The sequence below is a fragment of the Monodon monoceros genome, unplaced genomic scaffold (assembly GCF_005190385.1).
Source record: "Monodon monoceros isolate NGI ecotype Baffin Bay Population unplaced genomic scaffold, NGI_Narwhal_1 Super_Scaffold_18, whole genome shotgun sequence".
NCBI classification, from domain to species: Eukaryota; Metazoa; Chordata; class Mammalia; order Artiodactyla; family Monodontidae; genus Monodon; species Monodon monoceros.
Window position 1 is genome coordinate 135075368 of NW_021703774.1, and position 268638 is coordinate 135344005.

The 268638-nt window shown below is 44.3% G+C and overlaps 4 protein-coding genes across 13 annotated transcripts; 1 reads left to right on the forward strand and 3 right to left on the reverse strand.

Annotated features, from left to right (window-relative positions):
* The first annotated feature begins 10068 nt into the window (after nt 1-10068).
* On the forward strand, nt 10069-160944 carry USP24 (ubiquitin specific peptidase 24). Of its 6 annotated transcripts, none has more exons than XM_029229986.1 (69): nt 10069-11607; nt 52396-52561; nt 53891-53958; nt 57741-57884; nt 58564-58686; nt 64404-64439; nt 64776-64841; nt 68675-68740; nt 71259-71333; nt 71950-72108; nt 73230-73344; nt 73541-73644; nt 74204-74311; nt 74518-74613; nt 74705-74866; nt 75066-75113; nt 76987-77046; nt 80274-80381; nt 81097-81246; nt 81891-82022; nt 82890-83001; nt 84492-84568; nt 85776-85916; nt 86087-86140; nt 87074-87189; nt 89889-89955; nt 90096-90206; nt 90939-91037; nt 91131-91304; nt 94774-94859; nt 95024-95117; nt 96367-96522; nt 99391-99488; nt 102236-102331; nt 102451-102679; nt 103377-103536; nt 104835-104990; nt 107131-107201; nt 107885-108045; nt 114426-114487; nt 116677-116868; nt 118060-118177; nt 120427-120571; nt 122883-123002; nt 123656-123781; nt 124415-124513; nt 125824-125906; nt 126303-126447; nt 126677-126796; nt 127218-127438; nt 127936-128060; nt 129124-129265; nt 131051-131201; nt 132693-132788; nt 133465-133568; nt 134004-134117; nt 139299-139395; nt 141738-141854; nt 142239-142331; nt 143867-143969; nt 145131-145252; nt 146128-146241; nt 147886-147951; nt 149978-150044; nt 151477-151555; nt 155737-155812; nt 156714-156800; nt 157141-157251; nt 158238-160944. In XM_029229986.1, exons 1-69 carry the CDS (start codon nt 11284-11286, stop codon nt 158298-158300), a joined length of 7926 nt encoding a protein of 2641 aa, XP_029085819.1. In that variant the 5' UTR covers nt 10069-11283; the 3' UTR covers nt 158301-160944. The 6 variants fall into 6 exon arrangements, with proteins under 6 accessions (XP_029085819.1, XP_029085824.1, XP_029085821.1 ...); XM_029229991.1 differs by having other exon boundaries at nt 96430-96522; XM_029229988.1 differs by having other exon boundaries at nt 52399-52561.
* A 1072-nt stretch (nt 160945-162016) lies between these two features.
* Nucleotides 162017-184752, reverse strand: PCSK9 (proprotein convertase subtilisin/kexin type 9). 5 transcript variants are annotated; one of them, XM_029229022.1, is made up of 12 exons: nt 184260-184752; nt 180909-181100; nt 178596-178719; nt 174922-175055; nt 174556-174697; nt 171374-171570; nt 170166-170349; nt 169477-169650; nt 169001-169149; nt 167713-167890; nt 165804-165985; nt 162017-164301 (listed from the first exon to the last, which is right to left on the reverse strand). In XM_029229022.1, exons 1-12 carry the CDS (start codon nt 184461-184463, stop codon nt 164083-164085), a joined length of 2079 nt encoding a protein of 692 aa, XP_029084855.1. In that variant the 5' UTR covers nt 184464-184752; the 3' UTR covers nt 162017-164082. The 5 variants fall into 5 exon arrangements, 4 of the variants coding, with proteins under 4 accessions (XP_029084855.1, XP_029084854.1, XP_029084856.1 ...); XM_029229021.1 differs by having other exon boundaries at nt 169477-169797; XR_003794476.1 differs by having other exon boundaries at nt 164214-164301; nt 165390-165985; nt 169477-169797.
* An 18589-nt stretch (nt 184753-203341) lies between these two features.
* On the reverse strand, nt 203342-213753 carry BSND (barttin CLCNK type accessory beta subunit). Its single transcript, XM_029231139.1, has 4 exons — nt 213320-213753; nt 208759-208853; nt 206679-206948; nt 203342-205842 (listed from the first exon to the last, which is right to left on the reverse strand). The coding sequence occupies exons 1-4, from the start codon at nt 213494-213496 to the stop codon at nt 205428-205430; spliced, it is 957 nt and encodes a 318-aa protein (XP_029086972.1). The 5' UTR covers nt 213497-213753; the 3' UTR covers nt 203342-205427.
* Nucleotides 213754-221721: 7968 nt separating this feature from the next.
* Nucleotides 221722-231934, reverse strand: TMEM61 (transmembrane protein 61). The gene is given in 4 exon segments (XM_029230037.1): nt 221722-222116; nt 227124-227346; nt 227349-227472; nt 231382-231934. Coding segments are annotated over 4 exon segments (639 nt in total). The 5' UTR covers nt 231397-231934; the 3' UTR covers nt 221722-221839.
* Between the last annotated feature and the right edge of the window lie 36704 nt (nt 231935-268638).

Here is a 268638-nt window from a genome sequence, read left to right on the forward strand (position 1 = left end):
CGGCAGATTAGCCACCATATGGAAGGCTGGAGTACAGAACCAGCTACCCAGGAGCAGAGAGATGAAAATGAGGAACAGTGGAATAAAAATGGGAGTGTGTGTTTGGGGTGCTTCTGCCTGAACAAGCTTTGTTTTCTTGAGCTGCCATGTGGTGTCATGTACAGGTGAGTATGATGAGCTAAAGGCCAGGAACTAGGTCATCAGAGAAATAAATGCGTCCTCTCATCTTTCTCTTTTAGTAAAATCTTTTCACTTTCCAAATTAAATAGCTCCATTCTCCTTTCCGTGTAAATGCCTATCAGCTTTAACTGTTTTATTTCCAGTTGTATGCATGTGATATGACTGGGAAAGTCTGCAATCTTTCCTAATTAAATGGCAATTCATCTAAAGCCTAAGTTATCATCTTCCCTTCTGGTTGAATCCTGACTTCAGATCATCCAGTCTTAAAATCTAGGAGTCTTTCCTTTTCCTTGATCATCAAATCCAATTGCCAAATCCTTCTGCATACTTCTTTTCAGTCTCACCCCACAGCTGTTTATTTGATCTTTTATGTTCAATACACTAATGCCAGTTTAATCTTCTTAAAGTATATCTTCAATCATGTCATTCCCAGACTCAAAACATTTAATGGCTGCTCACTGCCTAACAAATTCAGGAAAACTCCTCAGTTTGGCAGTCAAAACCTTGGCCTTATCTCCCGTCTCCCATTCACTCCACAATCTGATAGCATGCATTTCCTTAGGTTGTGGACTTCTGGATTCTTAGTTCATCTACAACAAGTGAAAAGCCTCCCAAAGTGGAGGTAGGGGAATCAGTTTGCATGTACAGGGGATAGGTCTGCCCATTAGTCATGGGGGCTCAGGAAAACCCATAGCTGCTGCTGGAAAAATAACCAAAAGCTAAGTTGGACTGCCATCAGGTCAGTTGTATCATCTTCTGAAGTGATGAAAGACACCACATTAACTTTCATTTATTTATTTATTTAAATTATTTTATTTATTTATTTTTGGCTGCGTTGGGTCTTCGTTGCTGTGCGTGGTCTTTCTCTAATTGCAGTGAGCGGGGGCTACTCTTTGTTGCGGTGCGCAGGCTTCTCATTGCAGTGGCTTCTCTTGTTGTGGAGCAAGGGCTCTAGGGTGCACGGGCTTCAGTAGTTGTGGCGCGTGGTCTCAGTAGTTGTGGCACACGGGCTTAGTTGCTCTGCAGCATGTGGGATCTCCCTGGACCAGAGCTCAAACCCGTGATCCCTGCATTGGCAGGCGGATTCCTAACCACTGCGCCACCAGGGAAGCCCCCACAGTAACTTTTAAATGACTCCCCATTTGGCAATATGCTTTCTTTATTAAAGGGTGGGGGGAGGCTTGAACTTAAAATTATGTTTTCCTCTTCCTTCTTCTAGATTTCTCCGTTTTTTCATACTGATTTTTTTTTTTTTGCAGTAAATAATCAGACTCTAGATTCCTCTAAAAGTAATTGCTTTCTTTCCCCAACATTATCACTGTGTCGTTTTGGTTTTTTTTTTTGCGGTACGCGGGCCTCTCACTGCTGTGGCCTCTCCCATTGCGGAGCACAGGCTCCAGACACACAGGCTCAGCAGCCATGGCTCACAGGCCCAGCCGCTCCGCAGCATGTGGGATCTTCCCGGACTGGGGTATAAACCCGTGTCCCCTGCATGGCAGGCGGACTCTCAACCACTGCACCACCAGGGAAGCCCATCACTGTGTTTTTAAGCAAAATATTAGCAAACTAAATCCAGTAACATATATAAAGTAGTATCACCATGATAAAGTGGGCACTATCCCAGAATGCAAGATTGGTTTAACATCTGAAAATCAAAGCAATGCACCAGATTAATAGAACAAAAAACAAAACCACATAATTATGTCAGTATGCAAAGAAAAAGCATTTGACAAAATCTAACACCCTTTCATGATAAACACTCAACAAACTAGAAATAGAAGGAAACTATCTCAACATAAATAAAAGCTATATATGAAAAAGCCAGAGCGAACATCATACTTAATGGTGAAAGACTGCATGCTTTCCTCCTAAGATCAGGAAAAAGACAAGGATGGCTGCTATTGCCACCTCTATTCAACACCGACCATACTGAAGGTTCTAGCCAGGGCAATTAGGCAAGGAAAATTTTAAAAAGGCATCCAGATTGGAAAGAAAGAAACAAAACTCTCTCTATTCACAGAAAACATGATCTTGTGTATAGAAAATCCTAAGATATACACTAGGAAACTATTAGAATTAGTAAACAAATTCAGCAAGTTTGTATGTTACAAGAGCAATACGTATAATTCAATTGTATTTCTATACATTTCCATTCAAATAATCCAAGTATGAAATTAATAAAACAACCCCATTTACAGTAGCATCAAAAAGAGTAAAATATTTAGGTATAAATCTAGCAAAAGGAGTACAAGACTTGTACTCTGAAAAACAGAAAACAGTACTGAAAGAATTAAAGAAGATCTAAATAAATGGAAAGACATCCCATGTTCATGGACTGAAAGACTTAATGTTGTTAAGATGGTAATACTCCCCAAATTTGTCTACAGATTCAGTGCACTCCCTATCAGGATTCCAGCTGACTTTCTTGTAGAAATTGACAAACTGATTCTAAAATTAATATATGATTGCAGGGAACCCAGAATGGCCAAAACAATCTTGAAAAAGAACCAAGTTGAAGAATTCACACTTGATTTTAAAACTTACTAAAAAGGAACAGTAATCAAGAGAGTGTGGTATAGGCATAAGGACAGACATATATCTCAATGGAATAGAAATGAGATTCCAGAAATAAACCCATGTGTCTATGTTTAATTGCTGTTTGACAGGGATGCAAGACCATTCAATGGGGAAAGAATAGTCTTTTCAACAAAGAGAAGCCAAACTAGATAGCCAAATGCAAAAGAATGAAATTGGTCCTTTACCTCACACCATATACAAAGATTAACTCAAAATGGATCAAAGACCTAAATGTAAGAGCTAAACATATAAAATTCTTAGAAGAAAATATCGATGAAAAACTTTATGACATTGGATTTAGCAATGATTTCTTGGATATGAGACCAAAAGCACAGCAACAAAAGAAAAAAAAAGATAAATTGGACTTCATCAAAATTTAAAACTTCTGTGCTTCAAAGGACACTGCCAAAAAATGAAAAGACACACACAGAATGGGAGAAAATATCTGCAAATCATACATCTGGTAAAGGATTTGGATCTAGAATATAAAAGAACACTTGCAACTTAATAATAAAAAGACAATCCAATTCTAAAAGGAGCAGAGGACTTGAATAGACCTTTCTCCAAAGAAGATATACAAATTACCAATAAGCCATGAATAGATGCTCAATATCACTGGTCATCAGGGAAATGCAAACCAAAACCATGTGATACCACTTCACGCCCACTAGGATGGCTATAATCAAAACGTCAGTTTATAACAATTAGTAGAGAAAATGTGGAGAAATCAGACCCTCATACACTGCTGGTGAGAATGTAAATTGGTTAGGCTATTTTGGAAACAATTTGGCAATTCCTCAAAAAATTAAACAGAGCTAACATTTGACCCAGCAATTTTGCTCTTAGATATATACCCAAGAGAAAGGAAAACATATGACCACACAAAAACTTTTACATAAGTGGTTATAGAAGCATTATTCATAATACCCTAACATTCAAATGCCCATCACGAAGGGATAAACAAAATGTGGTATATCCATATAATGAAATACTACTCAGGAATAAAATGGAATGAAGTACTGATATACCCTATATAACATGGATAAAGCTTGAAAACAGTATACTAAGTAAAAGAAGCCAGACAAAAAGGCCACATATTGTAAGATTCCACTTACATGAATTTTCTAGAATAGGCAAATCTATAGAGACATAAAGTAGATTTGTGTTTGTTCAGCACTGGGGAGGATAAGGAAATAGAATGATGGCTAAAGGAAACATCCATCTAAGTTTCTTTCTTAAGTGATGAAAATGTTCAAAAATTGACTGTGGTGATAGTTGTACACACCCATGAATATACTAAAAAACATTGAATTGTACACTTTTAGTGAGTGAACTGTATAGTATGTGGATTACATCTTAATAAAGCTGTTACCAAAAGAAATAAAAGATCAATGCCCAAGTAGAGTATTCAGGTATGGCCATTGGTGCCAATTTTCTCGTGGCTGTTTTTACTAATTTTTAAACATATATAATGGGTATCAATTTGCATCCATCAATATCTGGTAAATTAAATACCATTTTACTTTATTTTTTCTGAAACAATTTAAAGCTCACCTAAAACTCCATTTCCCAAAGCATTGAAATGTTGAATTACAGTCACAATTAGGACTCCCTCCCCTATTGCAGGGGTGGGGGGTGGATTTATACAAGTTGCAGGGGTCTTCTGTAGTCTGAAGAATCAAGAAGTGCCCTCTGGTCTCTCTATACTAGTTAACACTGAAAGAATCACAGTATAGCTCTGCACAAGCTAAGGTCCTCCAAGGGAAGGTGGTTCTGCTACTTCCCTGCCCTGCTGGAGAATGGGGAATTTTGTGGAGGCTGGAGATGCCGGAAGCCCAGGCAGTCATTTCTCTTTGAGCTCTTTCTACTTCTTGGGGCACTGTGAGGCAACAGGGCAAGGCTCTTCCTCCTCATGGAATATACAAAATACTAACCTCTTCCTAGTCTTGGAAAATCTCCTTCTCTGTCAGGGTCTGCTCCTTTTACTCCCTACCTTGAAGTACTTTTATCCATCTTCTTTCATTCTATGGGATTTCTGCTCCCATCAATGAAAGATCTGCTTATTTAAGACCATCCCTCTTACTGAGAACAACCAGACAAGTCAGGCAGAATAGAAAAAATATCTATTTAAAGGCACTGGAAAGTTTCAAAGTGAGAACTTGAAGGGCCAAATCCCAAAGAGAAAGGAAGTTCAGAGAGGTGAACAAGATGAGTGAGCCCATCATTTGGCACTGCTTTTCCCTTTCATGCATTTGCTGATTTTTAATCATCAATCAAGAAGCTGAGAAGCTGAGGAGAGCTTTGGGCAGTCTTACAGAACTGAGATGACAAAAATTGGAGATCAAGGGCCACTAAAGAGGAAGGGCTTGGATAAACACCCCAGGCTTTCATTTAGTATGGTAATCTGTTACACTGGTGGCTCCTGCAATGAAACACACCTTCCAATATTTACGCCTTGGGGTGGGTCTCTTCACATTGGCTCTGGGCTTGGTCACGTGATTTGTCTTCATCAATAGTACATCAGGAAAAGTGACACAAACATAGATTTGATAAGCACTTGCTCACTAGGGTTTGCATTTTTGAAATTCTTCCTCTTAGAACCCAGCATAAGGAAGTCCAGGTTATCCCAATGGAGAAATAGACCATGTGGAGAAGCCCTGAAGGATGGGACATAATATGGAGGGAGGGGTCATGTGGAAGAGCAAAAAAATGCCCCAGCCAAGTTCTCAGGTGAATGGAACTTTATGAGTGATCCCAGCCAACACCAAATGGAGCAGAAGAACAATCCAGTCAACTCAGAGAATTATGAGAAATGATTAGTCATTGATGTTTAAAGCCACAAGTGTTGTGGTGTTTTGAGATACAACAATATATAACCAAAACAGTTGGGAACCCTAAAGTATGCTAGGAGTAAAGGTGGTCCAAAAGTAAACCAGCCCTCACAAAGATTGATGTCTGGCTTCCAAAAAAACTTAATCCTTTATTAGATTACTTTGTTTATCATTCCTACTCCCAGTTACCTGCCAGAAGATAAAGTAAATCCACTTGTAAGGAAGATAACATCATCTAGAACCTAAGGTCACCTATGTAGTTTTTAAACAATATATAATCTATAAAATTTAATGCCCAGAAAAAAGATTTTAATTATGCTTACAAAAACATAAGAATTGGTTGGTAATCAAGAGAAAAATCAGACAATAGAAATGGACCCACAGAAGTGCAGATATGGAAGCTATCAGACACTGACTATAAAACAGCTGTAATTAATATGTTAAAGAAATTAAGATAAAGAATTTCAGAAAAATGTGAAAGGCATAAGAATTAAAGTGAATTATGAATTTAAACATACAATAACTGAAAATTAAGAACTCAATAGACAGACTTAGCAGATAAGATGTAGCTGAAGAGAGAATGTGTGAACCAGAGGAAAGGACAGAAAAAAAAATCTAGACTGAAGCACAGAGACAAAAGAATAAAAAATATAGAAACAAGCATAGGAGACAGAAATGGTTCAGTGAAAAGAGCCTCACATTTATTTAATTGAAGTCGCAGGAGGAGAGAGAGAATGAAACAGAAGTAATATAAAGAAGCAATAGCCAAGAATTTTCCAAGCTGTGAAAGATCTCAAGCCACATATTCAAGAATCTCTGCAAACTCCATTGAAAACAAGTACAAATAAAACCATCCATAGACACATCACAGTTAAACTGCCAGAAACCAAGAACAAAAAGACAAATATTGTAGATTGGATAAGAAAACAACTCAACTCTTTCATTTCAAAGGTTACCTAGGAAGGCTAACAGATCTTGTCTCCTAAATGGATTCTCTACTTTCACTCTTCTCTTCCATACCATTCTCTACACTGCAGTTAGGTTGATCTTTTTAAAATTTAAATAACATCCATCACCTCTATCTTCTATACAAAAGACTCAGTGGTTTCCCATTCCTTCAGAATAAAGTTCAAAGTTTAAAAGGCCCTCTCAGATCTGGTGTCTGTCTAGGTTTCTAGATTCCTTTCTCATTGCTACCTCTCTAGAACTCTGCACTCCAGCCACACTCCACTGACTTTTTTTTTTTTTTTTTTCGGTACGCGGGCCTCTCACTGTTGTGGCTTCTCCCGTTGCGGAGCACAGGCTCCGGACGCGCAGGCTCAGCGGCCCCGGCTCACGGGCCCAGCCACTCCGCGGCATGTGTGATCTTCCCAGACCGGGGCACGAACCCGTGTCCCCTGCATCGGCAGGCAGACTCTCAACCGCTGCGCCACCAGGGAAGCCCCTATCATATTATTGTTTAACACTTACTTTGGAAAACTTTCCAGATTTCCTAGATTTGGTAATTTATGCCCACAGGAGACAAGAAATTTGCTCCTTACTTCCTGAAATTCCCCTGTCAAAGCACCTATCACACTTTTTGATTACTGCTTATTTTTCTATCTCCCTTTAAAGGCTTTAAAGTTCTAAAGGGGCAGAAACCATGCATGTTTTGCTCACAGTTGTCTCCCTAGTCCTCACCCTGCCTCAAAATAGACACTCAATAAATGTTTTTTAAGTTACTTATTAATTATTATTAGAAACCCCTCATATCTTATCTTCAAGACAGTCCATTAACTAATCTCCAAAATTTACAAGCAGCTCATGCAGCACAATATCAAAAACACAAACAACCTAATCCCAAAATGGGCAGAAGATCTAAATAGACATTTCTCCAAAGAAGATATACAGATTGCCAACAAACACATGAAAGGATGCTCAACATCACCAATCATTAGAGAAATGCAAATCAAAACCACAACGAGGTATCACCTCACACCAGTCGGAATGGCCATCGTCAAAAAATCTAGAAACAATAAATGCTGGAGAGGGTGTGGAGAAAAGGGAACCCTTTTGCACTGTTGGTGGGAACCTAAATTGATACAGCCACTATGGAGAACAGTATGGAGGTTCCTTATAAAACTAAAAATAGAACTACCATATGACCCAGCAATCCCACTACTGGGCATATACCCTGAGAAAAAAGTAATTCAAAAACAGTGATGCACTACAATGTTCATTGCAGCACTATTTACAATAGCCAGGAGATGGAAGCAACCTAAGTGTCCATCAACAGATGAATGGATAAAGATGTGGCACATATATACAATGGAATATTACTCAGCCATAAAAAGAAACGAAATTGAGTTATTTGTAGTGAGGTGGATGGACCTAGAAAGTAAGTCAGAAAGAGAAAAGCAAATACTATATGCTAACACATATATATGGAATCTAAAAAAAAAGAAAAAATGGTTATGAAGAACCTAGGGGCAGGAGAGGAATAAAGATGCAGATGTAGAGAATGGACTTGAGGACACAGGGAGGGGGAGGGGTAAGCTGGGACAAAGTGAGAGAGTGGCATGGACTTATATATACAGCCAAATGTAAAATAGGTAGCTAGTGGGAAGCAGCTGCAGCGCACAGGGAGGTCAGCTCAGTGCTTTGTGACCACCTAGAGGAGTGGGATAGAGAGGGTGAAAGGGAGACGCAAGAGGGAGGAGATATGGGGATATATGTATATGTATAGCTGATTCACTTTGTTATAAAGCAGAAACTAACACACCATTGTAAAGCAATTATACTCTGATAAAGATGTTAAAAAAATAAAAACTTAATAGATAAAAAAGAAGACAGTCCATTATACCTCTCTTCTAGACCAAGCTATTTTTCTTCTAAAAGCTTCTAAATAAGGATAAATGTGAATTAAATATTTATTTTGGGGGGGTCCTTTAACCTTTTCAAGATTCTACTGCAATACAAATAAAAATGTAAGTGAAGGTATGAATATTCATACCACAGTCCCCTCTCCTGCTATCCCAATTCAACAGAGTTTGAAGTGCTCACTTGCTTTCTTACATGCAAAAAAGTGTGATTATACTACTCACATCCTCAAATGACACTTTGGCTTTTCAGTCACTCCAGGATCTGGTTCAAAAATGGCCTTCCTTTTTTTTTGTAGTGTTCTGTGGCTCCTTTCCAGTTTTTATCACAGACTTTGTTTTTCTCTGCTTCCTCTTCTCAGCTCAGCACAGTTTCCTCTGTCACATTCTATAAACCTGCCACTGTTGATGAGTCTTTTTATGTGCCATCTGAATCGGTCGGCCCCGTCTCATTACCTCTTGAGTTCTATCTTGAATTTCAGTGGCAAACAATTTTTTCTCTATCTGCTTTCTCTTCCCTTATAACTGATTTCTTAATTTGGTCACTGAATTAACTCTTTAAACACAGCGCAAAATTGAATGTCATCACTTTGCCATCATCAAATTTTGTCTACTTTGTTTAGAGTTGCATCACCAGTGCCAAGAAGAGTACCTGGCACCTGACAAATACTAAGTACATATTTGTTGAAAAAATTAAATACCTTGGCAGGTACTCTATGACAGGTTGCTTGGGTTGATTTAGATTACTTTTGTTCTTCATATGCCACAGATAAATATCTAAAATGTCATTGAGTACCTAGAAGTGGATAACACTTAATAAAATTTTATTTTAATATACACATTGTGACCTGATCCAATTATAGGCATTCTTCCTTAGCAGGTTCTTTTTTGTTGTTGTTCAGAAATGTAAGAAGAGAAGAGTTTTGTTATTTTCATTAACAAATTACGAGACTTTACTTCCTTTGCATATTAGTCCTAGTCTTTGGTCTATAATCTAGTCTTTAATCAATACAACAAATACAGTTACTTCATTTAAATGTAAACAGCAGTGATAAATTCACCCTGTAAATCAAATTGCTGGTGTTTATAAATGTATGTAGCAAGTACTAGACAAGAAGGGCTCATGGTCCAGGGAAAAGGATGCTAATAGAGAAAGTGCAGGGAAAATTTCTGGGTACTGTCCCTAATTTAAGATTTGGGGTAAAGGGGGATTTTAGTGAGTGCCTGGTTGGCAACAGGAGGGATTTGACGGTATGAGAAAGGTTAGATGGTGGCCTTCAAGGTTCAGGAAGAAACCAGGGTAAGGGTAATAGGAGATGAAGTGAGATATGGAAAAAGCATCAGGATCTTGGGAGAGGGTGGGGAAAGAACTTGGGAGAAGCAAGAATAAAAGGAAATTGAAGACGGGAAATACCAAGGACCAGGGCTTAGATGGTAGTCAGTGGACTAAAGATACGGCCCCTGCGCGCTAATGCTAAAAGTAGAAAGAGAAAGCAAAGAAAGCAGGCCTTTGAAGGGGAAGAGGAATGCTCAAAGGCGGAAACCAACAGGGGTGCGGTCCCTTCCCCCAAAGGGCATAAAAAAGAGGGAGGGCAGTCCTCCCTCAAAAGGCAGAACAAAGACGGAACCCTGAGCCAAAGGGTGCAGTAGAATGTGGGTGGGTGGATGAGCATCAGGAGGGAAGTAGAGGTCCAAGGTGTTCGAATGAGTCAGAGGCTTTAAAAGGGTGATGCAGTCAGGAGTTTTTGGAGGTTTTCACAGACAGCACTGGGATTTGGAGTTCCGGTTGTAAAAATATGTTTCGGACTCTCAGGAGATTTTTGCATGAGTTTGGTAGAGTCCAGTCAGGTTGGCTGGGGGTAGGTGGTGGTCAGTCAATGCTGGAAGGAAAATTCAAGGAGGGCTGGGAATTCACTTCAGCCAGTTTAGAGTGATTTCAGCGAAAGTTGTAGGGATTTAGGTCGAGTATGTGGGGGGTGCATTTCAGCCCGGGTGGGTTGGTTTGCCTGCTTTGGGCATGAATTTAAGTGGGTGCTGAAGGGTATGTCAGGCAGCGTGGCTGGAGGATTTCCTTCAGGACCGTGGTGCAAGTCAGGCCAGGTTTGGGGTGGGTTACAGTAGCCGCCGAGCGCACTGCGTTTAGGCTGGGGTGCATTCCGGGCCGCGCCGGGGCGAGCAAGTCCGGGGGCTGGAGTCCGGCGGGGACTCCGGCGAGGTTCGGGGGGAACCGCCGTCAGCGCCCGGCAGGATCGCCAGCTCGGGTACTTCGGCGACGTTCCGCGCAGCGCGTTGCACTTTGCTCCCGCCCCTCCCGCGGGAACCTGTTGCTGGAGGAATGGGCGGGCGGCCGCGGCGACGGCGAAAAACCCTCCCTCGCCTCCGCCTGGGCCTTACGGCGTCCCTTTCACCGTAGAGACGCTCCGCGGCGCAGCCCCTTCCTTACCGCCTCTATTAAAAAAAGAAAGAAGGAAAGAAAGAAAAATCACCCCCCAACCCTCACCCGTGACCGGCGGGCCCCGCGGCCTCTCGTGCGGCTTCCGGGAGCGGAGGCGCGGCCCCGCGGGCCGGAGGAGGCGGAGGCTGAGGAGGAGGCCAACATGGCGGCGCGCAGGGCTGGGCCGGGCCGCCGCAGCGCCTGAGCCCTCCACCGCCGTCGCTCGGCTCGGGGCGCCCACCCCCGCGCCCACCCTGGCCCGGCGGCCGCGGAGCGCGCAGCGCAGGAGTGCAGGGGCCCGCCCGGGCGCGGGGACGGCGCGGGGGCAGCGCCGCGCGGCCCGCCAGGCCCCGGACCCGCAGCTTCGCAGCCCGCCGGCTGGCGCGGCCCGGAGGCCCGAGCCATGGAATCGGAGGAGGAGCAGCACATGACCACGCTGCTGTGCATGGGCTTCTCGGACCCTGCCACCATCCGCAAGGCCCTGCGCCTGGCCAAGAACGACATCAACGAGGCCGTGGCGCTGCTTACCAACGAGCGGCCGGGCCTCGACTACGGCGGCTACGAGCCCATGGACAGCGGCGGCGGCCCCAGCCCCGGGCCCGGCGGGGGCTCGCGGGGCGACGGCGGCGGTGACGGCGGCGGCGGAGGCCCTTCCCGCGGTGGCAGCACCGGAGGCGGCGGCGGCTTCGACCCCCCGCCCGCCTACCACGAGGTGGTGGACGCCGAGGTGAGGAGGGGCGACCCATGACCCCCGCGGGAGAGGCCAGCGGGCTGGAGTTCCCTGGGGAGGGGACACACCCCACTGGGCTTGGAGTGCGGAGGGCTTGTGAGGCGGGGGAGGCACGGAGAGAGGGGGAATGGAACACCGGGCTCGTCGGGATGGAGGTCACCGGACTGGGGTCAAGTGGGGAGAAGGGCCCATGGGGAGGGGCTGAATGGGAATAAGGGCTGCAGGACAGGGCTGCGCGGCAGCGTGAGTAGGGGGTCTCTGGGCTTTGAGCTGAGCTCACTAACGGGGCAGGCCCGGGTCGGGGATGGGGAGAAGGGCCCAAGACTGGCATCCGAGGTGGGGAGAGCCAGACACATTGACCTGGAGTGTGTGATGGGGAGGACGCTTGTATCAGGGGGTGAGAAATGGGGTCCTAGGAGATTAGGCGAGGGCCCGAGATTTCGCGGCCCAGGGTTTCAGTGAAGGAGTGGGGAGGCACCAGGTTCAGAGTCAGAGAAAAAGTGGGATGGGCCAGCCAGAGTAGCGGCTTTGCTAGGGTCAGGAATGAGGTTAGGAATGGGGTTTGGGTTTTAGCCAAGGACCAGAAAGAGAGGAGATTGGTCAGGGTCTAAAATGAAGAGGGACTGGGCAGAGGCCAGGAATGACAAGAATTGATAGGAAGTGGGGAAGGGGCTCAGCTGCAATAAAGTCTGGGGCTGGGCGTCGTTGATAAGGTTAGATATTAAAGCCACGGCGATTAGACTGAGAGAGGTTAGAGATAAGAGGCCAGGGCAGGAGTCAAAGCTGAGGAGGGGCTAGGCAGTGATGGGACTGGAGTTGGAGGATGAAGCTGGGACCAAGTCTGGGTAAGCAGAGTACTGGTCAGCTATTAAGTCAGAAATGAGGGAAAGCTAGACTGGAGAAAGGGATTGGAGCAATACTTAGGGTGCTGTGTAGAGGGACAGGGACAGGGCGGGAGATAAGGGGACTGGAGAAGTCTGTTAAGGAGAAAGAGGGCCGTCTAGGCGAATGGCTTTGGTCAGAAATCTCAAATCTGGGTGGAGACGATTCCTTTTTGTTTTAGTTAGGGATGTGAGCAAAGAATATGGGGGGAGAAAACAGACTTTACCTGATTTTTTAAAAAGCATCAACCAGAAGCAACAGTGCTTGTGAATAATTACTTTGCAGAAAAATGGCAGCTCCTGGTAGGAGTTTTGGTCAGATTCACTGCTTGGTACATTTCAAGGGTCCAGTAGAGCGGGTTGGCCTACTCTAGTGGTTTGGGTTTTTTAGTAGAGATGTGAATTTAGAAAATTCTTAATGAAGCTAAGCATCCTGATAGAATTTTTTCGTAAATAATGTTCTATCCTTTTAGTTATATTCTTTTGCAGCAGTTTCTTGGGCTGAAGTATTTTGGGAAAGAAGGTGGCACTTCAAAAAGCCAGATTTCTTCGCAAGATCTCTTTGGTTTCCAGACTTCCACACACTTGGTTGATTGCCCTCTGTTACCTAGTAACTCAGCTAGATCATTAACTAGTATATGGCAGTAAAGGTTGTAATTAGTCCTAGTCTGGGGAAAAATTCCCATATATTTAAATGTACCTAAGTCACTTTAAGAAATGAGCTTCTCTTTGCAAGTCCCCATCACTCCTCTCCTTGTTCCTTCTAGTTTTTTTGTTTTTGTTTTTTTTTATAAATTTATTTATTTATTTTTGGCTGCATTTGGTCTTCATTGCTGCGCGCTGGCCTTCTCTAGTTGCGGTGAACGGGGGCTACTCTTTGTTGCCGTGCGTGGGCTTCTCATTGCGGTGGCTTCTCTTGTTGCAGAGCATGGGCTCTAGGCATGCGGGCTTCAGTAGTTGTGGCACATGTGCTCAGTAGTTGTGCCTCACGGGCTCTAGAGCGCAGGCTTAGTAGTTGTGGTACACGGGCTTAGTTGTTCCCCGGCATGTGGGATCTTCCTGGGCCAGGGATCGAACCGGTGTCCCCTGCTTTGGCAGGAGGATTCTTAACCACTGCACCACCAAGGAAGCCCCCTTCCTTCTAGTTTTGACCCAGTTTTGAAATCAAGAAGAAAGTCATTGCTTATTCTGAAGATGCTTGTATGGCCCTACATAGTTCAGTGTATCCTCATTTTGTGAAAAATTATACTCTTTTTTGCTTTTGTCACACCTTTTAATTTCCTAGAATTGCAAAATCAAAATAAATTATAATGCTTGGTGGTACTTTAACATTAGTTGTACTGCCTGTACATTTAAATACTAAGAATTGGGACTGGCTTCTTTGCACATGAATGACAGGCTGAGGAGTTTGCTTTAGTGTAAAATCCAGAGAATCTATGACTTTCTGAAGAATCCTGTCAAGTTTTCATTTCCTCTTGACCTGTGGATTTGGCTGCACCGTTTAATTTTGAGAGTTCACTAGGGGCTGGTTACTGAGGCTGCTTTACCCGGAAGAGTATTGGCAAGGATACAGGGAGACACTTTCCTGGCACACAGGAGCCTGGTGAGAATGTTTAACCCCGTTTTTGCCTCTGTAGTTTTACAACTCTTCTTGCATGCCACCTGTGCACCTTGTTGGTCATCCTTGCTGTAGACAGTGGGAACCTGAGGCATTTGATCTTGGGAAATAGGGAGAAGTGCTAAACATTGTTGAGCATCTACAGTGTGTCAGGCACTATGTTAGGTGCTTTATACATTTTATTTAATCCCCAGTGAGATAGCTAATAAGATCACCATTTTAGAGCTGTGCTTGGCTAGTGGCAAAGTCTGGATTTGAACCTGTTCTCTCTGACTTCAGACAGTGTGCTTTTCATTCTGCTCAACTCATGGTTTTAGGATTGAATTCATTTTAAGATAAGGAAAAATAAAGAGGGAAAGAGACAAATTTGGAGGCTCCTGTACAAGTCTAGGAATGATGTGGCTGGCAATTGCTGAATCAAGGCATTAGGACTAGGATAATGGGTAGAATGAAAGGAGAATCATCGATTTTTAAAGCAGAAGACTTTAGAAATTAATGATTAGTTTGGCTCCCTTGTTTTACAAGTGCAACCTTGCAGGCCCCAAAGGGGAAGTGACGTCTCCCCGTAGAGCTAGTTAATGGAAGAGATGGGACTAGACCCCAGGCCCATGCACTGCAAGTCCAGTGTACTTTCTCCCTACCAGCGGCCTGCCTTTCAAATGAAAAGGGGACAGGACACAGTAATGGGTTGAAGCAAAGGGAAGTATAATAAACAGTGTGAAGATTGCCAGCTCTTGTGTAATCTACTTGTTTTACTTCTAAAAAATTAGTACCTTGTTTGAAAATATATAAATTTCTATTTGCCCCATAGGAAATTTCAGTTTCAGTGTCCTCTTAAAAACGTTTGGGAATATACAGATTAAAATCTAATTGTTAAAAAAGAAAAATGATTACATTTATTTTATATTTGTCATTTGGGGACAGGAATGATCCTCTTATTTGGTATACATCTGATGCCTTCCAGGTCCTGGGGCTGGGAATAGCGTGCTGAACAGAACGTGAAGGTTACATTCTGGTGGATCTTAGTGCAAGCCACTCATTTTGCAAGAAATGACTGCCCACGGTCATGTAGTTAGGTAAACCAGTTTAGTAATTTGGGCCCATGCTATAATTAGTATTTGGTTTAAAAATTAAAATTTGGAAAGTAAAAGGCGTTAACTTCTGGTTCAGTAGCAGCAAGGAGAATGCAGATAAAAGAGACCCAGATATCTAGCAGAACACATAAAACTGCACAGAAAGCCACTTTTTAAATATCCCCCAGTGAAGTAAAGGTATCGCTTTGCAGAAAGTTGTGTTTGGTTGTTATTAGTATTGTTGGATGTAGACGTATATGTAATTCTTGGTCTCTGGGTCTGGACGGGACTTTGGAAAGTTATCCAGTTTTGATTTTGAATAGCATTACTTCAAACCCTTTCCACGACAGGTAGGAGTCTGTTCTATTATTAGAGAATGATATCTCACAGCTGCTGTAAATATCCAGATGTTTAACACCCCCACTGTCAGAATTCTTCAGTGTTTCTTATATGGCTGTCAACCCCCCTGGCCACTACTCAGGGCATGCCCTCTGGTTCTGCCCTCCACAGAGCTGGGAGAGAGTTGGTCCTTTAAGAATTGTGATCCTGTCCGGAGAGTTAGTAGAATTTAGAACTAGGAACTGTTGTAGGCACCTTTTAAAATTTAACAGTTGTGAAATATACCTTATTTGTTATTAAGTCTCCTTCTTTTGTCTTTAGAAAATACAAATATGGAATTTTAAAAAATAAATTTATTTATTTATTTATGGCTGTGTTGGATCTTCATTGCTACACGCAGGCTTTCTCTAGTTGTGGCGAGTGGGGCTACTCTTCATTGTGGTGCATGGGCTTCTCATTGTGGTGGCGTCTCCTGTTGCGGAGCACGGGCTTCAGTAGTTGTGGCTTGCGGGCTCTAGAGCACAGGCTCAGTAGTTGTGGTGTATGCGCTTAGCTGCTCCATGGCATGTGGGATCTTCCCAGACCAGGGATTGAACCCATGGCCCTTGCATTGGCAGGCAGATTCTTAATCACTGCGCCACCAGGGAAGTCCCTAAAATGGAATGTTTTTGCAAGGAGATTTTAATTAACAGCTAGAAATACCTTCCTCATTGTCTAGTTCTGTGATAATTAATATTCCTAGAAGTGACATTTAATGCTGTGATCTCACCAATATTGTGAACTGCTTGTTTTGTTCCTGTTGTATTGTGGATAGTCTTTCTGGAAGTATTTTGTCAGGAGTGTTTGCAAGATTTCATTGCTACTTTGTTAAGAGCCCCAAAGTTGGTCCTGCTAGAGTATGTATAAATCACATTACTTTGTAACTCTTTAACTCATTTCTGCCTCCTTTTTTCCTTTTGGTATTAAGTGGGTAGTTATACATGAATTAAAGTTATAATACATTATATATACAATATGTAATATGTTATATGATATATTAAGGTTTATATTAAAATTCATGCCCCTTTTCCCCTAAAATACACAATCCTAGCTCATTTGATATAGAGTAAATATCAAATAAGTAAATTTCAGTTATTATTTGTGATTTGAATACATGACTCATGGTTTCTGATTTACTGTGATTTGTTAAATTAGAAAAAGTGGAATCTATTTAAAAGTTTTAGAGTTAAAAAATAATTCCAAAAATCAGTTGAAAGTAAATGAAAAATAGGGAATCTGAAAGATTAATTTTGAAATAAGAACTTCTTTATAATCTAGTATACATGTATCTCCTTTGCGAATGAAGCATGAGTTCATCTGACAGTTGGTTCTCACCTTGTAATTACCTGACCATTTGCTATTAGAATGAATGTAATTTGGCGTGAAGGAAGTACCTCTTGTGTGTCAGTGAGTGTGTATTCTAGTGAAATCATAGTAGGTAGTGACAACTTTATACAACATAATAATGCTGTTAGCTTAAAATTTGAAACCAATTACAATATTAGAGAAGTAAATGTTGTAATGTTTTAACAATTTGAGGAAAGAGTTTCAACTGTAATACGACCCAAATAACAAGACATCGGTGTACTACACATCTTTGTACTTACTGCTCAAATATCATATAATATTGATTTTATTTGAATTTGAGTGCAAACATGAAAAATTTTTACTTTTAATAGAACTATTATATTTAGAAAGATTTAGTTCACTAATACGTTTCATGTCTGGAGTTCAGTTTTCCAGGAAATTTTTCTTATTTGGAACACCAGAGAGAAGTAAGAAGTAAAATACATAAGATTAAACCATTTCAAAACACTCCCATACATTTAATGCACTCAAGATCATGCATTTCATTCATTTGTGTTTTAGCTTGTTTTTTAAAAAACATAGTTCAAGTAAGTTTTAATATTAGGTTTCCTATCCAATTAGAAGTGTTTTGTAGTAGTCCAAACGTGAGGTGATGAGCTGTTGGAGGCAAATGCATTTGACAGTAGTGAGAAGTGACAAGTAGCCCAGGGGTAAAGGAGGGGACAGGAGAACTTTAAAAACAAAGCAGGCTCACCCGTTTGTATAGGGCGATGTGAAACAGCTTTATGTGCTACATGCCCCTGAGAGGCTGTTTTTACTGATGCCACGCTCAAGAAAAGGTTACAGTATGTTCTGTTTAAGAAAGGTCAGGAATGTGTAATACACTTTACCAAGGTTTTCATTTAAAAAAAAAAAGGAGGAAGAAGAAAGTTGGACACATTAAAGAAATAAGCTTTCAGGTACCTGGAAAATTCAGATACAAGGGACATTTCAGCCTGAGACTTCTACATTGTGGAGGCATTGCTATGTAGGTTGTGCTTCATTTTCAACAGTAGATTTTTTTTTAATTAATTTATTTTTGCTGTGTTGCATCTTCGTTTCTGTGCGAGGGCTTTCTCTAGTTGTGGCAAGTGGGGGCCACTCTTCATTGCGGTGTGCAGGCCTCTCACTATCGCGGCCTCTCTTGTTGCGGAGCACAGGCTCCAGACTCACAGGCTCAGTAGTTGTGGCTTACGGGCCTAGATGCTCCGCGGCATGTGGGATCCTCCCAGACCAGGGCTCGAATCCGTGTCCCCTGCATTAGCAGTCAGATTCTCAACCACTGTGCCACCAGGGAAGCCCCTAGAGTAGATGTTTTTTTCTCGCCTTCCTTCTAGGGAGTTTTAGTCTTTTTTAAGTTTGTATTTCTCATTCTCATTGTTATCATAGGAAATTTTATTATTCAGTGTTGAAATATTTTTCAGTCACAGTTGAGTTGTAAAATTTTTTTGTTAAGCTCATGTTAGTAGTAGGTGACAGTAGATTTGGTTTATTTTTATTTGTTCTGAAGAAAAGAGCGAACACAATTAAGTTGATATTTCATTCTGATAATCTTTCCAGAAATTGAAATGCTTTAGCCATGAAGCAGAGGTGTGTGGAATCTTTTTCTAGAGCTAAGTTGAAGATTTTATTTTTCTTCTTAGAAATAAGTAATACCCTAGGTGCCCACCAAAGTCTTTGCACTTCTTAAGTTCTAGCACACAGTTCTCTTTCCTGTAGTGTCTTAGTCAGTTATGTGCATTGTAAAATTCAATTGACAGCATTTGATTTGCTTTCACTTAGGTTTAAGATGTTTATGTTAGAAATACTTTATTAAAAAAAAGTAAATATGATACATTCTTTATCAGTAGGCTTCCAAAATGGTTTCTGAAATCAAAATCTTTTCCAGAAAGATTTGCTGGTCAGACATTCTGTCGCCAAGGCTTTTCAACTTCTGCTTTGTGTTCTTTTAGAATCTAGCTTTTCATAAACAGGTCAGCATTTTTTGGCTTTTTTTCCCTCTTTCCATTTCTCTTATATTGGCAATTTTTGTTGAAAATTGAATTGCTTTGTGAAACATAGTTAGAAGCCTACAGCGTAGCATTTTGGTAGCAATTTAAAATAAATTTCAGATCCTAAAAAATATGAAGATATTCCCTACTGCCCATGGCAACACCATCTGTCAATTATTTAATTTATTCTAGACTCCTTACTCTCTCTTCTTATCAAATAGCCTGTTAATTCTAACCCTAAACATCTCTCCTGCCCCTTTTGTCTATTTCCTCTGTTACTGCTTTGGTTTTATTCAAGTGCTTTTCTTACTGTTTCTCTGTGCCACTCACTGGTGCCAGAATGATCTTTGTAAAATGCAAATTTTAGTTATGGGATAACCTCGCTTAAAAATGTTTGGTGGGGCTTCCCTGGTGGCACAGTGGTTGAGAGTCTGCCTGCCGATGCAGGGGACACGGGTTTGTGCCCCAGTCCGGGAGGATCCCACATGCCGCGGAGCGGCTGGGCCCGTGAGCCATGGCCGCTGAGCCTGCGCGTCCAGAGCCTGTGCTCTGCAACGGGAGAGGCCACAGCAGTGAGAGGCTCGCGTACCGCAAAAAAAAAAAAAAAAAAAAAAAATGTTTGGTGGTTCCTTATTTCCTGTAGGTGAGATCTAAACTTTCTTTCAAGGTCTCCATACTTATCCATCCCGTCTTACCTCCTGTGTTCCAGTGCCATGCTCTCCCTTGCAGTTCAGGGGCCATCTGTTCCCTCACTCTCACCCCCGAACCCCAGTATCCATCTGCCTGGCTAACATGGATTCATTCTTCAAGATTACCTCAAATGCCATTCCTCCTCAAGGCACACTTGTCTCACACAGCCACATTCTCCCACTGCATTCTGTATGTACACCAAGTAAAGCAGTGATGATGTTTTAGTTAATAAAGAGATGTGTTTACATATATGTATCTGTTTCCATCGGACTTGAGGAGCAGGATTATTTCTTTCTATCTCTGTGTCTTAGGACCCCTGGCTCATGATTGGATGGATAACTAAATGAATGGATGGAAAGAACACCTTAAGTGAAATAAAAAGTCAAATGGTATTTGAAAGAGTATTGAACCAGGAACTTGGGAGACTGTACATTTCTCTTCAGGGTTCTGTTGATTGCCAACTATAGTATTGGGCAAGTCAGTTTGCCTCTCCGAGCCTCAGTTTTATCACCTATGTAATGGGCACTAGATCTGTGGTTAAATTTTTTCATTCTTTCACCTCTTTAAGAAATTTAAAGCTATGAGGCCTTTCAGAAAACAGCACATATAAATATACACACTTGGTTTTTTAAATAAACTGGTGCTAAAACACTAATGCTGTTATTTTTGGGTGATAGGACATACAGGTAATTCTCTTTTTTCTGAATTTTGAAAAGTATATAAACTTTATTAAATGAAGATGAACCAAAACCATTAAAAATAAAAATAGCTTAAAAAAATAGACTGAAGTATTTCATGATTCTTAGGAAAATTTTGCCTAGACTCCAAAATTATTTTAAAACTTTGCTACTGAGGAAAATTAAATATAGAAAGATTTAATTCGTGTTTTATCTAACTGAAATACAGAAAAAAGTATACTGCTTCCTAACATATAATTGGGAACATTTTTTAAAAATCTAGATTTTATATTTGATTATCTACTTATTAGATAGGTTCCAATTAGTTCTAGTTGTAAGAAAACTGGCTTGGAAGATGTGGTTCAGCAGGACTTTTCAATTTTGAGTCACGTCTTGTGCTTTAATGGAGCTTCTGTTTAGTTGCTTTTCCTGCCTTTCTCCTTTTCTTCATGCTCCCCCCCGGCCCTTGCCTAATATCTCAGAGCATTTTGCCTTGTTGACTGTTTTTAGGACTTTTCTTATCTATGACTCCAGTGTGTTTGGATTGGCCTTTAGGTTACCTGCCAGCATTTAAAGACTATCCAAGATCTATGACTGTGTTTTGGAAACAGCTGTCTTTAGAGCACAGTTTTTCTGTTTTGTTTTGTTTTGCTTTGCCAAAGGGATGGAATAGAGATGCACACCTGGCCAACAAGGCCTTCACTTGTCACCTCTCTTTTCTGTGACCTGTAACACTGTTACTCATGATTGTTGGGCTGTTGCTGGGCTCCCGACTCAATCTTATCTGCTGTTTTCAAGAAACATTCCACTCACTTGACTTTTTCTGTCATTTGCATACCTTAGTGTACTCTTTCATGTGTATTTACACATTTATTTTTAAGAGGGCGAGACTGCTATTTCCAGTATTTTTATTAAATGGAAAATAAAGAGTTCTCAGAAGAAAATCTCTAGATTTACGTTAAATAATGATACAAATCAAATTCCAATAATTAAAACAGGCATTACACCAAAAATGTCAGAGCAGCCAGACAGTTAATAGCCCATTTAACTAACCATACCTTCATTCAGTAGGTTTTTATTGAGCATTGACTGTGTGGTAGGCACTGAGCTAGATGCTGGGAATACAGTGGTGAACCAATCACACATAGTTCCTTCTCTGTTCTAGTTTCAAGGCTGATGGATTTCTTATGCTCTATGTCCAATAGATTATAATGTTATAATTCAGAAAATTAAGGCCTTGAAGAGTTGTGGGTTGAGTGTGAAGAGATTAGATCTATCAAAAGCATTTGAGTAGTGCCTCAAGAATTTTTTTGTGATGTAATTTGATCTATAGTGGTATCCATTGCCAGGAAAGCAAGTGATACTGTTTTTTCAAGTGATATTTCTTTAGTGCCATGGAATGTACAGAATTTGTATTTATTTACTTGTTGAATGTTTAATATTAGTAGGTTAATGATTCTCTCAACTAGTATCTCTTTTAAGAATGATGCTAATTATTTCAACTAAGTGTCATTACTTTTTGTCCTAAAATCATGAATATGTATTTTTTTCCCAGAAAAGAGAAATTGCCCTAGGAATGGGTCTTTTTTAGGCTAAAAATCGCTTATGATTGTTGATAATACCCCCCAAAAAGGATGTTTTAAAGCTGGAGGAATGTTGTTGATTTTAGAAAGACTTAACGATGGTGGCAGTAACAGTAACTCTAAATGAAAAACCTGTCTGCTATTAATAACGTTAGGAATCCTTAGTTTATTATCAATATTGTGTGTGTGTGTGTGTGTGTGTGTGTGTGTGTGTAGTTTTATGTTGGAGTGGACTGTCTTTACTAAAATACTGTAATACTTTGAAAATGTTAGTCATTTTCATTTTGTAAGATTTCCTTCTCATGATGGCTGCTTCATTTGAAATGTTTTGGTGAGTTACAGTAGCAACAGATCATTCTGTATTTCACAAGTTTATATATCATATTTGTTTTTGAGAAAATGTCAGTTGTCTATTAAGCAATCAGTATTCTTGGTGTTGAAGTTACACCAGGCAAAAAATGTTTGTGTAATATAACATTTGTACCATAAAAAACAATTGGTTCATGATATGTGTACATATATACTGACATCTGTAGAGAATAACAAGCGAGTCCTGTTTGCTTTTTATTACTTTGAGGTTTTTATGCTTGGAGTATAAAACAGGTCTGTGGTAAAAGAATTCCAAGCATTTGTTAAGGAAGATCAAAGACCAGAATCAATGCTGAGTTACCTTGGATTCACCCAGTTCACAGTGGTTATAATACAGGAGAGAAATATCAAGAATACCTTACACTTCATAAAACAGAAAAATCATCTGTAGAACTGAGAATATTTCCTGTCCTCTCCTCTCCCTATTCCAGTAAACATTACTAAAAGTTGTAAATTTCAGGATTAAAATTGAAGATTTGTTTCAAAGCTGGAAGGGACCATTGGGATCTTTATGTATCTTTTTTTTTTTTTTTTTTTGCGTTACGCGGGCCTCTCACTGTTGTGGTCTCTCCCGTTGCGGAGCACAGGCTCTGGACACGCAAGCTCAGCGGCCATGGCTCACGGGCCTAGCCGCTCCGCGGCATGTGGGATCTTCCCAGACCAGGGCACGAACCCGTGTCCCCTGCATTGGCAGGAGGACTCTCAACCACTGCGCCACCAGGGAAGCCCCCATTGGGATCTTTAAATCTCGTCGGTTTAGGGATGAGGACCTTGACTCTTGGATCATTAGCAAAGTCAGGAAGGGAACTAGCCTTCTCCTTCTCAAGAAGTGTTTTGTGTAGTTTACCACACTGTCTTTCTGACATGAGGAAGTCTTTTACTGTAGATTATCTTTAGTATATCCTTCCTCATAAACTTGCTGTATTTTAATCATCACCATTTCCTTTGTTAGATACTAGTTTCAGTTAAGGGGGCAAAGGTGACATTTGATTCATTTTTTTTCCCCCTTGAAGGTGTTTATCTTGTTTACCTTGCTTTCTCATTCAGCACTTTCTAATGTCAGCAGCTGTTGACAAGTTTATAAAAGGTGGTGAGGGTTGAGGAGAGGAAGGTTGAACAAGTGCTGTCATTTGTGAAGGTGCTGTGTCCGTCTGTCTACTTAGCATCCTTGTAAACCTGACAAGGATTAGTGACCCCCTGCCTGAGTCTATCCATAGTTGCACATGGGTACTGGGTATTTAAAAATAAGCTTAATGGTCAGTATATAAATCTTTTGAAATAATATATGCCTAATTTGTATATCTTTTACTTTCTTAAAACTGCCTTTTTGTTCTCTACGTATCAATTGTAGGTTTGAAATCAAACATTTTGAATGATACCTTGGAAAGGTATTAATACTCTAAAAACATGACACTTGCCTTAATTATATATTTTAATGAATACAGAAATAAAACAGCATGTGTTGATTAACTCTTAGAAGATACATTAAAAAAAAAAAATCAGCCTTAAAATATTCCAGGTCCTGGGGCTTCCCTGGTGGCACAGTGGTTGAGAGTCCGCCTGCCGATGCAGGGGACACGGGTTCGTGCCCCGGTGCAGGAAGATCCCACATGCCGCGGAGCGGCTGGGCCCGTGAGCCATGGCCGCTGAGCCTGCGCGTCCGGAGCCTGTGCTCCGCAGCGGGAAAAGCCACAACAGTGAGAGGCCCGCGTACTGCAAAAAAAAAAAAAAAAAAGAATACAAATAACAAACTCTGGCGATGTGGAGAAAAGGGAACCCTCGTACACTGTTGGTGGGAATGTAAATTGGTGCAGCCACTGTGGAAAATAGTATGGAGGTTTCTCAAAAAACTAAAAATAGAACTACCATATGACCCAACAATTCCACTCCTGGGTATATATCTGAAAAAAACAAAACACTAATTTGGAAAGATACATGCATCCCAGTGTTGATAGCAACATTACTTACAATTGCCAAGGTATGGAAGCAACCTGAGTGTCCATCAACACATGAATGGATAAAGAAGATGTGGTATATATATATATATATATATATATACACACACACACACACACACACACACACACACACACACACACAAAGGAATACTACTTAGCCATAAAAAAGAACGAAATTTTGCCAATTGCAGCAACATGGATAGACTTGGAGGGCATTATGCTAAGTGAAATAAGTCAGACAGAGAAAGACAAATACTGTATGATATCACTTATATGTGGAATCCAAAAAATACAACAAACTAGTGAATATAACAAAAAAGAAGTAGACTCACAGAAAAAGTAGAGAACAAACTAGTGGTTACCAGTGAGGAGAGGAGACGGGGGAGGGGCAATATAGGGGTAGGGAATTAAGAGGTACAAACTATTAGGTATAAAATAAGCTACAAGGATAATATTGTACAACATGGAGAATATAGCAGATACTTTATAATAACTATAAATGTAATATAACCTTTTAAAGATCATGTAGGGACTTCCCTGGTGGCACAGTGGTTAAGAATCCCCCTGCTAATGCAGGGGACATGGGTTCGAGCCCTGGTCCGGGAAGATCCCACATGCCGCGGAGCAACTAAGCCCGTGCACCACAACTACTGAGCCCCAACTACTGAGCCCGAGTGCTGCAACTACTGAAGCCCGTGAGCGTAGAGCCCATGCTCTGCAATAAGAGAAGCCACCGCAATGGAAAGTCCACACATTGCAACAAAGAGTAGCCCCCGCTCACCACAACTAGAGAAAGCCCGCGGGCAGCAATGAAGACCCAGCGCAGCCAAAAAAAAAAAATCATGTAATAAAGTATTAGGCCATATATTAAGCACTTCAAATGCATCATTGAGTTGAAAAAAAAAATGCAGGATTGAATCAGAAATTACGCATTGCATTTGGTTATCATATCCGTTTAATGTAAATTCTAGAATAGTCTTTACATCTCTTTAGTCTTTTGATACTGACATTTTTGAAAGTAACCCAGTTCTCATATTGTATTTTTAAAAGATTTTATAATTGAATCATTTTAAATGCACAGGAAAGTTTTATCATTGTCTATTAAGGTAATAAGGAAAACTGAACAAAAATATTAACTTCTTTCATGACATAAGTTGCTCTTCTTTAATAAGACTGCACATTCAATCATCTTTATTCTGATCTTTTATAGAATTTTAGCACTTTTAGAGCCAAAGAGGGGTCTTAAACCTATAGGTAAGCATTTTCATTTTATAGATGAAACTAAAATATGAAGTTATCAAGTCTTATCTAAAACAGTGGTTCCCAACCAGGGGCGATTTTGCCCCTGGAGACATTTGGTAATGTCTGGAGACCTTTTTGGTTGTCACAACTAGAGGGGTACTACTGGCACATAGTGGGTAGAGGCCAGCGATGCTGCCAAACATTTCACAATGCACAGAACAGCCCCCCTCAACAAAGAATTATCCAGCCAAAAATGTCAGTAGTGCTGAGGATAAGAAACCCTGGTCTAAAATCATACAGCTAGTGGTGGGCTTAAATCCATGTGTCTTTTTTTTTTTTTTTTTTTTTTTTTGCGGTACGTGGGCCTCTCACCGCTGTGGCCTCTCCCGTTGCGGAGCACAGGCTCCGGACGCGCAGGCTCAGGGGCCATAGCTCACGGGCCTAGCCACTCTGCGGCATGTGGGATCCTCCCGGACTGGGGCACAAACCCGTGTCCCGTGCATCGGCAGGCGTACTCTCAACCACTGCGCCACCAGGGAAGTAAATCCATGTGTCCTGACCCTCAGTTCTGTGTTCTTTCCACACACAAAACATACAATGCCTGGCTTTCGCTCCCTTTCATTCTCCCTGCCTTCATCCTCCGTTTCTTCACTTTGAACCTTTTTTGTTAAGCCTAATGAATTTCTTGATGCCTATAAGGATTAAGATGAATTAGAGCATATTGCTAGAAGAAGATGGAGTATCTTTCTAAAAGAGAAATATAAAAGTGCTTTCAGTGGAGTTTTGTTCCTATAGGTTAAAATGTGTGCAAAATAACCTTTTAAAAGCAGTTTGGATAACCGTAACAGCTCTTTACTTTGTTTATATGATGTTTGAGTTTACAGAGCATTCTCACATACATTATCTTATTTAGTACTCACAAAACCCCTTTGTAGTTATAAGCAAACAAATGGCAGTGTCCTTTTCAAAAGTGAGGAAATGAAGGGTCAAGGAAAACAATATATCCCATCGGACTGTGGTCAGGTAGGCATTAGTTAAAATTACATGGAGCAAGATTTCAGTTGAACTTTTATCTGTGCTAAAAAGGAACAGGCAGTCTCAAAATGTCATAGGCTCCTGGTTCCTAGACCTGTTTAGGCAGAAGCTCTGGGTTATTTCCGGGGATGTGGAAGGGATTTAGGTATCACCAAAGGTTTAGCCACTGGCGGTAGAGTGGAGAGTTAGACACAGCTTGTTCAGTAACACAATCCAATTAGTGCACCAAACCTGTGAATAGATCAAGTTTAATACAACACAGTATTTGTTGTTATGGAGATAGAAGAAAGTGCTTTAAGTATGCCACACTCTCTCTTTGGTGGCAGACTCTCACACATACAGTTCTGTAGGCCTAGAATCCCTTCCCCTTCTCTTTCATTTCCTAAGTATTTATTAGGTGCTTAACATTCATTCATTCATCCACCAAATATCTACTGAACACCTACTCTGTATCAAGGACTGTTGGAGATAGTGCAACAGACAAAACAAAAATTCTGCCCTGGTGGAGCTTATATTCTGGCTGAGGGAAGACAGACAGCAAACAATTAAGTCAAATGGAGAATGATGAGTGCTATAGAAAAAAATTAAGCAGGGAATGGGGCAGAGAGCATGCTGGACTAGGGGGTAGGTGTCACAGGGCTGCTTTTTAAAATGAGGTTCAGAGGTGGAGAGGGCAGCTCCTCACCAGAGCCTTGTAGGCAACTGAAATGGCCTTTTTGTCAGAATGAGGAAGGCAAGCGTTGAGGGTTCTGAACAGGGAGGTAACGTGATCTTATGGGAAAGATCCAGAGTTTGTTTTTGGATGTGTTTATTTAAGATGCCTATTAAATACCCTGGTGGAGATGTCAGACAGGGAGTCGGATAGATGCCTGGAGCCTAGGGAAGAGGTCCATGCTGGATCTAAACTGTGAGCGCCTTCAGCTCGGAGATGGTATTGAAGACCATTAGCCTGTGCATTCTCAGCAGGGCCAACAGCACTCCAAAGGGCCAAAAATTGTTTCCTGAGGGGTGAGGAAAATCTTAGATATTACAGTGGTTGGCTCCAAAGCTCAACCCTAGCCAACACAATCTTATTCTTTAGTATTTAATAAATGGAGATGGGATGATTGAGAAAAACAAAATGTTTAAAAGGCTCCTCGAAGGTGTGATCATGAAAACAAGGTTGAGAAACACTGCGCTAGATGTGACTCCGTGAGATCGCCAAGGGAATGTGTGTGTGTCTGAAGTAAAGAAGAGTTCTGAGGACTGGGTTCCCCGGTACTGCAGTGTTTAGGGACTGAGGTGGCAAGGAGGAACCAGCAGAGGAGAGCGAGGAGTGGCTAGTGAAGAGAGAGGAGCCAGGCAGGGGCTTTGTCCTGGAAGCCACATGGAGGAGGTGTTTCGGGGCCATGGGTCCCTCAGCTGAGTTAAAGGTTGCTGGTGGGCGGGGTCAGGTGAGGACTGAGCATTACCGTGTGCTCGAGGCTGAAGAAGCTGGATGCTTACTTAGGTCTCAGCCTAAATGTCATTTCATTTGTAGGCTACCTTTGACCATGGTAGGCTGGGTCCCCTTCTTATTCTTTTTTTTTTCTTTTTTTTAAAATTGTGTGTGGTGAAAAACACAAAACATAAAATCTACCATCTTAGCCATTTTCGAGTATACAGTTCAGTAGTGTTACGTATAGTTACCTTTTGTGAAACAGATCTCCAGAACTTTTTCATCTGGTAAAACTGAAATTCTGTACTCATTAAACTACAGTTCCCCTTTTTTCCCCTACCCCCAGCTCCTGGTAACCACCATTCTTTCTGTTTCTATGAATTTGACTACTTCAGATACCTCATAAGTGGAATAGCACAACGTCTTCAAGGTTCATTCACGTTGTAGCATGTGACAGGATTTTCTTCCGTTTTAAGGCTGAGTAACATTCCATGGTTTCCCCTTCTTACACACTTGCATAATACTGTTATTGTAACAAGCTCCTTACAAGAAATTATAATCTCTTATTTAATTGTCTTTTCTGATAGGCAGTGTATCTCAAAGCTTCAAAGACAGAATGTGTTTGTCTTATCCATTGATGTATTCACAGCTTCTGGATAATACTGAATGGGAATTCAGTGTAAAAACAGAAGACAGAATACTTTACATTGCTTGGAGGAATCTTGAAAAATTTGTTAAAGAGATGATACTTGAACTGATTTTAAAGACTGTCTTAGTCTATTCAGGGTAATATAATAAAATACCACAGAATGGGTGTTTTATAAACAACAGAAATTAATTTCTCATAGTTCTGTAGGCTGGGAGGTCCAGGATCAAGGTGCTGGCAGATTTGGTGTCTGTTGAGGACCTGCTTCCAGGTTCATAGACGGCTGTCTTCTTGCTCTAACCTCACATGGTGGAAGGAAGGGACAAGGGGGTGCTCTGTGGTCTCTTTGATAAGAGCAGAGCTCTGATGACTTGTTCACTTCACAAAGGCCCCACCTTCAAATACTGTCATAGCAGGGACTGTGTTTTGGCATATGAACTTTGTGGGGACACAAACAGTCTGTAGCAAAGGCAAAGTGCTAATTTATTGGGTTGAAAAAGAGCGTTTTAAGCATTCTCGGCAGGGGAAAGAACATAGAGGTAGCATGGCTTCACAACAAGGCCTGTGTACTCAGGGGTCTGAGGAGCTTGATGTGGTTAGAGCAGAAGGGTTTGGGAAAGTGGCAGGTGAGGATCTCTTTGTAGGCCGTGGTCAGGTGGTAAAGAGCTTTGCATGCCAGTGCTGGAGACTTGCTTTTACTTTCTAGGCACTTACTGGCAGCTGGGAGCTAAAGGAAGTTTCTGAGCAAGTAAGTGATGGGATCAGATTCCTGTTTTTGGTTTGGTTTAGTTTTTGTTTTGTAAAGAAAGCTCACTGTGGCATTTTGGAGCGGACACAAGAGTGGGGATAGAATGGCAGGAACAGCAGTCGTTTACGCGTGTCGGCTGCAGTCTAAGCAGCGTGCAGCGAGGGCCTTAATTAAGGGGGTGGACGGCTAGGAGAGACTACTGAGAAGAAATTTCTGGGGTAGAATCACTGTGGTATGGTGACTGACTGGTTGGGAAGATGACACAAAGTTTCAGAGATTAGGGATAGTAGAAAAGAAACAAATGTGAAGCAGAAGAACACTGAGTTCTTTGCAGAGGTTGAAGAGTCTGACAGGGATATAGAAACACTCATCTGAAGCTTGAAGAGAGGTCTGGGCTACGGGGTATGACGTGCCTGTTTGCTGTGGTTGGCCCCTCTACGTGGATGCTGTCCCATTTGCGTAATAATCCTGCAAACCAGGCACTGTTCTCTATTTTTTGTTGAGAAAACCATGGCACATAGGGAAGTTGAGAAGCTTATTCAAGGTCATACATCAAGCAAGTGGTGGTGACAGAATCAACATTTAGATCTGTCATTTGGGAATATACAGTAAAGGAAATTTCAACAAAATTAAGAATAAAAGGTACTTGCTTCTCCTAGAAAACCCCTTATCTAGAACTTTAGGAATATCAGTGGATTAAGAAATACAAGTGCTTTGGGAGAAAAAGAGTTGATAATCAATCCTCTCTTACCTTCTCAACTCTTGGTTTAGGGGACATTATATAAATTTTTTGTTTGTTTGTTTTTTTAATAACAATTTACCTCCATTCTGGAGTGGTGATTTTAGGGACTGTGTCATCCTACCAGTTTTAGGAGGAATTGGAATACCTCCAGGGGTGCTTAATCTAGAACCTGAGATTTGGAGAAACTTGACTTGAATTCTCATCCCATTCTGAATCCATGAATGACTATTAGCGTTAGGCAAGAGACCATGAGAAATGTGATTTGAGTAACTTGTCCTATTTGAGCCTCAGTTTTGCCCATCTAAAAAAGAAAGATGACAGTTCTTGCCTCATGGGGTTGGGCACCATTCCTGACACAAAGTAGCTAAGTACTCAGTAGGTATGTTCTTCTTTTGCCTCTCACTCATTTTTCTCTGCAGATATCTAAATCCCCTTCTACCATCTCTCTCCTTTTTCCTGCTGTTTATTAAAACTGAAGGTCCACCTTCAGCTACCAATTTTTTTGTTCCTGAGATCAATGATCTGTAAGTCTCAGACCTCAAACCTAAATGAAAGGATAAATCCTATGTGTAAGATACCACCTTTGAATTCGAAGACAACAATTTCTCATGAAAACCTTGTTTCTATATAGTGAATAAACACCAAGGGTTATGAAAGAAGGGGCCATGAGAAATGTCAACTTTTGTAGAAAAGTTAAATTCTCTGCGACTTATAACATGGGATGAAAATGAATTCCAAGAAAACAACTTGGCAACAGACTTGAGACACAGTGTATTAGTGACTTGGGGACTGCCTGCACTTGTCCATCATCTCTTTTTTCAGTAAGCAGTATTTTAGGAATCATTTTATCTAGTCTGAAATAACAAGGCATATTAGATCTGCATATAACTATCTCTGAATTGCTTGAAAATATTAAATAAATAAGACTGACAATCTCAAGATCTCAAGTTTCATTAGAAAGTTGTAAATCAGTGACTTGGAATCAAAATGTTCATGTTTTCATGTTTTTCCTTAAGCACTTGACATACATGGTGCCAATGGTTTGTTTTAGGTAATAGACAAATGCATTTTTAAAAATCATGGAGAAATGATTTGGCATCAGTTTGGTATCTTCATTTTTCTGTATATTAATCAAACATTTGGAAGCTCTTTTGAGTACATTGTTGGCTAATAAAATAATTCAGTAATTTAATTTAGTTTTAACATAAACTTTAAGCAGTATTGGCAATCTTCTATGCCTTAAGTTTTCTTTATCTATATTTGTTGAGTTAGTGGGCAGACAGGAGCAGAGTTTCTCTCTGAACTCACAGGCAGTATTTACTCCAGTAGGTTTCACTTCTTTAAACAAAGAAGGCTTAAATTTTAATATGTCCTTATTGAGTTCAAGAGCAAAGGGTTTGTTGTCTTTTTTTAAACTTGAAGGTAGTTTTCTAAGTAAATAGTAAAATTCTGTTATTAACTTAAAAGCTTATGCAGTAATATTTTAAAGCCCAGTTGCAAGGGCTAAGTAAGTGAACTGTTTTGTGTACTCAGCCCTCAATTAAGTTATTGCCTGTACTGTATTTATGTTGGTTCATCTGCATTTTTCAAACAGGCAGATTTCTGGATATGGGTAGTGACATACATGAACACATCTAATTGTAAATATAGAAGTTTTCATACAGAAAAATATTTTTGTCAAAATAATTTAGATGTTAAATCTAAAGATCTTTGCTAAACTCTGAGGAGGTAGATTTACACTATATAGTGACAGCATTTATCAATTCCATGAAAAACTTTATTTCCAATAATTAAAAGTACTAAGCCCTTTTATGAGCAAACAGTAAGCCTTATTCTGAACAATTTGCCAATAATGAAGTTATAATCACAACTATATGAATTCCTAGCATGTTTATGACATTAACCAATATTATGGGAGTTGCAGAGGTCTTGTTTATATTTTAATTTGTACTTATGAGCATAAATAAAATTACTCATTTAGGAACTAGCCTAAATTATGTTTCCAGCAATTGTTTTGATTCTAATCTTAAAATGGCTAATTCAGGAGTCATAATTTAGGACATTAACTCATTTATTATTTTTCTTGGATGACCGAATACACAGGATTCAGTGTTACTAGAAATTTTTCAGGTTAAAAGTGACATTCAAGAATTGTCTGTGAGCTCATTTCTCTTCTGCCTTAGTGACAGAATTGTGCATCTCTAACATGCTAAATTTACATAAATATTGTAAAATATTTTCAAAACTTATGTATCTTTAAATTTTAAATGAAATTGGTAGACTGTCATAATAAAAAGACATTGCCTCAAATAGTCAAAAAACCTGAAAATGTTGAAGTTTTATTACTTAATATACTTGAAAAATAAAGTCATTCCAGTTCCCTCCGTAACCCTCTGCCTGTAATACTGTTTCCCTTAAACTTCAACTGTTCGCATGCATGCACAGCATCACCCACGGCCTGGCTTGGATCCATCCCTTCTCTTTGTTCACGTTGTCCTGTACTCTAAAGACAAGAATTGTGTCTTTATCTCCGTCACCAACGCCAAGTACCTTGTCTGGAACATGGTGAGCTTTTGATAAGTGTATTTCTCATCAATTTAGAATCATTGGTTGTTAACGGTTACTTGGGTATCAGTTGGATTTGGCATCTAATGAGAAAATAGTATATTACCTTCCAAAGTTCTTATTAAAAGCCTTATTATACCTTATGTCTATTGGGAGCTATTTTGCAGTAGGACGATTCTGAGCAGCTTTGCATGTGTTCTCTTGCTCAATATGTAATTTTTGCCAAGGACGGGCTCTACTCAAAATGATGACTCAGAATATTAAACCGACCTAAATATGGGTTCATGTCACTATTTCCTGCTCTCTTGTGATTCCCTATCTCTTTTGTGTTGGTAGTACCCTCCTCAAAATGTAACGCTGCTGTGTTATCATTTGTTAACCCTAATGTACACCATGTATGTTCCCCCCCTTTTCAAGACCAAGAATGTTAACTGCTTAGGAGGCAACATGAGATTTTAGGTCTCAAATATATTATTTTTTAAATTTCTGTTTAAAAACTGACTACTGGGCATATATATCATTTTTATCATAGATCATTAGGTACAACTCTGTGTTTTGAAATTCTTAGATACAAGATTTTATACTCACTTATGTTTAATAACTATAATCTTTGAACTCATATTTGTTAATGAAGTTTTTAAAATAGCAGTTTTATTGAGATATAATTCACATGCCCTGAAGTTTACCCTTTTAAAGTGTTCATTCATAGTTGTGCAGCCATCACCACTCCTTAATTTTAGAATATTTTCGTATCACCCCCGAAAGAAAGCTTCCATGTGTTTTTAACAGTCACTGTCCTTTTCTCCCTCTTCCCATCCTCTGGCAGCCACTAATCTACTCTTTATGTCTGTGGATTGCTTATTCTAGATATTTCATATAAATGGAACCATATAATACGTTGCCTTTTATGTCTGGCTTCTTTCACTTAGCATAATGTTTTTGAAGTTCATTTATGTTGTAGCATGAATCAGTATTTCGTTCATTTTTAGGGCTAAAAAATATTCCACTGTATGGATATACTATATTCATCCATCAGTTTTGATGAACCTTTGGGTTTTTGCCACTTTTTGATTTATTAAAAACAATGCTGCTGTGAACACATGTACAAGTTTTTATGTGGAAATATATTTCTCTTGGTGTATCTCATAGGTGTATCTGCAAATAGCATTGCTATGTCCTACAGTAACTATGATTAACTTTTGAGGAACTGCCAAATTGTCTTGCAAAGAGGCTGCACCATTTTATTTATTTATTTTTAAAATAAATTTATTTATTTATTTGTTTGTTTTTATTTCTGGCTGTGTTGGGTCTTTGTTGCTGCACACGGGCTTTCTCTAGTTGCGGCGAGCAGGGACTCCTCTTCGTTGTGGTGCGCGGGCTCCTCATTGTCGTGGCTTCTCTAGTTGCGGAGCACGGGCTCTAGGCGTGCGGGCTTCAGTAGTTGTGGCGCGTGGGCTCAGTAGTTGTGGCTTGCAGGCTCTCGAGCGCAGGCTCAGTAGTTGTGGCAGATGGGCTTAGTTGCTCTTAATTTTATTTTAAGATTGTTCATTGTTAGTATATAGAAATACAGTTGAATTTTAGATATTGATATTTTATTTGCAACCTTGCTGAACTCAATTATTAGTTCTAGTAGTTTCTTTTTTTCATGAATTCCTTAGAATTTTCTATATACAAGATCATGTCATCAGTGAATAGGCATAGTTTTACTTCATCCTTTTCAATCTGAATGAATGCCTTTTATTTCTTATTTTGCCTAATTGCTCTGGCTAGACACTCTGGTACAATGTTGAATGGAAGCTGAAGAACAGACATCCTTGTTTATGATTTTAGAGGAAAGCATTCAGTCTTTCATAGTTAAGTATGATGTTAATTGTAGGTTTTTTGTAGATGCTTTTCATCAAGTTGAGGAAATTCCCTTTTATTTATTGATTTTTTTCTGTTATTGTTATGACTAGGTGTTGGTTTTCGTGAATATTTTTTCTGCATCTATTGAAATAATTGTGTGTTTTTTATCCTTTATTCGATTACTGTTTATAGCATTGTATTGATTGACTTTTGTATGCTGAATCAACCTTGTATGCATACTTGGTCATGGTACAATCCTTTTTATATATTGCTGGATTCAGTTTGCTAGCTTATTGTTAAGGATTTTCGCGTTTACATTCATAGGGATGTTGGTCTGTAGTTTTGTTTATTTTTCTTGGGATATCTTTGTCCATTTTTTTAAGCTGTGGTAAAACGCACAACATAAAATTTACCATTTTAACCATTTTTTTGTTGTTGTTGTTGAGGATGAAATATAAGATCATTTTATTTCTTCACATTTCTGCTCTTATAAGAGTCATCTAAAGTGAGTATTTCTACAAGTCTCTGTTCTGCCCAGGGCATGTATTCTGGATAATGTCTCTATACATATATCCACTATATGGTTGTATAACTTACTATTGATTTAGCATTTATTTAAATGTAAGCAGTAAAGTACTTTAAATTGTTATAGACAAAAGAAAATCAATAAGTAATCACCAAAGAAGAATATCTGTTCTGCTCCCTGAAACAATACATTATCTATTAAATGTATTTATGTTAGAAATCGAAAACTTGAGATGCTCTGTCTCTTCAAAGCTTCCTGTAAAATAAATGTATTAAATTCTTACTTATGTTTCCCAACACATGTGCATGCTCACATACAGATGCACATACAACATACAGATGCAATACAAACATTCAATAAGTAAAGGGAAAAATCACCTAAATAATCACATAAGAAAGATCTTTTTAAAGCCCTCAGAATTGTACTATCACTATACAGGTTTGTGATTTGTTAAAAATAGATCTAAATTTTTACACCAAGTAAGCAAGATAACTTCATGATCAGTCTTCAGAATAGTTCTTAGAATTTAAAATTTTCCTATAAATAAAATGACTTACAGATCCATTTTAACCATTTTTAAGTATACAATTCTGTGCATTAAGTACATTGACATTGTTTTGCAACCATCACCCCATCCATCTCCAGAACTTTTTCATCTTCCCAACTTGGAACTATGCACTCATTAAACAATAACTCCTCATTCTCCCTTGCCCCCAGCCCTTGGCAACCACCCTTCTATTTTCTGTCTCCGTGAATATGGCTATTCTAGGTACCTCATATAAGTGGAATCATATAATATTTGTTCTTTTGTGACTAGCGTATTTCACTTTAGCATAATGTCTTCAAGGTTCATGCATATTGTAGCATGCATGTATTAGAATTTCCTTCCTCTTATTAAGGGTGGAATAATTTTTGGTTGTATGTATACACCACATTTTGTTTATCCATTCATTGATGGACACTTAGGTTGTTTCCTCCTTTTGGCTATTGTGAATAATGCTGCTATAAGTATAAACACGGGTGTACAAATATTTGTTCACGTCCCTTCTTTCAGTTCTTTTGGATATATACCCCAAAGAAGAATTGCCGGATCAAGTGGTAATTTTATGTTTAATTGTTTGAGGAACTACCATACTGTTTTTCACTGTGGCTGTACCATTTTGTATTCCCATCAGCAATGCACAGGGTTTCCAGTTTTCCTACATTCTTGTCAACACTTGTTATTTTCTGTGTTTTTAATAGTAGCCATCCTAATGGATGTGGAATGTTTTTGTCTGGTTTTAATGTCAGGGTAATACTGATCTCATAAAACAAGTTGGTAAGTATCCTCTCCTTTTTTTTTTTTCTTTTTTTCTGGGGGTGGGTGGGTCAGGGGGAAGAGTGTGTAGGATTGATGTTAATTCTTTAAATGTTTGGTGGAATTCACTAGTAATGGCATCTGGTCGTGGCTTTGTGGGAAGCTTTTGATTACAACATTCTCTTTATTTTGTATAGGTCTATTCATATTTTCTGTTTCTGCTTGAGTCAGTTTTGGTGGTTTATGTCTTTTAGGAATTTGTCCATTTCATCTAGATTATCTAATTTGTTGGCATAGGGTCATCAGTAGCATTCCTTATAATCATTTTTATTTCTATAAGGTCAGAATTGATACCCTCTCTTTTATTACTGATTTTAATGATTTGAGTCTTCTCCCTTTTTTTCTTGGTTAGTCTAGCTGAAGATTTGTCCATTTTGTTGATATTTTCAAAGAACCAACTTTTGGTTTTGTTTATTGTCTCTTGTTTTTCTGTTCTCTCTTTCATTTATTTCCACTCTAATCTTTATTATTTCCTTCCTTCTGCTTGCTTTGGGTTTAGCTTACTCTTCTTTTTCTAGTTTTGTAAGGTGCATGGTTATGTTATTGATTTGAGATCTTTTTTCTTTTTAAAAAATATTTCCCTCCAATCACTGCATCTTATAAGTTATATTGTATTTTTATTTTCATTCATCTTAAAGCATTTTCTAATTGCCTTGTGATTTCTTTTTTGGCCCATCAGTTGTGTAGGAGTATATTATTTAATTTTCACGTATTTTTGGATTCCAGATTTCCTTCTGCTACTGATTTCTAATTTCATTCCATTGTGGTCACAGAACATACCTCGTATGATTTTAATCCCTACAAATTGATTGAGGCTTGTTTTATAACCTAAAATGTGCTCTGTCCTGGAGAATGTTTCATGTGCACTTGAGAAGAATGTATATTCTGCTATTATGGGGTGGAACATTCTATAAATGTCTTTTGTATACTTAGTTTGTGGTATTAATTCTTCTATTTCCTCATTGACCTCTGCCTAGTTCTAGCTATTATTGAAAGTGAAAGTCTCCAACTGTTCTTGTTGAATTGTGTATTTCTCTTTAGTTCTGTCAGTTTTTGCTTCCTGTACTTTGGGTCTCTGCCATTAGATGCATATTTGTTTAGAACTGCTATGTCTTTCTGATGGATAAGCCCTTTATCATTAAAAAAAAAAAATCCTTCCTTATCTCTAGTAATAAATTTTCACATGACTTCTACTTTTTTCTGATATTAGTGTAGCCACTCCAGCTCTCCTTTGGTTACTGTTTTCATAGTATATCTTTTTCCATTCTTTTATTTTATCTTCCTTTTTTTTTTTTTGACTTTTTTATCATTACGAAGTATCCCTCTTTGTCTCTAGTACTGTATTTCTTGTCTTAACATCTACAGGCATACCTCGGAGGTATTGTGGGTTCAATTCCACACCACCGCAGCAAAGTGAATGTTGCAATAAACGGACTCACATGAAGTTTTTGATTTCCCAGTACATATAAAAGATATGTTTACACTATACTGTAGTCAGTAAATGTACAATAGCATTATGTCTAAAAAAATGTACATACCTCAACTTTAAAATACATTATTGCTAGAAAACACTGACCATCATCTGAGCCTTCAGCGAGTTGGAATCTTTTTGCTGGTGGAGGTCTTGCCTTGATGTTGATGGCTGCTGACTGATGAGGGTGGTGGTTGCTGAAGGTAGGGGTGGCCGTGGCAATTTCTTAAAATACGACAATGAAGTTTGCTGCATCAGTTGACCCTTCCTTTCATGAATGATTTCTCTGTAGTGTGCAGTGCTGTTTGATAGCATTTTACTAACAGAACTTCTTTCAAAATTGGAGGCAAACCTCTCAAACCCTGCCACTGCTTTATCAACGAAGTTTATGTAATATTCTGAATCCTTTGTTGACATTTCAACAATCTTCACAGCATCTTTGCCAGGAGCAGATTCCATCTCACGAAACTACTATCTTTGCTCCTCCCTAAGAAGTAACTCCTTATCTGTTCAAGTTTTGTCACGAGATGCAGCAATTCAGTCACATTTTCAGGCTCCACTTCTAGTTCTCTTGCTATTTCTTTTTCTTTTTTTTAATTTATTTATTTTTTGGCTGCTTTGGGTCTTTGTTGCTGTGTGCAGGCTTTCTCTAGTTGTGGTGAGCGGGGGCTACTCTTTGTTGCGGCGCGCGGGCTTCTCATTGCGGTGGCCTCTCTTGTTGCGGAGCACAGGCTCTAGGGCGTGCAGGCTTCAGTAGTTGTGGCACGCGGCTCGAGAGTGCAGGCTTGTAGTTGTGGCTTGTAGGCTCGAGAGTGCAGGCTCAGTAGTTGTGGCACACGAGCTTAGTGGCTCCGCGGCATGTGGGATCTTCCCGGACCAGGGCTCGAACCCGTGTCCCCTGCATTGGCAGGCGGATTCTTAACCACTGCGACACCAGGGAACTCCTGTCTTACTATTTCTACCACATCCGCAATGACTTCCCTAGACTGAAGTCTTGAACCCCTCAAAGTCATCCACAAGGGTTAAAATCAACTTCTTCCTAACGGCTGTTAATGTTGATATTTTGGCCTCTTCCCATGAATTATGAATGTTCTTAATGGCATCTAGAATGGTAAATCCTTCGCAGATCATTTTCAATGTATTTTGCCCAGATCTATCAGGGGAATCACTATCTATGGCAGCTATAGCCTTACAAAATGTATTTCTTAAATAATAAGACATGAAAGTTGAAATTGCTCCTTGATCCATGGGCTGCAGAATGGATGCTGTATTCGCAGGCATGAAAACATTAATCTCATTGTACATCTCCATCAGAGAGCTCTTTGGTGACTAGGTGCATTGTCAGTAAGCAGTAATATTTTGAAAGGAATATTTTTTTTCTGAGTATTAGGTCTCAACAGTAAATTTAAAATATTCAGTAAACCATGTTGTTAACAGGTGTGCTGCATTCCAGGCTTTGTTGTTCCATTTGTAAGGCATAGGCAGAGTAGATTTAGCATAATTCGTAAGGGCCTTATGGTCTTTGGAATGGTAAATGAGCACTGGCTTCTACTTCAAGTCACCAGCTTCAGTAGTCCCTCACAAGAGAGTCAGCTTGTCTTTTGGGGGGGAGTGTTGTTTATTTCTTTAATTAACCATTAAAAAAAAATTTTAAGGTTACTTTCTATTTACAGTTATTACAAAATATTGGCTATATTCCCTGTGTTGTACAATGCATCTTTGAGCCAATCTTACACTTAATATTTTGTACCTCATCCTCCCCCACCCTTACATTGCTCCTCTCCTGTCCCCACCACTGGTATACATGAGTTTGTTCTCTGTATCTGTGAGTCTGCTTGTCTTTTGGAGCTTTGAAGCCAGGCACTGACTTCTCCTCTCTACCTGTGCAAGTCCTAGATGTCCTCTTCTAATATAAGGCTGTTTTGTCTATACTGAAAATCTGTTGTTGAATGTAGCCACCTTCTTTAATTACCTAATTAGATATTCTGGATAACTTGTTGTAGCTTATGCATCACCACTTGCTGCTTCACCTTTCACTTTTTTTTTTTTAACATCTTTGTTGGAGTATAATTGCTTTACATTGTTGTGTTAGTTTCTGCTTTATAACAAAGTGAATCAGCTATACACATACATATATCCCCATATTTCCTCACTCTTGGCGTCTCCCTCCAACCCTCCCTATCCCACCCCTCTAGGTGGTCACAAAGCACCGAGCTGACCTCCCTGTGCTATGAAGCTGCTTCCCACTAGCTATCTATTTTACATTTGGTAGTGTATATATGTCCATGCCACTCTCTCACTTCGTCCCAGCTTACCCTTCCCCCTGCCTAGTCCTCAGGTCCATTCTCTACATCTGCATCTTTATTCCTGTCCTGCCCCGAGGTTCATTAGAGCCATTTTTTTTTAGATTCCACATATATGTGTTAGCATACAGTATTTATTTTTCTCTTTCTGACTTACTTCAGTCTGTATGACAGACTCTGGCTCCATCGACCTTACTACAAATAACTCAATTTCGTTTCCTTTTATGACTGAGTAATATTCCATTGTATATATGTGCCACATCTTTATCCATTCACCTGTTGATGGACACTTAGGTTGCTTCCATGTCCTGCTATTGTAAATAGTGCTGCAATGAACATTGTGGTACATGCCTCTTTTTGAATTATGGTTTTCTCAGGGTATATGCCCAGTAGTGGGATTGCTGGGTCATATGATAGTTCTATTTTTGGCTTTTTAAGGAGCCTCCATACATTGATACATGGCTGTATCAGTTACACTCCCACCAGCAGTGCAAGAGGATTCCCTTTTCTCCACACCCTCTCCAGCATTTATTGTCTGTAGGTTTTTTTGATGATGGCCATTCTGACCGGTGTGAGGTGATACCTCATTGTGGTTTTGATTTGCATTTCTCTATTGATTGGTGATGTTGAGCATCTTTTCATGTGTTTGTTTGCAATCTGTATATATTCTTCGGAGAAATGTCTATTTAAGTCTTCCACCTGTTTTTTGATTGGGTTGTTTGCTTTTTTGATATTGAGCTGCATGTTTGTTTTTTTGATATTGAGCTGCATGAGCTGTTTATATATTTTGGAGATTTATCCTTTGTCCGTTGATTCGTTTGCAAATATTTTCTCCCATTCTGAGGGTTGTCTTTTCGTGTTGTTTATAGTTTACTTTGCTGTGCAAAAGCTTTTAAGTTTCATCAGGTGCCATTTGTTTATTTTTGTTTTTATTTCCATTTCTCTAGGAGGTGGGTCAAAAGGGATCTTGCTGTGATTTATGTCATAGAGTGTTCTGCCTATTTTTTCCACTAAGAGTTTTATAGTGTCCAGTCTTAAATTTAGGTCTCTAATCCATTTTGAGTTTATTTTTGTATATGGTGTTAGGGAGTGTTCTAATTTCATTCTTTTACATGTAGCTGTCCAGTTTTCCCAGCACCACTTATTGAAGAGACTGTTTTTTCTCCATTGTATATCCTTGCGTCCTTTGTCATAGATTAGTTGACCATATGTACGTGGGTTTATCTCTGGGCTTTCTATCCTTTTGCAGTGATCTATGTTTCTGTTTTTGTGCCAGTACCATACTGTCTTGATTACTGTAGCTTTGCAGTATAGTCTGAAGTCAGGGAGCCTGATTCCTCCAGCTCCGTTTTTCTTTCTCAAGATTGCTTTGGCTCTTTGGGGTCTTTTGTGTTTCCATACAAATTGTGAAATTTTTTGTTCTAGTTCTGTGAAAAATGCCATTGGTAGTTTGATACGGATTACATTGAATCTGTAGATTGCTTTGGGTAATATAGTTATTTTCATGATGTTGATTCTTCCAATCCAAGAACATGGTATATCTCTCCATCAGTTTGTATCATCTTTAATTTCTTTCATCAGTGTCTTACAGAATTCTGCATACAGGTCTTTTGTCTCCCAAGGTAGGTTTATTCCTAGGTGTTTTATTCTTTTTGTTGCAGTGGTAAATAGGAGTGTTTCCTTAATTTCTCTTTCATATTTTTCATCGTTGGTGTATAGCAATGCAAGACATTTCTGTGCATTAATTTTGTATCCTGCAACTTTTCCAAATTCATTGATGAGCTCTAGCAGTTTTCTGGTGGCATCTTTAGGATTCTCTATGTATAGTATCATGTCATCTTCAAACAGTGACAGTTTTACTTCTTCTTTTCCAATTTGTATTCCTTTTATTTCTTTTTCTTCTCTGATTGACGTGGCCAGGACTTCCAAAACTATCTTGAATAACAGTGGGTGAGAGTGGACATCCTTGTCTTGTTCCTGATCTTAGAGGAAATGCTTTCAGTTTTTCACCATTGAGAATGATGTTTGCTGTGGATTTGTCGTATATGGCCTTTATTATGTTGAGGTAGGTTCCCTCTATGCCCACTTTCTGGAGAGTTTTTATCATAAATGGGTGTTGAATTTTGTTGAAATCTTTTTCTGTATCTATTGAGATAATCATATGGTTTTTATTCTTAAGTTTGTTAATGTGGCGTATCACATTGATTTGCATACATTGAAGAATCCTTGCATCCCTGGGTTAAATCCCACTTGATCAAGGTGTATGATCCTTTTAATGTGTTGTTGGATTCTGTTTGCTAGTATTTTGTTGAGGATTTTTGCATCTATATTCATCAGTGATATTGGTCTGTAATTTTCTTTTTTTTGTAGTATCTTTGTCTGGTTTTGGTATCAGGGTGAAGGCGGCCTCATAGAATGAGTTCGGGAGTGTTCCTTCGTCTGCAATTTTTTGGAAGAGTTTGAGAAGTATGGGTGTTAGCTCTTCTCTAAATGTTTGATAGAATTCACCTGTGAAGCCATCTGGTCCTGGAGTTTTGTTTGTTGGAAGATTTTTAATCACAGTTTCAATTTCATTACTTGTGATTGGTCTTTTCATAGTTTCTGTTTCTTCTTGGTTCAGTCTTGGAAGGTTATATGTTTCTAAGAATTTGTCCATCTCTTCCAGGTTGTCCATTTTGTTGGCATAGAGTTGCTTGTAGTAGTCTCTTAGGATGCTTCGTATTTCTTGGTGTCTGTTGTAACTTCTCATTTTTCATTTCTAATTTGATTGATTTGAGTCCTCTCCCTCTTTTTCTTGATGAGTCTGGCTAATGGTTTATCAATTTTGTTTATCTTCTCAAAGAACCAATTTTAGTTTTATTCATCCTTGCTATTGTTTCCTTCATTTCTTTTTCATTTATTTCTGATCTGATCATTATGACTTCTTTCCTTCTGCTAACTTTGGGTTTTGTTTGTTTTTCTTGCACTAGTTTCTTTAGACGTAAGGTTAGATTGTTTATTTGAGATTTTTCTTGTTTCTTGAGGTAAACTTATATTTCTGTAAACTTCCCTCTTAGAACTGCTTTTGCTGCATCCCATAGGTTTTGGATCGTTGTGCTTTTAATTAATTTATTTTTTCTGTGTTGGGTCTTGTTTCTGTGCGAGGGCTTTCTCTAGTTGTGGCAGGCGGGGGCCATGCTTCATCGTGGTGCGCGGGCCTCTCACTGTCGCGGACTCTCTTGTTGCGGAGCACAGGCTCCAGACGCGCAGGCTCAGTAGTTGTGGCTCACGGGCGTAGTTGCTCTGCAGCATGTGGGATCCTCCCAGACCAGGGCTCGAACCCGTGTCCCGTACATTAGCAGGCAGATTCTCAACCACTGCGCCATCAGGGAAGCCCTGGATCGTCGTGTTTTTGTTGTAATTTGTCTCTAGCTATTTTTTTGATTTCCTCTTTGATTTCTTCAGCGATCGCTAGGTTATTTAGTAACGTATTGTTTAGCCTCCGTGTGTTTGGGCTTTTTATGTTTTTTCCCCTGTAATTGATTTCTAATCTCATAGTGTTGTGGTCAGAAAAGATGCTTGATATGATTTCAGTTTTCTTAAATTTACTGAGCCTTGATTTGTGACCCAAGATGTTATCTATCCTGGAGAATGTTCCGTGTGCACTTGAGAAGAAAGTGTAATGTGCTGTTTTGGCATGGAGTGTCTTATAAATATCAATTAAATCTTTCTTGTCTATTGTGTTATTTAACGTTCGTGTTTCCTTATTAATTTTCTGTTTGGATGATCTGTCCATTGGTGTAAGTGAGGTGTTAAAGTCCCCCACTATTATTGTGTTCCTGTCGATTTCCTCTTTTATAGCTACTAGCAGTTGACTTGTGTATTGAGGTGCTCCTATTTTGGGTGCATATATATTTATAGTTGTTATATCTTCTTCTTGGATTTATCCCTTGATCATTATGTAATGTCCTTCCTTGTCTCTTGTAACATTCTTTATTTTAAAGTCTATTTTATGTGATATGAGTATTGCTACTCCAGCTTTCTTTTGATTTCCATTTGCATGGAATATCTTTTTCCATGCCCTCACTTTCAGTCTCTGTGTGTCCCTAGGTCAGAAGTGTGTCTCTTGTAGACAGCATATATATGGGTCTTGTTTTTGTATCCATTCAGTGAGCCTGTGTCTTTTGGTTGGAGCATTTAATCCATTCATGTTTAAGGTAATTATCGATATGTTTGTTCCTATGACGATTTTCTTAATTGTTATGGGTTTGTTTTTGTAGGTCGTTTTCTTCCACTTAGAGAAGTTCCTTTAGCATTTGTTGTAGAGCTGGTTTGGTGATGCTGAATTCTCTTAGCTTTTGCTTGTCTGTAAAGCTTTTGATTTCTCCGTTGAATCTGAATGAGATCCTTGCCGGGTAGAATAATGTTGGTTGTAGGCTCTTCCCTTTCATCACTTTAAATATATCCTGCCACTCCCTTCTGGCTTGTAGAGTTTCTGCTGAGAAATCAGCTGTTAACCTTTCGGGAGTTCCCTTGTATGTTACTTGTTGCTTTCCCTTGTTGCTTGTAATATTTTTTCTTTGTATTTAATTTTTGATAGTTTGATTAATAGCGTGTTTCTTCTTGCATTTATCCTGTATGGGTTTTTCTGTGCTTCCTGGACTTGATTGACTATTTCCTTTCTCATATTAGGGAAGTTTTCAACTCTAATCTCTTCAAATATTTTCTCAGACCCTTTCTTTTTCTTTTCTTCTTCTGGGACCCCTATAATGCGAATGTTGCTGCATTTAATTTTGTTCCTGAGGCCTCTGAGACTCTCCTCAATTCTTTTCATTCTTTTTTCTTTATTCTACTCTGTGGCAGTTATTTCCTCTATTCTGTCTTCCAGGTCACTTACCGTTCTTCCAGGTCACTTACCGTTCTTCTGCCTCAGTTATTCTGCTATCGATTCCTTCTAGAGAATATTTAATTTCATTTACTGTGTTGTTCATCATTGTTTGCTCTTTAGTTCTTCTAGGTCCTTGTTAAATGTTTCTTGTATTTTCTCCATTCTATTTCCAAGATTTTGGATCATCTTTACTATCATTATTCTGAATTCTTTTTCAGGTAGACTCCCTATTTCCTCTTCATTTGTTTGGTCTGATGGGTTTTTACCTTGCTCCTTTATCTGTTGCGTATTTCTCTGTCTTACCATTTTATTTTACTTACTGTGTTTGGGGTCTCCTTTTCTTATGCAGCGGGTTCGTAGTTCCCGTTGTTTTTGGTGTCTGGCCCCAGTGGGTGCGGTTGGTTCAGTGGCTTGTGAAGGCTTCCTGATGGAGGGGACTGGTGTTCCCTGTGTTCTGGTGGGTGGGGCTGGATCTTGTCTTTCTGATGAGAAGGACTGCGTCTGGTGGTGTGTTTTGGGGTGTCTGTGAACTTAGTGTTATTTTATGCAGGCTCTCTGCTAATGGGTGGGTTTGTGTTCCTGTCTTGCTAGTTGTTTGGCATGGGGCATCGAGCACTGGAGCTTGATGGCCGTTGGGTGCAGCTGGGTCTTAGTGTTGAGATGGAGGTCTCTGGGAGAGCTCTTGCCAGTTGATACTGCGTGGGGCTGGGAGGTCTCTGGTGGTCCAATGTCCTGGAGTCAGCTCTCCCACCTCTGGGACTCAGGCTGTACCCCTGGCCGGAGGAGCAAGACCCTGTCAGCCACTTGGCTCAGAAGAAAAGAAAGAAAAATAATAATAATATATTTTTAAAATAATAAAGAAAAAAATAATAGAAATAAAATAAATAAATTTTTTAAAAAAAGAAGAGAGCAACCAAACCAATAAACAAATCTACCAGTCATAAGAAGTACTAAAAACTAAACTAAGATTAACATAAAAATCAGAAACAAATCAGTCACAGACAGCAAACCCCATGTCTACAGTTGCTCCCAGAGTCCACTGCCTCTATTTTGGGAACATTTGTTCAGGTATTCATGTATTTCACAGATGCAGGGTTCATCAAGTTGATTGTGGGGATTTAATCCACTGCTCCTGAGGCTACACAGAAAAATTTCCCTTTCTCTTCTTTGTTCACACAGCTCCTGGGGTTCAGCTTTGGTTTTGGCCCCGTCTCTGCGTGTAAGTCACCCTCAGGTGTCTGTTCCCCACCCAGACAGGAAGGGGTTAAAGCAGTGGCTGATTATGGCTCTCCTGCTCTCTCAGGCCGCTGAGAGCGAAGCGTATGGTAGCCATAATTGGAATGCAGGGCAGGCCTGCGGCGGCAGAGGCATGACATTGCAACAGCGTGAGGCATGCCTTGTGTTCTCCCGGGGAAGTTGTCCGTGGATCTCGGGACCCTGACAGTGGCGTGCTGCACAGGCTCCCTGGGGCGGTGGGGTGTGGATAGTGATCTGTGCTTGCACACAGGATTCTTGGTGGCAGCAGCAGCAGTGTTACCATTTCATGCTTGTCTCTGTTGCCTGAGCTGATTAGCCGCGCCTTGTGCCCGTCTCTGGAGCTCGCTTAGGCGGTACTCTGCTTTCTGTGGGCACACGGGGAAGGAATCCCCTCTCCTCGCGCACCCTGAAACAATGGCCTCTTGCCTCTTTGGCAGCTCCAGACCTTTTCCCGGACTCCCTCCCGGCTAGCCGTGGCGCACTAGCCCCCTAAAGGCTGTGTTCACGCAGCCAACCCCAGTCCTCTCCCTGCGATCCGACCGAAGCCCGAGCCTCAGCTCCCAGCCCCCGCCCGCTCCGGCGGGTGAGCAGACAAGCCTCTCGGGCTGGTGAGTGCCGGTGGGCACCTATCCTCTGTGCGGGAATGTCTCCGCTTTGCCCTCCGCACCCCTGTGGCTGCGCTCTCCTCCATGACTCCGAAGCTTCCCCCCTCCGCCACCCGCAGTCTCCGCACGCGAAGGGGCTTCCTAGTGTGTGGGAACCTTTCCTCCTTCACAGCTCCCTCCCACTGGTGCAGGTCCCGTCCCTATTCTTTTGTCTCTATTTTTTCTTTTTTTTTTTTGCCCTACCCAGGTATGTGGGGATTTTCTTTCCTTTTGGGAAGTTTGAGGTCTTCTGCCAGCGTTCAGTAGGTGTTCTGTAGGAGATGTTCCACATGTAGATGTATTTTTCATGTATTTGTGGGCAGGAAGGTGGTCTCCATGTCTTACTCCTCTGCCATCTTGAAGGTCCCCCTGTCACCTTTCACTTTTTTTTTTTTTTTTTTGGTGGTACGCGGGCCTCTCACTGCTGTGGCCTCTCCCGTTGCGGAGCGTAGGCTCCAGACGAACAGCCTCAGCGGCCATGGCTCATGGCCCAGCCGCTCCGTGGCATGTGGGATCTTCCCGGACCGGGGCACGAACCCGTGTTCCCTGCATTGGCAGGCAGACTCTCAACCACTGCGCCACCAGGGAAGCCCACCTTTCACTTTTATGTTATGAAGATATGCCTTCTTTCCTTCAGCCTCATGAAGCAGCCTGTGTTAGCTTCAAACTTCTTCTGCAGCTTCCTCATCTCTCTCAGCCTTCACAGAATTGAAGAGAGTTAGGGCTTTGCTCTAGGTTAGACTTTGGCTTAAGGGAATGTTGTGGCTGATTTAATCTTCCACCCAGACCACTGAAACTTTCTCCATATAGCAATAAGCCTGTTTTGCTTTCTTATCATTTGTTTGTTCGGTGGAGTAGCAGTTTTAATTTCTTTCAAGAAGTTTTCCTTTGCATTCACAACTTAGCTAACAGTTTGGTGCAAGACACCTACCTAGCTTTTGGCCTGTCTCAGCTTTCATCATGCCTTCCTCACTAAGCTTAATCGTTTCTAGCTTTTGATTTAAAGTGAGAGACATGCTACTTACTCTTCCTTTCACTTGAACACGTGGAGGCCATTGTAGGGCTATTAATTGGCTTAATTTTAATACTGTTGTGTCTCAGGGAGTAGGGAGACCTGAGGAAGGGAGAGAGACCAGAAACAGCCGTTTGGTGGAGTGGTCAGAACACAGACATTTATTGGTTAAGTTTGCTATGTTATACAGACACAATTCTTGGTGCCCCAAAACAATATAAATAGTAACATCTAAGATCACTTACCACAGATCACCATAACGAATGTAATAATAATGAGAAAGTTTGTAATATTGTGAGAATTACCAAAATGCAGCTCATAGACATGAAGTGAGCAAATGCTGTTGGAAAAAGTGTTGATAGACTTGCTGGATGCAGGGTTGCCACAAACCTTCAATTAGTAAAAAATGCAACATCTGCGAAGCACAGCAAAGCAAAGCACTATAAATCAAGGTATGCCGGTATTCTGTTTGTTACTAATATAGCCACTCCGCCACCTTTACGTGTGCATGATATATCTTTTTCCACCCTTTTATTTCAACCTCTTTATGTCTTTTAATCTAAAGGGTATCTGTTGTAGACAGTTGGATCACTTTTTAAAAATTCATTCTGAAAATCTCTGCCTTTTGGTTAGAGCATTTAGTCCACTTTCATTCCATACGTTTCTGATAGTTATAATTTAATATAATTATTTGATAAAACAAGATTTACATCTGCCATCTTGCTGTTTGTCTTCTATGTTTTATGCCTTTTAATCCTCTAATCCTCCATTACTCCTCTGTTTCATATTAAGTATACTTTCCAGTGTACAATTTTAATTCCCTTCTTTTTTCTTTCACTGTGTAATTTTTAAAGCTATTTTATTAGTGGTTGCCTTGTAGATTACAATTAACATCCTGATCTATAGCATTGTAATTCAAATTAATACCAACTTAATTTCAATAGTGTACAAAACATTCTTCCAATATAACTCTGTTCTCCACCCCCACCTTTTGTGCTATTATTGTCATATGGGTCACATCTGTATTCATTATAAGCCCATTAACATGGTTTTGTAATTATTGCTTTGTGCATCTGTCTTTTAAATCAGATAGGAAAAGAAATACTACATTAATACTGTCTTTAATAACAGAATTATGAAAGGCCATGGAGGTGATGAGAATGAGGTTAATTCCACATTTGTGAATTTTTAAGAAAAAAATCTGTTAAGAAAAAAGCTTTTACTGGAAAAATATTTATTGAAATGTCAGTGTGATTAATTTATAAGTGGTGAAATTAACGGTGGGTTTTATTTTTTGCTATTCATATTTTCTACAATGAACATGTATTATTTGGTAATTTAAGACAAAAACAAAGGTATTTAGAAACCAAATTATGTTACCAAATGGAATGGGATTCTTAAGTAAAACATACTCAGTATAATTTAACGTTTTTTTTTTTTACTGCTATAGGTGAGTCCCTACCTCTCTAATTCATTAGGTTCTTCAAAAATCTATGTTTTTATATATTTATTTTACTAAATTATTTTAATTTTGAAATAATTCCAGGTTTACAAAAACGTTGCAAGAATAGCGCAAAACTATTTTTGCAACTTTTCTGTAAATGTAAAATTATTTATATAACCTTTATATAAATTTGAAATTTTTATATAAACTTTATTCAGGTTCTTCAAATGTTAACATTTTATCACATTCTCTTTATTCTTTTCTCTAAATATGAATATCCATGTATGTATAATGTGCATGTGTATGTAAAAGTATGTGTGTGTTTTGTTGTTGTTTTCTCTGAAATGTTTGAGAATAAATTAAAGACATGATATCCCTTTACCCTTAAATACTTCAGTGTGTATTTCTTACAAATGAGGATATTCTCTTATGTAACCTCAGTATATTATCAAAATCGGGAACATTGATCCAGTACTAAAGTCCTTTGAAGCCAAGAAGTAAAATTAAACAAATAAAAATTCCTGGTTCAAGATCTAATCCAGGATCCCATGCTGCATTTAGTTGTTATGTCTGTCCAGTCTTCCTCAATCTTTCCTGACTTTGACATTTTTGAAGAATACAGGCTATTTTTTAGGTTGTTCCTCATTTTGGGTTTCATCATGACTAGAGACAGGATGCATTTTTGGCAGGACTGTCACAGAGATGATGTTGTGCCCTTTACAGTGCGTCCATTCAGGAGGCACACGATGTTCGTGTCATTACTGATGATGTTAAAGGTCTCCCCCCACTCCCACCCAAGGAAGCTCTTAGCTTTGGGCAGGTTTTGTTTGTTGGCTTCTAAACAATAGCGATTTATTTCTCGTGGTTCTTGAGGCTGGAAGTCCAAGATCAGGGTACCAGCATGGTTGCATTCTAGTGAGGGTCCTCCTCTGGGTTGTTGTGTGGAGAGCAGAGAGGGGATGCACGCTCTCCTGTGACTCTCACAAGGGCAATAATCCCATTTGGAGGCTCTTGGTTTTCATAGCTGCTAAGTACATTTAATGATTTCATACATGATTTGATCTATTAACTTCCTGTGGAAATTAATGGTAGATATTTCATAGTAATGACATATTCCCATCATACAACTGAATTCTATTTTTATATGCCTTAATTCTACTTTGATCCTAGGTTCATAAATTTAAGCATTTAACAAGTGTACAATTTTGAGACTATCTTAAAATCTTTACATTTTGATTCTCCTCAGTTCCTTTAAGTGGTTTATTTACAGAACTTATTAATTAAAAATATTTCTGAGGGCTTCCCTGGTGGCGCAGTGGTTGAGAGTCCGCCTTCCGATGCAGGGGACACGGGTTCGTGCCCCGGTCCGGGAAGATCCCACATGCCACGGAGCGGCTAGGCCCGTGAGCCATGGCCGCTGAGCCTGCGTGTCCGGAGCCTGTGCTCCGCAACGGGAGAGGCCACAACAGTGAGAGGCCTGCGTACCGCCAGAAAAAAAAAAAATTTCTGAAAGTATTGTGTTTAAAAACTGAATTATCCCCAAACATTATGACTCTAAATTTACTTCATCCACCATCCCTCACTCTTCACCCCCAATTATATTGTCTTCTACTCCATTTTAAATTTTTATTACCTTCCTGTTTTTTGTCTTATTTTCATCCCAATTTAGCCATGAACCTGAAAAAAAATGTGTTGCATTCCTTTAGATATCATTCATGTGGGGTTGAAATTTGTTTTTCAGTGTGTTTTTAAATCATTTCTGCTTTATATTTATGGTCTTTTCCTTCATTGAGGCTAAAGGTGAATTTTTTTAATGGAACTGTTTTATTTTGTAATGATCAAATTATAGAGTGGGTTGTGAAAATGGTTAGGTTTTCAACGGAGCCAGGTGTTAGGCCATTTGGGAGGAGAGGTTCCATTCGATTTATTACAGATTACTATAGTGAGAACTGACGGAAAGTTTGGCAGTTACCCCACTGATAGCTGAAACTTTGCATGAATTATTTTTCTATTTAAAAATATGTTTTAAATACCTACTTTGTGTTAGGCACTAGGTTTTAGAGATACAGAAGTGGTCAGAAACAGTCCTTGTCCTTGTGGCTCGCTTGGTCTAGTGGGGGCAAACAGAATAAATCACAAATAAATGTAAAATTATATCTGTGAGTTGAGTTATGAAGGAGAAGTTCAGGATGGTAGGGGTATAAAATAATTAAAGGAATTTGACAATGTTTAGAAGTTCTGGAAAGGTTTTTCTCTGAAAGAGTTTAGAGGGTTTAAGAGTTAAGTAGGTTAAAGAGGGCAGAAGGCTGAGTTCAGGAATAGCGGCATCCCTGTGGAGATGGACAGAAGTAGATGGATTTGAGAGAAATATAGGAGGTCTGATCACTTAGTCTTAGGGGTGGAGATGGGAGAATAGGGTTTTAAGAATGTGTCTTGATTTCTGGCTGTGCTGCCAGATGAATGTGGTGCCATTCACTGAGCAGAGAAAAGAGAGCCTAGCACTGAGGTTTGAGAAACTCCAGTGTTTGATGGCTAGGAAGGGGAGGATGTACCAGAAGAGGAGACAGAAGGAACCACCCTAACCCAGACCCCAGAGGAGAACAGGGAAGCATGTTATCCTGGGAGGTAAGGGGAGGGAATCTAGCATACCAAGAAGAGGAAGCAGGCAGAAGGTCAGATATTCCTGAAAAGTAAGATAAGGACTGAAACATGTCCACTGGATTGAATGATGTAGCATTCAGTGTGGTGACCTTAACAGTTGCCACTTTGGGAGAGCATGAGAAAAGGGGCTGTAGATGAAGGTAGATTTGATATTTATAACAAGAGATTAAGAGAGTTCATTTTTGAAGAATGAGATGAGCTCACCTTCTGAGAGAGTTGGGATGCCACATTGATAAAAGCTGAGAATATTTCAGATAGTCTTGGTGAAAGATGTGATTACGAGAAAGAAATGTGGAATCCACAATCTTGGAATTAATGGCTACCAGTGATTAAGGATCTGCTTTGTGTTAAATTGAAAAAATTTTAAGTAGTCACTAATTATTTGTGTGTGTGTGTGTTTTTTGTTTTTTTTTTTAAACCATAATCCCTCTTTGTCAGAAGAATGATGAAAACGGAAACTGCTCAGGGGAAGGAATTGAATTCCCTACAACAAATTTATATGAACTGGAAAGCCGCGTTTTGACGGATCACTGGTCCATACCTTACAAGCGGGAAGAGTCACTAGGCAAATGCCTGTTGGCATCTACCTACCTAGCAAGACTTGGTAAGTTCATACTTCAGGACACAGGAGGAGTTTTCGTTTTTTGGGGTTTTTTTTTTGATAGGAGGCTTGACTTTCATCTTAGCTCCTGTCATTGGCCATCTGTATTATCTTAGATCATTTACTCTCTTAGTCTTTGTTTATCCCCTGTGGAGTAAAAGCGTTGAATTAAATCAGCTATTTTCTTCTAACTCCAATAGAGTGTAAGAGTCTTTAAAATATAATTGAAAAGCCTTACGGAAATTGAAATTAACTTTTCCACAGAAACTTGGAGCACTTTAGATTAAGGCTTGATGCAGTGGCGTTTTTTTTTTTTAAAGAAAATAAAGTGATGTTTATTTAATATTTTATGCTTATTAAGTTCTTGGCACTATCTTAAGTGCTTTACAGATATTAAACGAATAGAGTAATAAAATATCACTAGGTTAGAGAATAAGTTTCAACATAAGGAAGCATCTATATTATAAATATATTAAAGAGAGAATAATAATTTATTTTTCATATTGAATTCATTTGTAAAATAAGATGAATTGTGTTTTGCACATTTTTTTTTCTCATTAAAAGTGCATAGTTTACCATTGTGATTAAATACAAGGCACATCAAAAGGAAATATTTTGACTAGCTTCCACGATGCGTTTATGACTGGCTTCTCAGCAGCAACATTTATTGAGTGCCTGAGAGGATGCTGGTATTATGCTAAGTGGTAGGACTGAAAAAAGAAAATGTGCTCGACAGTGTCTCCACTGATAAGCAAAATCTGTCATTGAGTTTTTCTTTCAAGTGTATTCCAAAGGATGATTTTACAGTGGATTCATTCATTCATTTAGCAAGTATTTATCACTTACTCTATGCCAGGCACAGTTCTGTGCATTTTATTGCACAGAGTTCAATTTGTTTTGGGCAAGAGAGTGATTTTGGCATTTATTGAGAATATTTGTGTTTTTAAAAGAGATGTTTAGGAAGACGGTAATGGCTGATAAGTAGCTGCTGGTGGTGTTTGTTCTATTAGCTATTTAGTCAGATCATTGAAAGTTACTCTGATATGGAAACAGTTCAAGCATTTCAGTTCTAATTAGTATTTACTTATTATACTATTAATAAGTATATATTAATAATAAATATAAATGGATATATTATGCTATTAATAATTTAATACTGTTACTTTCTCAGCCTATTCCTTTATCAGAATGTATGTCTTCTGCTTTTAATAATTCCTTAAGAATCAAGGTTTCTGTAATAAGTTCCATATGTATGAGCTTGGAATGATATATATGATTTCTGCAACTACCTAAAATCTAAATAAGGCATATTGTTTCATTTATTTTACAAAGGTCTTTCTGAGTCTGATGAGAATTGTAAAAGATTTATGGATAGGTGTATGCCTGAAGCATTTAAAAAGGTAAGAAAAATGTGCTGTGCTGATTTTTTTTTTTTTTTTTTTTTTTTTGGTGGGGGTGAAGGTGAACAGGCTTTTTGCTTTAGTTTTAGTTTTTTAACATGTGAGCCCAGTTTATGAATCCTGTACAACTGAGGAATGCTCAAAAATGAAAAACGTAGCCCTGAATATGGGGCTCAGGAATGATTTATTTCTTCTATATTTAATTGTTTGCATGTCTTTGGTCGAATATAGCTTTTACTTCCTTCTATTTAACTGCTAAAGAATAGGTAAAGACTTACACTAGGAAATTAGAAATCTTACTAAACTAAGGATTGTGGCACTTAGAAAGATAATATTTATTTATCAAAATATAGGCCATTTTGTACGTACTATTCTACTGAGACAGAAGCAGACGTTTAAACTATAGAAAGTTTAACTGGATTGAGTATTGTATCTGGCAAAACAGCATGTGGATGGCAGCATCTCTGTTGGAGCTAGACTGATATGCTTGCCCCCATTATGGCCACATCTCTTATAAAGCAATTTTTCTTGACAGTGAGAATAGAAGATCACAGGACTTCTGTTTCTGAAAGCAGTCTAACTCAGCATGGTTCCCTATTCAGGGCCTGAGTCCTGAATCCTCCAAGAGCAGGGACGATGTCACAGGCACTGTTGTTTTCCCTAGCATATAGCCAGTGCCTAGTGCAGAGAAAGAGCTCAGTAAATCTTTGTTGAATGAATAAATGAGTCTCCTGCTGTCTCGTGCTTCTGGGTTTTGACATCCATTTTTTGTCTCATATGCAAGTAAGATACTACAACTACAGATGATGAAGTTTGTATTTATTATAAAACCCAGTAAAATAAACTTCATTTGCAAACTGTTATTCCCATCGGCGTCTTGACAGACAGAATCTCCCTTGATTGAAGACTGAAGACAGAACAAAATTAATTTTAGGAACAAAAATAGCTTCATCTTTGAAAAAAGGGAGAAATCTTTTAAAATTGTCATTTAGGCAGGGATTATAGAGAATCAAGGCTTTTCTTCATTTTGGATGAATTCATCTACCATTTTGTAGTTTTAACTTTTAAGAATTTTGTTAAGAATTATAGTAGCTTTTTAAAAAAATACCAGCACTTTTATAATGTAACATATTGTGACACCTATCATAATATATGCATAAATTTGCACAGAAAGAAAATTCAAGTTTATTCAGAGTCATGGAAAAGGGTTTATTCGTATAAGGAAGGGATCTTTAGGTTGATGATCTTCAGATTCAGAGAGCCCTGGGTCAAGTCAGTCCAGCAGCAAGTTGCATATTTGGAGTGTAATACTCTAACTTGGTACAGAGATGCTTCAGAGGACTGTTTTATTTTATGCCCTCAGCTATTTGTAATAGTATAATAAATGGTCAAGCGGTTGTTGGGGTTTTTTTCCTATAAAACTATGAACACAAAGGTACCTTGCATTATGTTTAATGTCATTCAATTCTTACAGTTTAGAGCTATTAAAAAGATTTCTCTAAACTAGAAGGGCTACAGAATTCTGTGTGCCTTTAGATTTGTGTTTCCTGGTATGATGGCTCTCTCCCTACCTTCCCTGGGCTTTTCTCACAAGCTGCCCTTTTTAAAAAAAAAAAAAGAAGTAAGAGTACAAATAATAAGCAATTGTGTGAATAAGGTGCACAAAAGGAGCTTTATTGTAATTTCTACTTTCTTCACCTTTCACTTTCAGGCCAGCCTGGATTCCTTTTTTTTTTTGGCTGCATTGGGTCTTTGTTGCTGCACGCGAGTTTTCTCTAGTTGCAGCGAGCAAGGGCTACTCTTCATTGCGGTGTGCAGGCTTCTCATTACAGTGGCTTCTCCTGTTGTGGAGCGTGGGCTCTAGGCGTGCGGGCTTCAGTAGTTGTGGCATCCGGGCTCAGTAGTTGTGGCATCCGGGCTCAGTAGTTGTGGCTTGTGGGCTCTAGAGCTCAGGCTCAGTAGTTGTGGCACACGGGCTTAGTTGCTCCGCAGCATGTAGGATCTTCCCAGACCAGGGCTCGAACCCGTGTCCCCTGTGTTGGCAGGCAGATTCCTAACCACTGCACCACCAGGGAAGTCCCCTGGATTCTTTTACTAGTATATTCAGGCAGGGGAAAACATCCAGATGTGGCCATAGTGCACAGTTGTGTTTAAACTTTGTGTGCCTCTTCCTCACATGGTGCTGCCTGTCTTGCCTCACCTCATCTGGAAGGTAGATAGAACTCCATTTTCAAAGTAAAAACGGAACATATGAGATGACAACAGAGGAGTGGTGCTTAGTCCACATAAATTTTATTGTTGTCACATGAAGCTTCTTAAATCTTAATCTCTGCTTTATTATCTAATTTTTAAGCATAGGAAGAATATATAGGCAGGCAAAAGAATTCTTGCAAAAATAGTAGCAAAAAATAGTAATTGGCTTATATAGAATCAGTCTTATGATTATTATTCATTTGAGCAAATAGTGCAGCTAATTGCTATAGAGAAAGTCTGGAACTGAGGTTTTCCTCTGCAGCTAAAGAAGTTTGGGCTCTTTCAGGGTCTTAACCCTCTCGTTAAGGGGTTCTCAGTGTGGCTAAGGTGAAATTTTTATAGCACAGTATTTTCCCTCTGAAGGGAGATCTTACAAAAACATGAAACCACTGTACCAATATGCCATTATTTCATTAAGTGGAATCCTTTCATTTTCCCATTCCCTGTTTCGGCAGTTGTTCCTGAATTAGACTTCCCCAAGGACTTAGAAGGTCAAAGATTGGGGATATCCAAAGATGATGATTTTAGATTCTTCTGTGTGCCTTTTCCTTCCTTTTTAACAAATCTAAGCTGCTATCTGAGTATAAGATGCACCATTTTTTATATTTAAGAAAAATAGCTGCAAAGTAAACAATGTTACAGTGCTATTTTAGATTTGCTTAAACTTTTTTAAAAAATTGTATATTTCTTTAATACGTACTAGAAAGGAAAATACAAGCAAAATAAATTAACAAGGTATTTCTAAAATTTTTTTCACATTCAGAACCCTGCTGCCATCTGGTCAACAGGTGGGAAGATGCAGTTCTGTTTCCGAGATATAAATAATATGAAAAGAATGTGCATGTTCAAATCATGAGATTTCTTAGATTCCAGGAATGTTGATTAATAACGACAGCCAAAATATATTAATAATAAAACCTTGCTAATACTTTACATTTGATATACCTTTTGATACTTGTGACGTCTCTGCGAAGTGGGTAGGAATTATCTCTCTTTTGAGATGAGAGAACTGAGTCTCTGGGAACTCTGGTAAATTTGTTCAAGACCACACAGCTAGAAAATAGTAGTACCGGAATTGATCTGAGGTTCTTTCTTGTTGTTCACCACTTGACTTCCCCTAGTAATAATGAAAAGTAGAAAACAAACATTTTCTTTTAAACGAACTGTTTTATTTATTTATTTATTTGGACACCCTGCGTGGCTTGTGGGATTTTAGTTCCCTGACCAGGGATTGAACCCAGGCCCTCGACATTGAGAGCGCCTAATCCTAACCACTGAACCAGCAGGGAATTCCCCAAACTGTCTTAATATAAGGGAATTAAAGTTCAGAAAAACAAAACTAAGTGTTGACTGTGAAATAAGTGGATAAGTAGATGGACTACAGCTATGGGTCTTTTAAAACAAGTCATCTGCATAAAAATAAATATTATGGTAATAATCTCTTCATTAGTCAAGACTGAACTGATAACTGTAGATGTCTTTTCTTTCTTTTCAAGTAAGACTCTAAAGTGCCCTTTATGTTTTTATAGCTGCTGACATCAAGTGCTGTTCACAAGTGGGGTACTGAAATTCATGAAGGCATCTACAACATGTTGATGCTATTAATAGAACTGGCTGCAGAGAGAATAAAACAAGATCCAATTCCCACTGGTCTGCTGGCTGTGCTTACAATGGTACAGTATGTCTAAAATGAAGTGCTTTGTGTTTTGCTTTTGTTTAAAATACCTACTACCTTCTGACTTGTAATTAATAATGAGTGATCATGATCTTATCATTAAAGTTATTAACTTGACTGTTCTTGCTTTTTATTTTAAAAGCAGAACAACTGTTGTGTTTTCAGTTTTAAAGAAATACCTTTCTAATTTTAAGCTTTCTCAGCTTTTAGAATGATTAAATAGCTTTCCTTTATGTCTCCCTGATTATTCGAATCACAAATACTGTCACATAGGGTGTTGATGTAGTTTGGTTTCTGGGCTTTTCCCCCGACTAGTAGCAGTAGCTGCATGAAGAAGAGGCGCTCGTGTTTTCCCTCCTAACTTCTGTCTTCACTGCCTTGTTGCCCATCTCTGCTTGCGGCAGCCGTAGAACATCTGGAGCATTGGCATCACCGTGCCTGGATCAGACCTCCCGTCCTGCTACCCCCTTCTCTTTCCCCACAGCAAACATTGAACAGAACAGGAGAGCACCACTTTGTTCCTCAGCACTGGCTAAGGAATATGTTTTGTTGGGATACTTGAAAGATTCCATTAATGAGGGAGTCCAAGGCTATATTTTTATCTTCTTTTCTAATGCTAATATGTGTTGCTATAGAAGTAGATAATAATAATGCTTCTCTGTTCTCTTTGAATCTAGGCTTTCAATCCTGATAATGAATACCATTTTAAAAACAGAATGAAAGTATCTCAAAGGAATTGGGCAGAAGTGTTTGGAGAGGGAAATACGTTTGCTATTTCACCTGTATCTACTTTCCAAAAGGTAAATATAGTTTTGTTTCATCCTTTTATAGATAAATGTATTGAAAAAGATTTTCTCTGCTACAAAAATGACAATTTACATGGAAGGATAAAACAACCTATGAAAAATGACAAATACTCCATATGGTTCATAAAATTGCATAACATTTTTTTCAGCTATTGGATATTTTTCCATAGCTGTTAATTAACATCATGAAGAACTTTAGAGATTTGAAATAACGTTTGGTGAAATGAGAAATGACTGCATGACATGAAAAGTGCCCTATTTATTGAATTACCAGAACCCCAGTTTAATGAGTGTCCCAGTTTCTTAGAGATGTTTGAGAAGCTAGAGCATTTGAAATCATTTGAAACGACTAATTATTCCCAGAAAATAAAATCTAGTAGTTAATCTCATGTATAATTTTCTTTAAACTCTGTAAGCTTTAAAGCTTTTGTTTTTTTCTAAGCACAGACCAACATCCTCATTTTATATTTAAAGGCATACGAAGTGCCAATAACATTATACCCACAAGGAGTACATAATTCAGACAATTTGTTGATCAAACACTTTGGCTTTTGAGAGACATTTGAAAGAAGTCAATGTAGTAGGTAGAAAACTTGTCCATTGATTTATCTAGAAGGCAGGGGTTCAGTTCAGCAATCATTTATTGAACATTTGCTGTGTGTCTGGCATTATTCTAGGCTTTGGAGATATAAATAAATAGTTCCTGCCCTTAGTATAAAGAGTAATAAGACATGGCTTCTAACTTACAGCATAGTAGTGGAGGAAATAGGAAAAGAAAAATCACAGTATAACAAACAATAGGTGCAATTATAATAATAAGTACTATGTATGGAATAAGGGGAAGGAGTTGCCACCTTGGAAGGTCAGGCAGTACTCTAGAGAGGAAATGAGAGCTGAGTGGAAAGGACTGTGAGTATATCCTGTGGAATTTAGTCCCCACAACAGCTCTGTCAGTTACGTGCTATTTTTACCCCCATTTTGTAGATGAGAAACTGAGGCACACAGAGGTTAAGTACTTGCCCAAGTTCACAAACCTGTTTATAGAGGGGACCTATGCAATCTAGTGCCATAGTCTGCATTCTTTATATCCAGTCTTGGCTCCCAAAATACTAAAATCTTATCTTCAGTTATGTTGTGAAGATTAAATGACAAATGTATATAAAAACACTGAACACAGTGGTTCAGTTTAGTAAGTACTCAAAAAATGTTCTTTTTCTCCTCCCCCCAATTTACATATACAACAATAGAGACCCAGAAATGTTGTCTCTTAATATCTTCTCATTACCACAAAAGGAATTATCTCTCCTGCAAATGCCCTAGATCCCCTCTTCTTTCCTCTTGCCTTCTCAAGCATTTTATGCCTTAGCATTTCTATTCTTTCTTTGGTACACTCAATTTTTTCCCCTTTATCAGATTATTCCCATTGTGTATAACAGAGTCTAGTATTTTCCCATCTTTAAAAATTCTGCCCTGGATACCACTTCCATCTCTAGCTTCAGCATTATTCTCTATCCCCCAGATGAAAGATTCCATATTCTTCCCTCTCAGTTACTCTTTTAGTGGTTAGTCTAAAATTTTAACTTATTAATTAAACAAAACCTAAATTTCATCAGTAACTTTACCCTCTTCTGAGGAGCACTTGAAAACCTTAGACTGTTGCGTGTACTCATTCCTCACCTGACTCATTATCCTTTTGTCTTTATTGTGCATTGTCTTAGTCCTCTCCTGTATTGTTTTATCCCCTCAAATAGGTACAGTCATCATTACCTTATACAGTGTTTTGACTCAGCCCTATTTATATGCTATCTCTTTGTGTACCATTCCTTCTGTATTTCAGACCTTCCATTGGGATGATTTTTCTTTTTCCTGGAGTGCATCCTCTACAGTGTCCTTTCATAAGGGGTCCATTGGGAGTTGAGTCTTTGTTTTTGATGGCTTAAACTTGACTTTATTTCCTATTCCTTGAAGAACATTTTCACTGGGTTTTAAATCCTAGATTGACATACATTTTTCTGTCAAAATATCAAAGCTATCATTTCAGTGTCTGGCTTTTTTTTTTAAATTTATTTTTGACTGCTTTGATTCTTTGTTGCTGTGCGCGGCTTTCTCTAGTTGCAGCGAGCGGGGGCTACTCTTCGTTGCGGTGTGCCGGGCTTCTCATTGCAGTGGCTTCTCTTGTTGCGGAGCACAGGCTGTAGGTGCACGGGCTTCAGTAGTTGTGGCTCGCGGGCTCTAGAGCACAGGCTCAGTAGTTGTGGCCCACGGGCTTAGTTGCTCCGCAGCATGTGGAATCTTCCCGGACCAAGGCTCAAACCTGTGTCCCCTGCCTTGGCAGGAGGATTCTTAACCACTGCGCCACCAGGTAAGCCCTGTCTTCTGGCTTTGAGTATTGTTATTGAAAGTTGATTGTTGGTCTGACTGTTGTTCCTTTGTAAGAAGTCTTTCTTTTCTTCATGGCTATTTTATTTCTTTTTGATAGTTGGCAATTTGACTCTCACTGCAATTAACTGAGGTATTCTTTTTGTTTATTTTGCTTCAGATAATTGAATTTTCGAATCTAAGGATCTATATCTTGTAGCAATTCTGGAAAATTCTCAGCCATTACCTTTGTAAATATTGCCTCTTCCCCATTAGTCTCGCTTCCCCCAGAACTTTGATTGACTACATGTTGGACCTTCTCATTCTGTTCTTTTTTTTTTTTTTTTTTTTAGTATTTATTTATTTATTTATTTGGCTGCACCGGGTCTTAATTGCTGCACATGGGATCTTTGTTGCGGTATGTGGGATCTTTAGTTGCAGCATGCGAATTCTTAGTTGCGGCATATGGGATCTAGTTCCCTGGCCAGGGATCGAACCTGGGCCCCCTCGATTGGGAGTGTGGAGCCTTAGCCACTGGACCACCAGGGAAGTCTCTCTCATTCTGTTCTTATGTCCCTTATTCTCTTTCATATTCTCCATCTTTCTGTCTTCTTGTACTGCATTTCTGATAACATTTTTTCAGATCTATGGTCCAGTTCACCAATTTTTTTTCTATTTGTATCCTATAGGCTATTTAACCTATTCATTGTCTTTAATTTCATTTATTATATTTCTCATTTCTATAAATTCTCATGGGTTCATTTTTGACTCTGCTTATTTTTTATTATCTCATGTTCTTGACTCATATTTTCAGTCTCCTCCTTGTTTGATGCTTAACTTACATGTTTAATGCTTAACTTATAAGCATATGTCTGACATCTAAAAGCTGGTCTGATTCTGCCAGCTTTTACTCAGTTGTTTTGTATATGTATGTATGTGTATAGAAAAACATTTTTATACGTATTTTTTTGTTTTCCTGTGAACTTATGTTTCTTGGGATTTAATCTAAGAAGATTTTTTGAGGCCTGAGTTGAAAGTTCTTTCCTCCAAAAAAGATTTACTTCTTCCAGATGCCTGGGGATACTACGATTTGGGAATAAATTCTCAGCTTAAGGTTTTTCAGACCATAAAGGCAGTGTGAATTGGAGCAGCAAAGCCATGTGAGGGCAATTTTGTGGTTATAAATTCCTGGAGAATTTTTTTCTTCTCACAATCCAGTACCACAGTCAAGGTAGGCAGGCTTCCTTGTTCTTTCCCTTCCACAGGTAAGTTTATTTCAGTTCATCTTACATTCAGGATGCAGCCCTTTGGGTTCTTGATTTATGTGACAAACTCTTCTTAGTCTCTGAGCCCTGTCTTGGCTACGTGTCCTGTTTCTCAGCCACTGTAAGGCTGTGAAAATGGAAGCTAGAGGTCTCCAGAGTTCCACAGATGCCTACAGCGTGAAAGCTGGCCTCACAGTTCGCTTTCCTCACAGGATTTCTGCTTTCTCTTTTTTTAAAACTTCTGAGCACTTTGTGTCAACTCAGCTATATATTTTTAAAGTGTTTTTTTTTTTAATGTTTTTATCCAGTGGTGTTAAGTTATTTTCGGCTGGAGAGATGTTTGGGGTCTCTAGACTGAACTCTACATTAACTCTTCAAGGCATTCCATTCTGCCTTCTTTCTCCACCACTCCACTGAAACAGCTCTCGTTAAGACACCAGCACCTTCATGTTTCTAGATCCAGAGGAAATGTCTCTCGACCCCGTCAACAGGAATGGTCACAGTCAGTTTCTCCCTCCTTGAAACTTCCTTCCTACAGTCTCTTGCTTTCTGCCTGCCCCTCAGCCACCTTTCCTTTCTCGACTCCTTCACCTCTACCCAACTTTGATCCAGAGTACTCTCTCTAAGAAATATCTTCCATTCTCATGGGTTTAAATGCTATCTTTGTGCTGATGGCCCTCTGCTTTATTATATCTCTGTGGCCCAAACCTCTTCTCTGAGCACAACAGACTTGAAGAGCCAACTGTCTCCTCTTGGTTGTCACACAGACATCTCAAACTGTGCCTAAAATGGAACTTCATTATGTCTCCCCAGCCTTCATTCTTCTCCCTTTCAGTAAATGGCATCACCATCTACCTACATGCTCAAGCCAAAACATAGGAATCAGCCACGATTCATCCCTTTTTCTTATTCCCCATATCCAAACTGTAAACAGGTCCTTTGATTTAATCTCACATAGATTTTAAGTTGACTTCTGTGTGTTTCCTCTGCCACCATCCTACTCCAAACACCATCATGTCCTACCTAGTTACTGCACTAGTCTTCTCCCTGGTATCTCTACTTTTCACTCTCATTGATCCATTCCATTCCATTCTCCACATAACTGCAAAACATCCCCATAAAACATAAAAGGCATCATTTTCTTGCTTTAAACACCTCTGTTGCTTTCCTTCTAATCACAATCTACAGATTTCTGCATCATCTGGCTTTTCCTGTCTCTACAGCTTCATCTGTACCTTCTCTCCTGCACCCCGGCTCCCAGCTGGGAGAGTTGCCTCTCAGTTTTTCAAACAAGGTAGGCTTTTCTGCCTTCCCCAAACAGGACCTTTTCCATTTCAGCCTCTCTGCCTGGACTATTCTTTGAATGGCTAAATCTGTCTCATCCTTTAAGTTCCAGATTAAAGACCACCTCTTCAGAGAGGTTTTCTGTGACCGCCACTCTGAACAGAGTAGGCTCCTTTTTCATTTGAAGACCTTTTGTTTTTCCTTTTGTGGAATTTAGCACAATCTGAATTATGTGTTGGTTTACTTGTCTTTATTGATCCTGCTAGAATATGAGCTCTGTGAAAGCAGGTACCACATCTCTTCTTAGTCACTGTTCTGTATCCAGCCACTAGAACATTATTCAGCCCCTAGAACAGTGAATGCTTAAGAAAGGAAAGGAGGGAAGAAAAGGAGGAGAAAAGAAGAGCTTACTCTAGGACAGTAATTAATGGTACAGCTGGGACTAAAACTTTTAATTTCTTGATTCCTGATTTGCTACTCTTTAAGTTAATTTAGTTCCTAAAATATAACTCTCTTAGAAAATTTAACTCAAGTTATCTTGTACCTCAGAGAGCTTAAACTGATCTCAGCTACCCAGAACACGTAAATGCTTCGTACCGTAGCAGTTCCATCAAAGTACAGACGCACTCCTGCAACTGTTTAGAGTAACGTCAAAGAAACACGTTAAGAAACATGTGAGAAAACTTCGAAATATTTTTTAAATTTTAATTTTTTTCCAACATTTGATTTAGGATAAAAGAAATATGAGGGTTAGTAGGGAAGTTTTTGTATTGGCATCTCAATTTCTATTTTCTTTTCTCATAGGAGCCTCATGGATGGGTTGTGGATTTGGTAAATAAGGTATAAAGCTTTTATTAATATGATCATGTTTTCCATTTTCTAATGAGATTTCCTAGAGTTTGGTGTTTTAGGTAGATGACAGCTACAGAAAATAATCGATAGGTTTTACAGTTTCTTCCTCTTTTTTATATGTGCTGTTTATACAGATAAACCTCAGCTTTAGGGCTTAGCACATCTCCTCTAGCATATCACAGGAGCATTGGAATTATTTTTGTGATGACCCTTAAGACCAGGATTATAGAGCACACTGATAAAGCAGAATGTGAGCCTTAGTTGCTTGCTTAAACTATTAAGGTATAGCATTTTAAAATTAATGTATACCTTTTTTCTTCTCAGTTTGGAGAATTAGGTGGATTTGCAGCAATCCAGGCCAAGCTCCATTCAGAAGATATAGAACTTGGGGTAAGTTAAACCACTGTATGTACAGTGTGGAAGTTCACTTTATCTGGGTTGCTGTGTAACCCAAGGGACATGGTCTAGACAAATTAAATTAAATGTTAAAGTTTAAGTTAATCTTTACAGGAGCAGCTTCCATGTTTCTGATAACCAGAGAAATGTTTACTGTTAATCAAAATAAGCAAATTTCAGTGTATGGTGTTTGGTTTTTTTTTTTTTCACCACACTAATTTCTCTTTGTGATATTTTTCTCTTAACTACTAACTTGTGGTGGTTACATGAAATTATCTTGCTATTTAGGGACAGTTGCTATATGTGGCAAGTATATGTGTACATAACAATTTTATGCCTCAGATAAGTCAGAAGTTATTTCATAGTACCAGAAACAAATAAAATAATTTATTTTAAGATTGTTTAGTCAGCTCTTTGGTGTTACAGAGATTCATAGATAACAAGGGTTATAACAGGAGCTTAGAATCATCCCTCAGGTGCAATACCATTATCTTTTCATGTCAGCTTCATTTTCTCAAATTTAACCTTGTGATAAGGGGAATAACTTAATCTTTAATTTTTCACAGACTGCTGACCTGTTTGTAACCGAGAGCACTTTATTCTGTTCTCTAGTTAATTCATCATTCAGTTATAAACTACTTATGTACTTGCCATGTAGAAGACACTGTGGTAGCTACTGTAAATTGATCAGAGCAGAAAATGATGTGGTAAAATAATATACCTAAGTGGTATAAATTGTGCTTACAATAGCAGTTATTTCTGTGGACCATGACCAATCACCTAACTCCCTTGGTCCATCTTTGCATGAGAGCAGTAACAACAGTCAATGAGAGAGACTGGTGCTGTGGTTGGTAATAGACTATTTCTTGCTACCCAGTGTTTATCCTTAAAGATCAGGTGTCTGTCAGCTCATAAATACTTCTACTGACACTGATCATAGGCCTCTTTTCCCTCCCTGTTAACTAGGTTGTTAGGCTGTCATTTTGATCCCCGTTAAATGGATCAGGTATGTTAGAGACGACTCTTGACCTGGAAGATAATAGTTAGTGACTTAAAAAAGCAAGACAAAACAAAACCTGTTCAGATATAGGGTTTTATCCAGCTTGCTTGTTCTCAAGAACTGGCTATATAGGTCATTGAGCAGTATTAGAAATGAACTTCATTTTTTAAAAAGTTTAAATAAAACACTCACTGATTTCCTGCAGAGTTAATTTATTTAAACAAACAAACAGAGAAGCCCAAAGTTTCTCCCCTCCTTGGATGAAAATTGGCCAAGGATGGATGCATAGGAATCTGGGCTTGCCCTCATTATTATCAAATGTCTTGAAGCTAAAGATACCTCCAAGATTTTTCCCTTAGGTCAGACCATTTTTCAGACAATGTGTTGTTTGTTGCAGTTGATGTAAAATTAGATTGTTTAGGTTGTATTGAGAAGATGATAGAAATTCAGGCATAGGAGAAGGAGATTGCAAAGATTGAGGCTCTGATTTTGCAAACAGGTACAATTAAAATTTCACAGTAAGGGCTTCCCTGGTGGCGCAGTGGTTAAGAATCCACCTGCCAATTCAGGGGACACGGGTTCGAACCCTGGTCTAGGAAGATCCCACATGCCGCAGAGCAACTAAGCCCGTGCACCACAACTACTGAGCCTGCGAGCCACAACTGCTGAAACCCGTGCACCTAGAGCCTGTGCTCTGCAACAAGAGAAGCCAGTGCAATGAGAAGCCCACATGCCACAACGAAGAGTAGCCCCGCTCGCAACAGCTAGAGAAAGCCCGCATGCAGCAACAAAGACCCAAGGCAGCCAAAAATAAATCAGTAATTTTTTTAAAAAATCACAATAAATGTCTGATTTCTGACCAGTTAAGAAGGTGACTATGTCCCAGAATAAATTTAGGCTGTGTTATAAGACTGAGTACAAGTGAATGTCATCATTTTACATTTATAGTTACAGATTTTTGGATTTGAAAAATACTGGGGAAAAAAAATCATTCACAATCTGTCAGTTTAAAATACCTGTACAAAGTAAGAAGTGAAGGTTTCCTGTCCTCCACCCCACCCCAACACATACATCTACCTCCTAGGTCATGGTTACCCATATAATGCATAGCCTTTCTGACTTTTTCCTAAGTTTATATAAAATATATCTGCATGTTCTCTCTTTCTCTTTGAGACCAAATTGTAATCAAACTATACCTAGTAGCATACTTTCATATAACATTATATCATGGACATCTTTCCAGGTTAGTGCTATCAGTGTTTTTGATGGCTCCAGTGTGTTCCTGCAACTGTTGTACCGTGATGCAGTCATTTATTAATGAGCATTGGATTATTTCTAAGTTTTTGCTATTACAGGGAGTGTTCCATGTAAATTTGTCCTTGTGTACATTTGCTGCCATATCTGAAGGGTAGATTCCTAGAAAATGGGATTTCAAAGATTATATACATTTTAAAATTACAATTGATAGTGCTAAATCTCCTTTCAAAAAGTGGTGACCAGTGTATACTCCCATAAAGTCATTTCCTAGTACTGTCATTAGTGCTGAATATTGTCAGTCTTTAATTTTCCAATATGATGGACCAAAAAAATGGTATTTTATTATCTAATTTGCAATACTCTGATTTCCTGTGAATTTGAGCATTTTGTTATATGACTATTGGCTATTGGCATTTCTTCTGTAAATTTGATCTATTTACATAGGTCTTTGGGGTTGCTTGTCTTATTTATTTTTTTCTTTTTATATTAAGTATATCAATGTCATGTCTATTTTGTGTATTTGTAAATTTCTTTCCCAGCCTTTTCCTTCTCTTTTCATTTCTGTTGATGGTGTCTTTTTGCCATACAGAGGCTTCAAAACTTTATACAGTCAATTTTTTCCTTAATGGCTTAAAATTTTTCTGATTTGCTTGGGGAGTGTTTCCTTCCCCATCTCAAGGTCATAAAAATACTCATTTAATTTTATACTTCTACAATTTCATTTTTTACTTAGTTCTTGAATTCGTTTAGAATGTATTTATATATGGTGTAAGATAGAAATCCAATTTTATTTTCTTCCAAATGGGTAACTAATTGTTGTTAAGATCCTTTAAAAAATATTCCATTTTTTTCTTCACTACTTTGATTTGTTGGCTTTATCAAATGTCAGAGTCCCGTGTATACATGAATTGTTCTTGGACTTCTGTTCCTGTCATTCATTCGTTCGGTCACTCTGCCATTTTTATACCATTTCTCCAATGTTTTCATTATTGGTAGTGCCAGTTTTGCTCAGCGTCTTTCTTTTCTCAAATTTTATTGATCATTCTCATATTTTTACTCTTCTGAATATCGCCAGCATGTCAGGTTCTCCTGCTCTAGAAAGTTCCACCAAGACCATATGTGGAATTGTGTTCAGTTTGTAGGTGTGTTCAGTTTGTTCATTTTTACAGTACTGGTCTTTTCCATTCAAGAACATGGTATCTCATTTATTTGGACTATTTATGTATTTTTGTAAAGTTTTATAATTTTCTTCATGGAAGTCTTAAGTATTTTTTTGTTAAAGGCACATTTCACTCCTTCCCCAACTGTTCTCTCCTTGTTCAAATCCAAATTTTTATTATTCTGCAATGTGAACGTTAGAATCATCTCATCCAAGCCTTGAAAGAAGTTTTATTGGCATATTATGATTTAAATCACATTTCTACAGTAATTTAAATAAATCGACATCTTTATATCAGTTCTTCTATTCAAGAGTATAAAATGTTCTCTGACATATTAAAAGGGATTTGTTTAATGTTAAAAGGAAGAAACTCGCTCACATTTATTTCTCACCTTCACTGTCTTTTTTCAGGCAGTATCAGCACTGGTGCAGCCCTTAGGGGTGTGTGCAGAGTACCTCAACTCCTCAGTGGTACAGGTAAGATAGGCCATTTTACACTTACTTCAGAGGTGATCTAAGAGATACAAACAGTAAAATTATCTTTTTATCAGGTTGTTCAGAATTGTGCCTAATTTAGAGTAACTTTTTTTTTTCAGATTAGCTATCTTTATAGTGAAAATATCAGAAGATAAATAAAAGTGATTACTAATTTAAGGTATAGGAAACCTAACATTTAAGGTTATTTACCTTTTTAATTTATCATTTTATCAAATATAATTACATATTATAGCATATATTTTTCTTTGCTTCCTTCACTATAAAATAGGTGGCATATATCCCTACCCCATTTACAGGATTATTTAAGGGTTCAGTGCCATTATGTGTTCAACAGTGTTGAGTGGTGCTGGGCTCGCCTGCTAGCCAAGTCACTCACTGAGTAACAGTTTAACAGCACATCTTGTCTGATTTCTTGCCTCTGCAGATTGTACATCAGCAGGCCACAGGATAGTCAAGGCTGTGGAATGTTCAGCTTCCTAATGCTTAGGGCTTATTACATTTTCTTATTCCTTTCCATTTCAGTTAACAAGTTTTACTGAATAAAATGTCATGTTGAAATACCTCCATTTATTATTTTCTTTATAGAGATAAGTCTGTGAAACTTAAAACTTTCACAGAGATTTTCTTAAATCACCGTAAATGGTTTTGAAAGCTTAGTCTCCTTTGGAAGCAAATAGTATGCGCTTGTTCCTTCTTTCTAATATCTAATTTACTTAGGGCCATTTTAACAAGGGATATAGGATTTTTTTAGTAGGTTCTGGAAATTCCTGCTATTTCTAAGTTTTAAGTGCCTTCTTTAGAGTTTTTTTAAATGAAACAGGATGGCTACTTATGTATTTCTTCATTCTGGATACTAAGGTCTTTAGAGACATCTAGTGTTCTCTCACTTATTAAGCATATGAATACAATCATTCTTTTTGTAGCTGAAACACGAAGACAAAGAGACAAAATGATTTGACTTAATAATTTAATAATTGGCTTTTTAATAATCAGAGCCAGGATTGAATTTTTAAATGCATGCTTTTAAACCCATGCATTGCTCCGTGGAAAGAGCTTCAGTGTAAATATTCCAACTGCTAATTAATAACTAAGTTCTTTAGAAATTCCAGGTTTTATATGTAAACACAGTGTACTTTTTTTGGCTGTGTTGGGTCTTTGTTGCTGCACGCGGGCTTTCTCTGGTTGCTGCGAGTGGGGGCTACTCTTTGTTGTGGTGCGTGGGCTCCTCATTGCGGTAGCTTCTCTTTTTACAGAGCACAGGCTCTAGGCGCACGGGCTTCAGTAGTTGTGGTGCATGGGCTTGGTAGTCATGGCTTGCGGGCTCTAGAGCGCAGGCTCAGTAGTTGTGGCGCACGGGCTTAGTTGCTCCGCGGCGTGTGGCATCTTTCCGGACCAGGGCTTGAACCTGTGTCCCCTGCATTGGCAGGCAAATTCTTAACCACTGTGCCACCAGGGAAGTCCAAGCACAGTGTACTTTAAAAAGAGTAAAAAGTATATGAATTTCCAACCAAAGCTTATTTAACTTTATCTTTATTTTAATTATATCAAACCATCTAACCTTAAGTTCATTCAGCAATAAATTCATACCATATTTATGTAAATTAACAATTGTCTCTACCACTTGCTCCTTCTGTGACTTTGGAAGACTGAGGTAACTCCTATGACTTGGCTTCTTTATCTGTAAAATAGTGATAATAACCATGCCTGTCTCACAGAGTTGCCGTGAGAATTAAGTAGGGCTGGCACATGCTGAGAAGAGCCGTGTGACTTGCCTCTTACCCTGACAGCTCTCAGTTCTCACTATACAGTTGGCATGAGTGTAAATAAAGAAATTCTACTAGGATAATCAGTTGCCTGATGTCATTTTAATTCATTGCTAATGTCTTCTTGCTTTGACAGCCAAATATTGTCTGTCTTCTCTTGTCACCAGATAAGTTTTAAAAATTATTTTACTTAAATGGAAGTGATCATTTAGATCTAGCTAATAGTTTGCTACTTCTCACATACTATTTAGAGTTAGTTACCTGGTTATGCTACCATTCTGGAGCAGTGTATTGTATGAGTCTTGTCTATAGGCCTCATTTATAGCAGTTAGCAAAATAAATGCATAATAAAACAGTGTATTTTTCATGGTCTGTGCTTATATTCGTTTTTTAAATCAAATGCAAAATACTTTATTACAAAAATAATACATACTCATGCTTAATGTTTTAAGTTAGTCGGTGTGTCGTTGGTTGTCTTTGGTTGCTCTTCAAAGGACCTTTTATAAGATAGTAAAGAGGTATTGCACCCATATGATAGTAAAGAAGCTGAGGCACAGAATCAGTTAAGGGTTTACTTGGGATGGTATTACCTAGTTAGTGGCTGCTCTAATACTAGAATTCCGATCTTTGCATAGCACCCTCTCCTTTATGAAATGTGAATAAAAAAGTGTCTCCTCTCTAGTTTGGGGACAGATTCAGGGGTCCTTATTAACTTTAGTACTGTTTTCTTGCAGCCCATGCTGGACCCAGTCATCCTTACTACAATCCAGGACGTGCGGAGCGTGGAAGAAAAGGACCTTAAAGATAAGGTAATGTTCTCTCCAGTCAAGTAGCCCCGATGCCTATTGGTCCATGGAAGCAGAGCCAGGGCTTAGGGCAAGGTTCACACACCATTGCTGTTTGGATTCTGGTCACATACAACTCACATCAAATTAATTTTACATCTCCTAACCAAAAAATGTTTTGTCTGAAATACCAAGTGGTTGGTGTTACCTCAGTCAATAGAATGAATGTAGGGTTGTCGGCAAGTGATACCATTAAGAATTTTACTAACATGTTGATTTTGATAGTAGTATAATTGGTATAGCATTGAAGAAGCTTTAAAATAATTCAGTATTAAAAGCTATCCAAAGGTGTTTAAAGCAATTTTAGCATTTAAATTTAACGTGATTTATTTTGTCTACCTTGAATTTATCACAGAACACTTTCCTTTTCTTTGCTCACACATGTGCTAACTTCTGTTTAGAAGTAAAATGTAGTTTATTGACCATGTGGACTATCATATACCATTAGACCATGGTTATTGAAAATGTCCCGTATTCCTGTGTGTGTGTAAGAATTGGCATCGAATGTTTTCATGGTTCCTTTCTGTTTTTTCTGTTTATGTATCTGTACGTTTGTGTGTATTTTGTTTTTAAATAAAAGAGATTGGTTAGCATCCCGGAGCTCTTGTCTGCCATTAAGTTACTTTGCATGCGCTTCCAACCGGATCTGGTGACCGTTGTGGACGACCTTCGACTAGACATCCTACTGCGCATGCTGAAATCACCTCATTTTAGCGCTAAAATGAATTCCCTCAAAGAAGTAAGTTTTGCGTCCGTTTCTGGAAGACTTAAAGGACAGACACTTTAAGTTCTTCCAGAACTTGTGGTTATTAATATAAAAATGTTGGGAAATAAAGAATAATAATTTCTTGTAATCCTACAAAAAGAGATAACAGTGATTATATATAAAATTGTATACATGTTTATAATTGTTAATAAAGCAATATTTTTATACGTATTACATTCCAAATTCGTTCTGTGAACTATTTAGTGTTCTAGTGAAATTTGCTAGAACATAATTCCTTGGAATATACAGTTTGAGATTTACTTTTTACCCTAAGGGTATAATCCCTTTTACTATATTTCAGATATGTGTTTACTTAAATCAAATCTTCTAACTGGGGTTGAGGCAAAATTTTGTTTTGTTTAAGAAAAATGATGGAAGTAATTTTCTGCAGCTTCCTAAACTTTACATGAGCATAGTTGGTTTTGGTGAGTTTCCGGTGGAGCCAATACAGCTCAGTCATAATTCCAGTTATTTTCCTTCAGTTTTGTGTTAATTAGGATTCTTGGCTGCAAGTGAAATAAACTCATCTTGAATTATCTTAGACTAAAAGAGGAATTTAATGGAAGAATGCTGGGCTGTCTCACATGAATGAGAGATTGACTAGCCAAACCGTGTAAGGGCAGGGACACATGTGGGCAACAGGATCAACTAGAATCTGAGACTGAATCACTGCCAGGACTCTATCCAGGTCTTATCTCTGCTTTTATGAGCATGATGGCCTTGTTCTCTTTCCACCTACAGAGTGGCATCTTTCATACAGTAGACATGGCCATGGATAGCTCTTGTGACTCGGGAAGGAGTGATACTTTCTCTCTGGTCCCAAGTATAGAATTTGGAGGAGTGCTCTGATTGAAGTTTGGGTCAGATGTGCATCCCTGAGCCAATCAGCAGTGGCCCAGGAAGTGTGAGCTCTGTGTTCTTTTTAAAGAGACATCACAAATAAGTGGTCTATTAACTTCTAGTAACTGGCCTTTGATGCATTTTGGCTAATCATTGGACCACATTGTAACACTATAAAAGGCACAAAATATATATGAAGATTTTGATTATGAATATTTGCATTAGATTCAATCACAATAATCCTGTCTTTTTAGGTAACCAAACTAATAGAAGATAGCACTTTATCCAAATCTGTGAAGAATGCTATAGATACAGACAGACTGTTAGATTGGCTAGTTGAGAACTCAGTTCTGTCAATTGCATTGGAAGGTAAGTTGCTTAAAAAAGGTTACCTAACACATAAATAATATATTTCTGTATAAAAAACATATGAAATTGTTGCTTTGACTATATTAGCCTTTAAATAGTCTTATAGCAAGTTAATATTGCTTTGAATAAATAGAATCATATTTAGAAGGTTAGTGTTCACTGTATCTGTCTGCCTCTCTGGTGTTTCTTCTCTTAGGCAACATAGACCAAGCACAATACTGTGATCGTATAAAGGGAATTATTGAACTCTTGGGCAGTAAATTGTCTTTAGATGAGCTCACTAAAATTTGGAAGATACAGGTAAGTTGATCAGAATTGTTTTTGCCTTTTTCTGACATTTTTTTTCAGTAAGGGCGAAGGGTGGTGACTCTCTAAAGCAGAGACTTACTGCCCATGGATAAATAAATAATAATTGAAGTCACAAAGTATCTATAAGCAGATTTAAAAATGAGACACATAATACTCTCAACTGAGACCCTCAAGATCATTTATAAAATGTGAAAAGTGAGTATGTTTTTCTTGTAATTAGTTTAAATTGTTTTTAAGCCAGTTGAAAATATTTTGTTCTCCTCTTGAAATGAATATGTCAGATTGAGAACTTGATTCTCACCTTTTTTTACATTGTCTTTTTAGAGATTTAATGCTTCTAGGAATTTAAACAAGGCCAACAGATAACCATTAATAATGGTTGCTTCTTGTAGTCTTACCAATTTTATCATGCAAGTGTATGTATGCTGTTAGACTAGAATCAATTTATCTTTGTTACTGTTTTGCTTTTGCTTCTATAAATCAACAGGGAAAGACTTGGGTTTTTCCAGTCTCCAAGACTTAACTTTCTTCCCAATGTCTTCTTTTCTAGTCAGGACAATCATCTACTGTGATCGAGAATATCCATACTATTATTGCTGCAGCAGCTGTCAAATTTAATTCGGATCAGCTTAATCATTTGTTTGTTCTCATTCAGAAGGTATGTGTTCAAGCATGCTTACTTTTAAATATTTCTAAAACAATCTTATTTTGAAGTCTCCTCCCTCTAAATTAGCAGTGTTTAACCGTACTCTTCTTACTTTATTAAACTTTTTTAGCTCAAGTTTAAAGTTTTTGCATGTTTTGCCAGGGTGATCAAATGGGAATGGGAAGCAGTTCCTGTGTCTTTTCTTTTTCATTCTACAGAGCTGGGAGACCGAGACCGATAGAGTAAGACAGAAGCTATTGAGCCTGATTGGACGAATAGGCCGTGAAGCTCGCTTTGAGACCACTTCTGGAAAGGCAGGAGAATCAAATGACTTTTTCTAGCTACAAGTACTTAAAGCAGCTTTACTTGCGTATGGGCTGGCTCATCACATGTGGTTTATTGTAGGTGTTAGATGTACTCTGGGAACTGGCTCATCTCCCAACGTTGCCCAGTAGCCTTATTCAGCAAGCTTTGGAGGAGCACCTGACAATCCTAAGTGATGCGTATGCAGTGAAAGAAGCAATCAAGAGGAGCTACATCATTAAGTGCATAGAAGATATTAAAAGGGTTGGTTTTATCTTTGGTCTAGTTTTGTTGTCAGAGCAACAGTATTGTCTGAGTAATTAGAGCCAAATAATTTTCCTCCCCTATTATGTAAATTAAACTAAATGTCCTACCTGGAAGCTCATACCTTAGAGTCCAAAATTGGGAAATTATAGGTACTGCTTTTACCAAGTCACTTATATTTCTTAAAATTAATTTTCAGCCTGGAGAATGGTCAGGTTTGGAAAAAAACAAGAAGGATGGATTCAAGGTAAGAATTTGCAGATGGAACCAACTAAAAGGTATACTAATTTAATAATTCCTTTTAATAAATTGAATTATAATTTTAAGATAAAAGTATGTTTTAGTGTTTCTTCAAATAATATTCAGATACACACTGCTGTTTAAATATTTGCTTATGACCTGTGCTTATTATTTAAAGCTTGGGGGTTATTGACTGTCAAAGGGGAAAATAAATCCAGGGTCACATTCAAAGAGTCGTTTTACTATATTATTCTCATAAGATTGTAAGACCTTCAACTTAGTTTTTCTTTCTTAAAATTAAATCCAAAGTATGCACATCTTTAATAAGCACAATGGATTCTAAATAAATATCGTGTCCATTTTTCTCCCATAAGAGAGAAATGGAGGAACATTCATAGAGTAAGAAGAGAGAAAGAAGGGAAGAAAGAAGTTCATTCGTTGCTGGCACGTAGTCGTTTTCTAGGTGCTTGGTTCAGATGTGTTCCTAAAGTAATTCCTTACGCAAACGGTTATTGAGTGAGTGCCTGCTGCTAGGGCTCGATTTTAGAAGGTAGAACTGGGTAGTGATGAGTGCTGTGAAGTCCTACGCTCCAGGGCTTTGGCCTCCAGGTGACTGTGGACTTAAGGGCTGTCCTTCGAAAGGGTGGGTAGCAGCATGTGTAGTGATGATTGTAGCTCTCCTGTTGCTGCAGTCAGTAGCTGCTCACTGGAGCCTGCTTCCGTGGTTGCAGCAGCCCTGATCAGAGCATGTCCTCCTCCCACGCAGGCCCTCAGGTTGCCCAGATGAAACAAAGCCTAGCAGCGAGAGGGGTTTCATTTCACTGTTATCATAAGAAAAGGTTTTAGTAAATAGCTAATGGCTTAGGAATTTCATTGGTAAAACATATTTCTTGGCTTTCCTAGTAAGTATTTCTTTAAAGGATCTTGAATACTGCTAATTTACATTAGTAAATTCAGAGACTCAGCTCTTGCTAAGCGGCCTTGGTGACTCAGTAGGCTTTTATTCTCTTAAATTATGCTTGGTCATAAAGTTTAGTTGGGGACATTTAAGAACTTTGTTATATTTCTGACATTGAAATTTGATCAAGTGAATTTTCTACATTAAAATCGTTCACAAACTGGAGCTGGTAATGCTCAGGTTATGATTAATTGTTCCTTTAATTCAACAACATTGCTCTCTTTCTACTCAGATACAATTTGAATTTTCTCAGCTCAGTGATTCAGATAATTTAGCACCCTCTGTCTTTATGATTGAAACTCATCCAGAGTTATTTAAGAAGTTTAAATCTTTCAATAGTAATAGTAAGAGGGAAAGGGTATCTATAGAAAATGGTCTTTTCTTCACAGTAACAGATACATTTCTTTATAGGTATGAAGGTCAAAGCTGAAGGGACTTTTTCCTCCCTCCAGGGAAATGGCTTTTGAAACCAGAAAAATCCTTCCTGATCCCTGTTCCTTCCTTGTTACAACTAAGCAGTACTTTAGCCCTTGTAGCCAGTAGCATCGCTGCATCTTTATTGCTTCTCTTTGCAGTCGCTTCATTCATGTCTATTGTTTGATAACAAAACTCAAAAAGTAACAGGGAGAATTTTGGAGTCATTTTGTGAGTCTTGAAAGGAATATTCTTCCTTTTTTGTATCCCACTGCTCCCAGTAAAGAAATTCTGACGTACCATTCTTTCATTTCAAATAATAATAACTTGCATTTACATAGCACTTTTCAGTTGACTGAGTGCTTTTGCAGACACTCTCTTAAAGTACACATGGCTGAAGGGGGGCAGTGGGAAGATCAAAGCCCCCGATATGACTCCAGGCAGGGGGTTGAGTTATATACTGCCACTAAAGGTGTTTTTCTATGCTATGCCCTTTCCTGCCAGGCAGCAAGGTGGGCTGACTGGGAATTATGTCTCCCTGCCAGGCTACACAGAAACTAAGCAAAGGGTAAGACAAGATCACCCACCTCTTACTCCCCTCCCACCCCCCAGCTACCTCTACTCCTCCAACTGATTCCCTTTCCCTCTGCTTTTGACACTCTTAAAATTCCCAAGTTCCATTATTGTGTTCAGAAATTCTGACCTTTATTTCTCAACTTTATTTCTGTAGATTCTGCCAGGATACCCTTGGCTTCCTTGGTCCTCTTTCCTTTGCTTCCTTTATACCTTCCACTGTCTGCCCCCAACCCTTTCCCTCTTATTGCACTTATTTTTTACTTCGATTAAAAAGTTTAAATGTACTCATCCAAACAAAATATTACTAAACCAAAAAAAGTCATTTTTACTCAATTAGTGGTGTTTGTGTATTCCTTAAGTCATTATATGAAGGCCTCCTAGCACAGTGCCCAGCAGCCTTTCAATAAATGTTGGCTCCCTTTCTCTTACCTCTTCCCCTTCCTCTGTGAGGACACTAAAATCGTTACTTACCCATACCTGAGGGGCCTCCACTTGCCCAAACATACAACTGAAAGTAAAACCAGCAAGATGCCCTCAGTACAGCCTCACAGTGATGTGCTTAGCACAGGAGGAAATACTTTTTAAATGTCCACCCATGTAAAGATTTGAACTTGGTTCTAGGTAAATGGCTAGGTCTGGTAAAACAAGGCAGATGAAGAACTGGGATATTCAACTTTGAGAAGAGAGAACTCAAGAAAGAATAGGAAAGCTTTTTCAGCTACTTAGAGGATTGTTATAGAAGTTTGATTCAACTTAACTTTTTATGTCTCCTAAGAAGTTATGGGAAGGCATGTTGCAATATGATAGGGCAATGAACTTCCTATGAAAACAGTCTGACACAGAATGCACTGCCTCCTGAGTTCCTCATCACTGGAAACACTAGAAGACAAGTTTTGTAACAAAAATGAATAAGGAAAGTTTAGGCACAGGTTTGCAGGCTAAACTAGTTGACCTCTACGGCTTCATCTAACATTAGGAGTCTAATTTGGATATACCATTAACTCCTACTTATGAAACCTCAGCTTCATTATCAGACATTATCAGATATGTTTGTTTTAATTGTTCACCATAGTCTTCTGCCCCTTTTATAAATGGAGAAGAGTAATTTAAATTTTTCTTATAACATAGCAACATAATGTTATAGATATGATGGAATAAATAACATCTGTCTTGTTTGCTAAACTGTAGAAAGGCTATATCAGGAATACTTTTTAGATTCTAAAGGGTAATTTTCAATGTTAAAAAAATAATCTAACCGTAATTGACTTAATTGGTCATAATGATACTTTTTAATATACCTGATTATTTACTAAAGGGTTTATATTTATATCCTAATGTTTGTAATCCTTTTGGAAGGTATGAGTTCGGACTTAAGCCTTAGAATTTTAATCTCTGTCATTTTGCAACTTTCATATCCTAGCAGAAATATTCTAGCTAGCCTTGCAAGTAGTTGGCCTTTAATACATACCTTATTTCTCTGATTCTAAGATGCCAGTGATTGCAACATGCATCACAGGTTTAATCCAGTATGTACAGCCTCACTGTGGCACACTGCTTTTCTTTATCTAGTGTAGTGCTTTGGACTTCTTTGAAATCTTTAAGATTGTAGAATTTTGAGGCACGTTGAAGAATGTGGAGTTTTGTGTCCTTTTTTTTTAAAAACTCAAGCTGCTTTTTTCTTTCATTAAGTTGTATATACTACAAGTTAAACAGTTTCTCTTGAATCAAGGTGCAGCTTTGGACAGAGAGACGTTTAATGCCAAGTGATACAGCCCTTCACAGGGTATGAGTCTGTCACACCGAATTCTCCTGGCTCTGAAGAACACTTAAGTCCGAGACCACTGGCAGTTATTCTTTGCTTTTAATTGAATTGATGGACACGACAGGCTAGTCAGTGCTATATCATAGTGTAATCTTTTTGATAGCATTCAAGAAACAAATCAGTGATCTACATTTAAGTTAAAAAGCCATCCTTGTTTGGTGCTAAACTATGCCAGGTAACAGCAGAAATGATGGGTAAATGAACAGATACCTTTTGAAAACAGCTAAGTTTGCACATACTCACATAAGGACAGGTATATCTAAACTTACTCCTATGCCTAGTGGCTGGTAAGTTTCTTTGATACAATTGTAAGAAGTGTCCATTTCAGAAATGTTAAAGTTTATAAAACCTATATCTTAGAATCCAGGAAATACGGTATTTGCTGATTGGCTAATCTCTAGGAAAGCCAGTATTATTTAGGCAGTAGCTGTCTCACATTTACGTATTTAGTAGTACGATATTTTTCTGCAAATGACATCAAAAGTAGTTTTCTGCCCCATAGGCATCTTCATCTTACAGAAAGACTTAAAGAAGCAAGGCTTTAAAAAAATAATACAGTTTTTAAAGTAAAAGCTAAGGACTTAAAACTGTTACTCAGTTTTTTAGAGAGTTACTTTTCAATTGATCAATAGTGTTTAATCTGACATTCCTACAACCTTTATAATGAAATCACATAGTTTGAAAGATGCTATTTATTCAAAAGCAATTCTCTTTTTAAAGAGTATCGCGTGAATATCAGACTTTTCAGATATGTACTTGAAGATCTGGATTGTCATGTACCAGTTTCAGAAATAACATATTTGAAAAGTGTTTTGAAAAATATAAAGTATAAGTGGCTGTAATAATTAATAAAAGTAGAATTCTCTCATAAAATTGTTTTAACTAGGAAATACAAGCAGACCATGGATATTTTCTTTAATATTTAGACCACTATTAGTATCTTGATCATATCATTGGTATCTTAATCATGTAATTGTAGACAACCATATTTTTATACCATTTTACTTATCAGCCAGTTCAGTATTATCCAAGTTAAGCTTTTGCCATCAATTTATTTTATTACGTCAACATATCCTAGCAGCCTGTGCTACTTAATCTATCCTCTGAAGTTGCTAATTCCTTGTCGTCTGTTTTTTGCTGATGTACCCCTATACATTTACTATCACTTCACATCCACTCCTGTTTGCAGTTCTTGGCTTTAGGATTGCATGCAGAATAAGAAGTTGAAGACTGAATTATGAGTGCATGGAGATAAACTATAAATGAGCAATGTGAAGAGAAAAATAATAGAATGTGTAACAATAAAACCTAATTGACTTGGAAATTTTTTGTAGCTAATAAATTTAATCTGCTCTTTATTTCTAAATTTAACTAATGTAACTTCTTTTTAACTCTAGTCATCTCAACTTAATAATCCCCAGTTTGTATGGGTAGTACCAGCTTTGCGTCAGCTACATGAAATCACCCGCTCTTTCATAAAACAAACCTATCAAAAGCAAGACAAGGTAAGAGTATAGTTATATTTGGTTATTATACAATTACTTGCATAAGCTTTTATAATAACAAACATCAAAAGATTGCTGAGTTTTGTAGTGACTGTATTACAGTTTTATGGTTATTAATGTAATTCATTTATATTACTTAATAATCTTGAATTTAAACATCATTCTGCTTTCATTTCTATGGAACTTTTCTTTTGTTATATCCCTAACTCATTTATTTTTTATTTCCTTAATTTACAAAGTAAGCCAATGTTTAAAAGTTAATGGTATTTTAGAAATTTGTTTGAAAAGATTCAAAGACTTATTTTATATTGTGAAAACATGAGTTTGCTTAAGGAGCTAGAGCTTCCTCAGTGTAATAGACTTGGGGTTTTTTGTTTGTTTGTTTGTGTTTTTTTAGTGTAACAGACTTGGGAAGAAAGATCTGGAAAAGTATGCAAGAAGTGAAATAGTTCTTTTGAAAGACTTTTTTTTTTTTTTTTTTTTTAAAGAATCCCTTTTAGAAGCAGAAATTTACCAGGGAAGTTTATTAATTCTATAGTAATTCCCTAGTAAATGTACATACCAGATTGATTTTATTTACTTTTATGTAGGGAATATGAGTGAAAAACTCTGTGTTTGCTATTCCTCAACTACGTGCTAAAATAGAAGCTTGTATTAAACTGACAAAATAACTGCGCATTCTCATACCATTTTTCTTTTTGTTGTTTTCGCCAAGAGCATTATTCAAGACTTGAAGAAAAATTTTGAAATAGTAAAATTGGTAACAGGAAGTTTGATAGCTTGTCATCGGCTTGCAGCAGCCGTGGCTGGACCTGGAGGCTTAACTGGTTCAACACTAGTGGATGGCCGATACACTTATCGGGAGGTATCTGGCATTGTGCTTTTGTTTCATGATTTACAGCATTCATTTGGCCTTTTTGCACTTGAACTATAAAAATCATATTTATTGGGAGTAACTCTAAATAGGTAGTATGAGGTGTCTTTGTCATAATGGAACATTTTTGTATCTTGACTATAATCACCTCAAAATAAAAGTTCAGAAGATTGATATTTGTGGGTAAATCTTTCAGTAAATCACCCAAGATAACTGCATATGATATGGTAATAAAAATAAACATCTTTTCTTTGTCTTTGATCAGAAATAATAATTGTCAGTTCTGTGGCTAATGGCTTTTGTTTTTCAAATCTAGTGGTTAGTAATACTGTTTTTTAAAAATAGAAAAATACCTTAACTCACCAGTTGTGTTGTGATGTTTTACTCTGAGATTGCCGAAATTGTATTTTTTTGGCATCTAAAGTCAACTGAGTTTGTGTTAGACTTCAAATAGTTTCTGCTACATTGTATTGTCAACTTGTAAACAGATTTCTCACATTTACTTTACCCTAAGTTATATGAAAAAGCATTAGGTAAAACTATTTTTTTAATTTCAAATTTTTTTTGTTTTTTTAAATTTTTCTTTTACATATGAATGCCTGGAGTTAACTAATTAGCATTATTTCTTTTTCCAGTATTTAGAGGCCCATCTAAAATTTCTGGCATTTTTCTTGCAAGAAGCTACTCTGTATCTGGGTTGGAATCGTGCCAAGGAAATCTGGGAGTGTCTTGTGACTGGCCAGGATGTTTGTGAATTAGATAGAGAGGTAAGAAGATATTGTGGATGGAGTAAGACAGCAGTGGGACTTAATAGTATTTCACTTTTTTGTGTGTATCTCACATTTTTGTGTGTGTCTCACATCTTCAATTCTAAACACTTTTCAATTTACTAAGCATACATTTATACTAATAAGCTAGGAACTATAAGTGTTGAAAAGATATTTTATATAATATATATCTGTGATATAGACAAGTGTGTGAGATCTTTGGTAAGTCTGATACCATTCTGGATAAAACCAAATTCAGCCAAGTGAGTACAGCAAAAGAATTCTTGGTGTGTCTTTTAGTATTTTTTTCCCTCCCATGAAACTAATTTTAAATTAACCAGCAGAAAACTTTGAGTTCCTATAATGATGTTGTATCCCGGAAACGCTAAAGAAGGAACTGATACCTAGACAGATCTTTAGAACTACAGTTACACAGCTGAAAATGGATTAAACCAGGAGCACCACACTGCTTTGATGTTTTCTAACAGTGAATGGCTGTTTCCTCATCTCATTTTGTAGAATAGTGTTAACTACATCATAAGATTATTGAAAGGACTAAGTATGTGACAGTGCCTAGCACAGTCCCTGGCACATAGTAAGGCTTATTAATAAATGTTGGTGGTAAAACCAAAGTGTAACAATTCAGTGAAAAGCATGAATATATATTTTCATTATCTAGAGGAAAGATGGCTGTAATTAACTGCTTTATTTAGTTCCAGAGTTAGAACCATTTCAGTTTTGAGTGGTATTAAGGCAATATAAATTTCTAAAGAATTAAAAATAATTTATCTTTGCTTTCCCAGTTTGGAGTATGTATTTGCCTGAAATGGATTTTAGTTACAGAGTGATATTTGTCTTGATCCGCAGATGTGTTTTGAATGGTTTACAAAAGGGCAGCATGATCTTGAGAGTGATGTTCAGCAGCAGCTCTTCAAGGAGAAAATTCTTAAATTGGAGTCGTATGAAATCACCATGAATGGTAGGGAAGAAAAACGTAAAATCATTTTTTCAGTTCTTTAAAGTAAGAATTTTATACTTTTCTTCTCAGCCCACTCTCAGAAGCAGCTAACCATTTTGGGATATCCTTCTGGACTTTGCCTTATGCACATAAAGACACATCTATATATACATATGTTTATATACACAGATAGATTTCTTTTTACATGAATGGTATTTTTAAATTATATAGGCTAATTGTCAAGCTGTCTTTTCATGAAATTACTTAGTACAAAAAGGATTCATTTAAGGTGAAGATTTGTCAAAGTATAGAAATCCTCTTTTCAGTTGTTTCTTTTAATTGAGTTTTTTTTATTGATATGTATTTTACATGCTATAAAATTTACTTTTTTAAGGTGTGCAATAAGTGCTTTTCGTATATTCACAAAAGCTGTTCAACCTTCACCGTTTTTAATCTCAGGATATTTTCATTACCCCAGAAAGAAACCATGGAACAGTCACTATCCATTCTCCCCTTTCCCCGACCTCTCATCTACTTTCTGTCCTTATAGATTATTCTAATCTGGACGTTTTATATAAATGGAACCATATAATATGTCACCTTTTGTATGAATATTTGGCTTCTTTTATCACGCTGAGACATAATGTTTTCAGGGTTCACCCAGGCTTTAACACATACCAGAACTTCTTTCCATTTTATGGCTGAGTAATATTTCATTGTATGGCCATAACACATTTTGTTTATCCATTCATCAGTTGATGGTCATTTGGGTTCTCACCAGTTTTGGTTATTACCAATAATGCTGCTGTAAACATTCATGTACAAGTTTTTATATTCCTAGGAGTGAAATTGCTGTATCATATCATTAACATTTGAGGAACTGCCAATCTGTTTTGCAAAGTGGCTGCAGCATTTTATAATCACACCAGCAGTATATGAGGGTCTGATTTCTTCACATCTTCTCTAATAATTATAAACTGTCTTTTTTATTTTAGCCATTCTAGTGGTTGTGACATGGTATCTCGTGGCTTGATTTACATTTCCCTGATGACTAAGGATGATGAGCATCCATTCATGGGCTTATTGGTCATTTATATATCATCTTTGGAGAAATGTCTATAAAAATCTTTTTCTCATTTTTAAATTGGGTTATTTGCCCTTTTATTTTTGAGTTGTAAATGTTGTTTATATATTCTGCATATTCACTCCTTATCAGATATGCGATTTACAAGTATTTTGTCCTGTGGGTTGGCTTTTCACTTTCTTGGTAGTCCTTAGAAGCACAAAAGCTTTCAGTTTTCCTGAAGTTTATTTATTTTTTTGTCATTGTTGTTGCTTGTGCTTTTGATACCATATCTAAGAGACTATTGCCTAATTCAAGGTCTTGGAGATTTGTGCCTATGTTTTGTCCTAAGAGTTTTATAGTTTTAGCTCTTGATATACTTTGTCTTTTCATTGATTATCTGTGGTACCTAGAGTGCATGAATTTATCTGACATTCTATAATTTCAGGTTTTAACTTATTTAAGACTTTTTTTGAAAATGTGAATCTCTGTGATCATCGATTGAAAAGACAAGGAGCTCAGTTGGTAAGTAACGTTGTTTTCAAATGTAGAAAATTTGGAAAATCTAGTAAAACTTTACATTCAGCAAAACACATGTGTTATAATTGAGAGAAAACATGAGGTTTTTTTAAAAAGAATGGGCGCCTCGTTGACTGCGGGCTTCTGCATGGACGAGGGCGCTTCTCTTAGAGTGTGAGGAGGCTGCGTTTCTCGAACAGGTGACTTCTCAGACCCCTCTTTGCTTCTTGCTGATCTGGGGCAGCCAGCGACCTCCTGTGGCTGGGTGAACGTGGAGTAGGGATAGTTCCAGCCAAGCTTCCAACCTCTCAGATCTAGCAATTCACATGTACCTGAAGAAGTACCAAAATCTTCAATTCTGGGATCGCAGGGGCAAGGATTTGGGGGGAAATATACATATATATATTTTCGGTACGCGGGCCTCTCACTGTTGTGGCCTCTCCCGTTGCGGAGCACAGGCTCCGGACGCACAGGCTCAGCGGCCATGGCTCACGGGCCCAGCCTCTCCGCAACATGTGGGATCTTCCCGGACCGGGGCACAAACCCATGTCCCCTGCATCGGCAGGCGGACGCTCAACCACTGTGCCCCCAGGGAAGCCCTAGGGGGAAAGTTTTAACAGACAAGGAAGCAGGAAAATGAGGACCTGTAGAATGTATACAGCTTATGTTTATATTTACGTGAGCACCTTGAAAAAGAAAGGCAAAAAAATAACTCTTTTTCCAAGTCTGTTTCATTCATGACCTGACTTCCTAGGTGGTAAGAATTTTAACAAGATCTTATAAGGCCTGGATCCTGCCATTTCTAACTGAGCTTTGAGAAGACCAGATTGAGCCCCAAGGATTAGTAACTACCTCTAACCTGACTCTCTTTCCTTTGAAGAAAAGCTCGTGAAGAGGGTGCCCATACCATATTATTCCTGTTTTGTTTCTGCTTTAGTAGCCCATCTGTGTAGAGTTCTAGCTTAGGTTTAGGAATGTCTGGAGAAAAATCTCCATATCTGTCTTAGTTCCATGGAAGTTGTCCAGTGTTTCTGTTGTTGGTCGTTTCTTGTTTTAAAGTTCCATATCAGTATAATGATGTTCTCATATGTAGCTTGGTTTTTGCAGCCTTAATTCATTTTGAACTTGAAGAGGTGTGGAGTTACAGTGTAGCAGAAAAGAACTGTAATTTTGTGACCTTGGTGTGCTGTATACTTTTCTTTCTTTTGAACAGTATGTAGAAAAGCTGGAATTGATAGGAATGGATTTCATTTGGAAAATAGCCATGGAATCACCTGATGAAGAAATTGCTAATGAAGCTATTCAGTTAATCATAAACTACAGTTACATTAATCTAAATCCTCGGTTAAAGAAGGTGGGTATTTAAGGAAAGAAGGTACACAAAAAAGCAGAAAGTAATATATTTTTAATTGCTAAGTTGGCATGCCTGAAAGTCGGGCTTCTTTATTTTGACATTTTATCCTTAATAATGATTACAACTAAATGCTAGACTAACTTTAATTTCCATATACCTCTTACTTTTAGGACTCTGTATCATTACATAAGAAATTCATTGCTGATTGCTACACAAGATTAGAAGTGAGTAGCAAATTTTATTTAACCTGTTTTTGAAATAAATGCTTTGGGTTTTTTTTTCCTTTTATAATGTTGTGTTTTGAGATCGTGTATAATGTTGATATTTGTAGCTGGACCCTACTGGAAGAATTTGCTAGCAATACCGTATTGTGGACATAGGGAACAGGCATTTGCCCTAATGCCCACAATGTAGAAGTGTATTTTACAGGAAATCCTTCCTTCTCCCTCCCCATCCCTTTTCCCTGCTCCACCCACCCACCCCACCCCCACCCCCTTTTGGGGGTATAGAAACTGTCTTCAGAAAATAGGTCTACTGTACTTTCCACATTTCTGATAGATTCTTTTTCTCCTTTTTCTGTCCAGAAATTTTATACAAGCACTTGCTTCTTTTCCCATCCTTCCCCCTGTGTCACTTTGTTTATATCATAAATGCTATTAAAGGCCATAGCAGCACACTCAGTAGTGGGTAGTGTTGGGTGTCTTTGTCCACTAGAAGCCTGCAGTATAATACTATCTCAATAAGTTAAACTTTCTGATGATGAATATGTGCTGGTGATGAATCTGTACAGGAAGGAGTTCCTAAGTTGTGACTTCCATCCAAATACGCCATCATAAAAACATTTAAAGTATTCAGGTATCCCTAAATGAGGTGCCATGTAAGTATTAACACATGTAGAATGGTAGTTCTCAATTGGAGGCTATTTTACCTCCCAGGGGACATTTCGCAATGTCTGAAGACCGTTTTGGTTGTCACAACTAGAGGGGTCCTACTGGCACCTAGTGGTAGGTGAGTGGTGAATAGAAGTCAGGGATGCCACTGAGCATCCTACAATGTCCCCGACAGTCTTCCACAACAAAAAAAGTTTCCAGCCCAAAATGTCAGTAGAGCTGAGGTTGAGAAACCCTGATATAGAGAGATGATTTTCTATTTCGTAGGCAGCCAGTTCAGCGCTTGGTGGCCCCACTCTGACACACGCTGTGACCAGAGCAACAAAGATGCTTACAGCAACTGCCATGCCAACCGTAGCCACGTCAGTTCAGTCTCCATACAGGTAAGTGATTGCAGGAGTTACCGCGAATATGCAACCCCTAAATGTAGATCAACTTAAAAAAAAATAATTGGAATCTTTTCTTTCCTTTGGAGATATCTCAGTTAATTGTTCATTTCCTCATTTTATTTCATATCTTTTTCAAACAGTCATATCCTGGGAAATTATATATTCCCCATCACGTATTTTATTTGATTCATTTTACTTTTACTGTGTGTAACACGAGTAGCCTACTCTTTATGATGGAATCAAGATATATTCATTGTATGAAGAGTAATTTTTTTCAAGTTTGAAATATTTACTTAGCCCTCTTATAACTTTTCTCATTGAATAGTCAAATCCAGGGCACCAATAGCATAAGCAAGATGAAGTGGAATATGATGATTGACTAATATTGTACATTGTGATATAATCATAGTTAAAATGTTTTACTTAAAATCATTTTTCAAAATAATTTTTAATAAGAACTTTAGCCCCAAATATTTGTGTTAAAACTTTGAACTGACATCTCTTAATCACATTGCTGTGTTGAGTATTTTCAGATGTTGTCAGTGAAATCTGAGTTCAGTGTTATAGGTCTTTGATATAGTAAGGAGAATAGATGAGTATTTAGAAACATTAGATTGAAGTAACTAAAATACTTTTGTGGGGTTTTATGTGCCTTTCATTACTGGTAAGCATTCCCCAGTCAGTGATGCTTAGGAAACCTTGGCAGGTGATCAGAGAAGGGCTCCCTCTCTATGCCTCACTCTGCTGCTCTCTAGTGATTGGTGCTCATAAAGTCTTTTTCAACTCCTGGAATCGCTTTATGTGTTCATGTATGTATGTATTTATTTCTCTTTATTCACAGTTGGGGATATTCCTTTCTTTTTAAAGCCGTCCTTTAGAAGAGGAGTCAAGGCAATATCCTTGCTCACATTCTTCTTTATCTTCTTTTTTAAAATGAGCTGAGTACCATGTAGTGATACATTATTAATATGAAAGAAGCCAATAGAACTCAGCCCTCTTGGACCTCTTTTTAAAATGACAGAAAGTGATTATAGATTCAACTCATGATAAGAACATTAACATGACTTTTGCATTCCCACATTCTTGGAAGTGTATCTCAAATAGACTTTCATTAAGAATTCCTAATTACATGTTTGTAAAATGTAGTCTATATCTATGACCTAGGTCCTTAACGATTCATTTGTCTGACAAACCAGACTAGAAATGCACTTATAAACTACTGGATTGGGATTTCCAAACCGCTGCTTCTTTAAATAAGCATGCTTTTTGTTTGTCTTTTCTAACTGCTTTGTATTCTGAATCATTTCATATTTGACTATTACAGAACAAAACCACATGATAGTTTTTAAATATTCTCATTATAAACCCTAAACAGAGTTACTAAGAATATGTAATTTCAGAGTTGCCTTTGAACCAGTACATGTAGTTTATCTCATTCACTAGTCTTAAAAGAACTTTTCAATGACCATAATTGTTCCACTTACGGGAGGAGGAGTTATTCTCTCATTTGTACAGTGTTTGCAATGCTATCTGTGATTTAATTCATCATTGAGGCAAAATAAAACAGTTCACTCAACAATTCACTTGTTAAGCACTTAAATATTTCCTAAAGAGGTTCCATCTGAATATCAAGTTCTGGTTTCTACCCATAGACTGAAAGAATTTAGAACTCTGTTAAATGCATTTAACCAACTCTTTTTTAAAAAAAAAAAGTCAAATTTCCAGTACTGCTAATCAGCATACTTACTGTTAGGAAATCTGAAAACTTTCCAAATTGAGAAATACACCTGTACAAAATACTTAGACTCCCTGGAATAGTAAATATTTAAATTAAGGGCACTTGGATTTTCATTTGTTAGTGTTAACACATGTAGTGTTCAATAAAGTGTGGAGATGTGACTGTGCAAGCTGCTGAATGTTGGAGTCCTGTTATGTCAAATGATAAGATTGCTTAAGTCTAACCAAAAGAGATCTCAGGTCTCACTTCCAGAGTCTGTGAGAGTGCCACAGTTCCTTGCTGTGTGTTTTCTGTTCCAGAGATTGTTATGTCTCTCGATGTGTGTTGATTTCTTAAGTACTTTGAAAACCCTTGGGATAACAAATTCTTACATTGTATGTTTTAACTATACAGACTAGTCACTTAAACCAGATGAACAATTTTTTTCTTCCTTTTCTTCTGCCTCATTCTTAGGCTAAGTAAAACAAACAGCAGCTCTCATTTGTGGCATACTTAATGGTTTGCATTTGTCTTCTAAATTTTAGGCAGTTCAGAACTTAGATTCTGTGTTTACAGAATTATGTGGCATATCTTAGTTGTAAGGTTATGAGATTCAAACTCACTGATCGTTCATTCTTGGTGGATTGGTAGACAAATAAGCCTGCAGACCCAGAGGAGACCCAGGTCCTCTATTTATGGGACAACTGTTTAAAAAAAGAAAACGAAGAAAGAAAAGAACAGGAAAGGAAACATGGGGAGGGGCAGGCTTCTGCCCCAAATTCCATCTGTGTGCGACAGCTGTGACCTGCTTGAACCACCTCCGGCTTGAGTGAAAAGGAAGTTTAGTCTTTGCAGATTTCAGTCTTTGACCAGAGAGGGCTAATTGTGATTGTGGTTTTGGTGAAATAGACTGAAATTGAGCTCAAGTCAGCAGTTCATTTCAAGTATTTTCAAAAACTTTTTTTTTAATTCATAGATCCACTAAACTTGTAATAATTGAGAGATTGCTGCTTCTGGCAGAACGCTATGTGATCACTATAGAGGTAAGCCTCTCTTCTTTGTAAAGCAACTTTATCATCCTATAATTAGTCTCAATGTGTTAGGAGAGTATTTTTGTGACATTTAACAGTGGCGCTGTGCATCTCACTTGCTGTATCTTTTGACTTGCTATATCTTTTTCAAGGATTTTTACTCTGTTCCCCGAACTATTCTACCTCATGGTGCCTCATTCCATGGACATCTTTTAACTCTTAATGTTACTTATGAGTCTACCAAAGATACCTTCACTGTAGAGGTAGGTTTACATTAAGCTCTGAAGCCATTTTCCATATTGTCATGTTATTTTTTAAGAACACTGTTGATTGTGATTGAACACTGTTGTTGATTTAGCTGCATGAATGACTATTCTAAAAGCTGCTTGGAAAGCAAATTTAGAATAAAGACCTGAAATGAAAGGAAGCTGATAGGGTATAAGCAGACTCATAAGTAAATACATAATACCAGGTGATAACGAGTGTTATAAAGGTTACAAAAGAAGACAGCAGGATAAGATGTGTATACATGACATATTTTAGATAAGAATGGTTAGGGAAGGTCTCTGAGGTGATCACATTTGAACAGAGACTTGAATGAAGCGACAGAGTTAGCCATTTCTGGGGAAGAGCATTCCACACAAAGGGAGCAGCAGGTACAAAGGTCCTGAGGTGGGAGTTTGTTTGATTTATTCAGTGGCAAGGAAAGTGGCTGGTGTGACTAGAGCACAGTGAGAAGGGGAAGAGTAGAAGACACTCCAGTGGAAGAAGGACTTGAGATTTCATTCCATGCATGCTGGGGAATGGAGTATGGAATAGAATATTTAAGTACTGCAGGAGGGAAGCCTCACAAGGGCAGGATTCTTGTCTTTGGGTTCTCTGCTGTGTTCCCAGGTTCTGGAACAGTGCCCTGTACATGACAGATGCTCGCTAATAGTTGTTTAAATTGATGAATAAGTGAATTACTCAGAACAGTGTTTCATTTCATTTTACAGGCTCACAGTAATGAAACCATAGGGAGTGTCCGGTGGAAGATAGCCAAGCAGTTGTGTTCTCCAGTGGATAGTATACAGATATTTACAAATGATAGTCTGGTAGGTGTAAATAAACATTTTGTGGCACTTTAGTCTGATACCAGTATTTTCCTCTCCTTTCCTTCTCAGTAATTAAGAAACCACTTTTTACAGCTGACAGTGAATAAAGATCAAAAGCTCCTCCACCAGCTGGGCTTTTCTGATGAGCAAATCCTCACAGTAAAGACTTCTGGCAGTGGGACCCCGTCTGGGAGCTCTGCAGATTCCTCAACCAGCTCCAGCAGCAGCAGCAGTGGGGTGTTTAGTTCATCATATGCCATGGAGCAGGTATTGAGCGATAATATTCAAGTTCAGAACAAGAACGTAACATCATTAAGTTTTGCCTTCGGCCTATATAGATTTGCATGATTATGTCCTTTTCTCTCAGACAAGTCCTGCCCCTTCAGAACTGTATCACTGAGAAATGCTGGGATTCAGTTGGGAGAGGAAGATGCACAATTTGTCAGTCTTCTGAACCACAGACTCTTCTGAGTCTGAGTGATTCTGCCTGGCCACTGCTTGCTGCTCCTCTCACATATCTCTCTTCATTGATTCATTGAGTTTCCTCTCCTGGGTCATTCCTATTAACATTCAAACGTGCTGTGCTATTTCCACCATCCTTTTAAAAAACCTTTTTTCACCCCAATTTCAGCTTCAGTTCCTGTCCCCGTTCTCTCCTTCGCAAATCAGCGAAGCTCCTTGAAAGGGTTGTCTGAGCTCTCTTTACCATGCTCTCTTGACCCCTCTCGAAAATAAACTCTGCAAGGTAATCTGTCATGTCCACCTCTCAATCCTCGTCTTCTTGACATTTCAGCAGTTGATCCATGTGATCACTTCCCCTTGAAATACTTTTTCCCCTTGGCTTTCAGAACCCCCCTGGCTCCGCCCTCCCTCTCTGGTTCTCCCTCTTTGGTCTCCTCTGCTGCCTCCTTTTCATCTTCCCGATCTGTGTACAAAGAAGTCCCCTGGCTCAGTCCTTTGACCTTTCCCCTGTCTACGCTCATTCCCTTAGGAATCTCATCCAGTTTCAAAGCGTTATATATTGTATGTATATTGATAACACCCCAATTCTTATCTTCAGCTTGAAGTCTAGGTACATGGAACCAGCTGGTTAATCAGCATCTCCTTTTAAATGTGTGATAGACATCCCAGTCCTAACATCCAAAACTGAGCTCCTGATATCCCCTTTCCCACCACCTCACCCCTAACCCAAACCTCTTCATCCCAGTCTTGCCATATTTCAGATAATGCCTATTTCATTCTTCTAGTGGCTCATGCCAAAATCCTTGGGTCCCTACTTTCTCTCAAAGCATAGCCCTATCCGTCAGCAAATCCTTGACTCTACCTTTAAAATTCATCTAGAATCTAGCTCCTTTTCTCTGCCTCCACAGCTTCCACACCAATCTAAGCAGCCATCCTCGCTCAGCTGGAGGGTTTCAGTAGTTCTCTCACTGGTCTCAGGGCTTCTGTCCCTATACCAGTTCAGTCTCTTCTCTGTGTAGCACCCAACAGCCCATGATCTCTTTTAAACAGAGTCAGATTATATGCCACTCCTCAGCTCAGACTCTCCAGCGGCTCCCATCTCACTCAGAGTAAGAGCCAGAGCCTTTACTGGGACCTTCAGGGCCTACTTGGTCTATCCCCCCCACTGAGATGTTCCCCCATGACCCACCCTCACTCTCACCCCTCCAGCTGCACTGGCCTCCATGTTGGTCCTCAAACAAAGTGGGCCCTGTGCACTTGCTCTTCTCTGTGCTTATAATGTTCTTTCCTGATACCCATGTGGTTCTTTCTCACTTCCTTCAGCCTTCACTCAAATGTTGCCTTCTTGGTGAGCCTTCTTTGGCAGTCCTGTCTAAACTTGCCACCTATTGATACTCCTGCACATCTCATTTCCCTTCCCTACTTTATTTTTGCCTCTCCCCCCAACCAGTGAAATTTAAGCTCCTTGAGAGCAGACCTTTGTGTGTTTTGCTCACTGCTGTATTTCCAGCACCTAAAACAGTGCCTAGAACATAATAGGTAATCAGTATTTGTTGAATGATTTTATGAATCAGGGTTTTTTGTACCTTCTCTCTGCCAGGAAGTGAGCTCAGCACCAGGGGTACAAAACTAACAAGACCATTCAGTTCTTTATGCTTTTATAGTCTAGAAAAGTAAGATGATACCAGCCCTCGTGTGAAATAAAGGTATTCAAATGACAGAGAGGGATTTTTTTCATAGTATTATGTATAGTCCTTTCATTTAATTACAAATGTAAGATCTTTGCATGGCTGTCTCTTTAACTTAGAGAGCATAGCCTTGCTTATAGATACCACAGAATCCTGCAGGGTTAATGTTAGTATTGTGCCGTTTCTTAAAAAGTAACTATACTTATATGTAGTGAGAATTTAAGAACGAAATCATACTCAGAGCAGTATTATGACAGTTTATCAGCAACAGAAATGACGTACATAGCATCTTTGAGTTTAACATTTTTAAACTATCTCATATTTATCCTGAATTTATTAAAAACCTTCCCAAATATATTCTATAGTGATATCCAGCTTTTTTATTTCTTATACCAGAAAATAGTATTTTAATCACATCTGAATCTCTTCTATACAGTTGTATCCATTTTTTTCACCTTTAAAAAAAAGAGGCCAACTTCTTTTTCTCAACTTAAATTACATATATATCTATGTGGTTGTGTGAGTGTGTGTGTTTGATTATATCACTTTGAATTTGTGGGTTTTTTTGTTTGTTTGTTTGTTTTTGCGTTACGCGGGCCTCTCACTGTTGTGGCCTCTCCCGTTGCGGAGCACAGGCTCCGGACACGCAGTCTCAGCGGCCGTGGCTCACGGGCCCAGCCGCTCCGCAGCATGTGGGATCTTCCCGGACCGGGGCACGAACCCATGTCCCCTACATCGGCAGGCGGACTCTCAACCACTGCGCCACCGGGGAAGCCGTGTTTTTTTTTTTAATACGGTTGACTCCTGTTTTTTGTTTTTTGTTTTTTCCACAACTCACACACACACACACACTGTATTTTATTTTCACAAGAGATAAATAAACTGACACCAAGCATTGTAAATGGATGACCGCAACAATGATTGCAATTACCGAACACGAAACACACTCTTACTATGTCATAATATTGACGTTCAGCCCAGTAATCCTCCACTGTAAGGGCTCCTTTACCTTGCAGTGAAAATTGCTTTGTATATTTTTTGCCTCTGAGTCCATGTGGGATTTTTTATTATTATTATTCAAACAGAAAGTCACAAAAATTATAATCATCCTCATCAGTTCACTCAGTCCCGTGTAATTAATCTTTTTTTCATCTTGATCTTTTGTTAGCACTTTTATGAATTCATCAGTTTTCCATTAGAGTTCTGAATTAATTTGCTTTTAAATCACTCTGCCTTGTTTGCTCCTGCCAAGCTATGATCAGCTTCCAACGGTGCCCACCCTCCGTTCTGTTCATCACATCTGCCCTTCCTTTTGCCTCTCTGCCACTGCCTGCTTTTTGGTGCCTTAGCCCCTTTGCCAGCAGGTGGTAGGAGAAGAGAGCCCAGGTGATGAGCACGCTAGGAGAGGGAGTGGTCCGTCACTCTGTGTTCCCGTGCATTGTTGTTTGAGGCAGATAAGCACCATGCTTCCCTCAAGTTTTGCAGGCCAGTCTTTAAGAACCAGGAATTTTATTGTTTGTACCTTTGATTAGAAAAGGAGGAAATTGTTTTGTAAATTTGCATTTATGTTTTGCTTCCTCCCTCAGGAGAAATCCCTCCCTGGTGTGGTGATGGCACTTGTGTGCAATGTATTTGACATGCTTTACCAGCTGGCCAATCTGGAGGAGCCAAGGTAAATAGAAATGTTTACAAAGCTTGAAAGAGAGAAAGGTATTAAAGTTAGGGAACCCAGTAAATGTTCACTTGAAATGTATATTACTTCACATCCCATACTAAGTGACTTTGTTATTAAAACTGTGGTTTGTGTGAAAATAATTAATATTTGAAAAATTTCAGGATAACTCTACGAGTACGAAAGCTTCTGCTCTTGATACCCACTGATCCAGCCATTCAGGAAGCCCTTGATCAACTTGATTCTTTAGGAAGAAAGGTATGAGTATCTTGGATAGTTATTTAACAGGCATGGAAATTTTATATCATGATTCAGTGAAAATGCAGCATGACATCACATTAAGGTCATACGATATCATCTTTCCCATAACACTTCTTTTTTTTCTTTAGAAAAATACCTTTGCTGTAAATAATGATATCAGATTTTAGAACTGGAAGAGCCTTTAGTATCATCTGCTTCCACCTCCTTCATGTTTTGTATTAGGAAACCCAAGTGCAGAGTAGTGAACGGTTTTGGCTAGGGCCAGACTCTAGTTCTGATTGAGTTGAGATATTTTTCTTCTGTTATGATGCCTCTCTGAATGTGGTTGTTGCGTATGTTTGAGTTGCTTGCATAAATGGGTTATCATTTAATATTTTCACAGTTGATATTTAAAGTTCCTTTCGTTTAATGTTTAGAATCTTGTTCCTCAAGAGTTGTGTATATATATATAATGAAATTGTGTTTTATCTATAATATTGTTTGTGTTCTCAGAATAAATTCATTTAGATCAAAGCTGTTAGAACTAAGTTATTTCAGTGATTGTAGTTTAGATGAGCTCATAATCGTGTCACATGTACCTTATGTATTAATTTGAGGAAGAAGAGAACTAATGTAATTAAAAACTATATTACTCATACTAACTAAAAAAATTATCAGAACTACTACACTGCAATCTTATAATTTAATTATCAATGTTTGGTGGTACAAATTTTATTTATTTATTTTAATTAATTATTTTATTTTGGCTGCGAGGGCTCTTCACTGCAGCACGTGGGCTTTCCTAGTTGCAGCACGAGGGCTCTAGAGCGCATGGGCTCAGTAGTTGCGGCACGCAAGCTTAGTTGCGGTATGTGGGATCTTAGTTCCCCAGCCAGGGATCAAACCCGTGCCCCCTGCATTGGGAGCACAGAGTCTTAACCACTGGACCACCAGCGAAGTCTCCTACTGGTACAAATTTTAAAAACATGGGAACAAATTAGGATGACCCCACTAGTGTTGCTTAGAATACAATCCCAGAAGCATTCCTGTAGGATTGGAATGCTGTTGAGCATTTACTGTCTGTGTGATGGAGTTCAGTGCTTTGTTAATAATTAGAGTGATGTGGCTTTGAGGTTAAGTTTTAGAAAATTTCATTGATTTGATTATATTAAAGTTGGAAAAAACATTAGAGTGTGTAGTGATATCTGCTTCTCTTTAATTTGTGCTTTTGAGCTGTATATTCCTTTTTTCTTTCTATTAAACTTAGAAAACATTGCTGTCTGAAACAAGTGCTCAGTCTTCAAAATCTCCATCCCTCTCTTCCAAGCAGCAGCATCAGCCAAGCGCCAGTTCAATTTTAGAAAGTCTGTTTCGATCTTTCGCTCCAGGAATGTCCACCTTCAGAGTGCTCTACAACTTAGAAGTAAGAAACCTCATTTCTTTTTATTTCATTTTAACAGATTCATTTTGGCCTAAAGGTTCATGCTTTCAGATATCAGAAATAAGTAAATAGGTTTCTGTTATTATTGAATGGTTTGTTAAAAAAAAATTAAGTTTTAAAGAGTAAAAAATAGAATATAAATTGAAGTATTTTGTTGTTCTGGACTTTGAAAATGCTCAGTTTTCTTTTTCAGTTTATACCTGTGTGCACTGTTATACTTGCAAAATAGCATGTAAATAAATAATTAGGAAGCGCTATGTATTAAATGTGTCATCATCTTCCTCTGGAAGTTTTGCAAAAGCCTGTGTAACATCAGTTCCTAATCCTCATGCATGCTGACGTTTTAAAAAAGCTCTTGGAATTTGTGGCCGTTAATGAAGCTTTATAAGGAGTTTGTCGGGAGTCACATTAACATTATTATTCCAAGGTTAAAAAGAAGAATTGAAAGAATTTGAACAAAAGAATATTTTTATTACCCTTCTTCCCAGTAGTAGCTTTAAACTAGTAGATGTAGTTCAGTAAACATTTACTAACTGTTTACTGTCTACAAGTCATTGTGGTATTTAAAGGGTCAGAGTTGAAAGGACAAGATAATTGCTCCAAGATCTTAGTAAGACATAGGGGAGGCTGGATAGGCTGAGTCATGAAACGAAAGCAGTAACAAAGCAGTGTGGAGAGTGGCCCACTCTTGGAGGGTGAGGGGCTAGACCCTCAGGCCACTTAAGCTCTGGAGAAAATAGAGCCCTGAATGATTTTGCTTTGCCCTAATATGTTCTATCCAGTCAGTTATTTATTAAGGAACCCAGATCAGTGCCTAAGCAACCTTAATCATCAAATTACCATTTATCTTCAGTAGGTTTTGAATCACAACATAGGTCATAATTGGTAGGAAGGTACCTGCTTGGGCATTTTTTCCAAGTTTTATTTCATCTGACAGTCTAATTTGGAGTATAAAATTACATTCACTCATTTTTATGTTTCACTTATTTATATGGTGGAGCTGTGTTAACATTTCATATTTGCCTTAAAAGAATCATTCTTGTGAAAACATCTGTTGGGTTCAAAAGGAGAAAATATCTAGCAAATATTTTAAAAATAAAATATGTCCTTATTTCTTGCAGACGTTTAAAAATACATACAATATTCTAAAACAGAAAATTACCTAGATATTTTTGGCTAACTCAAGCTTATGAAATTGACATCTTACAATTACTGCCAGATTTGTCATTTGCTTTTGAATGATTGTCTCAGAAAGTTAAGGTATAAATTTTAACACCCACATTTGAGAGCACCCAGAGAAACAGAATGACCCAACAGTGGGTCTAGCTTGTCATTGGCTACCTAGATTGCATTATCTTAGAGCCAAAGGGTTATATAAATTCTCTCCGGTATAATTTTAGGACTTCTGATTAACTGGAAATTCCTCTGATAGGTTTTCTTTTGCTTGACATAAAAAATGTAGAAAACCTAACACTCCCAGAGCACTTATTTTTACAATTACCTGCAAGGTTAATGTCCTTGCATTTCGATCTTTAACTTATGTTTGCCCACTAGGAAAATTCAAAGTGGATATTCCAAATACCCATTCCTTTGGAGAAACCTTCCATCTTCACTAAATTGTCCATTAAACGTGGGGAGTGTGTGCATGTGGCTGCTGACATTCAGGAGGGGTTAGGATAGCAGAGGGTTCCCATTCTCCTTGTGTGATGCTTGTGATCTGAGGCTGGTGAGCCTGTTTCCCAAAGGGCAGCTTAGGAAGAAAGCATCTTCAAACAAAAGTACCACATTAAAAATCTAAGCTCGTAAAACTAATAGGTTCATAGAAGCAGATTTTTTTGAATAGGAGAGGATCTTGAATTACATCTAGATTAAAACCTTGGGGAAACTGCAGCAATGAGCTTTAAATTTTTTTTTAAAATCATTACTAAATAAGCAGTTGTTTACTGGGCAATTGTTTTGTGCCAGTGCTTCTACTAAAGCACCTTAAGCTTGTGTTATCTTACTTACAAACAATCCTCTGGTAAAGGTAATTATTGTCCTCATTTACCGTATGAGAAACCTGAGGCAAAAAAGGAAAATTACATATCTGAGATCTTTCAGCTAGTCGGTGGTAAAACTAGAATGTGAGCCGGATTCGTCGTCTCATACCACAGTATGATTAGTTATGTGAAATAATTCTCTACTATACCAGAATATTTAGTTGAGCTTTCCTTTAGGTGGGTATTGCAGTGTCATTAAAAGGGGCATGGGTATTAGAGTGAGGCACATCTGGACTTGAATTCTAACCATGTGACCTCGGGTGGGAGGTCACTTAACCTCTCAGGTCTCAGTCTTTACCTGTAGTGTAAAATACCTGTGCTGTGCGTAGTGAGATTAAGAGAGAGTGCATGTTAAGTACCTCACCTTATGCCTAGTACTTTGTAGATAGGTGCTCAGTAAATAGGAGTTAGAATCATTATCTGGCAACTCATCCAGCATTTATAATAAATGGGCTGTTTTGTAAGACTTTAGTTTATATACTTTTTCTAGAACACATCAGCGTAACACATAATGTTACCTGCTCTTATCTAAGTCTGGGAGCCTGAGACCTTCACATTTGCTGGTTTCATAAAAAGAAGAATACACCAGCTCTCTTAAAAACAGAAAGATTTTTCATGCTAAGTAAATAGAACTTGGAAAATGTGATTATTTTATTTGTGAAACATCAGCCTCCTTACACTACTGGGGGTAAAAAGAACAGTAGCATTTAAAGAGATTCTGACTCAAATTGTCTGATTGTTTTACTTAGTATAAAGGAGTAATTTCACCTGGAAGTGTTGGGGTGATTAATTGTGCTTATCTTTTTCCAAGGTTCTAAGCTCCAAACTCATGCCAACAGCTGACGATGACATGGCAAGAAACTGTGCAAAATCCTTTTGTGAGAACTTCCTCAAAGCAGGAGGTTTGAGGTTAGAGTTTCGATAGTATGTTATATGGATTGCAGAAAATGAATCTAGTTATTTTAGTTAATTTCTCCTGCCAAGCCTTGCTTATCCTTACAAGGCATTATGACAGTTAAAATAAGGAGTGTTGTTTTAGTCTTTGGGATATTTTAACTCATTTTATGACTTTTGATTATTTGGAAAACTGACAGAAGCATGTCTCTTTCCTCTCTGGTAGTGAGGGAAATTCTCGAGTAGAGGAGAGAAGGCTTACTGTTTCTGTTCATTCCCACATCAGTTTGAGATAAGGTGAATCTGATTGTCGGTAATCTATGTTGTGCAAGGCATTAGTGATGGGGATGCAAAGATATTATCCCTGCCCTTGAGAGCCTCATGGTTTAATAAAGAATAACAAACAGTTATTATAAGTATCAAAACAGAGGCTTATAAAAAGTGCTTTGTGGGGTGGGGAAGAAAGCAGTGGTTAAATGGTTAGATTTGCTTAGGATCATAAGAGTAGGAAATACTTCCCAGAAAGTGACATTTGAGCTAGGAATTGAGCGATGAGTCGCCATTCCCTAGGTAAATAAGGGGAAAAGGGCACTCTAAGCCAGAGGTGGGGTGGGGATGAGTGAAAGCATCATGGACTGTCTTGGGAAGTACAGTTGCCTAGTGAGGCTAGAGCAAAGGATAAAGGAGAGAAATATGTAAAGAGGGGTCACATTGAGGAATTTCAGCTTTATCTTGAAGACCATGGAAAAACAGGAGGTTTCTAACCCAGGAGTTACCTAGAACAGTTACTCTGGCTACAGTGGAGAAGATGGATAGAAGTGGGAGGGAGAGGCTGCAGGCAGGGAGAACTATAGAACTATGACTGTTCCAGAGGAGAGGTGACCGTTTCTAAATATGGGACAGTGTGGTAGAAGGACATATAAGGTGAAATAGGCAAGTCTCTATGACTAGATACAGGGTAGGAACATTTATAACATGGCCTGTGATTTCTAGCTTGGAAGAGTGAGTGAATGGTGAATCTTTAACCCATATGGGAAATAAATATGGAACCAGATGGAGGAAAGTGAGAAAGTCAAGAATCTGATTGCACACGAGGTCCCTGTGAGTCACGTGAAGAGGATGGTTTGGACTTGATGCTCTCGAGAGAAGTGGAGAATGGCACTAGAGGTTCAGGGAGACATCAGTGTGTAAGTAAAGCCTCAGGGCATAAGCAGCTGGCCAAGTGTTGCGTGGCAAGTGTAAGGATGGGAAGCAGAATCAGTAAGTAGAAATCTCTGCTTTATGTTGAGTGAGAAAACGGAGGTGACAGGAGTTTGAAGGGTAGAATAACTGAGGGAAAAGTTTGCTCTTCTGTTTTGATTTTAATTTGTAGAAGACTTGACTCTCATTGTAGGCTGACTAAAAGGGGCCGATGAAAAAGAAAAGAATAAAGATAAAAGAAAGGGGGATGATCAACCGATGGGGCTAAGTTCCACTGCAGTTGGAAGGAGATTTGCTCCAGAAAGAAGTAGGCATGCCATTTCCCCTGGGGGAGGAAGGAGTGAAGACCCACTTGACGTTTGAACAGAGGGTAATTGAAGGAATTCCTGTCTGGAGGCCTTCAGGGGAAGAGAAGTTGGGTGAGACCTTGAGGAGATAAAGGGGGTGGGAAACAGAGAAGTGGAACTAGAAGGTTAAAACTCATTTCAGATCACTCAGGCAGTTACAGAGCTGTGCTAATTAAGGCATTTTACTTCTGGCTTATTTTTGAATGTCAGTTAACATACGTGCCTGCATTGTTCTAAGCACTGGGAACAGAGCAGTGAGTAGATGAAACAAAAATCCATGTCCTCATGAAGCTGACAGTCTGGAACAGAAGACAGACAATAAACGAAGAAGTAAAAGTGTATGTCAGGTGGTGATAAGAGCTGTAGAGAAAAATAAGACAAGGAAGAGTGGATGGAGAGGGTTTCATATCCAGTGGGGTGATCCGGGAAAGCTTCACTGATGGGGTGACATTTTACAAAGATCTGAAGGACGGGAGGGAGCAAGACCTGGAGATACGGGGGAAAGCTGTCCGAAGGAGCATCCAGTGCGAGCCCCCGTGTGGGCGAACCTGGTGCCTGCGAGGCCGACAGGGGTCTAGTGTGGTTGGGGCCAAGTGAGGGGGCAGGGTAGGAAGCATGACGTCACAGAGATACCAGAGGTCCGGTTATGCAGGATCTTACAAGCTACTATGAAGGAAATAGGAAGCCATGGGAGGATTTTGTGCAGAGCAGTTCCATGGTGACCTCCATTTTTAAAGGATCACTCTGGTTGATCTTTTGAGAATAGATTTTGGTGGTGAAACATCAAGAGTAGAATCAGGAAGAACAGTTGGGAAGCTTTTGCAGCAATATAGGTGGTAGTGGATATGAAAAACAAGCTTTGTGGAATACACCAATTCTGGACATGTTTTTGAATTGACAGTTCTACTAGTACCAAGATAGCAGTTGATCGGTGCACTCGAAACCAGTTAGTGAGAAGGAGAACCACCCAGACACTCTGTGTTGGTTGTCTTTTTGGCTAAGGAAGGAGTCTAATTCTAAATGGACGAGGAGGTTTATATGTACTATAGGAAATAATTGTAATAGGAATATGTATGATCCATTTATAGGTAAAGATCTTGTAGAAATTTTAAGTAACTGATAACGTTTATAAACAATCAAATTACTTACAGAAGATTTCCTATAAAAGAAATAGAAGTCTTTAATATCTGCCTTTTTTTTTTCTTTTCTTTGAAGTTTGGTTGTAAATGTCATGCAGAGGGATTCCATCCCATCAGAAGTAGACTATGAAACAAGGCAGGGAGTTTATTCCATCTGCCTACAACTTGCAAGGTGTGTAAATATGTTGTGTTAGTCTCAGAAGGCAATTCTTGACTTTTTCTTCCAAATCCCATCCTTTAAAATAGTATGAAATGACCTTGACTAAGCCTAGCTTTTTGTTTCCTTTTAAGATTTTTACTTGTGGGACAAACATTGCCGACATTATTAGAGGAAGACCTCACCAAAGACGGCATAGAAGCACTTACTTCTCGCCCATTCCGAAATGTCAGCCGGCAGACAAGCAGGCAGATGTCCTTATGTGGTACCCCAGAAAAGTCATCCTACCGACAGCTGTCAGTGTCTGACAGGTCTTCCATTAGGGTTGAGGAAATCATCCCTGCTGCTCGAGTTGCAATACAAGTAAGTGATTTGTGTATTCAAGAAATATTAAGTACCTCCTATTTAGAAGGCACCGGTGGTGGTATGCAGATATAAAAATTACTGACATGAATATTGCCTTCAAGAAGCTTATGGTGAGTAAGAAAGAGATCACTAGTGCAGAAATAACTGTAATTCAGGTAGAAGATATCAGATGTTATAAGAGAACTACAAAGGCAAAGCATTCTACAGGCCATGAGAGGAGGTGGAATAAATTATCTTCATGTGTGGCTATCACGGATGATTTTATGTGGGAGGTGGCATTTGAGCTAGGCCTTCAAGAATAGTAGGGATTCGATATACAGAGATTAGCTTGGAGAGGGGATAGTTGTTCAAGCAAAAGGGAGGGCGTGAGCAGTTAGAGAGAAGGCCAGAGCCTGTGTGGGTGGTCACACAGTGGTTCACATAGGCCAAAACGCAGAATGTGGAAGAGGGGAAACTATGAAAACAAAATTGGTGATGGGTAATTTGAAGCCAGAACATGGAGAGTAGAGTCTCTGTATTACAAGTAGCAGAGGGGTAGTGAAAGTCTTTGAACAGTATGGAAGCATGGAAAAGACTATCTTGTGGATAATCTTAGAAGGAAACGAGTCTCAAAACTGAGACGGGAGGAGGTTATTGAAGTCAGCGGGATGTGTTCAAGTACTGCCTTTTCTCACAACACTCTTTACTTCCTTAGACAATGGAAGTCAGTGATTTCACGTCTACTGTGGCTTGTTTCATGAGATTGTCATGGGCTGCAGCTGCAGGACGGCTTGACCTCGTTGGGAGTAGCCAACCAATTAAAGAAAGTAATTCTCTGTTTCCTGCTGGAATTCGAAACAGGCTCAGCAGTTCAGGTACTGATTAAAAAGGATAAAGTAATTAGAATATTGGGCAGGAAGTAGCTGTAAGAATCATCTTTGTATAGGTTGCTCAGAGTCACAGAAAGGAGAAAGCGTTTTCTCTTGTTTGTTTGTTTTTTTTTTGCGGCACGCAGGCCTCTCACTGCTGTGGCCTCTCCCGCCGCGGAGCACAGGCTCCAGATGCGCAGGCCCAGCGGCCACGGCTCATGGGCCCAGCCGCTCTGCGGCACGTGGGATCCCCCTGGACCGGGGCACGAACCTGTGTCCCCTGCATCGGCAGGCGGACTCCCAACCACTGCGCCACCAGGGAAGCCCTTCTCTTGTTTTTGAGCATAAGGTAAAACTAAATGTTTCTGAACATCAAGCTAAACACTCTAGATTTGTGCACATTCAAATGTGCATGTATGCATATGCATACTTCATTTATGTATGTCATACTAAGAGAAAAAAAAAAAGGTTATAAATACAGAATATAGAGAAACCAAGCAGAGTTTTAGCTTGCTGAGTGTAAAAGTGTAGTGAGGCCAATAATTGTGGCTGTAATAAAAATTCATCTAGAATTTTTACCTGGAAAAATCGTTTTCTTGGTTTGGCCTGTTATTTTCTGTTAGGCCTTTATAAATAGCTTTATTTCTCAGCTTCATTTGGTTTCCCTGCTCAATCTATGTGTGTGGATATATAAACTGTATGACATACACACAGTAAAGGGCAGAAATGCCAAATATGTAGGATTTTTAGGGTTTTTACATATATGTAACCCATCTAAATCAAGATAAGGAACATTTCTAATATCCCAGGACTCCCACATGCCTCCAAAATTGCAATGTTCTTACTTCTGTCACCTGAAACTAGTTTTGCCTCATAAACATTTTTTTTTTTTTTTTTTTTTTTTCTGGTACGTGGGCCTCTCACTGTTGTGGCCTCTCCTGTTGCGGAGCACAGGCTCTGGATGCGCAGGCTCAGCGGCCATGGCTCACAGGCCCAGCTGCTCCGCGGCATGTGGGATCTTCCCGGACCGGGGCACGAACCCATGTCCCCTGCATCAGCAGGCGGACTCTCAACCACTGCGCCACCAGGGAAGCCCATAAACATATTTTTTAATGGTTCCAAATGTGTTTTAAGTACAAAGCAATGAGGTTCAAATCAAGTGACTAAGTCTCTCTTGTTTCTTAGCCTAAAGTGTCTTCTTGAACTCTTTACTTTCACTTGAGGATTATGGGACTCATTAAAGGATATTATAATCTCAGGGGTCCTGTGGGATCCACAGTAACCTTCTGCTTGCCTGTTTCCAGGAAGCAATTGCAGCTCTGGAAGTGAAGGGGACCCGGTAGCCCTGCACGCAGGCATCTGTGTGCGACAACAGTCCGTGTCCACCAAAGACTCACTGATTGCTGGAGAGGCTTTGTCTCTTCTTGTTACGTGCTTGCAGCTTCGGAGCCAACAACTGGGTATGCAGGAGGCTTACTCTTTTAGTAAAAGGCCAGGTTTCTGTTAGGAATTATTTCTATCCCTTCATAGATAAGGTCATGTTAATACAAATGGCAAAGGGGAAAGTTGGCATGTGGAATAGGTAAGAATAGTGCTAGAGTACTTAAATTCTGAACAAGTATTTATTGAGCACCTTCTATATACAGGGTTCCACAGTAGATGTTACAGGGCAGTATGTCTGCTTTCCGGGAGCTTACCATCTAGTGGAGGAATTAAAACAACCCAAAGTTGTATGTCATAAACTATAGAAGTAGAATTATATATCAATTCCTAAACTGGTGATGACTCCAGTATCAAAAATCATGAAACTTAAGATTTGCCCTTTTGTCTTTATTGTTGGTTTTGGCAAACTAGGGCTGTTGCTAATCATACTTTTAACATTAGACACCTCAGGGCTCAGTCCCTCATCTCTGTCTGCACTCATTCTCGCCACATAATCACATCCACGTTCACAGCCTTAAATTCCCTCTGTGTGCTGATAACACTTAAATTTGACTCTACGGCCTGGACCGCTCCCCTGACTTCTCCACTTAGATATCAGATAGACTTCCCAAACTTAACATGTCCAGAACTGAACTACTGGTCTGGCCCATAACGCCCAAGAGATTTCCCATCTGAATTGATAGCAGTTTTATTCTTGGAGACATCCTTGATTCCTTTTTTTCACACCCTTCTAATCGGTCAGCACATCCTTCTTCAAATTCTATCTAGATTCCACCCCTTAGACCACCTTCGCTGTTAGCACCCTCTGACCTGTCATCATCTCTTACTTGGATTATAGCAGTAGTGCCCTGACTAATCTCCCTGCTTCTACCCTTGCAGTTTATTCTCCACACAGTAACCAGAATGGACCTTCTAAACTGTAAGTCAGATTGTATCACTCCTCTGTTTAAAACCTTGCAGTGGCCTCTCGGTTCACACTGAGTGAAAGCCAGGTCTTTCCTAAGGCCTGACACCATCCACCCCCGTGACACCTGTGTGCCTTCACCTTCTCCCGCTCTCCCCTCACGCACCGTGCTTCAGCCACCCTGGCTTCCTGCCTGTTCCCTGACACTCAGGCACATTCCTGCCTCGGGACCCTTGCACTGCCTGTTCCTAATTCCTGGTATGTTCTTCCTCTGCCTTTTTTAAAGAAATCGCAACCCTTCTCTCACCCACCATCACCTAAACTCTTTATTATTTTTCTATATCTCTTGTCACTTTATAGCATACAATAGAATTTCTCTGCTTACTGTGTTTATTGTCATTATCCCCTCCCCAACTAGATGGTAAGCTCCGTTAAGAACAGAGACTTCTGTTCATTTTGTTCCCTACTGAATCCTTAGCACCCAAACACTGTGTGATGTGTAGTAGGCCCTCAATAAATACTTATTCAGGGATGAGGTCTTAACAGCTCCACTTTAAAAAATTATACCAACACATCAGAGCCCTATTCTTCACCATTACTACTGATTCAGACTGCCTGTTCATAGAATTGGTGATCATTATGTATTTAGTATAACATCCAAACTCATCATATAAGATGTCAAGATAAACATATAGAAAAAGTTAGATGTTTATGGGACAGTTCAGTAATATCAGAAATGATTTACTTTGAGCAGAAATGCTTTTAAAGGCTTATATATGAAAGTAATTCATTATGAAATGCTTTTGAGCGTATACCATACTTTTAGTTCGATTTTCCTGCAATTGTTTAATTATAGAGATATTTTCAAATCAAGATGAAAAAATTATAACTTCAAGCTTTTTTATCATTTGTAAGTTTATTGTGGGGTACATTTTATAGTTCACAAGTATTGACAGTTTTATCAAGGCAAGACATTTATTCTGTAACTGGTGTGCACACGGCATCATGAAAAATGTCCGGGTGTGAAGATGACCAAGACACAGTCCTGCTTTTGAGCACCTTGGGCTCTCGTGGGATAGACTCAGAGACGTGGGTGCAGCTGTGGAGGCACTGAATTTGATTCTGTGTGGAAGAAGAGATGATTTCTAAGATAGTTAAGCTTAAGAAATTATTCAAAATTTTTGAAATTTTGAAAATGCATTTCCTAACTTATTTTCCTCCCCTGCTCCCATTATCTTTATTCTTATTATTAGCATCTTTCTATAACTTGCCCTGTGTTGCTGATTTTATCATTGATATTCTACTTGGATCACCAAGTGCTGAGGTAAGGATTTTTTACTTTATAAAAAGCCCCTTTGGTCCTATTCTGCGTGGGCTCTCTGGATACCTGTGACATGGTGGGGAGTATAGAAGGGATGGTGTTTAGTCCTCTCGGGGAATCAGACAAAGAGGCCGCAGAGCCCTCTGAAAGCAAAGTGACCATTGTACTGTTGCCCTCCTTTCTGTTCCATATTTCACTGAAAGTCAAGAGACTAGTGCTATGATTAACTTGTGTTTGTTTATAAAAAAAATCTTACAGCCAGTGTTCAGTATCCATAGCTGGCCAAGGCAGCTAGCATTAAGCATTAACAAGTTGGTCAAAATCAAGAAAGACCCAACCTCAAGCCATGAACTTTCATTAGATTTTATAATCCTCATTTTTGTATATGACCTTGAAAGTTAACTTTGAGGCACTTGCAGAAGAGTGTTTGCCTTATTTTCATTTACATTAAATTATAAACCTATTGATGAGAGTACAGTACTAGAATAATTTGGGAAATTAGTTCCCAGACTACACTTGTTTTAAATTAGCCCTAGTTTATTCAATGTAAACTTTACCATTAAAGATTGAAATACTCAAACCCTTACAGCATCCTTCACAGGTGGACTTTGGAAGAAAATAATTTTTTAAGCAGTCTGTAAGTGTTGGTTGATGTACTTCCTTTGCCACTAAAAATGTAATTTCAGATTCGCCGTGTTGCCTGTGATCAACTGTATACTCTTAGTCAGACAGATACTTCGGCCCATCCAGATGTGCAAAAGCCAAATCAGTTTCTCCTAGGTGTGATTCTCACTGCTCAGCTGCCTCTCTGGTCCCCAACTAGTATTATGCGAGGAGTCAATCAGAGGTACGTAAAGATGAAAAAGTTCACGTCATACAGAAAGAGAATAATGATTTGTGTACTGCTCCCCCAGAGTCCACAGTGCATGATTGAGATGAGGGACTTTCTCCTTTCCTCTTCCAACATTTGTACCCTGAAAGAGGGCATTTCAGGTTTTCTCCCCATTCAGGACAGAAGAGTTAGAAGAAACATTACCAGGCTTTCTTCCTCTCAAGCACCCCAACTCCCACCTCCACTCCTCTTGGTCCCCCTACCCCAGAGAGAAAGAGGACTCACCTGGTGGTTGAGAAGCTGCATGATTCAAGCCAGATCACTGTGTAAAGGTCGCACTGCCCATGTCCACTTGTACCTCACTTTCTTAGCTCAGCCTGCTTCATAACTCCATGTCTAGAGGTACTAGGGTATCCTTCTAGCTTGCTTTCTTGATTTTATACATGCCTGGGCATGGAAGAAGGCTTGAGGTCCAGGCTCAGAGAATGACTTGAGTAAATCCATTCTGCCTGTCCCATCTTGTCTCCTTAGGCAAGCCTGCATGTAGGGGTGCCCCAGTGTAGGCCCAGGCTGGGAGATCAGAGATCCCACACTGACCTCAAGTTTAAGCCAGTTTCTCTAATTCAGCGAGCCCTTGCTCTGGGGCTTAGAAGGTGCCACAGAGACTTGTGAAATCAATATGTATATGCTTTACAAATTAGAGCCCTTAGAGGGAAGAAACGTTAGGACTACTCTAAACCCCTAACATATAAGCATCCAAACTTGGGCTTTTTTTTTTTTTTTTTTAGTGTGGTAACATATACATAACGGAATGTTTAACATTTTTACCATTTTTAAGTGTACAGCTCAGTGGCATTAAGTGTATTTACAGTTTTGTGCAACCATCTCCATCATCCATCTCCAAAACTTTTTTAGCATCCTAAACTGAAACTATGTACCCAGTAAGAAGTCATTAGATAAAAGACTGATAAAGTTGACTCCATAAAAATTAAAATTTTCTATGTGGAAAAAAATGCCGTAGAGTCAAAAGTCAGTTAAACGGACTAAATAGATTTATAACGTATATGACAGATAGAAGGCCAGTTTTGCTAATATATGTGAAGAGCTGTTATAAACCACAAAAGACCAATAGAAAAATGGACAAAGGAAATGAAGAGAGATAGTTCAAAGACAATCATGGAGATGATTTTTTTTTTTCAGATTTGCTAGATTTTTTTTTTTTACTGCGGCAAAATGTGCATAACATAAAATTTAGCGTTTTAACCATTTTGGGGGTATAACTTAGTGACATTAAGTACATATACATTATTGTGCAATCACCACCACTGTCCATTTCCAGAACTTTTTTGTCATCCCAAACTGAAACTCTGTTCCCATTAAACAGTAACTCCCCATTCATTTCTCTCCTCCCTCAAGGCACTGGCAACCACCGTTCTACTTTGTCTCTATGAATTTGACTATTCTAGGTACCTCGTAAAAGTGGAATCATACAATATTTGTCCTTTGTGTCTAGCTTATTTCACGTAGCATAATATTTTCAGGGTTCGTCCATGTCACAGCATGGGTCAGGGTTTCATTTCTATTTAGACTGAATGTATGTATATATCATGCTTTGTTTATCCATTCACCCATAGATGGACATTTGGTTTCCACCTTTTAGCTAGTATGAATAATGCCACTATGAACATGAGTATACAAATATCAATTTGAGTCCTGCTTTCAGTTTTTTGGGGTATATGCCCAGAAGTAGAAATGCTGGGTCATATGGCAATTGTATGCTTGATTTTTCTGAGGAACCACCATACTGTTTCCACAGTGGCTGTACCATTTTACATTCCCACCAGCAATGTGTAAGGGTTCCATATTCTCCACATCCTTGCCAACACTTGTTTTCTGTTTGCTTTTGTTACTAACTATCCTGATGGGTGTGATGTGCATCTCAGGGTTTTGATTTGCATTTCCCTAATGATTAGTGATTTTGAGTATCTCATTGTGCTTATTTGGCCATTTGTATATCTTCTTTGGAGAAATGTCTATTCAAGTCTTTTCCTCATTTTTTTTTAAATTTATTTTTATTTTATTTATTTTTTGGCTGCATTGGGTCTTAGTTGCAGCATGCGGGATCTTTCGTTGTGGTGCACAGGCTTCTCTCTAGTTGTGGCATGCGGGTTTTCTCTTTCTAGTTGTGGCCCGCAGGCTCCAGAGCGCGTGGGCTCTGTAGTTCATGGCACATGGGCTTAGTTGCCCTGTGGCATGTGGGATCTTAGTTCCCTGACCAGGGATCAAACCCGCATCCCCTGCATTGGAAGACGGATTCTTTACCACTGGACCACCAGGGAAGTCCCCCATTTCCTCATTTTTAAGTTAGGTTGTCTGTTTTTTGTTGTTCTTTATATATTTTGGATATTAATCCCTTATCATATACATGATTTGCAAACATTTTCTCCCATTCTGTGGGATTTCTTTCACTCCCTTGATAGTGTCCTGTGATGTGCAAAAAGTATTTAATTTTAATGAAGTCCAGTTTCTCTGTTTTATGTTGTTGCCTGGGCTTTTGGTGTCATATCCAAGAAATCACTGACAGATCCAATGTCAGGAAGTTTCTCCCCTGGTTTTTTTCAGGGTTTTATTGGTTTAGCTGTGAGATTTAGGTTTTTGGTCCACTTTGAGTTGTTTTGTGTATGATGTGAAGTAAGGGTCCAACTTTATTCTTTTCCATGTGAATATACAGTTATCTCAGCACCATTTTTTTGAAGACTGTCCTTTCCCCACTGAATGGTTTTGACATTTCTGTTGAAAATCATTTGAAAAAAAAAAATATATATATATATTATATATTTACACACATACATAGATGCATGCATACATGTTTATTTCTGAGCTCTTTATTCCTATTCCTTGATCTATATGTCTGGCTTTATGCCAGTACCTCCCTGTTTTGATTGCTGTAGCATTGTAGTAAGCTTGAGGTCAGGAAGTGTGAGTCCTCCAATTTTGTTCTTCTCTCTCAGAATTGTTTTGGCTCTTTGGGGGTCCCCTTGAGATTCCATATGAATTTCAGGATGGGTTTTTCTGTTTCTGTGAAAGACATCATTGATATTTTAATGGAGATTGCATTGAATCTGTAGATCATTTTGGATATTGGCATCTTAACAAGATTTAGTCTTCTGATCCACAAGCATAAGATATCTTTAGATTTATTTAAGTCTTCTTTCATTTCTTTCAGCATTGTTTGTAGTTTTCACTGTACAAGTCTTTTGCTCCCTTGGTTTAGTTGATTCCTAAGTATTTTATTCTTTTTGTTGCTATTATAAGTGGAATTGTTGTCTTTCTTTTTTCATATTCTTTGTTCATTGTTAGTATATAGAAATGAAACTGATTTTTATGTACAGATTTTTTATCTTTGTAACTTTGCTGAATTCGTTTATTGTAACAGTTTTTTTTGTGAACTCTTTAGGGTTTTCATATATAAAATCATGTCATCTGCAAACAGATCATTTTATTTCTGTCTTTCCAATTTAGATGTCTTTTATTTCTTACTCTTGCCTAATTGCTCTGCTTAGAACTTTTAATACTATGTTAAATAGAAGTAGTGAAAGTAGGCATCCTTGTTCCTGATGGTGGGGGAAAGCTTCCAGTCTTTCACCATTGAGCATGATAGTATCTGTGGGGCTTTCATATATGGCCTTTATTGGATTGAGGTAGTTTTCTTACTCTCCTGGTTTGTTTAGTGTTTTATCATGAAAGGGCATTAAATTTTGTCAATTTTTTTTACCTATGTCAGTTGAGGTGATCATGGGTTTTTCTCCTTCATTCTGTTAATGTAGTATATTCATTGATTGATTTTCGTATTTTGAATCATCCTTGCATTCCGGGTATCAGTCTCACTTGTTCATGGTGTTAAATCCTTTAAATGTACTGTTGAGTTAGGTTTGCTGGAAGTGTACCCTCCTCTTCAGTTTTTTGGAAAGAGTTTGAGAAGGGTTGGTATTGATTCTTCTTTAACTGTTGGGTAATACTCACCAGTGAAGCCATCTGGTCCAGGGCTTTTCTTTGTTGGGAGGTTTTTGATTGATTCAATCTTCTTGCTAGTGATAGCAAGCAATCACTATTTCTTCCTGATTTAATCTTCCAAAGTGTTATGTTTCTAGGAATTTGTCCATTTCGTCTGGGATATCCAATTTGTTTGGTGTACACTTGCTCATATACTATCTTATAAATTGGTAGTAGTGTCCTCACTCATTTCTGATTTTATTAATTTGAGTCTTCTCTCTTTTTTTGAGTCATTTTGTTAATCTTTTTGAAGAACCAGCTTTTGCTTTTGTAGATTTTGTGTATCGTTTTCCTATTCTCTATTTATCTTCACTCTAATTCTTAATATTTTCTTCCTTCTACTAGCTTTAGATTTGATTTGTTCTTCTTTTCCTAGTTCCTTAAGGTGTAAAATTAGGTGGTTGATTTGAGATCATTCTTCCTTTTTAATGTAAGCACATACAGGAATAAACTTCCCTAGTAGCACTGTTTTCAAAAGCTACATCCCATAACTTTTGGTATGTTGTGTTTTCATTTTTATCTGTCACAAGATCTTTTCTAATTTTCCTTGTGATTTCTTCTCCAATCTGTCCCTGACTTTTTTTTTTAAATACCTATATTTTCTAATTGTAAGTTATATAATCTTCAGAATTTTTTTGAAGTGAGTTATATTATCAGTTTGCAAGTCTTCATTTCAGGATTCAATGTTTGTTTCAACCTTGATTATCTTCTCACACACTCTCATATATGGAGGTTCCTGGCCCACATGTCTAAGTCTCAACTTAAATATTATTTTGAAGCATCTAGCCTATTTTAATGTTATAAATTCATAAATAACAAAGAAGTTAAGATTCTTGTTTCTGAGATGAGATCATTGTGAGTGATTTATAAAACTTAAAAATTTAACTAAAACTTACAATTAGTTTAACTAAAACTTGCAAACCTGCAGTTGACCGTTAAGATTTAACCTAAATTAGATAGACATTAGCTGTGTATTTCTGGTCATGAAAAGTAAGTCTTTAGTGATGTAAAGCCAGAATTTCAGGGAATGATTTTTCCCTGATAAAGGCATGTGGATTAAAAGTTATAGAAACTTCTTTTTTTGCCCTTGTACATTTTTTACTTTAGTATTCCAATTTTTCCTAGCTCAAGTTTCCTAAAATCAGATAATCCTTTTATTAACTAGTTAGATCAGTGCTTCTTTAGTTTAAATGTGTAAGCCATTTTTTAAGTAGTAAGCTGTTGTGCTTCTACTTGTTGTAAGAGTCAGATTATTTAACATAACTAACCATTAACAGTTTGATTTGTTATTAAGTTCCTCTAAACTTTGGGAAAGAAACAGAAAGCATTAAATGAATTTTTTAACATACACTCTCAGAGAAGCTCTTGAATGTAAAGCATTTAATTTTACACAATATTGGGTCTTTTAATTATGTGTTTTTATAATTTGAAAATTGCATTTCACAACTTTTTAATGTCCAAGTTTGGTACATATTTTCCCATAATAATAGTAGTGATGATAATTGCAGTTATCACGGGCTGATTATGTGCCACACAGTATGCTAAATTCTTTGCATACGTTTATCATTTAATCCTCACAATGGCCAAATGAGTTTGGCAGTTTTATTATCCCCACTTTTTTAATAATCGTAGTTCTTGGTTCATTATGTAGTCTCATCATTAGTGCATTCTTGAGCCCTTTATGTTTGTGTATATGTGTGCACATTTATTTCTAATGCTCTAGTAAGCATTTTAGAAATCAGAAAACTGAGACAACTGAAATAAATTGTCCCTGGACACCCAGCTGTAAGTAGTGGAGCCAGGATTAAAAGTAAGGTCCGCCTGACTTTAAAACCTGTGCTCTTCACTTCTGTAATTGCAGAAAAAGCTTCATTGATCATCCTAGATAAAAGAATTTACCTTTTTCTTATTTTATCCACTTTATTTTGCTTCTTAGCACTTATCACCAATTGACATATGTATGTATTTTTCATCTGTTGCCTGTCTCCTTTGTTCACTGTTCCCCTAAAACAGTTCCAAGCATATAGTAGGTGCTTAGTGTGTATCAGTTGATATTTGAACAAATTAATCAATGCATTATGTATGCAGTCAGTGTGTACATCATTACATAATGTGATAGATTTAGTAAGTTTTCTCTCTTTACACTATTATTCCTACACTATATCTGTATAAGTAAAATCACTAGTGTGTGTCTTGCTAAAATACTGAAGTTGAATTGATGTAGTTATTTTATGCTTAGGAAAATTCTCTTATTCAGTTGTTTTATGAACTTATTCTTACAAGGAAAATATTTTTTTATTCTCAAATCAGCCTTTTTTTAATAACTGAAATCTGTTTTTTAGACTGTTATCCCAGTGCATGGAGTATTTTGATCTGAGGTGCCAATTATTAGATGATCTGACAAGTAAGTAGATGTCTAACTTTGATTTACGTTGGGGGAGGGGTTGGGAAGGACTAGAAAAGAAAGACAGACATTTCTAAATCTGACTTAATGTATCTCAGATATAAATAACATTAAAATTATTGTTTGAAGTTGAATTTTATTTTCTTGGAAATAGCATGTAAACCCATGTACCAGTTATCTCTTCTGCTATTATATACCCAGCCATTAATGTGTTAGAAGATTTGTTGATTTTAAAAATTGTCAAAGGCTCATATTTTAATTACACTGATACAGAACTATTAAGAAGAGTCTTTCCGTTTTAGTCAATTCTGACAGTTTTGAAGGTTTGAAGGAAAGAGGGAATCTGCTGAGATATGTTGATAGTAATAGAAGTGAGTGATAGAAGTCAGGTAATTGTTTAGTGTTAGGTGTTTGCAATATCATTGTTACAAACTCTTTTGTTAGAGTGTTTAGATTTTAATCATCTGTACTTACTCTTATATAATGCAAAGGTTTGTTGGAGTCCTCTATGCAAATTTCAGTTGTTCCAGTCAAGAGTTCGTTAGTTTATTCCTTGTTCTTTACACAAAGTTTATAGGAAAGATTTGCTTCTGCCTATAGGAAATAAATAAAATGAAAGTCGGGATCAACAAAAATGTTAATTGGAAAAGAATGTCAAGACCAGGAGGTAAAAAAAAAAACAAAAACCTTGTGTATGTGCAGGCTGAAAAGCCCCACACAGTCAGAATGAGGTTTTGAGGAGGACCAAGGTAAAAAGGAAACCTCATTTGTTTGTTTGTTCTCAGTACCCTAGAGGAAGAAACAGAATGGCTTCTCAAAAGAAACAGATCTTTTCCCCAGCACTCAAACCTAAAAGAAACTTCACGCAAAGGCCTTCATGTAATGGACACATAAAGACAGTGACTAAGAAGCCTCACCAGCATCTCTAAGGCAGATGCCTTCCTGGGTTTCATAAGTGTCTCTCAAAAGCTGAGGACGTGGTGCTCTGAGCAGGGCAGTGACATTGGTTTTGTTGGAGCCTGAGATGATATAGTCTATGTGTCTTGATTCAGGGATAAGACCTGTACTATCTAGAGAAGTGGATGGACTACATGTCCATCTAACAGCCTAGCCTAGTACTGCATTTTTCAACTAGGCTTTCAGTGTTAAGTTGGGCAGCAGCCAGCGAAGGTTTGTTCTCTGGCTTGGACTTCGAGAGGGTATTCTGCTTTGCTGCTTGAGAACTGGACTCATGAGTTGTATGAGACACATACATCCTCAGAATGCATGAACAAGTTATTAGTGTAGGCCTTTGCTGTGCCATTGAGCCATAAGTAAGGGATCCAAGATCCCTTAATGGGATGTTGAGGGCAGGGAGGGAATATGTCTTGAAACAAGCGATATTTGCCATTTTTGGAGCATTTTCTGTATGCCAGTGCCTATACTAGACACTGTATACACAGCACCCTGCAGCGTAGGTGTTAGCCCCATTTCATAAATGAGGAAACGAGGATGCACAGTGTCGCCTGAAGTATCCCTTTCCACCTCACTCTGTGGGGCCTTGCCTGCCTGTGCCTGCAGTGCGGTGGGAAGAGAGCATGATTACTCCTGCTCTCCTCCCTAATCCCCGCTTCCAACATGGAATCTTGTTTTCAATCCTTGTTTGGAGGGGAAAGTGGAATACATAATACAAAAGAGTGGTTCTCTGGAGGTTGGCCCATCATCCGGAAACATGGATTCTGCTGCTGCGCTGCGGACCCCTCTCTCCCTCACAGGGCTCCCCCCTCCCTTGGCATAGGTAACACGGTGGGAGTGATGGCTCTCCTCTCACCCCTCGACCCCTTCCTTCTCTAGAAGGGTTTCTTCCCTGGGACATCTGCTAACACCACCCAACAGGAGCTTCTTCGGAACAAGGAGTGTCCCTTTCATCTTGTACCCCCAGCGTCAGCACCGTGACCTGCACAGAGGAGGCACTCAGTACCGTGTGATTTGTGACAGAGGGAGGGAGGGAGGGAGGGAAGGAACGGACGTGTGTGAGCCTTCCTAGTCCTGTGGGCAGCTGCTGTTCATTAATGACAGTTTTTTTTAATCTGTGAAGTAGAAGATTGAGACTTGTCTCTGCTTACTTTAATTCAGGATTTTGACTCCATGAAAGGAAATCCTTCTTTCTTCAGGATGAGAGGTCGTTCTGTTTTGTTTTTCCATCTTAGCTTCAGAAATGGAGCAGTTAAGAATCAGCCCAGCTACCATGCTCGAAGATGAGATTACTTGGCTGGATAACTTTGAACCTAATCGCACAGCTGAATGTCAGACCAGTGAAGCGGACAACATCTTATTGGCAGGACACTTACGGCTCATCAAGACCCTTCTTTCACTCTGTGGGGCAGAAAAGGAAATGCTTGGTAATTATTACTTCATCTTACCATGTGATAGAGTACCTCATTTATTTCTCACTTCTTGCCATAGTGTTTTGTGAAACTGGGAAAATAAGATAGGTGCTAAATGTTCCATAGAAAATTGACCCTCAGACGGTAGGGTATTGTCTGGAATTTTAGTGGCTAACAAATTTAAGGTGTATTTTATCTGTGTCATTAAACCATATAGAGAATTTTATAGCGTTCAAAATAGTTGGCTCACATAACTTAGCAACAAATAAAAATTATAAATCAAAGTAGGTTTTTGTCTTCTCTTTTTACTGTTACATACTTCATAAAATACAGTCCGTTGTATGTCTTACCTCTTTTAAGGATAATTCTTGTCTGGAGAGGCAGCCCGCAACCACCACCCCTGGATGGTGGGATACACATATAATTTGTAAAACCATATTTGGTATTATAAATTATATTCAGAAGACAAATCAAAATGTTAATTATCACTTTTATCACACAAACTGAGTTCTAGAAAAATCTTGGCTATTGGGGATACATAGAAAAGAGTGATTCTAAACCAGGGTGAGATGGGTACATCATTTTTTTGTGTGTGTGGTACGTGGGCCTCTCACTGTTGTGGCCTCTCCTGTTGCGGAGCACAGGCTCCGGACGCACAGGCCCAGCGGCCATGGCTCACGGGCCCAGCCGCTCCGCGGCATGTGGGATCTTCCCGGACCGGGGCACGAACCCGCGTCGCCTGCATCGGCAGGCGGACTCTCAACCACTGTACCAACTGGGAAGCCCGGGCACATCATTTTTACCTAAAGATTTTTAAAGTTTTAAAAACTTTTATTTGGATTCCCCTATGCCCAAAGTAAAAGTTAATTATTCACTCAAACCGTCTGCCTTGTGATGTTCTTGGCATTTGTGTTTCTAAAGTGAAAGTTTAACTCCTTTCACTCTATTTTAAGCTCATAAAGGAAGGTTCCTTCGCTTGTCTATCTTTGCATCCTGTCCCGACTCTCCCACCCATCCCCACTCCTCTGCCCCACAGATCTTTGCCATGTATTATAAGAGCTCAAAAAATGAGCGTCAAGTTAAATTGAATGCCTTGCCTTTGGGTGGCCTCAGGTGCCTTTGCTGCTCTGATATGAAAGTGCAAGACAAGATCTTTGAATTAAAATATGTGTTCATCCTCAACATGAATATTATGCTCTATTCCAGGTTCATCACTCATTAAACCATTATTAGATGACTTCCTTTTCCGAGCTTCTAGAATTATTTTAAATAGTCATTCTCCAGCTGGCAGTGCCGCCATCAGTCAACAGGACTTTCATCCAAAGTATGGAAAATGCACGTTGTGTTCAGTTTTGGTAAAAATTCTAATTCGAAACTTTAGTCCAAAAAAGATTTTCTTAACTTGGAGTTTGTCTTCCGTCGTGTGAGTGTGTGTAGCTTGTAAGACATTATCCACTGTATAAAGAAATGCATGTAAGGGGGCCTAGGATAAAGCCTGCCTGGCACATAGTGATTGCTGAGCTGGTACTATTATTATCATCAAGATGGAAGAATAAGTAATAATGTGGTTAACTTGGTCAGTAACAAATTCCAGGAGAAACGGAGGTTGTAAGAATTGCTTCCGAAGTAAAGATAAACAGGCTCTGAGTCTTGAGGGTTTCTTTCTGCTAGGAGAAAAGCATAGGTGCTTTAGTGCATGAACCTTGTGATTTGCTGAGCATTGACTGTGTCCTTATAATTAAAACTGCTAGTGATTTATTAGCGGTAAATCACTAGCGGTGATAATTAGTGGTAATTAGTGGTAATTTTAGAGTCAAATTTTATATTAGTTTTTATGGGTAGAAAGATGAAAGATCTTTTGTAATGTTGACCCTTCGTGGGTGATGTTTGTACTCTTAGAAATAGGAAGAGGCAGCTACAAGCTGCCATCTTATTTACTCTGAATCTAACTTAACCTCATTCTTTTCTCACGAAAACCAGAGTTAATTGAGTAATCCTGAAGAAACTGAGGATTTGGTATTTAACCAGTGAAAAAAATTCCCATACAATTTCAGTGGTTATTGAAATGGGCAAGGCATAATAAGCAGTATTTTATGGAATCTTAAGAGGTATCTTACCATGTGTGAATATTTCTCTATCTAGAGATTCCTTATTAGCAAAACCTGTTTTAGGTAGTAAACCTTCATTAAAACTCTTGGGGTGTCCCTCACACTGTCACTCCCATCCTTACCTCTGCCCCAGTCTTGTTCTGGAAGATTTGGTGCTAGCTCTGCGGGAGTCTTTTATTAAAGCAGTAGAAACACATGAGTATTTCAGTTTTCAGTGAACAGAGAAAATAAATTTTCAGCAGTTTTACTGAAATTTTTTTCATGAATTCTTCCATTTGTAATTATTAAAAGTAATACATCCGTCAACGAGGAGTTGTGTTTTTTTTTACTCATATACAGTGCCTTGAATAGAAAAGGAAACATTTTGTTTCATCCAGTGTACTGAATGGTGTTCATTTATCACAGTGACTCCCAGCCTTTTCCCACCTAAACACGAAAGCCAGAAAGAGATTTAAAATACACAGAAAGTCTTTTCACAAGTAATGCTATTCTTATATCACACCAACAAAAGAACTTCTTAATGTTTAACCTGTATATATGGTACCTTCTATTCATTCTTTACCTGTCCCTTGCAACCCAGCAATGCAGGTAAGAAGCAAAGGACAGTGCCAGCTCCATGGCTCTTGTCCTCAGTGCCTGATGCAGTTCTGATCTCCATGCCCTTCAACCCCCTCTTAAACACATCTCCCACACTCCACTCCATAAGTGTTTCTCTCAAAGGTTGGATGTCCTCTTTTCTGTGTATCCTTCCTAACCTGTGATCTCCTAACAAATGCAAGGTTGGCTTAGGTGACTGTGAGAAATTACTGTCCATCCCCTAAATGATTTCTGCTAAAGGTGAGCAGCAAAGAAGCCTTCGGTGTCCTGCAGAATGCTTGCTAGTTATCTCTCATTGTCACTTTAAACAAATTGACTTGGCAAACTATTTCTGTCTCCACGTTTTCATAGATAGAAAGTTGATTAGTGTCCTTGAAGAATTTTTTTATCTGCAGGTGCACAGCAAATGTTTATGGGCATCTGTTCTGATTTGTATAGCTTTCTGCCATGTAGATATTTGAATTTCAGGGCAGTATCTACAAAAACCTTTCTTTCTACCTACTTTAATTGAAAGATAGTTATTTCCATGTTGTGTTTTTGGTAAAGTTTTCAGACTCTCTGTTCTCTATTCTTGCTGATCCATCCCTTAGATAATAATCTGGAGTCATAATTGAAAGATTTGCTACTTTATCATCAGGCCAAGAAGATACTTAGCTCCAAACCATAATCATCCCGCCTGTATTCATGGTCTCTTCCTTTGTTAAGTAAGCACCTCCCACTAGATTACTAGGTTGTGCCATCAGACCTGACTTAACCCTGTTTTAGGAATTGCAGCTCTTATATTTTCATTTCAAATGTTGATTTAGTTTAATGAGCGACGTAAGTAAAGTATTCACTGTTGAAATTGACTCGTGTCGTTTGTTTTTAGATGTAGTACAGTGAATAGCCGATTGGCAGCCTACGAAGTCCTTGTAATGCTGGCTGATAGCTCACCTTCAAATCTTCAGATTATTACAAAAGAACTACTTTCTATGCATCATCAACCTGATCCTGCTCTTACCAAGGAGTTTGATGTAAGTTTTCTAGACCTCAATGCACTTAATTTTTTTTAGAATGCTCTCTTAAACATAGTATTTTAAAACTATGTTTGCATTATCCTAGTCACAAAGAAAGTCAGTGTTATTCTTTTGCTTATCAAATTCACGTACTCAAATCAACTATAATCTATAGTGTATTACACTAATACACTGTAATATATTACTAAATGGTACCCTTTTGATTAAAGAAGAGGAGAGATTTTCAAGTCAGTTGATAATTACTCGCAGTAAAAAGTAGCATTTGAATCTATTTTTTGAGGAACTATGCATGGCACAGTGCCAGGCACTAGAGCTACAAATTCCAGAAAACATTGGTTCTGTCACAGTATAGTCTATGTTCACTTAAATTCAACTAAGATTTATTGAGTTTACTATGCGCTAAGGTGTTGTTGGCTTTTGGAGCTCAGAAATGAAGATAGAACCCAGCACTAAGATTGAGGTATGTCCTGAATGCTCTACTAACAGAGAGGCACTTCAACACCAGATGGTGGTGTTTTAGAAAGCTTCTTAGAAATGATGGAATTTAAAATAGAGCCCTTAAGAGTGATGAGCCAATTGAAGCAAGGTGGGAAGGTCATTCCATACATGAGAAGCCATGGACAGCTTTGTGTATGTCGGGATCTGCAAGAGGGAAGCGAGCTGCAGGTGCCCTGGAATATCAGACCAGGAGTGGGAGGACACTTTTAAAGCATTCTCCACTAACGTCATAAAGAGGCAGTCTCATCCCTTTGGATGCCTGAGCTGAGTACTATGGAACATACAAGTTAGGCAGGAAAAGAAGTGAGAACAGGTGTTCTAAGTAGAGGAAAGAGCACTTGCAAAGTGGAATGTGAATGCATAAATTGGGAACTATTTTGGTATGAACTGTTTCGTTTATAATGCTTACTTTATGCTATGCTTTAAGTTTTACATGCATTTATTTAATAATCAGATTAAAATGACAATCTTATTTTAATAAGTCAGGGATTATATCAGCATAGTGAAAATATTTGTCATATAAATACTTACATTTTTAGCACTGTTACGAACCAGTTTTTCTTATTTTATACTTTTTTTTTTAGTCTGTGCTTTGGACTACAAATAAATTACACTGTTAATTAGATCTTAGAAATCACGCTGCTCTAAGTGCATGTTGAATGTTAATGAAAACTATGTGATATTTAGCAATTCCTTTCAGTCCAGAAGACCTCCAGGGTTTTGTCAATTGGTTAGTTATTACATGGTTACACGTACTTGATATATGCAGGTAACATGATTCTGGTCATAGGATTAGAACCAAGATTCTGCTGTAATAGCATTTCAGAGTGTGTCATTACAGTATCCATTGAAGTGCCATGTTGAACTTGTAACCAAGATGCCTTTTCTAGATGATTTCTACCTAGAAAAATACTGTCCTGGAACCTACATTGTTACAGATCATCCTTAAGTGAAATGCTAGGGTGTTTACATACATACTTAATGGCGTGCTTATTAGAGGAAGTTCAATAGAAGAATATTACCTTCTCAAAAAAGGAAGGGAAGGGGCTTCCCTGGTGGCACAGTGGTTGAGAGTCCGCCTGCCGATGCAGGGGACGTGGGTTCATGCCCTGGTCCAGGAAGATCCCACATGCCGCGGAGCGGCTGGGCCCGTGAACCATGGCCGCTGAGCCTGTGCGTCCGGAGCCTGTGCTCCACAACGGGAGAGGCCACAACAGTGAGAGGCCCACGTACTGCAAAAAAAAAAAAAAAAAAAAAACTAAGGAAGGGAAGGAATATGAGCCTTCCTTGACTATCCAGACAGATTAGAATTCTTATAGTAAACACTTCATAGAACCCTTCCTACTTTTCAGATTACTACCTCAGTTTGTAAATATATATCAGTACTTCTACTTAATTAATATATACCCTACTATAATGTAAGCTCCTTGAGATCAAGCACTAAATACATTTCTGCTCTCTCTCATGTCTCTGGCACAATGCCTGGCACATTGTGCTCTTAAGAAATGTTTGTCGAATGACAATCAAGTGACTAAATGCAAGACTACATAGTGGATGTATAGGTACATGCTTCGTATATATGTGAGGTGCTTTAGGAACTAAAAGGAAACATTGAGATAGTAGTTTTAGATTTGTATTGCATCTGCAGAGGTACTTCATGAACATAGGTTTGCTACATAACTCGTAACACACTGAATGGATAAATCTGTATCTCTCTTTTCCTCTCAGACATCCCATAAAGCTGTAAGGAAATGTGCTGGTGGCAGAGATACTAATTCTCTCTCTCTATTTCTGCTCCTCTCTTTCCTAGTACCTTCCCCCAGTGGATAGCAGGTCCAGCTCAGGGTTTGTGGGACTGAGGAATGGTGGCGCTACATGTTACATGAATGCAGTCTTCCAACAGCTGTATATGCAACCTGGTCTCCCGGAGGTGATTTTCTTCCTCTTTCCTGTTTAGTATCATAAATGATGTATGTGTACATTGCCTGAGAACTGTTCCATAGTCATATATTGCATTTTGGGGTTTACTAAACTGGACATAATTAGAGATTCTCTAGTAGCTTCTGAAATCTGTATAGATGACATTGTTCATAGTCACATACTTTTGTATATCTGCTGAGGTAATATGCTGCCTGTTTGACAGATGGATTTGACTTAATGTGATTTTTGAACTCCTCAATTATTCTCAAATTGTATTCCATAAAGCTACTAACACTTTTGGTATTTTAGAAATATTTAGACTCTATCGTTAGCATTCTGTAATAATCTATTAGTAGCTTGTGATATAGCAAAGCTATGAAATAGTTTTGAGAATATTCTGTGTGTCATCATGTCACACTTATTTCTTATAGAGATCCTGGCATTACTAGTTCCGGTTTTTCATAATCGGACAGAAGCTCAAAGAGATGATTTATTCATGATTACACCAGCTAGGAAGCGTTGAAGCTAAACATATGCAGAGTTATAGCCATGTACAAACATACATACCATTCTGAAGGAGCATGGGTACTCACACATACAGAAGTCAAGATTTTCTGAAAGCAGTTGAATATTTCTAATTTAATACAGTTCATTTCTTTTTAGTCATTACTTTCAGTGGATGATGACACGGACAATCCAGACGATAGTGTATTCTACCAAGTGCAGTCTCTCTTTGGGCATTTGATGGAAAGCAAGCTGCAGTACTATGTACCTGAGAACTTCTGGAAGGTATTTTACCCAGTAACTCTTTAGATTGAAGGGTGTTAGGTATTTGGAGTGTGGCTGCATTCTTTCTCTAGTGTCTTGTTTATTGACTCTAGACTAATCCCATTGCCAAGCACCTATAGAAGAAATGTCTATACCATTCTTATTGGCATTGAAGCTTGAGTCAAGTGATTAGAATGTTGAGAATAGTCATTTATAATTTCTAGGGTTTTGCTAATCTTAAATGTTTTGACTATTTCGCATTCTTATTTAGCTGTTTGAAATATTTGTTCAAATTATTGCTCTGAATTTATGCCAATTTCACTAATACCTCTAAATAAAGACCATTCTTCCAAAACATTGCTTTACTATGTTTTACCTTATATTTTCCCCTATAGGTTGGTTAGTTTCTAAGAGAGAAACTCTGTTCCCTGGCCTTAGATCTCACCCTCTATGATTTCATAGACTTAGTATAAAGGGACCGAGGAAAAACATAGATGGCTGAATGCAAGCTAATCTCACGTCAGTAAAAACTTTTATACCCTAATAGTAAACTTGGTTTTTAGAAGCATTTAAGGACTCTTTCATTTTCCTTTTCTACCATATTCAGAAATTGCTACTTTTCCTGTAACAACATATTTAATTCTTGTTACATAGATTTTCAAGATGTGGAACAAAGAACTTTATGTGAGAGAACAACAGGATGCATATGAATTCTTCACCAGTCTCATCGATCAGATGGATGAATATCTCAAGGTAGAAAAAGTTTCATTTTCCCTCTAACTCCCTCTGACTCCCTCAAACTCTGTAACATGAGAGCAGTGGTTTAGGATTTGGGATTACTATGAAACTGACAAATCAGAAAGTGATCATCTTTAATACCACAAGAGTAATTCATTTCTTCTGGGTTTGAATATCAAAACATATACAGAACACTATAGATTATAGATTCATTTTCTTCTTAATTCATCTGACACTTGATAAAGTATGTAACTCTTAAGCTATACCCCATAATGATAACCATTTGTAGCTACACGCTCTGTGTCTGCATTGAAGTAACCTGGCCTCAGAGGAGTGCTGCTGTCACCGGTGAACTGAAGGCCCCGTGCAGAGCTGTTTTGCTTTGTCAAAGGGTACAAAAGGACCAGGTTCAAAAGTTGTTTGTGGTTGTGCGACCCAAAGCTTTCTACCTCTACCCAGGAAAATGTGTCACAAACTTCCTAAGTGGTATTGCCTTCTAAGATACAGACAGCCTCCCATCACTGCCAGCATTTGCCTCTCCTCTCAGTAGGCACAAGTTATCCATTTCTTTTTAAAAAAATAACTCATAGGGACTTCCCTCACGGTCCAGTGGTTAGGACTCCACACTTCTGCTGCAGGGGGCACGGGTTCAATCCCTGGTCGGGGAACTAGATCCCACATGCATGCTGCAACTAAGAGTTAGCATGCCACAACTAAGGAGCTGGCGATCCACAACTAAGGAGCCAGTGAGCCACAGCTAAGGAGCCCACCTGCCGCAACTAAGACCCGGCACAACTGGGAAAAAATAATAATAATAACCTATAGGGACTTCCCTGGCAGTCCAGTGGTTAGGACTTCCATACTTCCACTGCAGGGGGCACGGGTTCGATCCCTGGTTGGGGAACTAAGATCTCGAAACCTGCACAGCGCAGCCAAAAAAATAAATAAAAATAACTTGTAAATTTGTAGCATTCTATCCACAAGAAAAAAGAAAAGATCATGGAGAGTTACTCCTAGCTTGGTAATTGTGGCAAGGGGAGAAGGATTCGGGATCATCATGGATCATCTGAATCCTTCTGAATCCTGTCATCAGTGTGGCTGACGGCACTCCTCTTCCTTTTCTGATCATTTGCATTACTCTGGCAGCGGGTCTCATGGGTTATAATTCTTTCATTAGTTCCCAGCTTAAACTACCAAGCTGACTTGTTTTATTTTGTTGGTTAAATTAAAATCTATGCTTTACCTCAGGTCTAAGTAAAATTCTGTATAAACAACCTAAAAGTTCTAGAGGCATCAACTAAAATTTTAACTTTTTATTTCAACAGAAAATGGGGAGAGACCAAATTTTTAAGAATACTTTTCAGGGCATCTATTCTGATCAGAAGATCTGTAAAGACTGTCCTCACAGGTTAGTGAAGATAACACTGACATCAGAAAATAATCACCATCATTTTTAAATGATTCTTCTAGAATGTTGTAAATTTTTTATTCATTGAGAGGTTTGCAGATATATCTCCTAATGGATCTATAAATGTTTATTGAATTAAATTTCTTTGGGGAAATTTCCAGGGAATTAATTTCTATTTCTACAATTTCTTTGTTGAAATTCATAATTTTAAGCAATTCTAAGTGGTCAAAAATTGGCATTTTTATTTAGTATACTTTTAGAAGGATGAGAAGAAGGTGTGTGTTAATTATAGTGATTAGGAATGTATCAATAGTTCTGTGTTCAATCTCAAGTATTGTGGTAATTTCAAGATTTTTAAATTCCATTGCTGATATGGTGTTTCTATTATTTCCTAAGCAGATATGAGCGTGAGGAAGCTTTCATGGCTCTCAATCTAGGAGTTACTTCCTGTCAGAGTTTGGAAATTTCTTTGGACCAGTTTGTTAGAGGAGAAGTTCTAGAGGGAAGTAATGCATATTACTGTGAAAAGTGTAAAGAAAAGGTATTACATTTGCCCTTTTCAAAACACAAGATTAATTTGTCATTCATGGACTTCGTCTTTATGTTTTATGTAAGATCAATATTAAGCTCCTATTGTTACTGCCATTAAATTGTGTCATGACTTGTGTTCACAGAGATGGGAAAGCCCTGTAGAAATCTGTGACCTTCATATTAATTACTTTGTTATTTTATTGTCTCAATGGAGATAATTGGGTTTTGCCTCTCTTTAGAGAACAACAGTGAAAAGGACCTGTATTAAGTCGTTACCTAGTGTCTTGGTCATCCACCTGATGAGATTTGGATTTGACTGGGAGAGTGGACGCTCCATTAAATATGATGAACAGATACGGGTAACTTATTTTTTTTCCTTGGTTTTTTAATCACCATTATTACTGTACTCCCTTTATTGTCTCCTTTTTATATTTTCATCTGCAGTGTGAAAGGCTGTGGCCTCGGCATTCTGAGAGGTGCACAGCCCCTCGTCTTAAGCAGTGGCTGCTAGTGGTGCCGGCAGGTCTCTAGACAGTAACCCTCATTTCTAGAAGGCATCCTGTGACAGCTATGAAGTGAAATCCTTTCCTTACTGCTCAAGCAGGAGACTGCTTAAACCTTCCTAGACTTTTCAGCCATTCTGAAGTTGTGTACTTGAATTGGAGGGCAGTCCCAGCTTAAATTAGAAAAACACATCCCTCTTCTTTGTACAGACTTAACTGGCTGTGACCCTATATGTTACTAACCAACATTAATGTGCTCTTTTTGCTTTTTAAATAGTTTCCCTGGATGCTAAACATGGAGCCTTACACAGTTTCAGGAATGGCTCGCCAAGATTCATCTTCGGAAGTTGGTGAAAACGGGCGAAATATGGATCAGGGAGGTGGAGGATCTCCACGAAAAAAAGTTGCCCTCACAGAAAACTACGAACTTGTCGGCGTCATTGTACATAGTGGGCAGGCACATGCAGGCCACTACTATTCCTTCATCAAGGACAGGCGGTAAGGGGTTCTCGTACCGCTCCCTCACTCCACCCTTCCAGTAGTCTCTCCTCCATTCCCTGCCCTGCCGTACCTCTCCTCTGCTACCCCTATCCTCCTATGTCTTTTGTATGCATTCTCTGCCCTCCTGTATCCCTCCTCCACTCCCCCTGCCCTCCTATATCCCTCCTCCGCTCCCCCTGCCCCGCCTGTATCTCCCCTCTGCTCTCTCTGCCCTACTTTGTCATCCACACTTATCATTACGGTGCAAAGAAGCTTTCACATTGTTCTTTGATCTTATTTCATATTGGATTTTTAAAACTTGTTGCAATTGTTTTATCCCTTCAATTTGAAAAGTTGTTTAAGAAATTGAAGTAACTGTTGCTATATTTTTCTTAGGTGTTTTCAAATGGTAATTACCTGCTGTATTTGTAGACAATACATAGAGATAAATGCTGGGGATGGGGATGTTTGATTTGTAACTTCATAATATTTATTTTATCAAATCTGTGCTCTAGGGGATGTGGAAAAGGAAAGTGGTATAAATTTAATGACACAGTTATAGAAGAATTTGACCTAAATGATGAGACTCTAGAGTACGAATGCTTTGGAGGGGAATATAGACCAAAAGTTTATGATCAAAGTAAGTATTTGCAAATGTATATTTTCCATTAGTTTTATTTTCTTAATTTATAGTTTTCTATCAAATTGGAAGCAGTATTTTTTATATAAAACTAGAAAAGATTTTACTTTTTTTACATACTACTGCTCTCGCCATGTAGATCCACAAACTCCTTGATAGCCAGGGTGAAAAGGTTCAAGCTGCTTACAGAATTCTTTTTAAATAATTCCTTACAACAGCCCTGGGATGGGGGGGTGAGTTAAATGGAAGAAATGAATATTAAAGAACAACTTGAAAGAATTTCAACCTTAAAAATAGTTTCAGAAGTAGCCGTCCACTAAAATTTTCAAATTTCCTTTTCACTTATGTAGAGGTGTGATTAATGGAGAAGACATTTCTAGCACCTGTGTTTTTAAAACCTTATTTGTTATGCAGTGTGGTAAAGGAATCTTTCCACAACTCTACCCCCAGGAGAAAAAATATAAGGAAAAGTACATCACAGAATCCCATCAGAATTTGCTATTTGAAGAAGAAATATTTTTCAGAGACCTTGACATTTTTGAAACCTGATTTTGAAATACTCTAGGGGCATTTAAATTTTTCCACCTGTATGAGATCCACAATGTTAGATTTTGACACCAGACCATGGTAGTCATGCATCTAATGGTAGTAACCTTTATTAGCTGAACATAGTGTCATTGCCAAAATTTACCTGAATTTGGCTCTTCTATGCAGAAATGGTTAAGTGAGGCCAATTATAATCCCATCCTATGCCACAGAATTTATTTTTAAATGTTACTTGCCTTTTGATTAAATTTCCACATGCCTCGGAATGTTTACCTTCTTTCCCCTACTCTGCTACCATACAACTCCTTACTCTCTGCCCCTCTGCATCACCTTCGGAGTGATTTTAAGCAGTGCTCTAAAAAGACACACACTTCACTTACGCTTTCCATTTAACAAATTTAGTAAGTAATTACTTGCTGGATTTGTGGGTCCTTTGTTATATAGATTGTCAAGACAAAAAAAAAAACAAACCCTTTTTTATTTACAAAGAGATTTTTCTTATTGTCTCGTTATGAAGCGAACCCATATACTGATGTACGCCGAAGATACTGGAACGCCTATATGCTCTTCTACCAAAGAGTGTCTGATCAGAACTCCCCTGTGTTACCAAAGAAAAGTCGAGTCAGCGTTGTGCGGCAGGAAGCTGAGGACCTCTCTCTGTGAGTTTCTCCTCTGTGTAATTTGCTGTGTGATTGCAGTAGGTGATACCATGATCTTCAGAGTATGCTGTTTGGGATTTAAGGGTAATTAGCTAAGCTAGAGAGAAATTCTAAAAAGAAAATAAGTAAATCCCACTACCCCTTTTCTTTCTTCTTGCTGCTACCTGGTCATTATTTCCTTGGCAAGAAGTTATTTTGTTTTCAGAAACATGCATAGAAATTATTTTATCCTAGAATAGAGATTTTTAAAAAAATCTCATTTATTGAGTACACTTTATGTCCAGTGCATAGTTTGGGGTTGGCCAAAAAGTGCCTTCAGTTTTTAAGTAAAAATAAAAGACACATTTTTTATTTTCACCAAGAACTTTATTGAATAATGTATTCACCCTTTTGTTCCACTATCTTCCGCCATTTTTCAGGCAAATTCATAATTCCATCTTCCCAAAACTTTTTATCTTTTTGAGAAAAGAACTGTTCCAGGTGCCTTTTACAGTCTTCCAGGGAGTTGACATTTTTTCCATTAAGAGAATTTTGTAAAGACCGAAATAAATGGAAATCCAAAGGTGCAAAGTCTGGTGAATACGGCGGATGAATCAAAACTTCCCAGCCAAGCTGTAACAGTTTTTGCCTGGTCATCAAAGAAACATGCAGTCTTGTGTTATCCTGATGGAAGATTATGCGTTTTATGTTGGCTAATTCTGGATGCTTTTTGTCGAGTGCTGCTTTTAGTTGGTCTAATTGGGAGCAGTATTTGTTGGAATTAATCGTTTGGTTTTCCTGAAGGAGCTCATAATAGAGGACTCCCTTCCAATCCCACCATATACACAACATCACCTTCTTTGGATGAAGACCATCCTTTGGTGTGGTTGGTGGTGGTTCGTTTCGCTTGCCCCGGGATCTCTTCCGTTCCACGTTATTGTACAGTATCCACTTTGCATCACCCGTCACAATTTGTTTTAAAAACGTAATGTTTTCATTACATTTAAGTAGAGAATCGCATGTGGAAATATGGTCAAGAAGGTTTTTTTTCGCTTAACTTACGTGGAACCCAAACATCAAAGCAATTCACATAACCCAGCTGGTGCAAATGATTTTCAACGCTTGATTTGGATATTTTGAGCATGTCGGCTATCTCCCGCATGGTAGAATGTTGATTGTTCTCAATTAATGTCTCGATTGGATTGCTGTCAACTTCAGCTGGTCTCCCCAACCGTGGAGCATCGTCCGGCGAGAAATTTCCAGCATGAAACTTTGCAAACCACTTTTGACATGTTCGATCAGTCGCAGCACCTTCTCCATACACTGCACACATCTTTTTTTTGCATTTCAGTTGCTTTTTTTTACCTTTCTTGAAATAATAAAGCATAATTTGCCAAAAATGTTGCTTTTTTTCTTCCATCTTAAATATTAAAATGGCTACACAAAAATTTTCACCAATTTTGATAAGTCTTTTTTTTAGTGCACTCTGATCTGACAGCTGTCACATACAGTCTAATAAAATTTTTCTGAATGAAGTTAAAGACAACCAAGTGCTACTAGAGCCATCTTACGGAAAAAAAACGAACCAACCTTTTGGCCAACCCAGTAAATACTGTACCAGCACTGTCTGAAAAGTTTTTTTAAAGGTCCTGTTTTCTGTGAATTTGCATTTTAATACATTAGATCAGGAAAGTATACAGTTTAAGTCTAATACCCTGTTTATGTTAAGTTTATCCGGTTTTAGCAAACTACTAAAACAATAGCTATTTTATTCTAGACAAACACTTTTCTGATTCCATCTCTTAGGTCAGCACCATCTTCACCAGAAATTTCACCTCAGTCATCTCCTCGGCCCCATAGGCCTAACAATGACCGGCTCTCTATTCTAACCAAGCTGGTTAAAAAGGGTGAGAAGAAAGGACTATTTGTGGAGAAGATGCCTGTTCGCATATACCAGGTAAGAACTGTATAAAAAGTTCTAAGGGGGCTTCCCTGGTGATGCAGTGGTTGAAAGTCCGCCTGCCAATGCAGGGGACACGGGTTCGTCCCCCAGTCCGGGAAGATCCCACATGCCGTGGAGCGGCTGGGCCTGTGAGCCATGGCCGCTGAGCCTGTGCGTCCGGAGCCTGTGCTCCGCAACGGGAGAGGCCACAACAGTGAGAGGCCAACGTACCGCAAAAAAACAAAAAAAAAAGTTCTAAGGGATAAAATCCAGATAAATGTCAAAATCTATCTCATGGGTCCAGAACTACTCCTGCCAGCCTTCTTGTGGACGTAGTTGTACCTCTAGCGCCACGTCTTCTGACCCACCTTGTCACAGAGGTGGCAACAGACTCAAGATTGGCCAGGGCTGTCACTGACCTGCTGTGTGATGCCCCACATAAACAAGGGGGAGGGGGGCTTCCCTGGTGGCGCAGTGGTTGAGAATCTGCCTGCTAATGCAGGGGACACGGGTTCGAGCCCTGGTCTGGGAGGATCCCACATGCCGCGGAGCAACTAGGCCCGTGAGCCACAACTACTGAGCCTGCGCGTCTGGAGCCTGCGCTCTGCAACAAGAGAGGCTGCGATAGTGAGAGGCCCGCGCACCGTGATGAAGAGTGGCCCCCACTTGCCACAACTAGAGAAAGCCCTCACACAGAAATGAAGACCCAACACAGCAAAAATAAATTAATTAATTAATAAATAAACTCCTACCCCCAACATCTTAAAAAAAAAAAAAAAAACAGGGAGGGAGTGGGCAGTGCAGAAACACATTGCTGAAATTTATTGAATCTGGAGAGAAAAATAAGGTTCATAAGCTTTGGGTAAAACCAATATAACAGTGAAGACCGTTAGTTATTGAATACCTACTCTGTGCTACGTGCTTAAACAAATCCCTAATTCTTAAAACACTCTTGTGGAGTACCAGGTTTTATTCCCATTTTTCAGATGAAAAGGAGAAAAGGCTTAGGAAAGAGAAATGATCTGCCAATGTCACAGAGCCAGGATTTAAATTCAGACTGTCCAACTGCCCAGTCCAGACTTTATACACTAAGTAATCAAAAGCTAAGTAGCCAGAATCAAAAGATTTAAGAAAAATATGGAGTCTTTGATTGAGTGAGAGAGAGAGAATTGAGCATCCGATACACAGAGAGCATGGGGTTGGTTGTACTTGGGAAAGCTCTCATTGTCCCTTTCCACTCAGATTAACAGGTTAGAATTCAGTTGTCCTTCACATGGTGGTCTTCCTGAATTTCCCAGAAGAATTTGGTTTAATGAATCATAATTCACCTTTTTACAACTTCTTATCTTTGAAAGGAAGTATTTCCTCTCTCCTTTTTAAAAATTTGAAGGCTTGAGAGAAGTGTTTTTATGAACCCATTTTACCTAACATATCAGTAAAAATGTCTTCTCCACACTGAATAATTTACCCTGTTTCTTAAAAATAATTACCAATTTTCTTTTATAGATGGTGAGAGATGAAAACCTCAAGTTTATGAAGAATAGAGATGTGTACAGTAGTGATTATTTCAGTTTTGTTTTGTCTTTAGCATCATTGAATGCTGTAAGTACTAGTTGGATTGTTACTAAACAAATTAGAAAGGATCATAGTTAAATATCTTTCCACTAAAGCATTCAGTGACTCACCCTCACTCTCACTTGTTAGCATTTAGATTAAATGCCAAAAAAAATTCCCACAAATGGGTCACTTAATGGGTGATACTAAAATACAGGCAGTATTCAGAATGTATAATGCAGATTGTGAATGAGTGTGGGTTTCTACTTACTGGCTTTTTTAAGTGCTCTTGTTATATTTTATAAAAAATTTAAGAGTAGCCATAGGTGATGTAAACGGATATTGGGCTATGAGGAGATTAATTATTCCCAATTCGTAATCAGATGTTACCAGACTCAAAATCAGCTTCTAAGTGCTTCTTTTTCTTGAGCACCATGATCACAGTTTGCCAGTAAGGGGAAGACTTTCTTAGTCTGTTGGTAGCTTAATTAACATGCTGTGGTCTGAAGGCTCTATTTTGAGAAGGCTTCATAAAAGAAATGAAGGAGATACCTTTTCTTAATCTTTTTAAAATTTAACTGCAACATTTTCTATTACGAACTGGCTGGAGTTTTCTTACTAGTATTTATTTTATATATATCTCATTATTCAGTCCGTAACAATGCATAATAATCTATAAAACTTCAGTGAAGAATAGCCTGTCTTTTTTCTCCCTCTCTTGTAGACTAAATTAAAGCATCCGTACTATCCTTGCATGGCAAAGGTGAGCTTACAGCTTGCCATTCAGTTCCTTTTTCAAACTTATCTACGGACAAAGAAAAAACTCAGGTAAGAGGTGACACATTTTGATAGTCTGTTGTGACAAAAGACATTAATTAAATTAAAGTTGAATTTATGAATTCATTCAAACACTTAAAAATTCAAAACATTGTTTTAGGTAGTTGAAGGCAACTACCTAATACACCCAGATGATTAAAATATGGGTTCCTATTTTTAAGGTATTTCTAATTCAGTAGGAAAGATGGACAAAACAGAAAAAGAACTGTGGTGTAAATGCTATATGTCTTTAGAAATTGGGAAAAGTCATATCCAGATATGGGGGTTGAACTGACTATCCATGTTAGTCCAGCAGTCATTGAGTACATTACTTATCCTCCACCCCACCCCCCCCAAAAAAAATTTTTTTAAATAAAAAAAAATGAGCGACATTCCATGGAGTTATTTGCTGGGCTGTCTAACATCGCTGTCTTTGCTTTTTTAAAGGGTTGACACTGAAGAATGGATTGCCACTATTGAAGCATTACTTTCAAAAAGTTTTGATGCTTGTCAGTGGCTGGTTGAATATTTTATTAGTTCTGAAGGACGAGAATTGATAAAGTAAGTGTCAGTATCTTTCAGTTAAAAGAAATGTGTGTCTCTTCCAGTGATTTAGAGCTGAAGCTTCTCATAACTCTTTTTATTTCAACTTGAAATTCTTTTTCTGGTTGGAATCAATTCTAAGCAGGTAACCAGGCACTCACAGGCAACTGCTGTTGCTCAGGGGATTCCAAAATACAAATCTCTTCCCTCGGACTCACAGTCTGGTGGCAAGTAAAGATCAGCCATCCTGGGTTATACAGTAAGACCACAGTATTGCTAATATGTTTGGATTCTGGCTAAAATATTATTTTTCAAGAAGTTTTTGATAGCATGATAGTGTGGCAAATATACCATGATCGTATATTTACCTACATATCTATAATACAAAAGTAATTGGATTTTTCAAGAAGGCCCGATCACTGTGAATGTTTACACCTTGCTCCTTATTCTCTTATCCTCGGAGAGTTCAGCATCGATGTGGGGGACTCAGCGAGCACCTTGATCTGTCAGTGGCCAGGCTGCTTTATCCCCAGTGGCCGCTCCCCTCCCTCTGCCGCAGCTTGCCCCATGCCTCTCGGGCGTGCCGAGCGGGCTCACCCACTGCTAGCCAGTGGCCTTGCCTCAGCCTTCACCCCAGCACAGGTGAAGCCCCCCCGCCCCGCCCCAAGTTGCACACCAACCAGTCTGTTCCCATCTTCTCCTTTCCTCCTGATATAGTGGAGGAAGCATCCTCTCTCCTCTCAAAGTGAATCTCTCTACATGAGCAAAGCTTCTCAAGGAAGTTGGCGTCTTTACCTTCCAGAGTTTTCTACTGGGTCACTTCTGTCAGCATGCAAATATGCTCTGGATCTCTCAACTTAAAACAGACAACAAGGAATTCAGAAATGCAAGTCCCTTCCCAAAGGGAGATCGTCGTGCGGCGGCAAGTTAAGATCTAATTGAAACTCCTGGTCCCGTATCCCCTTCATCTTGAGGTCTGAGCTTCAGACATTCATTCACCGGCCTGCTTGGTATCTCCACCTCTGCCTCCTCCAGTGTACCTCATACAGCAACAAAAGGGTTCTTTTGAAACAAATTAGATTATGTTACTTCTCTGCTTAAAAATTCTTCAGTGGATTCTCACTGCACTTATAATAAAATCCAAAATCTTTGCCATAATGTAATACAAAAGGCCTCACTTGAGTATGGGCTTTGCCTGTGTGTTTCACTTTCCACCTGGCTTATCATTCACCTGATTGTTGATTCCTTGAACACACGAAGCTTTTTGTCCTGCCTAAAGACCTTTTTGCCAGTTATTCCCTCCATTTGAAAGTCTCCCCTCTACTCTTTGCATAGAAAGCACCTTCTCATCCATCAGATGGCAAGGGCCACCCAATTTAAAGTAGATCTGCCCTGTTGTTTGCTCTGTCTCCTCCGCTAAACTTCAGCTTCCTGACGGGCAGAAGCTACTCCGTTTGGTTCCCTGCATTAAGTGCTCACGTATTTGTGCATGAATACATGCATACAGTTCATAAAGAGAGAACAGATAAACATTTCTTTGAAGTGTTTTTGCCTGTCCCTTTAGAGTTTGCATTAAAAATAACCTTTCACCCATTTTTCCAGCTTAATTCCAAAATATCTTCCCATTAGGACTCCTGAGTATTGTGTTAAGCAGTAGAACGTCATAGAATCATCATCCATTTGAAAGGAACATGGCAAAATATTTAGTTTACCATCAAGCAGGCTCGCTCTTAAATATCTCCAGAGAAACTCAGTAACTTCCTTTGTTTTTGTTTTTTTTTAACATCTTTATTAGAGTATAATTGCTTTACAATGGCATGTTAGTTTCTGCTCTACAACAAAGTGAATCAGCTATACATATTCATATGTTCCCATATCTCTTCCCTCTTGCATCTCCCTCCTTCCCACCTTCCCTATCCCAACCCTCTAGGTGGTCACAAACCACCTAGCTGATCTCCCTGTGCTATGCGGCTACTTCCCACTAGCTACGTATTTTACGTTTGGTAGGGTATATATGTCCATGCCACTCTCTCACTTTGTCACAGCTTACCCTTCCCCCTCCCCATATCCTCAAGTCCATGCTCTAGTAGGTCTGTGTCTTTATTCCTGTCTTACCCCTAGGTTCTTCATGACCTTTTTTTTTTTTCTTAGATTCCATATATATGTGTTAGCATACAGTATTTGTTTTTCTCTTTCTGACTTACTTCACTCTGCATGACAGACTCTAGGTCCATCCACCTCACTACAGATAACTCAATTTCGTTTCTTTTTGTGGCTGAGTAATATTCCATTGTACATATGTGCCACATCTTCTCTATCCATTCATCTGTTGATGGACACTTAGGTTGCTTCCATGTCCTGGCTATTGTACATAGAGCTTCAATGAAAATATTTGCAAATAAAGCAACTGACAAAGGATTAATCTCCAAAATTTACAAGCAGCTCATGCAGCTCAATAACAAAAAAACAAACAACCCAATCCAAAAATGGGCAGAAGACCTAAATAGACATTTCTCCAAAGAAGATATACAGATTGCCAACAAACACATGAAAGAATGCTCAACATCATTAATCATTAGAGAAATGCAAATCAAAACTACGATGAGATATCATCTCACAGCAGTCAGAATGGCCATCATCAAAAATTCTAGAAACAATAAATGCTGGAGCAGGTGTGGAGAAAAGGGAACCCTCTTGCACTGTTGGTGGGAACGTAAATTGATACAGCCACTATGGAGAACAGTATGGAGGTTCCTTAAAAAACTACATATAGAACTACCATGTGACCCAGCAATCCCACTACTGGGCATATACCCTGAGAAAACCATAATTCAAAAAGAGTCATGTACCACAATGTTCATTGCAGCTCTATTTACAGTAACTTCCTTTGGTAGTATGATTTGGTTTCTTTGAATTCCTAATGGTAAAGAATCTAGTGAATTACCTAATCTAAATGTTCCTGGTAAAGTTTATTATATTTTGTCTCTTTCTTTATAAAGCCCAATTACTCATCATTATCGAATTAATATTCTCCTTTCTCTAATTACTTATTTCTTTAGAACTTTTAAGATAGCTTAAGTTGTCATTGGTACAACTAAAAAATAAACATACACTGTAGTAATACCTCAGTAACTGTGCATGTAAAGAGGCTGTTGTCTCTCAGATTAGCCCCTCTGTAGTCCTTTCGCGGGACAATTTTTAAATGTAATTATAAGTGTAAAAAATTAAATTAGTAGCAAATAATGCTTGCAAATTGATCTAAAGCAATTAAAACTACTAACATGAAGGGCACTTTACATCTTTAAAATTTTTTTTATATTGTGGAAATTTTTAAACATACTCTAAAGTCGACAGAATAACGAACCCTCTCCTGTACCCATCCCCAGCTTGAGTTGTCAGCATTTGGCCAGTCTTGTTTGCTTATCCCAATTCCCACACACGCTCACATGCATACTTTTCTTTTATCCTCTGAAATATTTTAAAGTAAATTTCAGACATCATGTAATTTCACTATAAATTTTTCAGCATGTATCTCTAACAGGTTAAGTTTAAAAAAAAAAATAAGTGCTTCACCATCATCACTCTAAACAAAAATGATAGTAATTCCTTCCTATCATCCTGTACCCAGTCCATGTTCAGATTTCCCCAGATGTCTCAAAAGTGTCATTTTACCATTGAATTTGTACAAATCAGGCTCCAAATGAGCTCCATTTGGTCTCCATTTGGTTTGTATGTTTCTTAAGGTTCTTTTAATCTGTAATTGTTCCGTTTCCCCACCACCTTTTCTGTCATGCCATTTAACTGGCGTGAGACAGGTCATTAGTCCTGTAGAAGTGCCCATATTCTGGGTTTGCATTCTCACGATGCTTCCTAATGTCTGTAATAGGAAATGTGGAGCACCCCCTGTAGATATTCTTTCCAGAAGAATTGTACCTAAATCTGATCAGACATCTAGAGCTAAATATTGCAAGAGTACTTGTTATCTTTTAAACTTGCCTGGAGTTGCCACTTAGAATCTTAGTGGATGTTGAACAGAGCCTTGTGTCAGGTTCACATGAGGTAGCTAATGCTGAGCATTGACAGTTACGTGCAATGAGCAGAAGTGAAGTGGCTTCAGAAAGCTCCACTGTCATCTTCCTGTGGGGAGAAGGAGGGCAGGGCTGTCAGCAAATGCTGCCCTCAGACAGGGACCAGAGCAGCTTTCACTGCTGTGACCTGAAAGAATGCCTCAGGACAGCTTTGCCTTGGGTCATCAAAATTCTGTTATATTAAATCTTGCTCATGGAACAATGAGACTTTTCTGTTAAGAGATATTAGAAACGATAGGTAAGTTTTCACTGTGCTGATTATAATATGGGTTGTCGTGTCAGGGTGCGTGTGTGAAACAGAGAAAGAAAAGCTGACTGTGGGGAAGCATGCAGTTACCTAGTTGCTCTCAGGTAGTTACCACCACTGCCCGGCACCAGGGAGCAGATGTTTCTGCCTGACCGTGCCCTCCGCCACATCTGAGGCTGCTGCCTCTACCGCCCTGGTGGTGTGGAGGATTGGATTGGGTCGTGCCTTTGCAGCGGGCAGTGTAGTATCCCAGTGTAACACTGGGTGTGCCAAATATGATGGACGTGGCTGACAAACCTTAAAACTGCTGTCATCGTCATCATCACCATCATCATAGAAGAAGAAGAAAGGAAGGAAGCAGGACCTTTTCAGCCTCACATGCTTCCGAGAGGACTGAGAAATAAGTAAACGTTGGGAGGGAAGAGGAGAGGAAAGTGAAAGGATGGAAACACCAGGTGCACAGGGGGATTGGGAGGTGCTGTGTCGACTCAGAACTTTGAACTTACGTCTTATTCTGAGACATTGAAGGGGTGCCAGGGAGAACTACTCCTGAGTGAACAGAACTTATAAAATTTTAGGTTCTTTGCTTGTATAGCTCTTGAAGTCTGAATTTACATTTATACAGATACTCATCTTAGAGGAAGAAGAAACAGGAAAAAATCCACTTTCTGTGTTCAAGGGTCTTGTTTTCCTTTTTCTCCTCCTTCCTCCCTCACAAGGGCCTGTGTGTGCTGACGCTCTCAGGAGACTTGAACTGACATCTTGGAGTATTTTTTTTCTTGGACAGTAGGTGGGACCATGTTGGGAAGGTTGGGTTATAGAAATCTATCTTGCTTTTTCACACCACGTTTCTCTCTATGTTAGGATTTTCTTGTTGGAGTGCAATGTGAGAGAAGTACGTGTCGCTGTGGCCACCATCCTGGAGAAAACCCTAGACAGTGCCTTGCTTTATCAGGATAAGGTCAGTCTTGTTTTCTAAATGTTATTTACACATTCTGTTTTTACCAAATGTTTTAAAGTGCATATAATAAGAAAGAAAGCCTAGGATTAGAGTCTGGTAATTATCCACATAAAATACACGTTCTGTGCACTGACTTCCTGATAAATGCCAGGCTAGAAGGCATTCTGTCCTCCTCTCCTCAGATCCCAGATGTCAGGGTAGGCTAGGAATTCAGATCTGCTTTGGTCTGTGTCAGGATTTTCTGTCTAGAGCACTTCCTTCTCAGAGTCTTCTCTTGAGAGTTTGTGTTCGATCTCTCTGCATTAAGACCAACCTGAGTCTAGAGTCTCTAGTCTAGACCGACAGTCATTTTGAGCCACCCCTGGCTTTGTCTCTTCCCTCCTAAGTTATTTTCATGATCCGAACCTTCATTTGGCAGCCGGACCAAATAGTGCCGTCCAATGTGGGGCATTGGCCACAATAGTTCCTTCTTTGATCTCCGTTATTCCCTAATCCTTGTTCCTGTTCCTCTGAATTTCTTCTTCTTCTTAACCATGTTTTCTGTAACATATTTTCTTCTGGTTCACAATGCCACACGTGCTAAAACAAACCATGGTATTTATTATCATCCTCAGTCCCCCCAAATTTTAAGTCTTAGGGACATAAATGACATGAGTCTGATTATACAGTCTGTTATGAAGTCCTAGCAAATACAGCAGTTACTTCCCAAGTTTGCTGTTTCAAACAGCTGACACTACATGGAAAACTTTGAAAAATGTTGTTTTGAGAACGAATTGGCTCCTTATAAGCTCCTTATAAATTGGCTGGAGGCAGGGTCTCAATGAACTGAAGGCAAATTCTAGGAATTGCTGCTTCAGATTCAGATGTTGGCTTTACTGTTCAATCCTTTAAAGAGGCCCTTGATCCACACCCAGTGCCTGGCACCCAGGCACTTAGTTCCTTCAGCAGTCCTGAGCCGGGGTGCACCGTTAGACCAGACATGCTCAGGAGCTCCGCTCAATCCAGGATGGAGAAGGAGGTCAAATATACTCTTCAGGGAGTACCTAGAGGAAGACTGTCTCTCTCAGTTCCAGGGATCCTAAGGAAGTGGAGGTTTACTCTAAGGCATTGGCTTTCGATCAGCTTAAACAGCAGAACCATTTTTGGCAAAACCTTACCTGGTTGCAGAATATTTACAAATAGGTCATTGGGAGCAGCCTTAGGACAGTTAGGATACCGTTGCTCTGAAGTACCCCTGTGGAAGTTTTCTCAGATACTTAACATAAGGACCTTCTTACTCTCCTCCTTCCTCCCATGTACAAACCCGGACAAAGGATAAAGGCAGAATTAGTGTAGTCTCCCTACAGATGGGGTCAGGCCATAGAGCATCATCCCACCAACCTCTAAAGGCAGGGCTGCAGTGGGGAGAAAGGGAAGGGAGTGGTGGAGGACATAAACCATTTGCCTCAGTAAATTCTACTTGATATCCAGCTGATGTATTTTATGTCTATTTTTACCCCATAATGGAAATGGTACCTCTTGCTACCCACTTTATATTGTAAAGTACTTTGAAATGAAGTGCTACATAAATGGTAGATTTTACTGTATATAACGAGTGTGACAGGATGGATGGGAATATTTCGAAAGTCTGTGAGAACCATCTCCAGAGGAAATTAACTGATAAAGAGTAGTAAGGCTGGTCTTAATTCTCAGATCACACATGAATTTCTAGGGACTTGTCCAAAAACAGTTGGGGTGGGAGGGAAAGAAGAAGCAATGTGATGACCAAAATGGTTTCTAAACAAATAAAATGTTTTTCAAAGCTTTCCATGAGGCGTCAGCGGGCTTTCAAGTAAGTTCACAGTTGAGTCGATATTACCGTTGTCATTCTGTCAGGCTGTTGCTCTCCATTTGCTCCATTGGCTTGATTTCTAGCCCCTATGCCTGTGTCTGTGTTTTTTATTCTTTGCATCTGTGATTATGTGAAGAAGTAGCATAGTGGAGGGAGGGATTCAGAAATATGTTACCTCTAAACCCCCAGCCTTTTAAGAGACAGAAAGAAATGGGCTCTGCAGAAAATGTGACGATTAGGCAGTAGAACCGTGCCCTTGAGTTTGAAAGCTAGGAAACAAAACTAGGCTTTTCTTTTAATTATTTCTACGGTTCCACCAGTCTTCCCTGGAAGATCAAATTGATAATTCTGTTTTTGCTCTCCAAAGCATAAATCCATCTGAATCTGAGACTGGATTGTATCAATCAGACTTTCCTTTTGTTCTTATGGTGATTTACTTCAGATTAATCCTGTTACAAATGTCTGTCTTATACTCTTTTTCTTTATGTAATTTCATCTTTCCTCTAATCAGTTAAAGAGCCTTCATCAGTTACTGGAGGTACTACTTGCTCTGTTGGATAAAGATGTTCCTGAAAATTGTAAAAACTGTGCTCAGTACTTTTTCCTGTTCAACACTTTTGTACAAAAGGTAAATGATTTTTTTCCTAATATAGCAGATTGATAGTCTAAAGGAATTTTATATGTGCAAAAAATTCAGACTGGTCAATATAGGATCTATATGATATGGTTTTATGAGTGTTTCTTCTTAAAAATCTTAATTCGTGCAGTTATATTACTTGCAAGAATTCCAGTGTACGTAGGGATCGTTACTTACTGTTGGAGTAGAAGTCTGCATTGAAACTAGGGGCCATTGTGCAGCACTGCAGGGCTGTTAGATTTTTAACAAGTACATGTAAATTATACCATTTAAAAACTTAACTGACCACTGAAGACTTCTCATTTAACTGTATTTTTGGAATAGATCTCTGTCTGGATAGGAATATAATTTGTCATTCTCAATATCTCGTGACAGCAAGGAATTAGGGCCGGAGATCTTCTTCTGAAGCATTCAGCTCTGCGACACATGATCAGCTTTCTCCTGGGGGCCAACCGGCAGAACAGTCAGGTAATGCCTACTTTTATATGTCCCAGCGAAGTGGCCACAGTTTTGGAAGCCACAGTGTTTCTCTTTGTAGGGAATAAATATTAATTTCATCAGAGCCCAGGTATAAGTACTACATAGCCTTTAAAATTCTTTGGAGTTCAGTTATTTTTACAGCCTCCTCATAGAATTTATTCTAAATGCTGTAACCAGTGGGAATGACTAACTAGGATATCACTCAAAATGCAAAGTGCTGAATGACCTAGGAGGAAAGATGGGTTCTGCCTGGGGGATTCGAAAGCATTCAAGAAATAGTGGCATTGGGTCCTCCACTTGCTCTCTGGGGCTGTGAGCAGGCTGCGTTGGCGGACGTGCTTACACGGGATGCTGGTCACAGGCCAGGATTCAGATGTGAAGTTGAACCATTACACGCTGAACGATGTTGCTGCAGATGTAATACTCATATTCAGAAAATGAAAGGGAAGTGGTTTTGTGATAATAGGGTCAGATATATCAAAAAATGAGTCTCCTATTTGGAGTTCCTATATTGGTGTGTTTCTCCAATCATTGTATTTCTTCTGTTTGATAGATTTAAAATACACAAAATGTGAACATGCTGTAATGGTAAATACTGTTTATGGAACTGGTTACTTTTCGTGCTGTACCTCTGAAATTCACAATTCAGTAAAACAGACAGTTTCCTCGCCATTCTCAGGCAAGAATTACAGCTCAGAAGAGTTGTGACTTGTGACAACCTTGACAAGGTCACAGGGCTAAAGCTCTGGTTTCCCCTGTATGTGATGCGTTGCCTAGGGAAGCTTTCCTTTCTTTATTAAGGGAGACAGACTTGCTACTTAGGCCTCCTCTCAGCTTCCTCTCATACCACCTTGCCGCTGTGACTCTTTAGTGTTAAAGAAACAAATACTGACGTGCTCTGTGTGTTGATGTTATGTTGAGATTTACAGTATATGTTTTTCACTTCGAGCTTTTCCTTATCAGGGATGCCACTGACACTGGCGATTGATTTAAATTCATTGTAATTTAAATAAGATTTAATTAATGGTGTTATGTTGTATGATTAATATTGTTTTGCATTTATGGAGCACACGAGTTTGAAAACATTCTACCTTTCATGTTTCATTTGGTCCTCACAACCACGAAGTGGGCGGAACAGGTAGGTTATCTCTGTCTTTACACAAAGAAGTCAGGTAGAGAGCTCGCCCACATCTGTGTGGTGCAGCGAGTGGCAGAGGAGAGCCAGGCCTGCAGACCTCCAGCCTCACAGGCTTTCCCCACTATACTGGGTGTAGGAAAATTACCTGGCACAGGGTGAGCGCTCAGTGCCTGAATTGAATACATAAATGGATTTGTTATAGAATACGAGTTAATATACATCTACGTTAAGCCACTCTTAAGCTGGCTTAAAACCCATGACTTTTTTGGACTTTGACCTGTCCTACTGTCACACATTGAGAAAGAATGTGGCTCAAAGTATCAGGAACCCGCACACACCCTTCTAACCGGAGCACTAACATCCACTTTATTTTCTCTGACAACAGATACGTCGATGGAGTTCGGCACAAGCACGAGAATTTGGGAACCTTCACAATACGGTGGCATTGCTTATCTTGCACTCAGATGTCTCTTCCCAAAGGAACGTTGGTAAGCTTTAACCTGTCTTTAATACATCAGGAAAACAGAGACATGGTGAGTTTGTCAGTAACACGTGTAACATGTGGAGAGTAACAACGTTGGCAGTTAAATGGGTGTTACTTGTTTCTCATTTGGCTATTTGAGGAACACTTAAAAGTTTTTTGTTTCAGTCCACGTTAAACTTCACCTTATTTTACTAGTTTGTCACAAGAGCAAGCCAGTCATTTCTTTGGGGTGGGATATAGAAGTATTTAAGGACACACTAGGGTTAAAGGTACATTTCTGCACTGCTTCTAGGCCTTGTCATGACAGCAACGGTAACAGTGATAATACAGGAAAGCAGCTGAGAAGTAGTCAGTGTTTCCTGTGTGCTGTACCTTTCCGTGGGGCTCGCAGTTTGTTGTGTTGAATCCTCTCAGCAAACCTGTGAGGGCGGTTCCCCTCCTGTGTGTGCAGAAGCTGAGATAGGGAGAGGTCTAGTAGCCCCTGAAAGTCTCACCGCTAGTCAGGGGCGTGGCAGCCAGTGTGGAATGCAAGCCTCTGACCCCCGAGCCTGTGGTAGGGTTTTCATGTCATCTGACCAGGAAACTAGATAAAAAGCACGGGGCATCCCTCTGATCTGGGAATGCCGTTGGCTGTCTGAAGGGACGTGGGAGAGCATTCAGACGGTCGTGAGCTAGAGTATGCTTCCTAAACTCTGACTCGCCCATCTACAGAGGCAAAGCCACTGCATTCGTGAGTTAGAAAGGTTTGCAAAAGAAAATGAGAGTGAGAGTCCTTGCTTCTCTAGCATGTGGGGTAACCCCTTCCACGTGGGTTGGTTCTGCACAGCACAGGTGGTGTTGGCCATTGAGCAACAGAAGTGCCTTGTCCAGGGTCTCTTCAGAGGCACTTTGGGCATTTTTTTTTTTTCATGCACTTTGTATATTTTAACTTCTTTGGAAGATTGTCTTTGGTGGAATCACCAGGAGTCTAGAGGTCTTACACCTACATCCTGGGCATACATTGAAAGAGAGGGGTAAGTGTTTTCTCCCATCTCATGTCTGTGAGGGAACAGTTGTAGGTGCTCAGTGGTTGCATGTATGAATCTTGAGGGGATCGCTTTGCCTTGTAGAGTCGATTTCATGTGATAATATCCAGTAAAGTGGGTTTTTCTTTGGTCCCCTAAAGCTCCGGGTGTATTTAAACAACGGCCGCCTATTAGCATTGCCCCCTCGAGTCCCCTGCTGCCCCTCCACGAGGAAGTCGAAGCCCTGTTGTTCTTGTCCGAAGGGAAACCTTACCTGTTAGAGGTATGTACTTATTCTGCTGAAGCCACTTTCTTTTTGTTTTAGCTGTTTTCTTCTTTTTGAGGAAAAATGCCTTTTGTTATAAGTTGTATTTTGTATGCTGCTCTGATGAAGGGGAGTATTGTTAAGAGAAGTGATTATTTCAAATAATTTTATTTCCTGTATGTGTGTCAGGAAGAAATAAGGACTAAATATTCTTAGTCCTGTCTGCAACTAAGAATTGGGCCTCAAGATCCAGCCCAGCTAATTACCCCTCCAGGTCCCAGCAGCTAGGTACATGGCACCTCCCCAGTCACAGCCATTCAGTTTATTATCAGAGAGTTTATTCCCAGTCTCTTGTATGTGTCCCTGGTCCTGGAACACTACAGCTCTGAAGCACATGGGTTTTTCAACCTCAGGAGTATGGAAGTGGGCTGCTCACAACCCCCCATTGTGGCCCATCCACAATGAGTCCCTTTCCCTTCCACCCAGAACTACCCCCTCTTGAGAACGTAATCTTCCAGTCCTTCTTCCGTTACTTGATTTACATATATATGACTGTGAACATAATTGTACTGGTTTTTAGTTACATCAACAGTGCTGTGCTATATATCTCTTTTTTTTTTTTTAAGCTTAATATTGTGTATTTTTTGGATCTATCGGTGGTTATTTTAATGGGGGAGGAGGCGATTTACCTTTAAAAATCTGATGAAGGTGACTCCCGAGAGAAAGGTGCACATTTGCACAAATTGTGTTAACTCTCAGACAGACTCAGACTGTTTTGAGGCAAAATGTTGATGATCATAAACCTGAGCAAATTTCAGTGAAAGTCAGAAGCAGCATATCAATAGTAACCTGTGACAGAAGAAAGGCTTACTCCTCTTCTGCCCTCTCGCTAGGTAATGTTTGCTCTGCGAGAGCTGACAGGCTCACTGCTGGCGCTCATTGAGATGGTGGTGTACTGCTGTTTCTGTAACGAGCATTTCTCCTTCACCATGCTGCATTTCATTAAGGTAGGACCTCAGGACCCAGTGATAGCCTGAGAGCCTGTGGGTGAGACACTAGGAAAGCATTCCTCTGGCTCCCAGGCACTATGTTTCTTTTAATAATCTTAATTGTTTTTCCTAATCATAAAAATAGTATATACTTATTGGTTTTTTTTTAAATGAAGAATAAAAAAGAACTCAAAATCTGGCCATTTATAATATTCTCATACATTTCCCTTTTATTTTCTATGCATGTATTTTAACATAATTGGGATTTTATTGTCTTTATGATTTTGTGTCCTTTTTTTCACTTGACATTTATAAGTATTTTCCATATCATTAAAAGATACCTGAGTATATTTCATTCTCTCATGTACCATAATTTACTTAGCCATTCCCTTCCTAGTGATGCACATTTGCATTGGGTTCAATTCTTAACTATTAAGAATAATATTTTATAGTTAATGATAATGTTGTGGTGACCATTATTGTGTAAAATGGTTTTACAGTTTTAGATTATTTCCCCAGGCAGTATCTAAAATATCAAAAGTAGATTGATTTTTGTCACCTTCTGAAATAGTAATGTATGCAGTTCATTTATGAAGCTCTGATCAGTGTGTAGTAATTATTTATGTTGCACTTATTGGATGCCAAGCACTGTTCCAAGAATATTACCTGTTTAACTCACTTAATTCTCAAATACATAAGTCCTTTGAGGTAGATATGTTTTTATCACCATTCTGCAATTGAAGAAACTGAGGCACAGGGTCACACAACCAGTAAGTAGCGGAGTGGGAGTTTGAACATCAGCAGGGTGGTTCCAGGGCTGTGCTCTTAACCATATTGTTTACTACCTTGCTGGGGATTATGAGAAAAACCTTTAAGCCTACACCTAGCATTTTTATTTGTTTTTAATCTTTAATTACATGGATAATACATAACTGCATTCTCTTGGTGAAAAACTAAAACGTACAAACAAGGCCAAAGTCCACCTTGACCACCACCAGCCAGGCTCATCCCCTCTCCACCCTACCCCACGGATCAGTATTGTCACATTATGTGTGTCTTTCCAGGCCTCATTCACTTACTTAGTACCGTACCTGGCACCTTGCAAGTGTGGCGCTGTAATGCAGTATCCTTTCCTACTACTCATATGTATAAGGTTACTAAAATGCACAGGACTGTGAGTTTTCTGAACCTTGCTTTCTTCACTTAGTGTATCTTGGTAGATTTTTCCACTTCCTAAGCTGAATTTCGTTATATATTTCACTCATAGCATGCTGATCTTAGAACGCTCTCATTTGCATTCTCATAGCTACTCCAGCATGTTCAACAAAATAGGATATGTATAAATGAAATATAAGTATAAACTTAGGCTTGTTTAGTGACTGAAAATTATCTCCCTTCCTTTCTGCTTTTTTTCCTGTCTCCTTCCTAATTTCATAGTAAAAGATCAAGGAGGGTTACAGGTGGGAGGACCATAGAGGTGGTTTGTTTCAGTCCCCAGATTTAGCATTTGGGGAACTGAGATGCAGAGAAGGGAACGACTTGCCCAATATCAGCCAGGAGGTGGTAGAACTAGGGCTGGAATCCAGCACTGTTGGTTGCCACTCCAGTGTGCTTTCCACTGAAGACTTACTGGAATCTTTATGCTTTTAAAAAATATTTCAGAACCAACTAGAAACAGCTCCACCCCATGAGTTAAAGAATACGTTCCAACTGCTTCATGAGATGTTGGTAAGTCATAAATGTTCTAATTCACTTGCATTTAGGTATTTACTAGTCAGCATGTGTTCATGAATAAAAACTGTGTGTCCTTGTGTTGCCTTTGCTTTCCTTTGGTCTGTACTCACTGAGTCCTCTTCATATCAGCCATTTTTCATGCATTACTGATTTAGAAGTGAGCGATAATAAACTGCCTCATAGGCACTTGCAGTTTGGTGAGGGAGCCAGACAAGTACACAGGCGATCACAGTACAGAGAGCAAAGGCCTCACCATGGACAGGAAACTGTGATCAGCTCAGATGTGATCTTGTGTGACCCTGTGACCGGCAGAGGTGAACGGCTGGCTCTACAGTTCACTCGAATCTGAGACACCACTGACTGTCTGTGTACTACTGAAAATATCTTCATGAGCCAAAAAACTGAAACGTAATCCACCATAGGGTACATCCCAATTTCAGAAGTATGAAAATCAGGGGCTAAAATTCAGTTGTAATCAGTGAAATATAGTCTTATTAGAAGCTGAACTTAGAGAGGTGGAGTGAGCTGCCCAAGGCCATTGTTCAGTAAGTGACAGAGCCAGGATCTGAGCCAAGCGACTGGCCCTGGATCCCATTCTCTCCACCAAACCCCTGGTTTGCTCAGTGAATTGTAGAGGTAGAGCTAGAAGGAGTGGGAACTCGTAGGGCTTGGGGAAGAAGCCCAAACCAGACCAGGAAAGGCTTCAGGTACCAGTGCGTGTAGACTTTTCCCTGTAGGTCAGTGGTGGCACTCTGGTGGCCAAGTTCCACCTACATGTCTATTTAAGTTGGCGCAAATTGTCTTGTTTTTTACTTTGTGGATCCCAGCCTGTCTTGAGGAATCAGGTAATCTGGCCACACTGGCTCCGTTTCCTCCACGCCCCATCACCTAGAACAGCAGCGGCACACCCCCTCGGTGAGGCTTGTGGTCTCCCGTTCCCCAGTGTCCTCACCACTCCTCTTGTCTGCCACGTGGCTCACGTCTTATCATCTTGGGCTCTGTAGACATTTAAGTTAGCAACTTCTGCCGTCGGTGATGGGCACCATGGAAGGGTTTGAAGCAGGAAAGCAATGTGACCTGATTTATTTCTTAGAAAGATTCCTCCGGCAGTTGTCTTGAAGGATGAACTAAAGAAGGAAGCAAGGTTGGAATTGGAAGACCACATAGGAGTCTGTGGCAGTAATCTGAATGTGAAATAACAAGGCTTATACTAAGGAGAGACAGGAGTAGAGGGAGCAAAGGCCAGAACAGTAGGTGTTTAGAAAGAGAATCAGTAGAATTTGGTGACTGACTGTGAGCCAGTGAGAGACTAGCCCAGGGGCTTTTTAAAGAGGGGCGGGAGGGGGGGCACCTGGGTTCCCTTTAGGTCCCTTAGGCCTTGGCACAGGGTAGGCATTTAATAAACACTTTTGAATATGGCAGTACCTCATGGGTGCCGTTTCTAAGCAGTCTGTCTTTCTGGTCTTTACCGCCTTCTGGTCCTAGTGCTTTTGGAGGATCGTTGCTCCTTGGGGTGGGACTGCGTATTGCTCATCTGCTCAACAGCAGCCCATTTAGTTTACGGCACCACGCACGGTTCAGTGCCCGGGCATTAGAAGTACAGCGAGAGTAAGATGTAGATCCAGCCCTGTTTGGCGTGGCGTAAACCGCCACATCAACTTGTAGAGCATGTGTTATATCAAAACTTTGACACATGTTTTGTAGACCATAAACCTCTTATCCTTGGGATCATGAAATATGCGTCCATATAACCCACAGAGAACTCTAGATGTTATTGGTAAGAACACGTATTAGAAAATAAGTGTATCTTCAAATATTACTTACGTAATAGTTTTTCATGTTTAGTTTAAAATTTAATATATTGTTGAGAAATATGGCAATGACTTGATATTTGTTTGTATTTGGTTTTGTTATGTTAGAAACTATATAATCTCTTGAATTATTTTGTTTTAAAGGCACCAGTGGCTGTAACACAAGTTCCTTCCTTCATTTACCAGCCTTTGTTTCCTGCTTCTCCCAGGTCATTGAGGATCCCATACAAGTGGAGCGAGTCAAATTTGTGTTTGAGACAGAAAATGGATTACTAGGCAAGTATGGCTGCCTTATGAAGAAGTGTCTGCAGTAAATGTGCAGAGAGCTCATCGTTCCAGCCAGTCTCTCCTCCCTGGGGTCTGCCCCCCACGCTCTGCCTGGCGTGGATCAGTGAGGAAGCCACGAGAAGTCTGGTCAGGGCTGTTAGCCTCCCTCATTCTAGTCAGGAGAATTAGAGCCAGAGGATCTTATCGCCCTGGACACTCTCCTACTTTTAGTAAGACACAGTTTGAGGTCCTTTTACTGGGTCAGGTAAGATTTGGGGGTGCTGTGACTTTCTTCAGCAAGCTAAAGTTTGTCCACTTAAGCAAGAAATCATTCACCCCACTCCGTAGCCATTGAGGAGGAAAGACTATAAAACCTTAGACGCAGGATATTGTCAAGCTCATGAAATGTAATTTTTTTTTTTTTTTTTACCTGTGGTATGAATGCACCCAAATTTCTATTGTCTATTCATAAAAGTTTTTTGACAGAGTTTTCTTTTCCAGAAGGCTAAAGTGGCTTTAATGAGCTATTTCTTAGGAAAAGTTTAGTTAAAAATAGTCTTATCCAACTCCCACCATCCACCTGTGTTTCCAGTTAACTTGAGTCATTTTAGATTTTGCTATGTATTAAGAGAAGTTTTAGGATCTCTTTTTATTGCAGAAAGGAAATTTATGCTAAAAAGGTTCTGTAGCTACAGCATCCTAGCCCACCCCCTTTGGAACGGTGCACTCTGCTCAGGGCAGTCCCCGGGCTCTCTGGAACTTACAGAGGATACACTGCTCAAGAGCAGGGACCAGGCATTACAGTCATCCCTGGGTACCCACAGGGCATTGGTTCCAGGACCCACCTTGGATACCAGACCCCACAGACGCTCAAGTTCCAGAGTCCACCCTTCGTATCCACAGTTCTGCATCTGAGTATTCAACCAACCATCAATTGTGTAGTACTATGTGTATTTCTTGGAAAAAACCGTATATAAGTGGACCTGCACAGTTCAAACCCATGTTGTTTAAGGATCAGCTGTTATTTATCTTTAAATGCTAAAAGCAAAGAGCAGAAAATATTTGTTGAACTGAACAATTACCATACATTTCCATTTATCACAGTAAAAGTATTTTAACCATTCTGTGTCAGGAGTGTGGTGGATGGAGAACTTTGAAGGTCTCTAGGTGAATTATCAGCCATTATAAATTTTAGTTCCTTTCAGTTCTTGTAAAAGTCAAACTTTCACCACCCTGTGTGTTTCTTGAATACTACTTAGTGTTTCTGCCCATTAGAATTTAGGGAATCCTGTTGAGTCAGCACCACCATGTTTTTGTTAGGTTTCTTATCTGCTTATCAAAATAGCTGGTTGTAAATTTTCAGAACAAGAGAGCTGTCATCACTTGAACCCACTTTCAGTTTAGTGCTTTATTGTTACAATTTCCTCTTCTGTTCCTTCAGCTCTGATGCACCACAGTAACCACGTGGACAGCAGTCGCTGCTACCAGTGTGTCAAATTTCTTGTAACTCTTGCTCAGAAGTAAGTATTGACTCAAAATGCAATGAGGAAACGGTGTTTTAGTTACAAGTCAAATATGACCAGAGGAAAAAAATCTGCCTTGTTTTAGTACCTAGAAAATCTGACCCAGTCAGGGCATGCTTGCTTGGATGGCACAGACAACTATTCAAATGATCTCCAAGAGATGTGGAGGGAGAGTGTTAAAGGTAACAGATCTTATGTAATCCAAGGGGAAAAAAAATGCTAAACCATCAGGCTTTAATGCAGGAAGGGCAGGAGTCCAAGGCAGATTTAGGGGCCTCGACAACAAAAAGTTGAAGAACCTTCACTCAGGAGACCTTTAGTTAACTACCAACTGTGTCGGCTTCTAGGTCCCCACTTTCAAAATTGTCTCTCAAGAGACAAAGTCATATAACAGCTAATTAAACTTACGAACCCAGGCACTATGCGAAATACTTCGCCTGTATTCTTACTTAACCTTTTCAACAACTTTATGAAGTTAAGTACTGGTATTAGTCCCATGTCATAGGTGGTTTAGGTGACGTGCCTGCCGTCAGAGCTAGGACTTGATCACAGGCTGACTGACTTCAAGGCAGAGGTTCTTTTTTCTTTTTATTTAATTGTGCTAAAATATACATAACATAAAATTCACCATTTTAGCCATTTTTAGGTGTACAATTCAGTGGCATTAAGTACACTCACATTGTTAGTGCAGCCATCACCACCATCAGTCTCCAGAACTTCTTTCATCTTCCAGAACTGAAACTCTGTACCCAGTAAACAGTAACTCTCCATTCCTCCTCCCTCCAGCCCCTGGCAACCGTCGTTCTACTTTTTATCTTCATGAATTTGACTATCGTAGGTACCTCACATAAATGGAATCATAGAGTATTTGTCCTTTTATGACTGGCTTATTTCACTTATCATGATGTCTTCAAGGTGTATCCACATCGTAGCATGTTTCAGAATTCCGTTTCTTTTTAAGGCTGTATAATACTCCATTGTATAGATATATGTATACTATATTTTGCTTATCTATTCATCTGTCAGTTGAGCCTTGGAAAGCAAAGGTTCTCAATGTTAGAAGGAACCTGAGTGGTTTGCAACTTCAGCTCCCCGATTTAGTACGTTGGCCAACAAAAGATCAGAGTGACTGACTGCATGCTAACCCAAGGTTATTTTTTTTTTAATTGAAGTATAGTTGATTTATAATATTGTGTTAGTTTCAGGTGTACAACAAAGTGATTCAATTATATATTTTGTTTCAGATTATTTTCCATTATAGGTTATTATAAGATATTGACTGTAGTTCCCTGCGCTGTACAGTTAATCCTTGTTGCTTATCGTCTGTTGTATGTATAGTAGTTTGTATGTTAATCCCATACTCCTAATTTATCCTCCCCACCCATGCCTTTCCCCTGGTAACCATACGTTTGTTTTCTATGTCTGTGAGTCTGTTTCTGTTTTATATATAGATTCATTTGTATTATTTTTTAGATTCCACATATAAATGGTATCATATAATATTTGTCTTTGTCTAACTTCACGAAGTATAATATTCTCTAGGTCCATGTATGTTGCTGCAAATGGCAATATTTCATTCTTTTTATGGCTGAGTAATATTCCATTGTGTGTGTGTGTGTATATATATACACATCACATCTTCTTAAACCAGTCGTCGGTTGATGGGCACTTGGGTTGTTTCCATGTCTTGGCTGTTGTAAACAGTGCTGCAGTGAACATTGGGGTTCATGTATCTTTTCAGATTAGAGATTTTGTCTTTTCAGGATTTATGTACAGGAGTGTAACCCAAGGTTATTGAGCAGACTGCACTGCCATCAGTCTTGCCCCGAGCTCTTTTTATAGTTTCATTTATTTTGCTCCAGATTTTCGCTGACTCTTAGGCATGGGTATTGCCATCCTTGGACTTGTACCAGAATGAGAATGAGAAATCTGTTGGGATTAATCTGCTGCATTTGAGCATCCTCAACAGATTTAAATTGGGAGCCCCATTGAAATAATGCATGAACACGTGTTTTCCAGATGACATAACATTGTAGACACAGATGGAAATCATTCTGCCACAATTGTGCGTTCATTAATTAGGCTTCATATTGGCAACATGTCATCATGAGCCCTTGCCTAAAAGTGGCATTTCCAAGTAGTGTTGGGGCCACATAGCATGTCTGATGCCAGCAGACACACAGTCCAGACATCAGTAGTGTCTTTATATGTGCTTCCATACCCTGCACATATCACATTTTATATACATTAGTGGCAATATCCCCATCGGTAGTGTCTTCAAATAAGGACAGCTTTCTAGATGAGCAAATAAAAATGGAAAGCAGGGGTCTCCAAAATCACATTTTAAAATAGTTTTTCCCATAATATCATTCTTATTTAAATCACAAAAGTTAAAGACTAGTTTGATTTTATCACGAGGTCATTTATTGGACACCTTAAAACTACTAGAAGAGAACATAGGCAAAACATTCTCTGACATAAATTGTAGCAGTGTTTTCTTAGGTCAGTCTCCCAAGGCAATAGGAATAAAAGTAAAAATAAACAAATGGGACCTAATAAAATTTCTAAGCTTTTGCACAGCAAAAGAAACCATAAACAAAACGAAAAGGCAGCCTATGGACTGGGAAAAAATACTTGGAAATGATGCAACGGACAGTAGCTAAGTTTCCAAAATATACAAACAACTCATACAACTCAATAACAAAGAAAACAACCCAATCAAAAACTGGGCAGAAGATCTAAATAAGCATTTCTCCAAAGAAGACATACAAATGACCAATAGGCATATGAAAATATGCTCAACATCACTAATTATCAGAGAAATGCAAATCAAAACTACAATGAGGTAATCACCTCACACTGGTCAGAATGGCCATCATTAAAAAGTCTACAAATAATAAATTCTGGAGAGGGTGTGGAGAAAAGGGAACCCTCCTGCACTGTTGGTGGGAATGTAAATTGGTACAGCCACTATGGAAAACAGTGTGGAGGTTCCTCACAAAACTAAAAACAGGGCTTCCCTGGTGGCACAGTGGTTGAGAGTCTGCCTGCCGATGCAGGGGACGCGGGTTCGTGCCCTGGTCCGGGAGGATCCCACATGCCGCGGAGCGGCTGGGCCCCTGGGCCATGGCCACTGAGCCTGCGCATCCGGAGCCTGTGCTCTGCAACGGGAGAGGCCACAGCAGTGAGAGGCCCGCGTACCGCAGAGAAAAAAAAAAAACAACTAAAAACAGAGTTACCATATGATCCAGCAACCTCACTCCTGGGCATACATCTGGAGAAAACCTCTCTCTAATTTGAAAAGATACATGCACCCCAGTGTTCATTGCAACACTGTTTGCAATAGCCAAGACATAGAAGCAGCCTAAATGTCCATCGACAGAGGAATGGATAAAGATGTGGTGTATATATATACCATGGAATACTACTCAACCATAAAAAAGATTGAAATAATGCCATTTGCAGCAACATGGATGGACTTAGAGATTATCATACTAAGTAAATAAGTCAGACAGAGACAGACAAATATCATATCACTTATATATGGAATCTAAAATATGATACAAATGAATTTATTTACAGAAAAAACAGACTCAGACATAGAAAACAAACTTATGGTTACCAAAGGAGAAAGGAGGTGGGGGAGGGATAAATTAGGAGTTTGGGATTAGCAGATACACACTACTATATACAAAACAGGTAAACAACAAGGTCCTACTGTATAGCACAGGGAACTATATACAACATCTTGTAATAACCTACAATGGAAAAGAACCTGAAAAGGTATATTTATAACTAAATCACTTTGCTGTACACCGGAAACTAATACAACGTTGTAAATCAACTGTGCTTTAATTTAAATAAATAGGTTATTTATTAAGTGTACAATTTGTTGTGGGTATTTTATTTTTCATTTTCCAACTTGGAATTTTAATAGAATGAGGTGGGTGAGTTAGAGGTAGATAAGAAACTTTTCACCACATATTTATCTTTTACTGCCTTTTGAAGTTTAAACATGTGAATGTATCCAAACCAAAAAAACGTACACATTTAATGTAAAGACAACTGAACTTTAATGAAAGTAGCACTTGTGTTTCCAAATTTTAAAGTACTATATGTTAAAGAAGTGTATTTGCAGAGAAAGCATTTGGCTAATAAAAATTTCCTCCAATCACCAGGTGTCCTGCTGCTAAAGAATACTTCAAGGAGAACTCCCATCACTGGAGTTGGGCTGTGCAGTGGCTGCAGAAGAAGGTGACTGAGTTTTTAACTTCTCTGGCTATAACATAGGAATCAATAGCAGCATATCTTATCAGGAAAAATCTCTAATTTGGAGACTGTCCTCAAAATATTTTCAGAGTTCAGACTTTTTTTAGTACAGTTGATACCTATCTTTATGCATTTGATTTGTATCTTAATACATGTGTTTTAATTTTATGGGTAAAAAGGTAAGGATGATTATATAAGAGATAATAATATTGATATTTTAGTGAGCTCTTGAGAATGGAAGTGGAATCTTCTAAGAAAGAATCTCCTGATGTGACAGAAAGTCTGGGTCAATTTATATGCTATTTTAGATGCTTTTAATTTTTATTTTATTATTCGGCTGCACCAGGTCTTAGATGCAGCACGTGGGATCTTCGTTGCCGCATGCCGGATCTTTAGTTGCGGCATGTGGGCTCTTAGATGCGGCATGCGGGATCTAGTTCCCTGACCAGGGATCAAACTTCGGCCCCCTGCATTGGGAGCATGAAGTCTTAACTGCTGGACCACCGCGGAAGTCCCTAGATGCTTTTTGTACTGTAATATCTAATGGTAGAAATCGTGGGCTCACGTGGGCTTATTTGTCATCTCTGATGACTTTTTTTTTTAATATTTATTTTATTTATGTTTTTGGCTGTGTCGGGTCTTAGTTGCGGCACGTGGGGTCTTGGTTGCGGCATGCAGGCTTCTCTCTAGTTGTGGCGCGTGGGCTTTGTAGTTTGCAGCACGCAGCCTCTCTAGTTGCGGCACACAGGTTAGTTACCCTGCGGCATGTGGAATCTTAGTTCCCCAACCAGGGATCAGACCTGCGTCCCCTGCAGTGGAAGGCGGATTCTTAACCAGTGGACCACCCAGTAAGTCCTCTGATGGCATTTTTGACTTTCTGTCTCAGATGTCAGAACATTACTGGACACCACAGAGTAATGTCTCTAATGAAACATCAACTGGAAAAACTTTTCAGCGAACAATTTCAGCTCAGGTGAGAGTTGTCTTTTGGTTTTGTGTGGCTTGAAATCCCTTAGGTAGGATTTTTAGTATGTTTCTCAGAATCTGCAGCCTCAGAAAAGAGGCGTAGGTTAAAAATGAGTACGGCTGGAAGAAACAATTGATTTTCTATGAAAAGACAGCAAGTTGGTGTACAGTTTGAGAGTTATTTGCCTGGAAGAAAAGCAATGAGGGTCGGTCAGTCTGGCCCCCACTGCCACAGAGGTTGATGTGAAGGCACCACCTCCAAAGGTCAAGTGAAGGGTAGTCTTCCTCAGTGATGCTGCTGCCACTGCACACCCCCTAACTTTTTCTTGTGTTTCAATCTCCGGCAGGACACATTAGCATATGCCACAGCTCTCCTGAACGAGAAGGAGCAGTCGGGAAGCAGTAACGGGTCAGAGAGCAGTCCTGCGAATGAGAACGGAGAGAGGCACTTACAGCAGGTACAGTAGGGCATGTCCTGTGTGAAAGGGCAGCGCCTGCTCTGAGGTTCTCCAAAGAGAGTCTCCATAATCAAGAGAGAAAGGAGACACCAGCTCCACCCTCTAGTGATCTCTGCTCAGGACTCAGGCACTGTGTGCTTAGAAAGCAGAACAGTGCTGCATCGTGAAATTAAGCCAGGCTTTGGCCTCAGTCTCTGCTGGCTGTTCTGCTGAGCTTGGAGAGCGTCCTGATAAAGCCAGGCTGCAGATGTGGTCCTTCCAGATGGTACCTTGTTCTGCTGGGTTATGAAGAATCACCCCTTCCTCCTCCTGCTCTCACCAGGCTTCCTGGAAACACAGACCCTTGAAAAGAAGGGCCTCATGCCATTGAAATCTGTTAGGGGAGTCAAAGCGTAATTTTAAGCTTATTTTTTAAGTATTTTTAATACTAATTGCTATAGTAGAAAAAGGAATGCAATATTTATTGAACACCTACTATGTGCAAAATAATGCGGCAGGTTTAAATGTAATGACGTGTATCGTGTCCTCCCTCTGGTCTGTAACCTTCTGTAAAGCTATCTCTGTAGCTCCATCGCAGTGCATGGCACAGAGGCCTCATTAAATGAATCTTGCTGATGTTCTGTGTGCTGTTTTGTTTGTTTCTAAATCTTTCGGATCCTCGTAACAACCTTGTGAGGTCGCTGTTACCCTGATTTCACAGCAGGAAGCTGAGACTCAGCATGGTGATTTGATTTAACCCAAGGCCACATTGTGACTGCAGGCAAGTCACTAGATTGTTTCTGTGACTAAATGAGAACACAGAAATGAAAGTGTTGCATAATCAGGAATTATAAGGTGTTACACTTGTTATGTTTTGTTGCCCTTTGATAAACATTAAGTAGTTAAATGAGGACATGTTTAAACTGCAGAACACAAGTCCGTTGGCATAGAAAAACTTTTTTCTCTAACTTAACTCTATGTATTTAACTTCTTTTCCTTTCCCAAAGGGTTCTGAATCGCCCATGATGATCAGCGAGTTAAGAAGTGACCTGGATGATGTCGATCCCTAGGGGACGTGCCCAGCACATGATGAGAAGTCACGTCACGGTTACTAGATGCTCAGGACCTTTTTGAAATCAGAATCTCATCCTTGAACCCTTTGGAAAAGCCTGGAGGCTGGACCGGGAGAGCCTGCCGTGAAGGGAGGAGCACGTGTTTTAAGGAAAGCACTCTTCAGCCCCCGGGGAAGGCCTGGGAGCTGTTTGGCAGCGGAAGCACTCCAGCCTGTGGATCCGCTGACCCCTGGGGGCACAGTCCGTATGTGGATTGACACTTTTGTGGAGGTTTTGGGAAATAAAGCCGGTGGTAGACTGTTTTGTTACATGAACATAACAAGAGTGAGTGAGGATAAAGCTGTTGCTTTCTCTATGATGCTACAAAAGAAATTCCTTTGGTTTTTATATTTTAAAAAAAAAAAAAAAAAAAGCAAGCTGCCTTTAGATGAGTGCGGGCAAATTTTTAATCTTGCAGTAACATTGAATAGGCGTATCCAATTTAAAATGATGTAAAGATATGTGATAAAAGTTCCTTTTCACTGTAAATTAGTAGTTAAAGAATTCAGTTTACACAGACCTTTGTATTTAATATGTCTCCCTATTTGTATAGAATTTCAGGCTGGTCTGGATGAGAGCTCTGCGCATAAACTTGGATCTTGATGAAATGTTACCAGGATCAAAAATTGGGAAATTAAGCTCTTTAAGGTATTTTTCTGATATAACTGAGATTGAAAGAGCAATAAAAAAAAAAAAAAAATGCTGTGTTCTCCAGAAGTGCAGGGTGCGTTCTTTGACATCAGTTACTGAAGAATTTGCGAGTTGTTCCCAAAACAAATTTAAAAAAGAGCAAAATAAAAAGCACTTTAAGATATAATTTTATTGAGTTTGACTTCATAAAATCATCTTTTTAATGCTTGGAGACATATTGAATAAACTGTAGTCTTAAGTCATGTGACCTGCAATCATTTGCTTTTGCTGAAAAATAATTACTGAAACCCTTGGTACTGGTTGTATATGAAGTTTAAATATTTGAGTTGAAAGACACTGCTTTGTGAGTTTCTAGACATTTTAATGCAGAGAAGGAAATTGAGACTTAGTTTCTCCTCAGCATAACTAATTGACACTAAAAAGATGGGGACAAGAAATAACTAGTAAGCAACTGAGCAACCATCCATTTAGTTGTGTTTCCCAAGTCTTGTACCATGCACTCATTTCAGGTTAGATGCCAGCTCCCCCTTTTTCTGGAGGGGAGGGGGGATGCCAACATATTTCATATATTTTGTATGTTTTGGGTTTTGAGTCACTACACACATTTTCAACCCTGTTTGCCTTTGGTTGTGTGCCCTGCCTGGTCCTGTGCTCAGCACGCACAGGACTAGGGGAGCCTCAGGAAGAGCCGAGTGGCCCCAGTCATAGATCTGCAGAGTTAGAGAGGCTCAGTGGACCTGTGACAGGACAGACAGCTGCTCCCACTGCGCACTGCAGACCCTGTCATCTCACGGTCGAAGGTTGAAGTTACGGTGCAGCCAGGCTGGATTGTGATTGTGTGACAGGCTGGTGGTGGCTTCTGTCAAAAGACACTGAGGAGGTGGAGGGCCGACACCTAAGAGCAGAGCTGCGCCCCAGAGGAAGGGTCAGAGGCAGCCGGCAGATTTTATGTGGTTCTGCTGTTCTTGCAAATTCAAGTGTGATGTTTCAAAATGGATTTTGAGCACATGAATAACCCATGTCCTACTATCTCCCCAGCCGTCCCCTCCATCCCCATCCTCACAAAGCGACCCCACAGGGCGTGACGCTGAAATGCCAGCCGTGGTAAAGCGTGATGATATCACCCTGGCAGCTGCACTCTCAGGAGCCCAGATTCAGGAGTGAAATTGCCACTTCTGTCCCCTCCTTCCTATGGAAACAATGCCTTCCACAGCCCCCAGCACCTGCTCCCTCACGGTCATGTTCTTCAGGACCAGCATCACCTGCCGCGGACGTTAGGTGCCCTGGTTGATTTGCTCACGTTGTGGCTGCGAGGAACATCACTTTCACGTTGCCAGTAACCTTGATTTCCGATGGCTGCAGTCTACGAACCTGCTGATGACTTTTTTTAAATGTCATACAACAAAGTGACAATTACGACAGGCTTACTTTGGAAGAAGGGTCATTTTTACTGCCAGTTTTTTTGGACGAAGATGTTTTTATAAATCTTTCAAAATGGTCTGCAAATCGAGTAGGAATTGCACAACTAAACTCAATGCTGTGTTTTCTCAAGAAGCTCCCTTCATGAGGCCCTTCTTAGGATGGCCGAATCAGCCCGTTAGAGGCGTCCTGGGAGAGAACGCAAATGAGCCTTCCGAAGGGCACCTGGCCCGTGACTTCCCCTGGAGCCCACACACGGCCCTGACAGAACAAACGCGGGCCTAGAGCACGTGTCACCAGACTCACCCTGTCTTGCTCCACCCTCCCTGCTAACATCGAGGCGTGTGCCGTTACCTTTTGAGCTTGGAACGAGCAGACTGGAATTTTCCTCTGCTACCTCTTGTGTACAAAATCTTGTTTATAAAGTTTCAAAAGGAAGTAGATAAACTAGGGAAGAAACTTAATTCTAAATTTGGTTCACTGAGTGGCAGTTCTTAGCTTCTGAGGGTATAAAATAAATTTTTCAAAAACAGAGTTGGGGGTTCACTGACATTTTTCTGTGTATATCAGAAAATGGCTATGGTCGGGGGAAGGGGTGCCAGGGGCCAGTGACCTGGTGGGAAATGGTGCTGATTCTTTTTTTTTTTTTTGCGGTATGCGGGCCTCACACAGGCTCAGCGGCCGTGGCTCACGGGCCCAGCCGCTCCGCGGCATGTGGGATCTTCCCGGACCGGGGCACGAACCCACGTCCCCTGCATCGGCAGGCGGACTCTCAACCACTGCGCCACCAGGGAAGCCCTCCTTTTTGTACTTTGCACTGACGGTGTGAATAAGGTCCACTCTTTAATAATGAGGGGCGGTGGCTCTTTTTCTAAGCCTTTCACTGTTTCCTCCTCTCGATACCCTGACCATTTCAGGATTCGTTTGCAAACCTGGATAAGGATGTGCTAAACTCAGACCAGTGGCCTGTAGACATCTCCCCCATAGCTTTCAGGTCTCCCAGTGGTCCCCAGCATAAATCACGTCCCTGGTCAAGCTGGATTTCTTGCTGGATCCCGCAGGTCTCAGCCTCACCCCTAATGTCCTGCGTTTGCCCACATGGTTCCCCTCTCCTGGGGTGTTTGCTGCTCCAGACCTTCCTCCTGCGGTCCACACCCATTCCTCCCCAACTCCCGGTGACCAGCTGCCAACCTCTGCAAGAACAGTCGTTCCCTTTTCTCAGATCTTGGAGCCATCCGGGCATGGACAGCTAAGGAACTGACCCCCGACTCTTGGGTGATGGGCGAGGGGTGCCAGCGTGCCCAGCAGGTGGGGTGCCAGCGGGCCCACTTACACAAATGCCTGCTGGCAGTCAGGCCCTTAGCAGCTGGCCGCTCTTGAACGCGTTCCATGACACTAAATTGTCAGCAAATAGAGTTTGAGAGGATTTTTGCTTTTGCAGGCCGATTCCCTGATGACTTATAACGGGCTGTTGAGAGCTAGGCCTTGCTTAAGACAGCTACGCTTGCCAGCCTCAGAGTGGGGCTGGGGGCCGGGGGGGCCGCATTGCATGGGATGGTTATACTTGGCCAGGTGCAAAGTCCTGAGGCTGTTCTTAATTTCAAATCATGAAAAATGACCGTGGACATAATACTCACTATAGAAGCCTCAGCCACTCGTATAATTAACGTATACCATAAACATTGACTCTGCACCAGGCCCTGTGCCAGGTGCTGGGAGAGGAGAATGGAAAGGACACGGGCGCCCCACGCGTCTAGAACATTGTGGGGCAGAAGTTGCCAAGGAGGGGGAGCCCTGGTTGCTGGGGGGACTCGGAAGCGAGAGGAAGACGCTGATTTTATCCCAGGACGGGCACAAGTACTCAAGTACTTGTACTCAAAATACAGACACTCCTCAAAGGCTTGATTTACTCAACCACCCCACAGACCGTTATCAGGCATCTGGTATAAGCAAGGCATCATCCTAGACGGTCAAATTCAGGCAAGAGTCATGACAAGTTGTTTTTATTTTAAAAAGTCACTGTATAATAAAAATGCTACAAAACCCAGAATAAATATCTTCAAGTTACAAAAGCAAAACAGAGATCTAGAAAAGCTGCTTGCTGTAAAAAGGCAACAGAGAGTTGTTGACAAACAGACCAAAAAGATAAATGCGTGCCTGTTTGCTTGGGTGGGGCTGGGGGTAGGGGAGCTCAAGGAGGGAGAGTTGCACCTCCCCCTTCTCCCCTTCCCCCTCCGTCCCTGCATCCCTCCAAAGCCCTCTCCACTCAGGTCCCCGTGAATCGGCCAGTGCCTTTTGCCCAGTTTTCTGTCCTTGCTCACAGGGCTACCCCAGGTCTGTGTTCCCTAATGAGCCTCTGTTATTATAAAGATGGGGGGGCCCAACCTGGTGCAGCAAAAAGAGCCTTGGCTTTAGGGACATATCTGGGTTTATACCCTGGTACCACCTCACTTCTTGGCTGTGTGAATGGCGGGCACCCAACCCCCACCCCTGGTTCCGTTTCCTTCTGAAGTGGGGATGACAGTGTGTACTGTGCAGGGTAGGTGCGAGGACTGGGTGAGAGAGTGCACGGAGCACGTGGCCCTCCACTGGGAACTGAAAAGTCATCCCTGGGGTGATGTCCCCCTGCAGGCTGATGCCAGGTGGACTGCAAAGCCGGGACCAGGCCAGGTGAGGGCAGCTGGGAGAAACAAAGGCACGGCCTCGTGATCACCTGGGACACATCTGGCTGCATCCGTCATGCCGCTGGTGGGTACAAGAGCTAGGAATTTTGTCAACAAGCTGTCTTCGGGAGGTGAGTCTTAACAACAGGACTGGGAGGGCCCGTGGAGATCACCGAACTGATGGAGATCTCTCTAAAGAGCAAGGACTTGAACCAAGGCATCTTGGCAGCTGACCCTGGGCTCCTGCTTCGGGCCGCAACATCCTCATCTATTCAATGGGTATGAATATAGGCCCTGCCTTTGCCCCAGGGCTACTCTGAAACTCTTGTGAGAAGGTGGGTGGAGAAGCCCTTTGGACACTTTGAAACGTTGGCCACATGTGGGAAAGCGTCACCCCTTGTCAGTGCCACCCTGCACCCCCAGAGGCATGGAAAACTGATCCTCCACTAATTCGGGAGCCCAACAGGGCGTCCCTAAAGTGGGCAGGAGATGAGGGGCCATCTCCACCTTTCACTTCCCCTGACCAATATTTGGCCCCTTCCAGCCCTCAAGCGCCTCCCTGCCTACCCACAGGAGAATGACCACCTCCTGCACGGAGGCCTGAAGACTGACTGCTCAATAAAAGTAATTCTACCCACAGTGTTGGCATCTTGGGAGCGGCTGGCAGGAAGCTGGGCACAGCCTGACCAGCGTTAACGGTGGCATGTGGACCCAGCCCCACAGCGAGGGAGGGACTGCCCGGCACCTGCAGTCCTACTCACTCAGCCTCCCATGCAGCTCAGGCCTGGGAAGGGGTGATCCAGGCCGAGAGCTGGGGTTCTCCCAGGTGGGGAGCCGGCGCACCCCGAGTGCCAGCGCGAGAGCTCCAGAAGCAAGAGGTATCCTCTTCCCTGGGGTCCAGGCTGAGGAAGGGGTAAGGAGGAACCACTTCAAAGCCCAGCCGAGGCCTGGGACCACGGCCCCCAGGCCCTGGCCCCTTCCCCATGCATGCGTCCCGGGCAGGGCGGTCACTGGGCCTCCTGGAAGGCCTGCTCCCCTGAGGGCCGGCTCCGGCAGCAGATGGCGATGGCTACGGTGGCCTCCTCGCCCGTCCTGCCTCCTGCTCCGATGTCGCGGCCCCTCACCACGCACGTGTTGTCCACCGCGTAGGCCCCCAGGGCGGGGCAGGCCCCGGGGAGGGTCCCGCAGCTGGTCAGCGTCCAGCCTCCCTCGCAGGCCACGGTGACCTGCCAGGGCCAGGGGACGAAAGAAAGCGCACGTATGGCTCGGCACACTGTGAGCCAGGCCAGGAGGGCACAGGCTGGTGTCTGCCGTGCCAACACAGACTCATCTTCCCCCGACACCATGCTTCCCACAGCCCTCCCCATCCCGGCCAGCGGCAAAGCAAAGCCTGGACTGCCCCCTCCGCTGCTCCCACCACGTCCAGTCCCTCAGGTCTGTGGGCTCCTCCTTCAGGCCCTAGCATCCTCCGTGCTCCTGCCCTGGCCGAGCCCCCGCCCCCCGGGCCTGGACAGTCACCGTAGCTGTCCACCTGCCTACAGCAGGCCTCCCTGCTTCTGCCCCCTTCCCTGCAGTCTTCATGGCACAGCGGCCAGAACGAACCTGCTCACACCCAGGTCAGATACCCGTTCCCCTGCCCCCACCCCAGGCTCAGAACGCTGAGTGGCTCCCAGCTCACTGGAGCAAAAACCAAAGTCCCTACTGTGGCCCTCAGGCCCCACCTGAATCCTGTCTCTGGTTCCCCCCCTCACTCAGTGCCCACTTCACTGGCCCTCTGGCTGTTCCTGGTGCTCCTTTGCCGCGGCTGTTCCCTCTGCCTGGAACACTGTTCCCTGTCCTGTCCCCCACCTTCTTAGTGAGGCCTCTCCTGAACTTCCCCTCCCCATTCTCTTCCCTGCCTTACTTTTCTCCACAGCATCTTCTAAGTACTCTGTAATACTACTCATTCGTTTACTGTCATCCCACTAGAAAAGATGCCCCAGGAGAACTTGTCAGGTTTGTATCTCCACCCCCTGGAATGGTGCCTGGAATGCCAGAGGCCTCAATACATGCTGAGCAAGTGGACCCAAGACAGCCCTTGCCCTCGAGCAATGCAGCATCCAGACCACAATCACTACAGACTTGCTCTTAAAAACCTCTCTGAGGCAGGAGAGTGGACTCCCCAGGGCTTCCTTTTAAGAAGCTCCCTGTGGCTTTTAAAAGGAGACTTAGAGAGAAGCCATAGGGAGGTTGCGGGTCTGCACGGGCAGCTTCGGAGGGCCTCTCACGCCCCAGTCCCCCAGCGTGCCTCCCCTCTCTGCAAGCCCTTCCTCACCTCGCTGGCCCCGCTAGCCTCTCCTCCACCTGCAGCGCTCAGCTCAGGTGTCCCGTCCTCCGGGTCATGGCTGAGTCATCCTCCCAGCAGATGTGTTACATGGGTTAATCAGTGAATGTGTGTGGACTGCTTTTCTTATGCCACATTTACACACATTCTTCCGAAGCGAGGGAGGCATGCCCCAACAGCAGATCTCACTAAGCCGGACAAAAGCAAAAACTGGCCCAGCGACACACACACGTGATGTCCACACAGCTGCAAAAGCTGCTGACAGCACCCACCCCACAAGCTACTCCCCAGATATGTGAGGGTATGGTGGTGACACAAACACTGACCCAGAAAAGCTGCACAGGATGGACACGTGCCACCCCACGTGGCATCTGGCTCCCATCCCGACCCCCCGAGCCCCTTCACCTTCTCTGCAGGGCCCGGGATCCCGTGCTCCCTGACTTTGCACTCCAGACCCGGCGCATGACAGCAGGAAGCGTGGATGCTGGCCTCCTTGTGGCCGACACACTGGTCGGGCTGACCCCGTGGCCTCAGCACAGGCCGGCTGGGGGTGCCAAGGTCCTCCACCTCCCAGTGGGAGCTGCAGCCTGGGGAAGAGGAGGGCCGGCTCAAACACCTGGATGCTAAGGGACTCTCTGTCTCTCCTCCCCACCCCATTCAGTCTCCATCTTTTTAGGGTCTGAGTCTGGAGCTGGGAAAACGCAGAAACAAGTCTCGGTAGGAAAAAGGCACTACTAGCCTGAGCGACAGGACTCTTGGGTTCTCAGCTCAACCTTGCTGCTGGCCTGCTGTGTGACCTTAGGAAAGCCATACAACCTCTCTCTGGGCCTCAGTGTCTCAGGGAAAACATCATCTCCTCTCCACCCCGACATGGGGAGGGGACTCCAAGGCCTGAGATGCTAGACCAGGAAATGGTATTCCTCCCCATAACCCAGCCACCCAGGCAGAAGTTCAGGGGTGAGCTTGATGTCTCTCTGGGAGACATGGGCCTCCCTCCAGAGCTTGGGAGTCAGGCACACCCCCTGGCTACAAGACCTCAGAGAGTGTTCCTAGGCTATAGCAAGCCTCAGTTTCCCTCTGTAAAAGGAAAAGGGAGGCTGCAAGGGTGAAGTGAGGACATGCACGCGGAGCCCAGCACAGCGTCTGGCACCGGGCAACGGCTCTGCGCTTGTTAGGGTCATGGTCACTGGAATGCCTGTGTGTTAGCTGCACGGCCTTGGGGAAGTCACTCAGCATGTCAGGGTGCAGTTCCCTTCGCTGTAAAGTGGGACTCTTTTGGACGTGCTTCATAGGTAGTGGGTTCTATGACTCCGATGTCTTTGAACTGGCACGTGCCCTGGAGTTCATCTGCTGGGCGTTGCCAAAGGGGAGAGCCATCAGAACACGGTGGACTTCCCACCAAGCCAGGACCCCAATAAGATAGCCGGTGGCCTGCTGGACTTGTCCCAGCCTCTCCACCTGACTGGGCTCATCTTTCCCCTGCAAAGCCATCACCAGCTGCTCCTCCTAGAGCCAGCTCCTAACTCGTCACTCGCCCTTGTCACCCTCCTCAAACTTCAGTGGCTCCCCAGTACATACTCGATGAAGAATCAACTCCTGAGCCAGTTATTCCAGGCCCACTACCTGCCCTCTCCCCAAACGCTCCCCAGGACATCCCATGCACCCTCCAAGCAGGACAGCTCAGCCCCCCTCCCGATTTGAGGGGCACCATCCCTGGATTTCCCACAAGGTCCCTACCTGCGACTTCCTGCTACCTACCCAGGGCATGTTTTTGACACAAGGTGGCCCATCCACAGTTACCTATATCAGAGGATGGATTCTAAAGCAATGGATGATAACCAGGATAGCTAGCACTTATGTTGTCCTAGCACCAAGCTAAATGCTTAGCACCCATCATCCTCATTCTATTGCTGAGGCACAGAGAAGTTAAGTAACTTGCATAGGTCACACAGCAGACGACTGGCAGAGCCAGGATTAAACCAAGGTCAGCTCCACTTTCGGATCCACTCCCTAAACTGCCCCTTATGCAATGCACTGCCTGTGTGGAAATGCCTACGATGCCCCAGGCCTGGTGCTCTAGGTGTTACTCATTTCATAGCAGCCCATTGAAGCAGGAACTGCCGCCGCCCCTCTTAGGGAGGAGGAGGCTGAGACGGAGACAGATGAGGTGCTTGCCCAGGGTCACAGGGATGGGAAGGGTAGCACTGGCCTTCACACCAGGCCGTCGGGCTCCCCCGTGGGGCCAGCCGGGTGGGGGCAGGTGCACCAGGAGCCAGAGACGCCTCCTTACCCCGGGGTGGGCCCAGCCGCCTACCTGTGAGGACTTGGCCCCGCTGGGGGCAGCGGGCCTGGGTCTGCACTCCGGCCCCAGCTGGCGGAGCCGTGTGGACACGGCAGTTGGCCCGGGGCAGCAGGCAGCACCTGGCAATGGCGTAGACACCCTCACCCCCAAACGCGTTGTGGGCCAGGCAGACGCGCCTGCCCCCTCGGGCCTGAGAGCCAAAGACAGAAACAGGAACCTGCTTTAGAAAAGGCTTCGAAACACAGGATGAGGTGGGGCTGGAGGGAGCCGACCCGGGCACCTGGTCTCAGCCCCTTGAAATCTCTCCGGTGGCCTCGCGAGGGGCCAGCCGGCCCCTGAGGACAAGGAGCTCGCTTCCACCCAAGGCGGACGGTTCCGCAGATGGGCAGTTCTGGGTGTTATAAAGTTCTTCTGGACACTGAGAGTGACTTCAAAATGCAGACACAGGGGGCTTCCCTGGTGGCGCAGTGGTTGAGAGTCCGCCTGCTGATACAGGGGACACGGGTTCGTGCCCCGGTCCGGGAGGATCCCACATGCCGCGGAGCGGCTGGGCCCGTGAGCCATGGCCGCTGAGCCTGCGCGTCCGGAGCCTGTGCTCCGCAACGGGAGAGGCCACAGCAGTGAGAGGCCCGCGTACCGCAAAAAAAAAAAAAAAAAAAAAAAATGCAGATACAGTGAAACCTAAGACTCCAGAGCATGGACCTGGCCTGCTCAGCCCTGACCCACTCTCAGCCTCTCCCACGTGCACTCACGTGCAGGAGGGTGCACAGTCAAGCACACTCCCAGACACCGGCTCCCAGACAGAAATGCCTGCCCGCCCCTTTCCTCCCGGCCTAGGCACTGCCCTTCCACCAAAACACTGCAGCCAGATGGCATCTCTGCCAGGCTCTGCAGCCTTCCCATCAAGTCCCCTCTTCTGCTGCTTTGAGATTTCTCAACTGCCAGAACCGTGGAACATCTGAGTGAAAAGGGCCCTGGAGACCACTGCGTCCAAAGGCAGCGAATCCCTGGCATACGTCTGGCCCTCCCCTCTCCCGAGGCAGTGAATCCCTGGCACACACTCGGCCCTCCCCTCCCACGAGGCAGGCACGGGAATCCATCCAGTCTCATCCTGCAGAGTCTCCCGGGAACCCTCCGTGTGCCTCCCTCCTGCAGCACCCAAACCGCGTGACTGAGATATGCCCTGTTCGGCTTTAACTTGCAGACGGGTGCTGGAGTTCAGAGGAGGATGGGGCTCAGGCAGATCTAGGCCTGGAAGCGAGAACCCCACTTCACGCTCCGACGGGAGGGTATAGGTCACCTCAATGCGCTCGCCCCGCCGCTTCCCGCTCCTGGAGAAGCTAGAGCAGCCCAGCAGCTCCTCAGGGACAGCACAGCGGGCCTCGGCCGTGGCCATCCGCGTGGGCCCCGAGTGCGCCGACCACACGGTCCTGCAGAACAGCTGCCCACCTGCAACGAGGCCCTGGGGTGAGGAGGGGTGGCTGGGGAGGGAGCCTCTGTCAGGGCTCTGCTCACAGAGGGCTCCAGATCTTTGGCTCCTGGTGGGGGAGAGGGGCCTTAAGGAATGTGATCCATTTTCCCATTAAAACAGGTCACGAAAGCCCTTGCAAAGCCCTTTCGGAGCCCGTCCTACTCAATCTCCCCCAGTGTCTAGGAGCCGGTGGCCAAATCCTCCCTCCACAGATGAGGGAGGGACAAGGTTGCCCAGGCCACACAGATGCCCTGAGACCTCCCAAGCCCCAGTCTGGATTCTGCCCACCCTGCCATCCTGCTGACCTGCTCCATAGGTGCTGGGGGGTAGTGTAGCCACCAGGTTGGGGGTCAGCACCCGCTGGTCCTCGGGGAACGAGGCCTCATTGATGACGTCTTTGGCAGAGAAACGGATCAGCCTCTGCCTCAGCTCGGCCAGGGGGAGCTCCGGCCCAGCGGTCAGCATCCTAGCCACAATGCCTGGCCGTGGAGCAGGCGGTGAGAGATGGTGGTGGCCTGGCCCTCCTTCCCGACCTGGGACTCCTCTCCTGGTGCACACGTGAGCGTGCGCACACACACAGACACACCAAGCTGTTCTTAAGAAGTTAAACCACCTGCAATCCCATGCTAAAAGATGGCCAGAGTAAGACTTACATCCTGCTCTCGCACCTCCGAGCCTTGGCAATTGCTGTTTTGTTTGCCAGGTAAACTCTTATTCATCCACCAAACCCCAGATGAAACGGCCCTCCTTCAGGAAGTTTTCCCTGACCTTTAGCCTGGTCAGGCGCCTCTCCCTTCCACACAGCCCTGGCTACTCCGTTTGTGCACCTGCCTCCCCCATCAGACTGAGCGTCCTTGAGGGCACCATCAGTCTGACTCATCTTTACTCCCCCACACCCAACACAGAGCCTGGCACACGTGGTCCTGGTGCAGACCCTGCCTGCCAAAGGGGCTGTCAGAATCATGATGGCTGAGGCGGTGGGGCAGCTACTCACCAGCCACATGGGCGGCAGCCTGTGACGTCCCACTCTGTGATGTGAAGCAGGTGCTGCAGTCACTGGAGGCACCAATGATGTCGTCCCCTGGGGCAAAGAGGTCCACGCAGCGGCCAAAGTTGGTCCCCAGGACCCCCAGGGTCATCGGCTGGTCCTGGGCATTGGTGGCCCCAACAGTAATGACCTGGAGAGGTGAGGGAGTGGATGGCAGAGAGGGGAGTCAAGGAGAGGATGTAGGGAGACTGAGACCTTGCCAACTGGGCTGGCCAACTCCTGTATACCTGTTTGGCCCATTCAAATATCCCCTCCTGAGGGAAATCTGACTCTGCAGGCAGAGCTCTGGCACTCTCTGCCCCACCCGGCCCTGGCGCTGCCCTCTCTCCCTACCATATGCCAGGCACCATTCCCGAAGTCCCCGAGGTGCTTCCATTCTAGGGAGGGACCCAGACAGTAAACAAACAGTAAACAATGCAACACATTAGGTGGTTATAAGTGCTAAGGAGGAAAGCAGAGCCGGCAAGGTGGAAAAGACCTGCTGGGTTTTGTCCGCTTTATGCGATTTTAAATTCGGCAGCCAGGGAAGGTTATCCATCACTGTCAGGCTCACACGTGTGCCCCCCAACACCCACCCCCCAGACTATGATATCTTTGAAGTGGGACGAGATTCCTTCCCCTTAGTCCCCCCAGTGCCCACACCGCCATTAGGTGCCCTCGCATGTTAGAGGAATGGACGGGCGTTGGACCCACTGGGTCAACCTCTCAAGCTGAGAAGCGTCATCTCTGTGCTCATGTAGCTCCCCGGGACACACCAATGCAGGGCCTCAGGGGGCCTTGCGGCGGCGGGGGGGGCCCTTACCGAGTGGACTGGGAGAGGGAGGCCAGGAGAAAGCGGAGGGAGCTATGGTGTCAATCCAGGGGACAGCAGATGGACGGAGGTGATGGGATGGGGGAGAAGGGGCCGGGGGAGTCACGAGACATTCGGAGGGAGAGGGGCCAGGGCGTGGGGTTGGAGCTGCACTGGGGGAGGGGAGAGTTGAGGCTGGTGCTGTTCACAGACTGGGATGGTGGAGGTTCAAGCCCCTCCTCTGCCCAGGTCGGCCCTGGCAGTCTCTGACACATCCTTCCAAAGCCAGGCCAGTTCAGGAGCAACCCCCATGAAGCCCCCAGGGGCCCACCTGCCACCTTCCCCTCCCTTGGGGAGCACCCACCTCGGGAGCTGATGCAGGGGAATAGAGACAGGCGTCATCCCTGAAGTTGCCGGCAGCGGCCACCAGCACTGCCCCCGTCCCAGCCAGGTGCTGGCAGGCAGCGTTGAGGGCCGGGCTGTACCCACCCGCCAGGGGCAGCAGCACTACCAACCGGCCCGCCGGCTGGGCCAGCTGGCTCTTCCGAATAAACTCCAGGCCTGAGAGGACAAAGCCAAGGTCACCCATGAGGAGGCACGCTCCCCCTCCCCACCCCCGCCCCCAAGGCCCCCGTGAGGGTTAATTTTACACGTCGACTTGGCGAGGCTACGGGTGTTTGCTCAGACATAGGTCTAAGTGTTGCTGTGAAAGTACTTTGTGGATGTGATTAATGTTTACATCAGTACTTTGAGTAAAGCAGATTACCCTCCATAATGGGGGTGGGCCTCGTCCAATCAGTTGAAGGCCTTGAGAGAAAAGACGGAGGTCCCCCAAGGAGGAAGGAAACCTGTGTGTGCACTGCCTTCAGACTCAAGACTGCGGCATCAACTCCTGCCAGCCTGCCAGCCTGCCCTGCAGATCCCAGCCCCACAATACATGAGCCAGCTCCTTAAGCTAAGCCGCCCATATGTGTATACGTATGCATTTATAAAGATAAATATACACACACATCCTGTTGGTTCTGTGTCTCTGGACAACCCTGACTAATACACGTGGGAAGCATGTTAACAACAGCAGCACTTATAAAACCAGCCAACTCCCAAACACTTATACGCACCAGGTTCCTTCTAAGTGCCTGACTATGGGAATTTACACAATCCTCCCAGTAACCTTACCATTATTTTCCCTTTCCGGGAAACTGAGGCACCAAGAGGATAAGTAAGATTCTCAGAGGAACAGGAAGGGCCCCCTTTGCCCTGCCTCTGACCTTCACAAGCCTCGTCGCCATCCTCTGAGGGCTGGTGTACAGCAATCCTCCCCCACCACACACACACACACACACACACACACACACACACACACTCCAGTGAGCCCACACTGCCCACTCACAGCTGTGGGACCCTGCCCTCCCATGTGTGAAAGGGTGCACTGCTGCTCGGCCTGTGTCAAGGATCAAAAGGCTCCTCGCCCTGGAGCTAGAGGGGGGTGGGGGGGGACTTGATAACCCTGCCCCCTCGGGGGGGGGTGTCATGCCTTGACCCCGGCTGCACTCCCCCGCCCCAGAGCCGAGTGTGCAGCCTGGAGCCCAGGCCCAGTGGAGACCTGGGTTCTAACACCAGCTCTGGCCCTCACATGCCAGGGGACCCGGAGCTGACAGCTTCTCCTCTCAGGCTCCGGCTCCTGCCCCGTCAGATGGGGGTGTGGCCAGCTGACCTCTCAGAACCTTCTGGATCTGGACCTCTGGGAGGTCCCCAGGGCTGCAGCAGAGGTGGGAGTTGGGGTCCCATAGCCAGGCTCCTCTTAGGAGAAGACAGCTGCCCCTCACACCAGGAGGGGCAGAGCGGAAGTAGGAGTGGAGGTGAGGAATAAGCACGCTTACAGCTGCCATTCATTAACTGTATGTATGTTTCTGTGCTCGGACTTGACACACTTTACCTCAACAATCTGCTTACAGAGGAGACCGGTGGTGACCACAAAAGTAAAAGCTACTGTTCATGGAGCCCCTGCTCTGCTCCAGGTAATGTGCTAGGGGCCTTTCCCAAAGCGGGGACTTCTTCTTCCCCGGAAAACCCTCCAAGCCCAGGGCGCCAGGCCTGTGGAAGGCCTTTCAGGGCACAAGCGGGCCTCCCCTCCTCTGCACACTGACCTTTGGGAGTTGGCCTGCTGAGCTGAGGTCAGTGGATAAAGGGGTGGGACAGGAAGGAAGGGTCACCTGATAGGGCAGGGGATTATTGATTCTTGCCTTTAAAACCAAACATCAAAACTTGTGCTCTAGGGCTTCCCTGGTGGCACAGTGGTTAAGAATCCTCCTGCCAATGCAGGGAACACAGGTTCAAGCCCTGGTCCGGGAAGATCCCATATGCCACGGAGTAACTAAGCCCACATGCCACACCTACTGAGCCTGTGCTCTAGAGCCTGCGAGCCACAACTACTGAGCCTGCGAGCCACAACTACTGAGCCAGAGTACCACAACTACTGAAGCCCGCGCGCCTAGAGCCCATGCTCCACAACAAGAGAAGCCACCGCAATGAGAAGCCCGCGCACCGCAACGAAGAGTAGTCCCCGCTCGCCGCAACTAGAGAAAGGCGGCGCGCAGCGATGAAGACACAATGCAGCCAAAAATTAATTAATTAAACAAACAAACAAAAACCTGTGCACTAAACTGCAAAGGATTAGGGCAGAGCTCACTCACCAAGCACAAGGCAGGCACCACCAGCCCTTCCCAGCCCTCCAAAAAGGCCTATGGCTACCTCTGCCAGCTCAGAGGCCAGCGTCTGACACAGGGGTCTGGGCGCTTGCAGTGGAGGTCAAACTCAGAGCCAGCACCTTCCCCAGCGAGGCCACTGGCTCTGGCTGTGTGACCCTGGGCAAGTCACTTTCCCTCTCTGGGATGATTTTCTCAACTGTTTAACAGGCTCACAATACCACCCTCAGGGTATGGAGTACAAAGTCCTTTGCTCAAGGTCTGGCCACAGGAGGGACTCAGTAAGTGAGAATTCCCACCCTCTTCTCTGTCCACAGGCCTCCCAGGGTCCTAGCTCTAAGCTGGACCTTGCCAGAGGTGACTGGATGGAGAAACCTGCAAGAGTCTGGAAAAAGTCTTCTGCCAGTTCCTCTACCAGGTCTACCCAACCAGGGCTCCAATCATTCACGAGGAGTGAGTCCCCCGGTGTTAAGCAGAAGATGGGGAAAGTTTGCTTAGATCACCTCGAGGGTACATCCAAATCTAAAGTAACATGGCAAAAGACGCAACTATTTTAAAAGATCTGGAAAGGGGAGCAGTGTGAAACTGTAGAAAGACCACTGACTAGGGGTCAAAGCTGCAGGACCTGCCTGGGCTGAGCCCTGCCCCTCTCTGGGCCTCAGTTTCTCCATCGGCACTCATGCCCCCTGGGGGCCCTGCCCACTCTGACACTCTGGGACTCTGCCTCTGGGGCAGAGGCTGCCTTGGTCTCCTCGGTCAGGAGTCAGTTCTCTCTGGGCTGAAGCCCCGTCCCATGCCAGGTCTGGATGCAGAAACCAGCACGTCCGGAGCCATCACTCACCTGTGAGTGTGCTGCTCACCGTGCCCTTCCCTTGGCAGTTGAGCACACGCAGGCTGCGCAGGCTGGTGCCCTTGGCCACGCCAGCATCCCGGCCACTGACCACCCCTGCCAAGTGGGTGCCATGGCTGTCACACTTGTTTGCCTGCTCGACCAATACAAGACCCGAGTGAGAAAGCTCATCCACCCTGTAATAATATCAGTGAGTGACCGGACAGACGTCCCCACCCACAACTGATGGCAGGGCAGGGGCAGTGACAGCTGCGGAGGCCAGCAGGGGTGCGGCTGTGGCACTCCGGGGGTGGCATCAACTCCAGGTCGGGGATGAGGGACGGGGGCAGCCCCCCCCCGCCTGAGGGACATGCTCACCTGTCTGTGGAAGCGTGTCCCATCCTCTTCGGGCACGTTCTCGAAGTCAGTGACTACCACCCTGCCCTCAATTTCCCGGTGGCCACTTTGGATACTGGTGTCTAAGAGATATACCTCCACCAGGCCACCTCCAGCTTTCCAAGGTGAGGTTTGTTCGAAAGGAAAGAAAAACCATGAGGTTAATGTAATAGTTAACACATATAAATTGTTTACCATGTCTCAGGCACTGCTTTAAGCACCTTACATACGTCAACTCAGAAAATCCTCTCCAGGTACATACTTTTATATCTTTATATCACAAACAAGGAATGTGAGGCACAGAGAGGGTAAGTAACTGTCCAAGGTCACATAGCTGGTGATGGTGGAACCAGCAAGAGAACCAAGTAGTCTGGCTCCATAATATTAATATTAATATGAAATAACAATATGAACACTCGAAACTAATAAATACAATGGAAAAAACTATGCCAAGCCCCTACTTAAAATTTTTCACAGCTCCCCAAACCTGAGGCCACAGAACTTAAAGACGGAACAGGATTTGGCAAGTAAAAGGAGAATAACAGGCCTGTATGGCCATCTGAGCAGGTCAGCTCATTTCACAGAGAGGAAACCGAGGCTCAAGGAGGATGCGTGGATCTGGGCCTCCTGGCTCCAAGCCCATGCTTTCTCCACTCCACCAGGTGCCAGGATGGCTCAACGGTGGCTGGTTCCAACTGACACAAGTTACAGCCTCAGAGAAAACAGCAGTATTGGAAATTCACCAAAAGCCTACACACTTCATCATTTCTAGTTGGGTCAGTTCAGATTCTCCAGAGGGGAAAAGCGGCCTCAAAAGGAGTTACCACTAAGGACAAAGGGACCTGCGAGTGGCCTCTTACAGCCTCTGAATCAGTGCAGGGAGCTCTGCGGCCTCTGGCAGGTGGGCGCCCAGTCCTGCCTGCATCCCTCCAGAGCAGGGAGCTTTCTCTCTCCCACAGGACAGCCCCTGCCACGACTGAGAAGCTCGGAAGGCAGCCAAGTTCTCCTTCTCATCTCTGCCCAGGAGGCCCCTGACCCTGACCCTCTTGCCTCTTCCCCGCAGGCCACACCCCTTCCTGCCTCAGGGCCTCTGTCCTTGTTTGTTTTTCTGCTTGGACATGCTCCCCTTGGTGGGGTTAATGATACCCACTGCAGGGCTTGGCTGAGTGTCACTTCCTCCAGGAAACCTTTCCTGACTCCATACTCACAGCTGTCCAGACTCCTTGGTAGCTCCTACCCCATCCAGACTACCTGGTGTCATGTAGCTATCTGTGTAAGCAATGGATTAGCCCTCATGCACTAGAAGCTCTGGGCGGAGTGGGGGGCTGGGGTGGGCGCGGGCAGAGACCAAGTCCATCTTGTTGGTCTTTGTGTCCCCAGCACCTAGCACAGTGTCTGGAGCAGAGTGGCTACTCGAGAACTCACTGTGGCATGGAAGGAGAGGAGGGGGAGGGCTGAAATGACAGCACTCTCGCTCTATACCAGACAGGGATGGAGGCTTGCTACAGCATAAAGAGCATTAACCCCAACACAGCCCCCCACATACTGTCATCACCTCCCGTTTTTGCAGAGGAACCTGAGGCTCATTCAAGCTCACACAGCTTGAAAATGCTAAAGTCTGGGTTTGCGCATGGCAGTTGGCTCCAGAGCCTGTGCTCGTCAGCCCTTTGCCAGGTGGCCTCTCTGTGAAGGAAGGGTCTGCTCCTGGCCGGGTGCACCACTCTCCACTCATGTGCATGGTGCCCACTCCGCCCCACTCCGACCCAACAGCCCCCGGGGGGCCTCGTCCAGCCAAGCCCTTCCGTGACTCCTGATGGACTCCACGTTCCTGCCTTCCATCCCCGCCACCTCTCACAGCCACTGGGCACAGGAGGAGGGTAAGGCAATCCATGGGCATCCCAGTGGGGAAGGAAAGGATCGTACGTCTGCTTCTGGCCTGGGGGAGGGCTGTGGGTCCAACGGTCACCCCAGAAAACGTATGTCCACATTCTGACCCCTAGGACCTATGATCATGACCTTATTTGGCAAAAGGGTCTTTGCAGATGTGATTGTTAATGACCTCCAAATGAAATCATCTTGGATTATCCCAATGGGCCTTAAATCCACTGATGTGTCCTCATAAAAAAACAGAAGAGGAGAGATACACAGAGAAGATCCTATGAAGGAGGCATGGACAGGAGTGATGCAGCCATAGCCGAGGAACGCTGCAGTCACCAGAAGCTGGAAGGGGCGAGGGAGGATGCTCCCCTAGAGCCTTTGGGAGGAGCTTGGCCCACTGACACTTTTACTTCCGACTAGAGAGTACATTTCTATTGTTTTAAGCCGCCGGGTTTGTGGTACTTTGTTAGGGCAGCCCTAGGAAACTAATTTAGGGGCTGTGGCCTTCTCTCTCTCCTGCTTGGCTTGGTGTCCCCTGGAACCCCCTGCACAGCATCCCCTCCCCACTCCCCGTACTAGCCGGCTCCGGGAGGTCCCTGAGTCTCTGCCTAGAGAGGAGCAGCCTGGGGTGTGGAGAGGCAGGTTCTTCCTGCAAAGGGCACCCCCTCCCTGGCCACAGGCTGCCCAGACCAGTCAGCACACCCTGCCTGACCAGGCCCCGCACCTCTGCCGCTATCAACCCTGGGGTTGACGCTCCACACTTCCTACTCATCTCCCATCCTGGCCACGAGCCCTGGGAGGCCCCAGGTCTACCGTCTGTCAGATGACAGCAACTCAGAACCTGCCTAGCCTTTCAGTTCCCAGAGCATTTGCACACCAACAGCCTCACAACACCCTGTGAGGACAGGATGGGGTTACTGTGCCCATTTTACAGCCGAGGAAGGGGAGGATCCGGGAGGGAAGTGGCTTCCCGAGACCCCACGTGAGCCAGTAAAGGGCGGAGGCTGGACGCGCCCCCAGGTCTGGCTGAGTCCTGGAGCATCCCTGCATCGTCTTTCTGCTGATCTCCAGACCTCATGCTGCAGGCTTCTCAGGCTGAACACGGGCCAGCCAAAACCCCTGATCTCCCCAAACCAGGTGTCCTTCCCTTCTTCCCCAGCTCAATAAATGGCACCTCCACCCCCCTACAAGGCCCTGCCCAAACCCAGGCCACTTTCCTTGGCCTCTCCTCCTCCTGGCCAGGCCACCCCAGGCAGAGGGAAGAGTCGGGGGAGAGGCCTGGAGGGGACACACAGAGTAGCCCACGCAGGGAACCCCAGGAAGCCTAGCGACGCTGAAGGGAGGTGCAGGGCAAGGCAGGAGACCAGAGACCAGCTGGGGGCATGGCAAACAGGGCTTATCTGTCCCGTTATGGGGTCCAATCCTGTCCTCAAGGCACTGGGATCACCCAGACCTGTGGGCCTTAGCGGGTGTCAAGGTCAGGTTTACCCTCTCCCCACCTGAGTGCAGCCTGATGGGCCAAATGGCAAGAAGAGGCAAACGTGAACTTTTAGAAGGTGGGAGAGGGGCTCATTTAAAGAAACAGACTTCTGCATCGTACCTGGGGCAGAAGGAAGGCAGGGCATGGGGGCTGGATTGGGTGGAATGGGACAGAAAAGGGGTCAGTAGAGTGTACTGAGCTCTAACGCCCCTGGGAGGTGAGGACCATAGACAGGGAGGAGAGAGCGGCACATGGCCTCCGCTGGGATGAAGCGGCGCAGGGAGCTTGGGGCCCTTACTAGGAGCGTGGTGTTCATCCGCCTGGCGCCGCGCAGGGAGAATCCGCTCTAAGTTCCACGGGATACTCTGGGCAAAGACGAAGGAGTCCTCCTCGATGTACTGGACGTGGGGCAACGTCAGGGCCTGCAGAAGGCAGAGAGGTGGGGCTCGGCTTCAAAAGCCATTTGGCTGACAGCAGCCGTAGCCACAGCCCTTAACCTACCTGATCAAGCCTGTCCCGGGTCACACGCCGGTCCCATACCTGTCCCCTCCTGGTGTGGGGTTTCCTCGCTCAGGTTCTGAATTTGACATGCCATCTGGGGAGCCAGGCAGTGCCCAGGCCCCGGGGAAGGCTGGACCTGGACTCCATGCCCAGATCATGATGCCCTCACTGGCCATTCTGTTTCCCCCAGATCCGTTCCCGCCCTTCTCCACCGTGCAAGGCGTGGGGGGCTGACCCTGCAGATGGCGGCACCCAGGCCTCCTTGCAGTGACTTCTGGTTGGGATCAGCCAGAGGGAGGCCCAGAAGGAGTTTTGGGGGATGAGAGGGTGTCTTCCCTCCCTCTTTGTTTTGGTGCAAGGTTCCCACGGTGGCTGCATCCTTTGGTGACCACGGCTCCCCCGGGGCAGCCCCTGCTCCACAGCTCCAGCTCCCACCTGGCAGAGAAGACACTATTCCCTCTCCTCGCCCATCAACTTGTCAGGAAAACTCACCCCTGGGTGCCTCAGTGTCCCTGTGGGCTTCCTTAACCTGTCCACACCTCCGTGAGTTTCTGTGCTTAGCATCTGCTTATATACTTGACGATCTCTTTTAGTCCTTAAAGAACCGTTCCTATTTTCATGACAGCTTACAGGTTGGGGACTGAGACTCAGGGGGTAAAGAAAATTGCCCAAGGTTAGACAAACTAGTAAGGGTACGTGAACCCAGGCTGGCGCAATGCCAAAGCCCAGCTCCTGAGGGCACATGTCTGTGGCCTGAAGCTTGGCAGTGTCTCCCCTCTGAGAAGCTGCCTGGCCTTCGGGGCTCATGCGTGCCATCTGGCTCTGTGGGCATCTGATTCCTTCCCCCGCACTGTGCTGGGCATATCATCCCCCAGTTAACTGACTGGCCATCACTTCTCAGTCTCTCTTTCTGAACTGTGAGCTCAAGGGAAAGGGCTGGTGGTCCATCTTCATGTCTGTAGCACGTAGTAGGTGCTCATTAAATACGTGATGAGCAGACTGATCGAAGGCATTAACTTGATGTGTCCGCTATTAGACTAAGGGATTGGGCCCTGTCTAACCCATGTCACTGTCCCCACAGGACTTAACACACTGTAGTGGTTCAGCCACTCTCCGCTGAACGGAATGAAACCACGCAGTAGCAGTACAGTGGAGTGAGGAGGCCTGGGCCTAGGTTCTCGTTCTGCCGGTTATGTGCTGTGTGACCTCGGGCAAGACCCTGTCCCGTTCTGGGTCTCAGTGTCTGCAGGAGGCTATGAAGCACCCCAGCCACGCGGAGAATCAGTATGAAAGTGGGAACCATGTGTCCTCATCAAGTTAGGAGGACAGGGGAGGGGGGGGAGGGTTGGGAGGAAGGGAGCAGAGACTAAAACAAGGAAAGGGTTGTTTTTTGTTTTGTTTTGTTTTTCAAGGTGCATTTGCCAAATTCTCTTCTGCCTTTTTATTAAAGCTACAAATCTTACATCCATCAACTCGCTTCAAGCGGAGCCCCCTTTCGCAGGGAACCTCACCAAGAAAGGTTTTTAAGATATGCATTTAAAGCACTAGGGCCAGGATGAGGAGAAGGGAGGCCAGAAGTCCTCAACTACCCATGTCTGTTCTGCCCCTGCACCAAAGATGTGGCATCAGGGTCGGGCTGGAGGGGGAACAGCCTCCCTGTCCTACAGGAGGAACCTTCTGAATAGCATCAGTTTCAAAGGAATTTTGGATCCTTGAGTCATGTTTTAATAAAATGACTCTGGCTCCACTAATGTCACAGGGCCTTGTTCCTGTAGGGTTCTCATAGGCAGCAAGTTCACCAACACAAAGACAGCTGGAAGACAGACCACTGGGTCTGATCCCAGCTCTGCCTCTGGCTGTCTGTGTGTTCCCTTCTGAACCTTGGTCTCCTCATCTCTCAGATGAAGATGAAGTACCATTGAGGTATGGCCAGGCTTGAAGGGCATCCTGTACCGAAGGCCAGGAGCCACTGCGCTTGGTACTTAGTAAGCGCTCTGTGAACACTTGCTGCCTCCCGATGGTCAGCCATGGGCACACCCAGGACAGTGCTCTGTATGCATGAGACAGCCCAGCCCTTTCGGGAAGTGGCCCGCCCAGAGACGGAGCTCACCAGCTCCAGCAGGTCACCGCTCATCTTCACCAGGAAGCCGGGGACAAGGTCGTGGAAGACGTGCAGGATCTTGGTGAGGTAGCCGCGGTGGGCGGCCTGGGCCTGCAGGCGGCGGGCGGTGCGCTCCGTCTGCGAGCGGTGGGTCTCTTCCTTCAGCACCACCATGTAGGTACCTGGCAGCCTCCAGGCGTCCTGGCCCCCAGTGAGGAGGAGTGACATGATGACATTAAAAAAAGAAGAAGGGTGCTTCATCCACCTCTGTTTACAAGTTAGAATTACAGCAAAAGAAACTCCATAGAGTATAGGAAGTATAAAGAGAAGTCACCAAATTAGGACCCCCAAACCACATAGAAGCCAACTCTTAGCAGTAACGTAACATATACCACACTTTCATACTTGACAGTCGGGCAAAAACGGGAACCATGGGCCACAGTCAACACCAGGTTCTCGTCTGCACCTGCACCTAGCTCTCTGTGGGGCCGACCAAGGCCTGGCCACCCTTGGAGGTCCTGCCTGAAGGCCACCTCCTCCCGAAGACCTTCTTCATTACACCTCCCTTCCCCGTGTCTCAATTTGAAATAATCAATTCCTCCCGGTTCTAGTACCTCCCTGACCCCCTCCGGAGGCAGTCCAAAACCATGGCCTGAATCCCAACCTCAATATTTACTGGCTATGTGGCCATGGGCAAGTCACTCAACCTCTCTGAACCTCAGATATCTCCTCTGTGGTGTGGGGAACATAATACCTATGACACAGGCCTGCTGGGAAGGCTGAGAGACATAGTTGTGTAAAGCATCTAGCAAACAGAAGGGATGATAGAGTGAGCAAAGGCAACACTTCTCACATGGGATAAAAGACTCAAGGCCATGGTCTACAGGAGCAGATCTGTTTGCTCTTAGCTCTTATCTGCTCCCACTGCTCTCAAACAGACACAACTGTGCTCAAGAATCTTCAGTGGCTCCCCATAGCCTGACAAAGTCCAAACTCCATGCTGCCCCTTGGTCCCCGCTGCAACCTACCTCCGTAGCCTAATCTCCCACATCTCTGTACGTGCACCAGAGTAGAATACAGTCTACAACCCTTTATCCAAAGTCTTAGGGTCAAATGGGTTTCAAGATTCAGAACTTATTTGAACTTTAGAAAGGTAGTAATAGGCAATCAGGATGCTCAGAGGCGTCTGGAGCAGCATATTGTAATCTATGCAGCAAAATATAGGAATATAAATATTTACATCAGTGGGATAACTTATAAATAACCTCATGTCAGTTCAGGTCAGGTTACCACAAAATAAATTACAAGAAACCTTTTGGGTTTCAGAACATTTTACATTTCAGAAGGGAGGTAAGGAACTGTGGACATGTGCTCCCTATTCTCCACCTCTAGCTTTCCCAGGTCTGAGCTTTTGTTCATGCTATCCCCTTCACCTAGAATAAAATTCCCCTGCCACTTTTATTTAAACTCCTATTTATGCTTCAAAGGCCCATCTAAAATGCCCTCAGCGAAATGAAAACCTAATGAATTGGGAGGACACTTTGTGCACTGGAAGGAGACTTGCCCTAGAAGCCTAGTTCTAATGCATCAGGGGGGTGAAACCCCTCTCTCTGGGTCTCAGTTTCTCATGAATAAAATAAAAGGATTGGTCTAAAATCTTTCTCTGCCTGCCAAAAATATTTTCATTACAAATTCAATCTCTACAAAATATCCATTGAAGGAATGAATAAATGAACTTCTGGAGGTTCTTGCTCCAAACTTCCGCTGGGGAAGAAGTACCCTCAAGCACCTGTTTTAATTGGTTGTCCGGCCTCTGCTTACTCACCTCTCAGGATGGGGTATTTACTACTTCTAGAATAGTTATTTGGGGGCAGTGACTTGAAACGCCCTTTCTCAACCTTGTCACAACCCATCAACATCCTTCTAGACGGTGAAAGGCTCAGGGAACAAGGAAGAAGGTGCTATGAGCTGAGTAAACTTCACTCTTCTGTGAGAGCCAGACTGAAGAAGAGAGGTCCCTCCCCTCCTGCCACTAACACAGGACACAGGCAACACTGAGGGCCTGACACTCCTCTGCACCCAGCACACTCAGGCAGAGGAGCTGGGGCAGAAGCGCAGGCCAGATGTCCATTAGCCTAGAACTTCCCCTCTGCCCCGGGATCTGCAGTCTGGAGCAAAAAGGGCATGACTGGGAGGTCGCACTGCAGCAAGGTAAATAGCTACCTCCTACAGTGCTCTCTTCATTGGCTCACATGGTGGGGAGGTCATTCATGTGGGCAACAGAGCCCCTTTCCCTTCATTCCTCCATCTGCCCAGCACTGACTCTTCACAACAAACCCTAGGGAAGGACTGTCACCTCCCCTTTAGAGATAAGGAAAATGGAGGCTCGGAGGTTAAGTGACTTGCCAAGCACCACTCAGCTAGTGAGTGATGGAGCCAGGATTCAACCCCAGAGCTGACTCCAAGCCCGGTAGCAGGACCTCAGTTGAGCCCTGGGAAGGTTATAATTGGAGGGAACCAGCAGTCCCAACCCTGGGCAGGAGCTCCCATACCCCAGCGGCCAGGCGCTGGCCTTGATCTTCAGGAAACTCGCCCCACCCACTCTGGGCGGCGTTTGAATGGGCTGCGGCTACCAGGCTCCTTCTTTCCCGAGAGCACCAAACAAGCCCGTCCCAGATGAGCCCAAGGACCCCAACAGGCCTGGAGAATAACTCCGTCCCCTCCCCTTCAGTTTTGTTCTTTTCTTCAGCTGAAGAAGATGCAATCCTAGAATGTGAGTTTTGTGGCATGAAGAAATTGCCTCCCGCCACTATCATTCATTCGCCTTCTCTCCCGCTCCACCCCTGTCACAGTAGCGCCGTCTCGTCCCAAGACCCCCAAGCCCCACCCCTCCCACACTCCCCACACACACCCTGCACTACCCAGATTTCCCGATCCGCGTCAGGACGTATAATAATATCTGCTCTCTGCCCGGGGCCGTTCTAAGCACGTTTCGGGCATTAGCGCCTTGACCCACCCGAGCCTCAGTGGTGAGGCACGTCCAGGATCTGAGCAGGCGATCCTGGAGGTGCTCTGCTCGTCCTACCTGGGGCCTACCAGTCTCCGAGCCCCGTGCATCTTTCCCCCGCAGAGTGCACCCCAAAGAGCCGCCGTGCCGGTTCTCTCCCCGCGCCCGCAATCCCCAAGATCCGCGCCAAGCCCGTCCTCGGGTGAGCAAACCCCCCCACCCCCCGCCCCAGTGACTTTCACTCCAGCCCCTCCCTTCCGGGGTGTGGGGGGGGCACTGAGGTCAGAGAGGATATGCCCACCGCCCGGGTCCCCGCGCGGGTTCGCCCCCGCCTCCCACCCCGGCGTCCGCACCTTTGCGCAGCGGTGGAAGGTGGCGGTGGCCACGTTCTGGGCCGTGTCAGCCGAGCTGTCCTCTTCCGACCGGAAGGCGAGCACCAGCTCCTCGTAGTCGCCGTCTTCGTCCTCCTGCGCGCGGGCGCCCGCGGGTCCCAGGAGCAGCAGCAGGAGCAGCAGCAGCGGCGGCCACCACGGCCGCCGGGAGCTGCCCGTAACCATCGCGGGGAGAGGAGAGGTTTGCGTCGGGCGGGGAGACCCGGGGGCGGCGCGCGGGCCAGGTCCGCAGCGCCTGTGCCTCGCGGCGGGGAACCCGATGCGAGCGCGGGACTCGGGCCCCGGCGGGGACGCGCGCTGGGCCGGGCTCCAGGCCTCCCGGTTCGGGGCTGCGCCGAGGAGACGCTTGCCGGCCTCGGGCCGTCTCACTGCCTGGCTCGTCCCTCCTGGCTCGAACCCGACCTGAGCCTGAGCCCGCCTGCAGCCGCGCGCGCCTCGACGCCGCGGCGGAAACCTTCCGGGGTGTGGGTGCGCGACGCCCAGGGTCCGGGAGATCACGCCACCTGAGCCCTATCGGATGATCCTACCTGATTAAATATTAACGGAGCCCCCGGACTGAAGGATCGGGTTTCGGCCTCGCTCCCCCTCCCCCTCCCCACCCCCACCCCCACCCCCACCCCCACCCCCAAACGGCGTCAGATTATGCTCAGAGAGAGGACAAAATCCCAAATCTTAATTGGGCTGGAAAGCTGTTCCCGCGCTCCCGAGACGCCTTCTCCCCGCCCCTCACCCCCAGCCCTGCGAGCTGTGCCAGGCACCAAGTTCGGCTGAGCCCACCTCGTCAAGCGTTTCTGGGCTCTGCCTTGGCACTGGCCAGCCAGCCCCCTCGCCTACCCCCCCCCCGAACGATGGTGTGAGGTGTCTGAACCACTCCATCGGGTCCTTCGCCTCGCCGCCGCCGCCAGTGACAGCGGACACCTCGCTGCCCCCAGCCCCCAAGTCTTTCCGCAGGTCTGAGCGTGCCATCCTTCTAAACTCAGCCCCGACCCCTCTCGGGCCTCTGCTCCGTATGCACCCGGCACACCCATCCTCACCAACTAGCCACTCCTTGAAGTCCTGTTGCTTTTGACTTCCAGCCAGCACTAATCAAACATTTCAAGGGATTTATTCTACAAATATTTCTGGTTTTAATCTGCAGAGATATCATACGTGTACATTCAAGAATTCCATTGTAGGGACCTCCCTGGCGGCCCAGTGGTTAAGACTTCGCCTTCCAGTGCAGGGGGTGTGGGTTCGATCCCTGTTCGGGGAGCTAAGATCCCACATGCCCTGCGGCCAAAAAACCAAAACATAAAACAGGAGCAATATTGTAACAAATTCAATAAAGACTTTAAAAATGGTCCACATCAAAAAAAAAAAAATATAAAAAAAAAAAAAAAAAAGAATTCCATTGTAGCACAAGCTCAGTGTTCCAAACGATTCGGTTTGCAGATTCTATTTACACACCATGGCCAAGAACATGACTGGACGAGGGTCTGGTGGGCAGCTGTTGCCTGCGGGAGGATGTGGAGGCCAGCAGCCCCAGGCCTCGGGGTTGATGTGTCACACAAAGCCAGGCATCCTCCCAGAAGGGCCACACAGTGTAGAAACTGGAGGCTTCCTGCTCCCACTTTGCAGTGAAAATGACTTGCTCTGAGCCTGGGTCACTGGACTCCAAAGTCAATGCCCTTTCCACCTTGTTTGCAGACACCTCACACCGGAGGCCAGGGCCAATTGAACAAAGACTGTGCAGCCAGTGGGCTGACAGCAGCCTCCGCAAGGTCAGGGTCTCCTCCACTTTGTTCTCCCCTGGAATATCCCACCATCCCTGGCGCGGAGTAGGAGCTCATTAATTTTTTGCTGAGAGAGGTAGCTCGAGGCTCTCAGCAGGCAGCGGATGCTCCCTTTCCTGTCGCCTGTAAAGAGAATTGTATTTGAAACCTGCTTTTGGCGGCTTCCTCATCAAAGGCCTCCTCTTCGGGGAGGTGGGAGCAAGGTTTCCCTGACGCTCCCCTTGGGGACCCTGGGGTCTCACCTATCAGCAGATGATCAAGCACTTGCACAGAGGGAAACGATGTCAACAGGCTGAGGAAGGGGGGTGGGGGCACTGTCCAGTGTACAGTGGGTGTGTTTGGATGGAGGTGGGGGACCAAGGAAGCCCCGCAGGCACCTTGGACTTTGCAACAGATGGACCCCAAGGGCAGTCCCTTCTCATCCCGCATCCTCCACTGCACTCTTTGAGGCGGCAGCCCCACCCTGGCTTCCTGCCACTTGGCAGGGCTTTTGTCCCTTGTTAATTACCCCCCCAAGAGTTGCCCAAAGCAGCGGTGTCAGCTCCTCCCTCTTCTCAGATGCACCCCTCCTTGCTCTGACCAGCTGACAACCAGCCTACCCACCATCACCACCACCACCAGAGATGCAAAGATGCAGGGGTCAGGGTAAGACAGAGCCTCTTCCAGGTCTTTCCCTCCGAGTTCTTCCTGGGCCAACACCCACCCTTCCCTTCTCCTTCCTTCCTTTCTCTTTTAGGGCAGAAGGGACGATCTTCCTGTCCACAGAGGACCCTCCCCTGCCCCAGTCAGGCTTCCTCAGGGATCTCCTGCATCCACCATCTCGTCTCCCCCTCTTACTGCCAAATCCCTCATCTCCTGTTATTCTTCCTCTTCACCACATCAGATTTCTCAAGGCTTCTCCACCCCCCAAACCCCTTCCCTCAGAATGGCCCTCTCCCCTTGACTCCCACTCACAGTCTGAACGATAGACAGAACCCGCTGTTTACGCCCTGTACTTCTCCAACCTCAGAAAACTTGGGGTCTGCAGCCACTATTGCCATGAGTGTACATTAGGCCAATTTAGCAGTGTCAACATTTCGAACGGGCACACTCTTTTTTGGGAGGGACCCATCCTTTTTGTGTGTATGTTCGTTTAAAAAGACTTTTACAGGAAAATGGGTTTTTTTAATATGAGTGGTTCAAAAGTATATACAGTGAAAAGTTTATCTCCCTCCCATTCCTAACTGTCCCCCTCCACCTTCCCAGGGGCAACCCCTGTTACCCATTGTAGTGGGTCGATCAGTGTCCCCCCCCCCAAAAAAGATCTGTCCACTCCTAACCCCTGGTACTTGTGACTGTGACCTTATTTGGAAAGAAGGTCTCTGCAGATGTGATTAAGCTAAGGATCTCCTGATGAGATCACCTGGGTTTAGGATGGGCGCTAAATCCAATGACTGGTGTTAGAAGAGAAAAGGGAGGGAGATTTAAGACACAGGGGGACGCAGCGAAGAGGACCATGTGAAGATGTAGGTACAGATGGGAATGATGCATAAACCAAGGAAAGCCAGGACCCACCAGAAGCTGCGAGGGGCAGGAAGGGATTCTCCTCGAGAGGCTGCGGAGGGAGCATGGTCTTGATTTCAGATTTCTGGCCTCCAGAACTGTGAGAGAATACATTTCTGTTGTTTCAAAACACCAAAGGTTTTTCCTTGTAATTTGTTACAGTAGCCCTTGGGAACTAGTTAGTATACCCATTTATTGTGTAACTTTTCAGATATGTTTTTATAAAAATACTTTTAAACATTTAACATTTTAATATTTATGACTCATTTTTAACTTTTTGTTTACATGGGCAAGGTGGAGAGGGGCCTCTTAGTCTTTTTAGATCCTGGGGTCTCTATCGTCTTACTCCAGCCCTAATCTGCGGGTTACGACTATGTCGGTGCATCTACACCTGCTTGGTCATTTCTCTGGTGGCAGACGATTCCATTCCATGTATGTTCCAATCTCTGACTGATGGGTGTGCCGATTGTTTTCTGCCTTTTGCTGTTACAAACAAAACAGCAGTGCCTCGCCTCATCCATGCCTCTTTGCACATGCGTGAGCCTCTCTGTTTCATAAATTTCCAGAAGTGGAATTTCTACGTAAAAGGCACGTGAATGTTTGATGCTGGTATAGTCCCACCAGCATCGCTTGGGGAATCCATCAGCATAGGCTAGGTTCTGCTTCAGTTACGCACAACCCCCAAATCTCAGTGCTTCAAATGACAAAGGCTTGTTTCTCTCTCACACTGCATGTCCGCCGCAGGCTTTGCTCTCGATCCCTGCTTCAGACTGAAGAAGCCACCTTCATCTAGAACTTTGCTGAATCCACCAAAGCAGGAGGGAAGCGGAAGTGGTGAATCACATACAGCTTCCGCCCAGAGGTGACCCACACCCCTTCCACCCACATTTGTTGATTGACATTTGACTTTATGGCATTTTACTCCATAGGAAATTTTATTTTCTCTGGAGTCAAATTTATCAGTCTTCTACTGAATGATTTCTAACTTTTATGCTGTGCTTAGAAAGGCCTCCCCCTTATCAAGATCATATAAAAGCTCTCCTTTTTTAAAACATTTAAATCTTGGCTTCAGCTGGAATTTATTTTTGCATAATGAGTGAGGTTATTTTGTGGCAAGTGGCTAGCCCATTGCTCCAATACCATTTATTCAATAACCCACTTCTTCTGCAATGGTTAGAAATGACACCTGAGCAGCAACTAAATTCCCTTATGACTCGGCAGCTATTTCGGGCTCTCCGTTTTGCTCCTTTAATAACTCTAGCGGATACCGAAATGTCAAAACATGCATGCATTTGGACCTAGCAAAGTTATTTCTAGGAAGTCATCCCGAGGAAATAGACAAGTGAACGAAGAGGTACTATTGGTACAACAGTTGTTACTGTGAAAAATTGAGAGCAATTGAAGTGTACGGAGGCCCTAACATAAACCAGCAAAGCCCCCAGTATGTTCACCCACCATCAAAGACAAGACTTGAGTGGGCCATGGCTCGGGTTGGACGAGGGGTCAAGGACGGGAGCATATTCATTAATAAGAACTTCTGCTGTTTGATGGTTGCATTTGGTTCTTAAAACAGCCCCTGACTCACTAAGGAGTCTCTAGGATATAAAAGCCCAGACATCGTGTGGCAGGGTGGGACATTCTCATCTGGTCCCATGGGAGCTCCCACGGCCACAGGTCGATTCACTTAGCTCTCTCCTTCCAGCATTACTGTCTTCTGGAATAAAACTGTCACTTTGATCTGCCACGGTGTCATACTTTCATTCGCTGTCACTGAATTCTTCTATTGGTTCAGCAACCCAAATCTCCATCAATATGGAGGGACCAATTTTAGACTATTCACACAGTGGAATATTTTGCAGCTGTGAAAAACAATGACATAGATGTTTATATATTGATATGGAAAGATGTCCGAAATCAATCCCTTTTAAAAAGTAGGTTATGATCTCATTTCCATAAAATGGTTACGTATGTATATATAATGTTTGCCTCTGCATAGACAAAACAAAATCGAGGTTATAGACCTCGAACTGAATTCAAGGGGACTCTCAATGTCTGTGTTCCATGTTCGGAATTGTGATAGATAGATAGATGATAGAGTGGTCAGAGAAGACCTCAGTGAGAAGGGGACACTGGGAGAAAGGAGCTGAGGGAATGCGCCATATGGACATGAGGTGGGGGAAGAGCACCCCAGGCAGAGGGAACAGCGGGTGCACAAGCCCAGCCACGGAAGGGACAAGACAGGAGGGACCAGGAGGCAGCGCAGTAACCGCTGGGCTGGGGTACAGATGCAGTAGGAGAGTGTAGCCCATTCTGGGGACTCTGGCTTTTGTCTTGTAAGGTGGGAAGCTAAAGCAGGCTTTGATCAGAAGAGTGAAATGCCCTGATGGTTTAAAGGATTGCTCTGACGGCTGGTTAGAAAAAAGATGGCAGGGGGCGAGGCCAGAAACAGAGAAAGCAGCCAGGAGACTGTGAGCCGCTGCTAGTGGCTTGGACCAGGGGCATCAGTGGGGCAGTGAGAGCGGTTGGATTCTGGGTGTATTTTGAAAATAAAGCCTGTTGCATTTGCCGACCATTTAGATGTGAGTCTGAGAAAAAGAAGAGTGAAGGTTCCCAGTTTTGGCCGAGGCTGCTGGAAGGACAGGGCTGTCATTAGGCAGCTGGGAAGTCCAGCGGGAGAGGCTTAGCAGGGCAGCTGCGGGGTTCTGGTTGCCCCTGTCTGGACCATTCACCAGACAACCAAGACACTACATCAGCAGTGTGACATGTGACCTGAGCTCAGGGAGACGCTCGGCTGGAAGTTGTCAGCATATCGATAATATTCAAAGCCACCGACTCACAGAGATCACTAAGGGAGTGTGTCCAAGAAGAGGAAGTGACCAAGTGGGTCAAATGCAGCCCACAAGTCAAGTAAGGTGAGGCCGGAAAATTGATTTAACAGATCAGGTGATGGGATCCGAAGATCGCATCAGGTTTGGCACCAGAATGGTCTGAATGAAGAGGGTTCTAGGGAGAATGCAGGAAGAGGAACTGAGATAGCCAGAGAGTACGGACAGCCCTTTAAGGAACTTTCTTATAAAGGGAGCAGGAAAGTGTGCTGTGGACAGAGAGAGTAGGAGGCCAAGAAAGCTTTTCTCCCCTAGATGGGAACTGTGAGAGCAGGCCAATGGGCAGAGAAGGGAAGCTGGCAACCAGAAGGTGAGGGGTGGGAATTCCTTAGGTGAGTGAGAAGGGATGTTTTCTGGTGCAGTGGAGACAGGGCACAAACACTGTATCCTAATAAGTGTGTGGGGGGGGTGGAGGTGGAGAAGGGGGCAGAGGTACAGCCAGGTTGCTGTGGAATGGGAGCTGCTGGGGGCCTCTCTTTACTGTATGTGTTTTCTCATGGAAATAGGAGGCACGGCATCAGCTGGAAGGAAGGATGGGAGAAGGTTTGGAGGTATGAGGAGAAAGGGGAAGGGGAGATGTAATCGAGGCAGTGTCTCTGGGGGCTTGAGGGCGGAGGCTCCCAGTGTAGGTCCCTCAATCCATGGACCCCCACCACACTTCCATTTCCTCATGTAAAATCCAAGTGACTATAGAGCCTGCCTCACAGAATTTTTTTTTTTTTTTTTGCGGTACGCGGGCCTCTCACTGTTGTGGCCTCTCCCGTTGCGGAGCACAGGCTCCGGACGCGCAGGCTCAGCGGCCATGGCTCACGGGCCCAGCCGCTCCGCGGCATGTGGGATCCTCCCAGACCGGGGCACGAACCCGTGTCCCCTGCATCGGCAGGCGGACTCTCAACCACTGCGCCACCAGGGAAGCCCCCTCACAGAATTTTTTGAAAATTAAATGAATTGGTATTCATAACATGCTTAGAATATTACCTGCAAAGTAGAGGTGTTATATTTTTAATTAAAACAAAAACTAAAATAAATGAGTTGGGAAGAGTGATGGCTCAGAAAACATGTGGGTTTGTAGGACAGTCTTATGGGCCCACTGGAGGTTTGTGGTTGATATTGAGGTGAAACCAGAAAGCATATATGTTGATTGCTTTCCTCTTGCTGTGTGCTCAGCCACCTGGGTGCGGGAGCGGAGTTGGTGGACAGCGGGGTCTAAGCAGGATTGGGTTTTGGCCTGTGATTACAATAAAGAGTGGGGCAAGGGAGTCACGGGTGCGAGCAGATAGAAGGCTGGACCCGGAAGCCTCAGGTGTGCAGAGCTGAGACACAGGAGGAGGTGAGTGACAGCCAGAGGTGAGAAGGGGGCCGTCAACAGCAGGTGTCTGTGAAGGATGCGGGAGTTGGGGGTGAGCTGGGAAAAGGGAATGTGGTGATCAGAGGGTAGGGTGTTTGGAATTGAGATTCTAGAGGAGATAGAACTACAGGTAGCGACAGGGTCAGGAGCATAGCGGTGGGAGTGAGTGGCTGAGAGGAAGTGGAGGCGAGGTCTTTGGAGGTAGAGGAAGTGAGAGCCCAGTGCATGTTGCAATCGGCCCCACAGGACAACGGGACCGTATGCTCAGTCTCCAGTACGTAAAGCATGTAATCTGATGACAGGAGCTTCTGAGACAGGCTGGGACCTGGGACCCTTTGCTGCAGTGCTTGCACATAGACAAACATCTCCTCAAACAGCAAAATACAAAGACACTATAAAGGACTAAAAATAACTGCGTGCATGTGCAGCTGGGGCAAATTATGGGCAGCAAGATACAAAAAGACCAAAAAGCCCAACTGCCACTTCTGAAGAGCCGGGAGAAAAGCAGGGGGTCGGGGGGAGCAAAAGCAGGGCACTGCGCACGCCCCCTGCACGCAACCCCACCAAGGGGGTCGGCAAACCCCCTAAGCTACCCCTCCGGCCAGACCCCTGAACACACCCCTACCCTCCCCCCATAGAAGGAACCAGCTTGCCGCCCCCCACAGTGAGCGAGCGAGCAAGGGAACCTGTTACTTGTCCTGACTCCCCTCTGCTGTAGCAGGGGCCCCAATAAACCTGGCCTGAATTTCTTGTCTGGCCTCTGATCAATTTCTATAGATTAAGGAGGCCAAGAACCCTGGTCAGTAACACTTTGATGGTGTGTATGTATGCAAGACAGAAGGACAGCGATCTGGAAGAGGCGCTGAGGAGCAAGGAGGGCCTCACCCCACCTCAGGCTCCAGGTAAAGGAGAGGAAACCGAGGAAGCATTGTCTTGGGGGACGGGGATTTTCGGCAAAGCAAGAAGAGGAAGGAATGTTTGAGAGGCGTTTGAGGACAAGGCGGTGGTGATGGACCAGGATTTCAAGAGCACAGTGAAGGGTTTCAGGAAAGGAGGAAGGAAGGAACTAGGGAGGGGCTGGGCCCAGGGAAAGAGATGTGTCTCCCAGAAGTTTCCAATCCCTTGCGAGCAGTGGCTGTGTCCAGCTGGGCCAGCAGAGGGCGCCCAGCGCCCAGCGAGAGAGCCCATGGCCTAACCACCCAGGCCAGGCAGAGCCCAGACTTGGCTGGCGGCCTGCTCCAGCCCCTGCGATGAAGCAGACCCTGCCCTGCCCTCGGCGAGCCCACAGCAAGGTAGGTAAGAGCTCAGGCCTCTGATGAGAGGCAGGAGGAGACAAGTCACACAAGGAAGAGAGAGGCTGGGCTCTGTGGGACCCAGTCGATGGACACTGGATCCAGGCAGGCTTCCTGGAGGAGACAACTCTGGGTCTGTGGTCCAGTTGTAATGGGGACATGTCTAGCAAGCAGTGCATGGCTTAGCTGGGGACGTTGGGACAGGAGGCTAGTTTTTAATGATGTTTCCCTTGAGGCCAGGGAAAGGTACGGCCCCTTCTGGTGGATTGAGGGGTCCTGGGAGGTTCTGAACAAAAGAGAGTGGTGACTAGAGTGCCAGCCTCAGTTATGCTTTCACTTGCTCCAAAAGGCCCCCCTCAGGAACTACCCCAGGCTCTCGTCATCCATGAGCCTCCACTGCCCCCTCCCCCTCTTCCTGCCTGCACTTCATGGAGGAAATGAAGGCCAGTGGCACCCACCTCCTGCACTACCTCCCCACCATGCACCAGCTCTGTCCCTGCAGGTTTAAAGGGAGAAGATGTCCAGCAGGTCTCTCCCTTGAGGGACCCATCCTTTCCCCTGGCCTCCTCCAGAAACTGTGCTCTGACATTGTCTCCATCTTGTCCACACCAAGGCTTGCCAGCCTCTGAGATGCTCAGAGCTCTTCCACCCTGAAGATGAATGAATGAATAAACAGAACAAAGGCCCCTCTATCGCTTTACATGTGCCAGCTACTGTTTTAGAAGCTGGGTTACATCACTGAACAAGGTAGACAAAACTCCTGCCCTCATGTCGCCCTCACTCTTGGAGAGTAAAACATAAGAAACCACTAAGTCAAGTGTGCAGTATGTGAGGTGGTGACAAGAGGCCTGGAGAAAAGTGAAAAGGGAAAGGCTGCGGGGAGAGCTGCACTTTTTAACAGGGAGGTCCAAGAGGGTCAGCCCCTACGCTATTCCTATGGCTTACTGCACACCTACCGCCTCCCCTACGCCCTGCCCACGGCTCTGCCTCAGTCTCCTCAGCCCTGCTGGGCTTCTCCACTAACCCGAGCACCACTGGCATCGGGGCTGTGGGGTGGGGGCAGGGAACAAGTCTGTGAGAAGGGCCGATTCCTCGGACTGACCCAGCATCTCTAGGAACATGCCCAGGAATCTGCATTTCATGAGCTCCCCAGGAGAGTGTGAGGTAGCCCAAAGCATGGGAGCCACAGATTTACTCCCTGAAGATGTAGCACTGCTTAGAGTGGTCCAGATTGTCCAGTTCCACTCTGCAGCCGCCAGGCAGATCCATGCCTCTGTTCACACTGTTCCCTTCTGGAATGCCCTTCCCAACGTTCTTCACCTAATAACTCATACACATCCTTCAAGACCCGCTCAGAGTCACCTCCTCCAGGCAGTACTCCCAGAACAGGCAGGCCTGGGTAGCAGATGGGCAGGGCCCAGGGCTGGGATCCAAGGCACCGTTCTAATCCCAGTTCCACCACTAAACCCATGGTGTGACCCTGGGTGAGTCACTGCTCCTCTCCAAGCCCCAGTTGATTCATCAGAGGCCAAATGAGGTGACACATCTGAAAATGCTTTATAGCACAGAGGAGAGCGCTTCATCACATTAGACACGCGTGGAGGGAGAGGGCAGACGGGGGCTGTAAATGGTCGGATGGCAGCGCCCCCTCCACACAAACACCCAGCTGTATCATGGACTGGCAATTTGGATCCAGAAGACCCCAAGGACATGCACCCAATTGGCATCAAGTGCCCTGAGGTCTGGGATGAAAGGAAAGAATCCGCAGCAGCCCCAGGACCCCAGGGCAGGTGGGAGCAGGGACCAGGAAGAATGTGCCATTGGCAGCTTCCCAGTCACTAGCCCTCACCCCCAGGCCAAAATATCTCCATCACCTGCTGGTCAGGGTGTTAGTGGTGCAGGGAAGGCAGCCATCTGAGCCTGGGGGGAGGAGCCCAGAAGCCCTGCAACCCAGCGCGGCAATAGCCACCTCCGTCCCCTCCCAGGCCTCGCAGCAGCCACGTGAGGCACGCAGGCAGGGCTGCTAGCCCCTTATGGGGTGAGGAAACTGAGGCCAGGGAAGATCCTACGGGGGAAAAGAGGTGGAGTCTGGCTCCCCTTCCCTAGACAGGGAAGATCAAAGTGTTCCCTGGGAGGAGTCCCCTGGTGGTCCCATGGTTAGGTTTCTGTACTCTCGCTGCTGTGGGCCGGATTCAATCCCTGGATGGGGAACTGAGATCCCGCAAGCTGCACAGCGCAGCCAAAAAAAAAAAGTGCTCACTGGGAAGAGGTCGGGCAGCATTGACTGGCACCCCGTTATTTCACTGGGGAAAACCGAGGCTCAGGTAGGCGGCTTGAGCTTCCTAACTCAGAGGGTGAAGGAGGCAGAAGGAAAGAGGAGGCAGGAAAGGAAGAGAGGGAAGAAGACTGGAGTCACCGGGATGTCGAGCTGCTCCAGACTGGTCTATCCCATTCTAAAGAGAAGTTGGAGAGCTAGTACCCAGATGCCTCCCCCAAGGGAGCGCTGGTGTAAACCATCCTCATGGTCCAGTCTCCTCCCATCCCAGGAGAAAACCCTGCTGCCCTTAAGTGTCCCTGGTGCTATCTCTGCCCCCGCTTCTCCAGGGCAGTTCCCTCTGAGGCACTACCTCGTGGGTGAAGATCAAATGAGCCAGCACATGTGCGTGACCGAGGAGGGCACTGCCGAGCGCACAGAGCAATGCTGGCTGTGGTCCCGACTGCCGTGTCCACAGGTGGCACAGCTGCGACCCTGGGCACGTTTGCCAAGAAGAGGATCAACAGTGCTCCCTTAGTGCAGTTTCCCTTTCATTCTCTGCTGGCATTTTTTCCTTCTTTCTTCTGCTTTCCCCCAGGGTCACTTTCACAAAGATAATCCCAGGTTTGTTGTGGGAAGAGATGGCAAGGCCGTTTGGGGTAAAGCTGTTTATAGCCAATACAGGTGCTGCCCGACCGTCAGCCCCACCTGCAGACCCCACGGCTGCTCCGTCCTCCTGGGGCCTCATGCCCAGGTCCCAGCGCGGCTCTTCCTCCTGGTCATCCAGTCATCAGCCTGGAGCTGGCTGAGAACCTGCTTGGCAGGCTTACCAGCCGGAGAAGGTCTGGGCCCTAATCTGAGGGTGAGGGTGGACTGTCCTTGGGGAGCTGAGGGACATGCCTCTGCCAGGAACACGGGGTCTGGCCTCAAAGCCCAGAGGGAGATGTGGGGCCTTCAAGGCTGCAGCAAGAGGAGGACAGGAGAGCCAGAGAGGGTGTGGTCCAGCCCCTCACAGCCACACTGGGGACATTTTGAGGTTCACCTCTCCTCACAGAGCCTCAGGTTTTCATGTTTCCCTGGCACCATGGCATCGGTCCTGCCCCCCCCCACCATGAGGTTAGAATCATACACTGTTTTGGATGGGACCTGTGTAGGTGAAGTCGAGCCTCCCCCTGGGGCCTTGAATCTGTTCCACAGGTGGCCATTGAGCCTCCCTTGAATTCAGTGGTCAGATAGGAGTGAATTACTTCCTGGAGGCCCAATATTTTATTTATTTTTAAAAATAGAACTAACATCATTGTTACATTTTCCTAAACGTAAAATTGTTATTTTCTGATCATTATTTACACGTTCATTATATACACGTTCATTATATACATTATATATATAAAAGGAAGAATCTCATCACCCAGAGATAATCACTTCAATTTCTTTCTATTCATACGTGCACATAGATAAAGGATCATATTCTGTATCCATTGGGAGTGAGTTCAGCTGCGAGCACAATAACTTAAATAAATAGGAGTTAAACGTTCTTACATAGCTAGAAGACCAGTGGTTGCTGGCTTTGGTTCACCAGTTTACAGGTCCAAAATCCCTATGATTCTTTTAGCATTTCTCTCGTGGTTGCAAGACAGCAACTGCAGCTCCAACCACTGCATCTGTATTCAAGGCCAGCAAAGCTAATCACGTCTGCCTTTCTAATCAAGAAAGTAAAAGCTTTTCCAGAAGTGACTCCAACAAATTTCTTTTCAGGTCTCATTGGCCAGAACTGTCAGTAGAGAATAGGATTGTCATAACTGGCTTTGGGTCAATCGTAATTGATCACTTGGGTGTAGACATGTGATCCCTCCAAACAAAATCAAGGAAGGAGGGAATTAACAGTGTTTGCTGGGCTTCCCTGGTGGCGCAGTGGTTGAGGGTCCGCCTGCCAATGCGGGGGACACGGGTTTGTGCCCCGGTCCGGGAGGACCCCACATGCCGCGGAGCGGCTGGGCCCGTGAGCTATGGCCGCTGAGCCTGCGCGTCCGGAGCCTGTTGCTCCGCAACGGGAGAGGCCACGGCAGTGAGAGGCCCGTGTACCGCAAAATAAAAAAACAACAACAGTGTTTGCTGCATTCTGCTTTATAATGTGTCTTTTTATCAATTATATATCATGAACATCTTTCCACATCAAAAAATACAGGGGCACAGGGAAAAGGGGGATATTAAAAGAAAGAAAGTAGAATGGTGGTTGCTGGGGAGCAGGGAGGGGAGAATGGGGGTTACTGTTTAATGGGTACAGAGTTTCAGTTTGGGAAGGTAAACGTGGAGATGGGTGGTAGGGATGGTTGCACGGTAACATGAATGTACTAAACAGAACTGAACTGTACACTTGAAAATGGTTAAGATGGTAAGTTTTATGATTTGTGTATTTTACCACACTAAAGAAGTACAGACTCAGTTATTCGTTTAATATCTGCTGAGGACCCACGGGAAATGAAGTCAGCACCGAGGACATAATATTGAACATAATAAACAGAGTCCTGGCCTTCACGGGGCTTAACATCGGATGGGGAATGCAGAAAGTCATCCAAGAAATTCACAAGTAAATGTGAAACGGCAGTGATCCCATATGCTACCAAGGAGAGGTCGGGGAAGGGGGTGTGATTCAATCAGGAGGGTCCCCATTTTAACAGCCGTACACCATTCCCTCGCAGAGCTGTTGCATCGTTATTTCAACAAATCTCCTATTGCTGGATGTTTAGATTCTTTCCACACTTGAGCTGTCATAAATACTGCCACAGTAAACACCCTTCCCAAAGTCCATCTTGGTGCACCTGTCTGATTATTTCCTTGGGATAGGTTCCTACGTGTAGAAGTGCGGAATCTTGGGGCAGCCCACGTGCTGAGGTACTTAGCCTACGTTGCCATACTCCTCCCCCCAGAAGCTTGCATCATTTCTATTCCCACCAGCAATGTAAGAAATCACCCTGTTCCTCCACATTCTGCCAACAGCGTCTGTTATCATCATCTTTGTAACAAGTTGCCAGTGTTACGGGTTGAAACATGGTTTCTTGCTGTTTTAATTTCCATTCCTTTGATTGACCATATTTTCGTTTGTTTCTTTTATGGGGTCACAGATCTTTCCTGTGAGTGAACTCCTTTTCTTTTCCTGTCTGATTTTTAGCACTCTATGTGAAGGATTGTGACCTCCGTCTGTCAGATGTTGCCGCCACTCTTTGGGCGGCTCTGTGTGTTCCAAGGTCCTCCTCCTTGGGAGACTGTAGCTGTGTACTTGTCATCCAGCCCACTGGGGCTCTCTCCAGGGTGGCGTCCACAGCCCTTCCTGGTCAAGTCCCCACCTACCCATCCATGTCCTCTCTAGCCGTCCTCCCCATCTATCCTAAGCTCTGCTCACACCTACCCCTGGGTCACTCCTCAAACATGGGGGGGTGACTCTGGGCTCCCTGCCTTTGTCTAGGCTGCTCTCCTCTCCCTTTCTCCCCCAGTGAATCCTCAGGACGTAGCTCGGTGCAAGTCTGAGAAGCTCTTGCTGACTCTCCAGGTGGGGTCAGACCCCTACTGTGCCTCCCTCTGCCCAGCACTGACCACTCTGACCTGTCACTGTTCATTCTGCAGCTACCCCAGGGGAGGGGGGCCTCCAGCTAGATAGGCATGGGTCAGACGCATCTCTCTGCCCCCAGTGCCTGGCACAGGGGGTGGCGCCAAGCAGGTGATTAGAGAGTGCTTGTGGCCAGAATAAATGAATGGATGAATGAATGAAATCGACCCCTCCCTGTCTCCAGGCTGGTAGATCAGGCATCCAAAGCCTGCTGCTGCCCACCTACCCTCCACCCCAGGTCTGCTGTCATCAGGGTTAACGTGAGGATATGCAGGTGGCTTGGGAGCTTTCACCATCTGCAGAATCACCTATGGGGCCGGTTATCTGACCTGGGCACTTACTGGGTCCCTTGGACCCTCACTTGCCCTTCCCCTGGGCTCTCTCTGAACTGAACACTGCATTGATCAGGGCTCTGGTGACTTGGATAGAAGATCCAGCCTCTGCCACATAGCCCCCTGCTCTGCTGGGCTGGTCTTGTGGTCAGCAATGAGGAATCTGGGACACTGGCTCCACCAAGCTTCAGTCCTGACCTAGCACCCACCCAGCTTCCCCTCCACAGTGGAAAAAACCTTTCCCATGTCAGGTTGGGAACTGGAACCCTGCCACAGGCCGCGAGCTAGCTTTCTTGCCACCAATATGTGCCCTTCCATTCTCTTTTGCACATATTAACCAGAATATGTCCTCACCATTCCTTTCTTCATGTCACGCCTCTGCTCAAGAACCATCAGTGGATCCCACTTGCCCATCAGATAGAATGTGAGCTCTGCAGTAGGAATTCAAGAAGTCCTGTGACCAAGCTCCAGCCTCATTCTCTGACTCCGTCCACCGTCACTCCAGCCAGACTAGCCTCCTCCAGGTTCTTGGGACCGCATCTTCCTCCTTCTTTCCTATGGAACTTTGCCTGCACCATGCCTTCTGCCTGAGATACCCTTGCCCTTTTGTCTTACCCATCTAATTCCTGGCTTGCCACCCCACCTTCTGTGGGCCATCTTCCAACCCTTCCAGTCCTTGTAACTTGTTTAAAAACAAAAGAGTAAGCCCTTCTGCACTTTAGAATTACGTGGCTTGGCTTATTCACACTTCAGACTATCCCAGACCTCTTTGTGGGTACTTTAGGACACTGCACTTTTAAAACTTCCCAGGAGAGCCTGATGCCACCAGCCCAGCTGGGTCCATTGACCTGCATTTGGGGAGTGCTAATAATACAGTGCTTGGATGCCAACCTCAAGTCCACACTGGCTCCTGATGTCTACACGTTGTGCACATTCCGTTCCTCCCTGCAAATGGTAATGATAATAACTACCATTTACTGAGGGCTCACCAGGCACGCTCTGAGCACTCGATACGCGTGATCTCATCTAATCTTCATATGCGACTAGGTAGATATTATTAATCTCACTTTATTGATAAAGAAATTGAGGACCAGAGAAGGTAAGTCTCTTGGCCAAAGTCACACAGTTTGCCAGGGGAAGCCCAGTCCCAGACTCAGGACTGGTTATGCCAAAGCCTGAGCTCCTCAGCCCTGTGCTATGTGGACTCTGCAACGGGGCCACGAGCCTTCAGGGTGGCCGTGTGGTTCAGTTCAGTTTGGGTCAGTTCCATCCTCTTCCACCAGCACTATTGCCACTTGCTTTTGCTAAGTCCTGGGGATAGAAAAATGGGTAGGCAGAGGCCCCTGTCCTTGAAGGACATCCCAGTCCAGGTGAGGAGACCAGCACACACACAGTCACGTAAGCAGCGCTGGGACCAGAGCAGTGCACACCCTTTGGGAAGGACACAGAGGAGAGGGTGGGATGAGGATGGGTTCTGCCCCAGTGGGGGGAGCAAGGCCAGTTCAGGCTCCAGGGAACAGGTGGAATTTGAGCCTTGAGGGATGATAGAGAAGTGGAGGAAGGGCATTAAGAAGATGGGGTCACGGGTCAAGTTTCCAGCGGCTATGGCACCGGAGGAAGTGGTGGACAAATTGGCTGAAAAGAGCTGCAAACTCCAGGCTGAGGAGTCTGGGCTTATCCTGTGGGAAATAGAGAGTCATGGAAGGTGTGGGAGCAGGCGTGTGTCTGCCCTGAGCACCAGCAAAGGGAAAGACACAGGTAGATGCTCAGTGCAACCTTGCTGCCTGAATTATTGAAGTGTGTCTTTCTCCTGTCCTCACTAGGGTCGAAATCACCTGGGACTATTGGACGAATCCTGCCGGAAGTGGAAGGCCCTATGGCTTCATCTCTTCTCCCCCATTTAGCCCTTCTCTGGGAGGATGGGCAAATTATTCAGCCTCTGAGAGCCTCCATTTACTCACCTGTAACGTGAGGACGCATGCCAACCTTGCAGATTTTGAGGGTGAAATGAGAAATGTGCAGGTGAGCACAGCATAGTAGGTGATTATGGGCCTTGCTACATGTGTGGACCAGGTGGCATTGGAGGAAGAGCACAGGGTCCAGGGCCCATGCTGGAATCCCAGCCCGGGCCCTGGGATGCCCATCTCTCAGGGCTGGTGGGAGGGTTCCATTCAGGGAGCACCCGATACTTAGCAGATGCTCAGCCCTTTGTTTGCTTCTTCGTCTGCCCAGATACAAGTAGTCCTTTTCCTTTTCCCTGTCCCTTAGCTCCCTGTCGCTTGCTGTCAGCTCCTCTGCCCCTGAGCACCTGGCACACCATAGATGTTCTGTACCCTTTGCAAAGAGCTTCCACACGCATCTTCTCCCTGGTGAATCCACTCACCTGCTGTCCCATTTATAAGGGGGACAGAGTTAATCCCCACTGTGCAGGTGAGGAACTGAGACCCGGAGAGGGAAGGAAGGACACAGACGCTGTTTAAGCACCTATGATGTGTTGGAAGCATCAACCCATTAGTTCTTCATGACATCCTGAGAGGCAGATATTATCCTTCCCACTGCATAAATGTGGATGTTGAGGCTCAGAGAGGGGCAGTGACTTGTCCAAGGTCACACAGCGAGGAACTGGCAGAGGCTGAGTGCAAACCCAAGTCTCTCTGATTCCAAAGTCTGGGATTTAGAGCAAACATTTGCAATGTGGAGTCAACGGATCTGTCCCCTAGGGCTGTTGAGAGGACTAAATGGGGTAATCGGTGCGAGGGTGAACAGCACCCTGCTTAAGGACCAGGAGTAGAAGTGGAATCTTGTCTACGTCCCTCTAATCGTATAGAGAACAGGGACAGAAGTCCAGGGAGGGTCACCACATGCCCAAGGTCACAGCAAGCAATCACAGAGCCCAAGCTCACTGCCCCCAGGATCACCCTTTCCCAGTAAAGGGCAGGGGCCATCCCTCCCCAGAGAGTGGAAACTTCCCAAAGTCCCTCTGACCTGACGGGAGGGTGGAAAGAACAGGAATTTCTGCCATGGTACACCAATCCGGAGCCTGGGGCTGAGAGCTGGAATCCCAGGGTTTGCCAAGGCCATTCCATCAGGCCCTTGCGGCACCGCCCCTGCCCCCGGGGACCTGCATGAAGAGAGGGGCCATCCCAGGGGCCCAGGTTCTTAGAGGACTGAACGTTGGCAAGGTCAAGGGAACAGAGCACAATGGAGGTGGCAAATCAGACAGTTGCGATGGTTGGAGCTGAACAGAAGAGCAGCCGCAGACTCTTCTTTTCAAACGAAATCCACAGCACATTCTGCTCCCCAACTGCACCAACCCACAGTCCCCAGCAGGCCCCAGAGGAGCAGGGAGGCTGAGACAGAAAAGCAGCCTGACAGCCAGGAGCCGGCCCGGCCCTCACAGCTGGGCCCCGTGGTCTTCTGATGAAGTCGAACAATTTCACAGAATATCAGCGTCAGACAAGGCACTCTGTGACCACGATGGGTCAAGACACATCCAGACCACCGGTAGCTACGGCTGAGCAGAGCAAACAGGAACATTGTCCAAATTATGTCAGTGACCACACAACCCTCTCCTGGCTGGAGCATGACTGCTGCTTCTTTGCCAATTGCATCCTTAGCTTGGGCTCCTACACAGGATTGATTAAGATGCCCCACCATGGATTAGCCCTGTTTCCCAACAGCATCCAATCTGGAGCCCACTTCCTCAGACCCGCCCCCAAGTCACGTCACACAAGCCCAAATCCCATATAAGTCCTTTCTCACACCCTCTTACAGAGACACCTCATAGATCGCATGGGGTTTCTCCCCTCACTGCAATGAGCAACAAACCCCACTAGTAACCACAGGCAAGCTACTGGTGTTCCTCACCTGCAGGGCACCAGAAGATGGATCTCATCAGATCCCCCACCGCCCTCTACCGTCGCCACCACCACCTAACCCTGCAAAAGGCAAAGCCCAGGATCCATCACCTCCCTCCCACAGGTGAGGAAAGTGAGGTCCAAGCCCAAGGTCACAGAGTAGGGTGAACATGTAGTTTATCGTCCCAAGGGGATACTTTCGAGGGTGAAAGGACGCACTGCTACTAACTAGGCAGGGACAGTGGGCCTAAACCAGGACTGTCCCGGGCAGGCCAGGCGAGTGGTCTCCCAATCAAGCAGCAGGAAAGTGGGGGAGCCAGACGGGGGTCGAAGCCTGGCCCGGCCATGTCTGTCCCTGAGCCCTCCCGGGGACAGGGTTCTCTCTGTGGACGGGCCTGGCAGCCAGAGACCCCCTGGTCTGGGGGTGCGCTGCAGTGTGATGCCTAGGCGTGGGCCACACCCAAGTTTCCACGCACACAGCTGTCCCAGCCGGCCACGCCACCGTGTTTGGTGTTGGTTTTCCAGAGAGTTCCCTCAACTCTCTGGATGCCTCGTTTATCCTGCCCAGAGGGGGACTGGGGGCGTGGGAGGAGTTCACATAAAAGAATTTGCAGGTGAATGAAGGTGACCGCTCTAAACACTGAAAACTTTTTTATTTTAGCCTTTCACACTGGTGTTCTTTCTGATGCGGTCACCCGTTCCCTGCGTGAGTGAGCTGAGTGCAGGAACGGGCCGTGAGGGAACATCTGTTACAGGAGAAGCTTTCCTACAAGAGGTAGCAATGACCCAGAAAGGAGAGGGAGGGGGTCCCAGGGCTGTGCCCTTCCCTTGGCCGTGACCCCAACCCTGACCCAGAGGCCCAGCCCAGGTGAAGGCCAGCCCTCCCAGGAGGCCCAGGCTGCAAGCTCTGAGCGTGGGGACGTAGGATGAGGTAGTGCCACCATCCCTTTGATGTGGCCCAGAGGGGCTTTGCAGAGATCAGCCTAAGAAAAGCGTCACTCGGTGATGCTACCATACGGTGATACCTCCAGGGGCTGCTCAGGCAGCTGGAGCTGTTTGTCCCTGCGCTCGATGGCCCCAACGGTTGTGTGAGTGTCACTCTGCTGCCTCTGGTGTGACAATTTTTAAGTCCTCTGTTCCCACCTCAGTTTCTGCTCTGCGCTCTGTGCTAACTTACAAGACACCAGGCTCAGCGGACTGGGAGCCCTTCGAGGGTGAGAACTGTCATCAGTTTGTGTCTGTTTCCTCCTAAAGATCCCAGCTTAGCGTCTGGCACACAGTAGATGCTCAGTAAATGCCACCTGAACCAAATTAGTTAAGTCAGGAGTCTGAGACTCAGGGAAGTGGGGGAGGCATCATTCCCTGCAAAAGGCTCATGGGTTCTGGTCACTTCTGTACATGCTCAGTGACCACCAGCTGGGCACAGGAGAGATCGAGGTGAGTAAAGCAAAGGTGCTGACCTTGAGCAGGCAGCCATGCTCCATGATAAATGCGCAAGGCCCAGAGATGGCCCAGGGGTGGCACACGGGAGCCAGGACTAACTCGGCCCAGAAGCGGTGACATCAGGAAAAGCCTTCAGAAGAGGGATGTCTGTGCAGTGGTTTGAAGGATGAGCCTGAATTTGCCCGGCAGACAGGGGACAAAGGGCATCCGGGCAGAGGAGACAGCTTGGCAAGGGCATGGGGCAGCAGGGTGAGCGTGGGGTGGGGCTGACCAGGGCGAAAGCTGGGAGGTCAGCAGAGGTCACTCACGGAGGGTGTTGGATTCCAGAGCTACAGGAGACACAGGAGGGATGTGGGCCGGGGACGTTAGCTCTGAGTGAAAACAAATCACACCATCCCCCGGCTGGACTAAAAGACGCAACAGGAACAAGAACCCTGAGAGGCCTTCACAGAAGATCGGGGACACGGGGGTAGCCCCCAGGAGGGTTCCTGTTCAGAGGCCAGCTCTGGGGGGAGGCAGAAATGGCTCTTGAGGGCCCTGGCTGCTACAGATCTTCTCAACTAATCATATTTGACCTTCAGAGCTTTACAAAAGCTATTAATAATCGGAGCAGCAATGGCCCAGTAATGGAATCATCTCCTCCCTGTGCATTTCTGTGCAGTTCTCAAAATGCTCTCGGGTCCACTGTCTCCTGTGGACCTCCATCTAACCCCATTTTGCAGGTAGTGAAATTGAAGTCCTGTGTGGTCACATCGGGGTTAGCCCCAGAGCCAGGCTAAAACCCAGGGAGCAGTTCCATGTCAGCCCTGGGCGTCGGGCTCAAAGTCCAGTTCCTTGTCCGGAAGGGGGTCCCCAGGGCTGTCGGGAAGCCCGTAGTACAAGTCTTCCTCTTCCTGTTCCAGCTCCTCTGTACCTGCGTCCGAAGCCTCCTCTTCCTCCCGCTTTGTCCTCGGGGGTCTCTGCCAGGAGCTGGGCAGGGCTGCCACCTGTAGCTGCTTCTCTGGAGGTACATCCTCCAACGTTGGGGCATCAATGAGGGCAAAGTCATGGAAGCGGTCCAGCTGGCACCTGCAAGCCTGGGGCTCCGGGGGTGCAGGCCGGGGTTCCGCCCCCTCAGATGGTGCCAGGTTGGGGCTGCTGCCCTCACTGGAGTCCACGTCCAGGTCATCTTGGAAGGAAGCCAAGGGTGCAGGGCCCTGGGGACAGGTCGGTGGTCTGCAGGGGCAAAGCCGGAAAGGGCGAGGGTAGCTCTGAGTCAGACTGCCTAGGTCCAAATCCTACCCACTAGCTGCAAGGCCCAGGGTAGGTGAGTTCACCTGTCTGGGCCTCAGTTCCCTCCTCTGTAAAATGGGGGAAATAACAGCATTCACTCCTATGTTTATCCCTGAGATTTACAACAGATAATGAACGCAAAGCACTTTGCACAAGGCCTGGCACATAGTAGGTGCTCAAGAAATGGGCCTTTATTATGTTATCCAAACCAGGTCACTCCTCTGCCTCTCCAATCACTTGGAGGTCTCCTCTGGGCCCACGATCCCTGTCACACTGGGTGTCACCTTCTGTTCCCTTGTGTGCCTCCCCCATTGGACGAGGAGCTCCCGCAGGGTAGGGGCTGTCAAGGGCTGGCAGGGAGTAGGTACCCAGGAATGCTGGTGGATGAGTGACTACGTGGATGAATGAGGAACCCAGTTCATGAACAGCTGGGGACAGGGTGGGGCGGGTAGTGACCTGACTGAGGTCACAGAGCACATCAGTGGCAGAGCCTGGATTTGAACTCAGGTCCTCTGGCTCCCTGCCCTGGCCCCTCATGGCGAGTATTCAGACAACTCTGAGGTAGGACCGATTACTCCCATGTGGGGAAACTGAGGCTCAGGAAGGTGAGGGACATCCGAAGGTTACACAGCAGAGGAGCTGGAATTTGAACTCAGGCCCATCTAAGCCGAGACCCATGTGTCTGCTACCCCTGCTGCTTCTCAGGGTGTCCCCAGCCACCTCTCAGTGGCCACACCCCTCTTCCTTCACCCCAGCGCCCCTGCACTCCGTGCACTCACCCGGGCCTGCCCTGACTTGGGTCTCTTTCTCCCTCGTCCTGGTCCGAGCCCCTGTGTATGACCACGGCGGCTTCCAACAAGGTCTGAGGGTCGCGAGGGACACCTTCTCCTCCATCGCTGGCTCCTGGCTGTGGCCGTCCCGGCTTAGGAGCCAGGATGGGGTGGGGGTCTTCACTGTAGCCCATGACCTTCATCTGCATGTGGCTGAAGTCCGGCAGGCTCTGGTCGTAGGCGGCTTCCTCCCACAGCCTGACGTAGGGGGTCCGGGGGCTGGGCGGGGGCACAGCAGTCAGCGGGAGAGAGAACAGGCAGGTGGGCAAAGATTCGATCAACAGACGTCAGTGCCATCCCCTGGCCCACCTGCTCCGTGCACCAGCTCTCCCCCAATCTCAGAGAAGCCTCTGCGGGTGGTTACTGTACCCAGTTCATTGATGAGGAGACTGAGGCCCAACAAGTTAAGTTGAGTGGTAGAGCTCAGACTCTCAGTCCAGTGTTCCTTTCACCCGCGTCTCCAAAGTTAACTCCAAGGCTGCGGCTGTCAAATGAAGACCAGCTCGCGTTGACTGAGCGTTTGCTGGGTTCCAGACGGTGGCCTGAAGCCTTTACATTTATCATCCCATTTATTCTGAATGACACCTTGAAGCAGAATGGTCGTTCCCGCTTTTCAGATGAGGACAGAGCAACAGTAAGAACCAGCTACTGAGTGTTCCTTGCAGGCCGGGCTCTATCAGTTAGCTCATCTGACCCTCCCTGTAACTCTGGGAGACACTGGCGGAAGCTGAGACACAGACACCTTAGCTGGCTTGCCCAGGTGGTGCAGACCTAGGGGGTGGTACTGGGGCTCCAAGCACCACTTTCTCCACTGCTCTCTACAGTCCAGGGCTGGGAGCAGCAGGGAAGAGTGCAGGCTAAGGGTGGCCTGAGCCCCAGCTCTGTTCTAGCAGCTCTCCCTGTGTGACCAGTCCTGAGGCTGGCCCCCACACCCACCCACCCAGACCTGGTCTGGTGTTGACTCCCCATGAGGTTTGGGGCTTGTGATTGTACTTCTTGAGCCTCAGCTTCCACATCTGTATAATGGGCCTGCCACCCCCCTACTTCACAGGGTTTCTATGAGGACTGAAAGAAGAAATGGGCACAAAATGCCTGACTTGCTCTCTGGTGCTTTGGAAGCACTTCCTAGTAATGATGGCAAAGGCTTACAGAGGGCCCGCTATGCCCCAGGCTCTGTTCTTAGCACTTGGCTTATTAAAGTCCACCATCCATATCACAGGCTCTGCATCTGCAGATTCAACCAACGGTGGATCTAAAATATATTTCTTTAAGTTCCAGTAAGTTCCAAATAACAAAACTTGAATTTGCCACACACTGGCAACTGTTTACATAGCATTTACACTGTATTTACAAATATTGACATAGCATTTACATTGTGTTAAATATTATTAGTAACCTAGAGATGATTTAAAGCATATGGGAGGATGTATATAGATTACAAGCAAATACTAAGCCATTTTATATAAGGGACTTGAGCATCTGTGGATTTTGGTATACGTGGTGGGAGAGGGTATCTGGAACTCATCCCCTACAGATACTGAGGGATGGCTATATTATCTCACTTAGCCCTCCCTGAAGCCTAGGAGGAAGGTACTATTAGTATCCCTATTTCACAGATGGGACAAAGAGAGGCAGGTTGCTTTCTCAAAGTCACCCAGCCAAAAAGTAGCAGGGCCCCAGGGCTGTGCCTTGGCCATCATGATGCCTCTTGTTTGCTAGAGTAGTAGTAGTCACCGCTGTGTGGGATTTAGGGTCACACCTATTTTTGATTTCTGGTCTGCCACTACTTCACTGTAAGACAGGACAAAAGTCCCTGAGCCTCAGTTTCCTCATCTGTGAAATGGTAATAATAAAGCTCACCTCATAGAATTGAGAGGTCAAAACAATCCATGATTTCTGATAGTATGTTCTCAGTAAGTGGGAAGGCAAAGCCAGAGCCTGGGGCAGGGGAGAAGACTGGCCTGAGGGGCTCACTGCCCCTCCCCTCCCTCCACTGCCCCACCCCCGCCCCAGAGGGCCCGGCACCCACCTCTTCATCTCAGCAGTGAGCGCATTTTCCAGCAGGCCCAGCGCCTTCGGTGACAGGATGCCTTGGAAGTCAGAGTCGGCGGGTACGAAGGTGATCTGCAAGGCAAAGGGGAGAAGTCTTCTCTGCAGCTGCCCACACACATCCGTGGTCACTGCTCCCCCAGAGCACGGGCCTAACATCTCCACATACCCTAGGAGAGAGGCCTGACAAGGGAGGCCACCCCGTTTGACAGGAGGGTGCCTGCTCAGGGCCCAGCACCTGTGGCCGGCTGGACCTCTGGGTTCCTGCTCTCACTGGCCCTTCATTCACCCAGCGCTCATGGAGCATCAGCTGTGTGCCAGGCACTCTTCTAGGCACTAGGGGGCAGCCATGAGTGAATGAGACGAACACCCCTGCCCTGGGGGAGGTCATATCTTGTCATTTCCAGGGGTCCTCATCCAGTGCCCAGCACTTGCCCGACCCCTTCATCCTCATCTGGTGAGTGAGTGGGAAGCAGTTCATGTGTTTCTTGGCACAGACAGAGGCTGCGGTGGGGAGGACAGAGAAGTGGATGGCTGAGGTTGTGCCTACACTACTGAACTGTTCACTTAAAAATGGTTAAGATGGTAAATTTTATGTTATGTATATTTTACAATTTAAAAGAGTAGTACTAGTAATGCCTGTCTCCTGGATTCCATGAGATAACATATAAGGAGTCCCCTAGCACAGAGCCTGGCACACAGTAGCTGCTCAGTAAATCATAGTTTGATGCTACTGAAGATGAAGTTACCTGACTTCTCTAAGTCTGGTTCTCCCCAGCTGAAAATTTGTTCAACAAATATTTGATGAGACCCTATTGTGTTATGCCAGGTTCATAAATGGCAGCCCCTTTTCTCCCTTTCCCGTAGAGTACGGTGAGAGAAAGACACTTGTCTGCACCAGGAAAGCACCCAATCCTGCTGGGGAGAAGGGAATGATAGATGGATGTGTTCTTAGAACTCCTGTGAGGGGTAAGCTTCCCCCAGATGTCTGGAAATGAGGGAGGGGCCTGGGTGTCTTCCACACCCACTTAGTATGTCCTGCACCTGCCAGCTGACTCTGTATTTCCTAGAAGCTGCCCCTTCCTCCATCTCCCCATCATCATAATCACCACCACCACCATCATCTCCATCAACATCATAATTACGTCATCACCAGCAACATCAGCACCAGCGCCTTCATCACCATCACCATCATCATTATCACTCTACAGCACCATTATCATTGCCACTGTGAAAAGCCCGGAGGAGAAGGAAAGTCCTGACAATCTTACAACACAAGTTCTTTTAAGAAAGGATGACAGGCAGAGTTGAAGCTGGGGAGGGGAGATCAGATCATAAAGACCCCAGAGCATCAGGCTAAGAAATTCAGCCTTTAATCCAGAAGCAATAAGAGTCCTGGAGGGGTTCTCAGCCGAATACATAGCCAGATTTGTGTTCAGGCAGAGTTCTGAGCAGTCCCCAAAGGGAGGGAACAGAGGGATGGAGGGAGGCCCATGGAGAGGACCAATCCATCAACCACCAATCAGGGGCCTGGTCCTGGGCTCCAGCAGAGCAGGCAGGAGTGGGGAGTGGGCGACTTGTAGGCAGAATCAGAAGCCAGACAGGGAGAGGCCCTGCTTTCCCAGACAATCCTTCCCCTTCTCCCAGTTCCCCTGCCCCATCTCAGCTAATGGGCACAGCATCCCTGACAGTCCCACCTGCTAGATTTGCCCCGATTCCTCCTTCCCTCTCAAGCCTGAGGCCCAGCTGACCACCAAATCTGACCAAGTCTACTTCAGAAATTCAATAAAATAAACTGGATGGGAGGACAAGGGCCACGCCCAGTCACGGCAGGTACTATATGTTTGATGAACTGGAAATGTCTTCTCAGCTGCTACAGCCTTGGGTTCAAGTTCTGCCTTAGTCTAGGAAATGATAATCCTCCCTTGGACCGAGAAGGAGCCTCCCCCACTGGCCTGGTTGCGCTTGAACGTTCCTCCTCCCAGATGTCAGCCTGATAGCTTCCTCGAACTGCAAAGCTGCTCACAGCCGTCCCTCATCCCATCCAATAAAGGGTCAGGTCCAAACTCCTCAGCATGGCATCCAGGTCCCGTGGACCCGAGCCCCACTCCCTCTCCGCCTTACTTCGCTCCCCACGCCCTCCGGCAGCCAGGCTGACCTGCTTGCCTTGTCCTTTTCACATCATGTCTTTGCTCGTGCTGTTCCTTCTGCCTGGAATTTCTTTCCCCATCTTTTCTGCCTGGTGAGCTTCTACTTAACCTACAAACCCCAGGTCATCTTCCCTGTGAAGCCCACTCCCTCCCCATCAGGCAGAAAACTGTCTCCTCCATGAGACCCCCAGGGCCCCAAAGACAGGGACGGCTTAATTCACCTGGGTACTGGCTACCCCTTCCCCCGTATCATAATAGGTTAATTCCATTCCCTTATGTTTATATTTTTTTCAATCCAGAAAATTCCCATTCGTCAGGCACTGAGGCAGGGGAGGATCCGGCAGGGAGGATGGGCGCCAGCATTTGCTGAGGACTCCGATGGCCCAGGCTCCAATGAGATAATGTGGGAGACTGGGACCCTCGTCTAGCACACCTCCCTGGTTTATGACACACTTCCCTCCCCTCCTTTAGTGTTCCAGCCCTTACAGCCTGCGTCCCTGAAACACACACCCACGTCTGTGCTCACACACCTGCACACACATCCAGAGACCCTCCCAAAGCCACAAACACCTGTCCTCAGAACGCTGCCTTTGCATTGGCTCCAGGCCAGGCGTGATGCCAGGTCCCCCACCTACAAGCCCCCACTGGCTCCTCCACAGGCCCAGGCGAGCCTCTGCCAAGGCCACAGAAGTGGGGCACAGGGAGGGGCATTTGAGTCAGGGCCTGGTGGGCACTGAAACCTGTGTCATTTCTGACCCGCCATTCGGCCTCCACAGCACATGAACACGTGAATCTATCAACAGTTACTCATTAATACCCAGCAATATTCCCTCCTCCCCCCCACCCCGCCACTCCCTCATCCCCACTGCCACCCGGTCACTCTGCCTACCGCCCACAGCCAGCTCTGTGAACGGAGTGAGGCAGGAAGGACACTCCCCCCACCCCACCCCGGCCATCACCTTGCTGTCCCCCAGGGCCCTCTTCTCCCGGTGACCTCTGCTCAGGACACTGAACAGAGAGAGGCGAGTTGACTGTAAACTGCTCGGTAAACGACCACAAACCAGCCGGGACTGCCTCAGTGCTGAATGAACACGCTAACAGCCCGGGGCTTCCCACAGAGGAGACAGGACTGGGAGAGCCGAGCCCAGGCCCCCAGGATTCTCCTCCCTCCTCCCACACCCCTGCATGGCCATCCAGGCAAGAGGCGAGGAGGTGTCTGAGTGTGTGAGGCTGCCTGGGGCCTGGAGCCCTGGATGGCGGGACCAGCAAGGGCCTTAAGATGCACACGCTTTACCACCCCCTCTTCCTGACTCACATATTCTACAAATGTGGAAACTGAGGCTCAGAGAGGGAAGGGGCTTGACCAAAGTCTCCCAGGTAGTTAGAGGCAGAGCCAAGTTAGAATCCATGCTTCTTTCCTTGTCTCCCTGGGTCTATCTGACCAGCTGCTGTGACCTTGGAGAAGTCACTCAACCTCTCTGGGCACTGAAGGATTACAACTCCTGATATGCCCATTTCACAGGGTTGTTGAAAGGATCACTAACAGTAAGCATGGCAGCGCTTCACCTAAATATAACACTCTACAGTTTACAAAACTGCCCATCTCTTTTCTGTTCTCCATAATAACTCTGTGAGGCTGGGAGAAATAGGAGCTCGGGACCTCATTTTGCAGATGAAAGAAACTGAGGTTCAGAAAGATAAAGGTCACACAGACAGTTTGGAGCAGAGCTAGAACTAGAACTCAAGATTCCCAAGCCAGTGCTCTTCCCATCACTAAGTCACTTATTAGGCTAGGAGTTCGTTAAAACTTCAAAAGATAGAGCTGCCTAACCCAGGCCATCAAGGTTACAGCTGACCCACCCAGAAAACTCAGCAGCCCTGGGACACAGGGATCGCCCTCCCGAGGTGGAGGGTTATGCTTCAGGTGACACACGTCTGAGCTCTGATCCCAGGCCTGACACTTAGGAGCTGTGGGACCTCACTTTCTGAGCCTCGGGCTTCTCTAGTATAAAATAGAACGTCAAAGGTACCAAAAAGTTCAGGATGAGGACTGAACTGCACCAGGGATGCAGGCGTGCTTGGCAGGCAGCAAGCCCTCATAAACTCTGGTTTCAAGCACCTGGACTGTGTGGTGGGTTTTACTGCGTCTCCCCCATGGTGTCTAGTTCAGGGCTCCAGATCCAGGGGGCTCCTGATCAATCTCTATGATAAGGGATAGATGGATGGATGGATGGATGGATGCTCAGGAGAATGGAGATAAGAAAAGAAGGGGTAAAGGGGAAAGGATAACAAGATGATTGAAGGATGGGGGATTGATGCCTGGAACAGAGGCACAGCCCCAGGCCCTCCTGGGCCCTGGCCCCCAGGCCACCTGTCCCCACTACCACCTACCTTGGGGTAGCACTGGCACATGCTCCAGATGACACCCCCGATCACCATGACACCGCCCATGGCGTAGAAGGTGCCGTAGACCTGGGGCCGGTCGTGGCTCATGAGGAATGTGCCGAGGGCCAGCAGGAAGAGCCCCAGCATGATGAAGCCGATGCGGAAGGTCTTCTCATCAGCCATCGCTGCCTGGCCAGGCCTGGCCTGTGCACCACCCGCAGAGGGGCGCCAATGAACCAGCCAGCCGTCTGCACACGCTAACACCGGAGGAGTGACGCTCAGGGATCGCTGCAGATCAGGGCTTCAGGTAAGAGGGAGGGAGCCTCTCTTCGGGTCCAGCTCAGCCCCTGGGAGCACCAGTTTTCCAGGCTGGAGGAGCTACGCTTGGGTGGCCACGTGTTCCCACCTTCACTCCCTCTCACCTTCCCTCTGGGCCCTCCGGAGTGTGTGGGAATCTGAGTGAGGGAGACACGAGGGAAGGAAGGGGAGGTTCCAGGGGCTGGGCCTCAGCCAAGGCTTTGACATCACCTCATTTGCCTGTTCAGGGCCAAGCTGGGCTGACAGGTGGCCCCGCACCGTCCAGCCACGGGAAGCAGATACAATGCTGCAGCCCAAAGACATCAGAATGCCACTGAAGGATCCCACAGGGTCCTACAGGCTGGCATTTTGGAATCCTGAAGAATTCTAGACTATTCAAGGTCATGTGCCCATCTGGCCCCTATTTATTTGACCGTGGCTGCACGCATGGCTCTGTTCTAAACATGTGACACATATTAACTTATTTAAGGAACCCCGTGAGGCAGGTATTACTATCCCTACTTTACAAATGAAGACACGAACAAGTAACTTGCCCAAGGTCACGCAGCTAGAAAAGGCAGAGCAGCTGGGATTTGAACCCGGAGGCCATGGGTCCACAGTATTGCCACTGGGTGATACTGCCTAACTGTAGCACAAGGGTTAAACGTGCAGGCTCTGGTGGCTGGACAGGCTGCCTGGGCTTGGGTTCTGGTTCCTCTATTATGGTGCAGTGTGGTCTTGGTCAAGTTACCTCCTGTGCCTCAGTTTTCCTCCTCTCTACAATGGGGATAATAATAGCAACTCACAGGATTGGGTCTATCCCCAGGCCTGGTCTCCCTGAGTGCCTCTGTCCCCTTCCCGTACTCTGTGCTCCAGCCAGGCCTGCTGGCTCTGAGCTGGCCGTGGTGAGGCAATGCCCCTCTAGGGTGTGAATGGCCGACAGCAAGTTCCTTCCTCCTAACCTAGGAAGATACCTTCATCCTAAGAATGACACTCTAATGGTGGAATTTCAGTCCTGGGGACAGGATGAGGGTAAAAATCAGATTCCCTTACAGGATTATAGGAAAATGAGGGTCAACAGTATCTCTAAAAGAAAATGTTAACACGTTGTTTGTATGTTATTGAATTGCCACTGCAGGAGAAAAGGCTTTCATTTGGCATCCTGACTTCATAGGTTTGGGGATTTTCCTGTTTGTGATGTCACCCTCTCCCTCCTCCCCAAAACAAGCTGTGCTGGTTCCCGACATCACACCTGTGCTCACATGATACCCTCTGGCATCTCTGCCCACAGTGCCTTGGGGTTTCAGTGTGAAGCTGTTTCTCCTTCACCAGCCCTCAGACCCAGCGCTTACAGTTTGCGGAGTGGGGCAGAGCTTGGGGGACCCTCCCAGTGAGAGGCTGCTAAGCGGTCAGAGAAGGGCTGAGAGGCACCAGGTGACATCCATGTTTGTTTCCCGGGGTGACCTTGGCCTCCGCTCTGGGCTTGAGTCTTGTCATCAGTGATTGAAGGTGGTATTAGGCCACCTCCCAGGGGTTGTAGAGGGAAGTGACATGATGGAGGGAAAAATGCTTTGTAATCTGGGATTATTTACAGGGCAGGATCGTCCAAGGAAATACTATTATAATCATCTTATACAGGCTCAGAGAAGGCAGGCTATGTGCCCCTCCCAGGAAAGGAGACCGGGGCCCAGAGGGGCCTCAGCCTGCCTGTCTGGTCCTGAAGCCCCGGCCCACGGCGGGATTGGATTTGCGGGGTCGCGGTCCAGGAGGAGCCTCTGGCGCCCCCTGGTGGCCATCGTAGCACGCGCTTGGCGAGGTGCTTTCACATCCCCGTAGGTCATGCCTGAAACCCGCAGCCCCGCGAGGGGCGCAGGGAAGAGGTTATCGTGCCTATTTCACAGGCGAGGAAACCGAGCCCGGGGAGATTTCCCCAAAGATCTCCCCAAACTGAATCGGGGGCTGAGCGGTGACCGGGATCCACACAGTCCCAGCTCCATTGTGGATGGATCGGATCTGGTCCTTAGGGCTTCCTGAGAGTCCTGCGGGTCACCCGATCATTCTCCGTGTCTCCCCATCTTTTCTTTCCTCACCACGACCCGGCCTCCTTTCCACCTTTTCTCTCCTTAAAAGAGGGGGGTAGGGGGGAAGTGGCAACGAGTAAGAAGCTCTGGGACAAGTAGGTGCTCGGTAAAATGGGTCTAGTCTAACCTCTTCCACAGAGCCGCGGTGAGGCTTAAGCGGGGACACGTGAGTACCGGGCATTGGAAGTATTGGGTTGTCCACGGGTCCCGCTCACGTCGCACCTGCCTCTGACTTCTGCTTCCTTCCCTGCAAAGCGGGGGGAGGGGGAGGAGCGCTTGCGGAGTCTGCCATCTTCCAGCAGAGGACGCGATAACCACGGTTTTCTTCCGGTCTGCAGAATTCGGGGTCCTCGCAAGATCCTAAGAGCTGCTGCAGGGAGGGGAAACATCACACCCATTTGACCGATGCAGAAACTGAGGCTCTGCATCAATAATGGCCCAAGATCACAGAACCTATAAATAGCAGAGCCAGGGTTCAAGCCAGGCCCCACGTCCCTCTTTTCTTGAGCGCCTGCTACGTGCAGGACGCTGAGGTATGCGGTGTCTGATGAACACGGGTTTTCAATGTGATGGCGCTTGGTCCTGTCTTCTGGGGCACAATATGGTAAAGGCTCTGAGATATGCCTGAGGTCCAGCATGTGCACAAAGCAGACAGAGGGAGAGACTGGGGTGGAGGGGGAGGAACGAAGGGACAGATTCACAGGAGGGATTCTTGAGAAGCCAGCTGGAGTTCTGTCAGGGCAGGAAAAGCAGTTCAGGCAAAGAGACCAGTGTGTGCAAAGGCCCAGAGGCAAGTAAGCACTGACACGTAGCTGGAGGTAAAACGCTAAATGCTATGCGCACGTTCACCCCTATACTGCATACTCCTCCCCTTCCTGTTCCTCCGTGTCAAACCCATCCTTCCACCACCGGGATACCCTAGCCGACATCCTCATCTCCTCTGTCACACCCACATCCTATTGGCCCTACCTCCGAGACAGAAGAATTCAATCACTTCTCACCCCCCACTACTGCTCATCACCCTGGTCTTGAGCTCAGAGAGGCGGAAGTGAGTGGTGGCGTGAAGCGAGATCTTAATTCCCTGCCCAGGAATTGAACCTGGGTAGCCTGGATGAAAACCAGGAATCCTGGCCACCACGCCCCCTGGCTCTTGCCCCCAGTGAAAAATGCATTTCTCACGGAGGCAAAACTGTAAAAACCAGTCAAAGTTTATCATCGGAGACATAGCACAACAACAAGTGCGAGAGCACACAGAGAAACAGTTTGTTCAGTTAAGACAGAAGCAAGGCAGAGATGCACACCTGGAGAGAAAGGGTGTGGGCATCCTCTCTAATGAGGAGCGTAGTAAAGAAGCGGTTAAGTCATTCATACAGGGCAGTTCTTCCGGGTCTTTGTTTACATTTGGCCAATCATCTTGTTTCTTTTTCCACACCTGCCCTGCCCTAGGGTCCTCTCCAACATGCATGCGCAACTTTTTTCCAAAATGGATTCCAGCCCAGAGGCCTATGGGACAGCCTTAGCATCACATATTATGGGGTGGTGCTCCCTCCTTTTTGACCCCCAAGGAGCATTTCTGTGCATGTGCAATGTTTCCATTGCCCCAAGGATGGGAAATGTATGACCTCTTGACCTTTTAACAGGGTTTAGCCCCTCTCTGTCCCTGACATAAAAATGTCCAAAATCCGGTTATTTACCCTATTTCTGTTGCTGGTTTTTATATCAAGGTGCAGATCTCAAAATATAGACGGGAGGGCTTCCCTGGTGGCGCAGTGGTTGAGAGTCTGCCTGCCGACACAGGGGACACGGGTTCATGCCCCGGTCCGGGAGGATCCCACATGCCGCGGAGCGGCTGGGCCCGTGAGCCATGGCCGCTGAGCCTGCACGTCCGGAGCCTGTGCTCTGCAACGGGAAAGGCCACAACAGTGAGAGGCCCGCGTACCGAAAAAAAAATATATATATATAGACAGGAGTCCGGTCATAAATATGTAGTCCTGGAGCCCATTTGTCTCTTGCTTCAGGAAATGTAAACAGGGGGTTGGGAATGAATGTCAGGCCTGGAGCCCATCTTCTTCTCACCCCAGGAAGTGTGAACAGGAGGCTAGTTGTAAATGTCTAGCCTGGAGCCCATCCATCTCCTGCCTCAGTCTGAGGCCCATCATGTCTGTCCTTCTAAGAGGTCTCTGCTTCTACCCTTGCTGGCTGAAATCTCTTTCCCACCCAAACGTCAGGTCAGACCATGTCACTCCTCTGCTCAGAACCCTGGAATGGTTCCTGGCCCTATCAGAGTAAAAGCTAAGACTTAAAATGGCCTACAAAGCCCTAGATAACTTGCCCATGCTGCCCACCCAATCACCCCTCTGAGATAATCTCCTGCCACATCTCCCCTCACCCCCTCCACCCCAGCCACCCTGGCTCTATGCTCTTCTGGGAATACACAGCCACCCCCGGGCCTTTGCCTCTGCTCTTCCTTCCACCTGGAAAGTTCTTCCTCCAGATATCTGCATGGCTCCCTCCCTTACCTTCTTCAATTCTTTGTCCAAATGTCAGCTTCACAACGAGGCCACCTCTGGTATGACATCTGAAACTGCAGAACCCCCTCCCCCAGGTGTTGCCTGTCCTCCCTTCCCATTTACTTTTCTCCGTAGTACTCGTCACCATCTATCATACTGGACACATCATTTATTACTCTTGTCTCTTGTCTGTCTTCCTCCCCTAGAATTCGAGCTCCCACAGGCTGGGGGCTTTGTTTTGTTCATTGTGGTATCTCCAGGGACTAGAACTGGTTGGCCCTCAATTCATGTTTGGGAATGGAGGGATGGCTATTGGCTCCAGAGGAGAGGGAGGCCGGAGAGGAGGCATAGGTAGGAAAGCTCCTGGGGTCAGGCTAAGGTTGCCAACACCTTTCAGAGGCCAACAGGGAGCCTCCCAGGGAGTTGTGCAGGGGGGTGACACAGGTCGGATTTTAATTTTACACTGATTCTCTGGTTCTGAGATCAGGTTGGAAGAAACAAGAGGAGATGGTGGAAGTGAAGGGCAGTTGCCAGACTCTAGCAGAAACCTAGGGAGGGAAAGATTAAAATGAACCGTTTTTAAAGAGTAATTAGTTGCTGAGGGGATGGAGGGCAAGGGAATTTCTGACTGGGAATTTTCCAACTGATTTGAGGTGGCGAGCTCCAGGGTGCACGGTCACCGGTCAACACAGAGGGAAACAGGGCGAAGGAGGGGCCCAGGGAAAGCGTGGGAGAGGCCTGAGCTCAGAGGGTCCCTGATGTCCCAGGCCTGGTGGCGGGCACCAGATGTGAGCTCTGAATGATGGATGAAGAAACCAGTCATCCAGGCCCAGGAGGAAAGATACCAGGCAGCAAACCAGTGCCTACTGGGGGCTGGAGTGACAGACCCAGCCTCAGGGGCTGCCCAGCCTGAGGCCTTCCCAGTTCACAGCAAGGCCACTGCGTCTCATAAGGACCCTTGGCTTGGCAGGGTTAGGGTTAGGGTTAGGGAGACTGGCTCCGTGGCCCTGGCTTGGCCTCCAAGGAGCTGGTGACCTTGAGCAAATCACTGCCCCTCCTTGGTGGCTTTCAGCTGGGGTGCAGATGAGCTGACTTAGAGAGGAAACCAGAAAAGGCTTTTCCGGTCTTCCAGCCTTCCCCACCCCCTGCCCCTTCCAGCTCCCACTTGGCAAAGGTGGTGGTACCTCCAAATCACACCTGCAACTCATTAACTCACCTGCCTGGGGGAAATTCCTCAGTTTGGGGGTAGGAGGGAAGCTGGGCTCTGCTTCTCAGCCCGGAACCCCATTAACCCCTTTGGAATTGCAGAGGGTCTGATAAATCCCCCGCACCTCCCCCAACCAAATCCCCATGGTTCACACAGGAAGCTGGTGTGTGTGTGTGTGTGTGTGTGTGTGTGTGCGTGCACGCGCACGCACACGCACACATATTTCAGGGTCACACAGAAAGGCCAGGGCTAAGGCAGCATTCAAACCTGCATCTCCATCATAGCAGTAAGTATAAAGCACACACAGGGGAGACGGGGAGGAAGGGAAGGGGTACAGGATGGGGATCCAGGATTTGGTGAAGGGGGAGGGAGAGGATCCACAAGACCCACAGGAAGATCCACAAGATCTGGCTCAGATGGCTGAGAGAGGGCCCAGAAACAATCGTGATAGCTGACATTTATTGATTCATTCTCTCTGTCCACAAATATCTACTGAGCATCTTCCACGGGCCAGGCTCCGTTTCTAGGCTTTAGGGATATAAATGTAAAGGAAAGAAACAAAAAAATCCCTGCTCTCAGAGACCTTGCTGGTGGGGAGAAACATACAACAAACAAACAAACAAACAAATTTTTTAAAGGTAAAATATTAAATGATGACAGGTGTCATTTAAAAAGTAAAGCAGGGGCTTCCCTGGTGGCGCAGTGGTTGAGAGTCCGCCTGCCGATGCAGGGGACACGGGTTCGTGCCCCGGTCCGGGAGGATCCCACATGCCGCGGTAGCGGCTGGGCCTGTGAGCCATGGCCGCTGAGCCTGCGCGTCCGGAGCCTGTGCTCCGCAACGGGAGAGGCCACAACAGTAAGAGGCCCGCGTACCGCAACAAAACACACACAAAAAAAAGTAAAGCAGGAAGGAGGCTGGGGGTGCAGGGGGCCGGGTGAGACAACAGTTTTAACAGAGTGGTCCAGCACGGTGTGTTGAAGAGAGGGACAAAGATGCAAGGGGCATGAGGAGTGAGCCTGGGGAAGAGCTTCTGGAGAGAAAACACAGGAGCAAAGGCCCACAGGGGAACCAACAGCAGCAGAGAGCAAGGGGAGGGACCCAGACCCGCCCATACCATCCTCATTAGGGCTTTCATTACTCAAAGTGAGCTGGGAACCACTCAGGGTTTTGAGCCCAGGAGGGATGTTATGGATCTGGGTTTGATCAGGCTCATTCCATCTGCTGAGCTTTGAAGAGACTTCAGGGGACCCTGGCAGAAGCAGGGCGTTGGGAAAGGCAGCTACTGAGCTGGTCCAGGCCTAAGTGGGAGGACCCGGGGCCTGGAGCCCAACCAGGCCTGAATGAAAATACCTTTATTTACATGAAAAACCTTTATTCTCTGTGATTTTTACCTCTCTGAGGCTCAGTTTCCATACCTGTTAAGTGGGGCCACCACCTGCAGCAGAGAGGCCTTGAGGTTGTGAAACAACAGCAGAGAGCCTGGCCCAGTAAATGGTAGGCCCTCAGGGAATAGTGTCCCTACACAGCTGACTGAGCCCCAGGACTTTGAACTCCTGCTGGCTGAGCGCCCCTGGGAAGGTTACTTAGCCTCTCTGGGCTGGTTTTCTCATCTGTGAATGGGATATGACATTGTGAAAGCAGACCCTTCTGCCTATCTGGAATATAAGAAGAGGTATCGAGCTCCCTGTCACAGGAGGTATAGAAGCAGAGGCACCTGGTGGAGGGGGTTACCTTTACTAACAAAATCTAACAATCACTGCATACTTAAGAGACACCAGCCTCTGTGCTAAGAAGTCTGCATTTATTGTTTGATGCATTAGCACTGAGCCTGCAGGGTCAGTGTGATCTCATAATGTCAACTGTTATCTCATTTAATCCTCAAAACTCAGCTCTCTAAGGTAGGGGCTGGTGCCTTTGTAATTCCCAATTCCCATTTTACAGATGAGGAAACTGAGGCAGAGAGAGGTTAAAGTCACTTGTCCAAGGTCACTCACCAGCGGGTACCTGGTGGAACCCAGCCACAGGTGGTCTGAATTCAGAGTCCATGTTCTTTTGGTTATAAACTCAGTGTGTTCCCTTGGGCCAGTCCTGGCTGTGCCTCTGGGCCTCAATTTTCTCATCGGCACAAGAACATTTCCCAGCTGACAGCCAGTACTGTCAGCCACGTGAGTGTGCTATCTTGGGCGTGCCGGCCCAGCTGGGCCCTGAAGACTACAGCCCCACCAGTGTCACGTGGGGCAGAACCACCCAGCTGGGCCCAGGTGACCCACAGAATCATGAGAGAGAATGAAATGGATTTATTTCAAGCCATTTGTTACACAGCAATAGAAAAATAAAACAGCATTCAGCAACACTGAGTGCCTGCTGTGTACCAGGCACTGTACTAGATGCTAGAAGAAGCCCATCATTTGTTTCTGGCTTCCAGGCCTGCTAGAAGCCTTTAACTTCCTCCCCTGCAATCTGAACCGGGCCTGGGCAGGAGCATGCAGCCCCAGGTGTTGTCTCTCCAGAGAAGCCACCGTCAGCGAGGATGAGGCTCTCGTAGCTGGGCGGAGGCAAGGGGGGCTGGGCCCCAAGCAGGGCATCCCCCGAGGCACTGCGCTCCGGGTCTTCCTCCACGGGGTATGCAGGTGGTGTCAGGGGCCCCTCAGCCAGTCGGCAGTGCACGACCTCCTCATAAGTGGGAATGGCAACCACCTCTGGGGTCCTACAGGGACAGAAGAGAGGCTGTGAGCAGGGGGTGGGGCAAAACCCTACTGCGTGCCAGGAAGAGAGCGAGGAAGGCTGTAGGCTCCCCAGGGCCCCATAGACACAGCTGAAGCTTGACATCAGCCAGCCCCTGCCAACCTCACCTCCCCGAACTGCACCCTCCCTGTGCTATAGTTAGTTCTCCATACAGTTGGTTCCCCACATGGGCTCACCACACCCTCTGTCTCCTCAGTTCTCTCGACAGGCAAAGTCCTTCCCACCTCCCTCACCCCTTCCCTGCTGGTCAATCCCCACTTGTCCTTTGAGTCTCCTCCGGGGAGCTCTCCTGACCTCCCCTAGCAAATCTCCCACTCCCTCCTCTGGGTCCCCACAGTCCTCTCCCTTCTGTCACTCTTGACCCCAGCTGGTTACCCCCTAGGGCAGGGACTGACTTTGGGTGTCCAGGGATTGATGCTTGGGGATGTTTGTTGAAAGACTGAGTGATGATCAATGGGGAGAAAGACTTCCAGCTTACTGTAACCATCTCCCTTACAAAATCTGGAGTTGTGGATGCCCAGGGCAGGATGCAAGACCTCAATTCCCCTGCCCATCTGGATGCTTGAGGCCCTGATATGATAAGTCCACCAAGTGATTACCTCTACTTGCATACCTCCAGAGACGGAGAGCTCACTCTCTACCCAGGCAACCCTATCCATCTCTAAAGAGCTTGGCTTTCCTGTGACTTTCCCCCACCTCCCCCAAATGAACCACCCTGGAGGGACTTGAGGTACAGACCAGATCCTCTGAGGCTCCTCTGACCAGGCTCTGCCCACTAGATTCCAAGAACAGGTCACTTGCATCCCAGCCACAACAATGCTGATGGGAATGAGGCTGGCCCTCGGTCCTCCCAGGGCCCTGGGGGGGTCATCTCTGGGAAGTCAGGGCCCCTTCCCCTCCCAGGACCTTGGGGGTGGGAGGGTCACTGATCCTCTGTCTGGACTGCTTCTGCTTTGGGAAGATACTGCCAGATATGGAGGTTGACTAGGTGACCTTGGAGGTCCCCTCCCACCCCAAGTGGCTCGAGGGCTGGCTATGAGTCAGCACTGGCTGGTCAGCCACATTCTCGGTGGGAGATCATGAGTCAGTAACTCTATTAACCTAGGCCCCAGTTTCGCCATCTGTAAATAGGGACAATAAGGGCATCTACCTCACAGGACCGTAAGAAGATTACATGAGGTAATACAGGGACACTTAGCACATGCTCCATAAATGGGAGCTGGTAACAAAATCTCAAAGGTCTCCATGAGGCAGGGGTGTAGGTAACAAAAGTTATCACAGATCTGCTGCTAGCAGGAGCCACACAGGCTCAGAGAGGCTGTCACTTGCCCAAGGCCATCAGTTTGGAGCCAGCAGCAAATTAGTTCAATCTATACCAGCCTGTCTAGACAGGGGAAGACCGATGGCAGGAGGCTGGCCAGAGGACAGACAGGTGGTGGAGGGGTCTTCGCTCCAGTGGTGATGGGGCAGCTGTGCCAGGAATTTGCTGCCCCTCAGGTGAGCGCCCATCACCCCCGTGGACATGGCCCTTCTATGGGCAACGTATCTTCTCAGCCCACGCCCACCACAGCTCTAAGAGCAGCCCACTGGGACCACGTGACCAAGGTCATGGAGCAGGCTGTGTGCCAGTCTGATGGAGGGCACCAGCCAAGAGCCCAAGCTGGGCTCCCCTTCCAGTGCTTTTGCAAACTTCTCTCACAGACCCTCCTCCTCAGAAGCCCAGGAGCCCTGCAGCTGAGAAATCAGATAAGGGGTCTCACCTGCCTCTGACTCCCAGCATCCTTTGAGGTGAGGGCAGGCAAAGAATATTGCTCCTGGAGGTAGGCAAACTAGGTTCAATTGCTGTGTGACCTAGGCTATGTTCACAGCCTCTCTGAGACTTTCTCCTCATCTATAAAATGAGGATAACAATTCCCATTTTGTAGATTCAGGGAGAGGGAAAAATGGAAAATGCTTTGACAACGCTCAGGAAAATATGGGTGATTAGGCTTCCAGAACCCCACATCTCCTGCCCTGCTCACCTCCCAGTCACGGCCCTGCTGCTCCCTACTTCTCCAAGCCCCAGAGACATGAGTCAGGTTTTGGGTATGCCTGGGGCCTCTCCAGCAGGCAACAGCTGGCAGAGCAGGGCACAGGTGGCAGGTGAGATCAGACCACAGCAGGAAGTTTGCTTCGAGGGCAGAGGTGCAGTATCCCTCATGCCACCTCACCTAGCCAGCTGGGCCCACCCGGCCCCAGGTTGCCAGAGTCATGGTCCAGCAGGCTGGAAACTTGGGGAACATGAAGTTCAGGGTGTCCATATTGCACACTTCAGGGGCAGGCCCATTTGTGGTGTATTCTGGATGTGGCCCCCTGCAGCCGTGTGGGGCGGGCTGGCCACTGTGGTCCCCATGCACAGGAAGCTCCACCGAGGCTGGGGCTCACCCCACTCTCTGGAGCCTGGTGGGGACGTGAGATCTGAGCCTGGCACCAGCTCTTCCATTATTCAGCTGAGTCAAGCAAACACAGTAGGGAAAGGGGACAGGGACCAGGGGTGAAACGCTGTATACCCAACACTCAAGCTCTCTAATCTTATTTCACTTTCATGACAAGCCTGGGGGTAGCAGCCCTCAGCCATTGCACAGGTGAGTGGAGGCCGCACTCCAATGAAGCGGCAAAGCCCCAGCTCTGCCTGTTTGCAAAACCCACGCCAACTCCACCCATCACAGCTCCCCCAACCCTGAGCCCTAATCTCTCCACACCTCAGCTTTCTCATCTGCAAAATGGATCTAATCCTTACACTGCCTCATAAGCAGTGAGGCTCAAATCAGGAGGCATGAGAGCACATCATAAAATGAAAGTGCGGGAAGAACAGCAAACTTTGCAGTGAATACACCTCCCCATCTATCATCTCATCTGAGCCTAACAGCAATCCTAGGGAAAATTCCAGGATTGACAGGGGAAGAACTAGACATGGTTGAGAGAGTCTAAGTAACAGGCTCAAGAATACAGAGCTTAGAAAAGAAAGAGCAGACACTGAAAGCCTCGTGTCTGACTAGACCCACGCTTTTTCTGCTGTACTTACTGAGGCGTCAGCGGGAGTGGGGGGGTGTCCCAGGAGGCTTCCCATCCAGGCACCTCATTTAGGGCTCACACTTAAGATGGGAGCCCCTGAGAGGAGGGGTTTTGTCTGTTTCATCCACTGCTGCATTGTCAGCGCTCTGCATAGTTAGGTACTCAGTAAATGTTGGTGAAATGCAGGAAAGAATAAGTAGATGAATAAATGAGGAAACTGAGGCCCCAAGAGAGAAATGGACCTGCCCAAGTCATCAGCCTAGAAGGCCTTTCTCTCTAACCTAGAGTTACCTGCAGAGAGCAAGGACCCTGGGGGCAGGGACAGCTGAGTGGCCTCCCCATGGGGCCCAGATGCTGGGTTCTCAGCAGGAGGGCCAGGGTGGCTCGGCCCCAGGGACAAGAAAGAGCCATTAGCAGAAGCAGCCTCTCCAACATCCAGCCACCCCAGCTCTGAATCTAAGACCTGGTCTCTGAACCTGATGGGCCATGAGCACCCCACAGCCTCCTGGGTAGGCTCCTCCCTGGCCCGGCTGGGAATGAAGGCCAAGTGGCCCCACCTGACAGATGCAGCTATGCCCCGGACCCTGTTGGGTCAACACGGCTGTGTCTACAGACAACACCTACCTTCTGTGCTCAGGCCAGGCTGGGCGGGGAGGGACAGGCTCCAGTCCAGAGCACCCCGAGGCCTGGTCTGGTTCCAACTGACCATTAACCGACTGTGTGACCGGGTAGGTCACTGGTCTCTCTGAGACCCAGGTTTCTCAGCTGAGAAGAGTCCCCAAGGCCCTGCCCTTCCCTCTAATAGTCAAATTAAGGCCTGACCATTGGAATAAGGGGCTTCTGTTGAATACTTTATTGTCTGTGACCTCAAGGAGTCACAGGCCAGTAGCAGGGACTAATCTGTTACTTTCTTTAACTCAGAATGCATTTTTCCCTCTAACCAAGGGAAGAAGGGTGCCCAGGTCCGAGGCCAGTTGCCAAATATATGGCTTAGCCCTTAGTACATGCAAATCCAGTGCTTACAGAATGGTGTGGGGGAATGCGCACTTCACAGCCAGCAGGCTCTGCTACTTTCTAGCTGTATAACCCTCACCCTCTTTTTCTGTAAAAGACAACAGTAATTCTTACCTTGCAGGTAGGTTAGACTGGGGAAGATGTATGCAGGCCCCTGATATGCCTGCCCAGCTGATACTTGGTGAATGAGTAAGTACATAAGAGCATGTAAGATACATGCATTCTCAATAGGGCAAAAATTGGTTCTTGGACTCTTGCTGATACTGTGTTTACATATAAAGCACAAATATACATACAGACCAAATATGTAGTATATCTGTGGTATTAACATTTCATGGGGGAGGATGAAGAAAAAAATGCCTAAAAAGTCTCCTTAGAGGGAATGATAATGAAAAAAAAGATGAGAAATATTGTCCAAATGCAAGGTTTTGTCTCCATTCCCCACCTCACCCCTGGGCCTTTGCACACGCTCTTCTGCTTGCCTAAAACACTTCTCTCCACCTTATCTACTTGAGGAAAAGTTGACATTTGTTGTGCACCTACTGTGCGCCAGGCTCTGGGCTGAGTTCTTCATATACATCATCTCATTTAAGTACTATACAGGCATTTGCTATTATTGTATGCTGAGCTCTGCTGCCACCTCCTCCAAGAAGCCTTCCTGGATTTCTCCATGTCCCCACAGAACCATGTCTGTCCTCTTTCACAGCTTTAACTACTCTGATTTGTCAAAGTCTGCCTCTGTCGAGGGACTTTAAACTCTTCCAGGAGTGCTGATCAGCCTCCAAGACCCCAGGGCATAGGCAACGTCTGGTCCAGAGGAGAAACCCCATGAAAGTTTGCTGAGCAAATGCATGATGATGTGACAGTGCCCCACCTGTGGCCTCCACCCAGCCCTGCTGACCTGCAGCTCTCCTTCTCCAAGGGCTCCACAGTGAGGTAGTACAGGTCTCTGGAGAGGTGATATGAGTCCCATCGAGGCGGCCCCTTGGTGCTGGCCTTGACAGACCACAGCAGGCTGAAGAGCAGCAGCAGGCCACCTGCACCGCAGCAGAAGAAGCTGACCGACCTGAACAGGGGACCGGGGGCCTCAGGCTCAGGGCGTCCTGTGGGCAGAGCCGGCTGGCTGGCTCTTCTTCTGCATCTTCTTCACTCCACCAGGCGAAGCAGAGTGTCCCGGCCACCAGAACCACCATGCCGGTGACCGTCATGCAGTAGCACAGGGTGGAGGCCACACAGCCGCTGTCACACGTCTGGACACCGAGAAGGAGAGAGAAGAGGAAACGGGGCCCGTGAGAGGCCTGTTGGGTACCAGAGACTGGATTTTAGTCCTCCTGCCTGAGGTCACTGTGCAAACTCAGAGGGGTCATTTGACTTCTCTGTGCCTTAGTTTCCTCATCTGTGAAATGGAGATGATGCTCCCAACTTTGCAGGGCTGTTCTGAAGGCCACAAATAATGTGTCTCAAGTTCCTAGCACCACACCTGGGACCTGGTAGGAGCTCAGTTAAGTGTGGCTGGGTTCACTCCAGGACTCCCCCCGGACTCAGAGGCCTCACCAGCCTGGTGTGCATGAGACTCCCCACTGCAGGCTGGGAGGGAGAAGAGTGAACGCTGCGGGGTCCGCCAGGCCTGCCAGGAGAGAGGCTTGCTGGTTACGCCTTGCCTCACTTCACCTTCGTCACAGTCTGGAAAGGTCAATGCTCTTATCTCCATTTGACAGAGGAAGATATTGAAACTGGGGGTGGGTAAAGGAGCTAGTGGGAAAGGGGCACTGAGAAGCCTGAAGTTGAAATTCATGACACAAAGCAAACCTTTGTGCAAAAAGATGTTCACCATGGCCTTATTTTTAATGGTTGTAATTTGGAAAGAGCCTAAGTGTCCAACTATAGGGAAAGGGTGAGTAAACCACGGCATAAACTCTAGATGGAATATTCATGACTCATTTTTTTAAAAGCTCAACACAAATGTTTAACAACGGAGTAAATGCTTATGATATCTGACCTGTTTCAACTTAGTTTGCCAAATTATGTGCACAGTGTTATCTCAATGAGGCAAAGACAAAATGCCCAGGGGGAAAAAAATAACTGGGAGGAGCCCTGGCTCCAGATTATGCAGACAGGAAGGGGCTGTCCCCAAAGCCAACCTCTAGGCTGCTGTACATACTGTTCCCTCTGCCTGGTAACTTGCGTCTCCCCTCCCAGCTCAGCTTGGCCCTCACCTGAGAAGCCTTCCCTGGGGACACTTTAAACTTGGAGTCCCCTGGGCTTTCTTGGACCAAGCTTTTATCCTGCCTGTTTGGTTTCTCCTTTGCTTATTGTCCTTACCACACAGGAAGCTTCCTGGGGGCAGGGTCTGTATAGGCCCTGTTCACTGCTATAACCCCCAGTGCCTAGCACATAGTAGCTGCTCTATAAACATTTGTTGAAGAAATTCTCCTAAATGAGAAACAGCGTTGCTGAATAAACCTTGTTGTGTGGAAAGCCCCTCTCGCAGTTGGGAGGGGCTGGGAGAGGGGAGGGAACATAAGATTCCAGCTGCTATAGCACCCAGCCTTGGAGCCTGGTTTTAGTCCCTACAGTACAGCTCACCAGCCGTGTCCTGGGGTGAGCCTCTCAACTGCTCCGGGCCTGTCTCCTCACCTGTACAAAGGACAGGCTCTCTAACAGGCTGCTAGCAGAACTTACAGAGGGCCCCTCTCCTCTTCCAAAAGTTGAGCCGGTGAAGGAGGGGGCTGGGGAACTCACAGACCTTAGGAAGGCTTCAATCGTCAGCCTTACAAATGGGGACTTGCCCAGCCTAATGTGGTGCATCAAATGATGACCTGCTGTGCAGCCATTCAAAGGCAGTTCAAGATCTAGTAGGTGAGCCTTTAGATTTCAAAAGGGCATGTTCCCAGATGTGTTTAAAAACGTGTGTGTGTATGTGTGTGTGTATGCACGTGAGAGAGAAAGAGAGAATGTATACATGTAATGCTCGAGGAGTGGACCCCAATCTTTCTGAGCCTCCAGGCCACCAGAAGCATTTAGAAAAATGCCACTTGTAAATTACCTTCAATTCTCTTCCTGTGAATTTGTCTATGGGGCAAGGCCTCCTGTCTCCAGCTCAAGGCATTTTCTGGGGAAGAGAAAAAGAACCTGACTACAGTCTTTCCAAAGTCAGACAGCGAGGAGAGGCTGTCAGAAGGAAAAGCTGGAGAAATCAGCTTGGGGGGAAAAAAAAACACAGCAAATCTATAACGGTAACCCTTTGCCTGTATATAATGGCACTTGACAGTTCCGCTTCATACCTGGAATCTCATCCGACTCACCACAACTGAGGTGGATGGTCAGGGCAGGGAAAGAAATTCCTGTTTTGCAAATGAGGAGACTGAACCCAGAAAGGTGAGGGACTTTGCCCAAAGCCATATACAGCTGTGTGTCTCAACCCTTGCAGAACTCACTCCTGAGTAAGGTAACTTACGATGCTTTTAAATTTCTATAAAAGCAATAGCTCCTCATTGCGGAGAAGAGGAGAAAACCACAGAAGAGAATAAAAATGCAAAATACAAATCATCATTAATGCTGCCCCACAGAGATGAGCATGATCTGCAAGTGAATGCTTCCTTTCCAGCCCTCCCTTGGCCTGCATGGTTGATGATGGCGGCAGCAGACGTGTACTGGGCCTTTACAGGCGCTGGGAACCACATCCAGCACTTCACAGGTACCCAACATCTTAATCCTACAACAGCATTATGTCCTGAGGACACTGGAGCTTCGAGGGTGACAGCTTGTCCAAGGTCAGTGCCAAATTTGAACCAGGTCGAGTCTGAATCAAATCCCTGTGTGTGCATAGCTAGATCCATCTGTATTTTTCAGTATATAAAGTTGAGACCGTGCCGTGAATAGATGCATTTGTAAATCTTCAGCACGGGCAGATCCCACCTTCTAAAATGCTCTGCCCTCCTTCCTGATTCAAATGGTCCCAGACCTCAGACAAGCCCCTGGAATTCCCCTTAGCATGTTCTCACTGGATGCTGTCATCTTCTGTGTGAGTCTCCCTCCCTCCACGTGGATCCACCATGGGCAGGCAGAGCACGCAATGACCTACCACCCCCGGGAGATGGAAGGCGTCAACGTCCAGCTGGATGAAGGACAGCCTGTTCTGTTGTGAGGTGGTCTTCATTATTGTTACAGATCGGGGCTCTGATGGCTTATGGGAAGGGTGTCGTGCCCCAGATTCCCCTGGCCCATTTCAGAGACATGGTCTTCAGGCAGTTTACTCACCCTTCACAGTAGTGTACCCTGGACCCTGGTGGGGGAGGAAGAAAGGGCTCCCTGCCCTGGAGGGCATAACCCCAGCCCCGGGCAGGGAGGAAACGTCTCTAATCCCAGAGGAGTCCCACTCCCAATCTGGCACTCAGTCAGGCTGCCAGGCTGGCCCCTCCTTCCAGCTCCCTCATATCCCCCCCACCCATGCACCCAAACTCCTGGGGTCCCCTACACCTGCCGCTCCTGGGGAGCCCTCTGTCCCCATTCAGGGCCCTCATTTCACACCCCCCTTCAAGACCCATGCCAAATACACCTCCTCCCAGAAGCCTTTCTGCTGCTGCCACCCCACCTCCACCAGCCAGAGTTATCACTGCCTCTGACTATAGCCACTCTGTTAGCTCTGTGACCTTGATCAGGCGGCCCAACATCTCTGAGCTCAAATTCCACAACTTCCTGGGGAGCAAGTTGTGAAGATGAGGTGGCAAGATGGCAAAGAGTGACACAGCTTGACAGAGAGGATGGACCCTGGCTCTGACACTGGGTAAGTTACCTAGATTCTCCATGCCTCAGTTCCCTCCTTTGTAAAATGGGCACAAATAATATCGTACTATCCCTGCTACCAACAGGGGAACTTTAGGTGCCAGTTTTCTGTAAAGAACTAAACCATCTGAACAAGAAGTGTTCCAAACCATCTTCGTGTAACCCCGGGTAAACTGAGGCTCTGAGCGCCATGGTCCAAGGCCACCCAACAAGTTAGAACACAGTTAGGAGGAGACTTGGGTGTCCAGACTCTGCTCACCAAGTCACTGAGGTCAAGGTGAAGGGAAGGGGTCGGGGGTGGGTGGGTGGGGTGGCTGGATTAGGAGGAGCCGAGATGCTTCCAAGGGCGGGGAGAGAAGGAAGCTTATACCCACCTTGCGCGCAGCCATCGCGCTGCAGGGTCAGGCGTGGTCCCGGAGCGGGGAGCCTGGCGAGCCGAGCGGAGTCACGTGAAGGCATGATGGTTGTCGCGCCCGTGAGCAGAGCGAACCTGGGAAGGGCGGTCTCTCTGGTCTGCAGGGGGCGCCCGGCGTTAGGGGCGGCCCGGCGACCGTCCCCCAGCCCAGCTCTCCGAGCCCGCAGAAGCGCTACTGTCCGGCTCCGGGTCTGGTCCAGGGCGTCTCGTCCGCCGCCGTGCGTCCCGTCCGATCGCCGCCCCGACCCGGTGGGAGCGGTGCAGAGCCCGCTTCACCGCGCAGGGTCTCGGCCACCGGGTGGGGGCGCCGAGGGGCGCGTGGAGTCCGGCTTCGCTGTAGACTCCGGTGATGATCACCCCCTGGCTCCCGCCCACGCTTCGGGCTTGGCCGACTGCGGCCTGGACCCTGGGCTCGGGGCTCAGGGAGCGGCCGGCCCCACCTCTCCTCGGATCTGCGTCCTCGCGGCCGCAGGGCCTGCGGAGACTCCAGGGTGGCGCGGCTCCAGGCGGCTCCAGGTGCCGCGCCTGACCTTAAAGCGACAGCGCGACCTGGGCTGGCGGAGGTCGGGGTTTCCCAGCGCGGGGGGAGCCCTTAACCAGAACCTCCCTGGAACTGTCGGGAACCCGCAGTCCTTGGGGCCATCCCGCCCCCACTGCTCCACGGGGGCGGGCTTGGGAACCGGACACTAACTCTTCTGAGAGCCATCGGCGCTCAGCCTGAGAGGGCTGTGAAGCCCAGGCCTCCTCACTCCCATTCTACAGGAAGGGAAACTGAGGCCCAAGGAGGGAAAGTCACTTGACTGTTTACCGCATACTCCTTGACAACTGGCTTTTTCTTCTCACAGCAGTCAATCGGACAGCAAGCCCTCCCGGGCCCTCCAGGCTCTCACATCCCCAGGAGGAAGGCATTCTCTGAAATAACAGAAGGCATTTAAGTGCTTCCCCAGCCTCTAAACGAGTGAAGTCACTGACCCAGGCAGTGAGAGGCCAGGAGAGGGGGGCTTGAGAGCAGGGCCTCCCACCTCCTGTGTGACCTTAACCTCTCTGAACCTACTCCCTCCTGTGTCCAAGGAGGGCTGAGGACCCCAGCTCACAGGTCTTCAGGGATTGAATGAGTTAAGCTGAGCAGGTTAATAGAGCTCAGCCCTTTCACAAGTGCAGGCAGGAGGCAGATTTTATGGACAGGTGATTTAGGGGCCTGGAGAAGGGTCAGCGTGTGTGCTTGTGTGAAGTCTTCTCTGGGAGGACACCTGTTGTAGAAGGTAGGAATGGGGTGGCAGCATCCAGGCTGAAGGAGCAGCATGTGCAAAGCCTGGGCGAAGTCACAGGCAGGTAAAACCTCGACAATTTCATGTGGGTCAAAGGGAGGTGGTTCCGGACCAGCTGAGGTCTGGGTTTTGTTTATGTTTCGTCCTGCTGCTCCAACAAGCCAGGGGACTGGGCGGATTCCCCTCAGCCATGGCCAAGGATTCCCCACTGAGCCGGTGGCGACCAACTCCGTGACCAACCCAGGGACACGGGGAGGTCAGAGCAGCCTGTCCAGTGGAGATCTGAAGCTCAGCGAGGGGGAACCACTGTCTCAGAGTCACAGAGCAGGTCAGCGCCAGGGCCCAGGCCCCCAATTTTTAAACTCCTTGTCTCTGAGGAAATATGCCACCTGAGAGTTTTAGCATTCTCTAAGCACCGACTCCTCTGACCAGTGAGGTCCTTTTACATGTTATCTCATTTCATCTTCACTGTGTGTGTGGTCTATGTAAGCGTTCCCATTTTACAGACAGAAAACTGAGGCTCAGAGAGGGGCAAAGGCCTGTGCAAGTCTAAAGAACTCACAAGTGGCTGAGCTGAGATAGGGATCAGGTAGACCTCAAACCAGGACCTCCTTCAGCTTTGCTCTGCTTAATCTGGAGGTGGGGACAAGCAGCCTTCTCGGTGCCCTTGTGGGCCTGCTCAGGGGGGATATGAGTGAGCATCTGGAGGCCGTGAAGTTGTCAGCTCCACCCATTTCTCCAGGGGCAGGCATCCACGCCGGTGTGGGTCCCTCACTGATCCAGACTCTCCTTCCCCAGGGTCACAGGTCACAGGCTGATAAGGTTGAGATCAGGGCCTGGGCACACACCTGACCCTGCTGGAACCCGAGTCCCCTGGCCCAGGCTGGACACTCACGCCCTGGAGGTGGTGGCCTGGTTGTAACTTCTGTCCTGACTCAACCACTTCCAGGCCGAAAAATTCTGGCCACGTCCTTCTCTTTAAGCTGCTGTTTCCTTATGTATAAAATGGAGACAATGGTACCTCCTTCCCAGGGAAGCTATGAGGGCCTCCTAGTTTAGTAAGACCTTACCTATGAGGAGCTGGCTTGGGTACGCTCTCGTATTACATGATGGTTCAGTTTGTGAATCTCCCCTAGTTGATGGGGACCACCATGAGGGCAGGGACCAGATGTGACTTGGTGCAGGGCCCAGCCAGACCCAGCAGAGCCAGGACCAGAGGAGACTGGGACCGGGTGTTGATTCGAACCTGAGGATCTGGTCCAGTTCTTCTGGCTCCATCTTCCTCTTCCCCACTTTTGGGGGCTCTGGTCCCAGCCCCCGGAGTCTGCCATGATGCCCAGGCACTGTGGGGACCATGTAGGCTTGGGAATACTTGCAGGTCCTTTCTGAACAATCAGCCTCAGGCTTTCCCCGGCACCACTGGGCAACTCAGAGCAGAAAATCGGTCACCAGCCTTTGCCTGCAGGTGTGGGGGAGGGGACTACCACTTGCACCCACTTACTGGACGTCACCAGTCAGTGCTTTTCCCATTGAACTGTCACTTCAGTCAATTCATCAAGGCTGAGAGAGAAATATTGATACCTTCTCAGGGTCACACAGCTGATAAGTGGGGGGCTGGGAGTGGGGAGTGGCAGAGTAAGTGCTGAAATCCACATCCGCCTGAATCTTCCACACCCACATGTACTTCTCCTTTTTTGCCACACTGGCCCTTCCTCAGTTACAGCCTGGGCTGCTGCTACCCACCTCTTGCTGGCCTCTCTGACTTCAGGCTCTCTGCCCATCATCAGGCACCAGCTTGAGCTTCCAAAGCAGCATCCCAGTAAGTCCCTCACCTGCCTAAACTTGCAGTGCTTCCCGCTGCCCTCAGAATAACGACACCAGCTTCATTTCCTGCACTCCTCCCATGCCACTCCTGAACTACTGTCCACTGTGTCCCAAGCACAATACCACACCTTTGCTGCAAAGGCCCTCCCTTTTACCAGCTTCACCTGGTGAGCTCATACACTTCCCTTAATACAGGTCACAGGTCACCTTCTCTGGGTGATGTCTCCTCAGTGTCCCAAAGAAGAATTATCTGGTCCCTCTCCCAAGCTCCCACAGGACTTTACAGATTCATCCATCAGAGCCCTGGGCACGCTAACAAAAGTAAAACCACTGCCTTCCCTACCTCTTTTCCAATAAAAAGAAATAGCTGGACATTGCAGAAACTATCAATAAGTTAAAAGAAATCAGAATGTCCCCCTTCACAGATAAAAACCAGTCTCCAACCCTTAAAGGGAGAAAAATATTTCCCTAAGTGCAGAAACCATATGACCCCTAAAGCCTAAAATATTAATTGTCTGGACCTTTACAGATAGTATTTGCCAGCCCCTGCTGTAGCCTCTGGCTCAGCCCTACCACTAGTGCGCTGTGCAACCCTGGGCAACTGATGGGACCTCTCTGGGCCTCCTCACTTAGAAAATGGGGATAAAATGTCCCTCCACAGACAGATGCTATATTTGTTCTCTATTGCTGCATAACAAATTACCACAAACATAGCAATTTAAGATAACACCTGTTTATTATCCGTAGGTCAGAAGTCAAGGTAGGTTCAACTGAATTCTCAGCTGAGGGCTTCACAAGGCCAAACTCAAGTCAAGGTGTGGGCTGGGCTGGTCTCTTATCCGGCAGCTCTGAGCAAGATTCCTGCTTCCATGCAGAATCCTGGTCCTTGTGATTGTAGGACTAAGCCCCATTTTCCCCCTGCTGGGGACTGCTCTCAGCTCTCAGAGGCCGCTTTGAATTTCTCTGCCTTTTCTGCTACCAGTGGAAGAAAACTCTGCCTTTAAAGGGTTCCTGTGGTTAGGTTAGGCCCGCCCATCTCTCTGTCTTAAGGTCAGCTGATTAGAAACCTTAATTACATCTATGAAATTCTTCTTGCCATGTAACCAGAGGGCAAAGGTTATGAGGGCCATGGGACAATTCTGCCCATTACAGGTTCTATGCCAGGGAGACAGAGCATGTGAGCTATAAACCCTCTCGTTACAGGATCAGGTCCTCCGTGCCAGGTGCTGGACACAGAGGGCAGGACACATGGAGAGGCAGTGTTCACAAAGAATTAGGAAACAAGCCAGACTGTGGCGAAAGCTTGCCTTTGAATGCCCCAGGATTTCTAGGTGGACCGACACAGAGGTGTTGCAGAGGTGGCATTTAAGCTGAGCTGGGATACAGGTAGGATTTCAACAGGCAAAGAAGGGACTGGGACTGGGGGTAGGGAAGGACCACCTGCTCAAGGCACAACACTGATTACCAAAGGTTACGGCATTCTTGTGTTGACAAAGGACATATTTTTAAGCTTTTGTATAAACAATCCTATTAAGGATTATCAACAGACTAAAAGTTAGCATCCATTAACTACCAAATACAAGATGCTGTGTTAGGTACATTGTATACTTAGGTCATTTAGTCCTCCAAGAGCCCTACATGGTAGGAATTTTTTAATAGCTTTATTGAGATACAATTCATGTACCATAACACTCACCCATTTAAAGTGTACAATTCAGTGGCTTTTAGTATATCCACAGAGTTGTGCCTCCATCACCATAATCAATTTTAGAACATTTTCATTCCCCCAAAAGAAACCCTGTACCAGGACTTCCCTGGTGGCACAGTGGTTAAGAATCCGCCTGCCAATGCAGGGGACACGGGTTCGAGCCCTGGTCCGGGAAGATCCCACATCCCGCAGAGCAACTGAGCTGGTGCGCCACAACTACTGAACCTGCACACCACAACTACTGAAGCCTGCGCACCTAGAGCCCGTGCTCCGCAACAAGAGAAGCCACAGCAATGAGAAGCCTGCGCACCACAACAAAGAGTAGCCCCCGCTCACCACACTTAGAGAAAACCCACGCACAGCAACGAAGACCCAATGCAGCCAAAAATAAAATTAATTAATTAAAAAAATTCTCTCTCTCTCTCTTTAAAAAAAAAAAAGAAAGAAACTCTGCACCCCTTAACCATTATACTCCTAATTCCTCCATTTCCCCCAGTCTTAGGCAATGACTGATCTATTTGCTCATTCTGGATATTTCATATGAATGGAAACACACAACATGTGGTCTTTTGTGTCTGGCTTCTTTCACTTGCATACTGTTTTCAAGGTTCATCCATGTTGTAGCACGTAGCAGTACTTCATTCCTGTTTATTGCCAAATAATATTCCATTGTATGGATGTAGCACGTTTTGTTTACCTGTTCATCAGCTGATGGGCATTTGAGTTGTTTCTCCGTTTTGGATGTTATGAATACTGCTGCTGTGAACATTCGTGTACAAGTTCATTTCCCTCGGGTGTACAACCTAGGAGCCAACTTGCTGGATCATATGGTAACTCAATATTTAGCCAACTGAGGATAAAGTAGGAATTTTTGTCTCCACTTTAGCATTGAGGAAACTGAGGCTCAGAGAAGTTAAAACAGCCACCCAAGATCAGGGAAGAGAGCAGGTTTAAACTCAGGTCCATCCAACACCAAAGCTCTCTATCTCCTGCCTCTGGATAAATATATAAAATAGTTCAGAGGTCTCTTTTAACCATTCCCCTCTTAAAATATGGATTTCTTGGATAGGGTGAATAGGGATCTTTGTCGGTTTTATCTGATATGTCCAAAAAGTTCCAGTGCCTCAAAGAGGCTAGACACATAGTAGGTGCTCAATACACACTTGTTAAGTGAAGGGCAGAATGAATAAGTGTAGATGATTTGAAGGCGGGTGAGTGGGGTTGTGGGAAATTTTCAAGATTCCAGACTTGGTGCCAGGATGAAGTTTTCAGACTCTGAGAGCCAGCTGAAGCCACCCTACAAGGGACATGCTCTCCCCCTGCAGTCAACCTTGAAAGGCCGTTGTCTCTAGTGGCCCCGTGGGTTCTTGGAATTCTGTGCCTGGGAGATAGTCTATTCATGGAGAGGCAAGGAGCTGCGTCCTCTGAGTTCATGTTCTAAAAAAGGAAACTGCTCTCTGTGGGTAAGAAAAAGATTAGAACCTCAAGGCCTCAGCTTCCTTGGAAGGCATTTTCTGCCCAAGTGAGACGGCCCTGGGCTCTTCTGGGGCCTCTGTTCTGGGCGGGCTGAGACTGGGCCAGCAGCCCTGGAGCATGGGGAAGATGCTCGCCAGTCAGGGGAGGAAATCTTGTCTGGAAACTGAAACAAAGTTCTGTGGATGCAGGGCTGGCAGCAGCCTTGACTCCAGGATGACCTCTGGGAACAGACACATAAAAGGATGCAGATTCTGGGAAAGAGCCAGCTGTTCCCAGAGATCCCGAGAAAGATACAGCAAGCCCTCCTGTCAGTGGGGAGAATGATTCTCAATGGGCTGACGTGGGGCGTGAGGGAAGAGAGCTGCCCTCACAGACAGGAGGGGCTGGTTCAGGTCCTGACTGTGACTTGTGGCCTTGGCCAAGTCTCTGTCCCCTCTCAGCCTCCGTTGCCCTACCTATAAAAAGTTGGGGGTCCTTTCTGGCTCTCGGACTCTATTCCAAGGCTTAATTCTCTTTCTTCTTCTCCTCCTTCCTCCTCTGAAATGGACTCACTAATTCCATGCCAAGTCTAATAGAAATCCTAGACTCTGTTCATAGACTCAGTGCTTTCTTTGCAGGTATATAGAGGCTCTTCTGGAATCATCTTCCTCTAGCCCAGGATTTCTTTCTCTTCTTTTTTTCTCTTTTAATAAAGATCATACTGTTTTATTTATTTATTTTTATTTATTTATTTATTGGCTGTGTTGGGTCTTCGTTGCTGCACGTGAGCTTTCTCTAGTTGCAGCGAGCAGGGGCTACTCTTCGTTGCAGTGCACAGGCTTTTCATTGTGGTGGCTTCTCTTATTGCAGAACACAGGCTCTAAGCGTGGGCTCAGTAGTTGTGGCATGTGGACTCAGTAGTTGTGGCACATGGGCTCAGTAATTGTGGCTCGCAGGCTCTAGAGCACAGGCTCAGTAATTGTGGCACATGGGCTTCTCATTTCGGTGTCTTCACTTGCTGCAGAGCACGGGCTATAGGCGCGCAGACTTCAGTAGTTGTGGCGCGTGGGCTCAGTAGTTGTCATGCGGCCTAAGTAGTTGTGGCTCGCAGACTCTAGAGCGCAGGCTCAGTAGTTGCATCATGCGGGCTCAGTAGTTTTGGCTCACGGGCTCTAGAACACAGGTTCAGTAGTTGTAGTGCACGGGCTTAGCTGCTCCACAGCATGTGGGATCTTCCCAGACCAGGGCTCGAACCCATGTTCCCTATATTGGCGGGCAGATTCTTAACCACTGCGCCACCAGGGAAACCCTAGCCCAGGATTTCTGAAGTGCCCCATTTCCTGCCTCAGCTCCTACCTCCTGTGCCAGCCCAGCCCCACGCAACCAATGCCTGATGTCCCATAAGAACCTCCCCCTCAGCCCGTTCCAACCAAATCACCACTTCCCTCCTAAGATGCTCTGTCTCCCGTGATCAGTGCTCAGTGAATTCACCCAAACAAGGACACCAGCTGCAGCAAAGCAATCACTACCCTTTCTGGGTCTGGTTTATCAACAGTTCAATGAGAGGTTGCCCTTGACAGTAGCTAAGGCTGCTGACGGGCCTGAATGCTCTGATTTTACTCCAAATCTGTTATTAGCCTGCAGAGTGACCCTGGCCAAGTCATTCCTCTCTTTGACCTCAGTTTCCAAATCAGTAATTGAAGAGATTGGACCAGATACGTTTTGGCCTAGGGGAGGTGGAAAAAGCACTGACAGTGGAGGCAGGAGATCTGGCTTCACTTAGTCATCAGTTCATCTTGCCACCCTGGACTGGGTACTCCCTTCTCTTCCCAGCAAGCACCGATCACTACCTACCTAGTCCTGTGCTTCTTCGCCAAGTGTGTCCTGGCTTCCTCTTCTCCACTACCTGCACAGGAGGGCACCGCCACCCTGGAGAAGGACTATACGGCCCAGCACCGCCCCCCACAAGCCCTGGGCAGGGGTCTGTGACCCTCACCCTCTTTGGTGACCAGATGTCCTCTGACCACACTGGATTGAGCACAGCATGCTTTGACCCTTTCTGCGTTGTCCTAGACAACCTGGTTCACTGCCATGGCTTCAGTTACTACTGGGTGAGCCAAAAGGTGCGTTCGGTTTTTTTCCATAAGACGGCTCTAGTAGCACTTAGTTGTCTTTAACTTCATTCGAAACAATTTTGTTACATTGTACATGACAGCTGTCATATCAGTGTACATTAAAAAAAAAAAGACATCAAAATTGGTGAATTTTTGTGTAGCCATTTTAATATTGAAGATGGAAGAAAAAAGCAACATTTTTAGCATGTTATGCTTTATTATTTCAAGAAATGTAAAAATGCAACTGAAATGCAGAAAAAGATTTGTGCAATGTATGGAGAAGGGGCTGTGACTGATCGAATGTGTCAAAAGTGGTTTGCGAAGTTCCGTGCTGGAGATTTCTTGCTGGATGATACTCCACGGTTGGGTAAACCAGTTGAAGTTGATAGCGATCAAATCGAGACATTAACTGAGAAAAATCAACATTCTACCACGCGGGAGATAGCCGACATGCTCAAAATATCCAAATCAAGCGTTGAAAATCATTTGCACCAGCTTGGTTATGTTAATCGCTTTGATGTTTGGGTTCCACGTAAGTTTAGCGAAAAAACCCTTCTTGACCATATTTTCGCATGCTATTCTCTACTTAAACGTAATGAAAATGTTCCGTTTTTAAAACAAATTGTGACGGGCGATGAAAAGTGGATACTGTACAATAATGTGGAACGGAAGAGATCGCGGGGCAAACGAAATGAACTACCACCAACCACACCAAAGGCCGGTCTTCAGCCAAAGAAGATGATGTTGTGTATATGGTGGGATTGGAAGGGAGTCCTCTATTATGAGCTCCTTCTGTAAAACCAAACGATTAATTCCAACAAGTACTGCTCCCAATTAGACCAACTGAAAGCAGCACTCGATGAAAAGCGTCCAGAATTAGTCAACAGAAAACGCATAATCTCCCATCAGGATAACACAAGACCGCATGTTTCTTTGATGACCGGGCAAAAACTGTGACAGCTTGCCTGGGAAGCTCTGATTCATCCACCATATTCACCAGACAATGCACCTTCGGATTTCTATTTATTTCGGTCTTTACAAAATTCTCTTAATGGAAAAAATTCCAATTTCCTGGAAGACTGTAAAAGACACCTGAACAGTTCTTTGCTCAAAAAGATAAAAAGTTTTGGGAAGATGGAATTATGAAGTTGCCTGGAAAATGGTAGAAGGTAGTGGAACAAAAGGGTGAATACGTTGTTCAATAAAGTTCTTGGAGAAAATGAAAAATGTGTCTTTTATTTTTACTTAAAGAACTGAAGGCACCTTTTGGCCCACCCAATACTTCTAAGCAGATAAATCTCCATATACAGCCTAGAACCTCCCCTCTAAGCCCCAGATCTCCTGCCCTGAATTTCCAACACCACGTGGCCATAACCTGAGCATCCTCTTGAGGTCCCAGTGCCCATCCTCATTCCCTCTCCTCCCCACACTGAGGCTGCCAGCTCTACCCCAGGCCTCCTCATCTCTCCCCGAGACCCTGCATCAGCCTCCCTGCTGGCCCTGCCTCCTCTGTCCAGTTCATGCCCCTCGTGGCAGCTAGAGTTTCCTCTCTGAACTCTGTCCTGATCATGTCATCCCCCTCTGCTTGAGATTCTTTAGTTTGTCAGAAACTCAACGTGATTAAGGTTAGGCAAGAATCAACTTAGGGACTTTCCTGGTGGTCCAGCGGTTAGGACTCTGCACTACCAACGCAGGGGGCCCGTGTTCAATTCCTGGTTAGGGAACTAGATCCCGCATGCTACAACTAAGAGCCTGCATGCCCCAACTAAAAAGAATCCGCATGCTGCAACTAAAGATCCTACATACCGCAACTAAGACCCGGCACAGCCAAATAAATGAATAAATAAAAATTTTTTTAAAAAAAGAATAAAAAACAAAAGAATCAATTTAATATTAGGGCAGTGGACCATCTCAAGTAACCGTGCAAAGGACAGGAATGGAGGTCAAGGTGACTTGACTCACATACCAGTGAAATTCGCACTTGAGGTTTTATATTTCTGCTTTTCCTGGTATGTTGGTTTCATTCTCTCATCATACTACTTTCCTCCACGGGACGGGCAACATGGTCACCTGCCACTCCCGAGGCTTATCCTCTATTACCACCAACACCAGCTACCACCTTTGGGTCTAGGTTTAAAATATCCCAGGGGACTTCCCTGGTGGTACAGTTGTAAAGAATCCACCTGTCAATGCAGGGGACACGGGATCGATCCCTGGTCCTGGTCTTGCCACTGAGCAAATAAGCCTGTGCACCAAAACTGCTGAGCCTGAGCTCTAGAGCCCGTGAGCCACAACTACTGAAGCCTGCGCACCTAGAGCACGTGCTCCGCAGCAAGAGAAGCCACTGCGATAAGCCCACGCACTACAATGAAGAGTAGCCCCTGCTCGCCGCAGCTAGAAAAAGCCGGCGCACAACAGCAAAGACCCAATGCAGCAAAAAAATAAATAAATAATAAAAGAATAAAAAATCCCAGGGACTATCAGTTGAGTGAGGTGCCCACCCCTGGATCAGTCAACTGTGGCTAGGCAGTGGGGCCATGTAGCAAAGAAATGCCCACGAAAGGCCCATCACCGTGTATACCTAGAGGTGGGAAAACAGCCAGGCAGGTAGTCTCCTGACTGACGGTGTCTACTGCAAATGGCTCATCATTCATTTCAGTGTTCATCTTATTTTTAAGTTGGGCTCACACACACCTTTGAGAATTTGATCAAAGGCACAGACATCCTTAGAAAAATAAACATCCTTACAAAGTTTTGCATGCAATTTCAAGAGAATCGTAGGCCTTCTGAGGCACAATTTATGAGCCTCGAATTAAGAACTTCTGCATTGGAATAAAGCCCTTTGCCTGGTGTCCAAGGCCTGGTGTGATCTAGTCTCACCTCTCCACATTGCCTGCTTGCCCCAGAACCTATTGTTAGCCGTGCCTGGCTCCTCACATGTACAGGGTATTTCATATTTTAGTTGGTGGCCTCCATCCCCACACCACACTTTCAACTCATCCTGCAAAACCCAGCTCATGGGTCATCTCCTCCAGGAAAATATTCCTGAATCCAGTCTACCCAAGCTGAGTTTCCAGATTGCCTCTAGATAGCCCCAAGCATCATTACAAATAATTTCTAGTAAGGCTTGAAAAAATCTGGAAACTTTCCAGATAGTAACAGAAGCATAAAGCACAGACATTGATAAAAAGCAATTCTTGACCACCTATTAATGGTCTGGGTGCCATGGGGCCAATCCAGCCCACCTCTTGTGTTTGTACAGCCTGGGAACTAAGAATAGTTTTTACATTTGTAAATGGTTGGGAAACAAATCAAAAGGGGGGTAATATTTTGTGACAGATGAAAATTATATGAAATTCAAAAGCCAGTGTCCATAAATAATGCGTTATTGGACACAACCATCCTCATTCATTAACATATTGTCCATGGCACGATGATGGCAGAGTTGAGTAGCTGTGATAGAGACCATATGGCCCACAAAGCCTAAAACCTTTCCTCTCTGGACCTTTACAGAAAAAGTTTGCCAACCTCCATTCTGGACAGCCCGAACAATTACCATATTTTATTGACAGTAAGATGTCATCAATCACATGACACCATTTGTTTGTGTATCACCGAGAAAGAGATGCTGTCAATTAGACCATTACAATGACTCCCCATATCAGAGATGTGAACATCTGGAGGGAAAATGCCTCTTGGAATTGATTAAATAAATTGTTCTTCAATACTTATTATGTGCCAGACAATGTGCTAGTTATTTTGTATTCATTTTTCTGATTAATAATTCTTAGTTATTCATTATCCCTAATGAAACATTTCCCAAGAACAAAGAACTGTTATCTCTGTGTTATGGAAGAGAAAAATAGCTCAGAGAGGTGAAGTAACTCGCCTAAGACCACACAGAGGTGTCAGAGCAGTCTGACTCAAAGCCTGACCTTTTCCACTCCGCCAGGTGGCACTCTAAACCAATGCCTGTACAGACCCTCCATCCCTTCCGCCTGAACTCTGTGCTTCAGCCATAATCATAGGGAACAGAATGCTCACCTGCCCCTAAGCTTTTGCAAATGCTGTTCCCTCCACTGGCACACCCCTTGCCCTTCTCACTCTTTCCATTCCAGCCAATGCATCACTTTCCAGAGGAAGCCTTTCCAGACTGGATGAGTGCCCTCTTTGGGGCTCCCAATAAAGTACCAGCTAATCCCTCTATTTTTCCATGACCAGACCACGTTTCTCAGAGACAGGGACTTTCCAACCCTACAACCCATACCTGGCTTCATGCAGAGTTGAGATCTGGTACATGTGAACTGCATGACTGAAGGAGGAATGGATGGACGCCTACACCAAGCACAAGAGGATAAACATTTTAAACTACACAACGGTCCACTTGGTCCTGGTTCTTAAAGCCAGCCTCACCCCCTATACCTCCCACACTTTGCAGACCCTAAAGGTGAGCACTGAGCACAGCTGGTGCTCCAGGCAATCGCTCGGGGCCCTTGTGTCTCCCTGAGCCACCTCAGTTGAATGTCATCTCCCCAACACTGCCCCCTTGGTCCCTGGGACTCACTCTGTTCTCCACTTCTTCTGTCCCTTGTCTGCCGGCCCAGCAGCACCTCACTTCCTGTCGCTCAGACATTGCTGCCAAGATCCCAGGGGCCAATCACAGTGATGCTGTTAAACATTTCCTCTAATTCTCAGTCGTGCACTGAGATCCCTATTCTCCAGGATTATCTGCCCTCCGGTGGCCTGGGATCTTCTCCACTGCCCCTTGATTGGGCTCTGAGGATTTGGGGTCACAGGAATCTCCTGCTCGCACCACCAGCCTTTCCCCTCAGGCTCATAGAAATGTCCCCTCCCACCTCCAGCAAAAGGCAGCACCTGAGGGTTTTTTAATATTATATCACAACCAAGTTGGATTTATTTCCAAATTGCAAGGCTGATTTAACGTTCAAAAATTAATCAGTGTAAATCAGGGTTTCTTAATCTTGGCACTATTGACCTTTTTGGTTGGAATATCCTTTGTTGTAAAGGGCAGTCCTGTGCATTGTAGCTTCTACTCACTACATGCCAGTAACACACACACACACACACACACACACACACACACACACACACCAGTTGAGTCAATCAAAAATGTCTCTAGACATTGTCAAAGGTCCCCTAGGGAGCAAAATTGCCCTCAGTTGAGAACCAATAATAAAATCATCTTATTAACAGAATAAACTAGAAAGTCTATAAAATTATCTTGGTAGGTATAGAAAAACCATTCGATAAAATTCAATGCCAATTCATGTTTTTTAAAAAGTACTTGGCAAACTAGAATGGAAGGAAACAATTTGATAAATGGTATTTACTAAAATAATCTACAGTAAACATTATACTTGCTATGGACGGAATTGTGTTCCCCAGAAGTTCATATGTTAAAACCCTAACCCCCAATATGGCTGTATATGTAGACAGAGCCCTCAGAAGGTAATTAAGGTTAAATGAGATCATAAAGGTGGGACCCTAATGCAATAGAACTGGTGGCCTTATATGAAGAGACCTCTCTCTCTCTCTGGTCATGTGAAAACAGAGCAAGACAGCAGTGCCTACATGCCAAGAGAAGAGGTCTCAGAATAAAACCTATTTTGCCAGCACCTTGATCTTGGATTTCCCAGCCTCCAGAACTGTGAGAAATAAATTTCTGTTGTTTAAAACCACCCAGTCTATAGTATTTTGTTATGGCAGCCCAAGCTAATATAATTCTTTTTTTTTTTTTTTGTGGTACACGGGCCTCTCACTGATGTGGAGCACAGGCTCCGGATGCGCAGGCTCAGCGGCCATGGCTCACGGGCCCAGCCGCTCTGTGGCATGTGGGATCTTCCCGGACCGGGGCACGAACCCATGTCCCCTGCATCGGCAGGCGGACTCTCAACTACTGCGCCACCAGGGAAGCCCTAATATAATTCTTAATGGTGAAAATTTGAAAGTTTTCCCTATGAGCTCAGGAAAGAGACAAGGCTGCTTGCCATCGTTGATTCAGTTCCATTTTATTGGAGATCCTAGCCAGTGCAACAAGGTAAGGAAAAGAAATAAAATGTATAAGGATTATAGAGGAAGAAATAAAACTCATTATATGCACATGATATGATTGTGTTGCAAATCCAAAAGAATCTACAAGTGAATTGAGCAATTTCACAATACACAAGTTCAATAAACAAAATTCAAAAATTTTAAAGTAAACTAGCAGTAAACAATTAGAAAATATAAGAAATGGGATCATAATTCCTCCTTCACTGGGCTGCTGTCAGGGTCAGGCTGAGTCATTCCAGGCTAAAATGGCCTGAACATCAGTGCTTCCCAGGACAGAGGGAGGCTCCCTCTGTCCTAGAGTCCTGGGGAGGAGGCCTGAGGCTGGTACTTGAAGGATAGGAAGGAATGAGGAATAAGAACCTTCAAACTCCAGCCCTGGTTACCTCTCTAGCCCCATCTCCCCTCCCCCCACCTCCCACTCTGTGACCCTGCCAGGTTGGCCCTTTACCTTTCCTATCCATGTGTCTTTGCACATGCTGTTCCACCCTGCCAGAATACTCTTCCCCTCTACCTTATCCAGAGACCTCCTGTTCATCCTTCAACACTCAACTCAGATGTGTCCTTTTTGGTGAACACTTCCCCACCTTTCCTGGGCAGAGTTAGGTGTCATCTAAGCTCCCCCACGATGAGCCCCTCAGTTCAGCAAACATGTATTTCATGTGTCCTGGGTGGGGTGAGATTCAGATGAAGCAGATGTGGTCTCTACCTATAAAGCCCCTTTACACAATCGCTCTTCCTCTGTTGACTGACAAAATGCAGAGGATCCAGGGGGGACTCTGAGCCCCTGGAGGGTGGCAAGGTCACTAAATGAAAGGTCCCTGGGTTCTTGAGTGGCTGTATGGAGCAGACCCCCTCACCATACCTGCCCTTCATTAAACTGTGATGTGAATAAAGAAATCTCCAGTGTGGGAAGTGTTGAGATTTGAGGGCTGTTTGTTAGGCAGTCAGTGTTGTTTACCCTAACGGCCCCCGGGGTCTTTCCTGACTCCCGGGTCAGACAGATTAGAGTGAGGGGGGCACTGAGAGGCAGCTGAAGGCTGAGGGGGCTGGGCAAGAACATAAGGACAGAGAAGACGCCCCAGCTTAGGGGCTGAAGATGTGGGTACTTCTTGGCAGCACAGGTGACCTAGTATTAGGCACTTCCCCACATGAACCTCTGTTTCCTCCTTGATCAAATGAGGATGAGAGTTCCTACCTCTCATGGCTACTCAGAGCATCACAAATTACATACATAGAGTGCTTCAGCTATAATGCTGCTTTATAAATGTTTGTGTCCCTTACATGGGTGGACCTAGACTAGAGACTGTCAGAGAGAGTGAAGTAAGTCAGAAAGAGAAAAACAAATATTGTATACGAATGCATATATGTGGAACCTAAAAACATGGTATAGATGATCTTATTTGCAAAGCAGAAATGGAGACACAGACATAGAGAACAAACATATGGATACCAAGGGGGAAGGGGGGCGGGTGGTGGCATGAACTGGGAGATGGGGATTGACATATATACACTATTGATACTATGTATGAAATAGATAACTAATGAGAACCTACTGTATAGCACAGGGAACTCTCCTCAATGCTCTGCGGTGACCTAAATGGGAAGGAAATCCAAAAAAAGAGGGGATAGTGTATATGTACAGCTGATTCACTTTGCTGTACAGTAGAAACTAACTAACTATAAAGCAACTACACTCCAATAAAACAAAATTACATAGAGCTACACACATACAGACACACATATGCACACACACACATTCATGAATGTATATGTAACTGATGAAATCTGAATAAACTCTGTGAATTGTACCATCAAAAAAAATTAAAAATAAAAAAATAAATGTTTGTGTCCCTTGCTCTCTATTGCATCCCCATCCACAGAGGGTGAAGTAAGGCAGGTAGGGAAGATACATAATAGCTCACAGTTACATACAGCTTATTATGTGACCAAGCGCTTTACAGAAAGGGCTCATTTAATTCTCACAGCAGCCCATTTCACAGATGGGGAAACTGAGCCACACTAAAGTTAAGTCACATGACCAAGCTAGTATGTAGCAGAGCTGGGATTTGAACCCACACCATCTGGCTGCAGGGTCTGTGCTCTTAACCATAATGCTATACTTCTAAGTGAGCAGAGCCCACTGAAAAGGGACAGAAAGAGCCACTGACACCAGGCACCTACAAAGAGCTGGTGAGAGCCAAATCCGACTTCCAGTCATTCCCAGGCTGAGCAGACATCAAAGAAAAGTCAGACTTACTTGGTGTCTCTTTCCTCAGAAAAGAAAGCAGACCAAACTGTCTGCACAGAGGGGAGCCCTTCCTGGGAACTTCATTCAGTGAGAAGCACATCCCGTGCTCCACCGTCCAGGAGGCCCCGAGTCACTGAGTGGACAATGGCTCCTATTACGGTTTTGCAAAGGCCCAGACCTGCAGGAAACCATGTCATTTCTGGAAGCAATCTGACTCTGCTTCCTTGTAAATCCCTTCACTGGAGTGCAAACTGGAGCCTCACTCACCAGGACCTGCCAACCTAATGCCAATGTGTTAACAGGCATGGGGCAGGTATCAGAGGAATCTAGTTTCACCTGGGAGAGCTGAGGTCGCTGTTCTGAATTCCTGTCACCCTGGGCAGGCAGTTAGGACACTCAGTCCAGCTCCGGGTGGGCCTCACTTAGTCTGTGAGACCACAGGGGCATCATTCACAATCCTGGGCCCAGGGCGGGCCCATCCTCATGGGAGACTCCCCCAGGCTGGGGGCACCTGAGGGCAGCCACTGCCTCACATTCATCTCTGCTTCCCCAGCAGCCGGCATAGGGCCAGGGACCAAGTGGGGACTTTGTAAATGTTGGCTGGAAGAATCCAACTGAGGTAGTAGCACAGGGCGGGGTTTGAGGGATTCGGCTAAAAAAAATAATATAGTACTGCTTCCATTTCTGCTCACTTCCCGCAACAGCTGTGTGTGAAAAGAATGATCATCATCCCCATTCTTCATTCTAGGAAAGTTGGGGTTCCGAGAAGTTAAATGACGTGCCCAAGGTCACACAGCCAGTGGGAGTGTTGCATTATTGTGCCATTGGAGGTTGCCATCCAAACTGAGTTGCTGAATGAGGACCTTTATGTTGGTCTTGGAACCCTAGCCTGTATTCCCCAGGCTGGGGGTAGTTGCAACATGGTAGAATAGGAAACATCACAGCACTTGGGGTCAGCCTTGTAACTTGTGAAGACTAAGTTGGGCTTCTCTCTGTTCAGCAACACAAGAAATCCCAAATTTGTCATGGAAGTTTGAAATTAAAACTAAAGAAAGCCTATGCGCGCCCCCTTGTGGTGAGCTCCACCATCATGCATGTAATCCGTGCTTTGTGGTTCCCAGGTCACATGGGCCACAGGAAAAGGAACGGCTCCAGTGACCACCACACGGCCACATCCCCAGGGCCGGGACCCCAGTCTGCTAGCCCCAGAGGGTTCACAAATAGTCTTTACTGGCTCAGGGCCTCTCAGGCACAATGGGGTCAATTGCCTATCCAGTGTTCCCTGCTGTGCCATCTCTGGGGGCCCAGAGCTTCAGTTTTACTCATTCCATGCACATTCACTGAGGCACTGTGCCAGGCTCTATGCTAGATGCCTGCTGCCTGGTCATCTCCAAAGCCTGACATCAGGGTGTCCCATGTCCTATGCTCCTGCCAGAGCTACTTCTCCCCTCCCTGCCCCAGTCCCCCTCCTCCCAGCCCCACATGCCCATCAGTGGCACCCACCTCCACCCTGGGAATCCTCTCAAGTCTCCCCTCATTCCAGTCATACTCCCAGTCACCACACCTCAATACTGTGGCATCCCTCTGCTTCTTTCCCTTCCCATCACTATCCTAGTCCAAGCCACCACCATCTCGGCCCTGGACAACCTCTAAGGCCCGCTCACTGGCCTCCCCACCTCCATACTTCACCCCTACACTTAATCTCTGCACTATGACCTGAGTCAACCTTCTAGAAGGGAAATGTAGGCAATGGAAATTTCTCTGAAGAAACACCCCATGGCAAGCTCTCAGCTCTATAATGACTGAAATGGGAGGGGAAAAGGACAAAAGTAGGGAAAATGTACAAAATGGATATATAAAGGAGATGTAAAAATCAACATGTAAAGAGGTTATTTTTTAAAGGGTCCGGTGCTCAGCATATATCCACTAAATCCTTGCTCCTCAAAGTTTGTCCACAACCAGCAGCTTTGTATCCCTGGGAGCTTGTTAGATATGCAGCATCTGAGCCCCACCCAGATCCCTGAGTCAGGATCCGCATTTTAACCCACTCTCAGGGCTTCATGCACTGGGGGACACCTGCTGCAGAGGGGGAGCCCCTGACGGGAGGCCCTGCCTCAGCTATCCTGCAGCTCTCACTGCTAGCACTTGGCCTCCTGGCAGGACACTGTCCCAACAATGCCACCACCAGGCTGATCCCTGCCACCCTCGGATGTGGAACAACCCTGCCTGGTGACATGGCCAGACTCAGAAGGGTCAGTTGTTCGGACCTGATCACATTGACGGCCACCGTGTGCAGGGCTGAAGGGTGGATGGTGACAGCTGCAGACACGCTGAGAAGTCACCAGTTTGTTTTGAAAGCTTTCTCATTAAAAAGACAAGAATTAAAAGCCCATCATTTGTTCTTTCCAGAAACCAGGGTAATGGTCGAGCCCCTCTCGCATCAGTCCTACCAAGAACCCTTTTCACCCTCCAGGGTCTTTTCTCTGCTTTGTTCTGGTATTGGGCAAGGGCTCTTTTCACAGTTAAATGCATACAAAGCTCTTAATGACAATCATCTAAAATCAGGAAACTGTGGTAGTTGAATGGGGCATGTGGAGATCAGGGTGGGAGAACGGAGTTAGCTGGCTGTGTGACCCCACAGGCCACTGGCCCTCTCTGGGCCTTGGTTAACTTTACAATAAAATGTGGGCAGGCAACGAGGGTGGGTGGACTTCTCTTCCTCTGGGAGGTCCCTGATGCTGAGCAGCCAGGCCCTGTGTTTGTTCTGTGGCTCTAGGCCAGGGGGGTGATGGAAGAAGCAAAGGCATTGGGGTCAGACAGACAGATGTGCATTTCCATGTGATTCAACCGCCTTCCAGCTGGGCCACCCTGCCAGCCGTGTACCTTAACCTCTCTGTACCTCAATTTCCTCTTCTAAATTGGGCTTTAACGGAAACTACTTCTTAGGGTCGTGGGAGATCTTTGTGTGTCCTTTCCTGCAGTGCTTACTCATAGGAGCCTGGAGTTTGCTTCTTTTCCCCTTCGTTTCCCTAAAATGAACACTAAAGTGGCTTGAAAACAAATCACCAAAGGCTCTTGGGGGTTGGGGTGTGCATGTAGAGCCCAGCCCCAGATGCCTGGAAGGCCAGAGCTCCAAACCTCCCCATCACAGCCCAGTGAGGGAGGGCGGGATGGTCTATGCATCAGTTTGTGCATAAAGGAGTCAGGGGCTGCGGGTCCTTTAGCTGAGTCACCACCCAGCCAGCTGCCAGCACTGCTGGTGTGGGTGGGGATGGGAGAGAATGAAGGAGCGGAAGCGGTCGGAACTAGCCATATTTAGGTACCAAAGGTGGGCTGGATGCTTCACAGACCAAATTTATCATCACGACAACCGCATGACAGATATAATTTCCTTGCTGTACAGGAGAGGAAACTGAGGCCCAGAGAGGTGAAAGGACTTGCCCAAGGTCTCACAGCTCCGCTTCTTTTCCATCACAGTAAGTACATTTGTCCATCCTCCTGGGTTCCAGGAACGTAGACCTCATTCACGCCATTTTTCAAGCCTAGGACGGGTCTCAGGAGCAAGAGGGAAAGAGCTTTGCTCTGTTCTGCCCTTTTCCCTGGAAAGTACCAGCTCAGGGCAAGGGCTACAGGAGGGAAGAGCAGGGTCCATCCACCCAGAATTCATGCATGCATACAGACAGGCATCACTACTTAATGTTGCCCAGGTACCTCTGTGTTGCAGGAAACCCCAGGAGCGTTCTAGTTCCTCCCTAGAACTTTTGATTCCAGCCCCAGCTCCTCAGCCTGGGACTGACAATGTGTAATCTCATTGTTTTCTTGCTGGTCTCCCTACCTGATGCTGGGGGCCTGTCACTGTCCCTCCTCCTTATCTCTCAGAAGCCTCCCACAGGAAACAGTCCAGGTACCTCACCCGAAGTGTTCCCAGGACCTGGCCCCTCCCATCACCCCCTCACACTGCACAGCAGCCCTCCTGAACCCCTGGCTTCTCTCCCTCATCCCTGTTTGCACAGGCAGTTTCTTTTGCCCAGACCACCTCCGCTCACCCACTCTCTATGACGTCCCCCTGACCACCGCTCACCCCCTGCCACTCCCAACAACTCCTGTCCTACTCTGTGCCTCCTGCCCCTTGCAGATGGTCAGTCAGAGCTTCTCACACTGTGTGGAGAGGGCAGGCTGGTCTGGTTCACCTGGGGCCCAGCCAGGCCTGGGAGTCTCCTGATGTTGGCTCAGAGATGAATGAATGAACAAATGGATGAATGAGTGAATGAATGAATGAATGGTGAGGTAGGCTTCTTGGAAAGCGGCCATCTGCAAGCCAGGAAGAGAACCCTCACCAGAACCCGACCATGCCGGCACCTTGATCTTAGACTTCCAGCCTCCAGAAATGTGAGAAATAAATTTCTGTTGTTTGGAGAATTCCCTGGTGGTCCAGTGGTTAGGGCTCTGCACTCTCACTGCTGAGGGCCTGGGTTCAATTTCTGGTTGGGGAACTAAGATCCTCACAAGCCGCACAACACGGCCAATAAATAATAAATAAATTTCTGTTGTTTCAATTCACCCAGTCTATGGGGTTCTGTTACGGCAACATAAGCAGACTAGGATTCACTGCATCTTAAACAGCCCTGGAGTTGGAGGATGGGGCAAGCAATTTAGTTGCTGGTTTATCTCCATCTCTTGCTCTCTCTGGTCAAAGTCCACCCCGTGGGCACTAGCCCCCTGCATGGCCAGCCTGCACTACTTGGCCCCCCAGGAAGCTGCTGGGAAAGCCAAGGCCTCTGAAGTTTTGGTCCAGGCCAGCTAGTGGGCAGAAGCAGTAGTCTCTCTTTGTCAGCTGGCGCTGACATGGGGGCTTCTAGGTCTGTGACGAGTGTCCAGGCTTTCAGGCCAATGTGAGGTGGGACTGGTCACTAAGGCCACTCTGGACAGGAAGCAAGGCACGCGAGCTGAGCAGATGTAGGGGTGGGGACGCTTGAACTGGGTCTGGGACCGTGCCTCTTCTCCCTTTGGAGCTGAGTACTCCGTGAAGACAGGGGCCATGGCTTGCTCCTTGCCCACCCCTAGTGCCATCACAGAGCCTGACACAATGTGGGTGTTAGTGAATGTTCATGGATGTGGCAAACATCTGTCACTTTGGTTGCTACAGAGCATATGAAAAATATCTGTGTGTTTCTGCACAATTAGGGCTTTCTGAACAAATTTTCCTGGAACCTGTGCCAGACCTAAGAGCAAAACTTAAAGTTATTTACAAAAGTTTAGATGAGAGAACTCCAGAGAGATGCACCTAATCGTGGAGGAATGTGTTTACATTTCCAGGGAGAATGGAGTTTCTCAGGTACTCAGTCTCTGCCGGGCGGACTTACATACCACAGGGCTGCAGTGAGGACTCAGGCCCATCCAGCTTCCAAGGAGACCCTTCCAGGAGGGGCAGCGGACAGCTGCCTCCTTCCCCTCTGTAAGCAGAGAAACTTCATTTTTCATTCATTCCTCATTTATGAAACAGATTTTGTATACACAGGAGATTCTTCTGACTTTCATTATATTACCCCAGGGGTGAGAATTGGGGTGTGGGGAGTCAAGTGATTATTATTTGTCTTTTAAGTGAATAATGATAATCTATCTGAGGTAGTCACCTTGTGTGCACATTCAGTATAAAATTAATAAGCATGAATACTAAAAATCCAACAGCTGTCCAGCATCTGAACATGCTTCCTATATTGTAGGGACTCCCAAACAGGGAGAAACAGACAGGAAACCTAAGGAGGAGAGAGTCCCATCCAGCCCCTTGGCACTGGAGTGTGGGCACACATTCTCAGTGTAGCTGACTGGCTGCTCCTTCCTGGCTTTGACCTTTGAAAGACATCTGGTCATTAGGGATTCTTCAAGACGGGGGTGAGGTCTTCAGTGGCCCGGCAGCAAGTGCCCAGATAGCAATACAAGAAGGCTTCATCCCTCAGCAGACACTTCGTGGGCAACATCTTCAGTGTGCTTGGCCTCCCTTACTTCCTGTCAAAGTCTGGCCCTCAAGCCATCCCATCATGTCTTACAGCTTCCTGATACCCTCCATAGATTCCTTTTCCTCTTGGATTAGCCAGGACCCATTTCTGAGTTTGAGAAAGAGAGAGAGAAGGAAGGGAGGGAGGGAGGGAGGGAGGGAGGGAGGGAGGGAGAGCCTGACTGACACAGCTGAATTTCACGTGCTGTTGAATGTGTATGATTAAATCTCAAGCCAGCTGTAAGGTTGAAAGGTTGAGGTCTCTATTTCTCTCTCTCTCTCTCTCTCTCTCTCTCTCTCTCTCTCTCTCCAGTGGAGATAAGTAGTAGCACCAGCCTTGGGCATGTCCTGGCCTCTGGCCATCCGCCTCTGGAATGCTGGAATGCCCAGCTGTGTTATCTGATAGTTGGTAACATTGTCTCCACCTTCGGGAGCAAACTATTATTTGTGCCTGCAGGACCTCAGGAACTCAACAGGCGGAGGTTAACACCATCACAGGGGGCTAACCTTGGAGAAGAGCTGAAATCTATTATTTGGGGCCCGATCAAGATTTGGCCTCTCCCACCTGACCCCTGTCTTCATCAGTCTGGAGAGTTCACCACCCTCCCAGCCCCTCACACCTCTGCACCTTTGCTCAGGCAGGGCTCCTGAAAGCCGACCCCCTCCTCTGCCTAATGGGATTATGCCCTCCTACATGGCCCAGGTCACCTCTGTGAAACACCACCCATTCCCACTCCAGAATGAACACTTATCATTCACTCTTCTGTGTTCTATTTCAGTGCTTTTCGTACTGATTATACACACAATTGGTTCTATGCCCTCTGATAACTTTATTGAACTACAAGTCTGTTGAATCCCTAGCAGCCATACACTACTGGTCACCTACTAATGCTCAATAAATGTTTGATGATAGAATAAATGAATGGATTCAGTTTAGTCCTCTCATTTGACAGATGAAGAAAGTGGGACTCAAAGAAAGAAGTATTAACTTGCTCCAAGTAATAGAGCCAGTAAATAGTGGAGCTGGGATTTTAAATCAGGTCACTCTGAATCCTCCGTCCTGTGCTCTTTCCATTTCTATGCCTTCACCACGATCATCATCGTCACTGTGATCGCCATCGACATCACCACCACCACCATCATTACCACTGCCGTCACTGCTACCACCAGTTCCACCACCATCATCATCTTTGTATCCAAAGCTCATTCAAAGAGTTTTAGAGTGCTGAGTCCTCCTCACTTTCTCAACTCCTGTTCAGTTGTTAACAAAATCAGCTTTCCCAATGCAGTTTGTCCCCAGATGTGTCAATGCAAATCTTTCTCTGGTGGGTTTCCTACAGGACTTTCTGTGGCTGTATCAGCCAGACGGTCGGTACACATAGAGTGTTGTGTGGATACTAAACAGGGCTCCCCGTCCACGAGGAGCACATTGAACAGCCAGGAAAGCGCGCTCAGAGCACACAGGTAGGCAGCATGGCTCCTCGCTTCACCTGAACTACCTGACGTAGTGGGTCCTAAAGTCAAAGTGGCCTGGTTTCAAATCCTGGCTCTGCCTTTAAATGGCTCCGTAACTCTGAGCCAGACTTCTCCACACTTCATCCATAAAATTAGACGAGTAGCACCTATTCCTAGACTTGTTGGGAGAAGAAACGAGATAACACCTGTAATGTGGTAGCTCAGAGCTGCCAGGTATCAAGCGTCTACTATTAGTTCTGTCTGCCCCGAGTCTAGCACGGAGCTTGGCCCGTTGGTCCTATTGATTGATCTCCCCTGAACTCCTCTCCCCAGGCTGTGTGATCAATCTCTTACAAAGGTAGAAAGAGCCACAAGGGTTGAAAGGAAGGAGTGACAGAACTCAGCTGGAAGCTGAAGGTGGGGCAGGAGGCACTGATCAAAGGGGACTTCATTGGTGATTGAGCTCACTTTGAGGAGTAGGCAGGGTTTCCCTTGGCCCAGATGGATGGGAAGAAAAGGCAAATTTATTGTCCCTTCTCTGCCTTATTTTTGAGCCTCGACCATTGTACAGTTCATGCTGCAGGATGCCCACCACAGACCTGACTTGCAAAAAAGCTGTTGAATGAATAAAGTGACTTTATTTACATATTACGCTATGACCACCAATAAACTGGGCACCCCTGAAAGCAGGAACCGCGCCTTCTTCCTCTCTGTACTCCAGCACCCAGCAGTGTCCAACACATTGGCAGTGAGCTGTGTTTGCAAGCAACGTAACACAACTCCAGATAATTAAGCAGAAAAGGAACACATTAAAGGATCTTGGGTATCTTACTGCATCTCTGGGAGGCCCGGAGAACCTGGCTTGGAGACTACACAGCCTTGAGCAAGGCCACAGAAGGTGCACGGGCTTCAGTAGTTGTGGCACGCGGGCTCAGTAGTTGTGGCTCTCGGGCTCTAGAGCGCAGGCTCAGTAGTTGTGGTGCACAGGCTTGGTTGCTCCGTGGCATGTGGGATCTTCCCGGACCAGGGCTTGAACCTGTGTCCCCTGCATTGGCAGGTGGATTTCTAACCACTGCGCCACCAGGGAAGTCCCTGTGCTGAGCATTTTCCACACTTTCTCTCCCTTAACCACCAGCACATCCCTGTTAGGTTGTGTACTGTCCCATTTTACAGATGAAATCCGCCTTAGACTTGCTCAAAGCCACACAGGTAACAAGAGGAGGAACTAGAATTTGAGCCCAGATGTGCCTGTCCCCTGAACCAGAGTCCTCGCCTGCTGAGCCCTTTTTCAGAGCAGAGCTTAGCCTTAGGGATATGGCTGCAATGGCCATGAGTTAGCAGGATGGGCTGCAGAGGGAGACGGGGGCTGCAAGACCATTTAAGCAGCAGAGCATCCTCCAAGCTTTACGTGCCTACTATCCTTTCGGTCTCACTTGCCCCTTACTCAACTCTGAATTCCTCAGGTCGGAGACTACTTTAATTTACCTTTGCCGCCCAGCCACTGGCTCAGGGCCCAGCTCCCAGTAGACCCTCCATGATGTGAGTTGAGTGAGTTGATTGGATGCCCTGCGTGTTTCCAAGACAACAGGCCTGTCCCATTCATCTCTGCAGCCCTAGAGCCTGGCACTGGGCCTGGCACGTGGAGGGCCCTGAATGGCTGCTTGGTGCTCACCAGGCTCCTCATAAACCCAAAACCCTCTCCAAGGAGGCTTTAGGCCTCGACTCCCTCCCTGTCTTAACCTCGTCAGAAAATTACCTCCCATTTATCTCATCCTCGTGGACAATTTAACCTTCCTAGGTCACCATGTGCTTCTTGCTCTTCTCCGCTGGAACCTGATTAGAACATCGACTTGATCCCCTTTTAACAGCTTGTGTCCTGGCAGCTCTCCAAAGCATGGTGTCAGCTCTCTGCCTGCATCATTTCTAATTCTAACAACCCAAAGGGGGGTATTACCTCCATTTTCCAGAGGAGGAAATGGAGAGGAAGTGCAAGCAATTTGCCTAATAATTGAAAAAGTCTGATTAGAAACCCAAATCCTGTTAATGCTAAAACGTGGACTTTAAGGCCTGTCTACGGGTCTCGCATTAAAAGAAAAGTGTGTAACAGCTTCATCCATTCTGTGTGTGTGTGTGTGTGCACGCGCATGTGTGTATTTGCCGCTATGCCCAGGCACTCACTCCGATAGATGCCAGACTCATCATAATGACTCAGTGGCCGCCCTCCAGAAATTCAGAATCTAGACGGGATGTTTTGTTTATTTTTAAATTAATATATCATAGAGTATCTTGGCCAGGGTCCAGTTATTTTAACAGAGAGAGTTTAGTATAAAGAAATATAAGGTCAGTTAATGTTGTTGACTCGGTAGCTGAAGAGTCAAGAAGGAAACACTTAGGAGGGAGTAAGTGCAAGAAGTGCAAGAAGCTGCTGACTCCGAGGGCTGCGGGACAAAGGGAAGAGGTTGGAATTATTCAAAGTAAACACTTGGAGGAGGGCCCTGTGGACCTGGGACCCAACCCCTGGGGAAGGGGGGCTGGTTGCTGGTGCTGGTGCCTGTGAGGATCTTCTGCAAGGACTGGGAAAACTGCAGACTGGATCCAGCTGCTGCTACAGGGAGGAACTGCTACTGCAATAGAAGCACTGCTGGGTTATGCTCACAGGGAGAGGATGGCAGACACAAGTCCTCTGGAAGCAAATAGGAGGGGGAGCAAGTCCCTTTTTCCCCCTTCCCCTCCCCCACTCCAACTGATGGCTGAGCAGCCTTTCTCCCTCTCACCCCGCCTCTGTCTCTCTCTCTCTGTCTCTCATGTCTTGAGCACATGCACAGATCCTAATGTAGGGCCAGTGGGCAAAGCAGTGTAGTTTGCAGAATCCCATCTCCAGTATCCAAAGCCAAGCGTAGAAAGACAGGGTTGGAGCTGAGAGGCGATAACTTAATAACTGACACACAGGATAGGAAAGGGTCTGGACTGGAAATCAACGTTCCTGAACCTTCTCCTGTTCCTCTTCCACTAACCTCTTCCACTAACTTGCCATGTGGCTTGAAGTATGTTGCTTTACTTCAAGCTTTGGTTTCTTCTGCTGCAGAATGAGAGGGGTGCTCTGAACTCCTGCTTCTCAAACTGTGGTCCTCAGACTAGAAGCTTTGGAATCCCTTGGGAGCTTGTTAGAAATGCAGACGTTCTGATCCCACCCCGACCTCCTGAATCAGAATCGGCATCTTGGCAAGATCCCCAGTGCACAGTCAAGTTTGAGAAGCAGTGCTCAGGGTGCCCCTCCTAGCCAGGCCCAAGGCTGACAAGCATAGCAAGGCCAGGGACAAGACCCAGGCTCGTGGTCAGACAGGTCTGACTCGAATTCTGCCATGGGAGCTGGCAAGTTGCTTAGCTTCCCTCAACTTCAATTTCCTCATCTTAAAAAAAAAAAAAAAAAAAAAAGAGAGGGATTTCATGAAACTCATGGGATCACAGTAAGGATGAGACAAGGTGAAATATGCAAAGTCTCCAGACACCAGCAGGAGGGCCTCAAGAAGACTTTTATAGAATCTGTTACAGGATCAGAGTACCAGTGTGGGTCAGGACATCAGGACAGTCAGTCTTCCTGGGAGCAACGCTGAAACCGGACCTCAATGAACTCACAGGACATGAACAGATTAACCACACTCCAAGGAGACTGGCATCTGAAGAGACTCCCTAAAAAGCCAGAAATGTCAAACATTTGTTCTCGTCTCTAGAATAAACAGTGTGCACCTAGGAATGCCTCGTGTTGGTTGTGTGCTCTTGAAGTCATGATGACTCTTCTCCTGGCCTCAGTTCCCACATCTGTAAAATGGGATCATTTTGTAATTTTCCCATGGTGGACATTACTTACGTAATGAAAAGACATTTGCATGGTCGTTTATCTTTTAAAGAGCGACTCCAATGCTTACAGCTTGGGGACTGTACTGGTTGTGCCACATTCCGGGATAGGGCCTTTGGGAGGTTAAACAGCAAGAACTTCAGGCATGCTGAGGTTGGCGTACCCGCAGGACTCCAAGAGGAGATGTCCAGTAGCATTGCCTATACAGGATGAGAATGGGGTATGTTTGTATATGTGTGCCCGATATGTCTCACTCACTTCCTCACTGTACAAATGTGGTCACATCTTTGTTTTTCACATTAACTGCTCAAGCCCCCACCTGCCCTTCTTAACAGAAAGTCCAAAATCTCTCTGTTAAGAGACCTGTTTCCTTCCCAACTACCCAAGAACTCGGAGGATTGAAGTCCTTAGGTCACTGTTGTAATGACTCACCACTGTCAGATGGTGTCACTATTCAACACCACTCCAGCTGCAGCCCATAGAGGCCAACAACCCTCTCCTTCATTTCCCCAAACAGAAGAGCAGAGCTAAGCACTGCCCCGAACCAGCCCTCCCCGTCCCTCAGTGGGTGCTCGTCCACCGGATCCCTGTGGCAAGCTGTCGGTTGAGGCTTTTGCCCTTTCCACCAGCTCCAGGACCAGGGACAAGCTCGTGCGGTCCACCTGCTGGGTGTCTCTACCTTCAGATCTCAAGGAGAAGGGGCTGAGGAGGGGGCCCTCTTCTCCCCAGCAGTGCTGGATTCTTATGTAAATTGGCCCACGTTCCCCTCCGATCCTCTGCTTATCCGAGCCTGAGTCCAGAGACCCTGCACAGAGCCAAGGTCAGTGCCAAGGCGTCTTGCTTGGGAACGGCATTTCTGTCTTCCCGGACACCTGGTGCCCAGAAAGGTTTGGGAGCCTCTGCGTATGGGTGAAGAGTGAGGTCACAGCAGGGCTGGGGTGTTGAGCACCAGGAGAGCCATGGGCCATGGAGGGGGCCCTGAGCCCCACCAAGGCTGGGAAGAGGGAGGGAGGGGGCAGTGCCAGGTGGGAGGCTGAGCAGACTGGTGGAAAGAGGGCATGGGTCACAGGCCAGGGGGGACAGGGTTTCAAGGAGAGAGGGCCAAGAGGGCAGGGAGGAGGCCTGAAGGGACCCTCTGGGTCAGGCAATTCTAAAGTCATGGGTGGTCTCGATGCAAGCGTTAGGAGCGGGTCACAGGAGCCTAAGTGAGGTTGCAGTGTGATTAGGAATGAGGAAATGGGCAGAAGTATGTGTAACTTACCCAAGGAGCATGTCTGTAAAGAGAAGTCAGAGTTGGGGTAGGGAGGGGGGCAGGTCCGGAGAAGGCTTTGCTATTACAGGGGGGTGCCTGTGAAGACAGCGCACAGAAGGGGTAATTGACTTGACTGAGGGAGGAGAGAGAGGGATTGAGGGCAAATGTTGGGAGGAGACGGAGAGGAACAGGAAGGGTAGGTTGGCCCCATCTCGGGTCATCATGTGATACCAGCTTAAGGAACCTGCTTGTAGCCAGCAGGGAGCCATGGAGCTGGTAGAGCAGGGGCTGTACTTGGAGAAGATCATGTGTCTGGATGTTTGTTTCACATTTAACCAAGCTGGAGATCTCTGGGGTTGATGTTACGTTTTAAGCCAGCTTATCAAAGGAATACCAGTGATCTAATTAAGATATATATTTCTACACTCTGACTTCTCAACCCTATCACCTCCACAACAATCTGAGCCACATTTCTGTGCTGGTGAAGAAAGGCAGGACTTGACTTGGGCTAAGGTATTCATTCACTTGACCTTTATTACAAAGATAAAGTTGTCAGTTTCTTCTGGGGAATCAAAATGTTCTAATTAGATTAGATATGATGATGGTTGCACAACTCTGTAAATATACTAAAAAAACATTGAATTGTACACTTTAAACAGGCAAATTTTATCATATGTAAATTCTATCTCAGTAAAGCCGTTAAAAATTTTTTCATACCCAACTAATGGGCAGCCGCCTATGAAGCACCAAGCCAAGGGGAACGATAGGTTTTCCAACCTATGATGAAAGAGTACTGTCTTCCTGGAGGCTCCAGCTCTCCCAAGCCGCCTACACACATTGCTCTCTCCTACGGACATCTGCAGCCCAGCACTGCTAGGCTGGTGGAGCCCACGCTCCACCAGTCCACAGCCAGTGCTAGGCTGAGTTTTCATTGCTGTGGACCAGAGTTCTAATTACAGAACATCTGACCTTCCCCATGGCATCCCCACAGCCTAGCAGATTGTCTAACACGTTGTAAGTGCTCAGTAGATATTTATTGAATGAATGAAAGAATGGCATAGCTGGAAGGAATATAAAGATTTCTCTTTAATATCACTGACTTTAGGGACAAGAGTACTGATGCTCAGAGAGGTTAAGTGAACTGACCCCTTAGCGAATCAGAGGCAGTGGGTTCAGTTCAACATGTCCTTAGTGAGCATCTGTCTGTAAAGATGTATTCTGAGGACTGTGAGTGATACCAACACAAGGAAGGTGAAGTCCTCGCTGTCCACAAATAGGGGATTTAAACTGCCCGTACGGGAGAAGGGAAGAGACGCTGAAAAAGTCCTTGAATCAGGCTCTGAGCCAGAGCCGTATATTCGCCAGTCTCCTTCAGTCCCCACAATGTTATTTTCCCCAATTTACAGATGAGGACATCTAATCTCAGGGACATGAGACACTAGAGGAAGATTCAAAATTTGAACACGGGTCTATCTGGTGGCAAAATCTAAGCTCCTTTCCTAACACTATTTTAATTCAAGAAATAAAGACCAAATGAGTTCAAATGAAGAAGTTGCCTGCATCTCTTGGAGATGAGAGAGTACTTGATTGAAAACTTTGACAGAAAGCCATGAGGTGGAGGGAGGGTAAGGAGATGGGTGGTCGTTTTGGATGGAGAAAATGCAGAAGGAACTTCATGTATGAAGAAAGGCCCATAAATCAGTTTAGGGGGAACTAGAGTCCATGTCAGGCAGTAGTGGGGACAAGGGGGGAGGGGGAACTTAGGGCCATATCGTATGCAGACCCTTGAAAGCCGGGAAGGGAAACTTGGACTTACTTTGAAGATAGTGTTTCAACAGGGAGATGGCACACATAATCAGAGCTGGGCTTTGGGAAGAGTAACCTAGCAGGGCATGCAGGTCAGCTTACAAAAGTGAGAAACTGGAGGGAGGGAATCAGGAAGTTGCTGAAATCATGCAGGGCTGGAAATAAATGGGTGTTCGGTGGAGTTGGAAAGGAGACAATGGTTTATATTGCTATAATGTACACGTGCGTGGACGTGATCCATCTGTGCTATAATTATATAATTGCTGAGTACATCTACTCAGTAATAATAAGAGATATTTACTGAGTACTGGGCACTTTGCTAAGTGCTTTATAAGCACAAATTCATTTACTACTCATAGCAGACTTAAATGGATGCTGTTATTATCCCCATTGTACAGATGAAGAAATTGAGGCTTAGAGAGACTAGGAAACACATGCCAGCTCATATAATTAGCAACTGCAGAAAATGGAACTCAACCCAGATTTGTCTGACTCCAGAGTCCATACTGTTACCCACCTGTTACATACTCTGTCCTCATGGCTACCTCTTCCTGGCTCAGCCTCCCCTAAAATAAGAAGATTTTGATGGAAATTTAAGGGCAACCTCATACAGTGGAAAGAACATGAGACCAGGAGTGCCACAGGCCTGAGTGTGGTGGAATCCTGGCTCAGCCGCTCACCAGCTGAGGGATATTGGGCAGTTACTTGACCTCTCTGAACTTACTCTTTCTGTAAAATGGAGATAAGAGACCAACTTCCCAGGGTTGTTGAGAACATTAACAATGAGGAGATATGGAATATCCCTAGGCAGTGTGTGGCACATAGTATCAAGTGTTCAATAAATGGTGGTTGTTAATAATGAGAATAAAGAGGCCTTCACATGAGGGCAACCAGGCTGATGAGAGGACTAGAGATCGAGCCATGTGAGGACCACTGATGAGCAGTGGCTGTGCTCACCTTGAGCAGGGAGCTATAATCGTCACCTTCAAATGTAGACAGTGTGTTGTCAAGTGCCAGGAGACAGGGAAGAATCATTCTGGGTGGCTCAAGAGGGTAGAACTGGGACCATCGAGACCCGTCCAGGAGTTTCTAACCACCTGAGCTGACTCACATTGAAACAGGCTTCTTTGCGAGGTGGTTGGGAGCCTGTCATTGGAGGGTTTCCAGAGAGCATATGTGCCATCCATCTAGAAGGGATGCTTTGGGGGGCATCCCTAGCTGTCCAGTGGTTAAGGCTCCATGCTCCCAATGCAGGGGGCACAGGTTCAATCCCTGGTCAGGGAACTAAGATCCTGCATGCCACAAGGCACAGCCAAAGGAAAAAAAAAAGTAGAAGGGATGCTTTGCAACCATGGTTCTTCTCAAACTTGGGTGTGTCAGCATCACATGGAGGGCTTGTGAAAGTACAGGTTGCTGGGCCTGCTTCCACAATTTTTGCTTCACTAGGCCTGGGGTGGGACCTGAGAATGTGCATCTGTAACCAGTTCCCAGGGGTGCTACTGCTGGTCCAGGCCCACGCTTGGAGAACCTCCACTCGAGAAAGCAGTCGTTTCTAAATCCCAGGCCCATTTGTTCGGTACATAGCAACACTTCCAGAAGGTGCAGCAAAGTCAGAAAAGTCATGAAATGCAGCAAGTGTTTTGCAATGCCAAATGTGTTCAATTTGAAGGACTGTCCTTTATTCTGAGCATGTGACTTTCCTACTTTCCCCGACGTTAAAATTTCCTTCCTTTCGTGGAAAGATGATAACAGATGGTGGTTCTCTCGTTAGTTTCTTGACATGGCAAAATAACAAGCTGGCAGCCCTGTCATGGTCTTCAATTTTTTAAAACATCTTTTTGGTCCATGTACTTCTAAAATTGAGGACATGCTGCTCCTGGGCATGTAGGAGTTTAGACTGAGTTTCTCTAAGAGATGCCGTCCCAAGTTAAGCTCAGGGGTCTTTTAAAAAGGCATTACACACCTCTTTGCCTGACTGAACTGCTTACTTGGAATATATGTGACCTTTTATTGATGCTTCAAGGTATTATTATGCACATCTATTACTATAAAGAGCTGTCAAACCCACAAACATGCCCTCAGGGAGGCTACTTAGAAAAGGACCGTTTGTCCCTCATTAAACCACCGAGACTCCTTTCCAGTTGTGAGTAGCAATCCTTCTGCCTCTGCAATTCACTCTCACCCCATCCACTGTTGTCTATTCTTCCACCCATCGCCCACAGCATGTCAGGCCACCAAGCTTATTAAATCAGTGGTTTCATTTTACACATTTTTAAGTCAGTAGTCTGTGACTTTGGGACTGTTTATCTCTGCCAAGGAATGAGGCCATAGGCCCAGTACATGATCAAAGAGATTTGCCCCTTTCTTCTGGGAAACGATGACAGATAATATTCACTGGAAATTTACCACCTGCCAGGACTTCTCTAGAGTGGATTAAGTAACTTGCCCAAGGTTAATATATGGAGGAGTCAGGATTCAAATCAGAACTACGGGAATGATATTGGTACAGCTAACCTCTTCTCCACCTGCCTTCAGGGGTGTTTGCAATGCTGAGCAGCTGGACGTCTGAACACTGAATAAATGAAGGTTCATAGATGTTATTGTTTGTATGTGATGCTTAGTCGTTGATCATTTTTTAAGGGATGTACTGATTTTGTTGGGAGAAATTGAAATTATTCTGATTTCGAGAATCAAGATGGAGAACAGGTAACTTCAGGACACTGGCCCTGTGCTGGGCACTGGGCACTGGGCAACCAGGAGACAGCTCTTTTGTCCCCAGGAGCTCACAGCGTGGCTGCAAGAGAGGAAAGCAGGACTGGGTATGGGAAGGGAGGAGCAGGAGTGCTATTTTTGTGAAAAAAACCTCTTACTGTGCTTTGGCCTGTTGAACTATATGCTTGTGGCCTTTGCTGAAGTTGAAAAAAGCCCGGACCCATACCAATTGTGTGTGCCTGGTTCATAATAGCTTTCTTAGGAGGTCAATGCCCAGCATCTTATTCTCTTTGTCCAGCTCCCTAACCTCTCCAAACACTGACGTATCAAGGACACATCAATGCCTACATTACAGTGTTGTTTTGAAGGTTACATTAAGATGATGGATGAGTCATGCCTGGTACAACAGGTGCTCAATTCTTCTCCTTACGATGATGACGCCAGAAAAATTTCCCTTCCTTTTAAGTATTCTGCATAATTGGACCACTCATGCGGTATTTAGCATATTCTACTTTGTACTGTTATACTGTATTTAATTGTATTATGATAGTGTATTTAAATGTAGAGCATTGAGAATTGTGCCTGACAAAGAATCATGTTCCATAAATATTAGCTGCTATGATTATTATGATTGGCATTGCTTTTCCTGCATATATATCTTACCTACCACACTGTGACCCATGGGACAGAGGTCCTGTTGGATGTATCCATCTTTGCCCTCCCAGCCTGTTCCCGGCAGTGATAGGCACATAGTAAGCATTTGACCAATATTTTCGGAATGGACTATGGCCTATCTTATATAGTTATGAATATGTATATGACATTCCCAGAATTTCACTAACAGTTGTGTTTGTCTCTCAGTTGTATAGTACTCCCATTCTGCCTTACTTTATAGTTAGCTTTTGTCATGTCTCCCCATTAATCCATGATCTCAAGGACCATGTCTCTATAACCTAAGACCCAGTTCAGTTTGCTGTATGGAGTTAAAGGTGGATACACAGAAAAGTGTTTATATGAAATAAATGAAACTTAAGCTTCAGGGCCCCTCACTTACCGGAGCACCTCCTGAATCCCTGGTTAATGAGTGTCCTCAATTCAAAAAGTAGAGATTATTCACTGCATGAGAAAATTCGAAATGCTTTGAAAACTTACAGCTCATAATTGAAAGAAACTTAATAGAGATTTTTCCGAATTTGATAATGATCCGAAAAAATTTGCCATGACATTGACAATAGCTACTTATATACCAAAACGTTTCCAAACTATCAATAATAAAAAGCAAATGTTGATCAGCCATGTTGGAAGAAGGACTGAATTATCATTTTATTCTCTCTGCTTATAAAATGATATTATAAAATTGTTTTCACATGAAGAAATGATAAAAGAGAATTGAGGCCCAAAAATATAAGAAAAAAGTATTAGACAGGTGTATCCAGCAGTTTAATAAAAATTTTATTTTTCTAGATTTTGTGATATTTGTGGTACCTGTCATCTTCTTAAAATGTATAATTTGTGATTTTTTCTCATTCTAAATAAGTAACCACAATGATGCTTCATAATTTTGTGGTCTTTTCCTTAAAAAGAGCATCCTGAATTGTATAAAACTTAGACTCTGGGAATTCCTTGGTGGTCCAGTGGTTAGGACTCCACGCATTCACTGCAGAGGGGGTGGGTTCGGCCCTGGCCGGGGAGTTAAGATCTTGAGAGCTGCATGGCACAGCCAAAACAAACAAACAAGCTTAGACACCATAAAACCTGGAACTATCCTTGTTGATCCAGGTTGCTTGTTAAAATAATAATCTGACTGTATTACTCTGAAATTTTTAATGTTTTTTCTGGCCCCCAAATGAAGTCCAGAATCATTACTGTGGCCTAACTCCTGCCTGTCTCCTCCACTCTTCTCCTTGTTCCTTAAGCTCCAGCCACACAGGACTTCTTCCTGTGGGTCCTCCCAGGCCCAGAGCCTTCCTTCCAGGAGGCTATTTCCTCCATCTTGGCCAAGTCTCACCCCCAGTCGTTGCCCGGATGATGCCTGTTCACTTTTCAGGTTTCCCAGGCAAACTGTCCCTTCTCCCCCAGATAAGATCTTATTAAAATGAAGATTCTGATTCTGTAGGTCTGGGGTGGAGCTAAGATTCTGCATTTCTACCAAGGTCCGGGGTGAATCAGGTGCTGCCAGTCCAAGGACCACATTTTGAGTAAGAGGCACTGGACCTCGTGAAGTCCCTTGCTTTACTACCCTATGTTCCTCTACTGTGCAACTTGTGTACTGTGTTCAAAAACACGATAATGAAAATTCACTGGAACTTTGCCCATCATAACAAAACTTTGAAAATAAATGTCCTTCAATAGAGGACTGATTGGATAAATTAAGCCACACACATATACCCCCGTACACACACATACAAACACACACTGGAATACAAGGAAACCATTAAAAATGCCTATAGCCGGGCTTCCCTGGTGGCGCAGTGGTTGAGAGTCTGCCTGCCGATGCAGGGGACACGGGTTCGTGCCCCGGTCCGGGAAGATCCCACGTGCCGTGGAGCGGCTGGGCCCGTGAGCCATGGCCGCTGAGCCTGTGCGTCCGGAGCCTGTGCTCCGCAACGGGAGAGGCCACAACAGTGAGAGGCCCACGTGATGCAAAAAAAAAAAAAAAAAGTGCCTATAGCCTATGGTTCAGTTTTTATAAAGCAAACTGTAAAGCTCATGTTGAGTTGATCTTGTTTGGGAAATTATGTACATATATGTACATGGGCCCAGAGGTATGTCTAGGAGGATGTTCACGAATATGGGAACTTTAGTTGTCTCTGGATGATGAACCATTTGAGGTGATTTTTTACTTTCTTTTCTGGCTTTTTTTGTGTAGTTTGAATTGTTTAGAAGAATATACCCCACATTTCAAAAGGAATAAAGCTATTTTTACACAAAATATAATAAGTTATAGTATTATTAATCTGCTTTTTAAAAACATTGCTCCTTCTAAAACAGCCATGCCTTTAAAATAGCCACGACAAATTAGTAAGGGCTAACTTGCTAGACTGATTCATTAACGTCTTGGAAAGAAGACAACAGTGCCCTAAAGGCAAAGGATCAGAAAATGGACTCCAATGGCTTGTCCACTACTTACCCCAATGATGTCCAGTTATCATTTCTTTGCCCCAGACCCAACAACCATAGACTCACTCTCTCAGTCAGTATAACAGAATATTGTAGAGTGGGGAGCTTAAACAACAGACATTTATTTCTCACAGTTCTGGAGGCTGGAAGTCTGAGATCAGGGTGCCAACATGGTAGGGTGCTTGGTGAGGGCCTTCCTCTTGGTCCACAGGTGGCTGTCTTCTCACTGCACCCTCACATGGCAGAGAGAAAGAGCTCCGGTCCTATCACCTCCTTATAGGGGCACTAATCGCACCATGATTAGCTCTTCCCTCATGACCTCATCTAACCC

What these genes read in the sequence shown, in the direction of transcription:
- USP24 (XM_029229986.1), top strand. Translation starts at nt 11,284, where the DNA reads ATGGAATCGGAGGAGGAGCAGCACATGACCACGCTGCTGTGCATGGGC. An exon ending in TGTAAAGACTGTCCTCACAG is followed by an intron (nt 125,907 to 126,302) that starts GTTAGTGAAGAT and finishes TTATTTCCTAAG; the next exon opens with CAGATATGAGCGTGAGGAAG. An exon ending in CCTTGCTTTATCAGGATAAG is followed by an intron (nt 139,396 to 141,737) that starts GTCAGTCTTGTT and finishes TCCTCTAATCAG; the next exon opens with TTAAAGAGCCTTCATCAGTT.
- PCSK9 (XM_029229020.1), bottom strand. Translation starts at nt 184,463, where the DNA reads ATGGTTACGGGCAGCTCCCGGCGGCCGTGGTGGCCGCCGCTGCTGCTG. An exon ending in CCCCTGCATCAGCTCCCGAG is followed by an intron (nt 170,350 to 171,373) that starts GTGGGTGCTCCC and finishes TCACCTCTCCAG; the next exon opens with GTCATTACTGTTGGGGCCAC. An exon ending in GGCTGCCGCCCATGTGGCTG is followed by an intron (nt 169,798 to 170,165) that starts GTGAGTAGCTGC and finishes GCCATCTTTTAG; the next exon opens with CATGGGATTGCAGGTGGTTT.
- BSND (XM_029231139.1), bottom strand. Translation starts at nt 213,496, where the DNA reads ATGGCTGATGAGAAGACCTTCCGCATCGGCTTCATCATGCTGGGGCTC. An exon ending in TGTGCCAGTGCTACCCCAAG is followed by an intron (nt 208,854 to 213,319) that starts GTAGGTGGTAGT and finishes TTTGCCTTGCAG; the next exon opens with ATCACCTTCGTACCCGCCGA. An exon ending in CCAAGTCAGGGCAGGCCCGG is followed by an intron (nt 205,843 to 206,678) that starts GTGAGTGCACGG and finishes TTGCCCCTGCAG; the next exon opens with ACCACCGACCTGTCCCCAGG.